General features: G+C 38.3%; 3 protein-coding genes across 5 annotated transcripts in view; 1 reads left to right on the forward strand and 2 right to left on the reverse strand.

Moving 5' to 3' along the window:
• Window positions 1–5,401: 5,401 nt before the first annotated feature.
• Window positions 5,402–86,412, forward strand: UGT8 (UDP glycosyltransferase 8). 3 transcript variants are annotated; one of them, XM_046655598.1, is made up of 6 exons: window positions 5,402–5,909; window positions 32,537–33,360; window positions 74,049–74,191; window positions 75,656–75,732; window positions 78,524–78,743; window positions 83,790–86,412. In XM_046655598.1, the coding sequence occupies exons 2-6, from the start codon at window positions 32,539–32,541 to the stop codon at window positions 84,151–84,153; spliced, it is 1,626 nt and encodes a 541-aa protein (XP_046511554.1). In that variant the 5' UTR covers window positions 5,402–5,909; window positions 32,537–32,538; the 3' UTR covers window positions 84,154–86,412. The 3 variants fall into 3 exon arrangements, with proteins under 3 accessions (XP_046511554.1, XP_046511555.1, XP_046511556.1); XM_046655599.1 differs by lacking the exon at window positions 5,402–5,909 and adding an exon at window positions 6,144–6,402; XM_046655600.1 differs by lacking the exon at window positions 5,402–5,909 and adding an exon at window positions 31,324–31,354.
• A 3,723-nt stretch (window positions 86,413–90,135) lies between these two features.
• Window positions 90,136–163,966, reverse strand: LOC124237259 (uncharacterized). The gene is made up of 10 exons (XM_046656719.1): window positions 163,758–163,966; window positions 156,682–156,866; window positions 141,610–141,704; window positions 138,004–138,102; window positions 110,503–110,559; window positions 108,748–108,846; window positions 102,939–103,134; window positions 99,013–99,114; window positions 93,433–93,609; window positions 90,136–90,220 (listed from the first exon to the last, which is right to left on the reverse strand). Exons 1-10 carry the CDS (start codon window positions 163,868–163,870, stop codon window positions 90,216–90,218), a joined length of 1,128 nt encoding a protein of 375 aa, XP_046512675.1. The 5' UTR covers window positions 163,871–163,966; the 3' UTR covers window positions 90,136–90,215.
• A 45,415-nt stretch (window positions 163,967–209,381) lies between these two features.
• Window positions 209,382–288,358, reverse strand: part of NDST4 (N-deacetylase and N-sulfotransferase 4) — a 223,467-nt gene continuing 144,490 nt past the window's right edge. Inside the window, exons 6-13 of the mRNA XM_046657247.1 lie at window positions 244,641–244,823; window positions 229,098–229,194; window positions 224,580–224,703; window positions 222,477–222,651; window positions 216,792–216,962; window positions 215,746–215,855; window positions 212,129–212,231; window positions 209,382–209,501 (exon numbers count right to left, since the gene is read on the reverse strand). Of these exons, the coding sequence (XP_046513203.1) occupies window positions 209,382–209,501; window positions 212,129–212,231; window positions 215,746–215,855; window positions 216,792–216,962; window positions 222,477–222,651; window positions 224,580–224,703; window positions 229,098–229,194; window positions 244,641–244,823 (1,083 nt within the window). The remainder of the gene's footprint in view (window positions 209,502–212,128; window positions 212,232–215,745; window positions 215,856–216,791; window positions 216,963–222,476; window positions 222,652–224,579; window positions 224,704–229,097; window positions 229,195–244,640; window positions 244,824–288,358) is intronic.

The raw sequence follows: 288,358 nt of genomic DNA on the forward strand, positions 1-288,358 counted from the left end.
TTCTACCTGGCTTGCCATTTTTATCAGCTGTTCCTTCAGACAGTTTATTTACTACACCATAGTTCTTTATTACACAAAAGTAAGGGAGACAACTGGGGGCCGGCCCAGTGGCAAAGTGGTTAAGTTCACAAGCTCCGTGTCAGTGGCCCAGGGTTCACAGGTTCCAATCCTGGGTGTGGACTTACACACCCCTCATCAAATAATGCTGTGGCGGTGACCCACATTCAAAAAATAGAGCAAGACAGGCACAGATGTTAGCTCAGGGCCAATGTTCCTCAACAACAACAACAAAAAAGTAAGGGGGACAATGAATGGAAAATAAGGAGAGAACAGAGATACTGAAAACAGGACTCCAACCATAAAGTAAAATACACACAGGTAACATAACGAAAAGTCTGAACCCTGGGGCAAAGTCCTTTCATTGATGCAGAATCTTTCTTTGCAGACCTGGGAGGGTCAGGCTTAGGGCTGACACTTATGAGCAGACACACAGGTAATAGCTATCTGGGAGCTAAAGGTGACTTGAGAAAGTGACTACTGAAGCACCATGATTTTAAGATAACCACATGAAATAAGAGTCACAAAATGCTGCTTAAGCCAATCTGTCAGGGCAAATCCCTCATCTCTTCTTGTTTTTTTTTTTTTTTTTTGAGGAAGATTAGCCCTGAGCTAACATCTGCTGCCAATCCTCCTCTTTTTGCTGAGGAAGACTGGACCTGAGCTAACATCCGTGTGCGTCTTTCTCTACTTTATATGTGGGATGCCTACCACAGCATGGTTTGGCAAGCAGTGCCATGTCTGCACCCAGGATCCGAACCAGCAAATCCTGGGCCGCCAAAGCAGACTGTGTGTACTTAACTACCGCGTCACCGGGCTGGCCCCTCATTTCTTCTTTGAAAACAATACAGTTAGTTCTTTATGTTAAAAGGCAGAGAGTATAATCCTAAAAAAGAATTGTGGATTCTGGGGGTCATCTTTATCCTTCCCAGTAAATGCAAGTTGACTATACAGATAAATTAATGTTTATTTGGGGAAGCACACAGACCCTGGTTCCTGGGGGATGTATTTCAGGTCAGGAAGTTTTGATATTTTAGAGTTATGTTCAATGGATCTGAGAGCTGCTGTGGAAGGGTGATTAACAAAAAGATATGGGCAAAGATAAGCATCTATAAAAGTATAAAGCCAGTATGGTGAACGTGACCTCATTCACCCAGTGCTGGACTATTAGAACTAGTTGGTATTGCTTGGAGCCTGCAATATATTTAGGTCAAACAAGTTATGGTGCCATAATTGTAATATATTATGAAGCTCTTTATTCCCAGGCGGCATTACAAGCCAAACACAGAGAGGCTGTGGTAAGTAACACCTCCAAAATGGGTAGGACAGGAAGCTGTTGTGGACACAGCCTTAGCTTTGATGTCATATAGTACCACCTGACTCTCCTTGAAAAGCCTGGCTGGTCTCACTGGCAGAGACTCAATATAGGGCTATATAAGAATCCAATAGAGCAGGCTTTCCAGTTCTGAAAGGCCAAAGTCCCTAAGACAGATTTGCTATTTCCATAAGTTTTCTACAACTGGCTCTGAACAGAGTTCATCATGAAGTTTTATAAATTATTTAAAAAGATTTCACTTATTGGGTACTAGATTAGAGAGCAAAGTTTCATTGATGACATTTTCTAATCATGAAAATAAATTCTGCTTTATAAGGACATATAAATAAGCTAATGATGTCTACTATCATGTAAGCTATTTTTTTGGCTTGCCCTTTATATGATAATTTAAAAAATATATATCTTTTGATGAGAATCTAAAAGTTGTCAGGTGATCTAGCCATCTCCATCACTTCTACAGTTCTGGAAATCTTTATTCCTTTATCATTCTTCTCTGTTACAACTTGATCCATTGATCAACATTTTCTAATGCCGTCTATAATGCATAATAAAACAGAATTATAGTAAAAAATGAAAAAAATTATTTTCACACATTAAAACTTAAACGTGAAGCAAATTAATTTGCATATATAAAAAAACATGAGTACGGCAGGTAAGTATAGTTGAAACTGGAAAGCAAGAAGCTGATGTTTGGAAGAAAATAAGAGATGAAGTGAAAGGAAAAAGAAAAGAGCCAAAAGGAGAAGGTGAGGATGCGATGCTGTGCCCCTTTATGTTACGGACTTTGTGCATGATCTTCTTTCTGTTTGCTCTCAAGTTTAGTGTTCTTATAAATACAGCAAGTCAGGGTCCACGGGAATCAGAAATTAAAACAAAATAATAGAAAAAATTTTAAATTGGATACATAGCAAGCCAGCCTTGATGGCCTAGTGGTTAAAGTTCAGCACGCTCTGTTTCAGCGGCCTGAGGTTGTTTCCCCGTTGCAGAACCACACCACTAGTCTGTCAGCAGCCATGCTGTGGCGGCGGCTGACACAGAAGAACTAGAAGGACTTACAACTAGAATATACAACTATGCACTGTGGCTTTGGGGAGGGGAAAAAAAAGAGGAATATTGGCAACAGATGTTAGCTCAGGGTGACTCTTCCCCAGCAAAAAAAAAAAAAAAAAAAAGGATACATAGAAAATTAAGCTCCTTTTATCACGGAGCATTTTTGTACTGCGACTTGCTTATGAAGCAGCTGTTCTGGGGTAAAAGAGGAGACACAAGCAAGGTAGACTGGGTGCGTTACGTGCTTCTTGAATTTCGAGGGGGATTTATGTATTTCCACTTTTTCTCTGATGGAGATTTACGGTGCATTAGGAGACCCAGTCTGAATAGCCCTAGTCCTTCAGGGCATGATCGTTGACTCAGACAGACTTCAATTCAGTTCCCAGTTTTGCCACTCTCCAGCTGTGACCTTGGGTAAGTTTTACTCCCTAAAGCCTCTGCTACTCAACCTTCAACAAGGAAAAGAGTAGTACCTACCTCCAGGATCTTTCAAGGATTAAATGAGATCAGTCTTGCCAACTATTTAGCATTGTGGCTGGAATACACTTTGAAACCTCAAGTAGAAGCCATAATAATCACTACTATTATCATGGACAGCAGCATCAAGTTAGACCTGAGTCTTTGTATAAATTCAGATTCTGTGCTCCTCAGAGCTCCAAAATAGACAATCACATTTCAAGGGGATTTAGCAGAGCTCAAAGGCCTGGTTTGTGACATCAGTGATGTTTTCAGTCACCCGGTGCCCCATTGCAAGATAGTCATATATTTGGGACTGTTAGCAAAGAGGCTTTGGAAGGTACAGCCACCCACATTTCTCCCCATGATTGAACTTAACTCCATTCTGCTGTATTCTACATTGCATGGTTTATGTTAAGGGTCACTTGGCAGAAAACTGTGTCATTAACAACTGATTAAAGTTCAATTTTAGGAAGTCTGATTCCAGAGTTCATAGTTAATAATCACCAGGCTAAGCTAGCATGTCTCATGGGTTATTGTTTATTTTGCAATAAAATCATATGGACATCGCTGGATGAAGAAGAATAACAAACATTTTGAAAAAATTAACGACCAAGTATACCGATACACGTGGTCTACGGAAATGAGGGGATTTTAACATTATACTTCATATTGGCTAGAACTTCCTGACTACACGTATGCTGTCCAATTCAACATACTATAAACTAAAGATGACAGGAAGGATTTTGTGTGAATCTGAATGGGAGTTTGGAAGACGGATTAAACATGAAAAATGTGCATTCTACCTTACAGAAGTAGCAAATGCTTTCATTTCTCCAGTCATTCAGTGAAAAATGAGTGCTAGGTGCTAGTAGATTTTTTAAAAAAGAGAGAACCTCATCAATTTCTTTTATAATTTCAAGCTCCAAAAATGTAATTGAAGTAGTTATACAATGATTGACTTACTTTGTTTTAAGTTATGGAATGTTCTTTGCTGTGAAAATTCAATAAGCATTATATTAAGATGTGGAAGGCAATAGAGACAGACTAGAAATAAAAAACATGGACATATTCACACATAATGCATCTTTTTTCCAAAAGTCTGACAAAAATCTTACATGGTCAGTTTACATGATTTTATTAAGCAAAGGGATGTGACACAAATTTTAGAAAGATTCATAAAATAAAAGAATTTTTGCTTAATTTCTAATCTTTTCTTAACCAAATATTTATACATGCATTATTAAAACAACTTACAATTGCTTGAATAGTTTGAAGCAATTCTCTTTTGTCATATTATCTGTTATGTTTAATGTTTATTTTTAGGTTTTTCTAATGCAATTTAAATAAGAAATATAGAGGATGGTAATCTCCTCAGGTCAAGTTCAAAGGCTGGGGAAATATTCAAATTTCTAGTCTGCAAAGAAGGAAAGCACATTCTTTCAAACTGGCATCTGAAAGTTTCTCCATCGGTGAACATTCTTTAGTTTATGGACTTTAGACCCTGCATTTATCAAAAATAGAAACAATGGTGCATGTTAGTGTTTTTTCCTATTTATCATTAATGATATATACAATAAAATAATTTTCATTTTCTTATCTAAGGGCAGAAAGTCCCAACCTCTTTCTAAAATTCAGTTTGGAACAAGGAAAGCATGGCCTGACTTATCATTTTGTGACTTCCAGTGTTTAAACGTTTAACCTTTGTGTGCAGGGGCGGCATCTCAGCGTCTGCAGTGTAAGACCAACACGATTTTTGCCTTTCTGAAAGTTGGAACGTAAACAATTCCGTTCGCGTCGTGTATATATTTACTGAATACAATGCCAATCAGGCACAGAGGAAAACTGAACAACACTATTGGATTTTCCTGGTTCCCAGGAACAATACAATCTACCATGAGACTCTTAAAGGCGCTTGGCCTCTAAGGTCTGAGGTGCCACACGAAGGCTGCTCCAGCAAGCCTGGGTACGCACAAAGTTGCTTCCTGGCCAGAACGCCAACTTGGCAAAGATCTGCTGCTGGCAAACACAGATTAGTCAGATAAAGTCGCCACAGGCTCAACCAAACAAAGCATAAATGGCCCTTTCAGCACGAGGAGGGATGTTACTGAGCCCAGCAACCCAATTACTTTTTCTGGGATCCCCAAATTCGCGTTTTCTAACGCTTGACGCTTCACGCACGAGGCAGGTGCCTGATCCCCTAAGCGCCCCCCACCCTTTCTTTCGCCTGTCTCCTCCACCTCTTCGCCCAAGTTCAACTTTTTAATGGGTTCGGGAGGAGTGAGGCAGGCTAGGAGGCTGGGAAGATGAGAGAAGGCTACCACCACGCAGACTGGCGCTGCGCTGGCGTGATGAAAAAAGGCGGCACCGAGACCAGACTGGTGGTGGCATGAGGGCACAGGGCACGCCCTGCAGGGGGGACAGGGGGCGGGGCCACGTGCCATTCCCAGGGTTCCCAGCTCGAGCGCCACGGGAGGGCTCGGAAGCGTTCCAGCCCGCCCGCCGCTCCGCAGCTGAGCCTCCCCGTCCCAGGACGCGGCTCCTCGGCCGGCCGCGAGCGCGTGGCACGAAGGCGCGTCCGCATCCATGCCCCGGGCCGGGGAGCGGGAGGCGCTCGCAGCCCCGGGCGTGTGATGCGAGGCTGAGCGCGTGGCGCCCGCGGCGTGCCCCGCTGACCCAGGCTTGGGACGAGAGGGGCGCGCTCCAGCTCGGCTCGCCACGCGCGGGGCGGGGCGCGGCTGGGGGGGGGCCCTGGCCACCCGCGGGGAGCGGCGGAGGAGCAGGCGCGCTGCGGACCCGAGGGAGGGCACGGTTCAAGCTTTGCCATCAATTGTGAGTCAAGAGAGTCCGTTCTAAGCTAACACACTAACTCTGCAGCCTCCCTCACGCCCGCGAACCACCGAAGGCGGCGACACCTGATCCAGCGCACAAACACGGGTCCCTTCTGTCCCCGGATACAATTACGCGGCAGAGACACACTCAAACTCACGCGCAGCAGCCGAAAGCCGAGGTAAGCGGAGGGACCACGCCGTTCCATCTGGTGGAAGGGGGGCGGGCTGGGAGGAGGAGAGGGGCGTTGTTTGCTCCCGGAGGTGAGTGCTGGGCGAATGGCTGCGACCCAGGGGCGGGGGTAGGGATCGGAAAGTGCGGATGGGGTTGGGCTGAGGGAGTTAGGGAATAGGGTGGGAGGAGGGTAGGGAGAAGGCGGGGGGTTGGGGGAGTGTAAAGGTGGTCTTTCCAGGCTGCCCCGGATCGCGCCGGCACTCCTTTCTCTTCCATATGGCACCCGTTTGAGGGTTCTCTTGCGTTCGTGCGTGGTCGAGGAGGAAGGGGATAACCGGGCGCGGATCCGGCGGAGGACCTTGCACTTGACCCTGGAGGCATGGGCACCGCGGAGCCCCAAGGCCGGAGCCCGCTGCTGGGCAGGGATGGGGGACCGGGAGGTGCTTCGGGACCTCTCCAACTCTCCTCTACTTCGTCCTCTCCCTGAGGGGCAACTAGAGGTGGGTGCATTGGGGGTGGGGATTGTCTCGGGGCTGTACAGATACACATACTGGGACCTTTCAGCGCCCTCCGGAGCCCACATGCCCGCGTGTCCCCCAGGAAGGGACACTGGTGGCAGGGTCGCGCGCGGGTTCCCGCGCAAATGGGGGAAGCACACGGCGCGCCCTGGTATGAGAGAAGCGTGTGCGGGCCGCGGGGTTGGAGAGGAGGTGAGAGAAGGACGCGCTGCAGGAAGTAGGGCGCCTTCCACGGGCCGGAGGAGCGGCGAGGGGGCCTGGGATGCCTGGTGTGGGGCTGTAGGAGGCAAACCGCATCGAAGGGCGCGAGTATATGCAGTGCGGCCGGGCAAAAGGACAGTCAGAGGTGGCAAGGGGTGACTAATCTGTATGTATAAACTCACTGGTTTAACTGAGGGTTTATAAAGTTGAGTACGGTGAACGTGCTGCTCTGCAGCGCTTCCTTAGGGACAGGACCACCCCGGTACCTGTACCTGTACCTGTACCGCTGGCCTCCGTCACCTTAAAGCAGCCCCCGGGGGAGCGGGGGTGGGGAGAAGGTGGGAGAACTTTTGAGACTCGAAAACTAACTCGAAGGCTAGATTGTGTTAACTAGTCCTTCTTAAAGAGAAGAGGGCGATTCACGAGGGGGGTTGCGGGGGGGGTGGCATTCTTAATCAGGCATGACCTGAGAGTCTCCTCCATTATGAGCCATTGTTAGTAATAGAGATGGCATTTTATTTCAGTTAGTTTCCACCCAGGAAAGATGAAAAAAACCACTACCCCTCTAAAAACCCTCAGTCCCCTCAGGCTGTCACCTTGTATAATGAGTTTTACAAGATTAATGACATGTAGGTGTGGCAGTTTGGCTAGATGCCAAGTGTGCTGCTTTTTCTATTTCTGATAATTTCGTGTTCAAAAGAAGTCTCCGCTTGGAATTGGTGTGCTTTATCTCTACACATCCCCACACTGCCATTGAAAGGAGGATGGAGAGTGCTTTTTAATTGGTATTTTACTAGTAGTAGAAGTAATCACACTTTGTTCCTTGGAGATTTTTAAATTAATTGAAGAGTCCAAAACTTTGTGTTATTTGAATTGAATCATAAATCAGTCTGTGTTTTCTTCTGTCTCAGAGAGGGAAACAGCAGACATAATTCTCTCCTATAGAAACTATGTCCTGGTAGTTTGAAGTTTTGTTTTAGGAATGTGTCTCTGTTCGGCAACTATTCTAGATAATTCCCGAGGGATAGACTCTAATATTGTTTGATTTGCCCACCACCCACGGGGTAACGTTAACATCTAGTGTAGTGTGATTTAGTGCTATAGGAGGGTCTGGTCAAAGCTTGATAGTGTATTAGTACCTTGGGCATAACTGAGTAGAAACTATGCTTCTGACTTTTTCTGGGTAATACCACTGTAAAGATTTGAACTCTTTTTAAATCTGAAATTTCCAGAGCTTTATGCTTGTTGTATTAACGTCTGGTACACATATTAGAATAAGTAAACCAATGGATGTAGTAGAGATATTTATAACAGAATTTGTTTTTTGTAAAACCTCTTCTTTGTATAAAGAGTTTGTTCACATTTAATTTAAATAACAAAACATTTCATGGTACCTTGTGAATAACCATCAGCTTAATTACCATTTAAATATTGATGACGAAGAAAATAATCACACTCTCAATTCTGAAACTCCTTTTCAAAGATATTTATCAAATAATACTGATTTAATGCTGTTTAACTCACACTAGATTTCCGAAGGAAACCGGGAGGGTAAGAACTTTTGTTTTTGCAATGTATAATATCTCATTTATTTGACTCCATCTGGATTGTTGCTTATTTACATGAGAATATTTTCTAAATAGCTGACCTTTTACTCTATTAATTACTAAAACAAAAAAAAATTAGCTATTGAAACAAATAAGCAATTTTTAAATCTTGCACTCTTCCTTGCTCCCTTGGAACTAAGTTCATTTTTTTGTTGGGTTGTCTTTATGAACGTGAATTCATAAAGAACTGAATAGTGCTATTCCTTGAGGTGTATAGAGTTGTTGTTTATGGTAAATGGTCTCAGCCTGCCTGGATGAAATACTAGAATGGAGACAGAAGTACTATTCTTCTTTTTATGGTGTTTCTGGGTCCTCTTTCTGTTATCAGCTATCACTTTCTGCTGTCAGGCTGTGAGCGGGCCCTGCTGCTGTATTATCTGTTGTCTTTTTTTCTGTGAAATGATGTGGACTATCGCCTGACTATAAAGCCTGTGGACTTTGTCACAGATACTTCCTGTCCTCATGCTTTATTTCTAGGCTGGATCGTGAGCTGAATGGTTGAGGTTCCTAGAAGGGTGACTTCTATATAAATGGTTTTAATGTGTTTTTTTAATAGAAAATTTTGTATATGAGACCTTTAGAAGGGTGTCTTAATTTTAGACAGTTTAGTCTTCTGGAAAATCTGTGCTTTTCTGAGAAATTGAAGCAGCCCTTAAAAAAAGTTTACTTTTTTTATGGTAGGCCCAGATTGTCTTTGTTTAGGAATATGTGTACTATGATATTTTACATACCACTTTCTGCCATTGAAGCTCACTAGCCACATGTAATGTTGGTAATGTTTTCCTACTCTGGAAGCCAGGAATAAGTGTGTTTTGATAATCCTGATAACCAGACTTGAGCCTTGGTGTATCATTTCCATATTATTTTGCATACCTACCTATGGAAGAGGTACATAATCAAATTAGTTTGAATAAAGTAGTTTAATTTAGTCTTGGAAACAGCGGTAATCATATCTTCTTAATCTAAAGCATGTCACACACATTTATTCTTTTATTCAACAAGTATTTATTAAAAGCACACCATGTTTTGGGCTCTATGCTCTTGTGCTCTGGGCAGATGCAGATACATAAGACCCTGGAAGGGCTCTGGGTTTAAAGGGGTGAAATAGATAGAAAACAAGTTAGTTTCCGTAAGTACGATAGAGTGCTCTAAGTTCTGTGAGTGCTGTGATGGAGATATGCACAGAGGGCCCTGAACAGGCATCTGGAGTGGCCACTTCTACATAGGGACGGAAGACTAAAGAGCCTTCATGGAGACGGTGACATAAAAGATGAGTCACTGTAGGCAGGGGCAAGATCCTGGAGTGCTGTTTGCCATCCTAAGGAGTGTGGATCATTTTCTGTTCCAGGTTGTTGTAAACAAAGGAGTGAAATGATGGGAAGACGGTTCTCATAGCAATCTAGAAGGATGCATCTGAGGAATGGGAGACAGGAATGGCAGTTTAGAAGGTATTGGGGTAATCTTGTGAAGAGAGTTGAGGACCTTGTACCAAAGTGGTAGCAGTGAGATGACGAAAAGGGTTTGGCCACACAGATGTTAAGGTGGTAGAATCTCTAGGATTAGGGGACTGATTAGATGGTGGGTGGTATGGGAGGGTGGGATAGGGACTTTAAAGGATGGGCAGGTTTGAGGAGCACAGATGATGGCATTCAGTTTTGGACATGTAGACTCTGAAGTGCTTATAGAAAATCCAGCTGGAGATGAGCGTCCGAAGGATCATTGCAGAGAGGTCTGGGCTAGATAGGTAGGTAGATGAACGGATGGATGGATGAAAAAAAAAAAAAAGAAAAAAGAAGAGGAAGTCGATAGCTCTTCCAGTGCGGGTACAAAGAATAAGCGGGAAATAGAGGCCTGGGGAGATCCTACAATTTAAGAGTTGGGTAGGGAAATAGGGCACAGTAAAGAATGGGAAGGTACAGAGGGAAAGGCGGGAGGAGAATTAGGGGGAGCAGCTTTTGGTAGCTGAAGGAGGGAAGAATTTCAAGAAGTGAGAGGTCAAGGGGTAAAACGGGGGGTGTTAGACTGTCCTGGTTCTGCCCTGACTAGCTCTGTGACCTTAACCCAGAGTTTAGTGCCCTTTCATCATTGCAAAATGAGGATCATAGTGCCTGCCTCCTAGGGCTACTCTGAGGATCAAAGGAGACAAAGTCTGTCGCGCGCAGTGCCCAGAAGGGTACTGGTTTGTGTTCCATAAATGCTAGCTGTTTTTATGAAAAGCACAACTTGGATTTATTCAGTGGTTGGTGAGGTCTGTGGAGAGTATTGCTCTCAGCACTACTTGCTCTCAGGGTTTAGGGAGAATGATTAAAAGATAGACTTAAGATGAAAACTTGATCACATTTATAGGCTTTGGGGAAGAAGCCAGTGGAATAGGGGCATTTGACAGTTTTGAAGAGAGCAGAGAGCCATTGAACAGAGAGGGATGAGTTGCATGGAGAGCCTGGGGAGATGGCACGTTCCTCAGCACCAGCCAGGCTTCCACAGCCTGGAGGGGTCCTTAGCAAAACCCTCATCCTTTAGAAGCATCTGGTAATCAAATCAAATTTTTTTTTTTTGAGGAAGATTAGCTCTGAGCCAACTACTGCCAATCCTCCTCTTTTTGCTGAGGAACACTGGCCTTGAGCTAACATCGGTGCTCGTCTTTCTCCACTTTATATGTGGGATGCCCAGCACAGCATGGTGTGCCAAGCCGTGCCATGTCCGCACCGGGATCCGAACCGACGAACCCCAGGCCACCAAAGTGGAACATGCGAACTTAACCACTGCGCCACTGGGCCGGCCCTCAAATCAAATTTTTAATGTCTTGTTTAAAGGATTCTTGGTATTGTGAGTTCTAGTTTCTTAGATAATCTAATAAGAACAAAGTTGATTCATTTTAAACGAATCTGAAAAGAGAAACATAGGTGATATTACAACTGAACAAAATATAAATATTTGATGATTCAGAAGGTACTTCCATTTGTTTTGAGGTCTTAAAAATCAACACTATGGAAAGCAGTTATTAACCTGTGTAATAGGGGAAGGACTGATTCGTAGCCTTTTTTTTAATTGACACTCCTATAGTAATATTTAAAAATACCTACTTTTTTCCTTAGAATGTTCTCTATTTGGATGAAGTAATGCTTGGTATTAGAGACACACATCTAAAATTAGATTTCTATTTTAATATGTATATGAATTTTTTTCCCCTATGATTAGTGGGTATTTTGATAAAATGTTTACGTATATGAACTGGTTTGGGAAGCAATCAACAATTGAGCATAGTGCATATTGTTGACTACTTGGTTGCAAGGAATATTGGTGGTTAATTGATTATAAGTAATATCTATTATTTTATTTTAGTTCAAATTATTATGTCTGTTTCAATACATACTTATTGTTATTCACCACTTATCGTTTGTTTATATAGTACTTAGAGCAGTACATAGTTTTTAGGACACCCAGTAATTGTTTTTTGAGTAAAATGAAATTAGATGTTCGTTATTTTTAAGGTGAACTGAAATCCTTTATTCCTGTAGTTTTTCATCGTTGATGATATTCTTTACCTGAAGTTCTCTGGCCACACTTTTTGTTGTCAGGCCCTCTCTGTTGTGGAGTTGAGTTGCAGTGCTCTGTGACCGTGGTGCTGACTCCCACACCGTGTGTGGTGGTCCCGTTCCTGCAGAGCCTGGTGGTCTGTGCACGTGATTTTCACCCAGGCACGTGATTTTCACTTGGGGCTTCTGAGGGGTCCGTGTTGTGATTCAGCAGCTCAGTTGTAGACTGTATTCTGTCCCTGCTCAGCAGTCCCTGACAGAGATGACAAATGCCAGGTTGAAACTGACGTAGACATGGGTGCCACACTTAGATGAGCATTTAGGGGTGCAGAGCCCAACAAAAATGGAACCTTTGGATTTCTGAATTTCGGCAGGGTATTTAGGACCGCCTAGGTCAGTTTCTACTTTCTGGCTGGAAATTTGTGTGAGTATTAAAACATTTGGACTCAATGGAAAGAATGTGTAGTTAGGAACATTTCAGAGACACTGTGTGTTTTGCTCATAGCTTTGTGCTATGTATCTGAATTGTTAATAATTGAAATAATCACTATATTGGTTTTATTTTGAAGGTATAATCAGTTTCCCTTGACTTGATTTCGATAACAGAAATGCATCTGCAGATAACTCTAGTTCACTAAATAAATTTACCTTATAATGATTTGGTAAATATTGGCTCGATTTTGGAATATTGCTGTAAAATTATTTTTCACTTTTCTATTCTTTTTTGAAGAAATTTATTACTTGAAATATTTTTAAGACATCGAGTCACAATTTTTTAGCTATTACATTGGCTGTAACTTTCTTTAATAAGTAATCGCCATGGGGCTGATTTTCCTCCAAGTGAAGCGTTTTAGTTTCAATATGTTCCCATTAATTTGAAAAATTTTTAAAAAGAAAGTAGAATCAGATGTACCAATATGCTGTATTTTCTATAATATCCTGAATTTTCTAACTTGCCTGAAAAGTTGTATAAAAATTCAGTTTTTATAAATTGAATCATAATTAGAGAATTTAAAATTTTCAAAACACCTGAAGAAAATACGGCAAAATTTTAACACTTTTTAAATACGGGTGATGGGTATACAGATGTTTGTTATATTAATCTTTATACCATTCTGTATGTTTGAAATACTTTACGGTAAAAAAACAAAGTGGGCAATAGTTTTAAAGCATATCATATTTTAAATGTACCCCGAGACTTTTCTATTTAAAGCGATATCAAAGTGAATCTTTCTATAAAGAATCCTATTTTGATTGATCTGTTTTGCAAAGTCAGATTTTCCTGCTCTGCTTAAGCACACACACAACAACAACAACAACAACAACAAAACCTGGGCCCACCTCTGTACCACATTTTGAGTATTGTTGCATCCACCAGAATTTCTTAAACTTCTGAACTTAAGGTAAGGGCTTAATCTGACTCTGTACCTCATCCTCATCATAATATCCCTTACTTTGAAAGAGAATGCCTCACAGGAAGAGTTTTTTTCCCCAAGCGATGGGGTGAATGATTCAGTGGTGTTGCCTTCCTGCTTTAAGGAGTGGCTCTAGGACTGGGCAGCGACAGCAGGCCCTGCAGGCCCTCGGTGGCTGTGGGTTCTCCCTCGAAGAAGGCCCTTGTGCTTTACATGGCTTTTGCATGTGTGCTCCTGTCCCTGCTGTTCATCTGTATTCACCAGCCAATCAAGAGAGCAGGGCTTAGCGGGAAAACTAGTCAGACAGGTTTGCCTGTCTATTTAAAAGGAGGGGGGGCCAGTGAAATTTGTGGATAAGGTCAAGGGTGAAACTATTTTGAGGAATATTAATGCTAATCACTGTTTCTGTTTTCTCCTGGTTTCGAAAATAGTCTGGAGGCATTTGTGAGAAAATATCTTAAGGGAGATAAAGTGAGAGTGAGGGGAAGAGGAAGAAGTAAATAAGAAATAGGGAATTAGAACAAGGTGGAGAGAGAGAAAGGAAAAACAATAGTGGAGGAAAAAAAACACAGGAGGGAAAGGACAAGTGTTTCAGTGTCCTGTCTGGGCTTTGTGTAAGCTGGGTGCCTAGAGCAGGAAACTCCTCTTGATCTGAGAATGAGTTTAATTGAAACAAGCAAACGCCTGTGGTCTTCAACATCCAAAGTGGGGAACACCCGGCCGGGTCAGGGCTGATCTTTACTAGGGATATTGGTGGAAGATGTCGTAATTGCCGTCTCTGACACTAGCTTTACCTTGGAAAGACTCAATTCCCTTGAACAATAGTAAAATGTTAACATTCATGCAGCCTTTTTGTAGTTTGCAAATCCCTTCTCATACATCCCATCATTTTATCCTCGTTCTGCCCCTGAGCACTGTCCAGTGGGTAGTCACAGTTTGCAAACCATGAGTTGGGGATGCAGAGCTCTTAAGTAACTTCCGGAGGTCACCAGGACAGACTCCGGGATTTCACCTTAAAACCCGGCTTCTTGCCTAGGGCAGTGCGCTCCCTGCCTGCCGAAACCTTGACCCCACTGCAATGACCTCTGCATAGTCTCTCTTTACTCCTCACCACACACTCCTTTCCTCTTGTTGAGATGTCCTTTCCCTTTACCCTCTGGAGTGGTTATTCATGCTCATGGGATGGATTTTTCTAGATAAATAGTTGTAGTTCTAGCTCTAACTTCCTAGGTACTCTCTCAAGACCTAGAGTTCCCAGCTCGACTTCCAAACTCAGGTCTGACCTACCTGTGTCAGTCTTCAGGCATAGCTGTTAGTGCTGGTGAATGGATTCCAACCCCTAGTGACCCTGTGGACAGCAGAGTGCCATCCTCTCCCCTTCCAGCACTTTATCAGACAGCGGTCTGCTGCTCTTCATAGGGTTTTCATGGCCAATTTTTTCATGGGTGACCTTGATGGTATTTGAAATACCCACGGCATAGCTTTCAGCATCACAGCAACATGCAGCTGCCACAGTCACTGGGAAACCAACCCCAGGCCATGATGGTGAGAGCGCGGGATCTTACCCGCCGGACCAGCAGGGCTGGCTTCAGGCCTAGACTTTGTTGCTATTTTGGAGTCCACCTTCGCCTTTGTCCATGATATTCAGTCTGGTCTCTAATTCCATCACTGTCTTCTTCATGAAGACCTTGCACATGTTGAGATTTCCATTCACCTTCTGTTCTCTGTGTGGTCCCTTTCACTTCAGGACCGCACCGATGACTCTTTCACTGTTCCCTTGGCCTTTGATCCCTTCCCCTCTCCATCCCTCAGTTGGGATCCATTTGCCTCCATGCCTGTGCCATTCATTTTCACATGGGAAATCCTGGCTTTCAGGGCTCTTTATTGCCCAGCTGCATTCAGATCACCCTGGTTTATTTCCTGGTGCCCCCCAGCAGCGTTCCATTGATCAGTCCCATGTATCCCTTGAGGCCTTTGCTTCAGGACATTCCCCACCTGAATTGTCCTCTGGATTTTCAAATACTCATCCTTCAGGGTTTTGACACTCATGGTTAGTCCCACCTCAGACTATTCCTTCCTGGTCTCTTTCTTTTTTTTGACTTTCCTTCTTACAAATGTTGATGATCCTTTAACACCTAATTGCGTTACTTCTCCCTCTCAGGAGAGTCTGCTGCTCTTAGAGGGTGGACTCTCGCCTAGTTTCCCAATAGTGCCTTGGACAACATGCTGATCAGAGATAAGATATTCAAACATAGGGGCCGGCTCCGTGGCCGAGTGGTTAAGCTCGCATGCTCCGCTGTGGCGGCCCAGGGTTCAGATCCTGGGTGCGGACATAGCACCGCTCGTCAGGCCACGTTGAGGCGGCGTCCCACATCCCACAACTGGAAGGACTTGCAACTAAGATATACAACTATGTATGGTGGGAGGGGGGTTGGGGAGATAAAGCAGAAAAAAAAAAAAGATAATCAAACATAATTGAATGATGCCTTTAGTGACTCATAAGGCAGTGAGGGAGGTAAGTTCCCTAATTTTCTGTATGAATATTGATGCTTTCTTCCTTTTTTTTCCTCCAAAACTGCAGCATTCAAACTTGAAATGCTCCCTTATTTTGTCTTTAAATGAAATGTCCTATATAGACTGCTGTATACTTTAGCCAAAACAGACAAAAATGTTTGATCTATAGAAAGTTCATATTATAGGTCCTTTGAACTCTTAATTATAAAATTTATATTGGTTTTTTATTTTGCATTTATGTTTGAATATAAGTATGCCTGATGTCATGAGACCCCAGATGGAGAGAAGAATGAATTCACACGTCAGGAAGATCTGACTTAGGAAGCATTCAAATTGCCCCTTTTCCCCTTTCCCCATGCTCCGCCCCACCCCTCCCGCAAAGACCTTTTATAACAATTAATTCAAAGCACCAACCCAGGCAGAGTTCTTTATTTCCCTCTTCTGTGCTTGTTTCCTCCTTTGGTGATTGCCGGAGTTCTCTGGTTCCCAGTGTCTCCCCTTTCATCTCCTCTGGGCAGGGCATTTGGAGTGGGAACAGGAATAAGAGTACATTTTAAGGAATCTCTCCAGAAAAAAAAAAAAGAGAAGAAATAAACAGGTTAGGTAAGATTATTAAGAAGTGGAAGAAGTGATGTCTGACTGATACTTGCCAGTTTTAAATAATTCTTGAGAGCATTTAGAGGTAACTGTGTGATTTTGATCAGTTAGACCTTGTGTGAGCATAAGCTTTGGAATATACTTTTTGTTCAAATTTCTAAACTGTGCACAGAATGCAGAAACACACTCCTCCGGCTGTCCTGCTCCCTCTTTTTGCTGTTCCACTCTTTTCTTTCTTTCTTTTTCTCCTCTTATACCTGTCTGCCCTTCTGGAGAGAATGTCCCTGCCTTGGGTGGGGAATTCAGAGGGGGGATCCTAGTGATGGGCTTACAAATGTGGGGAAGAAGGATGTGAGTAGAAGCGTGAGTCGGGGATAGGGGTCTGTCCATCTGGTCATTTTATTCAAATCATCCTCTATACTAGTTGTCCAGCCTCTAGGTGGGTCTTAAGTGCTTTATGCTTTCTCACTATGATTTTTCCCACTAAAAATCCTTCAGCTTATCATTTGGATAGTACTTAAATGCAGTCCTGTTCCTATTCCTGCTCATACTGCTCTGCCCAAAACGGCGTGGAAGGGAAGACATTTTGAATCAGATATGTTGAATTCCTGGAAGTCTGTATAGTGAGCATCTGTAACAATAAGAATTAATTCAGCCATTCATTCGACAAGCAGCCTATTATATGATAGAACTCTTCTGCCTTAGAACCAAAATACACAGTGTTTTTTTTTTCATCTAGTATAAAATTTAGAGGTTTTACATATAAAGTTTTAAGGCTTTAAAGTTTATTAAGGCTTTTGGAAGATAGCTATTTTGATTTGTGTATCCCAGAATTAAAGAGAAAGTCGATCTATTATCTGACATATGGCAGTGGTGTCTTTGGAGAGTCTTTATATGGTTCAGGTAAGAGACTGGATTAGGACCCAGGAAACCTGAGTGATAGTTCCGACCCTGCCAATGAGTAACTACCAACCAGTCAGGCGATGCTAGGCAACCACCCTTCAGAGACCTTGTCCCTTTCTCTACAAATGGGAGGGCTTGGACTCAGTTACCTTTAGTTTTGAAGTTGGGATTCTGATTTATTTTTTAGATGAAAATACATATTTTAAAAAAATATTTGGTGTCATTTCATAACAAATATATTAAGTACCAATGTTTAAGTATATTTATATTATCCTTGCAAGACTAGTAACAATGGCAATGATATATGGAAGACTTCTCTGAACTTGCTTCATTGTGCTGAATATCGGGTATGGTCCTAGATGCTTAGAAGACACAACTACATTTTTACCTGTCTGTAAGGGAGCATCAGGAAGATGCATTCTACCTTTCTGTAGACACTGCCAAAATCTTTCTCCTCTGAGGAATAATGTAGCCAATACTCCATAACCCCCTCCTCTTGGTTATTACCCTGGCATTTTATGAGACAACAGTGGAGAAGTTTGTTATTTGTTCACTCTTGAGAACTTCCAACCAATTGAATGGGGAAATATCCAGAATTTTTTTTTTTTAAAGATTTTATTTTTTCCTTTTTCTCCCCAAAGCCCCCCGGTACATAGTTGTGTATTCTTCGTTGTGGGTTCTTCTAGTTGTGGCATGTGGGGCGCTGCCTCAGCGTGGTCTGATGAGCAGTGCCATGTCCGCGCCCAGGATTCGAACTAACGAAACACTGGGCCGCCTGCAGCGGAGAGCGCGAACTTAACCACTCGGCCACGGGGCCAACCCCGGAAATATCCAGAATTTTGTTTTTTGTTTGATTTGTTTTTTGCTTATATTGGGCCAGACATTTTTGGTCCTAAAACAAGTTTAAGACATCACATGGGAATTTATTTTGTAACTCTTAATAGTGTTAATGTAGATAATGTTAAAAATCCACTTAGGCTAGTGATATTAAAGAAAGGATATTTTTAAGTAGGGGAAAGAATCCCATGGTTTTTTGTGATTCTGGTACATTTCTGAAGCCTTAAGAATCTCTCAATAATGGTGTATTGAAAGCTGTTTTCCCCACATGTGAATTTGTCTCACTGTGGGAGAAGGTGAAAATTTAATCTGAATTTCCTCCATATTCACTGTGGCATTCCACTAATTAAAATCCCAATGAAAGAAAGTTATAAAAAGTTGTAACAAAACGTTTTAAAAGAGCATCATTAAACGTTAAACATTAAAAAAGCATTTTAATCAAGCATCAGTTTTTTAAAGAAAGCATAATATCTATCAGAACTTAAAACTTCATACAATCTCAGTTATGTGATTGATGAAACTTTTCTCATTTGTTTGAGGATGAGATCAGAATCCAAACAAAGAACTTCCTTATTGTTTGCTGAATGTTTATCCTATGATGTGGATGCATGGAAATAACTGGTACCAAGTTGGTCTTGAGGAGTTGCAGGAAAAGAAACCCACACTTTATTCTTTTAGGAGATGTATGTGTGTGTGTATATATATATATATATAATATATATATATACACACTTTTTTTTAAACTGGGTATGTGATATAGATTGAAAGTATTTTAATACTACTATTTTCTGTATTAAAAAAGAAAATTCCTTTTTTTAAAATTGCAAACTTTATCAGTGATTCTCAAAATGGTCCCTGGACCAGCAGCATCAGCATCACATGGGAATTTGTTAGAAATGCAAATTCTTATGCCCATCTCAGATCTATAGAGTCTCAGACTGTGAGGGCAGGCCCAACAGTCTGTGTTAACAAGCTCTCCACGTGATTCTGATGCATGAGAAGTTTGAGAACCACTAATCTGTGATACGAAATACAGTCAGTTCAATTTTCTCATGTGATGAAAAAAATTTCTGATCATTTTAGGGACAAAAGATAAATTCAGTTTAGATTTAAAAATGCTTTCCTGGTTAACACTTTCCTGGTTGGTTTTTATAACCTAAACTTATGATGTATTTTATTTACTAATTGATTATGTAGGCATAGTCAAGTATTCTTAGTTCAGACACACACATGCACATAGTTCCTCAATTTATTAAAAAACAATAACAACAACAAAATGGGTTGGAATCGTTGTTTACTTCTGTGTATTTTGCTGTGACTTTGTCAGTGTAGCTCAGTGGTGCTCAATATTATAATCACCTGGGAATCATTAAAAAAAGCAAAATATGCTAAGACCTGAGCCTCATCCCCAAAATGTCTAATTGATCTAGGTTGGGGGTGGCAGGTTTTCAGGCATGTCTAATTTTTACAAGCTCCCGAGGTGATTATAATGTGCAGTCAGAGTTGAGAGCCACTGGAAAATAGCCATATGTTCAAAGATTGGCTCACCTGCCGCATATCAACCCCTTAAAAAAATTGTATGTTAGATCCATCAGAACCTTTCGTTGTTTTAAGCAAATTGTCTTGTCTATGTATGATCAAAAAATAATTTGTTTTCCACTAAGTTATTGGTATTGTTGACTGGCTGACCGTGTTATCGATCCTGTTTTATTATCTTAATTCTACCCCTTGGCTTTACTCTAAATCCTCGCTTACTCAGGTGCAGTCCGTGCACGGGCAGCATCCCACAGCACCAGAGAGCTTGTTAGAAATAAATAGTTTGGGACCCCACACCAGACGAAATGCAGATAAATCAGAATTTGCATTTTAACAGTATCCTTATGAAATTTGTCTTCACATTAAAGATTCTCTGTAACATAATGTTTAAAATCAGGGTGAATTTCATTTTTTTCCCTTAGCATCCATTGATCTGATCTTAACTACTTTTATGAACCAAATCATACCAATCTTGTTAAACCTATTCCTAAACTCATTTTTCAGATAAGTTTTAGAATTGTAAGGGATCTTTAGAACCACCTAATTTAATAGCCTCACCTGGCAGGTGAAGGAAAGTAGGTGCAGAGAAAGTAAATAACTTGGCCTAAATTACAGTTTTGAGATTCATAGTTACATGCCATATATATTTTTATGTTTCCTTTCATTATAGGGACTTCATTGTAGGGTCATTTACAATATTATTTTCATAATGTAAACAACTTGAAATGTGAGCTACCTGAAAAGACAGTCTTAGGTTACTCAAATATGACACATATGCAAAAAACCAAAATTTTAAATACACATTGACGTTTATTTAAATTATCTGTCTAAAGTGACATTGATAGTACTTTACTAATGTACCAATATTTCAAATTATCATATAATTTGTGTAATGAAGTGATAACAGGAAAGCTGAATGTGTAGTATTGAACTGAGTGAAAATGGAAAGGTACTGCCGCGTCCTTATAAATTACTAAAACTATATGCATGTGCTCCTGGGAGGTTGCAAGTGCTTTGTTTCTTCTGAGTTTCTCAGGATCTGGAGCTGGGCGTTAGGCTTTTCCGAATCCCCGGGACAACTGGAATTTAACTCAGGTCTTTATGTTTCAGATCCATATGTCTGTGGCGTCACATATTTCTCTCATTGCACATAAGAATTATTAGATCCTTGTCTCTCCACTTGGTGGTTGATTTGCATCAAAATCTCCTGCTGCTTATTAAAAATGCAGATTTGGGGGTTTCTCCCCAGGTTTCATAACAGCCTGTGTGAAGAGATGCTGGAATCTGCATTTTCACTAGGCACCCGGGGGGATTCTTTTGGATATGAACGTTTGAGAACCATTAGGTGATTAAATTTGTGTGTGTAATATGGTTAAATTTAGTCACCATCATCAAGCCTTAATTGGAAACATATTATATACAAGGTCCTGAATGCAATGTCTGTTGGTATCCATATTATCCTATTTGTCTTTCCTCTCTATTTTCTTGTTTTTATCTTCCCTTCCCACCTGATGCTTTCGGAGAAGTGCCCCAGGTGGGCCCGGGCGGGCTGTCACTGATGAGCGAGCAGCATTGCGTTTCTCCTTACAGCTTCACCACCTGTACTGTAGATGTCTGAAAAGAGACAACTGCAGATACTGGTTGGGTAGGAAGGTGGTGAGTGCGGCTGGCTTGGAATGCTGCGACAGCAACACAACAAAAAACGACGACAACAAAAATTCTTTATAACCTCTGTTTCGAGAGGAGGGTTTTGTGTGCCCCTTGGCGCTCATCAGAGTCCCCGGTGCAGAATTGAAGTTTTTGAATGGTATCGCCAGTGGTTTATTCCTTTCAGTACTGTGTATATAAAGAAAGACCTGCTTGTGTGGTACTGCTAGAAATTTATGTGCCTTATTTTCTGTAAGGTGACATGTTGCTATAGGGAATATAAGATTAATAATAGAATATTTTCCATCATGCCCTTTCAAACGATTTTGTTATTAGACCAATAAAATAAAATAAAAAGCAAAATTGCCTGTGTTAGAAATTTTGACTAAAAACTTTTGACAAGCAGCTTTGGATTAATTTCTTTTATTAAATTTGTGAAATGGAACCAAATTTCTTCCTTTGCATTCAGCATATTCCAGTTGTATTTCTGTAGTTAGACTATGCACTACCATACAAATAAATAAGTTTCTTTAATTTTTCTGAATGAACCAAAATCATTAATTTGGTAAAGTGTCAGACTTTGAAAATCTGAGAGTTACCTGTCCTTATTTATTAACCGTCAACAGCCAGCTTGAGTTGTTCTACTCCCAATCTAGTGTTTTCCCCCAGGTTGCACTCTTAATTAATTAAAGATGCCAGACTATTGCCAGATCATCACTTTTTGTGTGGTGGGGGAGCATGTGCCAATAGCAAGTGGCCTTCTAAATTCTCTCTCCCTGCCCCCCCACCCCAAGGCAAGATGTTCCCATTTCACAGTGTGAACTTAGGGGACTCTTTGCTTTCGTAGTTTATTTACAAACAGACAGTCATAATTAACTTCAGAACACAAGATAGTGCCTACCCATGAAAGCTAAATATTTAAACCTGGGCTATTTAACAGCCCTGTAGCAATAAAGCTGAGTTTCCCCCTAATTTTCCCTCAGTGACAATATGTTTTTTCAGCTTTATTTTCTTCCTCTCTTCACATGGTGGGATAAAAGTGGATTAAAAATGAGTACAAAACTCTGCAATGTCCTAGATGCTAGCTAGATCTTTCTCAAGTTCTCATCCTCAATCTTATTCTCCTTTATCTGTAAAATGGGAACAACTATTTTTGCCTTTGTATGGTCTCTCTGTAAATTAGATAATGCCCATAGAGCCTGTGATGCAGGGAAGGACATGGTGCATAATACTGCTCTTTCAAGAGCTGCTGTGTACTGATAGTTTTGTGTTAAGATGTAGATCTGAGCTATAGGGTGACTAGCTCATTCTGGTTTGCCCAGGACTTTCCTGGTTTTAGCATTGAAAGTCCCCTATCCTGGGAAACCCCTCAGTTCTGGGCAAACCAGGATGGTTGATGACCCTAGTGCTGGAAACAGAGACTCAGTATAACAGTGGCTTCGAAAAGGTACTTTAGTTGCCTCGCCACAGATAATGGTCACAATGGACATGAGTGGGCAGGGCTGATATTCTGGTTCCACAGTGTCTGCTCAAGTATCTTTGTTATTACACCTTGCCTGGTTTATACTTCTCTCTGCATGGTCCAGGATGTTAATCATTACCACGTCCTCATTCCATCCAGCAGGAAGGTGAAATCTCCAAGGGCATAAATTAGAAATTGCACGTATCACTTCTGCTTCCATCCCGTGCCTGTTTACTAGAACTCACTTATATGGCTAAAACTACCCCCCGAGAGGCTGGGAAATGGTGGTAGTATTTTTGGCTGTGAGCCAAGCTAACAGGATTCCGATACTAGAAAAGAGGAGTAAAAGATATGCCACAGCTGCATCTGACATGCTTATGTGTGGCAACAAATTTCAGCTGCCTTTCATAGGCTTGTTACTTAATATAATGGTAATTTTCTTTGTTATTTACAACATTGCTGTGAATATGTAAGAAGTTAACAAATAAGATGAAAAAAGACCCCTAGATTAAGAAAAAGTAATAAAATCTGTACTTTGACTTCTCCTTTTGTCCCCCTGACTGCAGTACCCATCACCCCAGAGGTTTTCTCTGCCATCGAGATGTGTAACTAACTTCAGTGCCTTGGGTAGAAGCTTTGGATTTAGAATTTTGTTCAGAAGCGAAGCAATTGGTGTAATTACAAGTTTATTCATTTAAAATTAAAGGAAAAAATATAGGGCCGTTAGTGGAGGTGCCTTTGGTCCAACCACATATCCCGGCTCAAAATCAGTCACAGTCACTCATTCAGTGCATCTTTATTGAGCATTTACCACATGGTTAGGCAATGAGAATAAAAGAGTTAAGATCTTTTACTAAAATCTCTACCCTTTTGGAGGTTAAGTTGCACTAAAGGGATACAGAAAAATGGATTTTTAAAATTTATATATATTTAAAATTTAAAAATTTAAATTTAAATTTAAAAATTTAAAAGCACTGGAAATGATGCTCGATTAGTGTTTACTTTGCTGGATTTATTTTTTGTTTTACTTACAAGGCTTCCTTACAGAAGGTGCTCTGAAGAAAGATGAAATTACTTTAACAGTATTTCATGTGGTACTGAGGTTGACCTCAGGCGGCAGTTATGATTGATACACTTTTTCATGTTATTTCAGTCCACGTAATACTAAATGCCAGGGAAACTTAAAAGTCTTAAGAATTTCAGCTGTTTGCCTTGCCAATCTACGTAATCTGCTTTGGGGACTAAATCATCCACTTCAGTTTTCTAAATAACCCAATTCCCCATGTACAGACACAATTTTAAATTTCCCATTAGGCCTTATTTTGTTTTTCCTTTAATGTGAAAACACTTTAGTTCTTGTTTAAATTGATAGACTATAAATTGCTGAGCTGCCAGGATGGTAGGTGGTCAAAACCTAAATTTTTTCCTGTAGTTTATATGCTTGTCATTTTTTCCCCCTATATAGTTCATCCTCTTCTGTGCTTTCCACTTCAGAGTAATTAATGATCTAACCCCAAATAGGAAAAGCCAGAGGAACGATTCTTTCAAGTGGTGGCCAAAGGTGATCCCCCTAATTTCTTTTTTAATAAGTAGATGGAAATAGCATTTTAAAGTAAGAGGTCTAATATGGTGTTAGACTCTGGTATTTTAGACTCTTGTTTGAGAAAATGGGAAAAATAAGAGATTCATATAGTCTATTTTTCATCTTTAAAAAAGTCTCAGTAGTATATTGGGGTGTTCTTGTGTCAAATTTTATCCATGTTTAGGAGCAGCAAGAATACAGCTAATCTAATTGCTCTTCTTTCTTTTTTTTTTCTGCTTTATTTCCCCAAACCCCCCCCCCCCCCCCCCCCCCCCGGTACATAGTTGTGTATTTTTAGTTGTGAGTCCTTCTAGTTGTGGCATGTGGGACGCCACCTCAATGCGGCCTAACGAGCAGTGCTATGTTGGTTCGAACCGGCGAAACCCTGGGCTGCTGCAGTGGAGCACGCGAACTTAACCACTCGGTCACCAGGCCGGCCCCTGTACTTGCTTTTCTGCTCCTCTGAGGGTTTACAACCCTTCCTTTGGCCTGGAAATGAGTGTCTTGGATATGCAACATTTAAGTAAAGCACCACCTGATTTGCTTGTTGTTTTACCCAAATTAATTCACACTCAAATGTTGAGTGGCTTTCCTCTGGTGAGGGATGGGCACACTTACTAAAACTGGCATTGTTTCTTGTCTTGAATGCAGGCATAGAAATAATTTTTAATGTAAAGAAGAAAGGGTGGGCTGATGTCAAAAATGAAATTTGAAAATGAAAATCATGAAAATAAAAATTTGAATGTTAGATGTTCTTCGATACTCTGGCAGTGGGGTGCAGTCAAGTAGCAGTAGCATCTCAAAAGCCAAGGGAGAGTTTGGAGGAGGAGGGTATCCGTAGTGTCTAGTGTTAGAGAGAAGTCCTGTCAGGTAAGTGCTGGGAGAAAGGGCATTCGTGTGAACATGAGGAGGTATGTGGTGCCCTTGACGGTGAGCGTTGGGGCAGAGTTGTGGTGGAGTCGGTGCAGACTGTAATCGTTGGGGGAATAAGTGGAGCCCAGCAAATAGAGACGATGTTCTAAGGCACTGGACTCCCAAGGGAGAGTGAGAGGAAGGCTCCAGCTCAAGGGGCATGTAAACTCAATGAGTATGTTATAGATATTATGTATTTTTGGTAGATAAATTCAAAAATCCAGAAATATATAAATAGGAAAAGAAAACAAAATCACTTAATTTTACAATCCAAATTTACTACAGACAAAAGTTTGATATTTCCTTTGTTTTCATTTTAGTCGTTTTATGTATACTTGTATGTATGTTATATATATAATTTTGTTTCTTGCTTTCTTAGTGTTATGAGCATTTTCTCATACTAAAATTTTTTTAAAACGTGGTTTTTGGTGGTTCTGTAATATTTCATTGTAAAATGTGCTATAATTTGATTGAGCCTCTACTGCTGGATTCTTTGTGGTTTCTGGCTGTTTGTTGGTGGAAGTGAATTCAGGGAACATCTTTGTACATACACGTTGGCATTTCTGATTTAGAGTAGTCTCATAAATGTAAAATAGTGTGCCAGTTGTTTTTCAGAACCTTTTATCCATTTACATTTTCATTAATTGCTTAAGACTATGGTATACCTTTGCAAGGACGGAGCATTATCATTAAAAATGGCATCCTTGCTAATTTTATGAAAGTAAAATCTGGTTTTTCATTTGTTCAGTCATTCAGTGAGTTTTAAGCTCCCTGGGACTGGCTGGGAGGGTGAGTTCGAACTGTGTGGGGGTGGGTGTGACACATTCATGACCAGTGTCTCCAGGATGCACAGATGGCGAGCCATGTGCACCTGCCATTTACCAACATTAGGAGGGTTTTACCCTGAGTTGTCAGTCTAATCCCTCTTCGGGCGGACTATCCACTTTATCTAGAGAACTGATCTGCATTTTTCTTTTGGGGTAAATGCGCCTGCCCCTGCTTTGCCCTGTGGGAGTGAAGGGAGCTGTGGTAGAGGGGAAAACTGGCGGGGCTCCTCTTTCGAGAGATCCTCCCCTTGGTTTCCTCCTACCTCCCGCTACTGCCCTCCTGACATCCACTTGTCCACTTATGCTCTCGGCCATTCTGGAAGCACTTTTCATCTCTGCGGGGGGCTTCTCCTCTGTGTGTCCTGGGTCCTGACTTCCTCCAGTCACTTTTATTCCTCAATAAGCCATTCTTAGCATTCATTTTCTACAAATTTGTCAAAAACCCCTTCCACTGATGACTGTGGCCCTGCTCACACCCCGTTTCCTCACACCCGTCCTCAGAGACTATAGGTCTTTTTCCGTTTTCTATTCTTTGCTGTAACTTCCAAAGGAGCTTTGGGAGGAAAGGAGTAGAACACTTGCATTCAGTCAGCCATCTTGGACTGGAAACCTCTGCTCCAGATGTTTTACACATTCCAAAAGTATTTAATGATTATGTATTCAATCTAGTGATATTTGTAATAGTACCTTTTTTTTTTTTTTTCTTTTATGCTCAGAATTTTTTTCTCTTTCCAGAGATCAGTTAAAGCTCAACACTTTTAATGGCTATTTAGGAATTTTTTTAAACACTATTTGATCTGATTTACTTTGGGAAATGTCTAAGGTAAATAATTTAGTGATCTTGTTTCTCAAATATAAAGCCAATTTGTAATACTTCATATCAAATATGTTGTTCCTTCCTCAGCCTCTTGCGGTATTTCCTTCATCCCATATTATGTTCATATTTATTCAGGAAATTCTTACAGCCTACCTACTCTCATTTACTGATTTGAACTGGGATTCTTGGGCTAGTTCCAGAGTGTTTTTTAGAATATGTTTTAATATTTACCTTGCTGTCCCAAGTCATTACTGTTTCTTTTTCAAAAGTGTATTCTCTCTTCTTTGCTTATTCTAACAAATGAACATGGGTATAATTTGGTAAAATTCCAAGCAAAACAAAATAAACCGTCCAGTAGGATTTTGAGAGGAATTTGTTCAGTCTATTTATAATATCAGAAGGATTGGCTTTTTTGGAATATCGTCTTCCATTAAAATAGTACAATATTGCTATACAGTTAGTGTTATTTCTATGTATATATCTTCAGGGAAAGGCTTGCTATACTTAGCATAGCCAAGAAATATCCTTTTTAGTTAATTTTTTGTTTTTTCAGGAAGATTAGCCCTGAGCTAACATCTGCTGCCAATCCTCCTCTTTTTTGCTGAGGAAGACTGACCCTGAGCTAACATCCATGCCCATCTTCTTCCATTTTATATGTGGGGCACCTGCCACAGCATGGCTTGATAAGCAGTGTATAGGTCTGTGCCTGAGATGGGAACCTGTGAAGCCTGGGCCGCTGAAGTGGAGTGTGTGAACTTAACTGCTACGCCCCTGGGCTGGCCCCGCCTTTTTAGTTAATTTTAAAGGTATTTTATCTACTTTATTGTTATTGTGAATGAGATCTTTTTTATCACATATTATTTAAAAATGATACTTATTAATTTTATTAAGAGAAGAGTAGCTATGTCCATTGTAGAAAAAATTAAAATCCTTTATAGTTTGCACTATTCAGACAAAAACACTGCCCTTTTGGTCCTTATCATTCCTTTGTATGTATACATAGATATCTTTTACAAATAGTACATGCTGTATGTCTAGTTTAGTAACCGAATTTTCAGTCATTAGTAAATCTTGAATATCTTTCCATGCCGTTAAATATTCTTTGACAAGGTTATTTTACTGGCTGCATTGTATGAATGGATGATGATTTATTTAACCAGTCTCCAGTTTTTTGGGAATTTAACATATCTCCAAAGGCTTGGAATTAGTAACAATATAATCCTTCCCTAAAGAATGACTTCATGAAAATGCTTATGGAAATTAAATGTCTATTATGTATGTATGTCTAATATGTGTGTATATTGTGTATGTTGTAAGCATGTTGTTTTTCTAAGATATTTTCCATTTAATTTTGTTTATAGTGCATTTGGTACATCCGCATCCTTTTTTTATTATTTTTCTCCATTAATTTAAGGGTTTTTTTCAGGTTGCTTAAAATTTTTTCTTAAATTAATCAACTTTATTTTTTAGAGCAGTTTTATGTTCACAGCAAAGTTGAGCAGAAAGTGCAGAATTCCCATATACCCCTTGCCACCACATATGCACACCTTCCTCCACTGTCAACATCTTGCACCACAGTAGTACATTTGTTATGACTGATGAACCTACATCGACACATCGTCTCCCATAGTCCATACTTTACATTAGGGTTCACTCTTGGTGTTGTATATTCCGTGGGTTTGGACAAATGTATAATGACATTGTAGCATCTTATAGAATAGTTTCACTGCCCTAAAATCCTCTCTGCTCCGCCTGTTCATCCCTCCCTCTCCTGCAACCCCTGGAAACCACCAATATTTTTACTGTCTCCCTGTTTTGCCTTTCCCAAAATGTCACGTGGTTGGAATCATACAGTATGTAGCCTTTTCAGATTGGCTTCTTTCACTTAGCAATATGCATTTAAAAGGTTTCCTCGTCTTTTCATGCCTTGATAGCTCATCTGTTTTTAGCACTGAATAATACTCCATTATCTGGATGGACCCCAGTTTATTTTTCCGTTCACTTGCTAGAGGATGTCTTGGTTACTTCCAAGTTTTGGCAGTTATGAATAAAGCTGCTCTAAATATCTTGTGTGCAGGTTTTTATGTGGACAAAAGTTTTCAGCTACTCTTGGTAAATACCAAGGAGCATAATGGCTGGATCATATGGTAAGAGTATGTTTAGTTTTGCAAGAAACCACCGAACTGTCTTCCAAAGTGGCCGTACCATTTTGCATTCCCACTGGCGATGAATGAGAGTCCTGTGGCTCCATATCCTCTCCAGCATTTGGTGGTGTCAATATTCTGGATTTTGGCCATTGTGGTAGGTGTGTAGTAGTTATCTTATCGTTGTTTTAATTTGCGCTTCCCTAATGACAGATGATGTGGAGGCTTTTTTCATATCCTTATTTGCCATCTGTACGTCTTTGATGAGGGATCTGTTAAGGTCTTTAGTCCATTTTTTTTTTTAAAGATTTTATTTTTTCCTTTTTCTCCCCAAAGCCCCCCAGTACATAGTTGTATATTCTTCGTTGTGGGTCCTTCTAGTTGTGGCATGTGGGACGCTGCCTCAGTGTGGTTTGATGAGCAGTGCCATGTCCGCGCCCAGGATTCGAACCAACGAAACACTGGGCCGCTTGCAGCGGAGCGCGCGAACTTAACCACTCGGCCAGCCCCTCTTTAGTCCATTTTTAAATCAGGCTGTTTGTTTTCTTATTGTTGAGTGTTAAGAGTTCTTTATATTTTTTGGCTGACAGTCCTTTATCAGATATGTCTTTTGCAAATGTTTTCTCCCATTCTGTTGCTTGTCTTCTCATGCTCTTGGCGTTATCTTTCTCAGAGCAGAAGTTCTTATTATAAATGAAGTCCAGCTTATCAGTAGACATACTCTGATGATTCTCAACTAGCAAGAATCTCACCGTTTGTTGATAGTTGTGTTAGTCACTCTTATGCACCACAATGATGTTTATGGGATTAAAGTGCTCATAATCGATTTTGTTTTAGAACAGCAGAATTACACGCTTGTGCAAATGCTGCTTCTTTGTTGGTAATAAGTATTTTTGCTTGAGACATATGAAGATATAGTAGACATCATTTTTAGAAGACATTTTGCCACATGAATGTTGGTATTTTTGAAGTTATTTAGAATCTATATGTACAGAATCTATGTACTGTTTCTAACCTCATTTTAGGATGGTAGCCATGAGTACAAAATTATTTTAGCCACATGTGACTAAATTAAATAAAATTTAAAATTCTGTTCCTCAGTCACACTCACCACATTGCAGCTGCCCAGTGGAGGCTGCCATATTGGACAGTGAGGATATAGACCATTTTCATTACCACAGAAAGGCTATTGGATGGTGCTGTCCTAGAACATGGGTAGTTTTGCCTCAAAAAAAAACATTTTGTGCCATTTCTTATTTTGTAGGAATTACTGAAATTAAATATTAAAATAAAAAAAGGAAGAATAAAATAAACACAGTGAAAGGCTTTCTTTCCCTGCTATTATTGTTGGTTTTATTTCTAAGTTATTTGTGATGGATAAAGTAATAGTGTTAACTGTAGCTGAGCCAACTGAGCATGCTCACTGTCTGCTCAGCTAGATGCCAAACACAGGCGGGAGAGCGGCTGCCCACCTTTGGTCCATCATCCCGTATGTCTTCTTGGACATGCAAACAGTGGCGGGCAGTGTTAATCACAGCAGTGAGCAGTAGCTGCTGAAATAACTGTTTTGCATAAATCTCATCCCTGAAATTAATAACGTCTGCTTAAAATACTCAATTTTTTCTTCCTTGGTGTTGGAAGAAGGCTACACCAGAAACACCCATTGGAGAGGCAGTACAGTAGAATAAAGGCCTGCAAAGTTTTCTCCAAGAGTGGCCACCTCATTCTCTTCCTTTACTGACTTTGTGATTAATGCATAAACTTACTTCATTGCTGTAGAAACTTCAGTGTTTCCTCCAAATTTATTTTTTAAAGCCCTCATGTTAATTTCATCAACATTTAACATAGGCTTCTATATGTTTATAATGTGCATTACTTCTGTTTCTTTTTTTTACTTTTTGCTGAGGAAGATTTGTCCTGAGCTAACGCCTGTTGCCAATCTTCCTCTTTTTTTGCTTGAGGAAGATTAGCCTTGAACTAACATCTGTTGCCAATTTTCCTCTTTTTTTGCTTGAGGAAGATTAGCCTTGAGCTAACATCTGTGCCAGTCTTCCTCTATTTTGCATGTGGGTCACTGCCTCACTGTGGCTGACGAGTGGTATAGGTTCGTGCCTGGGATCTGAACCTGCAAACCCAGACCACTGAAGCGGAGCATGCCAAACTCAACCACCACACCACAGGGCCGGCCCCTACCTCTGTTTATTCTTAATGGTATAGTGTCAACTCATCCAGAAATAGTTTGAAAATTTCCTTGGAGGGAGAGAGGGAGAAAGCTCCTGTAAAGATAATGTCCTTTATCGTTTAACCTTGATATTGGAAGAATCTATCATTTGCCTGCTATTGATTTCTTCTTCCTTTTTTTTTTTAGGTTGCTTGAAGTTTTTGAATGTTGAGAAGGTATACTTGTTAAAACTGCATTTAGATGGTGGGAATTTGTACAAGAAGGATGGTTAATGTAGGATAATGAGTAAAAATAGATCCTGATTTGGTGATGTGCATATAAATGTATTTTGAGTCCTTTGACATAAAAGTGTCCCGTTTGTGTGGATAATTCTTATTTAGATCAGTATGTGGAGGCTAACTTAGAGTCTAAGTCAAAATTGTGTTGGGTAGGGTGGGGGAGTTTTCACACTTTGCGGACCCCGTGGGTAGGGTACTTATTTCTAAAAAAGAGTAGAGGATGGCTCTAACTATTGCACGTGGTCTGTTAACATGAAAGGGTAAGAGAAGCACCAGCTGTGAGGAGATCAGCCGTCATCTGACTCGCCATTTGTGCCCAAGTTATAGGCACGACACGGGAGTGTGGTCTGGGCTGTACCCTTCATCAGTCTCTTCTTCCATAAGCATTTACTGAGATCCAGTTAAGCCTCTTGAACTTTGCTATTAGAAGCTTCTCTTCTACATGATGCCCTGAAATGAATCAGCAAGCTGATAGAAATTGCGTAAATAGAGGCTGCGAAGATACTTAAGGGTGTTTAGATAAGGGAGAAATTCACATTAAAGATCATTTTTCCTGTTGAAAAATGTTCTTTCTGTAGAACTGCTACTTGAAAGAATTGTTTTCTAAGACATCATCTTTATTTGGTATGCATTGGTCATAATTGGGAACGTAGCTGCTGTGATAAAATTATTTAAAAAGAGATACACATGTTGCTATACCTAGAAATCAGAACTCTTGGCTCTTCTTCCTAGGCTTAACATTGATGTTCAATTAAAAGATAAACACATGTTTCACAGATATAGCTATTATTCAAAGAAGAGAGATCTTTTGTCTTTCAATCTTACAGGAGTTTTATTTCAAATTTTAAAATATCTAGTTCTTTATTAATGATTTAATTGTGTGCTGCAACACCGCTACGTTTAAAATATATTTCAGTTTATGTCAGCTTTACTGTGAATTCTGTGCTTTAAAAAATTATCTTTCAAAAATAAACAGGTAATTAGAGTAAACATTGAGATAATTTTTTAAGGTGATCTTTAAAGTCTTAGATCATTGGATACTTTGAAAACAAGTCTCTGATTATTTTGAATGGTAAAGATCGCATTCTGTTCTAAGTAGTTTTCTGGTTGTCATTTCAGCTATGAAGTCTTACACTGCATATTTCATGCTCCTGTGGAGTGCTGTCGGCATAGCGAAGGCTGCCAAAATCATCATCGTGCCGCCAATAATGTTTGAAAGCCATATGTACATTTTCAAGACGCTCGCCTCGGCCTTGCACGAGCGAGGCCACCAAACGGTGTTCCTGCTCTCCGAAGGCAGAGACATCGCACCGTCTAATCATTACAGCCTCCAGCGCTACCCAGGGATCTTTAACAGTAGCACCTCGGATGCTTTCCTGCAGTCCAAAATGCGGAATATTTTCTCTGGGAGATTGACAGCAATCGAGCTGTTTGACATACTGGATCACTATACTAAGAACTGTGACATGATGGTTGGCAACCGAGCCCTGATTCAGGGTCTGAAAAAGGAAAAGTTTGACCTGCTCTTGGTGGACCCTAATGACATGTGTGGATTTGTGATAGCTCACCTTTTAGGAGTTAAATATGCTGTATTTTCAACTGGCCTTTGGTATCCTGCTGAGGTGGGTGCTCCGGCCCCCTTAGCTTATGTCCCAGAGTTTAACTCACTCCTCACAGACCACATGAACTTGCTGCAAAGGATGAAAAATACTGGCGTTTACCTCATTTCCAGATTAGGGGTCAGCTTTCTGGTTCTTCCCAAATACGAAAGGATAATGCAGAAGTACAACCTGCTGCCGGAGAAGTCCATGTACGATTTGGTCCACGGGTCCAGCCTGTGGATGCTGTGTACTGATATAGCCCTGGAGTTTCCAAGACCCACTCTGCCTAACGTTGTTTATGTGGGAGGAATCCTGACCAAGCCGGCCAGCCCGCTACCAGAAGTAAGGTTTGCTGAACTTGGTAATCTTTTCTGAATATAAAGGTCAATTTGTCAGTTTTGATTTTTAGAAGAGAGAAGATTGGTTATTGTTGGATAATGAATGCTACTTTAAAGAGTGGTTAAGAAACAGAGCCTACCAAGGTCCCTTTATTTGTGGACGCGCCACTCCCCTGGAACACGTTCCTGCTGTGAGCATTTCTGTAATGCTGACAGGCTGCTCTGCCATACGGTCAATGGACTGGCTGGGAAATAGATTTTTGGTTAAGTAATACCTATAGCATGTGAGAAGAATGGAATTAGATAGTTAAAGTGAGTGAGTGTAAGTGATTTTGCTTTTAATTAAACAGAGGTCCCTCTGTTCTCCCAGGTAGCAGCATCACAGGTCTCTACGTCTAGATTAGGTTCAGTGAACTCAGAGAAGTAGAAACCGCGGGAGTGGAGACTGTTCCTTCCCTGGCCATAACGACTGGACAGTTTGTGTCCAACTATAAAAATGAGGTAATAACTTCCATCAAACTAGGGAGCCAACTAATTTTAAGTTAGTGAGCAAATGTCGTTGTTTTAAAGAAATCATACCCCATTGTGATTTCATTTCAAAGATGGAATTAGTTGCTCTTTAACATAGCCCGTCCAGTCCCTAAGGCAAACCTAAATTCTTCTTGCTGGCTGAGTAGTCAGCGTATCCCTGTGTTCTGTTCTCCATCCTGGTTTGGTTTTATTCGGTGTCTCAGACTCGCAGGAGGCGCACTTGTGTATCTGTTGTTGCCGTGGGTTTTCTAACCTCAGGTTCAGTCTGGATTGAATCTCAATGTCTGATGGCGTTTGCTGGGAAGCGTAGGGCCCGTTCTATGATTTTCTCTATTGGAATTCTTTCTACCCTTAAAATTCTGAAAATAGCCACTCAAAGCAACTCTGTTAAATTGTTCATTTCTAGTTCTGGTCATTACATCTTAAGAAATCTGTCAGGGCTTTGATGAAGAGTAAATCCAGATTTTCTCGTAGAGGCACCAGATAAGGACAATGGCTGGGCAGAATTTTCTCATGGGGAAGTATTGTGATTGAAATCCACAACATGTAGACTTTCCTAATACAACCATTAGAAGTCTATTTAATCAATAATACCTTGATATTTTTCATGTAATGTGAAAAAATAGAACTTGCCAGGTCTTTGGTCCATTTCAAATAGATGCCACTGGTGGAGGCTCTGCGGGCAGGTGTTCTCTCAACACCAGCTGCAGAGGATGGGGATTAATCTCAGTTCATCTCAACCATTCATGAATTTATCCAAGCCCATTTTGAACCGTTAAGTATTCTCTGCCAGAGTCACTGTGTGATGTATTTCTCCCCTTCCCAAAGGATTTCAGAGGCAGCTTCTAAAAGACTGGGTAAGCAAGCCTGTCTTTTCTGTAACTGCATCTCCATAAGGTTACACAGGTCAGCCGTGTTGCCGCTCCTCCTCACCTTATCCCAGCCAGAGCACTGCCTGCTGTCTGCTCCTGCTGTTTGGGTGCTGTGTCCTTTCTGCAGTCACCTGATTGAAGAAGGAACCAATGATGAAAAGGAACCTTCTGATTGCCGTTTTTTCCCTTCAATGCCTGCACATTTTTCTTGAGTTGCAGCGACTTGGACTACATAGCATAAGCACAGAATAATATTTTATGCGTTGTTTTCTATACTATACCTTTTGTTAAGATACATTACGTGTGAGAATGTTTCTTTTTTCCCCTATAACTCGAGCTTATCTTTTCCCCCATGGGTCCCTCTGTCCATTAGTCTCACGATTTTGTTTTACTTTACAAGCATCTTTTGGGTGCTTTTTGGAACTTCAAATAAGGTTATTACTCAAAATGTTTACTGATTTGCTGTGATTTCTAGTTTGACACTGGCTTGACCTACTTTGTGGGCTTCCCTGTTCTTTTTTCCTATTTGGGCTTTTTGTGATGATTCCTTTGAAAACGTGCTTTTTATTTACAATAATCGCTTTGGCTGTGCCAATTAGTTAGGACACACACACAGAAACATGCACACAGGGCATGTGCTTGGCTGTATGTGGACCTGGATAAGTGTATTATAATCATTGAAAGTCTGTTAGGTTGTAAGTGTGGAGGGCTGTTTTCATTTCAGTGTACCATTTACCAAGTTCTTCAATAGAGAGTATTTTGAAGAATGATGTGTCTTTTTCTTTCAGATCTTCCTTCCCTGGTGAGGTTTTCTATGCCTAGGAACACATGAGTTCCTATTGGGATTTCTCTAGTAGATCTGTCTGATATGATAAACTGTTGCGTAGGGTTCTAAAAGTTAATGAGTTTCTCAAATGCCTGTATTATTTACAGGTCGTGGTTGTGACACTAAATAGGGCCCGGCAAGTGGCCGCTTAGAATGTGTGGTTCACCAATAACAGCTTAATGGTTAACTGCCTTAGTATCTTCCCCTGGGAATGGATTAGTATTTCCAGATGTCTGGAAATGATTTGACAGTGGGATTACATTTCACAACCTGAGATGAAAGGGTAGAGAAAATTCCTAAAAGACATTTTTCAGAAGCTTCCGTAATGTTTGAGCCTACAGTAACTCTAGAGAGCATCCAGTTCAGTTCCATTTATTTAATTTTTTCCCCCTCAAAATACAAAAAATAGTCCTTCCATTTGTCACATAGGAGATTCAAAGACTTGATTGTCTCGTCCAAGGCCACATAGTTTGTGGCACAGCCAAGTGAAATGTGGATTGTTTTACTATTGATTAGATATTTTGTCAAGATGCCTGCATCCCTTGTCACTCATTTTACTCATTTACACAGTTATATAGTGTGTACAAAACTATGCAGAGGCAACAGTTTCTCTCATCTTTATTTGATATCGCAGAGATTGTAGGGACTTAATGTGAGAGTTGAATTAAACCATTCGGACCGTTACTCAGTGCTTTAGAGATTTACTAATAGAGGTCAGCCCGATGCAAGTGCTTTTGATTACAAAGTGTATTCGAGTAGAGTGAAGGATTTGTGTGCCTTGATAATGGAATCATTTTAAAATTCATGTTAACAATGTGCCTAACTTCTCACATTATTTACTACCTGGCTGCCTACAGGAGGAGTCCTTAAAATATGTGGATTAAAGGGAAGAGGTGTGGGTTGGATCACATCCATATAGGGGCTTATTTGCTCTATCATTGCAGGGTGGTAAAGAACATGAATGCAAATTTTAAAAAAGGAAAAATGGTCTGCTTTTGCCAGGAAGAAGGTCTGTAAACAGATCCCTATTTGATTAGGTCCTTTAAGTATTAAACGTGAATGAGATAATAACAGCTAATAGGAAGTGATTATAGCTTTTAGTAGTTTTATTAAGAGGTGATTATAATACCACTGAAGAATAGTACATTTACTTAGGGCATCTATTGATTATTAAAAAATTAACACGTTTCAGGTGATATTTTCTAGATGATTTTCCATTGGCTGAAGCGGTTTGGCCATGCCAGGCACTTGATTTCTGCCACTTTTCAGCTTCTACAGCCCAGAACTGTAATTGCAACTAACAGATTGTACCTTAACTATTTGATTTTCACATGGCCCTCTCCCTAACTACAGTGTGGATACCTCAAAGGGTGGATACCCTACTTATTCATCTTTGTACCCTGAGTACCTCGAAATGATAGGCACTCAATAAATGTTTAAAGTTAACTAGGAATAGTTACTAGTTGCCCCCAAAAATAGGTGATTCAGCTAGTACAACAATGTTGTTGCTATTATAACCATTATCTGTCTATTCCAAATTATGTCTACATACTATCCCAGCCATTAAGCATCCAAACATTCTAGGCTAAGTTATTTTAATGAATTAGAACAGCTATCTGATGTTAGTGATATTGAGAAAGGCATCACCGCACATTACGGAACTAAATGGTCTCTACTCTGTTCCAAATATGCATGTGAACCGGGGAGTCGTGCAAGCCAGGCCAGCTCTTGCTGTCTTGAAGGATGAGAGGTGGTACAGCACCTCGGAGGTGCCCTGTTGCCGGGCTAGGAGTATTGAGGGCGTCTTCCTTTCATCGGTTATAGAGACATTTTTAATTTAGGGAAACATAGTCCTGGGGAGAGGTACAGATAAGATAAGAGATAAACAGAGATAAGAAAGAGCACGAGACCAAGGACAGGGTCATGAGCTACTTATTGTTTGTTATTTGCCTGAACTCCCTCACAGAGAAAGGTCTTGGAGACATTGAGGGACAGATTCCTTATATTACCCACTTGTCAGCAGATCAGGATGAGAAGAGTAAAACCAATAAACAAAACAATGGCTTTCTGTATTCCATATTCTTTGATTCACCTGGAAGCCATTATGTACTACTACATATGGTAATGAAAAGCTGATTTCCCCAATAATGAATGAAGTGTCCAGGCTGAGATACAGACCAGAGTCCTTGCGGGGATGAAAGACTTGATCCAGGATTGCAGCTGATGTGGAAAATTCCATCCATTTAATAAGATGTTACATATAAGTTATGTGATCTCATAAAATATGAAGCTAGAGGTGGTATTGTAACTATTGTACTGTGTTGATTAAAATGTCTGCTTTTAAATAGGTATCGCTTAATCAAAATATATATCCTTTATAGTTGGTTCCATAATTTGGATACCATCACTCGCAAATCATTTTTTAGAATGTCTTCATTTATATAGTACTACTATAGATTGGTAGCTATGTGGGGGTCAGAAAAGTGCGAACTATGATGTTTGGAAGAGACTAATGATTTAATTCTAATTACTAATTCTGAGCTTAAATCTTCAGCATAGCATAATATTTGTCAGAGATAATAGATTTCCTATGAGAACTCATTAATATAAAATGTTGCAGATGTTTCTTGTGAAAATTTTGTAGCTTGATCATCTATTTTGTCTATATTTTGTAGTAAGAAACCAGATTACCTTGCTAGGTGAGTCTATCCAGGAAGTAAGTCAGGCACAGTTGGAACCATCGATAGCTTACTGTTCGGTTCACTGATAGGGTAATTTTCTAAGCAGCACTGTGGTTTTAAGTAGCTTATCAGTAGCTTCTGTAAGTATTATGGGCTTACAAGGATTTCCTGATAGATAGGAGACCCAAATACATGCACATTTTCAAACAAACTTGTTTACAGTTAAAATTGCAGAATTTGACATGATTTTTAAACACTTTCCCCCTTCTGCTATTAAGTATTTAAGCTTTAAGATGCCCTATAGAATTGTTCATTTAGATATTAATTTCAACACTGGCAATATCAAGGGAAATATTTTTAGCTGATCATTTTTACAAATGATAATTTTCCTAATTAAATTGCTGTTGGCATCAGTTTTTTGGTATGCTGTTCTGCATAAATACTCTCATTCCACTTGTAATTTTAAAATTATGAAATCTCTCCTGTCAACGAGTTTGTCAGAGCTGTTCCTTAGTGCAGATTTTGACAGAGAGGATGGAATGAGCATAAGCTTCTGGAGAATCAGTGGCAGTGACAAACTATCTATGTCATAGTTTTGTTTATAGAATTTTTCATACCAACTTTCCAGGGCCTGTGGCAAAGCAGCAAAGAAGACAAACATGGGCTTTTTCAGCCAAATGGTCCTGGCTTTTAATCTTGGCCTTAACAGGACTCTTTTGGGTGAGGGAGTCAGCCTCATGAAAATGAGGACGGCCATGTTTACCTCAGAGGGTTTGGTATATGAGAGCCGCGCAGCGCCTGGTGTGGTAGTCTTTGCTCGTCTTCTTTGTAGTACCTCTTGTTATTGAAGATGGTTACTGAATCACCATCACTTGCTATTTTCCACATGCAAATAGATGAATGGTTTCAGGGGCTAAGAGGGATGTGGAGGAAGTGTCTATGGCTTCATCTCTGCTCGTCTTTGGGGTTGGCACTTGATGCTTGTCCTTCTATCTTGGGGATGTTTATTTCTCTTTTCCTCATCCTCTTACCCACTGAGGTAGAAGGAAAGTGACAAGCGGGATATGTGGGCATTAGACCATCTGAGTGTCTTAGGAAATGAGCAGAAGCTGATGGGTATGTCTTCTCAAGGGTGAGAGACTTAAGGCAGTAGCTCTGTGGTACTTGGGATGCTCACTTCTTTAGGCGCAGTGATAATTGTCTGTGGTTTTTCATCTTTTAAGTGGAGGAGGCGGGACTGCAGCTCCTGTCCTGCTGGCGCCACCCCATGCATTCTCCTTCTCTGCTTCCCATTCCTAAGGGAGCTTTGGGGAAACTAGGCAAATAAATGCCTGCCTACCTTCTAGCCAGGGATTCTACCCAGATTCTCCTCCACACTCAGACCCTCTGAATTAGCTTCTTAGGTTAGGTAACATAGACACCTCAAAAAACAAAAGTTTAAGATTTTCTTCTAAGATCTAGAGTGCAGACTCAGCCATCAGCCTTGCTGTTTATCCCGACTTCTTCCTGTATCTCTCTAGCATGCTCCATCGCATCCTCTGCACGATCCTTCACTCTCCTCAGTGGTGTTTAGATCAGAATCTCATGCTATTCTTGTTCAAACATGGATTGTTGGGCCAGTCAGTAGGTCTAGGATGGGTCTGCTGATTTGTAACAAGCTCCCAGGTGATGGAGATGCTGATGCTGCTGGGCTGAGGACCAGCCACACTTTGGGAGCCATTGATTTAGACTCAGTCTGTGTGATCCATAACTTTTAATTACATTATGTAATATATTTTGTATGAGAATCATTCTTTTTCTGATCATTATGGTTTTTCTCTCTTCTATAAAATTATTTTCAATGTAAGTTGTACCAACATAAATGCATGTGTGTGTGTGTGTGTGTGTGTATACATACATACATATAAAAATACATATATATGTATATACTTTTCCAGAACTAGGAAAGCCCTGGATTCCATTGTACATCTGGAGAGCTCATTGCCTTATAATTCTGTTTTGTGAAATTAATATGGTGCTGTTGAATTATTAACCCTGCTTTAAGATACAGGTCTAAACAGAATGTCTATGTGCAGCCATGTTAATAATAGATAAAGTCTTCAGAACTAATACCATTCTACCCTTCTCCCCCATTTCATTCATCTCTACCATTTTCTTCTCTCTTTTTTTTGACAACCTAAAAATATTTTATCTCAGGTTAATGTACAGCATTGGATCAAAGTAGGCTATGATTTTAAAGTCATATTACAGAAATGCCTGTTTTCTAAAATTCTAAGAAGTTATACACTGACATTTTTTTACCTACACTCTTAATATCTAAAATTTAGTAGCAAGCAGAATGTCATATACTCTATACATAGTATTCTGTAAATGCTCACTACCTACTGCTAGATTATAAATACAAAGAAATGAGAAAGGGGTTATTTTTTAGTGTCCAGTCTTTATATCAGCTTGCTTACTCAGGAAGTACTTTTATGCTGTGAGAACCACTTTATCTTTTTACTTTGAAAACATCTCTGTCCTAAGTTTGCAAACCCTGAACTTGCACTTAAGCAAAACGCTGGTCCCTGCCTAGTATGCCTAGTGTTGGCCTGGGGCAGAGAGTTGCTTTGTAATGGGTATTTTTGTAGCAAGAAAACAGGACAAATAGCCAAAGAGAAATAGGCATTGAAGTAGTGGGATAGAGTTTTTCAGGCTCTTGTTAATCCAGAATGCTTTCTATTCCGTCTGAAATCAGAGATACAGACAACAACTCCTAGCCCCATGCAGATGAGAGATCATTTCACAGAGTGCAGGGGAGGGAGCAACGGGCACACAGAATGCCTGCTTTTCCTCCATTGCCTGTGCTCAGTGATGGGAACTGGTCCCCAAAATAAAAGTGACAAAACTATGCAGACCAGAACCCTGGGTATTTGTGGTAGAAGGCCTGTTCTTTGAAACCTGAACACGAAGCAATTGCAGCCCAAGAGACCTTTGTGCCATCAGAGACAATTGTGCTACTGGATGGGCACAGAGTGGGCCATAGTGGCATGCACTTAACTCCACCATTTTCTTTTGGCTTTCTGTCAAGGTAGATTTTTGTGAAGCAGCACTGATGACTGTTACAGGAATCACTTTTAGTAGGAGATTCAAGAATTGTGATTCTATCAGTATAAATATAGTCAGTTAATTAGTCTGTTAAAAGAGCATCCATTCTAGAAAGTGTTGTGAGAGATAAAAGTGCTGTGAGATATGAGAGACATTTTCCTAAAACATTGATCTCCTTCAGAGAAGAATCCTTATTAAAATGGTCATTTACTTATAATTGGATTATTTCATACGGGTGGCTTTTTAAAAGGGCGGCTTTTCAGGAGAATCATGGTGTTCAAATTTGCATAGATCTTTGAAAACTCACTAAGTTCCAAAAGACTGAAAACCTTTCGGAAGGAGTAATGGCAGGAACTTTTGGAGAACCAGCATCCCAGCTCAGCCATTTTTCTATCTCACCCACTTTCATACCGGGTCCTGCAGCACAGTGCAAAGTATGAACCTTAATGCATATATTTTGAAATTAATGTCAAATTGTAAAAGCTGATGTACTTGCCCAATTTATTTTGCAAAAATGGGATAAAATTATTTTTACGGTATAAATTTCCAGAGCTTTTATCAGTGAAAAGCAGCTCAAGTGGCTTGATAAATATTATTAAAACCTTAAACCTAACTAATTTCTCTGACTACCATTTTCAGGCCATAGTGAGGAACAGCTAAACCAGCCTGACATTTTCTTTTTTACTGCAAAGTCCTTTTAGCCCTTTTTCATGTGTGTGGCACTGAAAAGGTTTTGCAAACCAGAAAGGGATGGATGGCCACTCGTAGAAAGGACAGGTGGCCATTTGGTTCTATATTCAGTACATGTTTCTTGAGAGCCTAATAAGTACCAGACACTGGGCCAGCAATGTTAAGTGCAAGTTATAGTTTCTTTCTTTGTCCTGCTTAATAGTCTAATGGGAGAAATAATTAATAAAGATGTAAACAAATTAATAAGACATATAATTTCAACGCTGAAATGCTGTGAAAGAAACCCACAGCGTGCACTGATAGAGAAGAGTCTTCCCAGGTGACAAAGGAGGACCCCGTGAGAAGGTGGAGCTAAGGAAGGAAAGCACTGCAGGCAGGGGACACACCCATCCCCAGGGGGGAAGGAACGTGCATTTTGAAGACCCCAGAAATGTCAGTGAGGCTGAAGAGGTGAAGGCAAGGGCTGGGGCAAGGGGCTCAGGTGAGTTTTGAGAGGTGAGCAAAGGTCATATCATGGAAGGCCTTATGAACTATAAGGGATTTGGATGTCATTAAATGAGTTTAAACATGATTGGATTTGCTTCTAGAAAGAATCCTTCTGGTTGCTTTGTGGAAAAAGTATTGTAGGAGAGGAAGAGAGAAGACAGGGCCAATTGAGTGCATGTTGCCGAGGCTCAGGAGAGAGGGGGTTTGGTGGATGTGGAGGGGGTGCACAGAGGGATGACTCCAGGAGGATTGGGAGGTGGAATGAACTGCGCTGGAGTTGGGGGATGGGGGATTCTTAGAAAACAGCCAGGTTTCCTGCTTGAGTAACCAGTAGATGGCATTTCCTGGATGGGAGAGACTGAGATGTCAACCTTCGAAAAACTGAAACCAGTTTAAGAAGCAAACATTTATTTGGGATCAAAGAATTGCAATTTGGGGAGCAAAGATTCAGGTAGAAACCCAACTAGTGTCCCGCCTGGGAGTAAATCTCAGGGGCTTTTAAAGGCAAAGAAGGTAGATTGTATTACAAAGAATTTTAATTGGTGTTGGAGGCAGAAGCTGGTCTTGGCTAAACATTGATTCATTATTGATTCCATCTTCGGAAAGTCCACCATCCTCAGTCTCTGTGATCAGGATGTCCGTTCTCCTGCTGACTTCTCAAACAATTGCTTGTAAAACAATTACCATTTTGGCCCAGTCCAAAGGTTTGGCCCAGTCCAAGGTTCAAGATGGCAAAACAAGTTCTCTGGAAAGTTAGCTCTGACTCCAGTTTAAAATGGCTCCCCAAAGTCAGTTTTGACAGAGGGGTGAACAGAGTTTTGAGGGAAAATGCATCATCATTCAGGGGCATATTGCATTTCAGAAACCTGTGGATGTCTGAGTGCAGAGGTCAGATTGACCTTTGAATATGTGTGCATGGAGTTGAGAGGAAAGGCCAGGGCTGGGTATTCAGATGTGGGGCTGATCTTGCAGAACATGTAACTAAAGCGGTGGGAATAAATGAAATTACTTACAGAGAGGTGTAGAAGAGAGGAGGGCTTAGGCTTGAGTCCCCAGCACTCCATCCTGTAGAGTCTGGGCTGAGGACGAAGAGCCTCCAAGAACTCTGAGAAGTCGTGACCTCAGAAGTGAAGCACAACCAGGAAAAGGGGAGTCTAGAATCCGTAAAGGAGTGTTTCAGGAAGGAAGGTCCCCTGGTCATCGTTGCTGCTGAATCGGGTGTTTCCATGTGTGAGTTGGGGACATATACACGTGGTTGGTTGTCACTGGACAATTTTGGTTGTTGCTAAGTAAATAAATAGTAGCAGAAGACTGCATTCATGCTCACCTTTAACGGTCCGCTTGGATCTGCTGCGTCAGTCTGTTGGCTGAGTGGAAGGAGCCCTCCCTGGGAACCAGGCCAGTGCATATAGTCAAGATCTGCAGCTGGTCCTGGGGAGGTCAGCCTACCTCTTTGGGCCCCAGTTTCTTTATCACTGAATTGTGTGTGGGTCAGTGGCTGGGGATGGGACTGGCTTTTAAAGTTTTTTCCACTCAGTGATGGTGTGAAATAGAACATTTTGAGCAGCATACACACATTAAAATGCAGACTTAGATATTCTTGACTTAATGAATGCTTATTTCTGGTGCAGTTATGTTGGCAGGACCAAAGTCAAGCAGATCTCTGTAGGTGCATGTCGAGTAATGGTCGTAGAGGCGGAGGTTTGCAAAAGATGGACAGAGAGAGGGATGGGAAAGGGGCGATTCTCAGTCTATGATAGTGACACTTTGACTCTCTAGGAAATCATGAGCAAAATTTGGAAAAAGTATTAAGATAAAGAGTTTCTGCTTTTTAAAAAAACTTATGATTAAAAATTCAAACCAGCGTTTGGTTTTATTTTGCACAATACAGAAAATGCATTATTTTCAGGGAATATCATTGAACTACCACTTTTATGGAAGGATATTTTCTTGAACTTTAATCTTAAAGAGAATTTTAATACTCATGAAGCCATATGCGTGATCTGGTTTCTTCTCACTTTAGAAATGACGTCTTTCGGCTTTCTGTGATAGAGAATTTGTGAATGGAGTTTGTAAAATATTTTTCTTCTAAAATGCAAAAATTGAAATTATAGGAAAATGCTTAAAGCCTTTGCTAATTTGACTTCATTGGCAAAAAGTTCATACTTAGTTGAACACTGTATAGAGGAGTGAAAAAGGAGGGAATTCACCCACTAGGCTGCCAAAGCTTAGAAGCATGAAAACTTGGCTTAGTTGTAGAATAGAAATATAAGATTGAGAACAGTCAGTCATCTCAGGCACTTAACGCAAACCTGTTTTCTTTCTTTCTTTTTTTTTTTTGTGAGGAAGATTGGTCCTGAGCTAACATCTGTAGCCAATCTTCCTCTTTTTTTTTTCCTCCCCAAAGTCGCCCAGTACGTAGTTGTATATCCTAGTTGTAGGTTCCTCTGCTTCCTCCACGTGGGCTGCTGCCACAGCATGGCTTGATGAGCAGTGCTAGGTCCACGCCCAGGATCTGAACCAGAGAAACCCTGGCCGCAGAGTGTGCGAACTTAACCACTCGGCCACAGGGCTGGCCCCACAAACCTGTTTTCTATTAACAATGCCTAACAAACAATGCATTTGGGTTTTTTTGTTTTTGTAACTTATAGTTGTTTCAGCTAAGTTTTAAGCAGCTTGCTTCATAAATAAACCTTCAAATGAGGATTGTCTATTAGATCTTTACAGATTTAAAGGGTAGAAATTTATGTTGATGTGTAATTTGGGTCACTTTTCTGTTTTGGAGATAGAAAAATCGCCATTGTTTTCAACTATTTAGAAGTGTTAGATGTTGTAAGGAATAAAGTTAGATAAAGGTAAAAAGTAATTTATGTACTAGTTTATGTACAACTTATTTTCAGTTGAATGCAGAAAAGTTCATTTTTTCAAAAAGTATATGGTCTTCCTATAATAATGTTTGAATATAGTTAGTTTATCCCTCTAGACTTGCTTAGCAATAGTCTTTTTAAAATTATGATGATGTAGTGGAAATTGCATGTAATATGTATGTGAGTTCATCTAAATAAGCTGCTTAGGCTAGACTTATTTTCTTTCTAGTCCAAATAGTCCATCAACAGAGATGACAAATACTTCACAGCTATTAGCTTTATTCACGTGTTGTACATATTCAGTGCTTATATTGATAATTTCACTTCTTTCAGCTGAATAGGGCTTCAAAAATTTTATATCCAGTATTTGAGTACTTTTGTTTTTCTCTTTAAAAAGTCAGTATTAGGCACTACTGGTTACTACCAGCTGAAGCCTCACACAGCTGTGTATTTAGCATTTAATCATGCTACGAATTGCTAATTAGGACATCAAACTGGACAAAGCGTACCCAGTGGAGTTGATACAATACCATTTCTGTTTGAGAAACATAAATAAATAATCTTTACGCATTACTGGTTTCATTAATAAGCATTTGTGCTGAGAATGTAAAGTAGGCAATCTTTAACAGTGTTTTAACCCGCTGGGAATAATTTATCAATATTATCCTTTCACAGACGTCTAGAATCTCTCCAGAATATGGTCAGCCTTAGTTGTCAAGTTCCCCTGTGGCCTTTCGATCTCTCTTTCTATTCTTCGCTTTCCTGATTCTGCTCCCTTTCAGCAGCCCCCCACCCTGAGCCCCGCCCCTCCCCTCTGCTTTGTTTCGCTCCAGTCTGAACTCTGTGCTGAGGAACCCGCTGTAGCTCCCTCAGTCAGCCTGACTCTGGTTTAGGCTGCCTAGTGCTCCAAAATCTCCTTCTCCTTTTGCTTTATTAAAACCCCCTTGTTTCTAAGCCTCAGATGCAGGTAGTTCGCTGTGGCAAAGGTGAGGACTAGAAATGTGTTCAGTGCTGTGTGAATGGCCGATAGCAATTTAACGTATTATCTTTCTAGGAGTAGTGAATATTTTATACTGAAATCGGAGGTCTAGTGACAGCAAGACATAAGTCAGAAGAATCAATACCAGCAGCATCATTGGTCTGGTTAGTGAAGGCAGAGGCATGGTTCTGGAGAATGAGGAGCTCACACTGGGTGTCCCTCATATCAGTTCTTATCACACTCACATGAGTGAGTAAAAGTCTTAAAGCTTCAGACTTTTTCCAGGAAGGAGGCAATATAGTGTTTTTACCTTTTTTCAGCCTCAGATCTCACAATCATGGGTGAGTTCAGAGGTAAGAGGGATGTGATGGGGGCCTGACCTGGGGCTAATGTGGTGGGTGCTTAACACTCTTGTAGATTTGACTTTCCCTTTTAAATTTGAGGATTAAATAGGCCAGACAAATACTAGGCTGAGAAGCTAAGATGTGCAGAAAATATTTAAATGCTTTTAAAATGTTTAAATGGGACAGATTTTGTTGAAAACGTTTCTTTGTTTAGAAATGGGCATTAGGGAAAGTGCTGAAGTAATGATTGTCTGAAATTCAACAAGTACACACTTCTTAGCTTTTTGTTGTTGTTTTTACCTTTGTAGACTAGCTCTGCCCTGCTCATTCACATTATCAAACCTGTGTCCTTAGAGTGGCAGGAGAGTCCTGGGATTCAGGAGACTGGAGAGTGAGTCCCATGCCTGCCACTTACTAGCTTTGTCCTTGTAGGGCTTGTCACATGAACTTTCCACTTGCAGTTTTCCTGTTGGTAAAAGGCGGCAAATAATTATATTTTTGTCGATATCAAAAAATGTTCATTGAAAACCTGTTGAAATAATATTCATGTCTGTAAATTACAGAGCATTACATAAAAGTAAAGGATGATTGAAGCATTATATAGAAACCTACGTTATGAATTTTTAAAAATACATTATTTGCTAAGATAAGCTGAATTTTTCAGAGAACATTTAGTGTTCTCTCAAGGATCTGCATTTTGATGCCATTTCTCCCACCGACTCCAATAACAAACAGGCTTTTTCTGGCAGTCTTGCTTTTCTGGATGACAACCAAGAGCTAAAAAGTAAGTCAAAAAGACATCTGAGAAGCCAGAATAAATGCCAAAATGTCCAGGAACTAAAGTACATATTCACTGGCCATGCCCTTCAGCTTTCTTCGCCTGGAGTTGATTCACTATAATTATGTGCCCTTGAAGCAGCTTGGTTAACGTATTTCTAAGCCCACCGAAGATTAAAACAGCAAATAAATTTTTGAGGTAGACAAGATGAAAACAGTAAAAAGTGACAATTTAATAACCTGACAGAAAATGAGACCCTTAAAGTATGACTCTAATAAGAATATAAGGAATTCAAAGAACATAGCTGTCTTGGGCCACTTAGTGTTGCAGACTTGAGGACGTCACTCTGTAAGAATGACCCAAAACACAATTAAGTTCATATATTATATATTCTCTGGGTGTCAAGGAAGCAAGCACCCAGCACCTTTATAAGCACTTCCATCTGCCGTCGGCCTGAGCTGTCAGTAAACAGCGCTACCCAGATGATGCCATCCACGCCAGGCTTCAGAAGGCTGTATTTGCACTTAGGTTAAGGGATCCAGGACTGCCTCCTCAAGAGAGGCCCAGTCTATTCTTTTGTAAAATGAAGAGGTTGGACCAAACTAACCTTTAGAATTACAGGCTAAAATATGGAACCTCATGTATCCCTTCTACCAGAATAATGTTCTGTGTTTTAAAACTGCCAGATTTCTTGAAATCAGTTTTCCCATAGAATACATATGATATAGACATGGGATGATATATGGTGCTTGTTTATTCACTTAAAAACACCAAAAATGCCTTTTATCTTTCTGATCAGACCGTAAAATAATGCTTAGAAACTCTTAAGGTAATTTATTCATTTATTTAACAAATGTACGTTGAGCACTTTCCTAAATCCTGAGACTTAGCTCCTGGGAATACAGGATTTAGCAAAACAGGCTTGTGCCCTCGAGGACTTTGAATCTGGTAGGAGAGATGGATACTAAACTTCTAATGACATTAAATGACGTTTGAGAGTGCTATGAAGGAAAACACAGGGACCTTAGGAATATGGCATAAGAAGCTAGGGAGGAGAAGTCGGGTCCACTAAGAGCTTGTTACCTCAGGGTCCCAAGGATGCTCCACTGTAGTTTTTCTACCCCGGCTTCCAGAACTGCCGTGGAAATGCTCCCTGGGTAAGACCACTGCCTCATAACGAGACCCTTGGGGAACCCAGAACCAAAGCTTCTTGAAAGGAGTAGTAAAGAAAACCCCAGACTAGGCAAATTTGGGGCATTCATCTGTCCTTCCCTCTCTCTCTCCCTCTTTCCCTCTGTCCCTCTTTTTATTCCTTTGCCATCTTTTCCATAATAATTTATCGAAAGTCACCACGTGTGAGGCACTATGCACCCTCCCATTTTAAAGCTCATCTCCTTTGATGAGGAGAAGCACCTCCTGCTGCTCCACTATGCTGACATTTTAGGTCATTCTGATCTTTGGTTCATGCCAAATGTTCTCTACTTATTGGAAAGTTATTCCCTCCCACTAGCTGCTTGTTTGGAAAATTCTCTCTGTCATTTTGCAGTTTCACTAAGTTTTATAGGTTGGCTGTCACCAGCACATCCATACTCAGGTCCAGCTGTCATTCTTGGATACTTTGTACTGCAGAAGATTTTCCTAAGCTTCCATCCTAAGCTCATGGAGGATTCCTAGGTCTCACCACCTTTCCTAATCTTATGGGGAATCTCAGTTGGGAACATGACTTCATCCATGTAAAAGAAAATGCCCAGTCCTTCATACCTATATCCTTGGTTTATTCACTCATTCACTCATTGAGCAATATTTGTTGAGTGCTGGGGAGACAGGAAAAAACGTCATAGTCCCTGCAGCTCCAAAGGATCTTACGTGCAGTCTGTGAGTTGTATAGCTCACTGGGATGCCAATGCCAGTTCCATTTGTGAAAGAAAACCCCAGGTGGAAATAAAGGACAGCAATTTCTGGCTCTCTGCCACTCTCCTTATCACACCCCATTCACTCATTTCATTCATTCATCTATTCTGTTAGCTAATGTTTACTGAGGGTGAGGCAGTATTCTAAATGCCATGGTCAAGTATTATATTAACCATGCCCTCCATTAAAGGAATGGGAAGAGCCTGCCGTCCCCAAACCTGACCTTGTAGACATTCTGACGTCCCTGACTCTCTTGTTTAACAAGGCCCTTCATGTTCCCATTATGCCTAGGCACACAGTTGAGGCCGAGTCGGAATAGGATTACGTGTTCAGAGTGGTGCCAGGAAAGGCCTCTGCGCTGGGCTTTAGTTAATTTGGAATGAAGAATCTGCACCCTGTAATCTTTCCTATTGCTTTGCTTCACTTTTTCTTCTTTTATTGTCCCTTGGCTTTTCCCATAAGGTCCAAGTACAGCTCCTTTTGACCTTCTTTGTTGGCACTGACCTAAGGAGGCCACCTGTGCTAGGAGGGGCCAAGGGTCTAACACAAGGTAAACCTGTGTTTCAATCATGGTTTCACTGTTGGTAGTTTTAGGTTATTGTGCAAGTTACTGAATTTCTCTGAACCTCAACTTCTTTATCCATGAAAAAGAAAAATAATTCTGTTGTAAAAATAAATAAGATAAGGGCTGGCCCGGTGGTGCAGTGGTTAAGTTTGCACATTCTTCTTCAGCGGCCTGGGGTTTGCCGGTTCAGATCTCGGGTGTGGACCTACACACTGCTTGGCAAGCCATGCTGTGGCAGGCGTCCCACATATAAAGTAGAAGAAGGTGGGCATGGATGTTGGCTCAGGGCCAGTTTTCCTCAGCAAAAAGAGGAGGATTGGCAGCAGATGTTAGCTCAGGGCTAATCTTCCTCAAATAAATAAATAAATAAATAAAAATAAACAAGATAAATTGAAAGCACCTGGCACATGCAGACCTACTTTCCCTTGGTTGCCTGGCCTTGTTTCCCAGAAGCAGAGCTGGTGGGAGGAACAGGGGACCACCCGCAGGCACTGAACTGGAATGGAGGTGATGGATATCTTAGTGGATGCATGCAACACAAACTGTTGACTTTACTTCCATGTGACATTGAGTACATTTTTCTTTTCACTGTTATGATCTAATTGATTGATAATTTTCATGTAAAGAGATGTTAGAAAAGTTCCTAAGAGTTTTTCATAGAAGAAAAATATTCCTTAGTCTCCCACTTCTGTAATATTCTTCAGGAGGAATAAATTTACAACTATTGACTCCAATAGATGCTAGCTGCCATCCAAAATAAATGCATGGGAGAATATTTTTAAAAATAGTGTTAAAGTAAAAAATATGTATATGATACCCTAGGGTCATATGTTACTGGAAGTTATTTAATTCAAAGATTGATCCTAGAAAATATCACCAAAAGGATAGGACAGTCTCACCTTAAAAGTGAAGCCCTGATTTTTGTGACACTGTAATTCTTATTGTCAATCTTAGAGTAATTTCTGTGGTGAAATTCTGCTAAACTTTTAAGTGTATCTGTGTTCAAAACCCAACAGGTAAAATCTAAATTTAACAGTTAAAATCATTAGAGAGGCTAAGCGTGAAGTTTGACTTAATTTCTAATGAGTCTTCATCAGCTGATAATCACTTGCTGGACAAGGAACCACAAAAGCCCTACTGTTGGTGGCATGGCTGTCTTCATCGATGACAGTTTTACCTTAAAATACAGCATCATTGTTAGTTTATTTCTTCCCTTTCCTTCAGCCATGTGAGGGATCTGTCCTGCTTTGTCCAATCTCGCTTTGTTTCTATTTATGAACAAAGTAATACCTGAATTTGGATTATACTAAACTTTGGTCTGGTGACTGTCTTAGATTCCAGTTCTTGCATCTGGTGAGAAAGTTGTGTCATTATCTCAATATTAGGTCTAGAAATTTTTCGTAATATGTTAAAAAGAAGAAAAGAAAAAAAAGAACATATGGTGTCTACCAACCTCAATCGATGTTAGACACGGGTTTGTTCATATACATTTATGTGGCCAGGGTTTCAATGAGGTTAAGACCCCAAGCGTATTGATGATATATACTGATTCATAAAATGAGAGATTAACCGTTGAAGTAAATTGATAGGAAAATGAGAGAGAAGATTGGAGAAAAAACAATTTTATTAATTTTTTTAAAAGACTTTTATTTTTTAGTGCAGTTTTAGGTTCACAGCAAAATTGAGAAGAAGGTACAGAGATTTCCCATATTACCCCTGCCCCTACGCATGCATGCCTTTCTCCATTATCAACATCTCCCACCAGAAGAGTATATTTGTTTCAGTTGATGAGCCTATGTTGACACATCATAATCACTCAAAGTCCACAATTTTCATTAGGGTTTACTCTTGGTGATGTACATTCTGTGGGTTTGGACAAATGTATAATGACATGTATCCACCATTATAGTTTCAAACAAAAGAGTTTCACTGCCCTAAAAATCGTCTGTGCTCCACCCATTCATCCCTCCTTCCCCCAACCCCTAGCAACTGCTGATCTTTTTTACTATCTCTATAGTTTTGCTTTTTCCAGAATGTCATATTCTTGGAATCATACAGGATGTAGCTTTCTCAGATTGACTTCTTTCACTTAGTCACATGAATTTAAGGTTTCTGCGTGCCTTCTCATAGCTTGACAGCTCATTTCTTTTTAGTGCTGAATAATATTCCATTGTCAGGATGGACCACAGTTTATTTATTCACTTACTGGAGAACATCTTGCTTGCTTCCAAGTTTTGGCAATTATAAATGAAGTTTCTCTGAACATCTTTGTGCAGGTTTTTCTGTGGACATAAGTTTTCAACTCTTTTGAGTAAATACCAAAGAGTGTGGTTGCTGGATCATATGATAAGAGTATGTTTAGTTTTTTAAGAAATCACCAAACTGCCTTCCAAAGTAGCTGTAGCATTTTGCATTCCCACCGGCACTGGGAGTGTCTGTTGCTCCATATCCTCATCAGCATTTGGTGTTGTCAGTGTTCCAGATTTTGACCGTTCTGATAAGTGAGTAATGGTACCTCATTGCTGTTTTAATTTACATTTCCCTGACTACATATGATGTGGAGCAGTTTTTCATATGCCTGTTTGCCATCTGTCTGTCTTCTTTGGTGAGGTTTGTGTTCAGATATTTTGCCCGTTTTTTAAATCAGGTTGTTTGTGTTCTTCTTGCAGAGTTTTAAGATTTCTCCGTATATTTTGGACAACAGTCCTCCATCAATTTTGTCTTTTGCAAATATTTTCTCCCAGTCTGTGGCTTGTCTTCTCATTCTCTTGACAGTCTTTCACAGAGCTTAAGTTTTTAATTCTGGTGAAGTCCAGCTTATCAATTCTTTCTTCTGTGGCTTGTGCCTTTGGTGTTGTATCTAAACAGGCCTTTTCCCTGTGTTATCTTCTATTAGTTTTATAGTTTTGTGTTTCACAATTAGATTTGTGATCCATTTTGAGTTAATTGTTTGAAGGGTGTAAGGTCTCTATCTAGATTCATTTCTTTGCATATGGATTTTCAGTTTTTCTAGTACCATTTGTTGAAAAGACTATCTTTTGTTCCATTGTATTGCCTTTCCTCCTTTGTCAAAGATCACTGGACTTTATTTATGTGAGTCTGTTTCTGGGCTCTATCCTGTTCCACCAACCTATTTGTCTATTCTTTTGCCAATACCACACTGTCTTGACTAGTGTAGCTTTATGGTAAGTCTTGAAGTCAGGTAGCATCAGTCCTCCAACTTTGTTCTTCTCCTTCAGTGTTATGTTGGCTATTCTTGGATTTTAATTGGGATTGCATTGAGTCTGTACATCAAGTTGGGAAGAACTGATGTCTTGACAATATTGAGTCTTCCTGTCCATGAACATGAAATAGCTCTCTATTTATTTAGTTCTTCTTTGATTTCGTTCATCAGAGTTTTATAGTTTTCCTCATGTAGATCTTGTATGTATTTTGTTAGATTTCTACCTCAGTATTTCATTTTATGGGATTTTAATTTAAATGGTATTGTGTTTTTAGTTTCAAATTCCACTTGTTCATTGCTGTATATAGGAAGATGATTGCCTTTATATATTAACTTTGTATGCTGCAACCTTGCTATCATTGCTTATTAGTTCCAGGACTTACTTAGTTGATTCTTTTGGATTTTCTGCAGACAATCTTGTCACTTATGAACAAATACAGTTTTGTTTCTTCCTTCCCAATCTGTATAGTTTTAATTTCCTTTTCTTGTCTTATTGCATTAGCCAGGACTTCCAGTACAGTGTTGAAAAGGAGTGATGAGAGCAGGCATTGTTGCCTTGTTCCTGATCTTATTTGGAAAGCTTCTAGTTTTTCACCATTAAGTATGATATTAGCCGTACATTTTTTGTAGATGTCCTTTATCAAATTGAAGAGGTTCCTCTATATTCCTATTTTGCTAAGAGTTTTTGTCACAAATGGGTGTTAGATTTTGTCAAATGCTTTTTCTGCATCTTTTTTTTTTTTAGACTGTCGATGTGATGAATTTCACTAATTGTTTTTTGAATGTTTAACCAGCCCTGTATGCATGGGATTTTATTAGATTTTTGGAACCTAAAACAGATGCACTTACACCTGAAGGAATTATAGTGTCCAAGTTTCTCCACTGCCTGAATTAGTCTTCTCATTTTTGTTTGCAATTTGACAGAAAAAGGACAGTTTTTATGGTCATTATATTTTTCCATCTGCCTGTGCACTGAAGGATATTACAACATGACTGATAATTTTGAAAATGGATTTGAAATGTTACGGCAAGATGAAATTTAATAGCTTTTAAGTACATGGAAATTCCTATTAAAGGGAAAGAAATAACAATAAAAGGAGGAAATGGGCTCATTGGGTAAGGTAGTAGATACATTGTAAGGTAGTAGATATGGGAGTCAGTGCTACCTATATGCTGAGTAATAGTCTCCTCTTGTTAAAATCATTGATATGACCCCCATGCATTTAATAGAATTGTAAGGTTAGATGTAGCAAAAGCTGGCAGAAAGATCATGAGCTTTTTCAACTTGCGTTAACTTTGGTTGAATTTTTTTTGTTTAGCCATTTTATACCTTTGAGATATTGGGGCTTTGAGCCTGCAGTTTTCTCATGTGTGTAATGGTGAATTCTGTATATCTACCTTACAGTGACATTTTGCAGTTTAAATAGAATAGTCGAGTGAGTAAAGCACATTGTTAATGCCATGCGCAGCATATAGTAGATTTGCAATAATCAATAACTATTAGCTTGTAGCAAGATGAACATACTATTATAATTTTTTTAGTTAGAATTTTGTTGATGCGTCTTTTCCATATGAGATTCTTTAGCAAAACTTGTTCTTTTTACCAACGTGGCGGGCTATGAATATTTTGCTTCCTGAATCCCACTACTATATTTTCACTTGAATGAGCAGCTGTCTAATGAATCACCCAGCACGGACAGTTGAATAAACCGGCACTCAACAATTCAGTAAATAAAGCTTCATTTTATTTATTTAACCTTTCTCTCTCGTAGCTATTTTAGTTTGTAAGCAACAGGATTTCAGTTTGCTGTTTAACTTTCTGTTGGTATATGAGAAAAATGTATTTATTTCCAAAAAATGTTGTTTTAAAGGCCCATAAAAGGATGTCATAGAAAAATAAATAGGGTAGAATTATTTAAAGACACTCTTTTCCTTTTGCCTTTAGAGAATTCTTTTTAATGCAAAATATGGTACTTTTCTTTTGTGTGTTGTCATCTGTGGGCCTCTGAGATAAGATATGTGATCTGTGATAGGTATCACACTTCAATCAGAAAAAGATTAGAAACACGTGCCCCTTTAAAGAATTATTTTTCTCCAAAGTGAGAAATCACTTTTTTGGGGCTTTGAAAGAAAAACAAAAAACCTTTTTGCTTCTTGTTATTTTAATGGTGTTTTAGTTTGTGTAATCTTGGTTTAAGTTCCAAGGTAGAAACTGTGAAAGAGCAGGGCCCACTAGTTAAGATGCATGATCACCTTCTCTCTGCCTTTTTTTTGGTATTAAGTTATAAAAACAATGTCTGGATGCAAGAGGATGGCAGTGGCATCAAATGCAGCTTCTGGGCAATTAGGCACTCATGTTCAGGAGGATGGAAAGAAATACTGTGAACGTAAGTTTAAATTTTAATAGTTACACAGCACTGGTGAATGATAAAGCACCTAAGTAAGCCACTTGAATTACAGTGGGACAAGACGAAAATCCTTGAAAAAAAAAATAGTGCCTAGCCACATGGTAACAGGGAGAAGCAGTTCTGTGTTCCGTGGTGTTCCGTTTTGTGCTCATAAAAAGACACTGGTGAGGCTTAGAAGAAATATTATCACATTTTCTGAGTCAGGTTAATATTACTCAGCCTTTAGATAGTTTCTTCTGGGCATTATTTTAGAGTAAGATACTATTTCACAAACAAAAATAAATCACACAAACTTTACTTTCTGATAGTGTGGAGCTCAGGTGACATACACAGGTGCTCAGTGAATCCCTGTTGGATGCATGAATGCATTTATAATTTTTGTGTTAGTTTCTCAGATAGAAACTAAGACTTTAAGTGTAATACATAGCAGAGTCATGGGAAGGGAATCACTTTAGCTACCTTAGGCATTCTTTTTTAATTTTCTATTTAAAGCTCTTGAAAGCCATGGCGCATCAAAAATGAAATACATACCTCTTAAACTCCTTCCATGCATCTTTCCTTCTGGTTTCAGCAAATCCTGGGGGTTCCTTCTTGGAAATGTTATCTGTCCCTTCTGTTCCATTTTATTTCCACTCTCATTTCTGCAAATTGTAATGACCTCATGTGTGAACAATTACAATTATAGGGCCTGCTAACTCTTTCCCAGGCTCCACCCTCGGTCACCGTGCCCTTCTCCCCTGAATCTAATCTCCCTTAAAAACACTGACTGATTAATCTTCAAGTTACACAGCACTGTTACTTCTCTCTTAACGAATTCTCTGCAGTTCCCGTACATACTGATCAAGTTCAAACACCTGAGACTTGCAGTCAGGCCTACCTACTTACTTGCACATTTCTCATTGCATTCCTCACAATTCACCCCAGGTAAACTCATCTGTTCCCCATTTTTAACATCACTTCATTTGAAAGGCTTTCTAGACCTTTTGGTATTTTTATATTCCGTAATAGAATTCCATAATCTGTTTTAGCATATCCCATTGAATTGTAATGATTTGTTTACTCATCTTGACCTCACTGGACTCTGAGCTTCTTGAAGTAGCCAGCTTGTTTTATCAATTTTCTGTCCCCGGAGTTAGAATATTATAGACTTTTCCATAAACATGCGCTGAATGAATGAGTTAATGCAATTTATAGTTTGTGGTCTACGCATTTTTAAATCTTTCTCTGCCTAAAATGTTCTCTCTGTGCTCTATGCCTGTTAAAATCCCATATCTCCCTCTTTCTTTTGTTCAGTTAGTGCTTATCAGATGCCCAGTATCTGCAGGACACGGTGCTGAGTGCTGAGTGTATAGAGGTGAGCTTGCTTCTCTGTGTGGTCCCTCTGCAGCTGAAAGCGCTGTGATTGCCTCTTATGTTATCATTCTGATGTACGGTTTTGCTGGGACTCATCACATGCTAGTTCTTCATTCAGATCTTTATGTATTAATATTCTTAACCTGGTTATTAGTTCCTTAAAGTCATGTTCAGCCTCCGCTATAATTAAATATTCATAAAACACCCACTATGTATAAGGCACAGAGATACAGACTTCCTAACCATCTTTAAGGATTGAAAAAAAAATAAAGAAACTTTGTGGGAGGAATTCAGATTGTATTTATAGAGGAGAAAATTTAATGAGCAAATAAATAAAGTCTAAGAACTGGTCAAAAATTGTTGGCAAAACCGGTGTAGAATTTCTTGAGTGGGAATAAGCATCACAAATTTCACTACCAAGGGTCCTTGAAAATAATCCCTGTGGTTGTCATCTGGTGCGAGCTTGCCATGAGAGGCCTCGTGTCGAATGCTTTACAGACACCATTTCATTCTGTCCTTGAGCTTGTTAGTGGACAGAACTGTGGACGACATGTTGTGAACACCAGCAACCGACAGATATTCTAGCTTGTGCATAATGCCGTGTTCTTGCTTATTAGTGCACTTAGTTTATGTCAATTCAGTGTCTTTTGTTTGCCAGTTGGGGAAGTTTTCTTATTCCCTGAAGAATCTAAAATTTAGTGAATTCAGCCTTTCTTCTAAAGTCTTTTGCCTCTTTGGTACCTTGGCATATCTAACAAAAGATTCCTTGTTTTGACTCCCTTCATTCGTCTTCATTGCATGGGGTGGAATGCCATGCCAGCATATTGTGCTAACTCTGAGCAGATCAGTATGTGGTAACATTTGTGTGCCTTACAGTACTCAAATCGTATGAGAGATGAAGAGTATGCACTTCACTGGGGCTCCGTGGTATCAATGATATGTGACCTCAGACACACAGATAACCTATTTTTTATTCTTTATATGTTTTTAGTCAAATCAAATGCAGGGTGCTTAATGACTGATATTTAGGCTGTATGTAACAGTTTTGGGGAAGGGCATTCTTTTTTTTAATCTTGCCATTTTGCCCAAGAATGAGATTTGGAATACTGTGTACTTTTAGTCCAATTTTGTCATGAATCGTAATTAAATAAGAATACATTTATGAGGAAGAAGCAGTTGACACATTTTGTAAAACTCCTTCGGCAGTGCTTCAGGTAGATTAATACCTGTGCACTAAAGCAAAAAAAAAAATTTTTTTTTACGGGAAAGAAAATAGTCAAAAGGGAAAATAGGAAGCACAAGGTGTTTACCACTCACAAAATTCAGGTTAAATGTTAAGATTTCTTTATGCATGTCACTGTTTTTCTCTTCCTTCCAGTGCACGGCGAAGGGGAGGGTAAATGCAGTCTTGATGGATGCGGTAGAACGCAGTATCTTTTCATCCAGCAAGTAAAAACAATTCTTATGACACCTGCAATTTACACACCGTTGTCCTTCTGCAGAACTTAAAATGATCTGCATTGTCTCAGAATATCTGGCCGTACCAACATTTTAGAATGTAGGGCACTGAACTTAGAGCAGGACCTCAGTTCCAGCTCTGCTTCTGTTTACCGGATCTTGTCAGTTAATGTCTTGCTTCCGTTTCTTCAGCGGTAAAGTAAATCTAGTAGGACAACATGAATTTTACCTCTTCTTCAATGTTTATGACACTGGGACTAGATTTTCAGGTGCAACTCCTGGTCACTAGAGTACTGGAGATTGATAAGAGAGTATTATATTAATAATTTGCAGCGTGGTGCTTCTCACACCCTCACACCACAGAGTGATGAATTTGTTCACCTAGGTGATACTGGGAAAGCCATATACAGTCAACCATAAGTATGGACACTTATTTGAATGTCATGATTGCATGACTTAGGATTTTGTTTTAATGCAAATAACAGAAAACACAATGGAAGGTTATTTTTGTGTCCCACAAAGGATGTTCTGAGATAGGCAGTCCAGGGTGGTATGGCAAATCTGAGAAGTCAGCAGGGATCCAGCCCCCCTGGGCTCCCATCCTGGAGAGCAGCTCTCATCCTCATGGTCAGGGTGACTACTGTGTTCCAGCCACGGGAAGGCCCACTTACTTCTGCTCACATCTCGGTGTCCAGGACTTTGGCTAGTCTCGTGTTCATGCTCAGCTTCAGCAAAGGCTGGAAAATGTCATCTTTCCTTAGGCTGCAATATGTCCAGCTAAAAGTTGAGAATTGTTACTAAGGAAGTGGAGGAAATGGGTATTGCTAGGCAACCAGCAGTCTCTCCTACAATGATATACCTTCGTTTGTTTTATTGTATAAAAAAAGATTCAAACGTTATTTATGGGTTAAAATTAATATTCCAGGATAAAGTATGTGTCTTATGGCTTTAAGGTCTGCATTCCCTGGTACACCTTGGTGTTTCCCCACTTTGAAAAGTATAAATTACATGTAATTGTTTAAATTCAGTGAACACTGATTTAAGATGGCATGTGAACCGTTAATTAGAAGCAGCAATATTTTGGATGAGTGGGTTTTTTTTTTTACCACACTCAATGGGTGATTGGTATGCAGAGATCTTTCCAAACTGAGCTCCAGTGGAGGTTTAGCTCTCCACTCCACTGCCCTGGGGAGCTGATGTGTGTTAGGATCACTGAGTTCCCTCTGCCCAGCTGCTAAGTTCTCTGCGGTGACTCCAGCTGCGTAGTCACACTTGTTGCCTTTGGAGTTACATCATTCCTAAATGACTGGCAGTTGGAGCGCCTTGGAGCCCTTTTCCTAACGATCTTATCTGTATGTTCTCCTCCTGCAGCTTATTACTGCATTACAAAGAGCACTTGTTGGAGAATTTTTCCACATTCACATTACTCTTACGTATGAGCTATTTTTTAAAGGCTCATATGCTTTGCAGCAGTCTGTGTAGTACTACTGCATACAAATGTATCAAAGTGAATTTGTCCCTTTTCACTGTAAAGTGATATATGTGCATTCTTACATTTTTATGAAATACTTAGTACAATATTGTGACTATGATTTCTAGTTCCATTGAGAGCATTTCTTTCTTGGTCTTGTTTTTGACTTTTGCTTGTTGGTTTTTAATCTATTTTGAGGGTTATTCAGTTTGTCAGAATCATCTGTCAGGTAACAGGAATCCAGGGTGAACTCATTATAAATTCAGGACTTTTTCTTTCCTTTTTTGACTTCTGAGCCGTCTGGCACCTACTCTTTAACTGCCCATATTCATTTATGTTTTTCCATAGAAAGGACTTTTTCTTCTGTAGATGTTCAAGTTCCCTTTATATTCTGCAACATCTTTTTACTGCTTTTTCCATCCAACATGCCCTTTCCTTTGCCCCAAAAGTTCTTTTTTACTCGACCATTTCCTGTCTCTGATATCATAAACTTTCCAGCTGAAACTGACTTCTGCGGAAGCTCTTTACTTGGTTGGTCCTGGACGCTTCCAGTCCCTGCTCTCCTCAGTCAGTGGTCCTTCTGCACTCGTGTTCTCAGTTTGCCCAGTCTTAGACTCAGATTTTCAGAACCACGTGAGACTTTTGAGATCTTTGCCAGCAAACTTCTTCCTTATAGCTGTGGGTGTAGAGGGAAGAGTTGCTTATCTATTTTTCCAATTTTTTCTTCTAGTGGATGATCGTCAAACCAATTTTCCTTTGGAGTCGTATAATAAAGAATATATGTGAACAATTTGACTTTAAAAGATCTGGGAAGTCTTGACTCTTTCAGTTTTTTCCTCAATTAAGAATACTTGAAGGGGCTGGCCCAGTGGGGTAAGTTTGCACACTTCGCTTTGGCGGCCCAGGGTTCGCAGTTTCAGATTCTAGGCACAGACCTGCACACCCCTCATCAAACCATGCTGAGGTGGCGTCCCACATACAAAGTAGAGGAAGATTGACACTGATGTTAGCTCAGCGACCATCTTCCTCACACACACAAATAAAATGAAAAATAAAAGAATACTTGAAGAAGCCTCTTCTTAGAAGTAGTACTTAAGCCTTTTTCTCTAGCCATGCTTATCTTTTATAATATAAAAGTCTCACAGATCCTTTTAATCTTATGTGAGATTTGAGATAATTTCAAGACTAAAAGCAAATACTGGCTGGTTTTCTATACCTCACTTCTGCTATTGTGCTGAAATGCTCTGATACAGTTTCCTTTGTGCTCCCTCTGCTGCACATATATCTCAGATTCATAAACTCTTTAAGGTGCTTACTGTTAAGCATATGCAGAGAAATGACTTTTTTGAATAGGTGCAAAAAGTCCATCAGTCACTGGTCCCCTGGAATGGGAGTATAGAACCTGAACTTGTCCTCCCAAAGTTCCCGTTGGAACAATGTTAGACATCACAGCTAGGTTCTTAAAGGCATCTCCAAAATGTCTTTTAAATTAATAATTGATCCAGAAAATACCTGAAATACAGAAGTACAACTTCAGTTATCCTAAATTGCTATATAATACAACAGGGAAGTTTTGTGAAAATGAGTCTAGATTTTGGAAAAAGAAGATTTACGAATGAACCTTTAGAATAAACCCATTTATAAGTTGATGAAAGTTTGCATGGGTTTGATTTAGCAAAACAATAGTGAAAATTTAACATAAATCATCAGATATATATTCAATGAATGTTTATTGAGTGTACATGAATTATGGGCAATACACTGTCTTGGGTATTTTGATATTCAAAGAATTTATAGTCTGCTTAAGGAGAAGACATATGTATATAAATAATTTTATAACACATTCAAATATGAATATACCATGAGAGAGATATAAAGAACTATCAAAGAAGAGAAATAAAGAATAAATTCTGAAACTTGACAAGATCACATAGTGATGTAGAAGGTGGCGTTTGAGCTGACCTTGAAGGACCTGTTGAATTTGGATAGCTAGAAGTACCCTCATGCGAGGACACTTAGAGTGTACAGAGTCACCAGTGCAGGCAAGGGTGAGATAGGCTGAGAGAGTGTAGAATGACCTAGTGTAGTTCAGTGGAGGAAGTGAGAAGCAGTGGGCATAGTATGTGAACTGGTAGTAGTGGGACCAATGAAAATTTTAAAATTTTCCCCATGGATAAAGTTAAAAGAAAATTGTATTGAGAACTGGAGCATTGAGTGGAGAGCACTTGAATAAACCTGTTCAGATTGGGCAGTAAACTTACATGAGAGGACCCAGGAATTACTATAAGAGAAATGGGCGAGAAAGCAAATTTTGGGCTGCTTATTCAAAGATAGACTTCTACTACGGACTTCTCTAGGAGCACAGTGGTTAATTGTATTAATGGAAGGAAGTCATGATATTGGTGAATTAGAAGAGCAGATAAATCCAAACTTTAGTTTCACAGGATTGACTTTACAGCACGAATAAGATGATGGAGTGCTCCTGGTAGAGCTGTACCTGGAGGGAGACTGGGAGGCCTCACAACCCCAAACAGCTTTCTGATGTTTATCCTTCATTTACATAACCTTTGCTGGGCCCAGCTAGGATTTTTATCTTATTCTGATCTTCCTATTCTCCATCCAAGGAGAGAATGAGATTGGCTTTGTAAATTGTCTTTAAATAGGGCAGTATGTGGAGGATTACACAGTCTAGCAGGCACTGTTCCACGGCTCTGCGTGTTTCTGCCCCGGGGAGAAACGCTTTCCCTGAGATGACTCAACTCCTCCTCCCAGGATCCATGCACCATTGCTTAGACCCTTCTGGGTCATTGTCTTTGGCACATAGGAGGAGTTGTACTTCCTGAATAGTTGTAGAAATAGATTATCTAAAAAATGAGTGAGATGAAGGGGAGAGGTGGATCAGCTCTGCGTTTTCTAGTCTGTAGTCACTCACCACACGCAGACAGCACAGGTAGACCAAAGACTCCCCTGCCTTCTTCCTGGCCGTGTGCACTACTGAGGCTCAGCGTGGAAAGACACCAGAGTAAGTGGAAATATCCGTGAGGTCATAGGTTCTGATCTTATTGCATATTTTCGTCTTTGTCTAGCTTAATGCGTATTTCCTAAGGCATTTGGGAGAAGCTGACTCAGGTGCACTCTGATACTGCCATTGACCTGGAAGGACCTAACTGAGTGATTTGCCCAGGAGTGATAGGAGCTAGGTTGGTTTTAGCTAGTTTCTGCATTTATGGTTCTTCTCTTTACAGGTTTATAATCTAGAAACACCAAACATCAGTATTATAATATTAGAAAAAGAGAGATTTTTATTTGATTTTTAAGGGATTCTTTAATTGCCAAGGAATTTCTGACCTTTTATTTAATTGAACTCTCAATGTGTTTCTAATTGGTTTTGGAACTCTTAGCATACAACTTTTAATTGCTTGTCGCTGCACTAATCCACTGGAAATTCAACTCTGACGTCAGAAAAAACTGGGCTATAATTTACAGAAATTTAATGTAAATGCATTTTTTGAAATTATATTGTTTATTTCCAGGGTTGCTGTTTCCCCAGCATGGAGGGAGGAAGTGGGGCAAAGGGAGTATTTATGTGTTGCTGCTGGTGAAGTCCTGCAGTGAGGACCAGACAGGACTGTGAACTTCCAGGCAGGCAGCCAGATCTTACTCTTTTGTACTCCTGGCATCTAGTGCCTGGTCCATAGAAAGCGACCCATGAAAGTTCAGCTGTTACTGATGAAATGCATATGCCTGCAGGTTAGTTAAAGGCACCGACTCAGGCCCTGTTGGTAATTCAGTACATGCGGACCATAGTCCATGGCTCAGAATTAGATTCTTTGGTATTATTAGGCCTCAGCCTTATTCATTATACTATTTTCTTAGAAGGGATAATTTAGGTGGGTTTAAAGGCGCAAAGTAGATATTCAGTGATCATTAGTCACTTGCTATTCTCCAAGTCTTTTCTGAGAAAAAATGCTAGGGACTTCATGTGGATCTCTTAGCCTTGTTTGTAAAATCCACCTGTGACTCTTGAGAAGGTAACCAAATCAAGATCCGTTGAGGTATTCCAGTCACTCGAGCTATAAAAACAGCTTTAGTGACCTTGAAACAATCATTTATTATGCCCCCAGAATCTGTAGGTGAGGAACTGAGGCAGAGCTCAGGGAGAATGGCTTAACTGTGCTTCTCATTGCTGAGGCCTCAGCTGGAAGCCTTGAGAACGGGAAGCTGGAATCGTCAGGCTCATTCAGTCGCATCTTTGGCGGTTGATATTGGCTGTTGGCTGAGACCTTAGGTGCGGCTGTTAGCTAGAACATCTACCTGCGGCCTCTCCGTGTGGTGTGGATTTACTCAAAGTGTGGTGATTGGGCATCGTGGGTCCATGTTCCAAGAGAGAGAGAAGCAGGCGCCATCTGTATCCTTTTTTATGACCTAGCCTTTCATGCCACATAGCATTGCTTCTACTATATGCTGTTGATCAGAGAAGTCATAAGCCTGCCAGGTTCAAGGGGTGTGGACACAGACAGACCCACGTAATGGGGAGTGGCAAGGTTCTGAAAGCACGCATGGGGCTGGAATCATTGCTTTACTGTTGCTGAGAAAATACAATCTGCCACACAATATAATTTCCATATCTTTGGCTCTAATTTTCACATATGATTAATAACTTATGTCTCTCTAGATTGCTTTTACCAGACTACTTACCAATTCCCTGTATGTAGTTTTAAAAAAATAATTTGCAGTTAAATGTGTTAATCAGATGCTGAAACTGATGGAGGAAAGTTTAAATTTAAAAACAAAAATTAATAGATTATCTAGAATTTTTGGTTTATATTTCCTAGTGAGGAGATTACAAGTTTGTTAATATTTTGGAGAACAAATAGTTGGGATTTATAATAAAATGAGGTTGTAAAAGCAGTAAAAAGACTATATCTTTCTCTGGCACAAGTAAATGGTGAATACTCAGCTTCTAGGTAACTTTCTCTGGTTTCTTCTTGCTATATGCTATTTAACTTTTCCCTTGAGTTTAATTTTAATCAAAGTCATCTTAGTTCAGACATATAGCAAAGACAGACTTGCCTGTTTCTTTTTGTTGTAGGCTATCTGATAAAACGGGGAGTTCTAGAGACATTTTATACAGGAATTTCTCAATGGAAAATAGTTCTAAGAAATATCAATATTGATATAATCTCCCTTTCTTAAGCTTCCTTATTTTGTTTCGTATTATCTTCTTTTAGGCTAGGTGCCAGTTTTGCTAGCCAGGAAAGTTGTCTTTTCTGCCTGAACAGTGCTGAATTCAATGAATTAGACTCCAGAGATAAGCTCAGCCACGTCCTCCTGCTCAGCTTGAAGGTGGTGTGGGGAGCCCTGGCATGGCGCCTCCATGGAATCAAAGCCATCAGATTAAGTTGGACTAGTTCTGGAAATCAGAGTAATGGTCATTTTGAGACTTTGGCCTGGGATCCTCCCTGAAGGAGCTGGGTTGAGCATAGGGCCAAAGTGGACTAGAACTGCGGACATGTACCTCGGTTCTCTTCATTCCAACTTACTGAACTGCGGATCCGGTTCTAATTAGTGCTGTAAACAGAAGTGTATCTAATTTACCCTGTTAGATATTCTGGACCCAGAAACTCTCTTTCTCATTCCTCCATAAGAATTGCAGTGATGTCTTCACCATATTCTTTTTGGGGGAAAGACATAATAAAGAGGCCCCTGGTTGCCTATTGTCCGTAACACTCCTGTGTTTCCCCTTGATGTGGTTGAGAGCTCTACAAAGCTGTATCTTAGCCCAGCTCTCCCTCCCAAGTTCCTTATTTCCCACTGCTTTCTAGATAGTTCCGCTTAGATATTAGACAGAAATCTCAAGTTCATTATGTCCAAATATAAACTCTTCTTCTTGCCTCAGACCTACTTCTCTTAGTTAATTATATAATTCTTCCAAGCTAATCATGCTAGGCTCCACCCTGCCCGACCCCTCACTGAGTCTTGGTCCTCATAAACACTTAAAGGCATCATTCCTTGCTCTTCCCACCAACCCAGCCTTGGTGTAGACCTTATCCTCCTCTATCTCACTCTCTCCTCCCCATCTCTTCTAAAATGTTCTCTGATAATCTCTCCCTGCATGAGTCTCCCTTTATTATAGCCGTTTCACTCATCTGCCTCCATACCACACGGATTTGGCCTTGTTCATTGTTTCTCTGTGGCATAACATTGTGATTATCACAAAGAAAGTTTTGTTTTTTGTTTTGTTTTTGCTGGAAGGAAAGAAGGCAGACAGGTAGACCGGCTGGCAAGCCTACCTTTATTTTCTCTAGGCAGGCCACATAATTTAGTAGCTAAACTTGGATTTAAAAATGAGACATTTCTTTAAAATGCCCAACATTCTCTTTGTTAGCTCAAACTCTAGGGAAAAGACACTCTTATTTATCTAATTAACTGAATGAAAAAATAAAGCAGTGTGTTTATTGTTTCTCGTTTTAAGGATGTAGATTACTGTTAGCTTTCTTGATTTATTAGAAGAAATAAGTAGGGCGCACCCACTATAATCTCACAACCCAGGAAGACGGAAAGTCTTGTTCGGAAAGTCACCACTGCCAGTGCTGTAAGTGTCCTGTGAGAGAGCACGTCTCACAGGGGAGATCGATAGAGAGGAAGTATCCTTTGTCAGGGCTTCGATAAATAACTGTGATGTGAGGAGGACATCTCAGGCACCAAAGGGCAGGCTGTAATTGGAGGAAGGAAGAGTAGCTAAGGTGCGGAAACCCCATAGGAGGTAGGGGTGGAAAGTTAGGTTATGGCCACGTTGTTAAGAATGTAAACTCTCTGAGGACAGGAATTTTTGTTCATTTATTCTTTGCTGTGTCTCAAGTGCCTACAAGAATGCTGGGTGTGGTACACAGCAGGTGCTCAATAGTGTTTTCTGAATGGATTTTGAAACCCACATACCTTGCTGGACACTATTTGATTTTATTATTGAAGTTATTATTTGATAGCCATGGCCTTTTTTTTCTAGCAGAACTTCAAACACTTAGCTGATTGTTTAGGAAAGAATGTTCCAGGGTTGCAGATCTGTACACTACACTCAGATGTGTGAAAAAAAACGTATGCCTCCTCTCTCTGCATCTTTATCCCTCCCCTCCTACCCCATTCTCATTCTCTACTACAAGTAAGTATGCTCAGATCTCTTTCATTCTCCCTAAAACTCTGGATTCTTAATTTCCTTTTATAACGTAAGAAAGATTTAGATGTCATCTTTTGGACTGATTTCTCTTTTCTAGTGAGATTTCCATCTTTTTATACCCAGTGGTTACTTTCCATAATGCCTCAGGACCTTGCCATCATCATATCCTTGGGACATCCCAACTCTGTGCAGTTTCTTGAAGGTCCTAAGAACCTTGAAAACTTACCTTTCTTCAAAGTCAAGTCAGGGTTTCAAATTTTGCTTACTTCTTTTAATTGTAACTGTAATGGCAAAAATTAAAAGCCCTGTGAGAAAGAAAAAGGATACTGCAGAATCTCCGGGGAAATGAGTCCACCCTTCTAGGTACTTATTTCATTCTCCTGAATGTTCGGTGTCTTAATAAAGGCATCTGCTGAGATTTCTTTTTTTTTTTGTAAATAGAACCATCACCTTCACATTCATCACTCTGTTGATCAGGTTAGTTGTGGCTTCTTAACTCCTTTGGATAATCTTGGAGAGTCACTTGAATATTCTGAGAACTGACCACCAGATTTGATACTGCATGTAAAACATTTTTTTGGTACTGCTTCTCATTTTTGTATTTGTTTTAATCAGCTTTATGCTGAAGAATCTAAAACATGGCAAACAGGGAATAACTGAGAGACAATATCTGGGTGCAGAATGCTTTTTTTTTTTTTCCTTTTCTCAATGTGGCTGTCATTTCAGTTCATAATCTGTGTATCGCTTCTCAGACATCCTGTCCAGGGAAAATAACAGGGTAGTTTTTATTTCACAAAGCACTTTTTATATTTGATCTCATTTCATCTTTGCAATGACCCTGTGAAGTATTATCAGCACTTGGAGCAATGAGAAAGCTGGGCTTCAGAGAGAATAGGCAATTTGTGGAATTTGTAGAATTGGGGTTTGAACCAAATCCTTTGCCAATCAAATCATGAAAACAAAGGTTGGTACATTTTTGTTTGAATGGTAACTTTTATGTTTTCAACGGTATTTTTGTTTGTATAGTAAGTCTTGGTAACTGTCTTAGCAGTAGTCAAAGATCACGTTTGACGAACCACGATGTTTTAAAACATTTTGTATCAAAAGTTTCCTTATCATCTTCCCTACTGGATTTTGCAGAATGAATATTTCAGGTTTCTGAAGCCCACCTGACCACAGGGGAACATTCTTTCTATCAGACACTTTCAATGGGAAAAGAGGCTTATTGATGTTGGTGTTGGGAACAAGAAAAGAGGTCTCAACACCCACCCCCTCTTCTGCCATCATCATCTCTGTGTAGGATTCTCTCACAGTCCAGGCATTCTTTGCCTTAGAATGGATGAGGCTGACAAAGAATGCAGTGTTATTGCCTTCTCAACTGCTCTGGCCCCCTCTCAAGGCTCCTATTTTGTGGGGAGAGAAAAGAGTAGGTTTGGGTCGCGGGCTGCCATCAGGAAAGATGTGGTGCTAACCACGGCAGCCTGTCTGTGCCCAGATCCCAGGGCAGTTAAAGATCTCCTGGGGGTCTTTCCAGATTCTAATGTCCTCAGAATAAAGCGTATATGGGATTGAGTTGGCCTGTACCATCCAGCTGTAATTAGTTATTCTTTCGTTGGTTCTGAAGTGATTATCTTTTTAAAATCTACTTTTACCTTTCTGGTCTGGGATGTGTTTTACATTGGCCACAATTAATAAGAAGCTTCTATTTGTTTTGTGATAGGGAGCTAAGTATCTAAGAAAAAAGGAGTCACCCAGTGATGTCTTCTCTAAAAGTCTCAAGATCTTGCTTTCCACTCCTTCTTTTAATATTTTTTCACAGTCCTCCATTTCTCAAGTGTTACCTAGAATGATTAAAAGTTTTGTACTTTGAGAGCCATTTCTCCCCGAGTCTGACTCTGGCACATCTCCTGGCTCCTGTTCCACACCCATCTCCTGCCTTGCAGCCAGGCTGCCTGACCTTGGCTCGTCCAGAACAGTGTTCTATGGAGGGAAGGGAGGAAGTGGGGGGGGCGAGGTACTCTGATTGCCTCCTTCTTCCTACCACCAAGTCAAGGTATTTGAGATCTAATTACTCTAGGAAAAGAAGCCTGGCAGTACTAGAGAACAAATCATTGTGTAACCAGGTCACAATCATAAAAAAAAAGCAAATGCGTTAACATATAGCATTTGATTATGATAAATATGTTACCCGTATTTCCTTGTTATGTTGCCTTTTCCACCAAGACACCTTTCCTACTTAACTCTACAAGAAGATGAAATGATTATTTTTATTGTGAGGTTGTCTTTTCAAAAGCTATATATGTAAAATTAGTTTATAGCAAACTATAGATGAGTATCTAAGTTGATTAATTGTATAGGAATGGAACCATTCACAGCAATATAGTGAGGAAAGCTCTTCTGACAATAGCTGATTTCCTGCTCAATATTTGACCCATTATTGTGATAATTTTGCTTTCATTTACATTTTGGAAGTGACAGAGTCCTTCCCCTAGACAAGGAGCAGGAAAAATCTTAGAGAGAGGCTCTGAGTTTGGGGCTGTGATGGTTGTTGAAGCCTGGGAAACAACTCTGCAGAGCCAGACATCTATGCTGTGTTCTTGTCGTGCCATCTAGTGGAGTGGCATGCACATGGTGCTGGCCAGTTCAGTGTGCCATCTAGTGGAGTGGTGTGCACATGGTGCTGGCTGGTTCAGTGTGCCATCTAGTGCAGTGGTGTGCATGGGGTGCTGGCTGGTTCAATGTGCCATCTAGTGGAGTGGTATGCACGGGTGCTGGCCAGTTTAGTGCGCTGTCTAGTGTAGCAGCGTGCATGCAGTGCTGGCTGGTTCAGTGCGCCATCTAGTGGAGTGGCGTGCAGCAGTGCTGGCCAGTTCAGTGCTGGGCTGAATGCAATTTCTAAATCTGTGCGGTATGTGAAAGACATGTTCATTCTGTACATATACACGCACATATCCATAAGATACATAAGAAGAAGTGGTACTCCTACTAAATGGCAGTTGATGTGTTAAAACAGAAAAGATGAGTCCTTTAAAAAATGTGTTAAATACAGGAATAACTAGTAAAATCCCCAGGATGAAAAGTAATGAGAGAACTCCAACACTGCACATATTAAATTGCGTTATAAAATAACAGTAAATAGAACTCTTTGGCATTGGCACAGGAATGGATACGTGGATCAGTGGAACAGAACATAATTCAGAAATCAACTGAGAGGGTGGCGTTTCAAATAAACGAGGACAAGATGAGATATTTGATAGTGTTGAGAAGATTGGCTGTTTGGTTAAAAATAAAGATGGATCCCGGCCTCATTCTTTCCTCCAAAGAAAATTCTGGATAATTAAAGGTTAAAAATTAGAAAATGAAAGCATGAAATTACTAAAAGAAAGTATGAGTATTTAAAAGTTAACCTAAAGTGGCGAAAGTTGTTCAATAACGTGATAAACCCAGAGGCCATTTAGGAAAAGACATTTTATCCTTCTAGCAAAACAAATGAAAAAGTTGACAGAAAATTTTATAAAACAATAATACTTAAGGGCAAATGGTACATTTTTTAAAAATTAAAATGAACGAAATGATAATCTATTGACGTCATCTAGTAGAGTACTGTATAGACTTTGGAGAGAATACAAGATGGAAAATATGTGCATTTGCATTTCTCTGAGTAGCCACATGAGGTTAAGCATCTTTCCATGTTGATACCCTTGGCTTTCCTTCTGTGAAGTGAGTGTTTTCTCAAGTTGTCTGTGGGGGTTTTTTCCTCATTATTTTGTTTTAGATATCAATCTTTATTACGTCTGTTGCAAATATTTCTGTGTCTATTTATTGTTCTTCTGCTTTTTATAATGTCTTTCCTACTCCAGAAGTTTTATTGTTCTCTGTTCGGATCTGTCAGTCTTTTCTTTATGACTTTCGAGGTCTGTGACTGGGTCAGGAAGGCCTTCCCCACCCAGATACAATAAAATGATCTTCTTGGTTTTCTTCAAGTACTTCATATATTTTAATTCAGTTTGACTTTTTAACCCTTCCGTAATTACCTCATTATTTTTTCTCAATCAGTGGTGGATGACTCCTTTCCCACTAACGAAGATGCTGTGTCTGTCTGCACAGCCATCTGTCCCTGCCTGCTGCCTTCATAGCCCTCTCTTCTCCTGAAACTGAAGAGTTTTTATCGAAAGGGCTCTGGGTTCTAGAGTATATTTTAATATCTAGAGGGGAAAACTCTCTTGCCCTGTTCTTCAAAATTTTCTTGCCCTGCTCATACATTTTCTTTTCTAGATGAATTTTAGACTCAGCTTTTCAAGTTCCCTAACAGTCCTTTTGGAATGTAGGCTGGGGATGGATTGAAGTTAATTTCATAAAAAATCAGCATCTTCCTGACATTAATATCTCCTTCCTGTCGCATGTTACATCTCTCTGTTTATTCAGCTTTTCTGTTTTGTCCTTCAGTAAAGTTATCTTCATGTACGTCTTGTATATTTTGTTGTGTTTACTCTACTTTTAGATGTGTATGGTTTTTGTTGATATTGTAAATGAGCCTTTTTTCTTGGTCCAATTTTTAAATTGGTATTTGCCCATGGCCAGGGGCATTGTAAAGTACGTTTATCTTCAATGGTGTTAAATTTCTGGAATTGGGATTTTTTTTATATTGAACACATTTATTATGAAGATTATTATATTTTTAAAGTTATTAAATTTGCACTTTATGACTGATAGAGTCTTAAACTCCAGAAAATACTGCATGTGTATATAGAGGTGAGAGTATTATCTTCTAAAAATACTAAGTATTTTTCCTGAAGGAAACCATAAGAAATAAAATTTTCTCTACTCCTTTACATATCCATGAAGGCAGTATGCTTGAATATATTCGTATAAATGATTCATGACCATGAGAGGAAGAAAGCTAGTAAAATAGGTTTATGTGTTTCATTTTATATCATGCAGAGCAAAGAACAAACAGCAGAAGAAGTGTTTATTGCCTAGACTCAGTTGAAACTCCAAGACCTTTTAGTCTTTGGGAAACAAAATTTAAATAATGTTATTACCATAAGGCGTAGTATTTCTGAGTGTAAATTTTTTGTAGGTGGCATTGACCCTGAAAGTTTCATCTTTAGAGAATTGGGTAGAAGGTGATGAATTATTTGAAGACCAACCACAGGGATAAGACACCGTATGTGTTCAGTCCTTCTACCGTGCAGCATTTACATTTGTTTATCTGCAGCTGGCTTAGGACTGTACATGAAATTAAAATTTTAAATCAATTTACTTTTATTTCTTTGAATCCACAGATAATATCATTATATTTTCAGCACCTGTCGTATTCTTGGTAAATGTAGTAGAACATACCTTAAAAGCTTTAATCCAAAGTTGGTATATTCTCTCTTTCTTCATATATTCATAGGTAACTAGAGTTTCCTGGAAAATGAGGTGTTTTGATAAGGTTTTCATCCCGCCCAAATAATTAGAGCCTATTTTACTCACTCAGTAGCTAGGAGGATATGCCTCTTTCCGTCATCACTCTCGGTCATGTAGTGACACTATTCACTGATTCATTTTGGCATAAAATGTGGTCCCCTCTTCCCTGCCAAGAATGAGTGCGATACAGCCAGTTAATAGAGATCTCATTAAGTGATAAAAGGACAAGGGACAAAAGCAAAGAACAGAAAGATGGAGAGAGGCCTACCCTTCCATAGAAATACTTGGTGTTGAGCTAGGTGCTGACACCATTGTGATGATAACTTATTTCTGTGCGCTTACCCCCAGCTGCAAATCAGGTTATGCCAGAAAGTGGTGTGAAATGCAGAGGGCATGGGTGACACAGTCACGGCAGTAACTCATCTATCCTGAACGAGAGACCTGCAGGTTCTGTGAGGGAAACTGTGGCGGCTCACGGTGCACATTATGAATACAGAGGGCCTCCATCGCATCCTCCCTGTTTTCCTGACTCTGTTATGGCATAGGTGTTGCTGACGGACAGCACGTTTGCTTTCCTTACAGTGGAATTGTGTGTTCCTTGAAGTGCTGTTGCTTTATTAGTTTTCATATGGGAAACTGAAGTTCAGTGTCTGACAAAGATTTATTCAAAGGAATAACTTACCATAAAAGCAAGCTTGTGCCTACAGAATAAAATGAAGCAGGGGTGGTGTCCCTTAAAACAAACTGCTTTCATTTTCAGTACAAATCAACCATACTGGCAAAAATTTGTTAATGTGTCTTCCTGGGAAATGAGTAATTCCTGCAATTTTAGAGTTGTCGCTAGTTAACGTCAGATCTGCTATGGCCCAGCATCTATTGGCTGTATAAGGACATGTTTGAGAATTTAGCATTTTCCCACACAATGAGGGAGAGTGACCTCTCAGAGATTTCCAGAACCCGTGGACGCCTTACAACAGAGCATGTACGATTTCTGTTCGTTGGGAGCTGGAGAAATATTTAGAGAAGTAGTAAAACTCTTTATGCTATGGATCTTTGGAACTGTTAGCTAATTCCTTCTCTTTCTCAGTTATGTCATACAATATGGCTCTGCAGAGATGAAAGTTCTCAAGCTTAGACCAAGATAAAATCAGCCCACTTCTAAAATAACAATTTCCCGGGGTGGGGGTGGGGTTGGTGGTTAATGTTTTTGTCATATGTGCGATCCACATCTTTCCCTTGTATCTTCATGCACATTTATCTCTGACCGTGTTTGAAACAACAGCTTCAATTCTTTGACCCCTGTCTGGATCTTAGGCTGTTAGCTATTGATTTTTTGTTGTTGGTAACTTATTGACCTTACCAAATTAACTATCTGCCCTCTTTATTTCGGTTAGTGTTGTCAGATGAAATATTTTAAACAAAGCAGTTATTTAAAGGAAAATATTATATCCTCTTGTTTGCTTTCTAATTGTTTAAGAAAATTACCTGAAGCCTTTTTTAAACTAGGTTGTTGATAACACCGATTATGAACTATGTTGGTCTTTTGTAAAATTAACTCCCACGTTTTGATGTACAGGATCTTCAGAGGTGGGTCAATGGTGCTCATGAACATGGCTTTGTCCTGGTGTCTTTTGGAGCGGGTGTCAAGTATCTGTCAGAAGACATTGCTAACAAACTGGCAGGAGCTCTGGGGAGATTGCCCCAAAAAGTGCTTTGGAGGTAAGGTAGCGATGTAGAGTGTTTGTTCACGGTTGGGTTTCAGGATGCTCTTGCTTAGCCCGCAGCTCCCAGGAAAGCACAGCACATCGACTCCCTGGCAGGATGCCCCTGACTTTATTTCGTTTCTTAGTGTGGTGAAATCTTGGGATTAATTTATAAGACTGTGATGGATAAAGAGACATCTAGCCTACAGCATAGAAAAAAGATACGATGCAGAATGATTTATTCTTGTATCGGATGCATTTTTGTGTTACCCTCAGCTTTCTGCCCTCATTTACCCTTCTATTATTTATTATCATTTTAAAAGTTCTTGTTGTAATTGCACACATTTCTATGTACTCCTTCAAAGCACTGTTGGAATGTGGTAGAGAATGATGCATGAATGAATAAATAGGTCAAATATTTCACGGAACCTTTTGGGCTCCCACTTCGTCTCCTTTATAAATGCTTTTGATTTCTTTCTTCCAAAAGACCAGGCCTTTAAAAACACAATAACTTTCCAGTTAACTCTGGTTAAAACAGACCCATAAATTACCCCAGCTTCCTGTGAGAGGCACTGCCAACACATGTCTGTCTGGCTGTGGAATTTGCGACACAGTGTGTAAAAGACAGACCTGAGCACTCGATTTAGCGTGTATGTATTTAGTAACGCCACCACCACCACCGGGCTCTAGGACGCAGCAGTGAACAGTGTTGGCCCCAGTCTCAAGCATTACAAGTGGGCTCTAAGTAATACGGGATGTTCCTTTCTAATGACTGTGTAAGGATTAGCTCCTGCTGCTCCTGGCTGAGCTGTGAAATAGATACATATTTTATTCTGACCGTTTAGGACTTTTCTCTCCGGATTCCAGTCCTATTGGATTTCCTGTATTAGGCTTAGCCCAGAAAGCACCGCTTCTGCTTTATTTAGGACAGTTGTTGGCTCAGTTCAAACTCTTGCCATTCTCTCAGTTGTTAAGCACCTTTATGGTTTATCTTTCAAAGATCAGGGCAGGAAACAGTCTAATTAGAACTCCTATCTCTGGGGCCACGCTAGAGAAGAGTACTTTCTGCTTTCTTTCCATTCTGATGCCTTCCCTAGGCTCCAGGTATCACGGATTGGAGCTGCCCAGGGGAGGCCGTCCCTGCTCCTTTGTATTTAACCTTCCCGGTGCTGGTGGAGCATGATTTTCTAGCCTGGGTTTGTTCGGTTGCTTTTTGCTCCATCTTAGTTGAGAAATGCTGAAGGACAATAGGTCTCAGTATAAGCAAAGTGTTTCTTATTTATCCCTCAGTCAATGAAAATGTGAAAAAGAAATTAAATAAACTGAATCAGATTTTTGCTGTTACTAAACATGCTTTCCTTCTTAAGGATATCAACAAAAGATCATGTAACATTTATTTTAGGTCTGGTAATGTAACCAGAGTCTACACTGGGAATAAAGTTTGATTTTTGAAAGATTCCTTGTCTGGTGTACATTTCAGGTTTTCTGGAACTAAACCAAAGAATCTAGGAAACAACACTAAGCTCATAGAATGGTTACCACAAAATGACCTGCTTGGTAAGTCAGCGATGGGTGAGTGCTTACCTGGTTTTTAGATTTTAGTTGTGTAAATGTGATTCTTATACTTGAGTGGCTTGTACAATAGGCATATAGTTTATGTTAGTTTATGACAGGTCGTTATGTTTTCTAAGGATCTCAAGTCATAGATTTCAAACCAACCACATTATTTATGGGAAAATGATTTGTAAAGTATAGTCATTTGGGCAGTGAGTAACGTTATGACTAATTAAGCTAATCAGCTAAAAGAAGTAAAATTAAAACAGTGAAACTGTAGAGTTTTGTTATAGTTTTATTACAGGTGTATCTGAGAACCCACAGAAATTCATTTGTTTGAAACCAGAGAGAAGCAGAAGGCCAAGGAAACAGTCAATTTATTTTAACTTTGTTTGGATCATCTGTCTAGATTTCTTTCTAAATCACCAGGCATTTTTCAAACACTTTATTTCTTTTGATTCATTTATTTCTTGGGATTCTGATCTTCAGCTCAAACTTAAAATAAATTATATACATATCTTTTAAGATATTTGAATATAAATAAATTTAACTCTATGTTCAATAAGCACAGATAGTAAAAATGTAAGTTGTCTTATTCATTAAATTTCTAGGTAAATGTAATACCATATTATCCTTTAAGATATTATTTATAAGGAGATCGTGAAAAATGTTACTGAATTCGGCACTACTGACTATCATTTGTTCAATAACACTAAAATTTAACAGATTGTCTAAAAGTGGCTTTAAATTTTAAATAACATTGTTAAATATTATTTTAAAAGTATTTTTTAGAAACTAAAATGACCCTTCCTAATAACTAGCAAATTGAATTTTGCAAATAAAAAACAGTAAGAAATTTTCTTTGATCGTGTAATTCCTTTTCATCTAGTTCATTATAGGTATTCTATAAATGATAAAACTGAAAAACAAAGGCAATTTACTTCTCTTGATACTTGTGTTCTTTTCCTTTTCTTTTTTATGTCTTTACTGTTATGAATTCAGCTTCCCTAGAAGGTAGGAAGGAAGCAGGAAATTTAAATAAGATGTCTTGACCCTCAGCTCTCTCAGTGCAACAGCGTGACAGCGCTCTGTGGGAACGTCTCAACTGTTCTCAGGGCTTTTTCTGTGAGGCCCTACAGCCACCTGTAGCTACTCAGCAGTCCACACCATGGGCCCTCCTCAAGTTCATAGCTCCTCTGGGGTCCTCAGAATCTCCACTCGCTGCCTTTTCTAAGATTAGTGTTCTTTTAAACTCTGGGCATGACCTTTGTGGGTCCTCTGTTGGCTTCTAACTATGATCAGAAGATTCCTCCAGGATAAGAAGTGGGAATACATCAGTGGTCTTCCCTGATCTTGTCACCATACTCCCCTGCCCTCCACATACCAGCTCTGCTTTATTTCTCACTGCTGGGCTTGGTGGTAAGACTTTGTTCAAACAAAGCATTCTGCTGCTAAAAAGAGAGTTTGAAATCCACTGCAGGGGCATCTCTCTTAGTTGGGCTGAGTTGAGAAGCCACTTGTGGGTAAGTATGAGAGACCCTGAGTGTGAGAGACCCTGGACATTGAGGTGGGAAAGTCCTGGAGCCCCATTGAGACTGAGAGGTTCGCCCACAGAGTCCGTTTGTGCCTGTCTTCTGTATATTTAAAAGATTTGTATTTTTGCAAGCTGTAATTCCTTCCTAGCGTATAACGCACTTCCTAAATGCAACGTTTCTTTGTCTTAAACTTCTTAGGCAAGTCTTTTGATCCTTTGTGAAACATAGGCTGTTCACGAGGACATCTGTGTTTTGAATTATGTATCTCATTAATTTTGATAAATTCTCTCTTTATCCTTGTGACAGCTGGATGTTAGATGACATCCCATCTCTTACGACTAATTTTTATCAGTGTCTGTCCCTGCTTGTTTGTATAACTAAAATATAAAGTGTAAAACTCCCCTAAAATTGTGAAGCACAGATGCTGACATGACTTGAATGTTGTGAATACTGTGTGCTGTACACTCTTGCTCCTTGGATAAGCACATAAACTCTCCATGGACTTCTGGAATCCAGCCCCACATTTTGACATATGTTTTTTCACAAAGTGTATTTGACTTTAATATAGATAAATGCTTGAATAGACAGAAATTAGATGTCTATTTTTAGTAGAATGTGGTTGTACTCTAGCATTTTTTGACATTTCTTGCTTTCATCGACTTCCTGTTAATTACTAGCCATTTAAATAGATGTTGCTATTCACTTGATATTTGTGTTTGAGAGAAAGTTGTAATATACTTTTTAAAGCTATAAATTTTACCTACTTAAGAATGACTTTTCATTGATAGATACAAATAAGGTAATTATGTATATAACAAGCATTTTAATTGGTGTAGAGCAGGAATCAGTGAAATGATGCCTTTAAAAATCCTGTATCTAGGGGCCGGCCCCATGGCCGAGTGGTTAAGTTCACGCACTCCGCTTGAGCGGCCCAGTGTTTCGCTAGTTCAGATCCTGGGTGTGGACCTAACACGGCTCATTAGGCCATGCAGAGGTGGCGTCCAACATAGCAGAACTAGAGCCACCTACAAATAGAATATACAACTGTGTACTGGGGGGCTTTGGAGAGAAGAGGAAGAAGAAGAAGAAAAAAGATTGGCAACAGATTTTAGCTCAGGGCCAATCTTGAAAAAGAAAAAAAAGTCCTGTATCTAAAATGGATGTTTATTGTAGTGTCAACTTTTAGGAAATTTCTGGAAAATCTCTTCTTAGAGTAATACATAATGTTGTAAGTTGTTTTCTTTTTTATCCTTCTTTAGGGCACTCAAATATTAAAGCCTTCCTGAGCCATGGTGGTTTGAACAGTATTTTTGAAACTATGTATCATGGTGTCCCTGTGGTGGGGATCCCCCTCTTTGGAGACCATTATGATACTATGACCCGGGTACAGGCAAAAGGCATGGGAATATTGCTGGAATGGAAGACAGTTACTGAAGGAGAACTGTATGATGCGCTGGTGAAAGTTATCAATAATCCCAGGTAAGATTCCAATTAATATTAAAGCAGATGAATATAGATACCACTGCATATTGTCAGTTGCCGATTATTGCCAATAGGTTGTCAATAAACCAATGATAGAAATATCCTTTAGATTCCTATGTATAATGCCTTGTGCATGTTTTTTATAATTTGAAAAATAAAGATAGCAATCATTTAGCCAGCTATGTATGACCTTGAATAATATTCTACCAGGATTTGCCAAACTGAGGAGAAACTACTGTGGGAAGGAACAATCATTGGATCCCTGCAGTGTGTCATTTTGTGTCCTTCCTCTCATTTTAATGCTCCTAATAACTATATATCACTGTTTTTGTTATTTTCATTGTAGACTTGAGGGATGTGATGCCCAGAGAGCTTAAGCAATTTGCCCATAGTTACACAGCTAGTAGGGGAGAAATTCGAGCCAGGAGTGTCTGCCTGGTTCCAAAGCTGGTGCTCCTTGTGCTCTCTGCTGCTGGGTTTACCTAGTACTGGGTGTCACTGAAGTGCCAAGATTTCGTTACTCAGGTGAAAAGGCTAATCAGAATCTTTATTTTGTTTTTTAAATTCTTGATGTGTCTTGAGTTAACCCAGTTCACAAACAAGCCTCAAAGGGTGGTGAGCCGGCCTGTGTAGTTTTAAATCAAAGCAGCAATTTTCCCCATCTTTACATGGCATTTCATTGATCTTACAATTCAGATGTCATTAATGTTTGGAAGAGTGTAAGCTTTTTTCTCTTTATACCCTGGGGATTTAGCTTAACACTGCATTGAGAAACACTGCCATATTCTAAGAAACAACCATCAATCAGTAAAATTCCTTTATCCAAAACGAAGCAGCTTTCATATAAAAGGCTGGAGTCGAGGGCACGGAGGTTCATTGTGCTGCCATCTGTGGGCTCACAGGCGGCCTTCATGATCTGACCTGCAACAGCATCCAGTGTCCTGGGCGCAACTCTGGCTCTTGGAGCAGCATTTTCTATGACTAGAGTTGCCCGAGTATGGGATCGCTTCATGTATGTTCTGTAGCTTTTCTTTTAGAGCCTAGTGTTTTTCAAAACCTGATGTTCTTTTGGAAAAGGATGCGTATCGTCCAGGCTTTTTTAGGAAGGCTGTAAAGTGCACCCCTGAAGTAGAGTTTGTGGGGGGTGGCTGCAGAGCTCCTGAGATTGGTTGGTTCTGCAGAAAAGAGAGAAAGGCTGGATTACCCCGTCCTCACACGTCCTCAGCCTGGCTGTGTTCTGCGAGGTATAAACAGGGCCAGATCCGACAGAGACCAGGCCATAGTTTCAGGTCACACTGCTGTTAAACCCCAGCTGTGCAATCTTCAAGTATACGTAAGTGCTTGATTTCAGAGTATTTGTTATTTTGTGCAGTGAGTAAATGTACATCACTCCACAAAGTATGCATATGACGTGAGTTAATTGCATATAACTCTTTTAAAGTTTAAATATTTAACTAAAAGTCTTGTGTACATTCAGGATAGGAAGATGTCTTAGTCAATATAAAAATGACAATGATTTGGGTAGTGTGTTCTCTGCTAACAAGTCATTGTATGTAAACTGAAGTCACTTATCTTTCTTTGCTTCAAATATATGCCAACGTCCCACATTTAACATGCACATAATTACTAAAAAGGCTGGTTTGCTTCACTAATATTGTGTCCCAGATATTCTAGTTTAAGCCAGGTAAACAATATTGCTAAAGAAGTATTACTTTTTTTTTTTTCTTTTAACTCATCCATTAAATGAAATCATTACACATCTTACTTCTTCCCTTAATGGCTTTTGGATTTATTTAATGAAACTATTGCTGCTTCTCTTTGGGAGGAATTCTCTTGAGACTGGAGATTTTATTATTTTAAAGCAACTTGTGGAGAAAGATGAGTAGTTAATCTTTATTCACTTAGCCCCTATCCGGCCTGTGGTTATTAAGTTTTAATAGGAGGTACTTACCCTTTTGTAAAATACAATGTGCAAGTCACGTGAACCCCTTAGAAGGTAATTCATTTTATTAAAAGAGGCTTTATCCAAGAGATTCCTAAGAATAGTTTTGAAGTGGCTTAGGTGATCATTTTAATCACACTATTCTTTATTTTTTTTCATTTCTCAATCTTCATACTCCTGCTGGAAGAAATTTTGAATTGTAATGCAAACTATGCTAAAGGGACCATGCCACTTACCACTAAATTTGAGACCACTTCTAGCATGGAAACTTACTTCCCCTTCAAACTGATCTATCCGTGAGACCCCCAGATTCCTTCCCGGTTGATCCGTGTTCTTGCTGCTTCTGAAAGGAAGTCAGGGGAAATTGGTTGGTTCGTAGGCATCCAGCTTTATGAGTCTGCTCCTGGGTAGGCGTTAAGGGTCTGGCTGATGAGAGTCCTTACTCCATACTCACGTAGCTGAGGCGGATAAGGGCTGATCCAGGACCAGCGAGCCTATTGAGTTTCATACGAGGCAGTCAGTTATTCAACGGTGGCGGAAGTCAGATTCCCCACAGAACCACCCTCGTCACACGCAATCCGTTTAATCATCTCTAGAGAATGGGTCCTATTCACAGTGACATTAAGGTACCTTGAGGACCAAGGTTGTTTTGTCCTCCTTCTCCTTCTTTGTTAAATTAGAATGTTGAATTTTATTTTCTGAGATTCCATATTTCATTTCTGTATTTTAAAGATGCCTTTTATCCTGTAAGAATCTTCTCACAAAATAGAGTAATCAAAAGTTTCTAATTTACCTTTTGCCATCAATTAGAAATAATGATAGATTACAAAGCAAGATGAGGATGGCCTCTTAATATCTGGGTGAGGTTTGACACTTTTAAAGCAACTGAATTTATTGTATATCAGTAATTTTGTTGTGAGGCTATGAGGAGAGAGAAAATGGGCCTTTTCTTTTTTAAATTAACTTATAGTTATTCAAAATACAAGAAAACAATTTAAGATAACAATAGTTAACAAACATTTTACAATGTTCTTTAGTTTTCACATGAAATTTTCAACATGATAGGCAATATGGCTTAGTAGAAGATCATGGACTCTGGGAGTCAGAAAATTATGGCTGAAATTCTGGCTAAGTCATTTAGCAAATGTATGACCTTGTCCTAATCATTTAATCTCTTTCCTAATCTGCAGTATAGGAATAATAATCTTCCTCTCATTTTCTCATCCTATGTGATTCTGTAGAAAGAAACCTACAAGTAGCAATCTTGATTTGTGATTTCTCAGTCCCAACACCATACTGTTCAGTACTTCTCAAATTTGTTCTTTTCGTATTTGTTAAACTTTAATGTTGAGGGCTTGAGCTAAATCATACCAAAGAAAATAAGGTTATCAAATCAATGCATAAATATCTGAGTAGATTTTTTATTAGGTACTCATAATCCCATACCTTTAACCTCACATTTCTAATGCTTTCTGGACCTGACGTCTCATTCCGTCCCACACTGGAATCATTTCCCCCAGTCTGTCCCAAGTTCTGTGTTTCCATGTCCTGTTAATGGCTACCAAGAGAGTCATCCAAATTGGAAACAGTGGGTTACATCTGACTTTTCCCTTTCCTTGGCATTTCATCCAGGCTCTTACCAACTGCTTGCCAGCTCTTCCACCGCACCATTTCCCCATCTGTCTAATCCCACTGCCATTTTGTGGGGCAGTTTCTCTTTTCCATTTGTATGGTCTTTTGAATGGTCTTCCCACTATCAGTCTCTTCCTTTCTTTAATCCTCTCCCCCAAACTCTGGTTTAATGGCCAGTCTCTGGTCTAATGGCTCCTTGGTTCTAAGAACAAGGCTACAAATTTTGTCCTTCTGAGCACCCTTGAGCAAGATTTATCTTCCAGTTTAACTTCCAGCCAACACTCCTTGTGCCACACACTCTTTCCAAATGAATTGGTTCTGGGCCTACTCTTGCTCTCCCACCTTCATTATTTAGTTCACACTCTTCTCTTGGCCCATCCAGTTTTCACATGTCCAAGCTTTTGTTCCTCTGTAAAGCACGGTTCAAGGGCCACATCCTCCATGTGGGGTTTATAATCCCTCCACTTGGAAATTATTTCTTCTGTCTGAACAATGCAAACTCTAACGAGGGATCCATGTTCAAAAGGGCTTTGGCCATGTGTCACAGGTTGGCACACACACGTGCAGTTATGTATTTTATATTAAAATGTTTACATGGTATTTTATCACTTTTTGTGGTTATCCTCTTTAACTGATTTTTTTTCCTTTTTTAAAGATTGGCACCTGAGCTAACATCTGTTGCCACTCCTCCTTTTTTCTTGAAATCTTCTTCTTTTTCTTCTCCTCAAAGCCCCCAGTACATAGTTGTATATTCTAGTTGTAGGGCCTTCTAGTTGTGCTGTGTGGGACGCCACCTCCACGAGGCTGGCCCCTTTAACTGATTTTTTTTTTAACTGTTTAAGAGGGTGTCTCCTTTATCCATCCATCCATACTTATGTGCATATATACATACTGCATATGATGTCATATATGGCTTCATAGTGGTGTTTCTCAACCCCTTTTCAGCTGTTTCATAAACACAATAACCTCACACCATCATTTAGTGTTATTTTAAATCTGAACAAAATTAAATGTCATAGCTAAAAAAAAAGGTGTTGGGACAAAGTTCTTCATTTTTTTCACCATCCCTCTCTTAGAATTTAATGAATGCACTCCTCTTCCTGGTTGAGACCCATTGATTAATTAATAGTATTTCAAAGCATATGGAGAGAAGAATCACATGTGTGTAAGAGGTATATGGTAGAGTATGGAAAGAGCATGGGGTTTGGAGTCAGAAAAACTTGAATCTGAATCTCAACTTTGTAATCATAATCAGGTTATTTAGTCTCTCTGATTTTCCTTTTCCTCACCTGTTTAAAATTTATTTTAGTGTGTTACATAAGATAATGTGTTTAAAACGCTTAACACAGCACCTGGCACATGCTAGGTACTTCATAGAGGAGAGCTGTCTTTCTTGTCCCCATTTTTAGGTTGAGAGTCACGAGACTCGTATTTCCATGACCATTCTGTGTTTTGCCTCCACTCCGTAGCTACCGTCAGAGGGCCCAGAAGCTTTCAGAAATCCACAAGGATCAGCCTGGTCACCCTGTCAATCGGACTGTCTACTGGATCGATTACATTCTTCGTCACAATGGAGCCCATCACCTCCGTGCCGCGGTCCATCAGATCTCTCTCTGTCAGTATTTTTTACTGGATATTGCCTTTGTGCTTTTGCTCGGTGCTGCCTTGTTTTACTTCCTCTTGTCCTGGGTGACAAAATTTATCTACAGGAAAATCAAAAGTTTGTGGTCTAGAAATAAGCATAGCTCAGTTAATGGACATTACCATAACGGAATCCTCAATGGCAAGTACAAAAGAAACGGCCACATTAAACACGAAAAGAAGGTGAAATGAGCCAACGGCCCATGGGATAATAACAAATCTGTTCAGTCATTGAATTTTTATTGCTATAATTTAGTCTAACAACTACTAAAAGTAAAACGTCAGTAAACAATTCTAACACTCCCTTATCTGATCTTACTAATGAAATTCTATGGAATTAAGATGGCTGTAAAAAGCACAAACCTAAAATGCAAAAATGTATTTTATTTGAATACTGATGGCAGAGAGTTTGGGCACTGAACCTTTTAGAAGCCTTAATTATTTAAATCAATTAAGTGACCATGTCAGACCTTAGTTTTAAATCTTGACATGTGTGTGTCCCAGATAAGGTACGGTTTCCTTTCTCTTAAAAAGATTTGTTGGGGTGTGTGTGTGTGTGTGTTAATATTTTTCCTAATTAAGGGAATTTTTAGCTGGCTGCTTGTTATATTTGTTGAAGGTACAACACATTCAAGAATGAAATCGAAAGACAGTTAGTATCCAAATGGTTCTCTTTTAGAATTTGATATATATGAACTCAGAACACCTCCATAAAAGAACACTTTTCCCTCAAAACTGAATGCAGAGGAAGAAAAGGAAAAGATAAATGGCACCATTTTTGTACCTTTTTGTTTTATTTTTGTTTTGTTTTGTTTTTTTGTTTTCCTTTTCTTACAAACCATGGACACTTCTGGGAGAAAAAACATACCATTAAGTAAATGTGTAAGTTAGTTGTGACATTTTACTTTGTCTTCTCCCTACCAATAATTTGCCTCCAGAATAATTTTATAGTTTTTTCTATTTCATTTTAATGAGTAATGTTAAGTGTATAATTAAGACAAAGCTGCAAAGCTCTGACTTATATTCAAAGTACTGACGACTATTGCTTATAAGGCATCTTTAAACAGGGCTGTTATTTGAATGTTTTTGTACCTGTTTGATGGCTTTTCTACAATGTAGTTTTTGAATGTTAAGATGTTATATTTCCAAAGTTTTAATTTTAAAAATGGTCTTCTTCGTCCCCTTTCTTGTCTGGGCCACACAATCTGTGTTACATAGGTGCCAACATTGAATTCTTTCCAATGGAACATTGGCTATTTTCCATATCGGTACCTGCTGCATCTGAGAGGTTTGAGATCTTGTAAACAAATCAAACTGCACATGAGATACAGAAGTGACAGAGAAATCGTACCACTTGTTTGTGAAGATGAGTTTCTGTTTCCCTCCTCCCTCCCTCGACCCCCACCTCAGCAGCCTTTTCCAGTCGTCTGCTGACCTGGAACAGTGACAGTATTCATTTGAGAGTAGGGATGCGAGTCACAGACGCCATAAAATCAGGACCTCCCAGCTGAACCGTTCACCAGTGGGCAACTATGAGCTTATTCCACGTCACTCTGTTTACTTAGCATTTGCACTACACATGTTGAGTGTGTGCTTTATTTATTCGTAGTTTGAAATCCCATGTCTGACAGCTGAGAGTAGAAAAATACATTTACCTAATGGCATTCACTAACATGGGAAGAGTTGTGAAAATTCTAGAATGCTGTAAATCCTTGTCATACACTATGACATACAACTTCGTTCCACTCCCACCAGGAGCCTCTCTCCTATACTTAGAAATAATGTCACAAGTAGTTTTCTAATGTACAATGCAGACAAACTGTACTGCTCTCTGAATACTTGAAGAAATGGTATTACACATATAAGCCTATTAGTTATACCTTTTCACAATCTTATCATAGTGTTGCCGTTAAAAAGGAAAAAAGACACAGGCAGTGAAGGTGGGGTGGTACCAGGACTTAGAGTGTATGAATCAGTTGATTTTACTTCTTTTTGGAATTGGATGAAGTTGACAGTTGGCACTCACTGGACGATTAAGCATAAGTTAATCTCCACTGTGATACAACTTAAACAATAAACATGATTTAAAAATAGAGAAATGTTGTTGGAATAACATTTTTATTCAGATTTTATTTCATGATATTATGTATATCCATTATAAACATGTTTCTAAGGTCTCCAAAGTTTTATATGTGTATATGAGTATGAAAACAGTGTGTTACATGTGAGAATGTTTTTTTTTTATTATTATTAAACACAGGGATTTAGCTTACAAGTACATCAACATGGATCCTAAAATTGTCCCAGAATTAAAAATGTTAAGTATAGGTATTTACTGATCATTGTTGTTTTTTTCTAGTAAGCTTATTGTTAGCCAGTTTTGGTAAATAGAGTGATTTTAAATTTTCCACACTTGGGCTAGATTCTCTAATAAAGTAAAGTTTTCAAGAAGGTATTTATTCATTTATTTTTTTAAAAGAGCCTCTGCAAATATTTCCATAGCTTGTCATCATCACGTCAAATGCAAATGAGAATTAAGACACTGATCCATTTTTCCTCCAGAGCTGAAACTTTTAATATGCCTCCACATGGACGTAGGGGCAGAACTGGGATGTCCAGGATGGGAAGGAGCTGATGTTTGGGTTAAAGCAGTGGTTTATGATTGAAGTTTGAGAAGGCTAGAGATTCTCTCTTGAGAATATAGAAACTTTGTATTACAATTTGGGGACATTGTCAGACTCCCTAGTACTACCCTGATCATTTTCTGGTAAGGTCTTGTCTGGTGATTGTCACCTTAAGCTTGGGGGTTCTGTCCTCAGAGAATCACCTGGGAACTTTACCCGACCACCTATGGACCCGCCGCCTAGACTGTGATATACATCACCCCTCTCCCGCGGGGCTGGAATCCACCACACTGGATCCTCAGGGACTCTACTTCAAAAAACACGTTCACGTGGTCTCAGGTGTGCCCCTGCCCTCCTTCCCTGCCTGGAACCAGTAGTTGTGAGGCACTGGAGAGACAAAATGTAGCATTATGGGTTTTTCTCGCCCCTTTCCTGCTTCCACCAAAACTACAAGAGTATTTGTTCTTGGATGACCTGATAGATGCGGATAGCCTGCCTCAGTGCCCTGCTTCCAGCTTTGCCTTGTAATTAGGCACATTAGACACTGCAATTAGACATGATGGGGCATGAAACATGCACTGAAATTAACGTGAAAAAATTTGTTGCTGTGAAAACATTTTGTACACCATTGCTATTTATAAATGGTAAGTACCTTCTTTGAAATACACACTGTAGTGAATTCTTTAAAGAAAGAATATTTATTTATCTGCAAGAACAGAGGAACTGCCATGAGGGGGTGGCATTCATTCAACATTCAGCGGTTGCCTATCCTGTACCAGACAACGCTAGGTACCAGAGGAACTTACAGTTGGTAAGGGTCATCTCTCCTTCAAGGAGCTCATGATCTAGTGGGAGACACGGACACGTAAGTAATTATAATGTAACGTGCTGGGGGCTCTGGTAGATGTATGTGCAGGGTACTGTGGCAGCACCAGGAGGCAAGAATACACATCAGAGGAGCCTTGGTGGCACCATTGAACTCTACACTCACAATGGGCTTGTTTTGTGGTTGTTTGTAATACAGCTCCCATGTCATTAGTTGCTTCATCAGAAACATCCTGATGAATGTAATTTTTTTTTTTAAAGACTCTCATCTTTAACTCAAGGTCTGGTTGTTTGAGGGTCCTGACCTTGAAGGCTAACTCCAATGTTTATTAATCTTTAACTTTTGGATCCCTTATCTGTATAGTGATAATTACCTCATGGGCTTATCACGAACACACACATACGCACACACACTCACTCTGTGCTGGCCTCTATACTAAATGTTTGAAACACTTGTGTGTATGTGTTTAAAACATTTAGTATAACGGCCCTCACAGAATGAGCACTCAAATCTGTGGTGTTAGCGCTGGATAGACTGACGGGACTAACCTCTTTCATATTATTGTGCTTTCAGTTTTTGAAAGTTGTTGTTTAAAGAAATGCGTTTTGTTCATTCATTCACCAACCATTTTTTGTCTTCTCTTCACCTGGTGGTGACAGGTGCCAGAGGTACACTTGGCTATCACAGTTTGTCTTGTCTCTTTCTTCCTAGCTCAGCTACTCACCAAATCCCAAAATGCTACGAAAATTGAATGGCTCCACTTTGAAAAGAAAAGGTTTAAAAATGAGAGAACCAAAGTAAGGTGACAAAACAATTTCAAGGAATAATTTAGTCATCTGTTTATTTTGGAAAGTATAATTAATTCTTTTTCATTTTTGTTCCTAAGTAATTCAACTGGTTTATCAATATAAAATCACGTTCGATTGTTCTAATCAAAAACAATTTGAAATAGAAAACTTTTAAATCTTACCTGACAAAGTTTAAGAATTATGTGAATTATATTAGTGAAAACTCTCTGAAATATGCATTAAAGAGCTTCTTATCCTCCTCACTTCTGAGATGGTAAGATTTTTAGCCAGCTTTTAAAGATGTATGTTTCTTGCAAAAATGCTTGTGAAAGTTTTGAACATAGACCAAAAACATTTTTCCCAACAAATTTTAGTTAGAAACGCCTTAGAAATCCATACAATTAAAATACTCATATTGTCGTTTTTCTACAAATTCTGCAAAATGTTACAAACCCCCAACCACTTGGGTATTTGGGCTGCTGAGTTGGAGCCAGAGGGCGAATGGCATGGATGCTCTTAGTTTTCAAAGATGGAAACCGAAAGGCACACAACAATTACATAATTCACACTCTTTACTTTTGGGTAAATAAGGCATAACTTAAGAAAGAATTAATTCATTTAGTCCACAAGATTGTTGATAAGATGCCTAGTTAGTGTAATAAAACCAGCAAATTTCTTTCAACAGAGCAATGTATAATCCAAGTTCAGAATGAAAAATGAGAACTGCGTGTAAATTATGCTTTGTCATTCAAATAAAACAGTTGTAATGGTATAGATCTACTCGAAGAAGTCTGACGTCAGCGTTAAATATCTCGGGTGTTACAAAGCATTTTCATTTAGTAACTAATAAAACCTAAGTTCTCAATGAATTTTAGATAACTGAAAATGTTTTATCTCTGTTTCTGTCTACAGTTAATTTTCACTCTTTCATTAATTCTATTTTATGCAGTAAGTGATCATTCCTTATTACAAAGGCAGAATTAACTTGAATTCAGTATACTAGCCACTCTTTTAAAAGATAATTTCTACTAAGCCATGGGTCCTTAGATCTAATATTAAGATCAGTTTTCCATTTAGGTGAGGAATAAGTAAAAGATAATGTAACCAAGAATAGTTTGTTATTGGGATCCTAGATACAAGCGGATAATTTTGCTATTATTAAGGATCTATTACTCTTAGCACAGCACTGCATTAGAATGTCAAATAACTAATATGTTTGAAAGGAAGAATTTATCTAGTTATACTAATTCTGCTTTAGTTACCCTCATGGAACTTTGCCTGAAGCCCATGAATATTCCTTACTTTTGGCAGAAAGTGGGGATTTTTTAATAAATATGTTCGGTAAATTGCATGTAACAGTAAATTTCAAGTTAACTATGATGTGCAATGTTATATTTCTGGTTGACTTCTATGCATTTTGTTCACAAATCAAAGGAAGTGGCAGTTGGAGACCAGGCATCTAGGAAGTACAAAGCTATGGTATCATGAAAATCATCAATTCTGCTTCCAGTCCTGATTCTGCCCTCTGGATAGAACAAGAAATTCAACATATGAGCAAGAAGGTAGTTCTAGAGTGCCTAGAAATGTTTGTATGAACAATTAATTAAGCCTTGGCCAATAGAAAAAAAGCGCAAATGCTAATGTTATATATAACAAAATGAGAAAAAAAATCTAAATATATGTCAATACTATGTGTGTGTGTGTGCATGTGTGTAATTAGCATTTAAATTATACTAAACAATTCTTTAGAAATTAGATTCTGAAAAATTAAGTCAAACCAAAAATTCTTTCTCTGTGTTTTTTAAGAACGGCAGTATTATGGACTTGAAGTCTATTTCAAGAAAGAAAAACTTCTTTGAATAAATTTCAAAAGAACTTGCCAGTTTTAGCAACTAGGTCAGATGTACCTCTGTAACACTTCTTGTTAAAATTGTGAAAATAGGATGAAATTGTTTAAAATAAAATCAAGCCACTGCTCCGAAGATATTCTTCTTTCTGGAACTTCCTTCTTCTTATTTATTCTAGAATAAAAAATATTTTGAGACTTAGAAGTTTAAGCTACTTTTAGAATCTAGTTACAATGTTTTTTCCTACAATGGATTCAACTGACACACAAGAGTTTCTCATCTGGAGTCTCAAGAAGATCAAAGCAGAGGAGAAGTGTACTCAAGTACCTCTGAATAAATTTCACAGATCCAAGAGAATGGATAGTCAGTTTGACCGTTTGAAAGCACAGTTGCTTCAAGTTTGAGTCTGTCGGCTTCCAGTTCCAGATTTTATACCACATATACATAAATCTTTCCTCCCTTACTTGGTCCCTCCCATCGTCTTGCTTCCAAGCTTTCCGTTTCTTCTCCTGGGTTTCTACTGTTCAGTGTTTTTTTAAGGTGTTCCTACCATTTCCAGGTTTATGGCAAATGGATTGTGCTGTGTATCTAATGATGCTTTTGTTTTTTAACAGACTATGGAAATACAATTGGAAGCTCAAGCATTCCAAATTACAGAAGGCCAAATTGCGAAAATGTCCAGCTATGTAAAAAAATCTTTTGTCTGCACAAGCCAACTGCCATTTAGGGAGTAAGGTCCATCAAAAACCATGAGTGTGCATGTAGTGCTTCCTTGCAGCTCTGGAGCTCTGGGGAGAATGCTTCTCTGAGCGAGCGCTCCATGCTCCCCTTCTTATGAGTCAAAAGTCTTATACAGCTGGTTTGTACAAACAGAGACCTTACCTTTCTCCAGGGGAAGCCTGCCTCATGTTCATTATTGGTGCTGCTGAAAGGGCCTGCTGCCCGGGATGCATGTTATCTCTGATTCTCTAACTCTCACTCACTTAGCATCGCTCACATCCCTGATGTAAGCAGAAGATGCTGGAACTGCAGCCAGCTGCCTGATAGAGCCAGAGAAAGGGCCAGGACTGATAGGTGGAAGACATTCAAAAACTTATCTCGTGGGTCAGGCTGGTGGTGCAGGGGTTAAGATTGTGCACTCTGCTTTGGCGACGAGGGCTAAGCAGTTTGGATCCCGAGTGCGGACCTATGCACCGCTTGTCAAGCCATGCTGTGGCAGGTGTCCTACATATAAAATAGAGGAAGATGGGCATGGATGTTGGCTCAGGGCCAATCTTCCTCAGCCAAAAAAAAGAAAAGAAAATGGATTGGCAGCCGATGTTAGCTCAAGCCTAATCTTCCTCAAAAAATACAAAAAACCCACTTAACCAGGATTGTGGCAGGGGGTTCATTTTTCAGGGAGCAATAAACACAAAGGAGTGGGTAGCAAAGCAAGGACAACCTGGGAAAGAGGCAGCAGTTTCAGGTCAAAAATGACTTCAGAATGTATATTTTAGCGATGTTCCAGTGAGGCTCATCTGAACTGGGTGGGTAGTTCCAACAACCATGCAATTTATATTTTGGAATGGTCATCCATCTTTTTTTTTTTTTCCCCCGCAAGAGAGAAGATGGGAAGGGGCAAAATCAAGCAAAGACCTTTAAAGGTCTCAAATATAGGACCCAGAGAAGTCAGGGGGATTCGGCAAATGCAAGACTGGCATTCTCTGGGCATCTATAGGCGTGTGGGCCCTATTGTGTTGTAGGTGTTCTTTCAGCATGAACAAACGTGACCCCTGGGAATGTCGCTTTACCCTGGAGGAGCAGCTGGAGTCAGCTCATGTGTTCATTCGCACCGAGATGGGAAGGGGCAAAACATCTCCACTGGCTATTGTTTATTTTCTCAAATAAGAGGGAAATGACAGCAATTCAATAATTTATCATTCTCCAATTTTAAAAGTAAATCGATTAAATTTAGCATTTGCTGGACTTTTGTGCCCAAGTGTGTCCTGCTGATCTACCAGCTTCAGATCTCAGCTCTAGTATGTCTTCGAAAGACGTAAGACCTAAAAATGTTTGCTTTTTTCCCACATCAGAATTTCTCAGTTTACCGATCAAACACCTCCTCTTCATAGCCGTCCACGCTTCCTTCTGCTCTTCCCCGCCTCCCTGATTAAGAAACTGCTGCTAGATATTTATGGTAAATGTATTCAAATTCCTTACACATGGATTCTATGAAAACTAAATAGAAAGGAAGCAGATGGGTAAGTAGTACAATTTTAAAAGGTGTTTTAGATTCTCTATGATTTCATCCTGTTTATAGTGCTTTAATGTTTTACTCTGTTAAATGAATAGCAGCTTTCTAGTTTCCTTCTTACTTTCTACTACTTTAGGCTTTAAAGTTCCAGTCTTAAGAGTGTCATCCTAACATCCTTTTAGCAAGTATAGTAGTCCCCTCAGATCCGCGGTTTAACTTTCTGCGGTTTCAGTTGTCAGCAGTCAACCATGGTCCAAAAATATTAAATGGAAAATTCCAGAAGGAAACAATCATAAGTTTTAAATTGTGTGCCATTCTGAGTAGCATGTTGAAATCTCGTGCCATCCCACTCAGGACATGACTCATCCCTTTGTCCCGTGGATCCACACTGTACAGGCTGCCCGCCTGTTAGTCACTGAGCAGCCCTCTGGGTTATCACATCAACTGTGGCCATAGCGCACTGCCCATGTTCACGGAACCCTTATTTTACTTAATAATGGCCCTGAAGCCCAAGGGTAGTGATGCTAGCAATTCGGATGTGCCAAAGAGAAGCTGTAAAGCGCTGCCTTTAAGAGAAAAGGTGAAATTCTCAATAAGGGAAGAAAAAAAAAAATCGTATGCTGAAGTTGTTCAGATCTATGGTAACTTTTATTGCAGTATGTTGTTACAACTGTTCTATTTTATTATTAGTTATTGTTGTTAATCTCTTATTGTGCCTAAATTTATACATTAAGCTTTATCATAGGTATGTATGTATAGGAAAACACATACTATATATATAGGGTTTGATGATATCCGTGGTTTTCGGCGTCCGCTGAGGATCTTGGGAAGTCTCCTCTGGGGATAAGGGGGGCCTACTGCACAGGGGAAAACATTGTGGCTTTCCTTAACCTCCAGCAGACATAAATCCTCCATTCATATGCAATTACACTGAATGATTTCTTACTCTATTTATCATTGTGTATGGCATGGGGTGCCCTATGTCTTTGTTACTTTTGAGGGTTTCTTATAATCTTTGCTTTTGAATTCCAATTGTAAACTAAAAATTGTAAGCTATGGGTTGCTTGTTAGTTTTTGGCTCTAACACAGAACGTTGTTCAAGTCTACGTGTCCCCTGACCTTCACTGGTGTTCCAGCCTCTGAAGCCCCTTACCAGTCAGTCCAAACGCTCTCATTAGTTCAAGGTAGGAGAACATCTCGTTGTTATCGGCATCAAACAGCTCCAGTTGCTCTTGTTCTGGTGTCTCTCCTCCTAGAAGACTCGCTATTTCATTGTAAGTTAAATATCCATTTACATCGTTGTCAGCACCATAGAAAAAGACTTGAAGATCTGTGGAAATGAAAGGCTTTGTATATTTCGACTCAGATTTCAAATGTCACCCCAGACGTCTCCCGCCCTTCAGAGCAGCACTTTGTCTGCATTGGGTTGGTTTTTCTGTTCCTCAGTCTCACCTAGGTCATTTCTACCTTCCACCCTGGCTTTTGCTGTGCATCTCTTTAACAAGCCAGTTGTTGCTCACCTTTCGTTCAACACCAAGTTTATCGCCTCTCATCATTCCACACTGAATTATCCAATCATTTACTTTAATCTTTCTGTTACTGTATTCTCATGGTGTTTTTATAGTTAAACCGTAAACTTAATGTTTTTATTGTTTTCTATTTGCTTCATTTATGAATATAATCATTTTAATAGAATATTCTCCTTCATGTATACTCTGGTTTTTGATATATCTATTTGATCTTATTTATCTCCTGAAACTATTACTAAAAACATCCGTCTGACTAATGGTCTTTTCATCCTGAATCTTTAACTAACTGATTTACATTTATTTCTTACCTCCTATTTTTCTAACATTTCTTAATTTTGCATCAAAAGATTCCTGCTCTCTTTGTTATCAGTTCTGAATATACTGACATCTCTTATGCTGAGTTGGGTGTCGTCTGTAAAATTTATTTTAGTTTACATATAATCAAATGTTATCTTCATTTATAACACTACTAAATAACTTTCCTTTGTCAGTATTCTTACTGCCCTCTCCGTCTCACTGCTCTAAATACTGCCTTTATCAAAACACAAGCAAACATTGTTTTCTGTGTTTCTAAAGTGCCAGGCGCTGTATGAGATACTGGGGATACAAGGATGAAGAAGCCATAGTCCCTGACTTCCAGGAGACAAAACCAGCAAGTAAGCAGTTTGAATAGGCAGTGGAATATATGTTGTCCTGAAGGTACAGACAATGTGCCATTGAGGCATAGGAAGAATGAGAGAATGTCCCACCTGGGGGTTGTTTTAGTTGAATTATACACAAGGAATAGAAGTTCAACAGGCAGAGAAGTGGATAGAGGTAATTTTTGAAAGGCATGGTCCTATGGTCAAAGGCACTAAGTCATGGACCAGTGTGACCCCTTAGGAAACTGCATAGTTTGGTCTGACAGGAGTGAATGTGGTGAAGAACAGATGACCACCATCCTAAGGAATGTGTTTTCTAACTGACATCAGTCTTCCCTGTGGATCGTCGGTTTATCACTATCGAACACAGTTGGCATTGCATTAGCTGTTCGATAACTTTCCCCAGGATGTCTGTTTCTGTACCTGAGTGCTGCATACCTGGTCATATGGCACAGCTTTCAACACTGTTGGTGTCAAGCTTGTATTACAGATCATTTGACATAATGTACGGGCCCTTCTATCAAATTAAATTGTAGAGAAAGACCAAAGTGTACCACCATTAAATTTGCTTGTGCTTGGTTTAGGAAATCTGCAAAACACTTATAATATGCCCAGCTTCTTCTTAGCTAATTTGAGGGAAAGGGAAAGAGAATTTTTCATTTCAACATAAGAAAGATTACGTTCTGGTAATGAAAAAACTCATGAAAAAATTTATCAGATATTTTTACTTAACATGGTAAAGAAAAATACCTAGGACATTGACAGAGTGCTCAAGAATAACAGTAACAGAAGAAGGACGGTGATTATCTAGACGGTCGTGGGGTAAGTGGGAGTGCACAGATCACCACATAATGCTGTCTGTGGCAGAAAAGGAGAAATTACTATCAGGAACAAGAGTAATATACAGGAAATATAATAGCAATGTTATATATTATCATTTTTAGAGATTTTAAATCTAGCCATGTATATTATCCAATTAATCTTTGTTTCTTTCTACAGTTTTTTGCTTTTGATTTAGCAGTTCTTTCTCTGTTTTTATTCATCTCTGTTTCACAAAATCACGTATTCCAAACACCAAACCTGGGTCCCAGAATCAGATCCACTGCGGCTTCCAAAGCTTCCCAAAAGTGTGGAAGGGAGGGTGACCAAACTTGAGCCTGGCTGAAGGGAATGAGTGTGGTTACAGAGTGTGGTCAATGAAGCAATCACGGCATCCCACTGTGATATTAATTCAACAGTGAGCTCTCTTCTCAGATTCAATAACTTTTTTCTGCCAGTGGGTGAAGAACTGTTAGGCTGTAAAGTGATAAAATTGGGAAAAGTTTCGAGTTATGTGTGAAGCCCCTGTGTATATCTTCTAACCCGTTTTACTCAGTTTTGATTAGATTGTTGTAGCTCAATGGACCTATTATAGCCTTGCAGTTGGCAATAAGCAACACTCCTCCTCCTTGGGGAAGAAGGGAAATAAAACTTTTCTCCTTGATTCTGACTCATTTTTGGAGAGAAAATGAAAAAAAGAGACTGGGGAAGCAAGCAGCCTTGAGTTTCCTTCTGCGAGAGGCTGGTAATGGTGTAATCTTCGAATAGATTCAAAACTCTAGGTATAGAGATTGATGTTTTGAATTAGATTTGGTTCCACATTCAGTCCAGGGCTACATTTATATGAAGGTTAAAAGAAATAGAATTTAGCTGTGTGGTATGCTGCCAAACCTGGAGTTTAAGGTAACACAGCTGGCACCAGTAGGGGGGGGGTGGGAAAATGGAGATTGGTTTCACGCCTCTGCAATGCAAAGTAATTTAAATGTCAAATCTAAGGGAACCTTAGTTACATCCTTTATTGCTCCCCCCGTAGGAGATTTGCTCAAGTGCTCTTGACTAAGAGGGAATCATAAATCCCTTCTCTCCAAATCCCGTCAACCACATTCTGAAAAAATACAAACCACTATATGCAAATAATCATTAAGTGAAAAAAAAGTGTCACTGACTTACTTTACACTAAAATAAGGGAGCTAAATAATTCCTAGAGGAGGTTCTGTAATGGGTCACTATTTTATACTTACAATGACAGCTTCTTGGCCAAGATTTATTGAAGTTTACACTCTAATGTAAGGTTCTGTTTAAGGAGGTTGAACTAGTGGCCTTTAAAGCTCTTCCAAATATTGGGTGGACCATCAGTGGGTGGACCAAATTAGTATCATATTTCCTTGGTGTTGTCAAAGTCACTGACCTTTTCTTCCCTTCCTCTTCAGTCATCGCTGCCAACCAAATCTGGGCTTTTTATCGCTCAGACTCTATCCACTTCCGAAATATTCTACTCTGGTATCCCACTCTTTGACTTAGCCTCCTGTCATTCTAGTACTCATTTCCACTGCACGTTATTAGTGTCCACTTCCATAAGTGCTCCAGTTTTTCTTTCAATCTAAAATATTCCTTCTAGGAGTATTTTCTTTGATAATAAGTCTGGGCCTTTCATCCCTAATTAAAAATTCTATTGTCTATACTCACAAAACTCTTGCCTCTACTTTCCTGCTGCACCCATGTAGCAAAAGGCCAGCCCTGGATCGGGCTGACCCCTGTGTTCTCTATTCCTGTCCCTGGATTGGTGAGCAATACTGGCAAAAATCGAACGGCCACATGGATTGATGCTACTAAAAAATCAAGATTTTCATCTTCACTGAACTGTCAATGATACCTGCTCATCATTTATTTGTTCTATGTCAGCTCTCTCATTCTCCAAAGCTATTTCAAACTGTCGCCATTTTCCCCTCAGGTTTTCTAATTTGCCAATTTACCTCCATTGGTTCCAGCAGATGATCTTGCTTTTACTTTACTGAAAAAATTAATGTCCATAAGCAAGTGTTCATTCTCATCTTGCCACTTCTCTTATCTGTATACACATCTACCTTTTCCCTCTCTTCTATAGTTTCAGTGAAAAAATCACAATCTAACAAAATAAACAATAACAAAATTCACACACATTCCCCTCAGTGTCTAAGTCTAATTTCATTATCTAGATTCCACTTTGGAATTCTTCATTTCGTGGTGCAAATAAAAATATCCACAAGGCATTTGAATGTGCAGATCTGGAACTCAAGAAAGACAGTCCGGCTGGAGATGTGTGTTTGGGATTCAGCTGCAAATAAAGATTAAATTGTGGCAGGAGGAAAGCACCTGACACATAGAACACTCAATATTATCAGTGCCTTGTCCCTGTTCCCTTAGTCTCTTCCTCTTCCTCATGTCCTCTCTTAATTAAGGACACTAGCATTAATATGATCACGTAAGCCGTAAACCCTGGGATTGTCTTCGACTCCTTCCTCACTCACCACCTCCATGCAGTAACCAAGTCTTGCCAATTCTACTCCTTCGTGTCTCGAGTCTCTACCCTTTGACTATTGCCTTAGTTCAGAGGGCTACCTCTTACCTGCCTTGTTACCACATTCCATAATTGTTCTTCCTGCTTCCAGATTCCCTTCCCTACAAACTGTTTTCCTTCTATTTAAAGAATGATCTGTCTAAACATGCAAATTTGACCATGTTACTTCTTATTACTCAAAGTCTTTAAGTAGCTCTCTATTCACAATAAGATAAAACCTAGACTGGCTTTTAAGCCCTTTCAATATTTGGAGCTTTGACAACATTCCCAAACTCACGTTTCGCCACTTACTACACCTCCTTACCAGCCAAATTGAAAGACTTACATTTTCTCATATGCATCATGCTCTCTAATAAATATAAGCTTTAGTCTTCCTTCCTTCTCTCCTTCCTTCCTCTCTTCTTTCCTTCTTTTCTTCTCCCTACCCCTCCCCCTCGCCGTCTCCTTTTCTCTCTTTCTTTCATTCCCACCACCTTCTGTCATTTCCTTCACTTCTCCCCAATTCTGCCCTCATCTTTCCTTGGCTAACTCTTTCCTCTTCAAATCTCACCTCAGATACTACCTCTTAGATTGAGACTTCTCAGTCTGGGTTTTCCCACCTGCCTCCAATTTCTCTTTTGGTTTTCTGTGCTCGTGGCCACTCATCATAATTATTCACATATTATTTTCCTCCACTAAAGACACTGTATTAGTGACTTTTTATATCTGTATTCACTGCACTTAGCACAGACCTGAGACTTAGGGAGCACCTGTAAAATGTTTGTTGAATGAATGAAAGAACTCTAGTTCTTTTCTGTCTTATTTCTTCCATATCAGCATATATTAGGACCTGGGGTGAGAATTTGGAGTGGGAATAGGGCTAAAATTATATATGATGAGACAAAATATATTTAACTGTTACCTTTTGACCACTGTATATCAAGGAAGTCCCCGTTTCTAGCTTTCTCCTAGCACTAAGCACATATTTATTTTCCCAGAGTTACTTTAAATACGTAAAAACATATTGAATGGTTTGGCAAAAGAAAAGTATATGTACATATAATTAAAATCTTGACATTTAATATTTACAGGATAGATATTATCAAAAATAATGCAGATTGTATGGAGACAAATGACTTCTTCTTTGTTGAATCTTTTCCAGATGATATGCACGGGCGCTCAGCTTTGCATCAAACTATGAAACTTACCTGAAAGATTCTTTATGAATGAAATGATTGTCTTGGGTTTCTCTTCCAGTATTTCAGAATCTACTGTATCTTTAAGATCTTGTGATGCTGGTTCTGGAACAACTTTTTGAAAGAGAACAAAACAGTCAGTGACCCTGGTCTAAGAAAATGAAAGGTCACGTGCTTGGTGTAGTATATCTAGGCAAACAAAATGTGGGTCTAAATTATCACTCTAACTCTGTAATCATCTCACCAAGTGACCTGGAACAGAATATTTGATTCTTTGTAAGCAAACATTTTCAGGTGTAAACACAATGAAAGCCCACCTGTTCCCACAGGTTAATGTTTCATGGTCTTCTCCATGAAGCTTGCCTGTGTGTGGTATTTAGACTTCTCAGCAGGATCATTCACTTCTTTGTTCATTCAAAGACCCATTTATGAAGTGCTCACTCTGTGCGAGGCACAGAACTATGCCTTGTACATAGTACAACTATGCGTTGTAGATACCAGATTGACTAAGACATTGTCTTTGGCACAAAGACTACTGTCTAATGATAAGTTTGACAGCAAGAGGGTTTTGGAGGTGTGATGTAGAAAGCGCCCAGGTTGAGATTTCTAGTGCAATTCATATTCTCGAATGCAGTTTCAACCAACTCTCTGTTAAAATAGCCATGGTGACAAGGACGAACATGAAAAGAGTGACTCCAAGTAGCTCAAGGAACCAAGCACTAGCTACCCTTTTGAGAAGTCTAAGAGAAATTTTGACTAAATATAAAAAAATCAGATGGCATGAATCAAATGAGTCCGTTAGGCTGGATGAATGGAAGATCCCCAGAGTTTCGGGGTCCTAGAGAATAGGACAGAACAACTTGCTGCGATTCACTTCTTTGAAGCCATATAAATGCTGATAATATGAGTTAAAAATGAAATCCCAAACTTTTAAGATGCAACACTACTCTGGTACTGGACTTTGTGAGCCATGGCTCTATAAACGTCACACATGCAAAGTGCAAGTTGTCCTACTCAGAGGCAGGTAGTGAAGACAGAAGGAATTCTCACTCCAGTCCAGCAAAGGCACACTTCTGGATAGTACGTTGAGCTAACCACTGCGCTAACTTCCAAGTGTAGATCCTCATCGAACTCCGCTGGGAAAACTCAACCCTATCTACTTCCTCCCCTGGGAAAACTCAACTATTTACCTGCTCTGTGCCTACACCAGACAGCTGACTATCACTGGAGAACACCACAGTGCTCACCAGTCTTTCCTTATACACATGGCCTCGATCTAAAATGGGCTCTGCACACTGCCCACCCTTGCCTCTTCCCTTTCTTAGTCAATTTGCTATTTTTACCTTGTCTTTTATTCATCCTTCTACGGTCCCTCTTCTTCCTCAGGCTCAGATGATGACTTTACATCATCCTTCTTTCAGAAAACAGAAATAGTCTTGAACTTCCTCCTGTGCTCACCGTCAAATCTACCAGCCTTCTCTGCTTCTGTATCTACGTTCTTTTTTGCCTTGATAATCGTTAAAACACATGATGTCTTGGCTCCCATCAAGTCAGTTCTTCTATGCTTGCGGTTTGGATCCCATCCTGGTTTTTCAAGGTTTTACTACAGCAATACTCACCATCTTTCTCACGTATTAATTTCTCTCCATATATATCCCCAGCAGAATAAAAATATTTCTTGATATCTCCCACCTTTCAAAAAAATTCTTAATACCATGTCTCCCTCCAACTAATTTCCTTTTTCTTTTCCCCTTTCATTGTAAAACTTCTCAAAAATGTCCCTTCAGTCTTTATATAGCCCACCTTTCTTGGGCTCCCACCCTCATCATTCTACTGAAACTGTTTTTTCCGAGGCCACCGATGGCCTCCATCTTGTCAAATTCAAGGATCACTTTTGCATCTTTATCTTATTCAACCTCAACCTCTTAGTGTGTTTGACCTAATTTCCTCTGTCTTGAAATACTTTCTTTTCTTAATTTTTCTGTTTCAATGTCGTCTTCTATAAAGGAGAAATGTGATAGCACCTGTGTTTACCTATGCCTTACATTTGTTGGGAGGATTCAATGAGTTAATACGTGAACAGAGTTTAGAATGGTGCCTGGCATGTGATGTTTCTCAATAAATGAAAGCTATTATTGTTTCCTAGCAAGTACTGTCCTGTTGCCCCTCCTATTTCAAGGCCGCTTCTCAGTTTTGATTTCTGGCTACACCTCTGCTGTCAGACCTCTAGAGGTCAGAGCTCCCCGGAACTGGTGTCCTGGGCCTTTCTCTTCTCTGTCGTAACCCTCTCCCGATGTGATCCCACAGACACCAGGCCTCTGACTTATGCATAGTTGATGCCCCAGATCTGTTTCTCCAGCCTTGACCTGCCCCTACAGTTCCCAACCAACTGCCTACGTGGCACCTTCACTTGTAAGTCTCATAGCACTTACAATTTAAAATGTCAAAACCAGAATTTTTAGTTTCCCGTGAGATTTTCCCATATTGTGTATAGTTCTAATACTCACCCTGTCACTCAATGCCTTCATTGCTATATTTTTCTCATTCTCCAATCAAACAGTTGAGTCCTGTTGACTCTACTACCAGAAGTTTTCCTGAAACCTTTCATTTCTCTCCACCTGAGGCACAATAATCTTTCATCTAGCCAGTTGTACAAAGCTCCTAAAAGATCTCTCGCCTTCCCTTCTTGGCTTTCTAATATCTAGGTCTCCTCAACAACCGGGGTCCTCTTCAAAAAACATATATCCTGTCATTTCACTCCCCTGTCAAAACCCTCTGGCTTCCCTAACATCGTCCCGTGGCCCACCTGGTCCTGCATGTGGTCTCCGGTGCTTTCAGCCAGCTCTGCTGCACTTTCCACTTTGCTCACTAAGCTGCAGCCATACAGGACTAGTCCTGTTTCTCAAACCTGCTGAACTCATTTCCCCCTAAAGGTCTTTGCACTGTTGTTCCCTCTGCCTGGAATGGCCCCTTTCCCATCTCCAGCTGGACGCCCTTTATCCTCATTCAGTCCTCTGTCCAGATGCCTTCTACTCAGAGTTCCTTCCTGATCACTCAGTTTAAACCACCCTTCTCCAGTGGCTGATTATCTAATCACTCTTTCTTGATTTCTTCATAACACTCATCAGTATTGAAAATCATCTTATTTATGCATTTCTTTCTTCCTTGTTTATGTTTATTTCTCTCAATGAGAATGCAATCTCCTCGAGAGCAGAGATCTTCAATGCTGAGTCCTCAGCGACCAGGGTAATGCCTGGTACTTGGACTTGTTAGGTAAACGTGTTGAGTAAGTGAAGGTTTAAGGGGTGATGTTTCCATTAGAGTGTGAGAGCAACCAGAGGCAGTCCATATATTCTCTCTGTTGGTAACACTGAATCTTATAGATACCCTTCCTTAGATATAAGTAAACAGTGCATCCCTTAAAGCATAACAACTCCCTCCACACTACCCTGCTCAGCATGGCCTTGAATACCAAAGTGATTGCGTTGCAAGGAATGTGGAAAATCCACGCTAGAGTTTCAGAGAAAGGCTTGTTAAATACAGTGACTTGATTTCTCAATTCATTTATCTCAGGCTGCTGGTTTTCTCCATTGATGAATTGTTGATAATCTCTGCCTGCTTGTAAGTGTAAGTTATGGAAATAAGTTATTGCTCATATTAAAATGCTTTGCCAGTATTTTATTGTTGTTAAGGTTACATGTGGCATTTGGATTATTTACAGAAGTAGGGATTGGTATGGAAAAACCCAAAGTCTCTCTTCTCATGATTATTGTCATGTATCATTCATGCATTTCTTCACTTTTTCAACAAACACATACAGACTTCCTAATATGTGCTAGGAAATATGCCTGAAGCTAGGCAATGAATTACACATATACCAAGCCCTTTCTGGATATTATGCTAAAGCAAATTATCAGTATAACCAATGATCAACATACCAGAAATATCATAATTTTGACTAGACGTTACATATGGCAGTCCTGGAGTAGAAAATTTCTTTTCTTTTTCTTGGAAGGGCTGAGTTGGTGCTATATATGAATTTAAATGTCCCATCCTGGTTATATTCAATGTATTCTCCAAAACATAGAGATTATCCTTAAGTTGAGAAAGCTGCAAAAAAACACTGTCTAGGTCCTAGAAAGCAAATTATAGTTAGTGACTGGTTAAAGGAAGATAAAAAAAAAAATGCTCAATCAAAATAGTTTCAATTATACCTCATTATGCCTTAAAAAAAGAGATGCTACAAAGCACATCCAGGGAAAACGCTTAATACTGAAAGTGGCTTCTGAAAGCACACCATAAAGGAAAAAAATCTCTATTTAAGATAACATTCATTATTTAAATTATTTTCAATTTATCCTTCTTGATCTCTTTAGGTTTAAAAGTCTGCCAACCAGGTGAACCTCACCCTACTCACCCTAAACAAAGAAAAGAGATGGTTAGATTGGACTTTTCAAATAAAATTATACATATGGCATGGAAGTTTGCTCTTTAAAGGAATTCTACCCTAAAACCTTATGAAGCAAATAATGCCGTTATCATTTCTTGTGGGAATAAATTCAATGAATAAAAAGTATATATTCAAATTATTTAAGTCAATTAAACATGTAAAATTAATTGTCAAATTCTCCATGTTGGGCTCATAATAATATTTATAATGATATGAAGAGTTTCAATGGCAAATAATGTTATAATTTCCTACATTAATAAGGATCTCATGGGTGAAAAAGGCGAACTTATGCTTATTTTCTAATGAAAATTGGAGAGAAATAATATTCATATTTATTCATTATGAATATATTAATATATATGTATTCATTATGAAATAACTCTCGAGTTGACAACACCTGTCAGCTGGATCTATTAGGACTTTGAAATGATAAAGTGACTTATTAATATGTCCTTGAGTTATTTTTATATATTTTAAAGACATTGTTGCACATGATAACACATTATGTAAGCATTGAGGAATTAGATAGCATGAAGAATACTTTACTAAAATTCTGGTTTCTTGGTTGTGCTGAGAAATAGAACAATTTTTCTGATAGGAGCCAGAGAGGTCAGACAGCTACATGCTGTGTTGCTGATGTTATGAACAAATCTTTGGTGACCTCTAGTGGTGAAATATAGATTTAATTATTCACTTTTTTCAAAGTTAAAGTTGCCAATAGTGCATATAATCTTGAGAGATGCTGAGAGAAGTTGGAGATTGGAACAAAATGAAGAAATTTACTAAACTTTCTTTCCTCAGCAAAAATACCTTATAACTGGTTAAGAAAAAAGGGAAAGCAGAAAACAGAAGAGGAAACTTTTACCAAAGGTTTTTATATTTTATTGTGAGAAATTTGGGTAGAGAATAAAATTTAAAATAATTTGTTCACCAACTTATATTATAAATATATTTATTTTTGCAGTTATATTTAGCTTATGTTGATATCCTCCAATTCTGAATAGAAGTAGCACACATTGCTCTGGGTAGGTGAATTACAGTAATGTGGATTTCTAAGAGAATTCAGATGGAAGCCAATAGAGGACCAGTGTACATATTTTCTGTTTTCCATAATCTACGATTATTCATTATACTGTATTTCCATTTTATTTTGGTGATGATGGAGTAACGATATAATTAGCAGCCGCAAATTTTGTTGACCTACATTTCCATTTTGTATGTTATTTAAGCAAAATAACTTGCCAAACAATGAAGTCATTGATTTTTACTAGGCTGTAAGGGACAAAATTATCTATATTTTTAACAAAAGAACTCACTTAGAGCTTGCGTCACCATGTTGAAACACTTTGCTGGAGACAGTCAGAGCCTGTATTCAGATGTATAGCTCCTAACAGAAATTGGGACAAATTTTTTATTATCTTTAAGCTTCAACTTTATTTTTAGAATGAAAGTATTGGATTTGATAAACTCCAAGCTCCCTCTGAATCCCAATCTGCTTTGACTTTTATGACTATCCATATGCTTTATTTACTCTTTGGAACAAAATTCTACTATAGAGCAGGGAAAAAAATCACAACTATTCTTCTAAATGCTGTGTCCACACACTACAAGGGGAATTGGAATTTTGTTAATTATCCAATTAATTTAATTACTTTAGGTGTTTAAATCCAAACTCAATTTTTCATAGCCTCATTTACTTACATTAATGTGTCTATATTGATTAAATTAAATGTGGAGTTCTCGCTTTGCGATGTTGATTTAGCCTGTGAACTGACAGGGAAGTAATAAGAGAGGATATAATAATGTAAATTACTAACGTTTCTCAGGGGAAATATGTGTTTTCTTTACACTAAATAAGCTCCACTGCATTAATCATACTTGAAATAAACAATGAAATATTTGAACTATTTGAACAATATTTGAACACACGGTCAAAATTCTAAGGACAGTTATCATTTTTATTAATCTACTCAGAAAATATTTACTGAGTACCTACTAAGTGCAAGTACATTGTGTTTAGAGAGACAAAGGAAAAGAGCAGACCGCAGCTTCATGGAGCATGTGGTCCGCATAGCTGGGAAAATTGGCATTGACAGAATTAGAACTCAACACGAGTGTGAGATCCCGTGAGAATTTATAATAACAAGAGAGCTTAATGTTGTCAGGACATTTAGAATGCGTATTTCAAAGGTATATTTTACCCACTATTTCTAGATGCCTCTCCACCAAAGATTTTTCAACCTATTTTAGTCAGTCTTCTTGTGGAAATTGAAAGTAAGAGCTTTACTCAAAGCCAGAATTAAAAGACACTGGGGGTATGATCAGTTGCAATGTGTGTCAAAATGACTTATGTTTAAAAAGATAGAGCAAACTCAGAGTAACCATCAGGATGCTCTTCTCCTTCACGTTTGTTCTGATGTTTTGGTGAGCGGGAGAAAGTGTCTAGCTGGGGCATCAGGAATGTCACAGGCTTGTGAGAGGGTATGAATGCCGTCTGTCTGTCAGGGACATCAAGGTCCAGGAAACTGAAGCCCTTACCTTTGCTTTTGAGTATCTTCTATAGTATTTAATTTTCTCTGATTTGCTCTCATATATGATTCTTAAGCCCCTCTGTTTTCCAGAAGAGTGGACTGATTTTTATCTTCTTGCCCCCCAAATCCAGATTTTGAAGCTGCAACGGGCATCTTTGGCCGTCAGATTCGGATCCCCCGCTCTAAGTGAGGCCTTAGTGTGCCCCCAGCCTGCCCTCATTATGTTTTTCCCACAACACAATTTTATACTTAAAGAAACAGAAGCTGAGAAAGGCTGAGTGGCGGAACTAACAAAGCTGGAAAAATGAAGCAAACGAAACGATACGTAACTCGCCAAATGCGAATGGCCTTGTTTAGAGTATTCTTTCTTGTCTCCCTTATTTATACTTTTTTTTCATCAGCATAATCGCAGAAGTCTAAGTATATAATTTTTCTGCTTTTTTTTTCATTTGGCATTGTAGAGTATACATTTTTTCCACACTGCTAAGGATTGTATTTATCAGTTGTAGTCTTGTGAGATAGTCTATCAGAGTATATACGTCATAGCTTACTTAATTATTATATATTTATATAAATATATAACTTTATTTTGTTGTGTGTTTCTTTCCCATTGTTTACTATTATGAAAAATACTTTCAGGAATATCTTTGTGTTTGCTACTTCTGCAATATTTGCATTATTTTATTAGGATAGAGTCTGGAACTGACATCTGACTGATGAATGGATACAAATATTTTAAGGCACATGATAGGCTTGTCAACCTGCTTTCCAAAAATCTTCAACAGTTCACAATATCACTAGTACTTTTTTTCTTATCATTCATCATTATTAGGAATTAAGCTTTTGTTTTCTTCTTTTGCCAGTTTGCTGAATGAAAATTGTCTTTCAGTTTAATTTTAATTTTCATTTCTTCACTAAGAAAGATATTTATATATACTTTCTTGTCTGAGAGTATTTAAATTTTTTATTCAGGATTTCCACAGGCTTTCATATTTTTTGGCAAACATATCTCCTACTGTATTATTGCCTTTAACGTTTGTGCATAATAGTTTAATTTTTTCTGATCTATCTTTTCCTTTGAGTTCTCCCCTTGTTTTCAGACTTATGAAGTCACTCTTGTCCCCTCTAGAGTGTTGATAAATATTTAGTTCTAACTTTTTTTGAGGAAGATTAGCCCTGAGCTAACGCCTGCTGCCAATCCTCCTCTTTTTTTTTTTTTTGCTGAAGAACTCTGGCCCTGAGCTAACATCCATGCCCATCTTCCTATACTTTATATGTGGGATGCCTGCCACAGCACGGCTTCACAAGCAGTGCGTAGGTCCACACCCGGGATCCAAATCAGCGAATCATGGGCTGCCAATGTGGAACGTGCTGACTTGACCGCTGCAACACCGGGCCAGCCCCTAGCCCTAACTTTTTTAGTTGTATGCTGTTTAATTTTGAATATTTGAGTTTCACCAATATATATTAATTTTAGTATTTGATGTGAGATATCTTTCTGAACTAATTTTCTCCCAAGTTGATAAACAATTATTGCAGCACATTTTACCATATGCTTTCTTCTCTCTGATTTGGCCATGCTTTCTTTGTCACATAAAAGTTTTCAGTTTATCAGGACCGACATCCGTGTCTTGTTGAAGGAGTCTGTTTTTCTTCTTGCTCAGGTTTCTTCCTGTTACATCCTTTGCCCATCACTGACCTTGATGAATATTAGTTAAATGAATGGCTATAATTTTGAATATGTTTTTGTCTCCTGATAAGCTAAGTGGCACTCTGATCTTCTGACATCAAGTACAGGTGTCTGTCTTTCACATTCTGTTTCTTTGCTCATTTCAATGCAATTTTGTTCAAATGTCTCCTAAATATGTTTGGTCTCAGATATATCGTGCAGGGACTTCTGAAAACCCGGCATCATTCTTTCAATGCAGCACTTTTTCCAAGAAGAGCTCCATGGCTGCGTAGTGGAGAGTCACTTAACATTTGATCAATTAGCAACAAGACACTGACTCAGAAACAAAGAAAAAGTTTTTTAACAAAATGGCATGAACAGACGACAAATCTGAGAAAGAAAGCCTTCTTTCTTCTGGTTAGCCCACTGACCCTTTTCTCTGGAATGGAATAGGGGTGATTTCAAAGATGCTTTTATGCTATCGCACGGAACTGTTCTGTGCTGTTTACGGATACTACAAGCTAGCCATTCACTGAAGCCACTCGGCGGCTGTCCTAAACATAAAAGGACAATTCAAGGGTAACTGACCTTGATACCCTGGTTTTATATGTTGAACATAAATTTGGTATTTACAGTCCTAGTCTGAAGTATACATTTGAAAAGTAAAGCAGAAAAGACATGTGAATATAAACTCAGTTATTAATACTACTCATATCATTAAACATGGTCTATTTGAAAACATTCCCGGGATATAAGTAGTGATTTATTTGTTTAGGGCGAAATTCCTCCTCCTCCTTCTCACTAAACAATCTCATCTGAGTTCTTCATGTTCAGTAAATTCTAAGCTCTGGGGAATACATTTTCCTTCCCATAACTCAATGTGGTTTGCATTAGTCCTTAATAAATATATTATGATATGCTCTATCCCTCCGTTTGCAGTTCAGAGACCACTGTAGCTTCCTGCCAACCACCTCCGAAATGAGCAAATAGGCTATAGCGCTCAAGGTGAGTAACCGTGTATCTTTTAAAATTGAATTATTATCCTTTTAAAAAATTAATCATCCCCACTTGTGCACCAACCTAGACAGAGTACTGACCTCCTCTAAGCGGTTTTGAAGGTTATTCAAAGTGGTGGTGACATTTTCAAGACGTTTCTCGAGTGCGTTCAGTTTTGAACCAACAGGATTCTGTAGCTGCTGAGAAGGAAGCACACAAAGGCGTTACATCAGGCAAAAGCAATGAGAGTGATAGCTGGATCGCAGTGAAATTACTTGAAGCCATTTGATTTTTCAGTTTCCCCATAATGCCTGAAGATCTTTTTCAGCAAGGTAAAGGTGTCGGTGATATTTTAGTGGTACAATACTGACATCCAATGAAGAAACAAATTAAATCTTATTTATTTCCTTTGAAGAGATAGAAAAGAGTTGTTTATCCTATTTCTATGAAATTGTTCACATTGAAGAATTCGTTCAATTTCAACTCACGTAAATTCACTTCTCTATATTGTCCCTTTAAAACAGTGTTAGAGTTATCGACACCGGTGTTGCATAAATACGTCGAAAGTTTTCTGTTGTAATCTCTTTTTGTTGTGGGGGATCAGTGGAAACACGGCAGACAAGTCCTTGTTTCTTAGTTCATCAGGCTATCAGCACTAAGTGAATATGTATCATTTGCTTGTACGTCATTATAGTCATGACATTAAAATGAACTTATAAAAGATATGCTGTTCATCCTAAAGAGAGCCAGTAATTATGGACGTTTTTCCCCGTAATTTGGTAGGGTTGGGGTGAGTCAATGTTCAGTTGATTTTCTAATATTACATAATGAGATGTGTTTTAACAATTAAAAAATAGGACAGAGCCCTTACTGCTGATGTGCTAAACCACAGTCTGTGTAAATGGACATTTCTACAAGGCTGCTGCTGTCAGTGGAAAGCAGAACCTCAGGCTGTCATTTTCCTTTCAGCAGAAAGCAATGTGGATGCTGCCCAACAGGAATGAAGGATTCTTTTCGAAACTCAGATAAGTTTGATAGTTTAGACTGAAAGCTCAAGAGCCTACTGAAAGAAAATTTGAAAAGGGAACCATGAGGGACACCTTTACATGTGTACACATGTGTTTTCCTGTTGAGCATACCTCCTCATTCTTTTGATAATGGAACCCCTCTTTATTGTGGAGTTCTATGTAGTTTGGTGGGAAAAATCCTTCCCCTCAGTGACAAGGGTGTGCATTGAGCCAGACTTGGCCAGTCTGAGGAATTCATCTCCTGCCAGAAGTGTTTAGTGAAGGCATCAGCACAAGAATCCAGCAGGGAGCTATCTTTCAGACTGCCAGGATTGCTAAACCTGTAGGACAGGAACTTTAGGCACAGTGGCTCTGGATTGCTGGATCCAGCTGTACCTGAAACCATTATTGGATGTTTTTAGTTGCATGAGTTAATACACTTATTTGTATACATAAGTTAGTTTATTCAGAGGCTTATTTTGTCTTTGCTTATAACAGAAAGAAACCTGAAGAATGCAATGAACCTCATATTGATGACAGGCATAAGAATTTTGAAACAAATCATGACTTCTTTACAACCATGGATTGATGCTACCAGAACATATTTATCGTTTCACAAAGGATTCCCTTTGGAGAAAAGAATGAAACTTACTCTCTATTATCCATGCAGAAAAAAGATAGTATTAATAGAAAGTCAAAAAGCAGTAAATGAGTGAAACGACATCTGAGTGGCATCTATTCATAATTGTCTTACTAATCAATTCAGTCATCTTGAATCACTTCTTATCTTTTTGTTTTTCTTTTATCTTTTATGAAGGAGTTGACCTCCATAGCATAAATCTGACTCACGCCAGATGCCTGTCCTGGATGGTCCAGAGGCTGTATCCACGGAGGGCTGACGGGCGCCTGCACAAAGCCATCAGGAAAAGCACAGCAACAAAACAGAAAAGAAAACACTAGCAAACGCAAAATCAAACACCAAACATATGTAGGAGATTCTAATACCCTAAGTAATCTAAGTTCGGATTTTCTTTTGACATAAACGTCTCAACCAAAGAGTTTACTCATTTTTTTGTTCGTTTTGCCTTTTGCCTTCCCTTCAATGTTTTGGGTGTGGTGAATCTAGGAATACGAATTTGGTTTTTTTCCCTTTTCTTTCTCATTCTTTTGTGGAAATTTTAATGAAAAAGAAGAGTTTAAGACACTGGAAAAGTATAATAGAAGCTTGGATACACTAGAATGTGGAAAGTCGGATTAACAGTATTTTTTCATTCCTTTAGTCAACAAAACAATTCAACACAAATCAAATGTGTATTGTGTGCTAGGCATTTTGCAAGAGTGTTTTTCTATTATTTTGAAAAAATAAAAGATTGATGCTGGGCCATTTGAGACAGGAACAGATGAAGGGATTTGGGTGGTTTTAAGCATAACTTTAAGTAGCATATTTTTCCCCACAATATTGGGTCTGTCTGTATACAAATTCGAACTGAGCAAGACATGGGGGTGGAGCAGAAATTGCTGAGAGGAGCAAGGCGCTTTCAGACTGTGTCCTGAGGTTTGCTGTTCCTTGCAGACCGCGGAAAACTCTCTCAGCACTGAGGGAGAGGGTCTCCTTTCCCACCCCAGAGGATCAATAACTTACACTTATTTTATCTCTTCAATGTCCCAGCAAACTAGAAATTTCTGGTTTAGTAGCTCTCGACAACGACCAGGCAGCAGAAAAACTTCTAACCAGATTAGTGAGCTAATAAGCAGGATGAAAATTGGAAGTGGTCACTCAGAGTCTGATTCAGTGTAAAAATGCATATTTTGCCTTACAGTTTAGTTACAAATAATTCCGTGGGGGGACCTAACTTGGTGGATATATCCGGGGAGGAGGATAGATAGAGAAGGAGGCATATCGTCCATATATGAACTTGGTGGGTGAGCTGTTGAAGCTCAGATACAAATTCACCAGGAGTGATTTAATTTTCTCAGTATAACATACTGTGTATAACCAACTGCCAGATTCTTAGCTCCTCTCTGATTGGGCCCCACATAGTAATTGAGCTGAAATAACAAGGTCGGGCTAAATAGTGTATTGAGGGGCGGGGAAAGTGGTTCTTTTTATGACTGCATAAAGATTCTGCATAATTGTTTTGCTTTTATCACTATTTTCCTATTTGGTATAACTCTGAACGTGATCCGTTCTATTTTTTAAAAGGCAGCTCTTTATTTCACCCAGATGATGAATCCATTAGGTATCAATCTGAAACGTGTGCTGTTTTCTTGCTTCGTACAAGGACGACTATCTCAGGCCAATATTCTGCAGGAACTGCAGGCTCTGTTTAGGCTCTGCCATCCAGGACTGACCACTGCCACACTTTGTTGCAAACATTTCCATAGTCGTCATCTAAGACTGTGGCTTTCACTGATGTTTCTTCAGTCTTTAAATTTGTGGACAGAGATGATTAAGGATTACATTGCCCTGATTACCATCAACTGGTTAACAGTGTATAGAGATTTACCTTGTGATACTACTAAGAGAAGCGAAGTCAGTAGGAATGGGCTATTGATGCAGCAGATAATGCCTTCTACAGGAAGGAAATCGAGATGTGTTCTGGTCACTCTCTCTCCCCCCATTTAACATATTCCATAAATATTTTATATCTCTAGATGAATATTCCCCTGCTACAGACAATTGAATGATAAACATTCTCTTGTATGAAAATGAATTAGTTTTATTACCAGGATCTAATAGTGGTTGTAATAGAAACTAACTCGAACTGTTTATTTCCTGGCAGAAAAAAAGAGCTGCTGTAAAATATTCTAAAATGGAAGTTAATATATTGGGTAAAACGTTTGGTTTATTTATACTGTATTGCATATTAATATATGAAGGCTCATCTTGTGCTCTGTGTGGTTTATCGGGCATTTTTATACGGCTTAAGGGGCAATGAGTAGCACCCTATAAACATGTTGGAAGCTAAAATTATTCAGTCCCACTCTCTGGTCTGGCATTGTGAAGACTTGCTTGTCCAGTTGTTGCTGTGTTAAGAGCACACCAGAATTGCTGTCTGATGACAATCTTAGTCTTACCTGTGGGTATTACCTGGCTCACCTGGGAGCAGAGGTGAGCAGCCCCTCTGGCTAGGTACATGTCCTTTACAGGATCTTAATTTTTACAAGAGGATATCAGCCTGCTCCCGCAACTGCCTATTGGAGCATGCAACACCTCGCTGAACTTCCTCGGGAGAGCAACTGTCCTCAGGGTCCTTCCACAAACCTAATCTTGACCTGACAGTCTTTCAATGGCTTTCAAAGCTTGCCTGAGAGAAATGATGGTCATAAAGGACTGTACAAAGATTATATTATCCATCCATTTGTTTAGATTTTTATTTTTCAAACATTTTTCTAGTAGCAGGATACTTTTTTCAAATGGGATTTTACACACAGCCTTACAAATAAAATGGATTAAAAGAAGAGTCTACACCATGGGACTCTCCTTTGACGGAGATGGGACCCCTCGATGTCTTCCGTGGAACCCACAGCTCTGCAATGAACAGTTTGAAAACCACTGCTCTAATCTGGGGTTGCAAGCCCAGATGCCTTTAGAGGTCTGCTCAGGTGGAGGAAAATGAGTCTGTCTCTAAGATACTTGGGAAGTAGTGAGGGATATAGATATATAAGAAACAAATATCATATTTGAATGAATGCCTTTGGGGAGTTATGCATGTTCTTGTTATATATATATGTGTGTGTGTGTGTATGTTTGTGTGTGTGTAAGTGTGTATATGTGTGTGTTTGTGTGTATACACAGAGGATAACTGACAGATCTACATAATCTAGGAAAATTGTTTAATCTCTCTGAGGTACTGCTCTCATTTTTAAAATGGGAATATTATCACCTAACCCATCAGTTTGTTGGCTAATTAAATGAGGTAATTGTATGAAATACTTTATTAGATTGCCCGGCACATAAGAAGCACTCAGTAACTGTGAGGTGGTCATGCTTATTGTGTAACTGGAACAATGCATGCCTACATGAGAGCTAATGACAATCATCAATTATGTTTTGGGGATTGATAGCTTTGGTTTCCACTTTATAACTCCATTTTTTATTTGCTGAGCTATTGTGAAATAAATTACATACATCTTTACATTTCATCTCTATGTACTTCCATTGTGCATCTTTACAAAAATAAGAACACACACATACCTAAAATAACATTACCACATCTGAAAATAAAATTTCCTTAATGCATCCAATACTCAGTCCACTGTCAAATTTTACCATTGGTCCCCAAAAGGTCTTTTATAGTATATCTGTCCAATAAACAACTTAAATGGGAAAACACTTAAGTTGCTTTCTGTGTAATCTAAACATTGTTTGGCCGTTTCTAAGCAATTAATTTTATACAAGTTGGCTAGTAGAACAAGACAAATGTTAGGCCAACGGAAAGGACAAAGAAAAGACCTGGCTAGAACAGTCTGTTACAGCTGAACGGACAGCCAGAGCATGCTGTTCATGGCGAGTGGTATTTTTGCGGTTGGACTCCAATGTCACAGGATAGGGAGTCATGCTTTTGGATTCATTTCAGCAAGTAATACAACAATGAACAACATACAAACCTGAGAATTGACAGTATAGAAGAGAATTCATGACTGTTTCCGTAGAAAGATACTTGTCTGATAAATTACGCATATAATTGTGCAGCTGGATGATTCTGCCTTTAAGCACCAGGAAGATATGTTGATGCAAAGGAATGAAGTTTTAGTAAAGCCAATGCAGTTCCAAATTTAAATCTTCTATTATAAAATGATGTGACAAAGAGTTGTTTTTTGCTTTTCAAATGTGAGTGCTAGTTTCTTTGATTTTTGAGCTGTTGACATAGATTTTCACCTCTTGTGGTCTTGTATTTTATGAGAGATTCACAGCAATCAGAGATAAACGAGAATGAAACTGAGCATTTGCTTTTTTATTCCCTTTAGCCTGAGGTTTCCAAACATATGTGCCACTCCGTCAATTGGAGTGAATATCCCCCGATTTCTGAACTTTGAAGGTAAAGCTAAATCTCTTTTCTTCCCCTAAGTTACCAACAAACGCATACACACAATCACACTCACGCAGTCCTTGTATAATATTTTTTGGAAGTAATTTGCCAACTTCAAGAATCGTCAGTATGATTTCCGCTATCATATGAAACAATTGGTTTATTGTGAGTTTGGGAATCAGGTCAGATATTTTAACCATTCCTTCTCAGTGTCCTTCCTTGTCTCCACTGCTCCCTGTTTTCTCATTCTAAATATTTTTTCTGAGTGATCACATTCATTATGCTCCAACTACGTTAAGTTTTCTTATTCAAAAATATAATTAATTCAAGAAATATCGAGCACCTGCTCTGTATCAGGCACTTTCCTAGGCACTAGGGCTACGTAGTAAACAAGACAGGCAAACACGTCGAAGCTCACGGAGCTCGCGTTCTACAGGGAGGAGAGAGAAAATAACCCAAATAAACTAGCGATACATACTATGCGATGGAGAAAAATGAAGTCAAGAAGGAAGAAAGGGCGTTCTGGTGAAGCGGGAGTGGGGAGAGGAGTCACAATCATAAATAGTGTATATGGGAAGCTCTGATCATGCCAGGTGCACTGTCATGGGGCTGTATTTACTAGAAGAACGGGGAGGTTGATAATGTTTTTCAAAACTTTATTCTTCTAGAGCAGTTTTAGGTTTACAACAGAATTGAGAGGAAGATACGGAAATCTTCCACATGCCCCCTACCCCAGACATGCTCAGCCTCCCCAATTACCAATATTACTCATCAGAATGGGACTTTTTTTTTTTAAACCAAGGAAGGACCTACATTGGCACATCATTATCACCTAAAGTCCGTAGTTAATATTCGGGTTGACTTTTGGTGCTGTACATTCTATGGGTTTGGAAAAATGTATTATGACATGTACTTACCATTGTAGTATCATAGAGTAACTTCACTGCCCTAAAAATGCTCTGTGCTCCACCTGTTCGTCTCTCCCTTCCTCCTACCTCCTGATGACCACTGATCTTTTTTTTTTTTTTTGAGGAAGATTAGCCCTGAGCTAATATCTGCTGCCGATCCTCCTCTTTTTGCTGAGGAAGAATGGCCCTGAGCTAACATCTGTGCCCATCTTCCTGTACTTTATATGTGGGACGCCTACCACAGCATGGCATGTCAAGCGGTGCCATGTCTGCACCTGGGATCCAAACTGGCAAACCCTGGGCCGCCGAAGCGGAATGTGCAAACTTAACTGCTGTGCCACCGGGCCAGCCCCACCGCTCCAGATTTTAACCATTGTAATAGATGTGTGGTGGTATCTCGTCGTTTTAATTTGCATTTCCCAGATGACATATGACGTGAAATATCTCATGTTTATTTGCATACTTGCTTATATGTTTACTTGCCATCTGTATATCTTCTTTAGTGAAGTGTCTGTTAAGGTCTTTTGCCCATTTTTAATCTAATTGTTTGCTGACTAATCGTTAAGTTTTAAGAGTTCTTTGTATATTTTGGATAACAATCCTTTATCAGATGTGTCTTTTGCAAATATTTTCTTCCAGTCTGTGGCTTGTCTTCTCATTCTCTTGACATTGTCTTTCACACAACAGAAGTTTTTCATTTTAATGAAGCCCAGCTTATCAATTATTTCCTTCATGAATCGTGACTTTGGTGTTGTATTGAAAAAGTCATTATATCCAAGGTCATCTAGGCTTTCTCCTATGTTAGCTTCTAGGAGTTTTATAGTTTTGACATAAAACTATATGATCCATTTTGAGTTAATTTTTATGAAAAGTGTAAGGTCTGTGCCCAGATTCAGATTTTGTATGTGGCTGTCCGGTTGTTCTAGCACTGTTTGTTAAACAGACTATCTTTGCTCCATTGCATTGCCTTTGCTCTTTTGTCAAAAATCAGCCAACTATGTTTATAAGGGTCTATTCTGGGGATCTCTATTGTGTCCTATTGATCCATTTGTCTGTTCTTTCACCAATACCACACTGTCTTTTATATTCCCATAGCTTTATAGTAAGTCTTGAAATTGGGTAGCATCAGGACTCTGATTTTCTTCTCCTCCTTCAGCATTGTGTTGGCTGTCCTGGGTGGTTTATAATGTTTTGTAAAAAGGCTCAAATCGCCTAGATTTGGTTTTGACTTTCACCAGCTGGGATGAGAAGCCAGTTGTTGGTGACTGAGTTGAGGACAGTTAGGAGGTTACTGACATAACCAAGTAAGCTCTGACTAGGGATGTTCCAGTAGGTGTAAGGGAGAAATGGTCAGATTCTGAAAATACTTTGAATGTAGAACCAACAGAATATCGATATTGGAGAAAGTAAGTGTCAAATTGTCATCCAAACTTTTGTCCTGAGAAACTATGAGAGTGGCGTTTTAATGAGATGTGAGATGTAAAGAGTTCAAAAGGAGCAGGTTGTGTGTGTGTCAGGGAGAAAAAGAGTCAAGAGGGATATTTTGTTTGAGATGCCTGTTAAACATCCAAATGGTGATGTTGTGTAGAAAGTCTTGAATATAAGAGGCTTGAGTTCAGGGGCGAGTTATCAGTTTAAACTTTGGGTAGAGATATCAGCTTAAAGTTTTCAGCATCATGTCTCAAACCATGAGATTGGGTGAGATCACTAAATAAATGAGTGCACATAAAGAGATCCAATGAGTGAGATCTGAGACACTATGCTACTTAAAGATTGGAAATATAAGAAGGAAACAGCAAAGGAAATGAAGAAGGGGACATCAATGAGAAAAGAGGAAAACCAGGAAAGGATGGTGACCTGGAAACCAACTGAAATAGTCCTTTAAGAAAGAGAGAGTGATCTGCAGGATCAAATGCTGTCGATAGGTCAAGCAAAATGACCGCTAATGAGTGCCTTTGGATTTTGGAATACAGGGTGATTGGTGATTTAACAAAAGCTGTTATTTTGTAGTGTTTGAGGAAAAACTTAACTGGAGTGGGTTCAAGAGAGCATAGGAGCTGTGGAGATAAAAAATAGAAGACATAATAGAAGAAATAAGAAGTGAGCCTCGACAATTCTTTTGAGAGTTTACCTAAAACAAGGAAATAGGGCAGCTGTGGAGAGGGTTGCAAGAACCAAGAGAATACATTTAATTTTTAAGATAGGAGAAATAACAACATGTTCATAGAGAATGAAATAGTCCAGTAGAGAGGGAAAATCGAAGCTTCAGGGACACAGGAGAGTTTCTGGATTGACATCCTTGAGTAGGTGAGAGGAGACAAGACCTAGTATTCAAGTGAAAGATTTGGCTTTAGCTAGAAGCACAGGTGAATCCTCCACAGTAATGGAAGAGAAATTATAGGACACAGATGTGGGACGGTGGGTAGATATAGTGGTATGAGCGTGTAGATGTAATTTTCAGACTGTTTCCTTTTAATTAATGAAATAAGGTCATTGACCTAAAGTAATGGGGGAACCGATGTGAAGGTTTTGAGGGGAGGGAAATAGAGTAGACTTGTTACTCAGAAGAGTAGATTAGTAAATGGACTAGAAAAATATAGTGTGTTACTTGGGCAGTATTAGGGACTCACTTGATGGAACACACAATGAGTTGAAAGTGACTGTGGTCTGAATGTGCTGTCCTCACTACATTCTGTCACGTGAGTACAGGCTTAGAGTGGGCTGAGAGCTAGTGTTTGGATTTTGCTAAATATGGCAAAGCAAGAGAGGGGGATGATTATAATAATTGGTCGTGGAAGTTAAGCTGGTGAATTGATTGAGTCAAGTGAAGTGAGAGGAAAGTGGGAGGCAGGTAAAATGTAAGTATTATTGGTCTGGGGATAAGGATTGCTCGAGCTGGAGTACATGTTAGTTTCCTATTGCTGCTGTAGCAAATCACCACAAACTGAGCAGTTTAAAACAACACAAATTTATTGTTTTGCCATCTCAGATGTGAGAAGTCCAAAATATGTCAGGGTGATGGCAAGGTTGAGCTTCCTTCTAGAGGCTGTGGGGAACATCCTGGTTTTTGCCTTTTCTAGCTTCTAGAGGCTGCCCCTGTCCTTGGCTCATGGTCCCCTTTCATCTTCAAAGCCAGCAATGTCTATTTGTGTCTGTCTCAAGATGCCATCTTGGTTCTGACTTTTTTGTCTCTCTCTTCATCATTTAAATACACTCATGATTATATCGGGCACACCTAGATAATCCAGAATTTTAAGGTTAGCTCCTTAGTAGCCTTAGTTACATCTGCAAACTTAATTCCCCCTTGCCATGTAACATAGGGATTAGGACGCTGACTTCTTTGGGGACCATTATTCTGCCTATCATAGGGTATTAAAAGTAGTGAGCAGGAATAATGAGGGGAGATGAGAGGAAACATATTAAGAAAGAAGTCATTGGAGAGTGGGAAGCTTGAAATTATTTGGTAATGAGAAGTTCTAGAGGTTGACCATGGGAATGAGCCAACTTCAATGGAAGAGAGTAGTCTAAAGAATTAAAAGACTAGCGTGTTAAAATAGTAATTTCTGAAGTTATTAAAATGTCTATCGAATTGTGAGAAAATCAACTTGAGAGGGATCCATGAGATAAAATATTTAATTAATGAGGGGCCAGCCCAGTGGCACAGCAGTTAAGTTCACACACTCCACTTTGGCAGCCAGGGGTTCACCAGTTCAGATCCCGGCTGTGGACCTAGGCACCACTTGGCAAGCCATGCTGTGGCAGGCATCCCACATATAAAGTGGAGGAAGATGGGCATGGATATTAGCGCAGGGCCAATATTCCTCAGCAAAAAAAAAAAAAAGGGAATTGGTGGCAAATGTTAGCTCAGGGCTAATCTTCCTAAAAAAAAAATTAATTAATGAGGAGAGTGAAGCACTGTGGTAGAGCAAAGACTTTGAGTCATTACAAGTTTCAGCTGGTCCTCTTGAGCTCTTCTTGACCTCTGTTGTGAGAACTGTATCCAAATTGTGGCTGCTCATTCAGCTTGGGTTCTAGAATGGGAAGACATGTGAAGCAGACCTGAAACGTATCCACAACCTGGACCTAAGGCCAGGTGAGTCCAGCTCATCCTAGTCAAGCTAGACAAATGATTGTCTTTGTGAATAACTGAGTTTTGGGGTCCTTTTCATGCAGTATTATGCGGCAAAAGCTGACTGATACACCAAGGAATGGTAGATGACAGTAATAAGCAGGTCTAGTGGCAGAGCATTCTGAAGATACAGAATTCAAAGCCTTTTTTTCTTTACAGGGAAAAGGGAGGGGAAATGATCTGGAATCCACTATGAGAAACAAAGACACCTACTCCTTTTAGAGTTCTGGGGGTGTAAGGGCTGTGAGGGGAAATCAAACTCAGTGTTAGAGATTTCAAGGGAAATGAGCTGCACAAAGGAGACCTGTGTTTTCACTAGAGCAAGAAGGTGAAGGGAAAATTTAGAGAAGTTGAGGATATAGGGGAATTTGCTAACGATTACCCATAGCACAGTTCCATAGCACAGTTGTAAGATTTCCACTTTGATCTCTTTCTTATTTTCAGGTCTTTATTTTCCACTGTCTAGCATGCATCTCAAGCTCAAAACAGTCAAAACTGAACTTGTTTCCCCATAAACGTGCTCCACCTCCCATAGCATCTTTCATTTCCCCTGAGCTGGGGACTTGAAGACGTCTTTGATTCTCCCCTCTCTACTTTACCTCCCACATTCAGTGGAAGCCCAGGTCCTGTCTGTTATACTTGCACATATTTCCCAAATGAGTCTCACTTTTCCATCTTTATAACTTCTGACCTAGTATTTGTGCTGTTTTCATTATTTGCATGAGACATTAAAAGAATTTTCTGAAATGCCTTTTTGCCTCTAGTCTCACCTCCAATTAACCAGGTTAGATAATAAAAAGGATATAGATTCTGGAGTCAGATCTTTCTCAATTTGCATACTGGTTTTGAGACTTACTGTGGGACAAGAGAAAAGAGAATTAGAGCTTTATATGATCTTAAACTTTCCTCACCTGTCATAATGGGACACAAAATTACCTGCTTCACCAGGTTGCTGCTAGAGTTAAATGAAAAAGCACCTAGCTAATTTACGGTGCTAAATGATGTCCAATGAATGTTAGTTTCCTTCTTCCTCTTCTGTTTGTAGAGCAAACTTTCCATAATGCAAATTTGATTGTGTTATTTTACGGTGAAAAAAAAATCTCAAGTAAATTCTTCTTGACTGTAGAATGGAAAACAGCTCTCTCCCATGGCATAAAAGGACGTTATCTGGCCCTTTTATATCTTTTCCCCCTCATCCTTGGGCACAGCTAGTGAGTCTAAGTTATAGTAACTCCATTGGTGCTGAACCCACATGGCTCAATTTCTAAGTAGTCTAGCATCCTGAAAATGGGCTAAGCAGAAACTGCCACCTGCTCATCAAAAATCTATTTTCTATAAAAAAAATAAAAAAATAAAACTCCATTTTCTCTTTTGTTGTAGCAGAAACTTACGAGCTGTAATCAATATCTGTGTTATCTCGCTCCTTATATTCTCTATGCGTTTCAATCTTCTGCATTAAGATGGGGCCATGTTTCTGTGTGCTGGGTAGCAGAATGTACGTGGAAGTGATAAGTACCATTTCCAGGCCTGACCCTTAAAGCCTTGCATAATCCTCGGTGCTCACTTTCTCCTCCTTTGTGCAGACCAGGTATGGACAGTACAGTGGAGGACTTGGAGCCTCTGAGGTATGGCAGAGCCATGAGCTGACAGGAGTTTGGACCCCTAAATGATTACATAAAGCAGTGTTCCCATTCCAGCCAACATTGGATTGTGATGTAAACAAGAAAGAAACTTTTTTGAAGTGATAATCCGTTGATTTTTTAATTGATTCTGTTAACTGCTAGCTGCCAGACTAACACAAAAATTGAGTGGGGGAATGCCGCTGGAATAAAACCTACACTATGGGCCAGTGGTTCCATGGTTGGGCAATGAGCTACAGAGACACCGATGTAACAGGATGACAGTTGAGATCCATCCTTTATGAAGGCAAAATATTTTGTAAAAATGTAGTTTATGATAACTAGCAGGGCAGACCTCAAGCCTACCAATACTATTTCTATGAAAAGAGGTTGGAAAACAGAACATTATTTGTGAGTATTGGTTACTATTGAAGGAGTTTGGCAAGGTATTGTAAGAAAGAAAAGAGGTCAGAAGTAGTTGGCTTATTTGTGAGCAAAAAGGAAACAAGAGGAATTTGGAGGCCTTTCTAAGGTGGGAAAGCCAATTGATTCTGAACTCCAAGTGGTACGAGACATAAAAGATGAGACAGACAAAAGCTTTGAGCGTTGAAGACCCAGTGAGGCTCTTCCATTAAAGTGAGTTACTCAGCACCGTAGAAAAATCAAAGTTATCTTCCCACTCAGGCCTACTGTTTCACCTGGTGTCAAGGTACCTCATTAAAGTGAGAGAGGAGATTTAAGAGTGAGCGAACACAAAAATAAAATGAGGTCTAGGAAAGTTCTTTGAGTGTGGTTACTGACACGTGAAAGTAACTGGAAGCAAGTCAGAAGCCTACTGCTAAGTTTTTGAGGGACTTGTCAATGAAAAAATGTCAAAGAAAAAAGCCTTTGAATGTTCAAGCTATTAACAAAATTTCAGGCCACTGAGCTTACTCCAAGAGGAATTGAGTTACGAAGGCAGGACTGCCCCAAAATGATGACCTTCTCTCCAGTGCAGAGTGATGGAAGATGAAGAACCTTCCAAGAAGGTGAGTCAGGGGCCGTGGAGAATAATGGAAATTGAAGAGTTCCTCCCAGAAGCCAGACGCAGGGTCTAACTCAGGAACCTCTGCCAAGTGCTAGGAAAAGAATCTTTGTTAACGTGTTAGCCCACCAGGACTTCAGAACTGCTACTGCCAAGTGACTGCTCTCATTCTTCCCTTCTTCAAATGCGCATATATATCAGTTATTCTGCTTTTGCTCCATACTGTACATATAACATACATGTTTTTTGTGCAGCATCCAAATAAACTTGCTTTCTTTGTACATATGGTACCACCAGGAATAGCGTCTGAACTTGAGGACTGCACTTCTCCTGGAGATTCTAGACTTCGAGTTAGAGGCACTGACTGGATGGGGCTTTGGTTGTCTCCTGTGGGGAGGTGAGAAGGCTGTCCTATGTGAGGACAGTCAAAGGTATATTCAAAACAGAAGATATGTTCAAAACAGAACAAAGACTGGCTAGTTGTTCACAAATATCTATTTTATTTGGCAAAAAGCCAGACATTACTCCTAAGCCTTTTCATAGGTGGAGCTCTATGACCAATTTCTGGTAGAAGGGATGTCCGCCACTTTCAGGCCAAGCACTCAAATGAGTCTCTCTCCTTTTGTCTTCTGGTCTCTGAGGATCAGGCAGAAGCCTTAATGTCCTAGGATACGTTGGAACCACTATATGGAAGCAAGCTGATCCTTGAACGGCTGCACAAAGCAGAACCTCCTTGATAACCCTCACTGTACGGTGACGTAGGCAAGAAGCAAACGCTTACTGTGATAAGCCACCACGATTGCTTTTTTTTTTTTAGGAGAAGTTAGACTTTTTGCCCAGTACACTTGAATTTCAGAAGACAAAGCTAGATTATAGTTCCCAGTTTCCCTTAGAGTTTATTGTGACCACATGACTAACTTCTAGCAAGTGGAATATGAGTAGATGTGAAGTGTGCCATTTCTAAGCTATCCGACAGGACCTTTCAAGATCTCTCCCTCCTTCTGTTGGGTGGATGCAGAAGGCAGTCATGCTTTAGGAGACAGCAGGACCTGCAAAGGAAGGAGCCTGGTCTCTGAATCACTGCAGGGAGAAAAGCCACATGTCAACCAAGAACATGCATTTTACGTGAGTGGGAGGTAACTTTCGTTTGTATTTGTACACACCTCTATGTATTTTTGTAGTGGCACTTAGTATTTACCCTAAGTAATAAATGGACCATATTCCTTTATATCTTCACTGCTTGCACATTATTTAGTCAGTTTGGGATGCCCTTCCCTGACTTGTCCACCTGAAAACTCCTATTCAACCTTCAAAACTCATCTCGAATCTCAACTACTCCCCAAACTTTTCTTAATTTCCTGGGTAGTTATCTATTCTCTTCTCCAGGATAATCAAGAATTTGATATAGTTCTATTATCATCTTTACATTCTTCAATTATAATTATTGATTTGTGTATTACTCTTTCCTTCTTGACAATTAAGTCTCAGAGGGCAGGAGTTCATATTTCTCTGTTTCTACCATGCCTCACAGAGTAGATGTCACGTGCTTCCAAATGAACAAAATTATTTGTATGGAGATACGTTGTCATCTTATGTGGTCAACGTTACTGAAATGTTTTATAAGTACTGAATATATATTGAATAAGATCAAACTAAAAAATACAGTATAAAAGCAAAGCTCATTAAAACAGATTCAGCTCTGGAACAAATAGAACAAATTATCCATCTGTCTGTGTCAGTTTCAGAATATTGAAGTCCTAATAATGTCATGGCCCTGATGGAAGAGAACAGAGAATGCAATAATGGAGATTTCTCTTCCCACTCACGTCAGGTTAAGAAGGGATGCTAATTATTCCTACACTAGTCCATTAATTATTCACAAACCTGGCCGTCTGAGCGCTCTGTCTCCCCTCTCTCAGAGTAAGGTTTCAGGCCTCCTAGGGCATGTGCAGTATAGGGGTTGTTCAAATGCTGTATTTAGACTTCTGCAGAGATTTCTCACCACTTTGTTCAAGGTCTTTTACGACTGAATAGAAATCTTTGTTTCATCAAGTGCATTCCCAAATATGAGAGAAAGCCATTTTGGAGAAAGGTAATTATATTTTATTTCAGATCCAATATAAACAAAGGAGAACAACTTATAGGCAAAGTTCAATTTCTATCTGATTAGTTCATGTATGATTGACTTACATGATTTGTGAGTCTTCTCCTTTAAAATTTCCCTTAATAGTTAGCAAAATTGAATATCAAAATGTGAATCAGATGCACCAGCAGTGACTGAATTCTCAAAAAGTTTTATTTTTATTATAGCACACCATATCAGGGTAATGCAAAAACCATAGATTTAAAACAAAAAGCTCATTTGCTCTGGATAGAAAATGCCTTGGAGAAAGTGTTATCATCGGATCAATTCTGTTCATACATAAGAATTTATTTCTGGATAATATGATAAGGATTGATCCCTAAAAGGCAACCAAGATGGACCATAATGCCCTGAGCTTAACCATCACGGCCCCTTATTTCACTGATCTCGTTTTCTCTATATACTGTCTTCATATGTGGAATAAAGCTCTTATTAAATGTTCTCTTCTCGATGACCTTTAAATGACAGCCCCAGATGTTTTATCTATTTTTGAAGATGAACAAGCTAATAGATATCTGATGCTCTTTACACCAAGTTGCCTCTATCCTTTGTACTTTTGTTCTGTGATTAACTTCTTATAACTTCTTATAAGATATAACTACTGAATTTAATAAACTATTTTGAAATATCACCATTTTAAGCAAAAATATGCTTAAAGAGAGAGACTAGCTGAGTCACGTATGTATTACAATAGAAAGCACATCTAGAATTACAATTTCCCAGTATATACTGTTGCCTATTGTCAGTGATTGAATATGTAGAGAATTAAGTAAGAACAAAGTGAAAGAGTGCAATGCATGGTACTAAAACCATCTGATGCTAATGAATAAGGAGCCTGTACTTTGTCCCTCCTTCTTTTCTTTTTAAAAGATTACCAAACAGTTAGAGAGAGTGAACCAAATGGTGGTTTTATGATTATTCCCACTTTAAATCCTGTTGCTCTGGGCAAGCTACAACAGGATGCATAAATGGATGGAAAAGAGATAGCAATGGTGGAGCCATCATGTTATTGTCATTACTTTTTGAAATGTTAAAGTGATTTTAAAAACTGATAGGACGGAAATCACGGTAATACGTGTATTCAACATAAAAGCACAATGTTTCTGGTTTAAGGGGGCCAATGCACCAATTCTCTAGATTTTTGAGTAATATCCTCTATACTCTGTACCAGGTAAAACAGAAAAGAGCTAGATCGTTTTTCTACTTGCGCGAGGAAGAGCAAAGAATCATTATGAATTCTCTGACATAAGACAGGAATCCAAGCGGGTTAAAGGTTGGTATGAAATCCTGTAGCCTGACTTTTACATTCTCTTTTATGTCTTAATTACTTCTTGTACTCAACTTTTCAAAATATTTTAACTTGTGATCTTTTCTATCACAGATTCGTTCTAGGCTGCTTCTTCTCCATCCCATCCCTTGTCATTGTGATATGAACACCAGGGTCCACAATCTTCACAATTATTGAACTCAATTCTTTATTTCTACTTGCCCCCAAGAAAAGACCTTGACCTGAACTCATCCACATTCTCTTAGTGTAAAGCACTGCCTTTTGCTCAAGAATTCAAGCCATACCTCAGCGTCACCCATCTCTTCTTATTCATTGTCCTTTACCTCAGCCAGTCAGTCCAAAATCCTTCTCTGTCTCCTAAATATCTCTCAAAGACATCCCCTCCATGCCACTCTCTCTGCCGAAGATTTTATTCAGGATCTTGTTATCTCTTTTCTAGAGCTAGTCTCCTAACTGGGCTTGCTATGTCTAGTCTCTCTCCTTTCTAATTTTATCTCTTCCCTTCCCTCAAACACGTGTTTCTGAAACAAATTTGATCTTGTCACTATGCTGCTTGAAAAACTAGATTAAGTCCTTATTATATGCATGTAGCTAAACATTTCTTAATGTGGCTATGAGGTCCTTTCTAAGATAGCTCCACATTGCCTTTCCACCATCACTTCATGCTCCAGCCACACTGGATCGCCACTATTCCAGGACATACCATCCTCATCCACGCACTTCATAATCTCCTTCCTAGAATGAGAGAGTGGAAAGGCAGCATGGCTCCATGTTGAGGGCCACGGATTTTGGAATCAATTTAAACAGGTCTGGAGTGTCTGCCCCTCAATTTGCTAGCCGTGAGGTCTGGTCAAGTTACCTAAAACTACCAAGCCAAAGCCCCAGTTTCTCATCTATAAAACAGAGCTAATAATATCTACTTCTCATGCCTGACATGAAGAATATACACTTACCTATATACGGTGCTTAGCACAATGACTGGAAAATAGCAAATGTCCAGTAAGTAGTAGTTATTATTCCATTGCTGTGACTGCTGCTCTTGCTCCTACTCGTATTCCTGCCTTTGTTTCTACCGTTGTTTCTACCTTTAGTTGCTAACATATTTTTTGAAATTCTCATGGACAGATAATTCTTTTCCTAAAAGTATGCTTGATTATTAGAAACAAGTGGAAAATATTTTGATTTAATTCTTTCATGAGTGATCAAGTTTTATAATACTATTCTGGTCAAAAGATGAGATTCAATTATAAAATAATGTTCTAATATTCCAGTTGGGGTGATTGACCTTGAAAACAGTTTCAACAGAGGAGTTAAAAAGTTTTTGGAGAAACATAAACATCATGAAGTAGTTGTGTTGGAAGCATGACCACCTCATTAATCATCCAATCACTTTTCAGAATGAAAGGGGCATTGTTAGTAATTATGCCGAGACTAGAGGAATAAACAAGGGTAGTCCCTGGAAAATTGTCCCCCAAATTTAGTTAAGCAGATTTTATCCTGAGTGAGATGCAAAGGCTTGCATTGCAGAAAATTAAACACCAAGCATCAAATATTATATCAATGCCATATAAACATCAAATAATATATTATTTAACACAAAAAAACCCCAACCAAATCGGTCACAGTCCTTTGGATGAAGCTAAATTTACCTTTGCTAGGTTTTGTGATATGTGTGACAAGTGTAAACAAAACCCATTAAAATGGTAATTGTCAGATATTTATTCACTGAGAATTTATTTTTGATGAGGAAGAACAGTAGTTTGGATAATTTTCCAAGTGTGGTAAGGACAAACGTTAGTTGCAATATACCCAGCTACCAATAAGATTCTTTGGGCTGAGACAGTAGAGAAATTTCAGGATTTTCCTTAATATTTACATGAGGAAGATGCTGTCAAGTTAAAGGTGTTATTGAGTGTTCTTTGAAAGAAATGAAATGACGGGTATGAAAATACTAAATAAGCAGAGTGTTGAAAGGTTGTCATCACTGCCGGGGAGATCCCAAAGAAGAATCCTCTTTTCTCTTTGACATGTACTTCCTTAGGTCTTTCACAACTTTTTCCGAGAAAGGTGAATCAAAGATTGTTTCCTCTGTTTGCTTAGCTGCCAATCAGTAGTCTGTACTTCAACAGGGACACAAAATGCAAGGAAAGTGCATTAGCTGCTAAAGGAACACATTTCTGAGAGTATTCACCCACTGAGAATCTCATGTGCATTTTAATACGTTGGGGCTGTAAATCTCCTGTGTCTTTCTTTTTTTGTTATTATCACCGTCGTCATTGCATGCTCATTAGGTGCTTACTATGTGTGGAATACTTTACCAAGCACTGAGATTACAAAAGTTCGTAACACAGAGGTTCTGCTGGGAAGAGATGGGGTGGTGGCTTTTGATGCTGTGTAGTATGACTACGCTCACACAGCCACTAGGAAGAGCTCCACAGGAGAAAGACCCGGCCTATGTTGCCAGAGTTAAATAGACTCACTCAGTATTTGTACTCGTATTTTTTTTCTTATAACTTTTTCTTGTTTTTCCGAGTCTTAATCTTTGGCCTCTATTTCTACTCTAATCCAGGACCTTTGGTTCATGTCACTTTGTAACTTTGTCCTCATATCTTTAACAAGCGTAGCCTCATGAATTACGTACTGTCTGAAAACCACTGGTTTTGGTCTTTATTTGCCCCATATGCCTCTGGAATCCACTTAGAATCTGCTTGGGGAGGGGCCTGGCATTTCTAGCCATGAAATATTACTTAAAACCATAGAACATCACAAAACAAACTTTTTGGAAATATTTGCAAATATACATAAATTCTGGATAAATATGACAAATTCATTCAAAATCATCTATTGAACATCTACAGTGTTCAGTATTATTGAAAATGTTGCAGATAGAGCAATCAAGAGAGCAATAAAGTTCCTGTTCTCATGCTGCTGGTATTCTAGTGAATGTATAGGGAACAGACAATGTACTGTATATATCATATAACATGTCAAATAGTGATAACTGTTTTGTACAAAAATAAAGCACAACAAGGAGGTTAGGCTATGATTGGGAGTACTGTTTTTTTGGCCCTGAGCTAACATCTGTTGCCAATCCTACTCTTTTTGCTTGAGGAAGATCATCCCTGAGCTAAAATCTGTGCCAATCTGCCTCCACTTTGTATATGGGACGCCGCCACAGCATGGCTTGATGAGCGGTGTAGGTCCACACCCGGGATCTGAACCCACGAACCCAGGCGTTGGAAGCAGAGGGAGAAAACCCAAACACTATGCCAGTGGGATGGCCCCCAGGAGGGGGTGTTACTGTGTTTTACCAGGGTAGATACAAAAGTCGCTATGACGAGGTGTTATTCATGCAGAAGTGTGAAGGAAGTGAAGGAGCTGAGGGGTGATGGGGGAAGAGAATTCCAGATAAAGAAAACTCTACTGGTGAAGGCCCGGGTCAGGAGTGTTGTTGGTGTTTTCAAAGCATGGTGAGGAGAGCTAGAGCTCAATGAATGATAAGGAGAGTGTGGAGAAATAAGGTGAGCGAGGCTGGCAGAGGCAGACCATGGAGAGCCTTCTGGGCCTTGTTGAGAAGTTAGGACTTTATTGTGTGAGACGCAAAGCCATTGAGGGTTTACAGCAGAGTGACATGATCTGATTTCTGTTTTAAAGTATCACACTGGCTGCTGTGTGGAGTATAGGCCATAAGAAGGACAAAGTTGAAGAGCAGGACATCAGTCCAGAAACTACCAGAATATATCATGTGAGAGATGGTAGGACCTGGACTGGGTGGAGATGGTAAATATGGTGAACAGTATTTGAATCCTGGGGATATTTTAAAGGTAGAGTTGACAGGATTTGCAGATGTATGGGCTGTGGGTAATAAGAGTGAAGACTGAGGTTGACTCTAAGTATTTCGGCCTGAACAACTAATAAAAATTAAGTTGTCATTTATTTATTTATTTATTCTTATTTATTTTTTTTTGAGGAAGATTAACCCTGAGCTAACATCCACTGCCAAACCCCCTCTTTTTGCTGAGATTGGCTCTGAGCTAACATCCATGCCCACCTTCCTTTACTTTACATGTGGGATGCCTGCCACACCATGGCTTGATAAGAGGTGTGTAGATCCACGCCTGGGATCCAAACTGGTGAACCCCGGGCTGCTGAAGCAGAGCACGCAAACTTAACTGCTATGCTACGAGGCTGGCCCCCAAGTTGTCGTTTATAAGATAGAAAGGACTATGGAAGAAGCAGGCGTGTGTGTATGTGTATGTGATATCAAGAGTTTGGTTTCACCATGAAACTCCTAGAAGAAAACATAGGAAAAAGCTTCATGACACGAGTCTTTGTATTGATTTTTTGGAAATCACACCTAAAGCACAAGCAATAAAATAAAAATAAGCAGAGCCCTACATCAAACTAAAAAGCTTCTGCACAACAGAAGAAACCATCAACAAAGTGAAAAGACAACCTATGGAATGGGAAAAACTATTTGTAAACTATATTATTCATAAGGGGATAATAGCCAAAATATATAAAGAACTCAAACAACTCAATAGCATAAAAACAAATAATCCAATTAAAAAATGTGCAAAGGATCTGAATAGAAATTTTTCCAAAGAAGATATACAAATGGCCAACAGGTACATGAAAAACTGCTCCACATCACTGGTCATTAGGGAAATGCAAATCAAGACCACAATGAGATATTACCTCACACTCGCTAGAATGACCATAATCAAAAAGGCAAGAGATAACAAATGCTTGTATGGCTGTGGACAAAAGGCAACACTCATGCACTGTTGGTGGAAATGTAAGTTGATGCATTTACTACAGAAAACAGTATGGAGGTTTGTCAAAAAATTAAAAATACAACTACCATATGATCCAGCAATCCCACTTCCTGGAACATATTCAAAGGAAATGAAAACAGTAACTTGAAATGGTATCTGCACCCCCATGTTTATAGCAGCATTATTTACAATGGCCAAGATATGGAAACAACCTAAGTATCCATTGATGGATGAGTGGATAAAGAAGTTGTGATTTATATATCCATAAATACAATTAGTATTATTCAGCCATAAAAAATGAGGAAACCCTATCATTTGCAATGACGTGGGTGGACCTTGAAGGTGTTATGCTAAGTGAAATAAGTTAGACAGAGAAAGACAAATACGGTATGATCTCATATGTGGAATTTATAGTGAACAAACAAAAACCACACCAAACTCATAGAAAAAGAGATCAGATTTGTGGTTACCAGAGGTGCAGGGTGGGGGGAGAAAGAATTGGAGCAAGATGGTCAAAAGGTACAAACTTCCAATTATAAGATAAATAAGTACTGGGAATGTAATGTACAACATCATGACTATAGCTAACCCTGCTGTATGATATATAGGAAATTTGTTAAGAGAGTAGATGGTAGGACCTCTCATCACAGGGAGAAATTATTTTTCCTTTCTTTTTATTGTATCTATATGAGGTGATCAATGTTAACTAAAACTATTGTGGTAATCATTTCACAATATATGTAAATCAAGCATCGTGCTGTACACCTTAAACTTATACAGTAATGTATGTCAATGATTTCTCAAAAAACCTGGAAAAAAAGATAAAAAAAATAAAACCAAAAAAAAATGGTTTTTGTTTCAGACATACAGAGTTTGGAATTCTAATTAGACAGCTAGGTCAAGATTTTGAGTAGGAGCTGGGTGTGTTAGTTTGCAGTTCATGTGAAAGTTTGGTGCTAGAGTATGAATTTGGAGTCATCAGCATCTAGATGGTATTTAAAGCCCTGGATGTAAATTGCATCACCTTGGAGTGAGAGAAGATGAAAAGATTTAAGTCCTGAGCTTAGGAGCATTCTAAGATCAAGAGAATGAGAATATGGAGATGCAGCAGGAATGAGGTTGAGAAGTGACCAGTGAAGTAGGCATAAGAAGCAAGAGAAAGTGGTATTCTGTAAAGTGAAGAACATTTTTCAAGAAAGAGGGAGGAAACACCTGTATCAAAGTGCTGCCCAGAGATCTGGTAAGATGAGGTCAGTGGAAGGATCATTAGAGGTGGTGACATGGAGGTCACTGCTAAGTATACCAGGGCAGTTCCAGTGGGGTGTCCCTACAAAGGCCTAACTGAGTGGATTTGACAGGGTCCTGGAAGAGACTAAGGAATGATTTCGAGCAGGGACAATGAACAGATTGGCTTATATTTATTGAGTACTTAGGATATCTAGGTATTTCTCTAAGGGTTTTACATCCATTATCTTTCTACTAGGAAGGTATGAGAATTAGCCACAATTTATAGACAGGAAAACTGAGTTAACAGAAAAGCTAAGTAACTCGAATAATAACACACAGTAAGTGGTGGACCCATAATTTGTAACCCAAGGAGTCTGGTTCCAGGAATCTGGCTCTTAATCCTTATGTTATGCCAGAAGAATCACTATTATCAGTTTCATAATTTCCTAATGCTAAGACCACAAAAATCAAATGTGCCATTTCATAGGAATAACTCTGACAATGATACATTCTAGTTTAGATGAAGGCATAGCAAACAATTAACATCTTGCATCTTCCTGCCTTCTCCTTCTAAAAATAAAGTAGTAAAACATGTCCAATTAAGATTAATTAGGGAAGAGAAAATACTCAAAATGTTTATTGAAAGATTGTTATGTTCAAGGCACAGCAGATACCAAGCAACATGACAAAGTTATTGTTCTCCTAAAGATTATAGTCTACTAAGAGCAGCACCAATTAAAAGTGACAAAGCAATCTGATGTTTTCGTGAATATTATAGTAGGGCAGGCACAGGTGCAATGGAAACACCAAGCAGGGGGTCTAATCTGATTCAGAACCCAAGGAAGCAAGCTTTGCTTAAGTTAAGATGTCAGGAATAGATGGACTATTAGGTATACACTCAGTAAAACTCTCAGTGTGTAGCGTCATAAAAGTACGTAAAGATTGGGCTCAGGAAACTGTGACTATGGGCCATATGTAGCTTCCTATCATTATTTGGTAAATAAAGTTTTATTGGAAAATAAGCATGGATCATTTGTGTACATATGGCTGGTTTCTCACTACAGTGACAGAGACTAGTGGCCGTACTACCTGCAAAATAGAAAATCATTACTATTGGGCCTTTTATGGAAAGATTTGCCAGCCCTTGATACAGATGGACTACTTACTTGCATGCATAAAGTTAGTTATCATCAGAATGAATGTTTTTAAGGTTCATTTGTAAAGATTTGTCATTTGATTAACATAATATTTAGAATAATTTTGAATTAGTTTCTCAAATTAAAAATGTAAAAGGTCTGGAAACACAGGCCCAGCTTTTTATAAGGCAATTATTGACTAATGCTTGTTTTCTGTGACCCCCTTAAGATGGGGCATGAGTTCTCCAGATCATTACAGGCCCTGTCACTCTTTATTTTCTTTATACCTGGCTCCTTGTCACTCATTTATATTACCTTTCCAGACTCTCTAGAAACTTGGATTTTGATGCTTGGAAAGTGAATCAAAGATGAAGGGTGTCTTTCTAGGCAAAGACTGATATAGACAATCAATGGAAGTTCAAGGATTAAAATACAGGCTGTTGGCAGAGGTCTTGGCACATGTAAATGAATTTCTTTCTATATTTTAACAAAGTTATACTCTTATCAATTTTATTTTCTGTCTCAGAGAATTACAGAGACGAAGATTAGAGCTTCTTGCCTAAGAACAAAGGAAAGTCAGTAGTTTTCTAAGAAGAAAAGAGAGATATTTTATTGGACCCCAAATTCCACAGAAATAGGAGAACATTGTGGCAGTGAAAGAACAATGTAGAAAGTAGGCCAGACCATGTCTAGACCCAGTTTCACTTGAATGAAGATTACAGTTCTCGTGACCAGTATTGTATTTGAAATTTTACCATTGTCTATTATACTGTCCCCTTTGTTTCCTCATAGTTATTTCAGAGAAAGCAGGGTAAAGAGTGGACAAGGAAATATCGTTCTTTTCTGTAATGGACCTACAGAAAGTGTCCAGCTGGGGGAAGAATTGTTGCAGAGAAGAAGGAAGCAGAAAGATGCTGGGCCAGATGAATGGGATGTTAGAAGTCAACATGAAGTTTTAGTCATGGCAGGAAGCCCTGCATGGCGTTATACAGGATCAACAATAAGAATGGTGTTCTGCTGACCTCATGCCTGAGCTGGGCTCCTTGTCTCCTTTTCTGTGGAGGTGAAGAGGTCCCAGAGTGTGGGCTGAGAGTTAAAGGATCCCAGCTTTGAATATTATAGAGCAGCAGGACACTGTGCTTGTATTTTGTGAAGCCAAATGTTTGGCATTTCAAACGTATCATCTGAAGTTTAGCAGAAATAACAAATCTTCCATCAAATGTAATGCAAGTAAATGGATATCCTCTGCTATCTCTAGATTGTAATTTCAAGTGTTAGACTAAGACACAAATTACCAGAATTTGTTTAGAGCCTGGAAAGGTGAATTAATTTTCTTTTAGAAAATGTAAATAACAGCTAATTGGGGAGGAAAGGAAGAAAATATGTCAAGTTATATTTTGTTAAACTTGAACTAGGCCCATGTATACATTTTTCAGGATTGCTCTATTCCTGTGACCTTGCTAAAGTGTTAGTGCAGATTTACTGGAGAGCTTTCCAAGAAGATATGCTTTTTCTATGTTAAAGAACCTTTAAGATACTCCATGATTCTTCCTGATTTCCTGCGTTTTTGTTTCCTCTCCTTTCGTTCTGTCTTTGCATCTTTTTCTTTTCTTATTCTTTTCTGTCTTTGTTTAAGAAAATAGACACTAGTAAAGGGAGTAATTTGGCAAATTACTCGATAGAGCAAGAGATTCATGAGAAAACTTCTCTGGTTCTTTTCTCTTCATCTTGTCTTTGATATAAGGTCAAACCTTAAGAAAGTACTGATGCTGAATGCTTTTGACTTGCAAAAAAGGGCAAATTCATATGGTTCAACCTAGTCCAAAGTTCATCATGCCACTTCTCTACCCAAGACACTTTCAATCGCTTCTCGTTGCTGACAACATAATATTCAGGCTGCGTGACCTGGACGTTGAAGAGATTTCAAAATCTGGGCACAGTATTTTCTACCACAAATTCTCTAATGCCGCCAAGTTGGCTCAGTTCAAAACCCACTTCCTTCAGAAGTCTTCACAGCTCAGTGTAGCAACCAATTACCTTTCCTTCCCCTAAACACCAAGTGCTGTCTGTGCACATATCATGTGGTGTGCAACATCTAATTAAACGTGAGCTGATTTTTTGGTGTTATAATAATCTGTAAAACATTATTTCACTCCCAAAGTAAATTGAAAGCTGCTTACTAAGAGAGCCCATGTCTTCCGAATTTTTGTCTCTCTCCATCTTTCCTTGTATTTTAGAGCACAGCAGGTATTTGATTACTATTTTAAAATTTTTTGGTAGATGTTTTGGTGGCAGTTGTTTATTCAAGACTTTGAGAAGTCTGCCCACTAATATATCCTGGGGACTTAACAATGTGGAAGTATGAATTCTGATGCTTCTCCTGCTAATTTATGCTTTTTTGTATACTTTAGGAGAAGATCATTTCAAGTTCCTGTACTTTGTTGGAACCTGAATTCCAAACTTAAAATTTGGTTGTTTTTGTTCAATGATCTTAAGTTCAAGGAAATTGTGGTCCAAAGTGTGAGAAACAAACTTACATTTGTAAGGGCATCTCAGCCAGTGTACCAGCAAAAGAATCCCTTAGCACAAAATGTGCCTGGTGTCTAAAAGAAGAGAATTAAACCACACCTCACACAGACACTGAGCTCAGGAGAAAGAGACTCTGTGGAAAGTTAATTTTAGGCAACCCACTGAGTGATTTTTCTGCACGTGACAGCAGGGTTGACACAAGGGGCGCAGGGGCTGCCATGTGGCAGGTAAGGACGGCTGTGGAGCTGGCAGAGCCCCCAGCGAGTGACTGGCAGGGGCTGTCCGTGGCAGCTGGGAGCACCAGGAGGCAGCCCCAGTGAGCTTGCGGCTGGCAGGAAGACAGCCATGCAGCTGGCAGCCGAGACTGTGAAGCAGTAACCTGGCCGGAGCTGCTGTCAGCAATTCAAACCAGGCATCGACCCCGACAGAGTTCTCTGAGAAACTGAGAGTAGATACCACCTGATTCTAAAAATAGTCAGCCAGCCACATGAGCTGGCAAGAGAGAACACCTTCTGTCTGTGTAGAATGACCTTCTTCTCCATGAGCACCCATTACTGGTTTTTTTTGAAGGCACTTTGCTTTCTTCGGTAGAACTGCAAGCATAGCAGCATAAGGACATTTTGCACCAATAGAGAGACTCCTGAACCTATCCCTATAAAGACCTAATTAAATGCTGTCTTGACCAGCAATATGCTAGGGAAACATCTGGATCTTTAAACCAAGGTTTAGGACAGCAGTGCAAATAGGTAACTTTCATTTCTATAGAAACAAGATTGTAATCTAATATTAGAGAGGAGTCACCTTCCTGGCAGTCTACATTTGTGCTTTGCAATTGTTTTCATCCAAAGCGCATCCAAATGAAAGAACATTAGGACAGCCAAGGTTAGCATTGGGCTGCTTTGGGACACACACACACACACACACACACACACACACACATCTCCTGCATGTACCCAGTTGATTTACAAAATGATTTTATGTGAGGAAGGAAGATTCAAAAATTAGTAGTGCTATATAAATGTTTAGCAAAAAACATAGTTTAAGAATTCCTTGACTTTATTGTGCTTGCTACTATGTCTAAAAGAAATTAATGTCTAGCATGTACTTGTAGCAAAATGATATGGATTAGTAATCTTCATGTTGGCTTCTAAGGAAACTGTTGGACAGCCCAAAGGGTTTGAGGAAATAAAAACTGTTACTCTAAAGAATGGCAACAGCACCATTTCTAAAAGAATAATCTTCTTTCTCCTTGTATCTCCATTCTTTCGCCATTTTCCCTAGACTTTTTCATGTTTTTGATGTCACCTCAACACCTTCACCAAAATTTCAAGCTCTCTCTTTTGTGATAATACCATTTAATCCCATTTTCAACAGTAAGCAGCTCCTGATATAGTTTAGAGGTGAGAAACAAAGTTTTGGGATTCGTGCACATGATATATGAGGATGTGGGGACATTTTGCAAGAGGGCCTCTTTCCCATACTTGGCTCTGCTGGAAACTGGAGTCATTTTGGGTAAGTTATCTGCTTGTGTGTCAATTTATTCCCCAAGAGAATGGGAGTTAACCTAATGTAATATCCTTCTACTATAGTCTTAAGAAATGGTAATATCTAAAATTATAATTTACAAATTGTTGTGAGGTCCTTAAAACCAGAAACTTTACACAATTGAATAGCCCACTTTTTCTAACATTTTTTTACACCACCCAGTAAATAATATATAGCTAGAGGCTTTTCACAGCTTTAAACTTAGTTTAGCATTTTTATTAGGGTGTCACTTAAAACACTGAATATAAGAATTTACTTATTTTAACTTATATATACCAATTCTTTGTCTATGTACATGATAGAAGGATATTGCAAACAATATGGAAACGTTTCCCAGATTTTGCTTCTCATAGACATTTTCGTTAATGCCATTTTGTTTTCTTCTATGTCTCAGGAAGTCCTAAGCAATGCTCACTACTGAGTGTTACTTTGTAATATTACAGGATATTTTTTTTCCTTCTAACAATAAAGATAGCAGTTTTTCAACATTACTACTTTGGAGAAAGAAATTGCTCATTGAAACTAGATTGTTCATGGCATCTTTTTAAACAAACAAATTGGAAAAAATACATCCATTGTTTGGGTCTTGATATTCTCCTGAGTCTACTTTTTGTAAATAATGTAGGCAAAACTATTCTTATTTGAACTCAGTTAGGATCAGAATCACAAAGGACATTCATGAGAGCAAGTAGCCGTCCAGAGCTCACGATCTGGGGTCAGAGAGTCCTGGACTGGAAACCCAGTTGGCCTTCTTACCAGTTTGTACCTCTGAGAATTCTTAGCTTCACTTTTCTAAGCCAGCTTCTTCACTGACAACCTGGAGGCAATAACAGAAGGCCCCTCACAGGGTTACTGTGACGTTCACCAAGAAATTCATAGAAGGACTTGGCCTAGAACCTTGCTAACAGCGGCAAAAGCAAAGACTGGCCTGGAGCCCAGGGAGCTGCATCCTTTTCCTCTCAGCCTGTTCCTGGTGCCCGCATGACAGTACCTGGCTTTTTTCTTTAGGAATGCCAGTTTCATTTTTCTCAGCTGATGTGGACTGCTCTTCTGTATTCCTGGAAATAATAGTTTCTGTGGAAGCAATTCTCTGAAAAGTAAAATGGAAGTAAACAAAGCAACAAAAATCCCAACAGATATAACAAATTCATGGAAAAAATAAAACTGTTACAATTGGTCTGTTTTGTTTTCTGAGATATTTGCACCTAAATTTCCTAAAGATGACTTAGGCTATCTATACTAAAAAATATAAACAGACCTTCCCCGAGGCAAATTATAAATTTCTTGCTGATTGTGTTACAATGAAAAAGGATTCTGTTGTGTATCTCCTGTCTCCCAGGGCCTGTGCTGTTCGCTGGGCATTCAGCGGCAAACAGACTACCCTACGGGATGCTAAGGCCTGTCTCCTGCTGTCCTGCCGCTTACAAAGTGGTGGAGTCAGATGTGAACCATGTAATCATGAGTGTGACAAGTATGGGGAAGAAAAAAGCCTAGGTAATATGGGAGCAGAGTAAGGGCATTTGCCGTAATCTGGCTTGGTCATAAATTCTCTTTAAAGTAGAGAATATATGATTTCAAACCTAATGAAGAGATCACTTGCATCAGAGATAGGTAGCTTTCTTTACTGGGAAAGTATTTTTGCTGAGTCTTTATCATCAAGAATTCCTTTCTTCAATTTACCAATGTTATGGGTAGAAAGTATTGAGTTCTTTTGTTTTCTTTGTTACACCTAACAATAATAACTGTGATTTGGCAAATACGTGTATTGTTTAATAATGTGGGGGTTTATGGGATTTTAAACAACTCTGTGACATATTCTTCCATTTGGTAGACGCAGAAACTGTGAGAAGCTCAGAACTGAAGTAACATTTCCAATGTCACACTGGCAGGAAGTGATGGAGTGCAACATGCCCAGGGCTAGTGTCTCCAACACTGGCAAGCTGTGTAATTCTCAGGACAATATAACTCCAGTCAGAGCAAGAGCATTCATCAGCAGGAAGCTGGTATTTGCATTTGTTACCTTTAACATGTTCCACACATCTTCAGTAATGCATCTAATCAAGATTTGAATGGAACAGAAATTTTTAGGCACTCAGATGAAACCAGTGGTTGAGTTGGTAACTGAATCAAAAGATGAGAATGTGAGCTCCACAGGGAAGGGATCTTTGTCTGATTTACTCATTGATAATACTAAGTGCCTGGAACAGTGCCTGGCATTGAAAATTATTTGTTGGATTAATAAAATGACAAATGAGAAAAATTAGCCAAAAACAAAAGAATCACATTTATCATTGGGGAAGAGAAGAGACACAGCACTTATTTGTATTTGTGTTAACTTCTCTCAAAGTCTATTGAAGAAGTGAAGTATATTATCAAACCGCTTTAATTGGTGAAGTTCCCAATTAAGAAATTATTTTAAGCCTGATAAAGGATTCTAATTTGCCAGTATCCTGGTGAAAAATAATGGGAAGACAAGTAAGTTGCTTGATACATAGTGAAGTAGGTTTATTTTATCAGTTAAATATGAAGATGAAGTGGAAAGTTGTGTCTACATGGATGAAATGATGATTATTTTAAGAGATGAAGGGATAATTTGATGGAATGCACTCTTAATACTGCAATAGATTATTTTGTATACCTCTTTCCCTGTGAGAAAAAATTTGAGGTCCTGAAGAGGCTTCCAGGAGTGTCGAAGCACTCAGAACACTATATTTAGCATGTAAAACTAATTAGAAATGTAACAATAGTCCTACAAATACAAGATCTTACCATATTTTAAAAGAAATGATCAATTACCATTAAAAACATAATTGTACAGGATTGCTGTTTGTATTTATTCAGTCACTTATTCATTTGACAAATATTTATTCATGGTACCTACTATGTGCCACACACTGATTCAGGCCCTTGAAATAGATCACTAAACAATATACACAAAAGACTCTGCCTTTGTGGAACTCGTGTTCTAAGAGAACGATAGATTTGTTTATAGAAAAAAAGAAAAAGGAGAGTGGGCTAAGGAGTATTGGGAAAGAGGGACAGTTACAACTTAGATAGAGTGATCAAGATAGGTCTCATTGAGAAGTTTAAGAAAGGTGAAGTCAGTGAGGGAGTTAGCTGAGCAGATATCTGGGAAGATCATTCTGGGAAGTGGGGACAGACAGTGCAAAGATCTTAAGGCAGAAGCCTGCCTGAAATCTGTGAGATGCAGCAGAAGCCATGTGAGCAAGGGAGAGAGCGGGGGAGGTGAGGTTTAGAAGGGCGATCCAGGCCACGAAGGGCCTTGTGATGTTGTAAGCCTTTAGGCTCTTGTTGGGTGCGGAATGGGGAGACATTTGAAGGCTTTGCACAGAGGGGTGGCATGAGCTGACCTACATCTTTAAGGGTCATTCTGTAGGGGTGCCATACTGGAAAAGGGAGACCAGTTGGTAGACTTTGAGTTTTCCAGGTAAGAGAGGATGGCGACCAGGACAAGGGTGGTTTAAGTGGACTTCATGCAAAGTGATCAGGTTCTGGGCATATTTTGATTTGCTGATAAATTGGTTGTGGGAGTTAACAGAAAGAAAGATTACTTTACCAGAACTGCCTTTAAGCTTCAGTCACAAAGTTGAATTTTGGTAAGCAGAAATATTTCACCAGCATGACTGCCTTGCCTTGACAAAGGATTTTTATTTCAATGGAAATAATTTATGTGACTTAATCACAAATCATTGATTTTGCCAATGCCTTTCTTATTTAAACATTTCAATTTTGTGAGGTTGGGTAGAGTCAGCCCACGATTTAAATCCTGGTTGTACATTAGTATCACCTGGAGAACTTTAAAAAATTGTTAGATGCCAGGTGCTACTCCAGAACAATTGCCTGAGACCCTCTGAAGGGGTGTATGGGTACTGCTATGTTTTAGTTTAAAAGCTCCCCAGGTGATGCTAATAGGCAGCACGTTAGGAACCCTGAAACATTGACCGTTTGTGCCAAGTCGGGGGGGGGGGTAGTGCCCCCCAGAGAGGAAGAAATTCATAACTTGATCTTGATGTCCAATAACACAATTTTAATGCATTCTGAATAATTTAAAGGCAAAAACCCAAGCACCAAAAATGTTTTTATCCCCTTAGATCTCATGCTGAATGAGGGAGGCCATGTATAATAGCTTTGTAGCTAGAACTTGCAGAAATTAGCACTTGATCTCAGGAGATATACGCATTATTTCTGAAAGCGTTATTGATGCCAAGCCTAGCGTGAGGAAGGAAGCCATGTTAATCACGTGGGTTTCAGGTCCATTAGAAACACCAGAGAGGGAGAGAAATTCATTTTTGCCAAATAGAAAATGTCAAAAAATCAGCAGGGTGAAAAAGAATTGGATTTTCATGCTTCTAAGAAGGGGGAAAAGAGAAGCAAAAAAAGAGACTAAAAACATGCCAGCCAATTCTCCTAAATAAGTCAATTTAGTATGTGTTCATCAGCAATTCGAAGATACTCTCTGTTCCATTGACCATTTTTTTAAAAATAAAAATATCCCCCTCTCCTGAATCACGTCTTCTCTCTACCTGCTGTTCCAAACTCTGGATCTAGGCTCAGTAAACCATAAATCTGTCCTTACCTGCTGGTTTAAGTCTTTGAATTCAGATTCCGTCTGTTCTTTTCTGCTGTTAATTGTTTCTACATCCGTCTGCTCACTGGCAATGTTAAAAGATGCTGTTAAAGGAAGAATACAGTGAGATTCCTTTTGAGATATTTTTAGAGCATGATGAATTTTCCTCACTGGAGTATGTGGCATATATGCTTTAAATAACATACCTATCATATAAATAAGTTAAATCTTTAGTATAGACAGTGGAATGAGGCTTGATAATTCAGAATTATATTGAGAATTTTGAGTTTATAGTTATAAATACAAGCATATCTAGTCAAATGGAATCAACGTTTTCTAGCAAAGTTGATTATAAGAAAATTGTTATAAAAAGAATCATTATTTATTACTATCTTTGAGAAAAAAATAATCAGGATGAGTTTATACATATCTTGTATACACTAATGTGAATACACATAATGTGAATACACAGTGATGCACACAATAACACACTGAAACATCGGAGAACTCTAATCATGGAAGGGTGTTACATGGCATTTGGCTCCAATACAGATGACGTACTGGGGAACACAGCCAATGGTGCGTGGGTGAAAGACAGAACCCTCTGGGCAGCTGAGACTTCCCGGCTGCTCTGGGCCACTCCTTTTACTGTGCTGCCTGTCTTCCTGAGCGTCTAATAAATAACGTTTTAGTTTTTGAAATCCTGCTTTCTTTCTCCTTTCTTTTTTATATCTTATAGTATGGAAACAAAGTTGCAATGTTTACTATCACACCATGGTATCTAATAATGTTCTATCTACCATAGTTAGCATCAGGTTTTATTTAAGTGGAAAATCCTTCATGTTTTAGGTTAGGCTGTACTGTGGATGATGTTAAATATCACTCCTTTAAGATATAAAGAAATTAAGCACCTCACAGTAAAAAGGCAGCATACAATAAATAAACACATATAAAGAATGTTCTATGGATTGAAAATACAGGTTTGGCCCACACTATATGTTTTGAAAATACATATCAAAATCATTCGGAGTCTGGCTCTTGGAATACAGTGTATATAATTCAATGACAAATAGTAGGTAGCATTGCCTGCTAAAGAAATACAAAGATCATTTGAGATGCATTGCCAGAAGTGTTCATAGAGTGAAATTCATAAGTGAAAATGAGAAGTATTGGCAGAGTTCTTCATTTAATGCATATAGGAGATTTAGCTTTGATGACATATCTGATAGTCCATATAGAAAGCTCCAGGTCATATTGAAATTCAAAATCTTTTTTACAATTTTAATTAAAATTCAAAGGAATCTAGTGAATTATACCATTAACCTTTTACCACTAGAATCCAAGGGATCAGTTTTTAGGTCAATGTGAATAATGAGTTTGCTAATCTCGTCCAAATGTCCATTTGTACACCTCTCGAGCCAGGGGCAGGATTATTAAATCATCATACACTTGGCAGTCTTTAATGAAAGAAAAGTGCAAAACGGGTTTCAAGTCAGGCCTGTCTTTGATTGACAATACTGCAGGACAAATTTAGTGAAGATTTTTCTTGATTTAACTCATTGCTATCAATACCTGACTTACTCAAAACATTCTAAGAATGGTTAAAGGCTTGCCAAAGAGGGGAGAGAAGCAGATAAAAAGAAAAAGTTTGAGAAAACAGGAATTTGTTCAAAAAAATTTTTAGCAGTGCCATGTGTGATATGGTTGGTTGCATCTGTGTTTGCATTCCGTGATTGAAAATTAGCTAGGGACTAGTGCTAATCGTTGGACAAATTATTACGAACTTCTGAATTTTAAAGCAAGAGAGAAGGCGAAAGAGTAGAAAGAAAGTGTGTTTGAGGAGGACTTCTTTATTGAGGTTGAAATATTCCTAATATTAAGCACATAAGGAATAAGTTGAATGAGCAAAAGGGGAGAAAAAAGGTGATGAGGAAGTTGAAGGCAATCAAATTCAGTAAAGCTATGCTGATGTCTGGGAATGCTGATGAGAAAGGACAGGAGCAGCTTTGAACCAACAGTGCTACACAACAAGCAATTCCTTTTCACTTGAGTGGAGATTCAGCCTTTGTTTCTCAGATCAGCAAAGAGAGTTTTTAGTCACTAGCAGATTTGAGGAAAGCTGTTGGTGGTCCCCAAGAAGAAAACCTGAGGCTGGTGACCGAGCTCTCCAGCCAGGTTTTGTGGACAGGCTACTGTGAGGTGGGAGGAGTGTTGTCTCCCCGTCTTAGTTATGTTGATGTGGCAGATAATCTGATAAAATTTTTGAAGTGATTTTCTTCCTGTTGGTCTATCTTGGAACAAACGCTACTGCCAGAGTCAGCTGGCAAGGTCTCTCTGAGGAACTAAGGACTTTCAGGTAGAAAATAAAAAAGCTTGAAGATGCACCTCATTTTACCTCTTCTTGTAATGGACGATTATAACTTTAGAGAAGAAAGAAAATTGGGGTGAACAAATGGTTGCTGCTAGAAAAACAGGACTTATTTTCCTTGACATGAATTTAATCTATGGGAATGTGTTCTTGATTTAGATTGAATTATTTGGAAAGGACAGAGAACAGTGACCCAGACACTTGCTAATATAAAGAGTAGGATTTTAATCTAAAACTGGAGAGAGAGACAGCAGAGAGAGAGAGAGGGAGAGAGAGGGAGAGAGAGGGAGAGAGAGGGAGAGAGAGAGAGGTTCTCTGATTAAATTAAAACCAAAAGACTAGGAAGCATAGATTATGAGAACTAAATTTTACTGAGAACTTAAAATATGCTATAAATCTTCTAAGCTTCTTTCATGGATTAGCTCGTTTAATCATCTCCACTAACTTGTATAGGTTTTTTTCTTTTTGGTTGTTGTTTTTTCTAAAATCATTAGATACGGATGTGGAAAATGGGGACTGAAGAAATTAAGAAACTTGGTCAAGGTCGTATTGTTAGTAAAGATTTAAAATCAGCAATCTAACTCCTGAGCTCAAGTACTATTCTCTCTGTCTTCTTGACAGAAATATGTTCCAATAAGTGGGGCAATAACAGAGAAATTGCCAAGTGATTCAGTGAAGAAAATATTAAGAGAGTCAGGAAACATATTTATCTTCCATCTAAAGTGACCATATAATAAACCAAATGAAGGTAAAATTTACAGGGAGGTAAGACTTTCCAGCTACATGGAGCAAATGGGTGAGGGGCTCCAGGAAAAAAATGAAAAAACTGACAAAGGAAATATACAAGTATCTATAGTGATGGGATTTTCTGATCATGTGGATTCATCCGGAAGACAAATTCTTCTAAAAGCATACCATTTGATGTGTTTATAGCTGGTTGTCTTAGTTTGCTGGGGTGGAATAACAAAGTACTGTAAACTAGGTGGCTTAAACAGAATTTTATTGTCTTGCCGTTCTGGAGGCTACAAGTCCAAGATCTAGGCACTGGCAGGGTTGGTTTCTTCTGAGAGCTGTGAGGGAAGATCTGTTCTGTGCCTCTCCTCTAGCCTCTGGTGGTTAGCCAGCAATCTTTGGCATTCTTCCGTTTGTAGATGAGTCACCCTGATCTCTTCATGTTCCCATGGCCTTCTCCCAGTGTGTGCCTCTGTCTAAATTTCCCCTTTTCATAAGGACACCAGTCATGTTGGATAAGGGACCCACTCTACTCTGTATGACTTAATCTCAACTAATTACATCTGCAATGACACTATTTCCTAATAAAGCCGCATTTTGAGGTGCTAGGGGTTAGAACTTCAGTATGTGAATTTTTGCAGGGACACATTCAACCCATAACAAAGGTCTTGAATGATATTTTTATTTTTCAGAACATAGAACACATAATAATTAGCACTACTACTGTGGACCTAATGGCGACCATCAAACAAGGGTGATTGGATACCTGGAGATGTTGGATGCAGATGGTTATAACTAAAGGAGGGAACACCAGGCATAAGTGTCACATGTGCAGTGGAAAGTTCAGGAAGGTAGATTGTATCCGGTAGGAGCAAAGTAATTTATGGAATCTCATCCTGGGACTTTAAAAGGAAAAGTAGTTCAGCAGGGATTGATAACTCAAAAACAAAAAATTCCCTATAATGGAGGATCCTAAAATGGGTGAGTAAAAAGTTGGTGGAGTAAGGGGGTAGAGTGGCATAGTTCTTTCTAGAAAGAGCATTTTAAAGAGCTCAAGTTTATAATACAGAGCATCAACTAACACTTAGTTTCTGTTGATTTAGAGTGGACTATGTCATGCACAAAACATGGAAATTAAATGACGTGACCAAGAACTAATATTGAAAGTGCTGTAAACTTATATAAACTGCAGCAGAAAATCTGTAACCCTGAGTAGAATGTGGCTTCAGAAAAATGTCAATGGTATCAAAGGGCTTTTTCAGGCATGTTAAAAGCAAGGAAAAGGCAAAGTAAGCGTAAGCCTGCTGCTTGGGACAGATGGTATAATGTTAACAGACGACCAGGGAAAAGCAGAACTCCTTCACTTCACAAAGTTTTAGCTCCTTTGTCAGTGGAAATGATCCTTCAGCTAGAGAGGATAGAGCACACATTGTCAGGTGGGAATTAATCTGCAAGAGAGGTGGGATAATTTATAGGTGGACTTGGTACTCCAGATGGTCCACACAAATATCCTAGGTTCCGCAGGAACTTGGGGAAGAGATGTCTACATGTCTGCTGCTAATACATTTTGAGGACTTGTAGGAAATGGAAGGAATGCTAGAAAATTGGAGGCAGAAAAGAACATCCTGGTTTCCAATAAATAGAAGACAGAATAGATTATGGATACTGCAGATTGGTGAGCTTGCAGTAATTTGAGAGAAAGGTCTACCGAACTGCAGTTTTACAAACTTTGGTCCTCCATGTCTGTGGTTCTCCATGCCCTGCGCTTCTTAACAGAACTCATAAGGATGGCAGCGCAAGAGGGAGGGGTTGGGGGTGGGCAAGAAGTACAGGGAGAGACTGAGCACCTGCGCTGCGACCCCAACCAAGACATAAATGCTTTGCTTTTTCCAGATAAGACTTTGGTTGGGAAGAAGAGTTCTACGAATTTTTTTAAAATTATGGAAAAAACCTGCACCTTATGCAGCAGACTAATAAATTCTTGATTTGTGAACACTCGAGGATGATCGCAATGAGTACTTTTGCCCATACTGAGCTGAGTTTGGATTGATAATGGGAATTTTCCATTCCTTTCTTTCTCTTTTTTTGGTTCTTATTCTTTTTTTTCCTCCGCATCTCCCTCCTCCCTCTCTCTTTCCCTCCCTCTTTCTTTTGTTTCTTTCTCTCTTTGTTATCTTTATTTTCCTTCCTCCCTTCCTTGCTTGTTAAGATTACCAGAGAATTCTCTAGACATGTAGAACCTCATTTTCTTCAAGACATTGACGATAACTTTTAATAATGTACTTGTGGATGAGAATGCAGGAAGAATGTTGGTATAATTAGGTAAAATTGTAAGTAGTTGATTAATTGGATGCAAAGGTTGAAAATTTAATGAGTTGTTAACATAGATAGAGATCTCATGTGAAGTCTCAGGGCTCTTTTCTCTTCACAGTAATACTCAACATTTTCAATTAATAACTTTATTTCAACTAATAAAGCATGCTGATCAAATTGGCACATTACATGGAGCTGTGAGAAATAAGTTTATTTTTAGATTCTTTCTTTTAAAGTGTTTCAGCAGGCTGGAATGGGAATAAAACTTATATATCAGCTCAGCATGGCCAATGACCACACCAGCAGAGGACATGGGCTAGATCACCCACTGGGGATAAAAAAGGGAAGCTTCAGCCATGCCTCTAGGGAATTATCCAAGTGAGTAAGCTGCAAGGGGGCCCATATGGCACATGAAGGTCATTCTCTTGGCTGCACAATAAAAGCCAACCTCGGAAGCCATCTATGCCAAGAGAGACTGTAAGGTCCCTGCACCAGCTGGAGGAGCAGATGAAACAGAAGAAATGACGCACTGCCTACAATCATGCTGATGTGCACCCGACCATGAGCAAGACTTCCATTCTGTCCTTGCTGCTCCCAGTTCCTGGCACAAGCGAGGCAGGGAAATTCGAAAATGGAAATAGATGGAATAAGAGAATAAGACTTTGGAGAATTGGAAGAAGATCAGAGAGGGAGTTGTAAGCATTGGCTGAGAGAAAAATACATTAGTTACAGTAAATATTTACTTAAGTATGAGTATGTTTTGATTCATAAATGACTATGACTGTAAGTAGCAAGATTCGTTACTGACAAAGGGGAATAGAACCTCATAAGGAAATTTAGTTTTGTACAAATATAAAAGAATTCCTTTTCCCTCTCTTGTTCTTGCTCTTTTTAACCTACCTGATTTGATGCTCTCTCATTCCAACTGTTCTGTTTCACAAGCAAAGAATTTTTAAGAGTGCCTGGCACTTTCTAATTGCTCAATAGATGACAGTTTTTACACATAAAAGTCTGGTTTTATAGTATGGTGTCAAGGCCACACATGGGAAAATTATAGTCAGTTTAAGATGAAAATTAATAAACTAGGGCCCAGAAGAAGCTGTCGGAAGTAATGCATGTAATTCTTGCTCCATATATAGCGGTGTTAACACTCCCCAAAGTGGCTCAACTGTACAACTAATGCGGATAAAGTAGATGCAGGGGAGGTAGAAACGCTGTGGCTCCCAGGAGAGGATGGCAATCCAAGGTTTATAGTGAGTAGAGAGATCCAAGCCAGATGCCTTGGCATTCAAGTTCGTTATGGGAGAGCTAGAGGAGTGGGTTTCCCACTGTAGGTTGTTATGAAACGCGATTATTTTGGAATACTGCCTAACTGTGTAAGAAAAAAGGAACAGGGTAGAATTAACCCCATGCAAAATTAGGAGCTGACTAGGACAATGGGTGGCATGAGACAAGATGTGGCACTATGCAGGCATGGGTTGAATTATTGTCTTACATATCAGATTTTATATTGAATTTATATTATCACGCATTGAGTTGGGTTGGGAAATTCAGAGTTACAAAGATAAAATCTTGTCCTCGAGTAATTTACAGTTTAGTAAATATAGGCATATCAATAGAAGCACAAGTAAATTGCTCTACCATGAAAGAAACACGTGCCTGTGTACAGCATAAACACAAAAGAGAGAGGGGCATCAGGAAAGATTCTCAGAAAAAGAAGATGCTCAAATTGAGTCTGGAAAGATGAACATATTTCTCCCAAGTTGACTAGAGAGGGGCCTTTCAGCTAGAAGAATCTCATGGCATTCCACACTAGAAGGCATGTTGTTATGAAATAGTCTGGCAAATTCAAAATACCAGGAGCTCACTACTATTGGATTATAAGAGAGATTATCATGAGAAATAGAAATTATAAAGATACATAGGTCCTAGATCATGGAGAACCTGAACAGGACACTAGTGTTTTCTGCCATTTTCTTAAAAGGAGTAGAGAAGCAGTGAAAATTTTTAGGCCACAAAATGAAAAATCACACTGACAATGGTTTAAAGATGAAATGGAAGAAAGAAAGAGCAAAGACATACAGAGATTTTTCTTTTAGGCTGGTTCAGTGATCCCGGTAAGGGCTGATGAGGTCCTGGAGGAGAGCCGTAGTGGAGGTAATGGTGAAGGGGAAATAGAATGAATAGATTTTGGTCTTCTGGTTTTTGGGTGGGAAGGAGAAGGATAAATAAGTCTTGGCTGGATCTCAGGCTTCTGCCAAGAGCATTTACTAAGCACAGTAAAACAGGGTAGGAAAGTCATTTCAGTAAATGAAGGTGAGTTCAGGTTTAGACATGTTGCCTTTAAGGTGTCTGTGGTCATCCAACTGGCAATGTCCTGTAGGCAGTTGACTATGTGGGTCTGGAGCACAGAAAAGAATGAATTAGTGATTCAGATATCAAGCATATAAATAATTGGGTTAAGGGTATAATGAGAAGTGTTACTGTGTAATGAGAAGAAGGAAAACATAAAATTTTAAGTTATATCAACATTAAACAGATTCCTCGAAGGCCAAGAGTTAGCAGAAGTGATTAAAAGGGATGCTTGGAGAGAGAAAAGGAAAACATATGTGATGTATGAAGTAGAAGACAGAGAATAAGAGTTTCCAGAAGAAGGAAGTATGCAATATTGTGGCACAGAAGTCAAAACAAGTTAAGGACTTAACAACTGTAGATTGAATTGATTGACTGAATGAGTTTCTGGGGGAGAAACTAGTTTGCAGTGAGTAGAACAAGAATGCCAGGGGAGAGAATGGACACGAGTGTAAATTATTCATTTAAGGAATGTGACTGCGATTAATTTTAGGGAAGAGATATCCGTTATCCAGAGACTGGAGAAAAGAAGTGATGTTCGGGTCAGATAAGGCTAAATGTAAGTGTGGGAACAGAAAACAGCTGATAGCCATATGTTTCTCAGAAAAGTAGGAGGCAAGGGGTATGGGGCTGGGTAATAGTGCGGGTGGCCGGAGGAGGGTAGCTGCTACCTGACACCTCCACTTGAATATATTTAAGGTACCACACAGGCAACCTATAGAAAATCTAACTTGTGATCACCCTGCCAACCTTGACATTTATTTTGAGCTCTAGATCCATAGATTTAAATATGTACTTTATGTGAGTATCTCAAAGATAGTCTGAAACTGGAAGTCTTCCTTGTCAAATCTTCTCTCTCATCCTTCAAAAATCAGTGTCTCTCTTAGACTGCTTTGCCGTGTAAATGTCTCCACAATCTGGCCACTATTCCAGCCAAAGCTTCTGTCGCCTCTCACCTATACAACGCAGTAGCCACCAGCAAGTAAGCTACTTACAAACTGAGACGCTGTCTATTTTCTTAACCATCCTGTTCCCACAGTCTGGAAGGGGGACTCGAGCTGGCACTTAGTAAATAGTAAATAAATATTGATTAAATGAATCATAGAATAGCTTCCTAAGATTTCCTGGCCTCCCACCTTACTCTATCCTTACTTTCTTGCTCTAAACCTTTGCTACTCAAAGTGCGGTCTGTGGACCGGTGGTAATCCAGGCCATCTGGGAATTCATTGGAAGAGGCCCCACTCCCGGGCCTACTGGATCCGAATCTGCGTTAACAACATTCCAGGTGATTTGTAGGCACCTTAGAGTTTGAAAAGCTCTCAGGCCCCTAATGCTCTAAAGAGCATCCAGAGAGATCTTTCAAAACACAAATGTATTCATGTCACTGACCTGTTTCTTAAAAACATGTAGTGGCTTCCATTGCTCTTGGGATAAAGACTAAAATCATTAATACATCTGAGAGAGCACAGCTTAGTGTCTCATCCCGCCCCACCTCCCTGGCCTCCTTTCACCCGAGGCCCTTTCAGCCACTCCAGCCGTCTCACATGGACTGAACGTGCCTTGCTCCCTTCCATCACAGGGCCTCAGCTCCTGCTGTTGCTTCTGCTTTGCTCCCTTCTGTTCTCACCCCCAACAATACCTTTCTCCTACTTAACTCTTACTCGTCTTTCAAATCTCATGTCAATTTTACTCAAGAAAGCCTCTTTTGACTCCTGGATTCCTCTTCTATATAGTCAAAAAGACCATGTTTCTTTCCTATGTGGTACTTAACATAGTTGTAATTTATTATTGTTATGATTTTTCATATGTTGGTCTTATTTGGTTAATGCCGCCTTCACAATTAGGGTGTGAGGTCCATAAAAGGCAGAAAAAGTGTCTGTTTTGTTCACCATAACATCTCAATTGCCTAGTACAGAGTTTACCTAATAGATATTAATAGATATTTATGTACAGTCAGAATGAAAACAAAAGAAAGTGAGTGAATTTATGTTTCACACTGAAGTCACCAAGGTGTATGGTAAGATTTGGAGAAAGAAAAAGGAAACTGAGAGTATAGATATATAGTTCTGAATTAATACGTGGCAATGGTCATAAAGAGGTGTATAAAAACTTGGAGAGGGGGCTGTTAGAAGATTCATTAATGATTTGACCAGAGTTAAAACAAAGATCAGAGTGCCATTAAATCATTGAGAGAGAGACAAAAGAGATTCCTTGAAATTAAGAAAAAACTAAGTAACCAAGTGATTTCAGTATTGTTAAAAACAGCAATCCTGCTTTTTTTTGAATTTATCAGACCAGACAATAGACACTTTCCAATCAGTATTGTGATTTCTTAACCATCCTACAAAACAAGTATTAGGGTTAGTTTCTTTCTCAGGACATGGGGACAATGAATCTCAAAGGCAGAAAGTAACTTCCCCCAGTCACATAGCAGATGTGAGCAAAATATTGTTTATATAGTGCTGCTTCGCTATTAATAGATTTTAAGTCTTTAGTACCGAGAAGAAAAACACTTTGAAAAAAATAATAAGGGTCTATAAAATCTTCTTTTCATTAAAAATTTTTTAAAAATGCACTGCGTACCCTTTTACAAAATGAAACTTCGTCTTGTTAGTAAAGCATATATCAACAGAGAGCAGGTTAAATAACAAAAAGATCCGCCAGTGCCTTCATCAGCAGTGTCTGTTCTTATATACAAAGACTCCAACGGGAGACAATATTTTACACGGAAAAAAGTGTGCAATATTTGAAAAATTATCATCAGAGTCTCATATATACTTGGAATTATTTTATTTGCTTTAGGAAAAACTGGACATGTGTGCAAAAAGCAGCACATTTGCAAGCCAAAGTCCCATCCAAATAAACTAATGAGGGCAGAAATAATCAGATAATATCTAACCAGAGGTCTCCTTGGTCTCATTTTAATAGTAACATGTTCAAATTCACAATGGCTGACTTTTGAATCTAATCTGACAGCACTTTCAGTACACATTCCTTGTTGACGTCAACTTAAGTTCTTTATCATAGGAAGAACAGAATAATAGAACAGATTCTCCGGGCACTGCTGAGGATAATACAGAAAAAGTCATAAATATACAGCATACGGGGAAAATAAGACTGGTAGGAACTAGCATAGTAATAAAACCTATTTCTTTCTCATTAAAAAGGAAATGTCCTGACTTTTTTTTAAGATGAAAATTCTCATTGTAAATGCATTTTTTCATTACCAAATAAGGTCCGGTAATTTTATCTTGTAAATTGGACTGGAAGATTGCATGAGGTTTCACAGAGAGAAGCTTCAGCCATTCTTGCCACTCTCCCTCTCCGCAGGATCTGGGCTGCTAAGCATCATTGTCCTTTCCCTTCTCAAAGCTAGAGGTGTTTTCCCAGCTGGCAGAATTAATGCGGGGAATTGTGAAGGATGTGACACTAATAATCTGGGAAACTAAAAGAAAAATATAATCATAGTATTCTTTGCTGCTCAGGGCCATTTTTGCTCAGCACTTCTTAAATTACATCCACTGTATGATTTACAGGCATCTCTCTTTTATCTAGAGAGTCATCTGGATCAAACAGTAATATAGCTTTGTTGACAAATGCCACAAAGCTGACTTTATTCTCAGGGTCCATCTTGAATTTCTGCTTAGTCACAAGCAGACCACAAATGAACATGATGACAGTCTCAGAAGGATCTTTAATGCTGGGCTGACCATCTTGGCAAGATTGGTTTTTCAAGGGTATTACAGAGTGCCTCACTGGGACACTAGGATCTTGTAACTCACCAATACTCCCATGGGGGACATCTTCCAGGGAGAAATAATGTTATGATTCACATGCCTAGTTAGCAGATCAAAAGAGTTTTCTGGCTATTGAATATTTGGCAAATTCCAGAAATTAGAGAGAAGAACAGGTGGCTTCAAGGCAGCTGAATACAATAAAATTCTATTCCTCCTCGACTTTATGTAATCAAATACTTTTTTCCTATGTGTGTGTGGGATCCAGAAAGCTGCTGGAATTTTAGGTCCCATGAAGGGCCAGGAGCTTATAACAGCTTTCTCTTCAGCTAAGATCAGAGGAGGAAAAAAATCGAAGGAGTTATTTTTCCTAAGTGACATTGTTTCCAATTAATAGAGACAGGGGTATGAAAAGGGTCATGTGGTTTAAGAAGTCCACGGTTATGGAGATTTGCTGAAATAATTGCCCAGGTTGGAGGCTTCATCAGCCTGTCAGATCTTTCCCCCCGTATGGGCACTTGTATGGTATACTGTAAGAGACTACTGTGCAACCTTCACAGGCCAAACATCTACCCAGCAGTACATGATTAAACTCTCAAACATATATAAAAAGAGCCCTGCTGGATATTCTCCTTTCAACCAGCCGGGACTTCAGGCTTCACAATGTACTGTTCCTTTTCACAGCTTGCACTATGAGGAAAGGCTGCGTAACCGGAGGACTAACCAGCAGTGGCTGAAGAAAGTGAATGTTGCAAACTGCAGGTCTGCCTCAAACTATTGAAGGCATCTCAGCAATCCAAAATTCAGTAACGCTCATTGCAAATTCACATGCATTCTAAATCACCTACCTGATAAAAATTATATGTTAAATTCTAGCCCTAAAGATGATATTGTTGAGTATTATTTCTTCATATGATTTAAGGGGATGGAAGAGGTTGATACATAACTTATAATTATCATCATTATTAAGTATTGGTGCTGTAGGTAGTAATGGCATAGTATTGAATCGGAAGGCAGGCTAATCACATGGGTACTGTGGTCTGACTTTCTGGGTTCAAATGACATTTTTTCATTTTTACTAGCTGCGTGACCTTGGGCAAGACCTCAGGTTCATTATCTGATAGTAATAGTGTTTTCCTACTTGGGTACAGGGCGTTGTGGACATCAAATCTTATGAAGCATTTCAGGCAAGTCATTTGGCAATTGCTTCTGGTTGTTTTTGGTGAGGAAGATTGGCCTTGAGCTAACACCTGTTGCCAATCTTCCTTTTTTTGCTTGAGGAAGAGTGGCCCTGGGCTAAGATTTGTGCCCATCTTCCTCTATTTTGTATGTGGGATGCCGCCGTAGCACGACTTGGTGAGTGGGGTATGTCCGCACCTGGGATCCGAACCAGTGAACCTGGCTGAGACAGCAGAGCATGCTGAACTTAACCACTATACCACTGGGCCAGCCCACTTCTGTTGTTTTTGATAGCTTCCTTATCACCACTGTTGTTCTTTGGATATAAACATTTTATATATATACATATAAATATAACAGATCCTTTGAATTGTTTTATTTTTTATTAGTGAAAGGACCAGTCAAAACCTTGAAAAGCTGAAATTAGCAGCAACAGCGTTTGCTGAGTATGAGATGGTATTTACGGCAGGCAGAGTAAAAAGAAGTAAATGGTCACTTACACAGATCAAATCTATCCACTGGCATTCTTGAACTTAGTGAATAGCACTAGGTAATTCTCTGTATTATCATGTTTTAGACTTGAAAGGCTTACAAGTTTCTGCTAAAATGCATTGCCTGTCTTCTGGAGATGTTCTATTAAAAGAATACATGCATTCAAATAGATTAGATGTCAGCTCTCTGTACTAATGTCTTTGGATGAGTTAAGAAAATTTTTGTGTGCATTTTATGGTCCTTTAGGACAGTTCTTCTTGATTTTTCCATATACTATTGATGAATCCAGAATTTGACGGGTATTTATGACAGGCAGCAGGCCCGCAATGGAAATCAGTTATAAGAAAGATAGCATTCTGATCTTCTAGGAGCTTCCTGTCTGATCAAGTTGATAAACAGATAAACGAGTACATACAACTGAATGTGAGGAATACTGTTCCTAGGGTTCCATAGGGGCACAGCCTTGGACAGGATGGGGCACGTGGTCAAGGAAAGGTTCCCAGAAGAGTTAATATCTGGGCTTGTTCCTTAATGAGAAGGGGTAATAAACAAGGAAGAGAGGAATCAGAAAGGAGGAGGACCATGTGTAAAGTCCATGTTGTGCTTGGGACTACAGCCTTTATTTTCAGCGTCAAAGGAGGACATATTTGTGGGCTGCTGTGAGAGGAAGCTCCCCTGAGCAGAGCTCCATTACAATGTGAGTGGCAAGGAAGCTTAGTTTTCAGTGAAGGCAACTGGGGCTATTGAAGAGCTCTGAGCAAGGACGTTTTATGCTGTCTAGCTGTGAGAAGGAGAATGAATTTCAGAGTGGTGGCAGGGAGACCGCTTAGTCACACCCTTAGAGAAAGAGTTAAGAGCCAGCTGTTGCAGATGTTTTGGATTCTAAAATTGTGAAGGGTTATCCCTTCAACGTGTAAATCGAACTGTGTCTAAGAAGAGAAATTAAAAATTGATACTCAGGGAAAACTTCATAGTCGTGATTGCTTATTACAAGTATTCATTTCACATCAATGTCTCTGACTCAAAGATTTTTATTTTTTGTTTTGTTTTTAAAATATTTATACATTAGAAATCTGATCAAGTTTTTGGCCACAACTTCGTCACCAATTCACAAGTGACAAATCTGCCATTGCTATTGCCACATCGTCTAAAACTAAATGGCAGAGATGCCCCATAAATGCCATCACGTGTATATATTATTCTACTTTTGCTATAACAACAGTCTCTCAAAGCAGCTGTTAAATATTTTTATTTTAAACAGCAAACACCGCTTCAAGAGGGATGAAGAAATTTTTCCAGAAAAATATCTTAATGATATTGAAGGCGAGTGGGACTGGTTACCGGTGGAGGACGCCTGCAGGCCTGAGGTTGTTTTATGATAAGATAAGAAAAAAAAATTTTCATTTCTTAAGAACACTTTGCCAAATACCTACATAAAAGTGACAAGCTTCAGTTTTCTTTTACTTCTGGCACGTGAGCTCCATTTTGAAGATATAAGGGGGTCTGTAAAGTTTGTGCCGGTCTCTGGGAACAGGTGGCTTTGATAGTTCCCGGAGCACTGGAGAATAGGCATGAATACATTCCAATAGATTATTCCATGTGTAATGTATACACACATACATGACAGAAAGCGCTACAATTCAACAGACTTCAACTAAAGTTTATTCAGATTGAATTTGAATGAGGGGACAGGAATGGCAATGGTTTCTGAGCCCTGTTGAAAATTGTGGGAAGCGTTTCTGTTTCCCTGTTAGAGAAAAGAAACTAGAACTGGAAACACTTGGAATCTCTGAAAAATAGAACAGAATCAACTGAGCTGCCCCAGCCCAGATATTTCCCGGGGGCTCATCTAACTTAAAACTGAGAATGTGATTAAAAAACAAACAAACAAGAAATTCGTCATTCATTTACCTTTCATTTGTGCTGAAGCTCCTTTTTTTTTAAGAGTGCTCAAATCTTGATGAATTTTTAGGACAAAGAAACTTAAAGTTATCTGGGAAATTAATATCAGCAGCACAAAAAAAGTATGACAAAGTCTTTGGGGTTGATCCCAGGATGAAAACTTCTTAGTTTTATGACTTCTCGAGAGGAGTTTCCTGCCAAAATACAGACAATAAGTTGTTTTAATCAAGGTTATAATGTGTTCTTACAGTTAGCGAGAGGAGAGCTGTATTTCTCTTTAGCGACCAGTGAAACTAGAAAAAGTATAAGAAAGTAACAGGAAAAATGGCACAATATAATACATTGGATATCTTACCTAAAACAGAGCTATGATTTGAAATTATAATAGATTCTTGAGAAAGTGTAATTATTTGTTTTTATGCATTTGACTAATAATGACAATTTTTAAGGAAAAATCGGTATTTAAGTTAATATGTCTGAAAGGAGATCTTGCAAAGGTCGTCAGTCAATGACAATGTGCAGCTTCCATCCTTTTGCTCATGGGGGGAAATGCAGGGCTACTGCTCTGACTATTATCATATTAAAGGTAAGCTTGACCTTGAGCTCTAAAGTCTAAGAGCCCCTTCCTTCTTCCTTCCTTTTCTCCTTCCTTCCTTCTCTCCTTCCTTCCTTCCTACCTTCTTTCCTGCCTTCCTCCTTCCTTCCTTTTTTCCTTTCTCCCTTCCTTTCTTTCTTCCTACCTTCCTTCCTTCCTTCCTTCCATGTGACCATCTTTTAAACTATTGCCTATTTAGAAAAAACATCTTAGTGTGATTGTTTTCCTTTGAATTTTCCCTTTTGAACACTTTATTAGGCACTTTTAACTTTGTCTTAACAGCCAATGGTATGCTGTGAGGTTGTTGAGTGAAGGAGTGTTCCGGCGGTGAACTGCAGGATGGACTGGTGGGACTACAGTGTGGAGGACAGGATGCTATTACCAGAGGCCACACAGGAGAGACTGGGGCTTGGGTTGGGTTGGCAGCAGTGGAAATGGAAGGAAGAGGCAATTCTGAAAAGGAGGATTTAAAGGGCCTTGCCCACTGGCTGTTGGAGGAGTGAGGGCTATAGTTGTAGCTAAGGTTTCAGGTCTGTCCATGACGAGGAACAAACAATGAGAAGACATACAACAGAAAAGAAAAAGAGCAAAATATCACACAGAGAAAGTGGTGGCAGTGGATGTAATCTGAGAGGAAAAAAGAAAATGCATTAAAAAAACACGTGCCACCTAGACAGTATAGCACATTGCAGGGGCAGCCCTATTCTTTCTCTCAGCCGTTCACAGAACAAGCAGTCTTAGTGGGGCCAGGAAAGCTGCACCATCAAGGTCGGGGAAGCCCTCTGTCCTAGGCCATCTTGGTTAGTTTCAGTAAAAAACTTAGAAGATGTGATAAATGATGGTAAAACTGAGGGTAAAAGCTCGGGACAAGAGGGTAAGACCTGGTTGTCTCTTAGCCAATTCTGGTTAATTTTTTTCTAGCTAAAATAAGATTCGCTTCTTCTTCTGTGTGCAACTGTGTGTATGTGTGTGACTCCTGATTATGCCTTGATTACGGTTATCACAACCATAACCAAACGCTGAGTGCTTTCTCAGTTCCAAAAACTGTGCGAAGCACCTCTAAGTGCCACCGCATTTACTCTTCACAGCTGCCTTCAAAGGTAGTGGCGTTATTATTCCCATTTTACAGACGAGGATGCTGGAGGCTTAGAAAGATTAAGAAATTTGCTCAACTTCCCAAAGCTGGTAAATGGCAGAGCCAGGATTCAAATCTATGAGGTCTGACTCCAGAGTCTCAGTTCTAACAAATATATTTTACTGCCAAACTTTATGTTGGCTTTGAAAGAAGGTGCATAATTTTCTATAAAAATTCCGAACAATGGATTTCCCTTCATCTCCAACTTCTTCACATCTTGTGGAGAGTAGAAGATTTCTCGAAACGCAATACGGTAGTGTACCACAACTTCTTTAATCCGGGGAAAGAGAACATGTATCGTCCAGCTTTTTGAGGGGAAACAGAGTCTCCCCTCTTTATCCGAGAGCGTGTAATGTGGCAGCATCAAACTGCCATGGATGTGTTTAATTAAGCAGTATTTCCTCGCCATCCTTCGTTCACAGGGTGTAATGTTTCTTGGTGGATGATTCAGCACAAATAGCTGAAGAGATTTATTTCTCTATTTTTCCCCGTGCTTGATCCTTCAGACCTGGATTGCTTTTATCCCTTCTCTACACAGCAGAATTCCAGGCATTCGACAAGAGCTGGGTCAAAGTGGATTCCTTACTAATTCCAGGGAGTCGTAGCTTTCTGGGATGATCTGGCAGTCTGCATAAGCCTCTCCTAACACATCACTCTGAACAATCCCATCCTGAGGGCAGGGATCATACGCTGATGTTCCCTCTCACCTGACGCATAGTAGGAGTGTGTTAGAGATGGTTGAGCAGATGAATAAATGAAAAATAGGTGTATTTCGGAACACCACTGTGAGCATTTCAAGCCTGAGTTTAAGAGCCCTTTGTTCTAAGGAGCACAGATGACTTTCAGAAATCCTGAGGTGCTGTAGAGATTTGGTGAGCAAAAGATTTCATTTATGGGCCAAATGAAACTGTTAAAGTAATTTTACTAGAAACCCATAACGCGCACTGCCTGACTACGTTTTTAAAAATATGACTGTTGCTGGTGCTTTCTTCAATTTTTTCTTTCCAATTCTGAATCTATTCTTGATTACCCTGAGTATCATCTTGCTGTTCCGAGTGAATGTCCAATTATATTTAATTGTATCACTTTTCACAGTTAAAATTTCCACCCTGACCATTTTTTCTGTGTTCCTGGATAGCTTTATGAGTAATCTATTATTTTTTTAATTTCCAATTTGAAATAATGACATGCTCAATTTGCTTCTTATGTTTTCTAAATATATATGTCTGTGGGTTTCAATTGCCTTTCTCCATTCTTGCAAAATTGTTTAACTCACTTTAATTATAAATTTGCCATGTTTTTCTTGGACTGGGCACACTATGAGATTCAAGTTTTCTCTGCTATAACAATTATATTCCCCATGTGGCGAGTTACTGTGCCCAAGCAATCAAATGACCCAAGATAGTTAGCCAAAGGGGATAGTAGTTGCAAATAGAGAGTTTATCTGGCACACTTAACCGAGGTGATTGTCTTTTTCTGCATTTTGAAGAGAATGAGTTTTATATACTACCAGGCAGAAATGATGAAAGGATCCATTTTTTTTTACCCTTCCTTTTTAAATAACCTGTTCAGCCTTATTGCTGGAACTTGAGTGAAATCACTTTCCCTGAATGAAGTTCTGCTTTCATCTGCATGGAAGCAGAGAGCAAACCCGGTCTTGCACCTCTAACGATGGACGGAAAGGGCCTTGCTTGGCCATGGAATTTGAGTCAAGCATTAGCACATGAGACAGCCACACGGTCTCCCCAACATTGACTTCACAGCCTCTCCTGTCTCCAACCAGAGAGGCAAATACCTGACAGGGAGACAATACGTCTGCAGGTAATCATTTAAGCAGCTATTGTTAGAAGGTTACCATTGGCACAGAATTTTTTTCTTCCCCCCAACTACGTTGGGATCACAGTAAGTTATAAGAATTTATAACCAATTACTTCAACAGGCATTTCCTGAACCCCAACAACATGCCTATCACTCTGTGGAAGTTACTGCAGTGAATACAGTATTCAGGGCCCTTGGGCAGCTTGAAATTTAGAGGGGACCATGGGCATCAAACAAATTAATACAAATGGGAAGACTGCCATGAAGGAGAAACTCAGGGGGCAAAGGAAGGCCAGAGGGAGGGACCTAGCCAGGGTCACAGCTGGGAGGTGCCACGTCAGGAGTCAAACCTTTGCCCCAGACATCATCAAAGCTGGTACATGCACTTAAAGCCCTAATTGCCCTCCTGTGGTCAGTAAAATACACAAAGGTTTCAACACCTATATCGACTAAAGGGTCAGAGAGACCGAAGGTTAACGTCTTAGTCTTAATACTGAGAAACAGAGTAAACGGCATTCCCTGAACCTCAATTTTCTCTTCTGCAGACTAAGAAAATCTACGTTATAATATTGTTGTGAAGACAGAATTAGTATAGTCAACATAGTGCTTTGCACATCATGCTCAATAAATGATGGCTATTGATTTTAGCAAGACTCTGTGTATGAGCTATACAATAAAGGCAGATAAGGAAAATGTAGAATTTTCTAAGCAGACTTTAGTCTAGCTCTTTCCTGCTTAAATTCAGTTCAGTATAGCTTCTAAAATAGAAGCTGTGTTGGAAAACTCTGTAACACTGATGCAGAGCGAGCTTGCGAACATTCAGGAGGAATGTTGGTCATGGTGGCCCCCTTCCCACCCTCCCTTTCTCCTTCCCTCCCCACTTTTCTCCTTCTCTTCCTTTCCTTCTTGGGATGCATTTTATTTGTCTCTGTTGAAGGAATTATTGTCTCCAGTCTTCCTTGGGGAAGGAGATATGAGAAGGAAGCACAGAGGAGGAAGAGGTTTTCAAATTCAGAAGGAGCCTATCTATTCTGGAATTTGAGGAAATTTGAGTCTGCCAATAACCACTATTCTAGTAGTCATGGCGTTTGGGGAGTCAATGAATGCACAGAAACAGCATCCAATGAAACGAAACAAACCAAATCAAACCAAAACAAAACCAGATCAACAGAAAATGAAGAAAACTCTCCAAAGCCCCACGGAGGTTTTCTTCATGCTCTTGGTAATATACTCCAACTGTTCGTCACAGCTGAAGAAGCAAAACTTCTAACATAAAATCTATGTATTTAAATTATTTCCACATAAATGACTTATTCTCCCGATTCAGTTTTCAGTTAACATGTTTGTTTAATGAATGAATATGTTAACTTTAAGCAAAAAAAGGTGTAAAACTTCAGTAACATAAGCAATTCCTTTTAAAAATTTCTATACTTTTAGGGGCTGGCCCAGTGGTGTAGTGGTTAAGTTTGTGCACTCCTGGGTAAGTTGGCGCACTCCACTTCAGTGACCCAGGGTTCCCGGGTTCAGATCCTGGGTGCCAACCTATCCACTGCTCATCAAGCCATGCTATGGCAGCGTCCTGCATACAAAATAGAGGAAGATTGGCATAGATGTTAGCTCAGTGACAACCATCCTCAAGCAAAAAGAGGAAAATTGGCAATAGATGTGAGCTCAGGGCCAATCTTCCTCAACAGAAAGATAAAACATAAAAATAAAAAATTTCTATACTTTTAATTGAAAGAGACCATTTCTTTTCAGGAGACAGAATATCTGATTTCAACTGTTCTTTTTTCTTTACATTTTTCTTCCGAGAATGGAATCATTAGACGAATAGACAGTGTAGCACTTCATGGGTCTCAAAAAAATCTTTCACCTGTAAATTCTTTCTCAATTTTCTGTGGCCATTAAGAAGAGATTTGGGATATGTCACCAGGAGAAGGGGGATTACTAAGTGACATTTTCCATTGTTAGATTCTGTGTGATTTAGGGACATTGAATTTAGTGGGTTCAATTCTAATCTGTTTTACAAGAAAGTGTCACTTTATATCATGTGAAAAATGCACTTCCTCAACTGGGGCACAAAACATGAAAATACTGTTTAACCTTTCAATATATCTACTAGGGTAAAAGCAAAACCCTTGTCTCTACTTTTCACATCATACAGACTATTTCCCACAATCTTCACCCTAGATTGATTGCGTATAAAATTCACTGGTTGTCCTAACATTTAATATGCTTGTTGTTTTAATGTTTATATGTCATGATGACAAAGCACTGATTTCTGCATGACAAATTAATCTTTACGTAGGATACGTAAAGCATATTCTCATTCTCAAATAAAGTATGGTTTTTTATCAACAAGATTCATCCAGAATTGATTACTCAAGCACATGCTGAAAAATCCTTAGGATTACAATGTATTTCCCTCCAGCCTCTTTTGATAACGGAGACTTAGTGCAAATAGACATTGAAAGTTAACGTCATCACCTGAAAGAATTAGGCAATTTACCCAAAGCACCTATAACTATTTTCCATAAACACAGACATGCAAGGCATTCGCAGTCTTCATGTTACAAGCAATTACTGAAAGCAAAGCAAAAAATGTAGAAAAGTGTCATACTCTACACCCATCCATGTCTCGTGTTCATTGTTGTCTGTAATTTTTTAATCTAAGTGTCTTTCCCCTGTGCAGGATTAGCCTTTTTGGAGTCAAGCTGAAGACTGAAATGGTCTGTTGTTATTGTTTGCTATTTGGGGCTGTTTCCCTAAAGGAGTGTAATCAGTTTGCTTTTAAAGAATATGTGATGTTTGAGAGGGAGTGACAGGCATAAAATTAAAAATAAAATGACTGCAAAATAGAAATATATAAAGTAGCTTGAAAAATTGTCCTATGATATTGGCCAATTAGTCTGAAATAAGCCCTAAACTCTTGCTCTTGTAAAATCTATATATGTATCAAAAGTGGTTCAATTTTAATTCATCCATATGCCTGAGATTTAGAAAAATAAATAGGAGGCACCTGGAGACAAACATTCCAAAATGACCTTATTTACAGCTAATCAATACTAGATGACAGTCATATGGCTTTTTCTTTTTCCTGTGAAGCCTAGCTCTGCATGCGCAGCTGTAGATTGAGTCTGAGTTGGTAGGTCAATAATAAACCCACTTTTGTTACATTCATGTCCTTCTGTTTAGAGATAGGTAATTTGATAAATATCCATACGTTTAAATGCTCTCTTCACAATTATTTTTTTTTCAGCTGTACATCATAATATATTTCGGATTCTGTGTAGATTACAGTCTCTTCACAATTATTAAAATCATTTGGCAACTGGAAATGATCATGAATTACCCCCACTGTCTCATATTCCAACGCTTGGATAAAATATTTTACCATCATGTATCTAATACCTTTGTATGTCTATGGACAGAGTTTCTGAGTGTTCATTTACACTACGTCCACATATACACACATAGTTGTAAACTGCGCAGTCTGTTTGGAATAAAATTAGTCTATGCACATATCACAACACTTACCCTTTTTGAGTTTGACGCCTCAATGAAACTTTACTTTCGTCGAACTCTTCCAAGTCGGAGTCGTTGTTTAAGAGAATGTATTTTTCCTGCTTGTAGGCTTCCATCATTTTCATTTCTGAAAGTCTTGATTCAATAAGCTCTGAAAGTCTGCCTGAATCCTAAGGTGGTTGTAGAGGTGCCTATAAATTGTATTTGTATCCTATAAGAACATTTAGGAAAAAACTTCAGGGCAGCTGACTTCTTGGTCTGAATTTCTCAACTTAGCGGTCAGTCCAAAACCCAAGCGGCCTATGGAGCTCTTCTGCCAAACGCTGCTCCCCTCTCCCTGCGGGTAGAATTTCAGCCGCCACTTCACAGGACCGGATGTGGGAGGGAGCAGGAGGAACAGTCTAGTAAGATAAAGGACTCAAGTGTGGGGAGAGGACGTGAAAACCAGTATCTATGAGTATCCAGCAACTCATTTCGTAAATTTTCATCTAAATTTTTCTTCCATCTGAAACTGTTATTTTAAAAAAAGTCAAAAAGAAGAATTTTTTAAAAGGGGGAAAAACACAGTGGTATCCTGAGATTACATACCCTGTAAGACACAGATTTAATTCTTTAGGCAAAAACTGAACAGCATTCTTGGGCCAGATTTTTTCTCTCTATCTCAGACTATTACAGTCTCCAGGCTCTGCGATGATTTTTATTCAAGTCAGAATGCAAGTTCTTTCAGATAACATTTAAAAAATCTTTATTCTGATAGGTAACCCTGGCAATAAAGGATTAGTACATATATCTTGGATATAAGCAAAGCTCCTTGGTTAGATGATTATCAACAAGGGTCAGAAAATTAGTACATTTCTCCTTTGTGGGTGGAAAATATTCTTCGTAATCTCTTGGTTCTATTTATTTTGTAAAGGTGGTTACTTACACATTCACTTCCGGTCTTTTCTCCTTTCTCTTAGAGAAATGGTTCCGGCTCCTGATGCACATTACACTTACCTAGGGAGTGTTTAAAAAGTACCAAATGCCAGTGCCCAAAGCCAGATAAATTAAATCAGAATCTTTGAAGGTAGAGCCCATTTGTATAAAAAAAATTCTCTAAGTAATTCCAAGATCTAGCTTATATTAAAAAATACTGCCATAAAAGTCTGTTTTCAGTTGTTGCTTATTAGGTAACATTTTTAGTTGCAAGTATCATAAATCTACTCTCAGGAGCGTAGACAAAGGATTTGGGGTGTGACAAAGGCTTGGCACCAAGTTTTTGCCCTTTTCTGGGGATGTGAGCTGGATGTAGTCACTGCATTATGTTTGAATGGTACCTCTTGAGCATGGGGTGAGTGTGTTCTCTGTGTAGGAGAAGGAGTAAGAGGCATTTGGTGACTAGAAGGGTTGACTATGGCAGAGACTGACTAGCTGTTCAGCTGACTGTTCTCTCTCTGCTGGGCACACAGCTAGATGATATTCCAACAGAGTGTGGCCATACGACTGAGTTCCAGCCACCGGGTGGCATAGAAGTGATTCTGACACTTTCAGGTCTGAACCATAAATAAACTTTCTTTGCTCAACTTTGAGGCCTTAGGGAGGGTAGAGTCACAAGATGGAAGAAACTTAATTCTGTAAATTGTCAAATGGAAGATGCTTCCCAGAAGAGCCATCTTACTAAAACCAGCCCCATTGGGCTATTGTGTGAGAGGCAGATGTATTTTTACCCTGGTAAGCCACTGAAATTTGGGGGATTCTCATTTACAACAGTTAGCTTACAGACGAAAGCATCAGAAGACAAGTTCAATAATCAGGGCTCAGGAAGAGATGGATCCAGGCCAGACGTGAGAATCCCAGTAGGCCCTTTACTCATCTTATATCTAGAGCACTACACATAATTGAACTCCACCAACTGCCAGCCTCCATGTTATCTTATTCTGAACTTCTGTTTACTGGAAAAAGTAATCTGAATGGTCCAAGGCTGATCTAACCCTGAATCAGTTAGCCAGCTAGCTGTGGCCAGTGGAAAAGAGTCCAGCCCGGAGGAGGTATGAGAAGTCTCTTAAGCGCACTTCACATGCCAGCAGCCAGGGTTCTCCTTTGTCCACCTCATTTAATTTTTTTGTCTGTTATATTTCAATTATTGCTGTTCTTCTTTCTGCAGAAGTTTCATGAAAATCCCCTTAAAGCCTGTATGAAATTAGTAGGACAAAAATAAATAAATGTATAAATTATAAATAGATGAAAAATTCTATTTCTTTCCTCTTTTTAAATTAGCAGTGGTATTTAATTCTCCACAGGCCTTTGGCATCATTCCTATTCTTCAGACTCTTCAAAGCTTTCTAACAGTAGTTCACTGATCTCATTTACACATTTCCCTATATCTTGAGATATAATTATCCTCCCACCATGAGAATTTAATTCATTTACAACAGCTTGGGCATTCTTTTACAATCTCCCCATTCATATTAGGGTTTTTTTTCCTTCCTACCATGTGGAAGATCATTCTCCTTGACAGGGAGGATAGAAATATGATAACAGAGAAAATATGCCTCATGTTGTCCGTCAACAGTATATCACAGACTGATGACAACAAGCCTTTGTATTTCATAATCTTTCTTGATTTGAATTAACCGAAAGTGTGGACATTATTGTACAGTGCAATTTTTTTAAAGCCAAAACTCATTAGGAGCTTGAGATGCAAGGACATTATTAATCTTATTGAGCTTGTTGGTATGTGTCGTCTTCTTATTGATCTCTAAGTGCTTTTTCCCCACCATTTGTATATGGATTTTAAAGTGTGAGCTCATCAGAGCACACTGTATGTCCTTTTCCTGGCATTCTTTAGGTATCTTCTTCTATGTTTCTCAATGGGATCATTTATGATTGAAAAAATCAAGATTGTATTTCTGAGAACCCCTAAGCACCTTCTATGACAGAATCTCATATCATGAGATCAATACTACCTCTTTCCTAAATATTTGGATTTCTGCCTTCAAGGATACACGTCTTCATCTTCTCAGTTATTATAAACTCTAAAATGACATAGTTTCTTTGTCTTTGTTCCATTTTTGCAATAAGAAGGAATAGTGCCACCTAAGGAAGGCTGGCCATCCTTCAAAAGAAGTGATTAATGGTCACATTTCAGGATTTTGTGCTCAGATTTGCTGCCTTGGAAGTGTGATTGTTAATGTATGCAGAGTCACTAGCTTAGCTGCAAAACTAGCCAAGAACGTAGCAAAATAAAATTCAAAAAACAGGATGACAAACCATGAATTTACACCGACAGATCTATAACAAACAGGACATATAGATATTTTCATTAAATGATGAGCTTATTCTTTACCTGTAAAAAGCAAATAGAATTGTAATCTAAAATCATGAAATCAGATAAATTAAAATGAGTTGGATGATTTTAATTAGGACATCATTCTAGGAAAGCCCGATGCATCAACCTTAGTAGGAGGGAAATATCTAAATAGGAAATATTTTTCACACTGTTATTCAGGAACTCCTGAAGTCTTTCAGTATGTTTTGGGGATTTATTAGTCCTATGATTATATTTTACTCCTGATTTTCATTTACAGAATTATAAAAAATGAATTATAAAGACCAACTGTATTTTTTTGGAATTATTCACAGCTGAAAAGAATTTTTAATTTTTAAGTAAATGTTCTAAAATTGGTGTCAACAGACTCGTGGAGGTTTGAGGACAAAATTTTCAAGGATCTCTGAGTATAATTTCCCTTACAATAAGCTCCAGAGCCTACTCAATTTTGGGAAACTCTACTATAGTTGATTAGGATCCTTGGCCCTGGATAATACTAAAGACGCTACTAACATTTGAAAATATGATTTTCCCCAATCCTTTCCTTCCATTTCTAGTCGTAAACACTAGAGTTTTCATTAGATATCTTAGCTCATCGAATTAGGTTACAGTCTTGTCTATAAGCCATTCATCTCCCTATTGAAAACTAAATCTCTCTGATCTTTCATCAGCCTATCAGTCATAAATTACCTGCAAAGGCTTGTTTTTAATCCAAGTCTTCAGTGTCAGTAAGATTTGCTCAGACAGCCTTAAGTGCGCAGAAACATCAAGATATTTCCTTGCAGTTCCGCCCTCTCCAAGGCAAATTTGCCTATCTCTGTTTTAAGCTCTTATGTCTTAATAGTTTAATTCTCCAAAAATAATCTCATTTTCTTACGTTCAAATTCTCTGTGGCCTCATCCTCCATGATTCCTGCTAATTTCACTTCATCACAAATTAATCTTTATTAGTCTGAAGTGGTTTTCTTTCTCTCCAAGATGGATTTTTTAGGAAAGCAAGAATTTGTTAGGGGCTATGCTTTACTGGTGAAATAAACTCCTAGTTTATTTCCAGTATTTGGAAGTTGCCAGTGGCTTCTTACTTTTGTGCCAAGAGTGGGTCATATGGTCTAGAATACTTCCAGAATAATATTATCTCTGTTTCTCTTTCCATTTCTCCTCAGCCACATGCTTTCAAGTCAAGGTGCATGGGTCCAAAGGTTTCACAAATTTTCATGCAGGTCACTATCTTCTGGAAATAGTGCTTTCCTCCAGTATTTAGCTCCATTCCAATAAGTCTCAATAAAACCTAAGAGATCTTGTTAACCACTCTGAAAGTATAGCTGCAACTTCAATTCGTCTTTTAACGCAACCTGAGGAAAATGTCATGTTTTTCTCATCAGTCCCCTTTCCCATTCTCTGTGATGACTTCATCAAACATGCTTTACTGTTCCCCAAAATTCTCTTGTTTGCCCTCACTTCACAGGAAATCAAAGCTTAAGAGGTGAATAATCTTAACTCAGGAAACAGAAGGGAAGAAAAAACTGCCTGTATCAGCGACCATCTCTACCTCTTTTTCTTCCTTTATGATGTTTAGTAATTCACTGCTATGTGCTAAGGAACTAGATGCTGTTATGGGGATTTACAGCCTAGTAGTCACAGAGAAATACAAGTGCATCAGAAAGTCCCACACGACTTGATAAGAGCTATTACACAGGTAGGAGTGGGTTTAGGGTACTTACAGAATAGCCCTCTAATCAGACAGGAGAGTCAGGATTCTCTGCTGTCTGTACGGCGTGAGCCAAGTCCTGAAGAATGAGGAAGGGTTAGAGTGGACAGTGGAGCGGAAGGCCCTCCATATTCTCCTTGCTCCTTTTGCCGAGCTCCTTCGTCTCCTTACTTCAACCATTACCTCTACCCTCACTTTGTCTTTAAGCTTATCTTTTCACACAGAGTGTCTATTTCCATTTGGATGTTAGATTCGAATATCCAAATCTGAATGTAAACTCAATCCCCACTAAAATCTATCTTCTCAGCCAGAATCTGAATCTTTATCAGTTTCATCATTATCCTCCTTCTGAGCTAGTCTTCTTGGCTCATCACACTTTTCCTTAGACTATCCCATATCCAGTCCCACTATCTGAGTCGAGCAAGATGTTGAAGCCGATGTCTGGCTCCAGCTGCCTTAAATTCTTGATTCTCATCTCTCTAACCCATCCTGAATGTGCAGTAATACGAATTTTCCTTGACTGGCACATTCATCTTGTTCCTGCTCTGTGAGGCCCTAGATATATAGGATCGCTGCCTCAGAAGTCAGTCTACCTCAACAACCTGCAGATAACGTGTGCCAATCCCTGAGTTATAATGAGAGTATTTCCTCATCTCCTAAATGAGATGATGACAATGTCTGACCTGCCCACTGCAGATGATCACAGTGAGAATGCTTGAAAGACCTGTCAAGAGCCACACTTATGCAGTGTTATTACCACATATTAAGGTTATGCTCCTCTTCTTACCTTTTGAAACTCTATACAATTTTTCTATATTTTCTTTTTCTTTTTTTATTGAGGTAACATTGGTCATAACATTATATAAATTTGAGGTGTACATCACTATATTTCAATTTCTGTGTAGACTACATCAAGTTCATAACCCAAAGACTAATTACCATCTGTAACTGTATGCGTGCCCTTTTTCTCCTCTTGCCCTCCCCTTTTCTCCCTCCCCCCTACCTCCCCTGTAACCACTAATCTAGGTGCGATTGCACACTGGTGCAGACACTGTAGAAGACAGTATGGAAATCCCTCAAAAAGTTGAGAATGAAATTACCATATGATCCAGCTATTCTACTTTTGGGGATTTATTCAAAGAACACAAAAACACTAATTTGAAAAGATACGTGCACCCCTATGTTCACTGCAGTATTATTCACAATAGCCAAGACTGGAAACAACCTAAGTACCCATCAATGGATGAATGGATAAAGAAGATGTTGCATATATATATATATATACAATACTACTCAGCCATAAAAAGGGATAAAATTTTGCCATTGGCAACAACATAGATGGACCTCAAGGGTATTATGGTAAGCAAAATAAGCCAGACAGAGAAAAAGCCAAATACCATAAGATTTCACTCATATGTGGAAGATAAAAACAATATCAACAATAACAAACAAACACACAGATATATTTTCTATTCCATGTTTCTTCACTGCTTTTCAAAATGAACCGTTTAGGATAAGGTTTTCACTGACCTAAAAATATAGTAAAGGTCTTCCTACCTTTATATTTTTGTTCGATGTTTCCCATTGTCTGGATTATCATTCTCTTTTGTATACAGCTGTCTAGATCTATGATTAGGTTATTTCAATCTTTATTTCCTCTATGAAATTGTTCCTATAGTCACAGTCATCATCTTCCTTCTTTAAACTGAATCAGTTATAGGCCGTTTACAATACTCACTGGAGCAGTCACGTATGCTCTTGTTGTTGGTATTATTGTACCTTCACTTTAGCAGCACCACACTGTGGTGGGCAAGGTGGCTGCTCCATGATAGTTTTGATTGACTGATATAAACAGCAAGCGTCGCATAATATAGCAAATACAAATCCTCTTTTGAAAAAGTTTATTCTAATATTATTTGCAAAAGGCTGACAAAACAATTACATTATGTTAGAAAAATAAAAATTATTACTCTATGGATTTAAAATTACTAGATATAGATAAAATTACCGCTCTTTATTGTCAAGTGAACCACAAGGACGAATCAGCCCAAATAATAAATTATAAGTCTGCAATGTGCTTGTGGCACTTGACAATGAGTCCCATCAAAGTAAATTGATACCATGGGCAGATTTCTTGTTAATCATGCTTCACCAGGGCATTGGGTTAAATGTTTAAATAACAGGATGATAGAAGTCTTGCTGGCAATTTAATTCCTGATTTCCAAGCTCTGGAAGACAGAGTCTCTCCCCTTCCTCCCTGGAGAAGGGGAAGTCCATCAAAATGTCATTATTCTGCATGTGCAACAATGTCACTTCTCTCGGTTGGGGGCAGGTAAAGTGGCAGGCAGCGCTTGGTGATGAAGTGCCACTGATTGATCCTCATGGATTCACTCCTTTCCCCTCCTCACAATAAAGATCCTGTTTGTAATCACCTTGCTGTGTACTTCCTTTGCCTTCTCCATTATGCAAGGAGGTCAGCTAGTTACACTCAATATGACTAATTAAAAAGAGAACTCCAAGGTAAAGTGCGCGAGGCACTCTGGTAATTGCAGTGATATCTGTGAATAATAATGACAATTAATGAGACCTGTAATAGCTTTGTAAATAGTCATTTGCCCACTCAGAGGAGGTGAATAGCAATTTTCGCTGAGTGACGAGAGTCAACTCTTGTGAATCATTTGAGCATTCTTCTTTTCTGCCTTCTCAAGCCCAGGTTGTTTTTGGCATTTTAGAAATTCCTGAAGGGGTATTCTAGGAGTCATGCACCAAATGATGGCACAGTGTTCCAATTCAGAGCATGAACACATCTTCTGTGCATGGGCTACTCTACGGAAAAAGATTCAGTTAGGCTGACCTGAAGTCCCCTTGGGAATGGCCAGATTCACAAGCAGAGGAAATGTAGACAGTTGCTAGAAATAGAATCTCCTAATTTTATAGCTGGAAGGGGCATTAAAAGCTATCTAATGAGAAAGTTGAGGTCATTTAAGGTAAAGAAATTTGTTCAAGGCCTTATAACTCGTTTGGGTCAGAGTTGGGACAAGAAGATGGGATGCCTGGCTCCATGCCAGGGATCCACACAGAGAAGACCACTGAGGGCCTTGAAAATCTTAGGAAGGAGTATGATTGGATGGGGTTGGGAAGACCTCTCTATGATGTCGTAGTTCTGTCTAGTAATAAAACTGACTATAAATGACAGGGTACTAGAGAAAGAATGTAAAATTATTCAGATGAAACAAATAGCCAGAAGTATATCAGGCTGATAGCAAAAGGGATAATGAAAACAAAAGGCCAGAGCATTGCTCTCTAAATTCAGGCAGAAACATCTAAGCATCTTGCACTGACTTAAAAGCAAACAAACACACTGAGCTTCTCAGATAGTACTTTGTTGTCTAGAAAATCAGCATCACTGTCTTCTCTGTGCGTGCTAAATCTCTTCAGTACCATTCTACCTTCAGACCTTAGAGGAAGTGGCATTTTGTGGAGGATATCTTCCTGATTTATGACAAGGTCAACCATCCCTTTGTGATGGACTTTCACAACGTGGTGAGTCTCTCTTTCATAGCAGCTGTCACAGGTGAAGCTGTGTATCTGTTGTCCAGTTTATTTGATTAACATGGATCTTGCCCACCAGGTTTAAAGTCCCATGAGACCAGGACATTATCTGTTTTTAGATCCTGTGGTGTTATTCATCCTCAGCTTGTGCCTGACACCTAGTAGGCACTTAGTTTTAATGAATAAATGAATGTATGAAAAAAATGAAACGGAGACTCATTTTAGCAAGTCAAAGCACACAGCACGTTGCTTTGTGAGGAATGCTGGTCAGACTCCAGTCAAGACAGAACCTATGTCTGCCCTACTCACTATTGAGTCTTTGGCACTTGGCTGTTACTTGACACTCAGGCTTGTAACAAATCTTTGGTGATTGAATAGATGCAGGTTTCTTACGTTAGGAGGTAAATGTGGCTCTTAACTACCGTATTTAAAATTCTAAAAAAGTCAATGAGTTTACTGGTCAGTTGGAAAGCCTTTAGCAAATGGTACTGGGATAGCTCGATCTCCACATGCAAAAAATGGAGTCGGATTACCTAACTTACACCACATGCAGAGAAATTCAAAATAGATCGTAGACCTATGTGTAACAGTTGAAACTATAAAACTCTTAGAAGAAAACAGAGGAGTAAATCTTCATGGTTTCTTAGATATGGCACCAAAAGCACAAGAGACAAAAACAAAAATAGATAAATCGGACTTCATCAAGGTTAAAAATTTTGTGCTTCCAATGACACCGTCAAAAAATGTGAAAAGACAACCCGTATAATGAGAGAAAATATTTGCGAATCATATATCTGATAAGGGGCTTGTATCCAGAATGTGTTAATTATTCTTACAATTCAATAATAAAAAAGCAAATTATCCAATTAAAAATGAATAACAAATTTAAATAGACATTTTTCCAGAGGAGATATACAAAGGTCCAATAAGCAAATGAAAAGATGCTCAATCTCATTAGTCATTAGACAAATGCGAATGAAAAGCGCAATGAAATACTCTTCATACTCACAGATGGCTAAAGTAAAAAAGTCAGAGTAACCAGTGTTGGTGAGGATGTGGAGAAATCAGACCCTCACATATGTAGCTGGTAGGATTGTATAATGTTGCGGCCACTTAGGAAAACCGTTTGACAGTTCTTCACAATGTTAAACATGGAGTTCCTGTATGACCCAGCAATTCCACTCCTAGGTATACCTAAGAGAAATGAAAACATAAAAACTCGCACACAAGTGTTCATACAAATACTGCTTAAAATAGCCGAAAAGGGGAAACTACCCAAATGCCTATCAACTGATGAATGGATAAGAAAAAGTGGCATATCCATATAATTGAATATTATTCTGTCATAAAAAGGAATGAAGCACTGATTCTTGCTACAGTGGGGATGACTCTTGAAAACATGCTAAATGAAGGCATCTAGACAGAAGGTCGCACATTGAATGATTACTTTTGCATATCTAGAAGAGGCAAACCCATAAAGAGAGAAGATAGATGAGTGGTTGCCAGGGGCTGCAGGGAAGCAGGGAATGGGGACTACATGTTATTGGGTATGGAATTTCTTTTGAGGGTGATGGAAGTGTTCTAAAATTAGATAATGGTGATGGTTGCACATCTCTGTGGATATAATAAAAAACAATGAATTGTACACTTTTAAAAGGAGAATTTTGTGGAATGTGAATAATTTTAATAAAGCTGTTAGTTAAAAATGAGCAGGAAAAAACCCTCGAGTGAAAACAATAAGAACTTATACCCGTGTGCATTACTGATGTTTCATTCTATTGAAGCTTCGCTGAACCTGGTAGTGAGAGATGTTACACTTTAATATAAGCCATTTTCTAAATCCTAGACTTTATACAGAAAAGTAATTTTCAGATTACTTTGGCTCATTATATTTACATTTACTCCTGAAAGAATGAGCCATTTAGAGCAGTGATTGCTAGATCTGACTATGAATTACAATCACATAGGATGCTAACATTTAAACAAATTTTATTATGAAATATTTCTTATATACATTAAAAAGTATATATTTTACACAGATGTGTTATCAAGTTAAGGATTTATCACTTTTTGCCTAGTATAAGAATTTTTTCATCAATGGATGTTGACTTTGATCAAGTGCTTTTTTTTCTGCCTGTGTTATTATGATCATGTGTCTATTTTTTTCAATCTAACATAAATTAATTTCCTAGTGGTAAACCATGCTTGCATTAAAGTTAAAGATGCATACAGAGTGCAGAACATGGTGCATTTGTCTGCTTTTTTCCGTATACTGCTGGCGGATGTCTGAGTGTATACTGGGGTGCACTAGAGAGTGACCTGCATGGAGTCAGGGCCACATACGCCACAGCCAGCACCAACCGGAGTCTGACCCTGGAGGTGCACTGAAAGCGTCTTTTTTTCAGAGAAGGTTTGCTTCAGCTTCTTACAAGTACATGAGACCATTATAACTAAAGCCAAATGAGATTAAATTTTTTTCTTCGATTTTGGGACCAGAGAAGGAGTGTGAATTCTAGCACCAAACCCATGGCAGCTGTGGTTAAGAATTGTGAAGGTGAAGACTGGTAGTATCTTCACATGTCTCTCTTTGGGCAGACTCTTTCAGGCTCACTCACAGAGGGCATCACTCTGCTTCTTCCTCAGTCTTATTTCAAATATCTAGGTTCTACGGCCTCTTAACCTAGGAAAACTGTCCAGGGCAAAAGCTGGCTCTGTTACTAACCTGCCCATCTGGATTCACGATGCATTGTTTTAGGCTTTAGGTGAATTTCCTCTACTTTCACGTGGGTCTAGCCATTCACTAGACCTTTGTTTGTTTGTTATATTACCCTCACCTGTGGTGCTTTTTAGGTTCCTTTCCCCTGACCCCAGACATCCTGATTGAGTATGTCTGAGAAAACCCATTAATACTCCCTCGTTATTAATGGGCATGTATACCTTTACTTCTCTCACATTCAGAAAGACGTAAGGTAGAATCTTGCAATAGAGAGATATGAAGACCCATATTCAATGTCAAAGAGGCTTATTGATGATGAGGTAGTTAGTGTCGGAATTAGGAGTAGAAATAAGGTCATGTTCTTAGTTCATTTCTCTTGCTCCGCATCCCACATATCTCAGAGGAGTGAACCAGGATACAAAAGAAATGGGGTACAGATGACATGAATATTCATATATTTGAAATTAGTAAGAGGATCCAATGACATATGAAACGCTTTCCAAAGAGGATCTCTGGGATGTCTGAACAGTCAAAGGGGAAGGATGAAAATGTTAAATTTTAGAATGGTGGAATAGAAAGATCAGGCATTTACCACAAGGGATGGAGAAGACTCAAGGGCAGGTGTTTGAAAGGACAGAGATGACCTCTATCTAAAAGGATTCTTCAATGTGGGATTAATGTTTGACGACGTTTAAATTCTGTATAACACAAAACTACTTTTTTCCTTTCATTCTTTTAAAACCTCTGCTTATAAGCATTAAGAAATTGATTATTTTAATCCTGTAAAGACAAAATTTAAAGCAAAAAAAGTAACCTATTCCATAGTGTTATAGAAATCTTTAACATGTCTGTCTACCAGGACAAATACCTTGATTACTTTCAATTTTCAAACAATTTTATTTGTTTCTTAATCTGTATGATAGAAACATTCTCATTTAATAAAAAGATATAGGTTATTTACTCCTTTGCTGTGTCACAGGAATCTTTACACAAATGAATTCTTAGATGGAAGTCCATATAGAAAGCTCCGGTGAAGAGAATTAGAAGATTTGCAGCTCAACTTTCTCAGCCAGTCTCTTAACCGTTTACCCCTGAGTCATGCAGGCGCCTCCTCAGAACCCCTGGGGCTCCACACAAATGCTTTTAAAGATTGTAGAAATAGATGAGAAACCTGAAGTTCCGTCTATACCCACCCTTTCCCCTTAAGCTTCATCTCCTGGTAGTTCGGGGCAGAACAGGAGGAGCTCCCTCCCGTCTGCCACTAAATCGGCCTCTGTTAGAATCTCTCCTCCGCTCTGCCCTGATTCCTGCTGTGCTCAGCCATTCTGTAGGCCTCAGCACCACAGCACTTCCCATATTCCACATGACTCCCAGCAATTGTGTGTATCTGACTTGGCAGACTTGACGATAATCCGAAATAAGTATACTACAGGGAAAATAGTTAAGTTAGATGTTAAATATGTCTGTTTCCTGATCAGGCAAGAGAAATATAATTTATATCTTTTATCAGATTCCCTTAATGAGTACATTCTTCTTTCTAGTCTTGCCAACCTGAGTCTACATCCACATTTCTAAGAAAAAGCCATTTATTTATTCTCTTAGTGTGAGTATCCGACTACCTTTGGGAAAACGTCATTTTACATTTACAAGGCTTTTTCTCACCCTATCCTTAGCCGTCTCCCCCTCCACTCCTCCGTCCTCTTACCAGGGAAGTTAGTGATTAAAATAATCCATTATTTATTTTCAGAAGTTAGAATTATTCTGGCCAGAACAACACCATAGCGTGGATGGACTTCAGTAGAACAGCCAGGAATGAACTTAATCATTTCAGATCGTGGCCCCTTTAAATTCTGCACATTATTTTTTTTCCAGGTTTTTGTCTCATTGTTAAATCTTGGAAAGTAAGGACACTCGGAGTAATATAAACACTAACAACGCACATGGCTTTCTCAGAGACAGAATCTACATTCATATTAAAAGAAGAAATATTTTCCAGATGGCACCATAATATGTCAAGACTTTTCCCAGCTCACAGTGCATATAACATTTAAGATAATTATGCAAGGAATTTCAATTCCCCAATTCTGATATATTTCAAACCTGCAGAAAATCATAACCATCAAGATTAAAAATATTACTATTTACTATAGTAATTTAGATGTTATAACAAAATAAAATATTACAAATACATCTAAAGCCCAAGGTAACAAGGCAGTGTGTATATTTCTCATGCATGTATTTATATTTTACTGCATATGGGTGCAAAAATAATTCCCTTTTTTCTAATATTCCTGCTCCAGTCCAAGCACGGGGGCCTATAGGTGCCTTCTATGGAGCCTCTCCCAACAACATTTACCTCTGATATTTCCACAGTTATTTACACACAAGGATGGGAGGAGTGAGTACCTACATTTTTTAGAACTCAACTCTAATCAGATGCTTTGCCAATCTTTTCATTTGATTATTACATCCATTATATAAATAGAAAAGTTCAGGCCCTGAGCAGTGAGTGACTTGCACTATGTCCAGGCCATGTCGTAGTAAAAAGCCAGTATTTGAAATTCATCTAACATCACTCCTGAGCTGGAAGGGGGAAAGGTTAGGGTCTCTGCTCTCTAGAGCAGGTCGGTTATTTAACCTATGAAGTGGTTAATGTTAGTGTTAACACTGTGAAATGAAAGATAGCTTTATAATGGACTGTGAATGTCCCTTTACGAGTACCTCACTACTACATTTTAAACACAGTTTATAACAGAATTTTCCATTTCTAAATGCACGCTCGAGTCAGGAAGATGTCTCCAAAATGAATTTGGTAATGATGATGAAATTTTGAGACTTTCAATAAGCATAGATTCTTAAGATCTCCTCTGTAAAATAAGGGAAATTCCTTATAAGTAAATAGCTAGAAATTCTAAACGGGCCAAATGAAATAGATATAATCATTTCCTTCTTAGTAGACTTCTGATAATGTTTGATATGCCTTTAACTTTAAAAGATAACCATGAGTTGAGGGGCTGGCCCCATAGCCAAGTGGTTAAGTTCTCGTGCTTCGCTTTGGTGGCCCAGGGTTTCGCTGGTTCGGCAGCTCTTATCAGGCCGTGTTGAGGCAGCATCCCACATGCCACAACTAGAAGGACCCACAATTAAAAAAACATACAACTATATACTGGGGGGATTTGGAGAGAGAAAAGCAGAAAAAAAAAGATTGGCAACAGTTGTTAGCTCAGGTGCCAATCTTAAAAAAAAAAAGATAACCATGAGTGGATGCTATTTGGTGTCTTCTAAGATTATGGAGTCTATGGTTGGAGATTGGTTTATGATCACATATTTCTTTTCGCTTTAGGAAGGCAGTTTGTAACTTGTTTCTGTTGATAGTACCTTTAATGAGCATGAAGAACAGCGAACTGTCGTCTCCTAATGTTTTTCAAGACCTTAAGTATAAGGCTCTAATATCTGACACTTAGAAGACATTGTAATATTTCCCCTAAAATTTAATGAAGAGCAGCATTACTTAGTTTCTCTATTTTTCCACAGGCAGCTGGAACTTAACAGCTGTGTGACTAATAAAACATGGCATCTGCTTTCTAACATAGAACCAAGGAAGTAATGCTACTAAGCATTATTGTAAACTGGGTCACAGCCACACAACGTTTTATCTGAAAAAGCTGAGTGGTGCTGCAATTAACGAATGGCCTGGAACTATAACTAGACTGGGTTTTTTTGCCTAACCCATTTTTCACAGGACCAAATGCAAAGCTTTGCAGGAAGAAAAAAAATCAAATGGCATCATTATTTGCATACCCACAGAATATAAATCAAGCAATGAGTACTGGAGGACAAGGGTGCGTCAGAGAGTTAATATTCATGGAGTGCTCACTTTTTATTGGCATGTCCTGTACCTTTCATGTGAGATACCTTATTCAGCCCTCACAGAAAAATCTGTGAGTTGACACCTTTATTCCAATTTTACCGATGAACAAACTGAGGATCAGAGTGTTTCAGGAGCTTTGGTAGGTAGTATCATGTGAGTGGGATACAGATATCATCTGACTCTGGGACAACACTTCTTCCATTGAACTGCAACACCTGTGAATAAACAAGAAAAGTTTCCAGGATGAAGGTGTCCTTGGGTTCCTCAAAAAGGATTCTGAGGTGGAATTTGGTGTGCAAAATGCTTATTAGTGCTGCTAAGATCAACACCTGTGGGAGGGAGAGGCTGAAGTGGGAGTGGGCAGGGAGAGAAGTCAAGCTGTGACTCAGCCCAAGGGCAGGCTGGGCCCATCACCCAAGGAACCTGGGGCTGGGCTGGCTCCTCAGCGTTATTCCAGGTTGAGCTGAGAAGGCCATGCCCTCATACTCTCACATCAATCAGTCACCGATTGGGAGCCATGAAAGAAAGAGGCCTGACCTTGAGTGAGGTGATGCTCTGCAGCCGAGACTATCCCTGGGGGTCTGACAGCTGATGCGGTCAAAGCAGCTGAGGCAGTAAGTCCTTCACTGAAAGGGGATCTGGGTGCATGGCACAGTGTCCATCTCGAACACCCAAGTGGGCTAAGGGTTTCCTAACCAAATTGGTTAGTTCATGAAGATAGGTAGGAAATGGCAAAGTTTTTGGATCTGTGAAACATTCTAACTAACTGAATGGCCACTTTACCTATTTCAAGCTGAAATTGTAAAATAGCTGATACCATGCAAGACTAAGAAACAAGGAAAGGGATTTGCTGCCTGTCACAGTAAGTTGTTTAGCTTAACACAGTGTTGGTAATGTATTTTCTAAGATAAACTGGAAAGCTATTTCTCCAAGAAAAATGACAGAGCAGCAGGCCAGAGGTACATAACAGTGGCCGGGGTGTGGATAAAGGGAATCCTGCATAACTCAGAACACTTGCCAGGGCAGGGAGCAGGAATGCAAGTCTGAACCAAGTGCAAACGTGGACTGGATTTCAGTTGAGAGTTTGGTCCCCAAACGTAAGATTATTTTGAACAAGGCAAGTATGATACAACAATGATATTTATCAGACAAAATGCATTCTAGAAAGGTAATTTTTCCTAACTAGTCTTTTCCCTGGATCACACCAAGTTCATAAACAATTTTATTGGTAACATAAACGTGTTTGTTTAATTTTCTGCCTGTTAGTTGGCTGTTTTCTGCATATGCATCCATGATTTCACAAGCCACTTCCAGGTAAGTTAGATTACTGCTACCTTGAGGTTTGTGCATCTCCGCATGCCTCTACCCTTTCCGTCCCTCTTATCCTCATGGATCTTAGATCTCCTTCATTCTGAGATAGGAAAGACATGAAGATGAAAGAAATAGCAAAGCTTGATAGTAACATCCAAAGAAATATTCTGCGCGCAAAAATAAGTGACAGTTTGGAAAGAACACCAAGAAACAGGACAGGAATCATTTTGTCTGGTGTTTATTAATTGCCTGTGAAAATCACTTTCCTTGGAGGGTAGGTACCAGGGCGGGCTCCATGCCCAGCCCACAGGAGACCCTCGCTAGGCACTAGGTGAACCCCAGTGAATGGACAAATGACTCCAGTTTCTGGCATCAAAAAAATGTACTGAATGTACTTCATGGCAATAACACAAAGTTCTTAGAATTAAGGGGACTAACGGGATGTTGTCTTTGGCATTCTCCATGTGACTTGCACGTCGAGAGATTTACCCCCATGATGAGTTACCTGGGATATTGCATGGGTAACAGTTGTGTCTCCTCTGTCCAGCTATTATTTCTTGAGGCTTCCATCTTGATATGATTATTAAAGACGTATTTCTACCTAAAATCCTGTATTTGCACCCCATTATAAAATTTAGAACAGCTTAGACACTGAACCTTGAGAATAAAGCAGAGCCCCAAATTTCTAGCTGTTTTGAGGTAGAAACTAGGAGAAAACAGAAGCCTCTTTAGAAGCAAAATCCATCTCTCTGGGGGCAGGTCTTGGTGTTAGATCGTCTGTCTTCATCCTCGCTGGTATTATTTTCCTTAATCCCGGTCACTTGGAGATCTTGGTGTCTCAGTTAAAGTTGAAACCACAGACAATATACAGAAAGAGATAAAGGCGATAAGGCAAAGGGAAGAAAACCTCCTGTCCTTCTAGTGAGAACTATTGACTCCTGGAGGAAAATAAAAACTCGGCATGACTGGCTTGGGAGGCAAAATGCGGCATAGCTGTCATAGTTGGCAAGAGAATTCCTTTTGTAATTGATGAAGGGAGAGAAGATGGGGTAGGTTCCCTTCAAAATTATACAAAGAAAGAATACCCTGGAATGTATGTGCTAGCATCACAACGACAAATAGCCTTGCAGTTCGAATGTTACCGGCAAATTAATTACATGGAATATTATTTGCTATGCTCTTCCTGAATGCCTGCATGCATTGGCTCATTCAACAAGTCTATGGGTGCTCTCACATGGGCCAGGAACTCTGCTCTGTAGTGGGAATCTGTTTGTGAATGAGACTATAACTTTTCTCGCGATCTTAGAGTTCAGAACCTAGTACTTGTGTGAGGGTTACCATTCCTATGAAAAAAATCCCACTGTGGAACCAAGAAACAGTATCCTATGAAATGTACAGATCTGTCTTACCCAGGCCCAAGATGTCAGTCACCCTGGGATACTCCTTGCCTTTCTTTGGATCCTACTTATTCACTTTGCATATGTCCCCAGCCTTCTGTATTTGTTCAATAAAAAGAAATTTCTATGTGCCCCAAATTTCACTTTTTTACTTCATTGTCTTAAGCGAATCAGTCTTCCCCCGGTGTAGCACCCGCATTTCAATCTCTCCTCTGTAACTTACTACCTGAGTGTCCTTGATAATTAATATACTTATCCTCTTGGAGCCTTGGCTTTCCCATCCATTAAACGGTATAATAACAGCACTTATGCCGTGGATTTGAGTATTAGGTGAGACAACGCATGAGTTTGAGCATCTTTTCACATATTTATTAGCCATTCACACTTTCTCTTCTGTGATATGCTTATTCTTGTCTTTTGCCAATTTTTTAAAAAGTTTTTATTGAGATTATGACAGTTTACAAGCTTGTGAAGTTTCAGTTGTACAGTATTGTCAGTCATGCTGTAGGTGCACCGCTTCACCCTTTGTGCCCACCCCCCACCCCCCCTTTCCCCTGGTAACCACTAATCTGTTCTCTTTGTCTACATGTTTAATTTCCACATGTGAGTGGAGTCATACAGAGATTGTCTTTCTCCGTCTGGCTTATTTCACTTAACATAATACCCTCAAGGTCCATCCGTGTTGTTGTGAATGGGACAGTTTTATCCTTTTTTGTTCTTTTGCCAATTTTTTAATTGGCCAATCAATTCAGTCCAAAAGTTCCAAGTTGCGTTATTTTGTGAAATTATTTACATGTTCTTTTTCTAAGTGTGCACTGACTGACTGCCTGGCTGGTACTGATGAGGAGGGGAAGAGGGAATGAGGATAATAGATACACTAATAATTATGCTGACTTCTGATTTCTATGGTGAGGGATATATCTATATGTATGGCCACAGCTCTCTATATCTTATATTTGTTTCTATTTTTATCTATGTGCGTATAAGCATACATACAATTGTTATTGTTATTTTCTGTTTCCTTCTCCTTCTTCTTCTCCCCAAAGCTCCCCCAGTACATAGTTGTTTTTTCTCGTTGTAGGTCCTTCTAGCTCTGCTATGTGGGACGCCGCCTCAGCATGGCCTGGTGAGCGGTGCTAGGTCCGGGCCCAGGATCCGAACCAGCAAAACCCTGGGCAGCCAAAGCAGAGCGCACGAATTTAACCACTCGGCCACGGGGCTGGCCCCTACTTTTACTTTTAATCAAAGAGAGGGGAAGGAATTTCAGGTTTTATAGTAGTGTGGTAGAAGACTTTTGGGGATAGTCAAAAAGAGAGGAAAAGCCTAGAAGTAGGATTGAGTCTAACATGCTCCAAACACATCATTTGAAACCATATGTCATGTTATCATATTATATACAGTATTATTTATATAGATATCCATTTAAGTGAGTGTGAAATGTAATGAGCAATTTTGAAGCATTGTCGGTTTCCTAAAAATAGGAAATTAATGTGATGTTAAATGAATATGCATTCTATAATTCTGTTTTCAATTGTCTGTTCAATGGAGACAATTACAGAATACATTTTATTTTAACTTAATGACTTTCTTACATACACTATTATAAAAAAGGCATTATAAAGTAATGTTGCATCTTGTCATTCATTGTCCTTGCTGTTTACATTTTGTCATTTTGCTCAGCTTGAATACTAATGTGAAGGAATTTGTTTTACTTCCCTGGTCTAATGCATTAATATTAAGAGATTTAGGATATGAGGTACTTAAAATAGCAATCTAACATTTATTGCCTGGCATATACACCACACTAAGTTTAGCTAATTTTCCACTAAGTTATTTCAGAATAAGTTTACAAAAATAAGATGTGAGATCTATAAAATAATATATAATTTTTGGTAGTAAGGAAAGGGTTGGACATTTAAATCTTAAATTGGCCAAATATCATATATATTTGTGATATGTATTTAAATTCAATCTGATACCACAAAAAAAAAAGACTTTTACTATATTCAGAAAAACTTTTACAGGTTCACTAGCATTTTGAATTTTCAAAATGCAAAATTTAGTATTCCAAACCATAGCTCTATTTTTTCATCACATTAGCTAAATAGAGAACATATTGCTATTACTAATTTACCCAACTTGGTGTTTAGACTCAGTAATTGAATTCTTCTCCATAAATGTAGAAGTGCCTGTAACATATTTATAGTGATTGAAACATTTAAAATGATGCATGCTTAGTTTATGAATATTCTACAATCTGTAATAAACTTTTAGTTTTTATCATTTTTCATCTGGAGGTCTCAGTGTTAGTCATTTTAGTATATTCCTCTAAAGTGTACACCTGGAACGCAGTGAATATGAGCACATTTTAATCTTCCCTGTGGAGATGGGTTTCATTCTTTAGATGCTACAAAGAAGTCTTAAAAACATAATGTCATTCCTGAGCATACAAGCATCTGGAAAACAACTGAGTTTGTAAAAATTGCAGTAGATTTTTATTGTCTAGACTTATTACAAATTTATCAATCTAAAATGCACTTACTGTTAAGTGAATCAATTGTGAAACTAAATTTTAAAAATGCCCTTAACAGCAGAGAAAAACCACACTCAATGGGCTGTAGAGGACCATCACAGAGGGTACTTTTCCAAATACTGTTTATGATATTGTGCTCACATTCCTTGATGTCTCTTCAAGGTAACTTATTTTCTTATAGTTACTTTTCGAACAATCTGATATTTTCAAATAATAAGCAGATATAGTACATTTGATGAACACGCAAATACCCCTTTCTAAGGTTTCATATCATTTCTGTGCTACCAGAAATGTGTCTGATTTATTTACATCTACAATGAGTTATAATAGCCATTTCACTTTGTTCGTTGGATGTCTTAGTATGCACTTCATTAAAAGTGTCATTGCTACTGCTGTATTGGTGGCAAAAATTAAAGCTGACTTAGACATTTGGGGTAAAGGGCTTTTTACATACAACTTTTAAAAACTCTGCATTTTGAGAAAATTTGAAGTATTTATTCTAATAATTTTATATTTCTTAAAAACACAAAGTCAAGGTACAATGTTATTCATCTTGTAACTAACAACTAGATGATTCTTTTTATATACTATTGTATTATTAAATGAATGCTATATCTGGCTAAGTTTGATTGCTTAAATATTAAATATTATGATTTCTGAGTCTAAAACATTTTACATTACATAGATAAGAATTATATATAACACCCAGTTTCCTAAGTTAAATTGTACAAAACCAGATTATTTAATGTAACAGCTGTACCCCGTAAGTTGGATCATATTTCTGTATGTTAGACATCAGAATGGAGGTGGCATGTGGACCAGAATTCACAGGTGGTGCCAATCTGTGCAGATGCAGTAAATCTTTTTAAAAGGTACTGTAGTGCTAAAATATGTTTACCATATCGCTCTAGCCTGAAAAAGGATTGTTTTTTTTTTTTTTTTTTTTTTATTAATGTTATGATGGATTACAAGCTTGTGAAATTTCAGTTGTACATTTTTGTTAGTCATGTTGTGGGTACACCTCTTCCCCCTCCGTACCCTCCCCCCACCCCCCCTTTTCCCTGGTAACCCCTGATCGGATCTCCTTCTCAATATACTAATTTCCACCTATGAGTGGAGTCATATAGAGTTCGTCTTTCTCTGACTGACTTATTTCGCTTAACATGATGCCCTCGAGGTCCATCCACATTGTTGTGAATGGCCAATTTCGTCTTTTTTTATGGCTGAGTAGTATTCCATTGTGTATATATACCACATCTTCTTTATCCAATCATCAGTTTCTGGGCATGTAGGCTGGTTCCACGTCTTGGCTATTGTAAATAATGCTGCGATGAACATAGGGGTGCAACGGACTCTTGAGATATCTGATATCAGGTTCTTAGGATAGATACCCAGTAATGGGATGGCTGGGTCATAGGGTATTTCTATTTTTAACTTTTTGAGAAATCTCCATACTGTTTTCCATAGTGGCTGTACCAGTTTGCATTCCCACCAACAGTGTATGAGGGTTCCTCTTTCTCCACAACCTCTCCAACATTTGTCGTTCTTGGTTTTGGATGTTTTTGCCAATCTAACGGGGGTAAGGTGATATCTTAGTGTAGTTTTGATTTGCATTTCCCTGATGATTAGCGATGATGAACATCTTTTCATGTGTCTATTGGCCATATTCATATCTTCTTTTGAGAAATGTCTGTTCATGTCCTCTGCCCATTTTTTGATCGGGTTGTTTGTTTTTTTGTTGTTAAGCAGTGTGAGTTCTTTGTATATTATGGAGATTAACCCTTTGTCGGATAAGTGGCTTGTAAATATTTTTTCCCAATTAGTGAGCTGTTTTTTTGTTTCAATTCTGTTTTCCCTTGCCTTGAAGAAGCTCTTTAGTCTGATGAAGTCCCATTTGTTTATTCTTTCTATTGTTTCCCTCAACTGAGGAGTTACAGTGTCCGAAAAGATTCTTTTGAAACTGATGTCAAAGAGTGTACTGCCTATATTCTCTTCCAAAAGACTTATTGTCTCAGGCCTAATCTTTAGGTCTTTGATCCATTTTGAGTTTATTTTGGTGTGTGGTGAAAAAGAATGGTCGATTTTCAATCTTTTGCATGTGGCTGTCCAGTTTTCCCAGCACCATTTGTTGAAGAGACTTTCTTTTCTCCATTGTAGGCCCTCTGCTCCTTTGTCGAAGATTAGCTGTCCATAGATGTGTGGTTTTATCTCTGGGCTTTCAATTCTGTTCCATTGATCTGTGGACCTGTTTTTGTACCAGTACCATGCTGTTTTGATCACTGTAGCTTTGTAGTATGTTTTGAAATCGGGGATTGTGATTCCGCCGGCTTTGTTTTTCTTGCTCAAGATTGCTTTAGCAATTCGTAGTCTTTTGTTCCCCCATATGAATTTTAGGATTGTTTGTTCAATTTCTGTGAAGAATGTTCTGGGGATTCTGATTGGGATAGCATTGAATCTGTATATTGCTTTAGGTAGTATGGACATTTTAACTATGTTTATTCTTCCAATCCATGTGCAAGGAATGTCTTTCCATCTCTTTATGTCATCGTCAATTTCTTTCAAGAAAGTCTTGTAGTTTTCATTGTATAGATCCTTCACTTCCTTGGTTAAGTTTATCCCAAGGTATTTTATTCTTTTCGTTGCGATGGTGAATGGGATAGAGTTCTTGAGTTCTTTTTCTGTTAGTTTATTGTTAGTGTATAGAAATGCTACTGATTTATGCACGTTAATTTTATACCCTGCTACTTTGCTGTAGTTGTTGATTATTTCTAATAGTTTTTCTGTGGATTCTTTGGGGTTTTCTATGTATAAGATCATGTCGTCTGCAAACAGCGCGAGTTTTACTTCTTCGTTACCTATTTGGATTCCTTTTATTTTTTTTTCCTGCCGAATTGCTCTGGCCAGCACCTCCAGTACTATGTTGAATAGGAGTGGTGAAAGTGGGCACCCTTGTCTTGTTCCTGTCCTCAGAGGGATGGCTTTCAGCTTTTGTCCATTGAGTATGATGTTGGCTGTGGGTCTATCATATATGGCCTTTATTATGTTGAGGTACTTTCCTTCTATACCCATTTTACTGAGGGTTTTTATCATAAATGGGTGTTGGATCTTGTCGAATGCTTTCTCTGCGTCTATTGAGATGATCATGTGGTTTTTGTTTTTCATTTTGTTGATGTAGTGTATCACGTTGATTGACTTGCGGATGTTGAACCATCCCTGTGTCCCTGGTATAAATCCCACTTGATCATGGTGTATAATCTTTTTGATGTATTGCTGTAATCGGTTTGCCAAAATTTTGTTGAGGATTTTTGCATCTATGTTCATCAGTGATATTGGCCTGTAGTTCTCCTTCTTTGTGTTGTCCTTGTCAGGTTTGGGGATCAGAGTGATGTTGGCTTCATAGAATGTGTTAGGGAGTTCTCCATCTTTCTCAATTTTCTGGAACAGTTTGAGGAGAATAGGTATTAAGTCTTCTTTGAATGTTTGGTAGAATTCTCCAGAGAAGCCGTCTGGTCCTGGACTCTTGTTTTTGGGGAGGTTTTTGATTACCGTTTCTATTTCCTTACTTGTGATTGGTCTATTCAGATTCTCCATTTCTTCCTGATTCAGTTTTGGGAGATTGTATGAGTCTAGGAATTTGTCCATTTCTTCCAAGTTGTTCAATTTGTTGGCATATAGTTTTTCATAGTATTCTCTTATGATCTCTTGTATTTCATTGGTATCTGTTGTGATTTCTCCTCTGTCATTCCTGATTTTATTAATTTGCGCTTTCTCTCTTCTTTTCTTGGTGAGTCTGGCTAGGGGTTTGTCAATTTTGTTAATTCTTTCGAAGAACCAACTCTTTGTTTCATTGATCCTTTCTATTGTCTTTTTTGTTTCAATATCGTTTATTTCTGCTCTTATTTTTATTATTTCCCTCCTTCTACTGACTCTGGGTTTTGTTTGTTCTTCTTTTTCTAGTTCTGTTAGGTGTCGTTTGAGGTTGCTTACGTGAGCTTTTTCTTGTTTAGTGAGGTGAGCCTGTATTGCGATGAATTTCCCTCTTAGGACTGCTTTTGCTGCATCCCAAATGATTTGGTATGTCGTGTTCTCCTTTTCATTTGTCTCCAGATAATATTTGATTTCTTCTTTAATTTCTTCAATGATCCATTGTTTGTTGAGAAGCGTGTTGTTTAGTCTCCACATTTTTGCACCTTTCTCTGCTTTTTTCTTGTAGTTGATTTCTAGTTTAATAGCGTTATGATCAGAAAAGATGCTTGATATTATTTCAACTCTCTTGTATTTATTGATGTTTGCTTTGGTTCCCAAAATATGGTCAATCCTTGAGAATGTTCCATGTGCACTTGAGAAGAATGTGTAACCTGCTGTTTTTGGATGAAGTGTTCTATATATATCTATTAAGTCCATCTGGTCTAATTTTTCATTTAATTCTATTATTTCCTTGTTGATTTTCTGTCTGGATGTTCTGTCCATTGGTGTTAATGGTGTGTTGAGGTCCCCTACTATTATTGTATTGTTGTTGATGTCTTCTTTTAGTTCTATTAAGAGTTGCTTTACAAATTTTGGTGCTCCTGTGTTGGGTGCGTATATATTTATAAGTGTTATGTCTTCTTGGTGGAGAGTCCCTTTTATCATTATATACTGTCCCTCTTTATCTTTCTTTATCTGTTTTGCTTTGAAATCTACCTTGTCTGATATTAGTATAGCGACACCTGCTTTCTTTTGTTCATTATTAGCTTGGAGTATTGTTCTCCATCCCTTCACTCTGAGTCTGTGTTTGTCTTTGGGGCTGAGGTGTGTTTCCTGGAGGCAGCATATTGTTGGATCTTGTTCTTTGATCCATCCTGCCACTCTGTGTCTTTTGATTGGGGAGTTCAATCCATTTACATTTAGAGTGATTATTGAGACGTGGGGGCCTACCACTCCCATTTTGTGTCTTGTTTTCCGGTTTTTTTCAGTTTCCTTTGTTTCTCGTCCCATGGTTTAATCTGTTCTGATGTAGAACTGCTACTCTCTGTTGTTGTCCTTCTACTTATCTCCTCTGCTCTTGGTTTTGTAGCCCCTTTCCTTTTTTGGATTTTTCAGGAATGAGGGTTTTCCTGAGGATTTCCTGAAGAGGAGGTTTTGTGGCAATGAACTCCCTTAATTTTTGTTTATCTGGGAAAGTTTTTATTTCTCCATCGTATTTGAAGGATATTTTCGCTGGGTAGAGAATTCTCGGCTGTAGATTTTTGTCCTTCAGATTTTTGAATATATCATTCCACTCTCTTCTAGCCTGTAAAGTTTCTGCTGAGAAATCTGCTGATAGCCTGATGGGAGTTCCTTTGTAGGTTAGTTTCTTTTGCCTGGCTGTCCTTAATATTTTCTCCTTTTCGTTGACTTTTGCTAGCTTCACTACTATATGCCGTGGAGTTGGTCTTCTTGCATTGATAAAGTTTGGAGATCTATTGGCTTCTGTCACCTGAAGATCCATCTCCCTCACCAGATTTGGGAAGTTCTCAGCCATTATTTCTTTGAATAGGTTTTCTGCCCCTTTCTCCTTCTCTTCTCCCTCTGGTATACCTATAATCCTTACGTTGCATCTCCTAATTGTGTCTGATAATTCTCGGAGAGTTTCTTCATTTCTTTTAAGTCTTGCTTCTCTCTCCTCCTCTGCCTGCAACAATTCTATATTGCCATCTTCCAAATTGCTAATTCTTTCCTCCATATTATCGGCCCTACTGTTCAGAGCATCTAGATTTTTCTTAATCTCCTCTATTGTGTTCTTCATTTCCAATATTTCTGTTTGGTTCTTCTTTATCGTATCAAACTCTTTTGTAACATAGCTCCTGAACTCGTTGAGTTGTCGGTCAGAATTCTCTCTTAACTCATTGAGAATCTTAATGATGGCTGTTTTGAAGTCATCGTCATTTAGGTTATACATCTCATTTTCTTTGGGATTGTTTTCTGTGTATTTGTTGCTTTCTTTCTGTTCTGGAGATTTAATGTATTTTTTCATATTGCTTGATGTTGTTGATTTGTGCCTCCGCATGGAGATAGAGTTTAGTTGCTCCTTTCACTTGTTTCAGCTGCTGCGGAGGGAGGAGCAGCTGTTTATATTTCACCAACCAGGAATCCTGTCCGTAGTTGCTAACTGGGCCTGGGCCCCTCTTCGTAGCCACAGTGGCCCTTTGGATTCCCTCCTCTGCCGTGGGGGCCGTCACAGGGGGGCTTCAGGCTGCAGGTGCCTACTGTTGCAGCCCACCTAGATGTGCTCTCTCCTTGGGGTCTGCAACGGTGTTATGGGCTTTTCCAGCAGCCAGGGGTGGGATCACTTATATTTGTCGCTCCGTTGCTGTCGGCACCCACCAAATCTCACTTGTCCTCTATAGGTCGCAGGATAGCTATTGGCATCTTCTACAGTCTGTGGTTAGTACACCTAGCTATGCTGCTTTTGCCCTGGGGTCTTCCAGCCTTGTGGCTGGCGGCTGGGTGCCTTCTCCTGGTGCTGTGCAGAGGCTTTCCCTAAGGCTGCTGTGAGCCTGTAGGGTTTCCCCCTAGGCTACTAAGCTGGGTATCTGGAACTCTCTCCAGCCCCAGTCCTCTCTGAGATCTCCAGCAATCCCTAGCCTCACGGGGTGGGCAACGGCAGCTGGGGGTCGCCCCGCCCTCAGGGCTTCTCTCCCGGCCTCTGCCGGAGCCGTGAATGCTGGGCGTGGCCCCTTTGCTAATGGCAGACAGAGAGTTTTGTCTGCTGCCCGGGCGGAGCTCCGGCGTTTCCCCTCCGGGTCGCAGGACCGGCCTTTTGAAAGTTCCCCCAGCCCCGGTCCTCTCCGAGATCTCCGGCAATCCCTAGTCCCACGGGGCGGGCAACGGCAGCTGGGAGATCTCCGTGCCCTCCGTGTCTCTCTCTGGGACCCTTCGGGCGCCCCGAGCACCAGGCTGGATCCCCCCGCCAATGGTGGGGAGAGACTCTCCCCGCGGGCTCAGGTGTGCAACTCCAAAGTTTCCCTCTGCGTTTAGGAGTAATTGCAGGGGGTTTAGGTAGGGTTCTGGTCACCTGTTTCCAGCGTCGCTCCTCTGTTGTGTTCTCGCTCCTGCCCTAGACGTGCGTGGATCCTCTGGGGGCGTCCGTTGGAAGAAAGCCGCTTACGGGTACCAGGCTGCCCGTCGGGGTCGGAGAGCCCTCACCTATTTCCACCTCCTCCCGGAGGAAAGTCCATCCGCCTTCCGATGTATAGTCGCGTGTGTGTCTCAGACGTCCTGAGATGCTGTCTGGATATCCTTTGTCAAGCGATAAGTGTCCAAATAATTGTAGACTCGAAGGGCGAGAGACAAAGAGGACTACTCACGGCGCCATCTTGGCTCTTCGATCTGAAAAAGGATTGTTTTGAACTGACCACCTGCTATATCAAGTTAGAAAATTTTTGAACCCAAAATGATATTGATAGACTATCAAATATCCTCCCTATGTTATGTGTATAGACACATGTTCCAGCTGGAAAGAAACCCAGCTGAACTTATAATAACAACTATCTATTTCGTTAAATCGAATTTCCTGTCTAAATTTTCTTCACTCCTGTCCTCTCTAATTCCTGTGCTCTCCCCTCCTCTACATACCCATTTCACTCACATTCACAATTCAGAATTTGATTCAGATGTATCTTCTTCTAGGAAGTGTTTCCAAACCCTACAGTCTGGGTCAAGTTCTTCTTATTTCTCCCATAGAATCTATGTGTTGTTTAATCAGAATATTAGCATTCTCTGTTGAAATTGACTGGGCATTTGTCTCTTCCATGACTTGATTCTAAACTTGAAGGCAGAAGCTGTATCTTTTTCATTAACATCTAGTAATCCTGAAATATTTTAAGGGACCTATAAATATCTATTAAGATAATGAATGACACTGATGTATGCGAAGTTACAGCTGAGCTGTCAATCTATCTGAAAGTGTTCAGTCAATTTCAATCACTTCTGACTCAGATTCTGGACACATCTGATATACAAGAACCATTTCAGCTGATTAAAAAGAGGGGGTATTTAAAAATATTTGGTATCATCCTGTATATTTAATGTAATGATCTGGGAACAATCAAGTGGGTATATATGACCTGGGCATTGGTAGGTCAACATTATAAAGAATTTTAATTCCTATGATTTTGGCTTGAGTCTAAGGAGCTTTTTGAAAGAAGTTCATAAGTACAGTTTCACCACTTATATTTATTTTTTCTTGTTAGTCGAGCTTAATGATGTATTTTAAGAGCAAATCAATTAATTTAATTTTGTTCATTTTTATATTCTGGATGGCAAATCAATATAAAAATAGACAAAGAATAAGTTATTAAGTCAATATGATAATGATCATAAAGCAATTAGATACAGTTCAATAATAAAGCACTATAGCCATATACATTTTTATCTATCTCATTATTTAAAATCATGATTTATGAAGTGAAATATTACTTTGACTCTTCTTGCCAAGTAGACCAATCTTTTCATTCGATGATAGTGAGTCTTGTGAAGAACAGTGTCTCCCTGTTAGAGAAAAAGGTATAGAAAGGAAATTTGAAAATGCCACCTGCATGTTCCTCTAAATTTAATTGGATCAAGTTTGATTTAAAATAATTTAGTTTAGCAAGTGTTTATTGAGAACTTAATATTGTTTAGGCACTGTTCTATACTGAGTAGCTCTCAGTCCAGGCTTACTATGCGTAAGTATTTCTAAACTCTCTTTCTATCCCTGGACGGTTTCTCTACAGTATCCTGACAATAGTTTTTTTAGTTTTTTTATTTTTATAGTTAAAATAAATATATTTATTTATAGATATATCACTTTAGTATTTGTAGTGAAACACTATTGAATGGCTCTAAACTTTGTAGCATATGAAATTATTCCATGGAGCTTTGTAAGTTGGGATCTGTGATCTAGCAAGTTTCTCTAGGAATGGGTTTGTGAATCCACTCACACGCTACAAACCTTCCAGATATGTTTCTTTTTTATTCACACTTATCTTTTGAAGATCATAGGTTTTCTACCTAATCACTAAGCTTTGATAAAGTTTGCTACATACAACATAATGAGATATTTAACAAATCCGAACTACATTAAACTTAAAAAATTTAAGTGATTACATGAGCACACCCCTGGAAGCACGTGGTAGGTTATACATCCCCCAGTGAGTATAAGGAAATGAACTCATATGAACCTAAATTACCTAAACTAAGTGTGTTTTATTAATTTAAAAGACTGTTTAACCTTTTTGAAATTCTTAATGATACAATAAAAAAAAGATATATAGCTCTTTGAGGGGAAGAGAAAATTATCATACTTTTCAGTTTTAAAATTTCCATCAAAGGAACTCAAGGAAATCAACTGCAAAACAATTAAAATTTTTGGAAAACCATCATATAGTACCAAAACCAAGTAATTAAAAGATTTCCATATCTCTCCTATGAGAACAATAGTTTTCCCATAATGAAAACACTCTAGAAATGACACTGGAGAAGAAATTCCCCCAGGAATAATATGAGCTAAATTATAAAATGCATGAAGAAACTTGGGACTAATATTAACACAGTTCTAAAATCTTATTTTATGCGTGTAATAATTTTATACAAAAAAGACACAATATTTTGATGGAAAAACTGAATAATTTAATGATATTTTAGATTTTATTGTATGTATAATGCAATTACATTCAAAACCTTAATAGGATTAACATGTTTATATACTTGACAAGATGATATTAAAATTGTGTTGGAGAATAAGCACGCAAGAAGAGACAGTACTTTAGAAAATTAAGAATAATTCTAATATTATAAACTAAGAGCTAGAGTTATCAACAAAGTTTGATATTGGCACAATGATATATCACTAGAAGTGAATAGATAGCCTAGTTTATACAACTTAATATTTGATAAAAATGGCACTGTAAACCTGTAGAGAGGATGAAGGAGAGAAAATTAGACAATTAGTGTCACTTGACATGTGGGCAGTGGTTTATTGTGGGATAATGAGGCGCCATCACTCCTCTAGCAGAAACAGGTAATGAAAGACATGTTAATATTTGGCATGGCCTCTTTCTGAAACAAGGTAACTCTAATAAGACAGCTATAGTATAATACACTTGCAACAATTTCAGTAATATGAATAGAAACTAATTTGTATCATGTAATTGGTATTTCCTATAATCGTACAGTTGTAGAATAGTGTCAATATGCGCAAATGTGTCCTAAATTAAAAATGTGTTTCTAATCATATATGGACCAACCAGTAATACATAATACTTGGAAAAAAACTTTTGTTATATGTTTGTGTGACATGGACAAATAACATTTTTTATTACATATTTCAGCTTCATAAGTAGTAGGAGAAGTGATATTTTGCATATTACCAATATAATGTGTTAAATGTTGCCTATTATTTACTGTCCCCAAATTTCCTGTTCGTTTCTGGAGTTCTACAATGATCATTTTGACCAAAAATACTGCACCAATTGCCCAAGCTAATTTTACTTTCTTATTTGTTTTAAAAAAGTTTTAAGCATAGTAAGAAGGAAAACAGTCAATTTTTAGCAACTTTTCATTTGTATTTTTCACTTTTTTCATTTACATTCAAAATCCTTTTAAATTAAACTATCGTTTGCTAAATTATGACTCGTAAATTATGTATGGGGAGTAACTATCACCTATACCAACGAAAATGAAAGTCATTTGCTTAATCATGTAGGTGCTGTGTTTAAATTTTTTCTACTTTTTAATATGTTTTATCAATGAATTCAAGAATTCAGGTTCTTTTTCCTTCCTTATCTAAATCTGATACCGAGACATTTGTAGCAGAACTCTAGCCTTTGGGAAAATTAATTAGCGTCACTGTGCCTGACAGTGAGTACAGGGTCACCTTTCCAGCTCTCTTTAGTTTCTTCCTAACAAAATAAACAGCCACAACAACGAAACAATCCCCTTCTAGAATTTAACGGCTGGAAAAGTAATGCATCTTTTTTCATAAGCCTCTTTGAAAGCGAAGTTCCTTGCCTGGGCTCTTTGAGATGAGAGTTACATCCCCTGACTTCCTGTGTTCTGCTTCTCCTCAGGCCTCCAGGGCCATAAGGGCTCTCTGCCCTGGCCTGGCTGGTCCAACCACAGGAAGTGCCCTGATGCTAGCCCGAAGCATTGGGCTCTTTTCTGTGGGCTCCTCCGTTTTCTTGGCATAGTCCTGATACAGGATTTCTAAGACCAGTCCCTAAATGCAGTCCTTTACCATGCCCCACACAACCACCGTTTTCCTGTGGTGCTCGTGTTATTGAATCCAATACAGCTTTTCTCGTTTGGCTTCTCTGTGAATCCTCGCTTTCTGTGATTCTGGTGGAATAGATCTTAACAGTTTCTGGCTTTAAAAAAAGTTGTAAAGGAGGCTGGGAAACAATGCATTCAGCACCCTCGCTGGAGCCGTGGAGACGCCTGCAATAAATCCATACAACCTATTGCGGTAGCTTTGAAACAGATCAATTTACTTTCCTTTCTGTAGGGTCTAATTCATTAGACTCCTGCTATAAAACTTTTATTGGAGAAGTTGAGTCATAAAGTCAACCAGAAAGAAAGGATTTGGTGGTAAGTGGTATAAGTGTCATAACGTGAAGAATAAAATGCTGCTGACAAAATAAAAATATTTATTCACTGCTTTTAGAAGTGAGACAGCTTGAAAAAGATAACAAAACTGCATTTCCAGTGTGATAAATTTTAGTTTTGCAAACTTTACAATATCTAGGCATAGTTGCATGCTTACTGTATTGGACACATGATCATCTGTATTACTGTAATGCTCACACACATATACATTTCATACGTACTATACATTTATATATGGATGTGTGCATATATTTTCTATACATATATAATACATACTGTACCTATTTTATATATATATATATATAATGTGTGTTCTCTTGATTAGGGCATATGACTTGATTGAGAAATGAGGACGTTTCCTTCTCTTTTATAGAAGTTTAGGGTAGATACAAGTCTTCTGCTCCTATATTTTTTCCCCAGTCTACAGATAAGATTAAGACTTGTTTAACTGCATTATTAAATAAAAGAACAAATTAAATAAGTGAACAAATGGAAAATTTTCTACACAGACAAGCAATTAACCAATTGTTAGCTGTCATTCCCCAAATGGTGTATCTTCTCTCTCTTTTCTTTTACTATTAAACATCATACTCTTCAGAATTAGAAGGGAACATAAGGCTGGGATTTTGGATTTAATTTATGACTTTTGTTTAAAATTCCTGTTCAGTCTATTCTTGAACATTTAAAATTATGTGACAGATACTATTCCTCCAAGCAGCTCATTCCAATTGTCCTATTTATGAGAAAGCAATTTTTTTCCATTAAAGGGAAATTTACTTTCTATAACTCATATTCTTTTTTTTTAATAGTTTCTTGAGACAAATAAATTCCTGAAACCTATTCTTACTCTTGCTAAGTCTTCATTTTCCTTGTCTGTACTCAAACTTCTGTTAAAACATTCCCAGTGTCTACATATGCTCTTCATGTTTTATGGTTTTATGTTTCTTCACCATCTTGGTTTTTCTTTTAATTCTTTTTTTTTTTTTTTTTTTTTTTGCTAATATTAAGTGAGGGCCACAGAGCTCCAAGTACAGGAAATACCACAGTGTACAAAAGTGAGCCCTTTCTCTCATGTAGCTTCTGATCTCGTCAGGTAAAGCAGACAAAGGAACAAGCAAATAGTTCATAATCAGCCAGAGAGAAGTGGCAGGGAGAAGAATCGAGCTGGGAAAGTGATGGGAGAATGACAGTGTGGGTCTGGAAAGACTTTTCTGATAAGGTGACATTTAAGCAAAGACTTGGAGGAAGAGAAGGGATGAGCGGTGCAGGTGGCTTGGAAACTGTATTTATGCAGAAGGAACAGAGAATGAGAAGGCTTTGCAGTAGAAGCCTGTTTGGCATATTCAGAGGAAAGCAAGGAGGCTAGCGTGGACTGGTGATGGTGGGTGATAGGGAGGTGATAGGAAAGATGGTCAAAGAATTGCTCTGACTGATATGTAAAATAGGCTGTAGGAACACAAATTTGTAAGTAGGAAACACTATTAGTTCCCTTTGAAAAAGATAGTGGGGACCTGAATTAGGGTGCCAGCGTTGGATGTGATAGGACTTTCTCAGAGTCTGAACAGTTTTTAAGATAAAGCTGACAGGATTTGTTGGCAGATGAAGTTTGTAAGAAAAAGAAGTCATGGTTGACTCAGCAGTTTTTAGAATGAACAGATGAACTTCCCCTTTCTGTAAATGGGTAACCTATTTTTCTTTGAAAGGGAAAATAATATATTTGACTAATCTCTTCACACATCACCTTTCCATAGCATGAAGTTCACTTGAGAAATTCCGTGTCCTGAGTGTGATCTGTTTAGCACAAGATAAAGTAAAGCAATCAACTCTCATATTCTAGATTTACTATTATCCACTTGCATGATCTAAATGCACTGTTTTTTCATGGGCACTAATATTGCACCAGCATTTGTGGATGTTCACTATTTTTCATGTTGAGTTTATCATTAAGTCCTAGTGTCCCTTTCAACCCCAATCTGTGTGGCAGAGACTAGATAGCTGTTTACCAAATGCGTATCCCATCCTTTCATGCAAACTGCTCAGTTACAGCTCCTAGCATCTCTTGTAGTGAGTAGGGGTCATATGACTCAGTTCTGTCCAATGGAACATGGGCAGAAATGATGAACATACCTTCTAAGGTTGGCCTTCAAAATATCTCTCACTAAGAAAGCCTCCACTCTTTCCTACCCCTGCTACTTTCTGGATGTTGACATGAGGAAATCTTGGGTTTTACATGGTCAAGAAGGCCTATTCTCTGTGGGAAGGAGAACACTTCCTCAGTGGGGAGGGAAGTATGGAGGAAGAAGGAGAGAGATAGAGGGGTGCAGGAGAATGAGAGAGTGACTGGTGCAAGAAAATGATGGAATAAAGAAGATTTGAAGACTAGTTCTAAGAAAAAGTTTTGATGATAATCACTGGCAAATGGAACTGAAAGGAAAAAATTAGATAAGAGACCCACTAAGTCTTTGAGGGAAGTATATTGGCAAGGAAATTGTGAATCTAGATTTTGAAAAAAAAAAATGACACATACAGGGTAGAGATGGGAGGCATCAGGAGAAAAAACATCAAGGGAGTTCCTTTGAGTGAGAAAAATCAGGTTTTATCAAGAAAAACATTTCTCACTGTTAGGCACCCTTTGCCTTCAGAGCATAAATGCATAATCATTACCGTCCATTGACAGTCACGTGTTTCCTATTCTTCCATTTTCAAATGGGAATGTTTACTGTGGTTATCATGTTCTGGGCCTACCATTGTATATATCTGTCTGTGATGAGAGAATATGACTTATACATGAATTGTCAGATCACGAGAGCCACACTGGGACCTGTTGGAGAGGCCAACACATGACTCAGAGATTCCCTACATTGAGCTGAATGAAGTGACCAGATAGGACTTTGTATCATCTTCCTTGGGGAAAAGGTGAATGTGTTCTATGTGGAGGAGGACAAATGTGATGGATATTTGGTGATCATAAGGGTGGGCTACAACAGAGGATGTTTAGCTATTTACCAGATCTATTTCCTTTCTTCTTGGTATACAGCTGGACTACATTTCCCAATCTCCCTTCAGTAAGGTGTAGCCTTATGACCAAATTCTGGCCAATGTGCTACATGCTAGAGTGTCATGTATTATTCCAAGGCGCATGAAATACTCGGAAGTGATCTTGATTCTCACTTCCCTTGTCTTGCTGGCTGGATGTCCCAAGCCTGTAGTGATGATGGCAGCCATATTTGTGTTTAAAGATGTCGAAGCCTAGACCAGACTGGATTTCTGAATGACAACATGGAGCAAAATTGCCTCCCTTACCCATTCCCCCTCTTCACTGACTGGATTTTATGTGAGTACAAAATAAGCTTTGATTGTATTAACCCAATCAGCTTTAAAATTTATCTGTTGTAGCAAGTTAGCTTGAGAAATCTTAACTAAAACCACTCTTCTTGACCAATTAGGTTTTTGGACATAAGACTTGGAACTTCTTTTAAATTACTTTATTCACCTAAAATCCAGATCCCAACATTGCCTGCTGAGATTTATATCCCTTCCAATTTTATCCCATATACAATTATCTGAATGGAAGCTTGCAGATCAGGGCTCATAAACCCCAATACTTTTGGAATCTAGACAGCTTGGAATAGGAAAATAGTAGGCTGTGCATCCCAGGGAACTGAAAGCCACTTAAAGCCAATACAATAACTTAAAAAAACGTATTTGCTAGTATATTCCAAAGACTATAATATTGAGACCTTTGATTTGTATCTTCATCTGAATATTTTTATAAAAATTTTCTTGGACAAAACTGAGGAGTGAGCCACTAAAATTTTATTTTTAGGCAGACTTTTATTCATTAATAGTATTTTTGATTATGCTTATTTTTGATTATGATTATTTTTTATTATGAAATCAAAAATTATTTGATTTCAACTATTTGCTGATTTACTAAACTTCCTTACTTCTTTGTTCATGTTTCTCCTGGTTGTTCATCAAGTTAGTAAAAGAAACAATACCCCAGTGACTGCTGACATCCAGATGGATGCTTTACTTATATCCATATATTTGGGGCCTCAAAAATTCAAAATATGTGAGTTCTTCCAAACCTCACAAGATGTAGTCTAAAGACCATTTGTATCTGAATAACATGAGAATTTGGACATTCTCTCTCATCTCAATTTATGTCCTCACAGTTAGTTTTCTGTGGAATCCTTTTGGCAAATTTAGCTGCAAACACACTGTTCCAGAATCTTGCCCGTGAAGAAATATTGCTGAGTGCAATGGTTTGTAGTTTACAAAATACACTTTTTTTTACCCAATTAAAAAAATGAGGTTGACATTTCTCTAGTCTCTAGTGTTCTGGCACTTTCCTTTTCTGTTACTCTTCAATAATAGCACCTACAAAATTATATGTTATTCTTTATAACTTTAATGATCTACTTTGCACATTCTCTCAGTGTTCTGAATAAATCCGTCCCTTCCAGGGGACTTGAACCTAAGGAGAATATTTCCATTTTTTATTATAATTTTTTTATTCATCGATCTTAGACTTTTTTTTCATTTATCAGTGCTCCATCTTTAGGTTCCTATTCTCAGTTCTTTATGCAGAAAGAAATGAGGCTCAGAAGAACTCCATAAATCGGTCAACCACATAAAAATAATTGACCGGGGGCCAGCCCTATGGTGGAGTGGTTAAGTTCTTGTGCTCCACTTTGGCAGCCCAGGGTTTCGCTGGTTCGGATCCTGGGCCCAGATCTAGCACCTCTCATCAAGCCATGCTGAGGCAGCGTCCCATGTAGCAGAACTAGAAGGACCCACAACTAGGATATACAACTATGTACTGGGGGGCTTTGAGGAGAAGAAGAAGAAGGGAAAGAAAAAGATTGGAAACAGACGTTAGCTCAGGGCCAATCTTAAAAAAACACTGTTTAAAAGAAAATGGTTGACAGAACGAGAATTTTAAAATACGGAGATGTTGCAAGTGATCACCTTGCTATCGCCTTGTTGGAACCTACAACCATCTTCTGGCTGTAGGTTCTTGTGTTTTTAAATATACTTGATTTTATATGCAGTTAATATGAATCCAACCCTTTTGGAAAATACTTTTTAAAAATTTGAATTGTGCATCTATAAATAGATATGCACAAAGTAACTAACAGTGGCAAACACTCTTATAGTGGTTGCTACGTGCCAGCTACTGTTCTAGGAGTTTTTATATATTTTAACTCACATAATCCTCACGATAACCTCAAAGAGTAGGTGTTACTATTATCTGCAATGTACAGATGAGGAAATTGTAGGATAGTGAGCGCAAGTTATGCGCCTGAGGATCCTCACATGATGAGCAAGTGGTGTTGCCAGGATTTGAGTTGTGACTGGCTCCAGAGATCCATGCACCACATTATGCACTGTAGTTCTTCAGGTTGAAATAGTTTAAAATAGTTTCAGACACCTTGTTATGGAAATCACGAAGGGTTCATGCAAGTTGCTCATTTCAGAGAATAGCACACAAACTGCAAAATGCCTGTTTTATTATTCATATTGATTGAAGGTGGCTGAGCGAGGAGGTGGTTGGAGTCTGTATATATTGTATGTGCGTTACCTGTGAAAAGGCATAACTTCTGTTAACTAAGTCTTTTGTCGTATTTATTTTTAACTTTGCTATGCTACTGAAATGGGATTCAAGTGTCCTCAGGGTCTTCTCTCTGGAGAACATTATGTATCTCTTCAATGCACAGCTATAGGTTTATAAATGCTTAATTTTATCAAGAGGTTAAAGCCTTCTGGATAAGACTGTGATTTTCAGGCTACATCCTGGGAACATGCAGGAGAGAATTCCAATTGATCTGGACATGTGAGAGTTTAGTACACTCTAGATGTTGTTAACTGGTGGCACAGAGAGAAAAAATCGCCTGCAGCTTCACTCTGTAGAGCGTGAATGAAGAGAGTTTATTTTAGATAATGAGCACCAAAAAAGGTCTGTTGGTTTTGAAACCCACTTGCCAAACGGATTATTTTAAGTCCACCACCTCCAACACTCCCCACCACATACTGTTCTATCTTTGACCTATGATCCATTTTCATTAGCAAAAAACATAGGGGAAAAAAAGAAAATATACTCAATGTAAAATTTCCTCTCCTGACACACCTGCATTTGTATGTCTCTGTGGCTTGGTCCATGGACCAAGATGCCACTTCTTGCTCCAGGTCAGAAGCATCTGAAGTTTCTTCCTGCTTTTCTTAAAGCTTTGTTGACAGTTATTCAACCCGTTAGGATTTTTCTCTTACTCCAACCCACGTGCTCTAGAAATGGTCTTTGGTGGCCATAAGAATGCATTCATGATTCTCTTGTATGCTGGCCAATTAGTTCCTGGTTTCTCTTGTCTGCTGTATATTTTTACCTTGTGGCTAGTGTTTTACTCTGGTATGCCATTTAGATTTCTGAAAACATTTATAAGATTTAAGGACATGAGAATAGAGTCTTCAATAATTAAGAATATCCTGGAAATAACTGTGTGTACATAGACATATCTGACCATTTGGAGATATTTTAATTCTACTTGAATTCAAATTAGAAAGTGCCAAAGTTTTTAACATAACAATTCCATGTATCAATTTTCTTGGCGCTATTTACAGAGACATTTTTAACATGTCATTAAGCAAGTAGTATCATTCTCTTTGTCAGTAGAAAAAAAATCTTTAAAACTCAAGGACTTCTATAGTCAAATACCAAGTCAATGATCTCTTACCCCTTCAATATGAACACCTTTTAATAGTAAACCATTTGCTTTCACCACACAAAGTGCATTGTAGGCAGGCAGCTCTTAGCTTTGTTCTGATTACAAACAAACATGTTTGTAGGAAGCGATACTGTGAGAACGTTAAACCAATATGAAAGAACTGTCACTGCATTTCAATTCCCGACATGTCTAGGGATGCTTAATTTGGTCTGTATGTCTGGTCTTGTTGAATAAGAATAGCCATTTAGAGGTAAAAACATAGACTCTTCTCAAGAATAGGCAATACCCCTAAACCCAAACAGCCTTGAAAAAGTGTATATCTTGGTGCTGTGAATGAGAAAATGGGTGTGTTTAGAGCCTTTGTGCTTACAAATTAAAAGTTCAGTTTTCTACCCGTGTAAAGACATAAGGTAATGCATATGTTCATTTAACAATTACTTATATTGTACCAGATACTGTGTTATGCATGAGCAATACAAAAAGGAAAAGATATCTCTCGTTTTGATATTTTACAGGCTGGCATGTAGACAGATGTGAAAAATTACAGTACAATGTGGGTACAATAATAATGACGTCACCTAAGAGTAACAAACCAGCAGCTGGGATTACAGCTCTAAATACATTATTGTTACCCAAATATCGATGGCCTAATGCCGAGGAAACTGGAAGATTTCTGGTACAACTTCAAGCCAGAGACTCAAAGTTAAGAAGCTTGATATTTCCGTGATTTGGATATGAAGGAATTGGGGAGCAAAAGAGAGTGGACTTCCACAGCCATGTTGCTTGAGATTCAAAGTTTTATTGTGTCAGTGAATCAGCAATGATGATTCATTTAGGAGATCGGGTGAGGAGGAGACAAAAATGTGTTCTAGGTAGCAGCACGTACAAAGGCCTAGAGAGGTAAGAATCGTAAGGCAACTGGAGAATTGCAAACAGTTGATTGTAACTGGAATTTGGAATGCAAATTTTTAAAAGATTGTGAACAAAGAATAGCTAGGTAGACAAAACCTCATGTCATAAAAGAACTTCTCAGAATATGTTATAGAGTGTGCATATCGTCCTTTAGGTTTGGGGAACATTTGAGGACTTTTAAGGGAAGAACAGTGTGGTCCTACTTAGAAGTTATAAAGACGCTTCCCTGGGCCGTGTGCTATAGCATTTAGAGAGGAGTGAAAGCTCCAGTTCAGAGGTCGTGACAAAATTCTGTAGGAGAGATGATGAGAGCCTGGAGTAAAACCGTGGTGAGAGGTGTGGGGTGAGGTGGAAAATTAAGACTCAGTATTTTGTGCTGTCTTGACATCTGGTAAATTCGGGGGGCTGTTGAATGGCCTAACCACAAGTTCCCCATCCCACACTGCTCCTGTGGTTGAGTCCCCTTGCCAGAAATTGTCCTTGTCAAGTGGACCAAGTTCAGTTTCTGATTATTCTTGAGTAGTGGGTTTCGGTTTCCTGCCAGCCTGCAGAATTATTCAAACCAGCCAATCACATGCTCCTGTGGGAACGAGGGGCACCTCACCCTCTTGGTGCTACAAAGCCTGTCTCTCCCACCCTTGGTTATTCACTCCTTCCTAAGGGCATCTCCTTTGTGGCCTGGTGTGCTATATAACGCCCTCCTCCCCAAGCTGTGAGTTCATGTTACAAATAAATGGCTGTTGTCTCATCTGTAGAAGATTGTTGTGTATTTGGCTTCCCCTTACAACCTTTGGCCAGGAGTCCCTCTCTCACCAACACGGTGAATAGGAGACAAGCAAAAACAGAAGCTGAGGAGAGCAGAGGTTAGAGCTGTGCTGTCCGGTGTGAAAACCTCTGGGCACATGAGGCTGTTAAGCACTAAAATGTGGCAAGTCCAAAAGTGTTATGTGTATAAGTGTGAAATACAAACTGGACTTTAAAGACTCACTATGAACACAAGAATATAAAGATCTTGTTAATTTTTTTTTATTGATTGCATGTTGCAATAATATTTTGGATATACAGTTTTAAATAAAATATTAAAATTAATTGCATCTTTTCACAGTTTTCTAAAGTAGTTACCAGAAAACTTAAAATTGTACCTGTGGTTTACATCCGTGACTCATATTATGTTTCTATCGGGCAACTATGGTTTAGTGAAAGACACTCAGGAAAAGAATCAGTGTAGCTTGGGTTTGTGGAAGAGAACGATTCCCAGATGGACTAAAGGCTTGGGCTGGTTGGGCATGGTTTTTAAAAAGAAAACGGGATTGAGGGGAAGCAGAATCTTTACCTGGAAAGGGAAGAGTTCAATTGAGGATGTGCTCAATTTAAGTGCCAGGTAGATAGCTAAATGGGGATGAACAGAGTAAGCTGGGTAATAGGTCTGCAATTCATGACCAAATTTGGGACTGGAGATACAGATTTTGGAGTCACTAGTTCTGTCATAGAAAGCTATGAATAAAATCTCTGGAGCTTGAATGTAGAGCAAACTAAGAAGAAGGTTGATGGTCTGTATTGAGGTTTGTCAAATAATCTAGTGCATTGGTACTGCTCAACACGCCTTAATACATTTCAATGAATTTTTGTTGAGTATCTACTCTGTGCCAGACTTTGATAGTATATAAGACCTTAGACTTATGAGAAACAGTAAAATATTTTTTAATGGAAGTCAATTATTTATATAAATGTCTTCTTTCACGCCTGAAATACTGTTTATTTACAATGAAAGATGCAAAAAATAATAGTTTGATAATAATAAATAGAAAACAAAATATTGAAGTATAATAAAATGTTTCATTTGTAGAAAGGAGATCTTATTAGAAGAAGGTAAAGTTAGAGATAGACTTGTGGAAAACTCAGAGAGGTTTTCTTGTGATTACCCAGATTCTTTAAGTATTGATTCAGTATTATATATATGCCTTCATTAAATTTTGTGACTTTCCTCTGGTTTGAGGAAGCTGTACCTCTAGACCCGATGTTCCTGATAGAATATTATTGAGGTGCAAAAGAATTAAAGTGAGAAATATAAAGAGAACGCACAAGGGAGATATTCTACTGAATAAACTGAGGAAGAAGTAGACGGGAGAAAGGGGTGAAGAGACTCGAATAGAATGGACTGAGATGGAACGGTCTTGCTCTGAATGTTGGCCAGAACAACAGCAGGGAGCAGCACAAATTTATTTTTTGATAGTGATGGGGAAGACAGTTTCCCATTTTGACCAAGTACAATTAATTATATGTTTAAGACATATATGTTTTATTATTAAAGAGAGTAGAAAAACATATTCTTGTTTGATGAAAGAAGAGATAGTGGTTTGAATATTATACATTATTTGTGTAACAAACATGTTCCAGCATAACTACATCAGGCATTGTGCTAAGTTATTTAAATATATTCTCGTTTAATGCTTACAATAAGTAATGAGTAATACTTTATTGTCTCGATTTTACAGAAAAGGAAACTGACTCAAGGAAGTTTCACAAATTGTCCAAGGCCACACAGCCAGTGAGAGGCAGAAGCGGGAGGAGAACCCAGAGATCCATAGTCCACTCACAGAACTGGTTACACTTGTTATATGCTGGAATTCAGGGCGTGTGTATGCAGTTAACAAAGACGAAGGAAAGGAAAAAATTCATCTATTGATTAAAACCTTGGATTTCAGAGGAGACGCAACATTGCTCTAGTGGCCATACCGGCAGTCGTATTTATTCTGAAGAATGAGAACCAGGATATGCACATACTCCATCAGTTATTTCACATTTTCAGTAAATGCAGAGTTCTCCATCTGCTTTTCCCACCCACCTCATGGCTCACACAAGAAAATATTCATTCACATATATATACATATAGTGAGTATATATATATATATACATATGTGTGTGTGTCCCCTTAGCTAAGCTGTGTTCCTGTAGTTGACATCAAATCCTGTACACAAGAGTACTAGATTTCTTTGTTTTTGAAATTGTTGGCCAGCATTGTTTTTGAGGTACCTCCATCAAGCAAATGGTTAGTATGCTCTCTGGCCACAAAAACCAGGCTTTTAAGATATTGTTCCACTATAAACTGTTTGTGTAATTACAAATAAATCAATACTCTGGTAAACAAATCACTTTATATCATATTAAAATAGAGATATAGAGGAACAAAAATGACATAAGTTAAACGTAAATGAATTTGTTGAAATCAAGGCAAATAAAATCTCTTATTAGACTAAGAGCTATTTTTTTAATAAAAAATACAGTGATAGAGGGAATATAAATTTTTCTCAAGCATTCTTCCTTGTTGCTTACTTAATTCTTTTTAGGTGATCGTTAAATACAAACAAAATTTGTTTTTGGACGAGATTTGTAATACAATTTTTAGAGACTGGTATTTGACAAGCATATACTATATTTTGATTTGGGTTATAATCAAATAATGTTCCTGCCTTCCTTAATGTGAAATAATCAATGATTATGCTCTCGAGTTAGGCAATTGGAATAAAGAAAAGAAGGAAAGAGGAGAAGATACTGGCTTGCTTAAAGATTTTAGGAAGTTCTTTAAAATTTTAAAGAATATGTCATTCAAGATCATGAGATAGAATTTATTTAAAACGTTAAAGAATTACATATATTAAATCTCAAGTCAATAATTCTGAAGTGGCCAGTAGGTAAAAATCAGGAAAAACCAAGATATTCTTAAAACTGTAATTTTCCCTGATTTAGTCTAATCTTCTCGCAGCCCAGAGTCCCTCTGGGTAGTTTACTGTACAATGAAGATGAATTATATGATTAAAATTTATCTTGATGTTTTCATTATCAATCATAATAAGAAAAATATACACACTGATTGAAATGAACCCAGGGAGAAGAGTCTCATTGAATTTGGGGGAATTCTGCTCTCAGTTATCTGTAGGTAGGTGAATGATATTGTATACACTATTTAGAAAAAAAGAGAACATGCAGAAAATGAGTTACATTTTAAAAAATCTGGTGATCAGTTGGACTTTGAGTTACACGAACTTTACTTAATTTCAAAAATATCTCCCTCTCTTCTATCAATACTTTTGTTATCCCACTTGGAAAATAAAAGTTAGTCTCTAGTTCTAGAAAGAAAAAAATAGAATATAAACTGGAGGAAACTAGTGAACAAATCAATCAAATGTTAGAACTCTAAATACACAATTATTGTGGTTTTAATGTGCTCAATGGAATGCTATGGAGCACATGCTCACCTAAGCAGCAATAAGGTTGAGAATTTGAGTCCCACAGATAACAAAGGACCAACAAAAGCAGTAGTTTGTGATTTGTATTAACTCACGCCCAAGAAGAATCTTACATTTTCTGAAAAAGATCAAGAGCCTTTAGATGCAGTGGGTAAACAAACAAAAATCTTAATAAAGTATATGTCCGAAGCTGAATTCTGAAATAAAATATGTAAAAATTCTTGATTATCTTTTAGATTTGATTTGATTTGCTTGCTTAAAACAACAACGACAACAACAAAACAAACAAAAACAAGACCTTTCAGTTTTCTTTGAAGACATTGAAATATGTCAAGCATAATTTCTCAATAATAAGAAAAAGTAATACCATTTATAGCCTACAGAAAAATTACTCTGGAGGAAGGATGGGTTGACAGGTAATGTTACCAGAGTCACTTTTAGTTAATGTTCTGTTGAAATTTTTCCTTTGTATACCAATGAAAAGATTAGCAAAGCTTTAATGTATCTTCATTGACAAATGGGATAAAAACCCAACCAGCATGACAATAATCTCCAAATAGGAGAGGAATCTAAACTCTAAGACAGAAAGAACATCACTTCTTCTCTAGAAATTAATTTTTGGGTGTCATGGTTGAGAATTAGTGATGTTTCAAGAGGTAAGTTTTAGATTATATTTATTTTCCTAAATAGGCATTAAAAACATAATCTGCAATAGCACATGTACTGGCATATATAAAAGTCCATGCTTTAAAACAACTGACATATACTACATAGAAGGCACAAGGGCCTCACGCTACCTGTAAACACATATCAGTGTTTTCATTTCATATCTTATGAATAAGGTTTTTTCTTCTGTGGATTGTGAAAAAATATATAAATATTACATCATTGTCATGGTGGAAATACCTAGATTAATAGGAGGGTAAGATTTTGGATCCATGTAAAGATGGCCTTACACATACTAGTTAACATTATGCAGAGGATGCACTTTCATTCCTTCTACCCAAAACCCTCCAATAGATATGGTTGGAACCATAATGCAAAATTCACTGAGCATGGCTGCCCTGCCAGATAAAACAGTAATATCAATGAATGTGGAAACTTTCAGATAGTCCCTTTCCACAAAGGGAAAACAGACAGAAAACATGGTAGGCTGCAACTTCACAACTTCTTTAGCAAGTCAAGGAAATTCACAAAGAGGAGTAGCAGAGGAAAATACATGTGAGCTAAATATAATAAATAGTTATTGCTCAAAATAAGAGTATGGGATTCTGTAATTTCTTTTCATGACAAAAGCAAAATTGTTTTTGAATTAGCAAAAGGAAGATGTAAGCCCTTGATTCAGATATTGGGTTACTACCAGTCTCATTTACGGATAACTCAGTCTTTATCTTTCCCTCAAGATTCTCATTTGTCACTTGCTTATAATCAGGGTTCTCAGTCATACACAGAGTTTCTGAAACCTTATGGTTAGCAGAGGAACTGGCTGTGTTATGAACCCCACAATAGAAACTGGATAATGCCACAAAACCCTACATTATTTCCCGAAACCTTCCCCCAGGGATTGATGCTAGCAATTGCCAATGCGTGCATATATAACAGTTTTCATTTGATGAAAAAGATAGAAGGAAATTTATTCACACAGTCCTCTGTCGACAATCACAAGGGTGTTGGGGGGATGAAAGCTGTGGGGTCTGTTTTGCTATTGAATAGTCAAGTAAGCATCTCGTGAGCCTTGGTTCTTTTCTCCACTGCTACCTCACTTTCTGCAGCTCCTGTCTCAGCCAGGACGGCAGGGGCTGCCCCAGTCTATGCAGCAGTTTGGACAGTTCCACGTTATGATCTCGGTAGTAATTAGAGAGGAAAGTTCTAGACTGGAAGGCAAAAAGGAAAAGAAGACTTGAAGGAACTTATTAATTCATTAGATGAGATTGTGCAATCTACATTTCTTAAGAAATTCTATTACAGCATTGATGTCTCTAAAATAAGTATTTCTTTGTATTTTTCCTAAGATATCACTCACTTTTGAAAAGATTTGGCAGAAGAGTAGCAATAAAATAAAAGGTCTATGTAGGTCATATGTGGCTTGTCTTCCATATGGCACTTATTTATTGTGGGATTGATGACGTCTACGTAGGGAGGAAAGCCAATGAGAGGTGTGTAATAGGTATGGGCATACAATATATAATATAATAAGTATATAATAGAATGAAGCAGAGACCAGCTGCGGTACCAAATCCACAGAAGCAAGCTACCAAAAACATATATTTCCTTTAAAATTGTAAATTCTGTAAAATTGGGCCAAAGCATAAAAATAAAAAGTGAACATAAATGATCATATAAGCTGAAATTCATGATTAAAGAAACAACTTGCAACATTACAAAAATATTTTCTCTATTTAGTCAGGAGTAAAATAGATTTCAAAAGAATCATCAAGAGCTTTCTACTTCAAAAATATTGTAAGTTCTCATTACAGAAATCATTATAGTAATCTTTCTTGTGATTCTTATATTCCTAATCAAGTTGGAGTGATTGGCCCTTACTAGATGAATGATTTAAAAAAAGATTATCAAATATATCAATGGCTTTAGTTTATGTTTGCTTTTGTTTCTGGAAAGCAGAAAATTTATAATTGGGTTTTGTCTCTGGATATCACTTACTTCATATTATAACCTACTGAACACAGTTCTGTGTCTCTGACAAAATAGTAGCAATGAACACTTTTCCTGTGTATGTATAGGTAGCAACAGCCCCCACATTGTTTTCCATCTAGTCAAGGTTGTACCGTCTCTCTTAAGCCCTTCCCAATATTTTAGCACAAATGTGTCTCTTTCCTCATAAAACTCCCTTAGCGACTTTTGTGTATACTGTGGAAATGGACTTCAGACAACTACATTTTGTCTTCTACCATTTACCAGGTATTTCATTACATTTCTTCTCTTAAACTAGGTTGTAAACACTTCAATTCTGGATAAGATGTTTATAAAAGTAATGGGAACATTACATTGATTTCTTGGCAGATTAAAGTGATTTCTGAAACCTTTTTGAAATTATGAAGTTCAAAGGTATAGTTTAAGGACCTTCTGGTACTTTTATTTCCATAGTAAATGCCTTCCATCCTCCCTTCACTCACCTTGCCTTAGGAGAGAGACTCATCATATCTGGCTCAGCTGATTGATAACTGTTTTCCCAATCCTCGTCTACCTCCTCACACCATCACTTCTACTGAGAGATTTTTTTCCCTGCTTCTTTGTAGTTTGTCATTGTTTTAGGTATCTTATTATAAATCAGTGACCATAACTAATGTACGCTCCTATAGTAAATTTGAGTTCAAAACTGTTTTATCCTGTATCCTCTCTGTGATATTATGATTTATAGTAAGTAATACATATTTATTCTCTGTCTGGGTTTCTGGCACAGAGCTCCTAAAACCCTTGGAATTTCCTAAGTGGGAGAGTGAGAAAGGCGTCTTTTGTTATGTTAATGAGGTGACTTTTGGCCCCCCTTTAGGATGAGGCTAGTTGCCAGAGGAACCAAACCTGTGAAGAGAGGGTTGGAACTTTAAGTCCTTACCTCTAGGGAAGGGCAGAGGGCCTGAAGGTTGAATCAGTCTCATTGGCCAATGATTTAATCAACCATGCCTATGTAATGAAGCCTCCATAAAACCCCCAAAAAAGGACAGGGTTTCAAGAGCTTCTGGGTTGGTGAACATGTGAAGATGCCGAGTGATGCACTCAGAGAGGACATGGAAGCTCTGTGCCCTTTTACCATACCTTGCCCTCTGCATCTCTTCTATCTGACTGTCCCTGAGTTATGTCCCATTATAATAAACTGGTGATCTAGTAAGTAAAATGTTTCTCTGAGTTCTGTGAACCACTTGAGCAAATAAATTGAACCAAAGGAAGGAGTCGTTGAAACCTCCAATCCATAACCAGTTGGTCAGCAGCACAGGTGACAACCTGGGCTTGCGCCTGGCATCTGAAGTGGAGGGCAGACTTGTAGGACTGAGCCCTTAATCTGTGGGGTCTGATGCAGTCTCTGGGTAGAGAGTGTTAGCACTGAGTTGAATTCTAGGACACCCAACCAGTGTTGAGCATTGCTTGGTGGTTTGGAAAACTTCACTCACATGTTGTAATTGGTGATCAGAACTCTTTACTCTTTATTGCTTAGCTCATTACTATGCATGGTAAATGTTTAATATAATAATAATGCTTATATATTTTACCCAAAATCACTTGTTTAGTGAACAATTTATTTAAGGACTTTACACATTTGGAAAGGAGTTACTGTTTTGCATTTACATTTGAATTGCCTCCCAACAGCAAACAATGGGTATCTATCAATCATCTATTTCTGTTGGTCTGTCTATCTTTTAAATATATAAAACTATTGATAGCAAAGAAAGACCAGAAAAAGGAACCAAATTTACTGTCACCAGTTTTGAAAAGGTTGTATGCCCAGAGATCTACCAGTATATTTCAAAGATTAGGAAAATATTACCTCTGGATCCATGGGTGGATATTTTCGGCCTTTGCTTTTTCCAAGGCATTTGGTCTTTCCTCCTTCCAGTAGCTGACACCAAAAGCCCTTCTGGGGATCAAACCTACAAATGATCAAACATAAATGATTTTATAAAATATAATGATTATAAATTGTATGTGGAATTTTGAGAGAGAGAGCCTCACCGATTGGATAAAGGAAATGCACTTTCACATGCCCATTGCTTCGATTTGATTTAATTCAGTTCTACAAATATTCATTGAATTGATTTGAGAGAGTCTTATTGAGATTAAATAAACTGTTAGTGCTATTTTTGAATATTTCTCCCGTAATAAAAAAGACATATAGATCTTTAGGTCAATCTTATGTTGAAATTGTGAACTTAAGTTCCATACTTTACCTATTCATCCGTAAAAGATCAAGGACCAATCATCAGAACTACAACCCACATAAAAATGACCTTAAGATTTATTTACTTATTAATATGATTTCCTGTCAAAATATATTAACAGATTTCTTTGAAATCATTCAATGGTATATATTAAAGTGACTGAATATAAAGTAAATACACTTATGTGAATATAAACAAGAATTAAAGCTTTTAATTTGGAAAAATACTGTATTTTTTTTACAGTCCAAAACGTTTACACTTCTCAAGGAGGAAATTAAAAATGTAAAAATATAATTTATTATATTTTTTTCAGGTAGCACGAGACATGGGCTGTACAAATAGTGAGTGGAAGATTAGACAAGCTTTTACTTCTTTGTTGAAGGCAGATGATTCTACTAGATAATTCAGGTCCCTATACTCTTCAAGAAAATTCTACTGTTGTTTTGCTCTCCTGGCTGCACAAAGTTACAAATGGAAGAATGTGTGGCCTAATTATTTTGTTTAAACTCAGACATATACGAATTTTTGTTTAGGACTAACAAGATAGGAGAAACGAAAGAATGAACCAAATAAGAAGGGAAATTTTAAATTTATTGCTGTGGGACTTGCTGCATGCATAAAACATCGAAAAGGTTTGCATTTTTGTTGCTCAGCAGATGTTTTAGAAGGATGGAACATAATTGACTGGGATGTAAAGTTAATTAGTTGCAGAATATTTCGTTGCCCTGGGCCCATTCCTATAATACCGGTGCACCTGCAATTTGCCTCTGCACATATGTGAACTCATTTAAGGGGAGAGGGAAATTTTCTTCACAGTTCCCTGCCCAACCTATTATCAGAGACCCGATCCTTGCAGTCCAGGTTGTCCTAGTACACGTTATCAATTAAAATTAAATGCATCACTGGTTAAACAGATAAAAGGAAGACAGAGTCATTTCCAACCTGGACTTTTCAATCTGTTCTTTGCCTATCATACAGTCCTTTCTCTAGTTTTCATTAATTTCCCCAGAGGAAAAACAATTCAGCCTGCTGTGCAAAATGAGATGGGGCAATCGGCGTAACGGTGCCCCTAAGCAGCATTTTCCGCCACAGGATGAGAATATTTAACTGCGTTGAGGTAAAATACAGATCAGGCAGCAAAGCCAAGAAATTTCTTCACATGCTGAGAGTATCTCCTTTGCTGTCAGGTGTGCAGAGGTCTCCGGACGGGCTGCAGTCTCTCCTTGCTCTCTACAGCAGCTGCTTGGAGGCAGAGCTTAACACAACCTGAGCAAGGACAGCCATCCAGGATGCTGAAAGTCATTCTTTCAGATAGGGGTGTTATAACCTAGAGTCCACATGTTTTTGCTGTCCTGGTTTCATTTATTGCATTGGCAACATTATATAGCCAAAGTCTAGCAAAGGGCATTTATTCTTTCTAAGTTCTGTCAATCCACTGTTTCATAGTTTCATTTTAGTAGGCATGAAATGGTGACATTGAGATGCAAAGCCTTTCTCAAATAACAGTTAGACAACTTTGAGGACATGAATTGGTTGCCACACGAGTTCCTTTCTTATACTGAACATCACTACAGTTATTAATTTTTTGTGAGGTGAGACATAGTAAAAACCATATATTCTGTACTTGTTTGTAATCTCTTCTTTAAATGTATGGTTTTCCAGCTCTACAGAACCATAAGCAACTATTTGTAGTAGACAGGCTAGAACCATTCCCTAAACTGCCGCATGGAGGCAGGGGAAGTCACGCTAACATCAGTAACGATTACTGCAAGATATGTTACGGCCGCTCCGTCTACCTCATCAGCAGGGGCATGCCTGTGTTGTTGTTATTGCCATGCGTAGGGAAAAACTTCATTAGGGTTGTTTTAGTGCATGAGGAGCAACTCAGTCTTATTACTGCTTTTCCTGTCCCTCCATTACCCTCCCTAATTGTCTAATTGCTGATTCTAATCTGCTGTGAACTGGAAAGTTATATAATCAGGCTTGTTAGAATTTTCTCTAAAATTTAATAGGCTTTATAGCAGGCCTTGTGTGACTGTCAAGTCCAGGCCCTTTTAAAATATGTTTTTGCTGCTCGGAGGTTTTGTTTTTGTATGTTTGTTATTTTGCTTCTTTCCATTGTTTTTCCATTTTTAATGACCAAGTGTATGGTTTTATTTTCCCAAGATGAGTGCAACAATGTCTCCCTAGCCACATTCTCTTCTGCAGAATGCCCTTGCCCCTCCGCATCAAGAAGGGGAGGCTCATTTCCCTCCCCTTGGATTTGGACTGGGCTTTCGTGACCTGGTTGTAATCAGCAGGATGTGGAGTAAGTGATGCTGTATGACTTGCAAGGCTAGGTCAGAGAAGGCTAGGGCTCTCTTGGACCTTGTTCCTTGGATACATCGCTCCCTCTCAGAAGACAGCCACTGCACTGTGAGAAAGGCACACAAGAGGTCTTGTCCCATTGAGCTCCGCCTTTGAGCCATCCCAGTCCAAGAGACAGAGATGTGAGTGAAGAAGTGAACAAGTCTCCAGATGATTCCCGTCCCCAGCCGTTCGAGTTATACCCAGATATTCATGTCTTCCCAGCTGTGGCCCCAGGTATTATGAGCAGAGACAAGCTGTCTCGGCTGTATCATGTCTGAATTCCCAGCCTGCCGAATCCACCAGCATAATAAAATGACCGTGGTTATATGCTAGTCAGTTTGGGAAGGTCTGTCATGCAACAATAGATAACTGGAACATTATACGTGATTATATTTGGTTACACATAATTTAATAAATACAGAGTGAAACATGAATGTATCGCTTTCCCAATTCTGCCTGAAATCCTGCTACCTTCACAGAGCTAACGACGGGCATCTGCATTTCCCTACTAACTCGTAAATTACTTGGAGGAAAAGACTACATCTTTTTCACCTGTGTAACTTCAATTTCTAGGACACTTTCTGCACAGAGTAAGCATGTAAGAATTCTACCTAACCAAACTGATAGTGGGAAAAAGCTTACAAAAAGGGGAATTTGTGACATATCAAATTTCTATAATACTTTATAAGATAAGGTATTCCTGGTCTTCAAAAGGGAGACACTACATGCATAATGAGAATATTCCTTTGACTGCTTTTGAGTAGCATAATGATGTATAAATTCACGGCTAGTAGTAATGATGCTATATACACTCCTACCAGTGATAATTTATGATGGCAAATAATGGAAATGAAATCAAGCATGAGAATAGACTCACGTTAGTGCTTCAGAGTAATTATAATGAGGTGTAACTCCCAGAAACTTCTGGACTTCATCCATCACAGTAGCTGGGTCAGATCTCAGCTGCTGTCCATCAATAATTAGCAACTGTAAAGTCAAAAATAGTCACTTTATGAAGAACAAAACTAAATTAAATACACTGAGCTGCCACCTTTGGCCTGGTATGACCATCAATTAGAATCAGTGTGAACATGAAGAAAATATGCACTACTTAGAATACATTTTAATGTTTGCTGTTCTTGTGTCTTCCAAATAAACAACAATTAAAGTTTGCCACCGGCATCATTTATAACCCTTAACTAACTTGACTGTGAATCAGAAATAAACATAGATACTCTCTTCATTTAGTTGTGAAGTAGAAACATGATTTTCCGTATGTCATGCAATCAGATAATTAGTCAGCCTATGAAATCCCATAAGCTAATCTTGGAGCCAAGGGCTTAGAAATAGTGGGCCCACAGTTGAAAATTACCCATCTATTCTCCTTACAAACTATGACAGAGAACTCAGCTTCCAGTTGTAACCTTATCTGGGATGTAGAGTATAAACGATATGGACACTTTCCTCAAATCCTTATTTCTTGTTCTATTCACATTCCTGGAGCTGATATAGCACTTTCCATTTTGACGGTCTAATGGGTGACCACCTTCTTTCTCTGCAAGAGTCCCACAGGACAGACGACATGAGTATCTGCACATGGTGATCCATAATGGTATCATCTAACTGACTGCTCTGCCAGTAGCTGAGAGTTACTGCTGCCTATGAATCACGTGATGTCTCCCGTGTGAGGACTTAGCACTTTGACACCAGCTTCTATCCAAAAGAAGATCTCAAGAATTTGTTTCACAGCCACTTAATATTTTAATACTGTTATTGACATTAAAAACGCAAAGATCCACTCCTTTTTTAGGTATGTTCATCTCTGATTATAAATCACTCTCTGTGGTAATGTTAATTCATATTTTCTGTTTGTCAGTGCAACATAATCATGATAAACAGAAGAAATTAATTTCAGGACATTACCTGAGAAGTAGCAAAGTAAGTTAGCCATCTTTCTATGTGGACCGCATACCACCCAGGTACTAGGCATCTCCTCTGCAAAGTTTTTAGGTCCGATGGGGCCCAATGTCCTGTTGTAATAACTTCATAGAAATTAAACCTCAGGGCAGCTGGATCTTCATGTGATCGTTGGTGCTTTAACAAGAAATCAGTTGTAAAATTAATTTTCTTTATGCCCGCACCGGTACGTGTGCACATGTGTGATGTGTGTGTACATATGTGTGTGTCTTTTATCTCCAAAAAAGTAATGAAAAATGATTGATTATAGAATGAAAAATAAGGTAAAAAGTGCATATATTGAAACTTAGGCATTGGCATATTGCTTTTTAAAGTACAAGTTTTCCATAGACATCAAATAGGATGCAGACAGGCCTGTGGTTGTCCTCATGTCTGGAATATTTAGGTGCAAGGAAAGAGATAGAGTAAAAGGACTTTCTTCACAGGTCTGATTAGAAGTGAAAAGACGTCAGGAATCAGACAAACCAAGCCTGATGAAAAGAGATTTCAACTGGCAAGAGTGGGCATGCTCATTGTTTCATTACAGCTGCCCTTGTGGGTTCTGACACTTCCCCAACATCCCTGGGTGGCAGGTGCTATCAGCACAGAGAAAGCAGATGTCTGTTCCCAGTGCTTGTTTAGGTGTCATATTCATGTTGACGTTGTCTGTGGTCCTTTTGTTTTGCTCTCACCAGGGTTTCCATCTAACTCTGCTGGTTCCCAAATACTGTTTCCCTACCTCTTTTCAGTACCACATGCTCTCATCAAACCTTCACTGGTCAAACACAACAACCCAACACAATGAGAGATGAAGTTAATAGTCAATACAATTTCATGAGCACTCAATATGCTCCTCACTAGACAAAGAACTGAAATAGACTCTGGAGATAAAGAGAAGTAAGTAAGACATAACTGCCATCTTCAAAGAGATCAAAATCTTGTACGAGAGACAAGAGATTAACAGATTGTAATCAAGTTGTATCTTTGACTAGAGGTATCAGCTATTTGCTGTGATAGCCAGACCAATAAATCTTTAGTTCTGAATGAAAGATGAAGGGATCTTTTTCAATGGTTGAAGCTTTTGAGCTAAAATTTAATGAGAAAGATTTTGATAAGGAGAAAAAAATAAACATGCAAACTAAGAGAAGTTTATCTCTAAAGTAAGTTTGCGTGAAGGTAGATGAGATATGGGGGATGGATGAACCAATTTTGTGAGATATCTAAAAGTGAAGATAAGGAAAATTTACTACGGGATAAGGATGGAAGGATATTAGGGTCTGATACAATTGTGCAATAGCAGGCCTAATGTGAGAGTTAGAAATAAACACAACTAAAAAAGGAAAGATAGTTAGGAAGTTGTGAGTGGTTAAAGAGTAACCAGTGAGTGGTAGAATGGTAGAACTAATCATTTTGAAGCCCTCTCATTGTGTATTTACTGACATTCTTAATGTATATACATTATGCTGAGTATATAGAGATTACGTAACACATTTAATCGGTAAAATGTGTAGAAAGTACATAACTTGAATAAATATAAATATACTGTGTGCGTATTAATACAGTAAGGCTAAAATTTCTATTTTAAGCAGTGATAACACGGAACTGTACTTGACCTGCTCTATACTGACTTACACCAGTTTAGTACCAACTTCTCTTTATATCCCTGCAACTACGATTAGCAAAAAAAATATGACCAGAAGTCACAAAGGAAAATATTTTATGGAAAAAAAGAGCACTACAGCTCTTCTATGAAGCCCATTATAAAAATGTGGGGTAGAAATTACAGTGGCAGGTGACGTTTGTAGGAGTTTCTGAATTACACCTGCTGAGTTTTGGATTTATGGTATTTACCCAGTAGACAAGACCAGCTAAATAACAGGCTGCATTATTTTGAAATGTAGAGCCCTTTGGGGACCCTATTCTTAGCAATATGGCAATAAAATGTATTACCGGAAAAAATAATTCTTTTCAAAGGTGTATGTTCAAAGAATTTACTTGAACAAGCAGACATAGATTCTCTTTAAATGCTTTAAGCCATTTAAATGGTTTAATCTATGTGAAAAAAAACTTCATATAAATCTGCCTAAAGTAGTGACCGTGCCCCCTGCTAGGAAAATGTGCAACATTTTGCCTCAAGTGTTTGCGTTCAAAATTTTAAATTAAGGCTTAACATCTCAATGCTTTTGGCACAGTTTTAAAAAAGTAAGTTTATCTTGCTTTGCATTATGAATTTTCACAAAGTGAGAAAGGCACATTTTTATATCTTGAGGAAGATACCGACTCATGGATTCTAATAATAATTTCTGAATCTTGCACCCAATTTGTGTGTTCCACTTGGATCCCCAACCACTTGCAATCCCAATTTGCAATGTCATATTTTTCTGTCCATCATTATTTGTTTTCAATTACATATGTTTATTGGAGAAATTTTGAAAAGTCAAGGCAAAGAATGAAGAAAAACCTAAAATTACTTGTTATCTTACTATGCTCTTAAAAAATTCCCTTTTAATCTTCATTTTAGCATTAATTTCTATATGCATTAAACATATACATGCACAAACACACTCGTGTCATTGGGATTTTAGTACATATACCTTATTACCACCACCCTAAACTCAAGATCACTAACTTCAGTTAGCCTTCATTGCTGTAGGCAATTTTACATTTCTCTGCTCAACTTTCTCTCACTGTCGTAGAAGAGTTCACATCCCCTTTTGTCTCCTCAAACAGCTGCCTCCCAAATTCTCCGCCTCTTTTTCATCAGCTTAACTCATTCTCAACTTCTCAAAGGAAGAAGAGACCATCACAGTCACTTCCATTTCTCCATCCCAGACCTTCAAATTTCCCAGCACGTAAATTCATCCCCTCTTCTGTCCCTTAAGTTTCACTGTGGGGGTTCTTGATAAAGTCAGAGAGTCTATGGACTTGGATCTGCAAAAGAAAGGCCCCTTTATTTTCGGTAACCTCTAAATGAAATTTAGCATTTATTGTACCTGTGATTTTACCACCAATAAGAGTCAGTTACTTTTCCATCACATTACCGGTGTTTCAGATATATCAAAATGTTTATGCTCATCATGACAAGCTACAGGAGTACAGACCCACAGTTAGATTTTGCCATTTGATGATACTGATTTGAAAAGTATTTTGATAATTACATTTCAACATAGTTGTTTCCTCTGTAGTTCTATGTATTTAGTTTTATGCTTTTCTGAAATGGAGCCCATAGACGCCACCAGGCTCCCAGAGGGGTCCCAGTACCAGAAAAGTGAACAACTCTGGAACCAGAGTGCTCCCCTCCCACGTATGTTATTTCCCGTAGCCATCCCTTCCAGGCCTCTCAGGATCCTCACAGGATTGATTCTTCATTTCCTCTCCAGGGCCTTTAACATCTCCCTTTCTTTGGAAACATCACAATTCAAATGGCCACAACCATAGAACACATTTTCCTTACGACCACTTCAGCTGCTATGTAATAAACGTGTGTTGTGTTTTTTCCCCTTTGTATCACATTTCCTTAGTGTTTTCCAAGCGCTGCCTACATCTCTTCATCCCCACTTAATTATTCCAAGACCCAATCTATCTGGTTTTGCTGTTTTCACTCTGTTGATAAGGGCTCCACTTCCTCAATATCTTTGACCTCAGTGAAAATAATTCAGGCCTTGTTTTGCCTAATTGTTTACTTTCTTAGCAGCTGTTTGACATGTTGTCACCTCCTCCATTGACAGTACTCCCTTGCCTCATATTTGCTGTCACTATACTCCTGGATCTTTTCTTCTACTCCTCTGGCTGTATTCTCTTGTCTCTCTGGCTGCCTCATCCTGCTCTGTATTTTTCTTCTCTAAACTCTCTCTTAGGCAATTTCACCAATTTTGTGGCTTTTTGCCTCTGAGTCACAATTTTCTGTCTCCAGCTCAGACTCTCCCCAGAGTGCCAGGTAACTACTGTTCCTTCAGCATGGCAGTGACTCCACATCTCAGGATCACCAACTGTATCACATCTTTAGCCTCACCTCACCCCCACACAACTCCTGTATCCTTCTTCAGAGCTTCTCTTTTCATATGAATATATGGCCATCATCCATTTGCCCAGATTGGAAATTTGATTCACCTTTGACACTGTTTTCTCACCAGGTTCTGCTCATTTTAACACCCAAACATCTCTTCATACTTCAGACTTCACTCAGTTTCTATTTACTGTCTTTTTCTGTGCTACCTCTATTTCTCAGCAGGACTATTGCAGTAGCCTCTATTTGATTTCTCTGAATGCATGTAGTCATTTGTTCCAACCCAATCCATTCTTTGAATAGCAGATAATGCAATGTTTTCTAAAAGGCAATCTGATAGTCACAGGCTGACAACATTTTTCAGTCTTTCAATTGCTCAAAGAATGGCATCCACATGGTTCTCCCACATGACTTCCAGCCTCTGTGTGCCTCTCAGACTCATCTCTCACAGGTCTCCACCTCGGGCTTTGCTCTCTAGCCACATGGAACTTTTTTAGTTCTTTAAATGTGCTGGGGTTCTTTGCACCCAGTGGACCACACATACTTCTCCCTCTCCCCTACTCTCCATCTGTGCTTAACCAGTTAATACCTACTCATCCTTCAGTTTTAAGTCCAAATTTACTTCTCCAGAAAATGCTCTCATAACACCTTACATACTTCCTCACAGAGCATTCAAAATTTCTAGTTATATAACTTTGTGATCATTCGATTAATATCTATCCACACATTAGAATGACCATAATGTTTTAATTATCATTCCATTGATTAAAACCATCATTAAATGTGGCTCCAGAATATTCCATTTCAGTGTGACACAAATCTATATTATTGGGCGTTTATTTTTCCTTTAGTTGTTATTATTTTTATAGATAGTACTACGATGTATAAATAAAGGAATACATATTTGTCTAATCCTTTGAGGCTTTCCTTATGATCGATTCCAGAAGAGCAACCACAGAACAAAAGGGCCTTTGCAACCCTTTTGATGACTATCAACAAATTAATTTTTAGAAAGTATCTATACATCTTTCTATTAGAATGTTTGAGTCCCTTTATGATCACACTCTTGACAACAGAGAGAATAAACATTACAATGTTTGTTAAGATGATATTCAAAAAGACTATCATTTTGATTTGTATTTTGTTGATCCCTAATTCGGTGGATCATTTTTCACATAAATTGTTGAGCAGTTGCATTTGTGTGTATGTGTGTGTGATTGTCTATCTATACCTTTTGGTTATTTGCTCATTTTTATACTGATATATTTATTTATCAATTTGCAGGAACTTTTTTACAAATTAAGGACACTAAGTCATTTACCATGTATTTGCTAAAGATTCTCTACTTAGATATTTACCTTTAATTTTGTTAATTGTGACAGACCAACACTTTACATGTTTATATAGTCAATCTAGTAATTCTTTGATGCGTGATTTTTTTCTATTATTTTATGTTTGAAATTTTTTGTCCAACTTGATATGTAGTAAATATTTAGCTCTTATTTTTCTTAATTTCTTTTTAATTTTTGGTTTAGTTCTTTTAACATTTGATTGTTCAATACATCGGGATTTTATTTTGACATTCACCATTGCTTACAGTCAAGCTATGACCAAATGCGTTAATAGTGCTTTTCACTGCTTCATACCTGGTACCAAGAGTATGCCCTGTCTGAGGGGTCGATGAGGATGGTGATGATCTTAGCTTTGGGGACCAGAGATGCAGCTCGCTTGGGAGCTTCTTCCGAATGGAAGTAATTAGCACTCTTTTCAAATAGAAAGTCACTTGTAACGTTGGATGGAGTAGGGAAAAAGTCCATATACCTGAAGGTGGAGAAAACAATTCATTAATCTGAGATCTAATTTTTCTCTGCCATACTATGGATACAAAATAATTTGACCATTTTTACATTCACATATCAATTTCTAATTATTAACGTTAGAATAGTCGAAAGAGTAGCTATTATACACACTTTGAATGTGAAAACAACCCAAAGCATTCATGTTCTAATGAATTAGTTATTGTGGTAGAAGGAGTGAGATGCAATAGGTGGGTTGTTAAGGAATAGAAGGAAACTCCTTTAGATTTGGGTTGATGTTCTGTGCTATCAAAATCCAAATCCAGAAAAATTAAGTTTACCCTTGGCAAACAGTGAATTACACCATATTGCCTAGTGAATATTTTAAAATAGCAAATTTATGTTTGCAAATTTGAATGCAAAATTCTTAAATGGAGATTAAAGTGCACAAGAGAGGAAAATGTATAAGTCAGAATAGCTATAAAATACTAAACAGATTAGGGTATCACTGCTCTCCTCTTTTTTAACTTGTGCATAATTTGTAGTGTGTGCAGCAATGCGAACACATCACCGTCTATCTAGAGTAATTAAGGGCTATCTCCTGCCAGCTGATCCTGTGGCGCCTCGGTGGGTTCATTTCTCCATATGCTGTCGGAACGTTCCTCAGTGTGTAGATTATGCAATCAATATGTTCGGAGGTTAATTCAGTGCAAGGTTTTAATTATGTGTGTAACCCTCCTTACAACTCACCACTTCTCTAACCCTCAAATGTTCTAGAAATAAATAATGAGAGCAATTAAGAATTCATATAAGACACTTATTTTCCTCTTTGACATTTGTTATTATGTTTCCCAAATGTGAAGTAGTGAGAAGTCTCATCTATATTCCTGCTTAACAATCTGTGTTCTGTTCGAGCTCATAGACAAGAGAAAATTGCTGCTCTGCTTTTAATAACTTGCATGCAATTCCAAAATTCACTTGGTGTTTTTAAAGTAAGGTGGAATACAGGTATCTTAGGTGCAGAATGGACATGTCTGTACTCACGATGGGAAACCAAATCTGCTCATGGGCATCACTGCTGCCCCCCTCTAATCCTAGCTATCTGAAAAGAATGGGCCTTTTCCTGAGGACAGGTTCCTATGTGACGTTGACATCAAGTTACATGCTACAGAGGTATGCATCGAGGGGACTTTTCCTCAGGGGAGATCTGCCTGGGATACACACAGGGATTGGATATATCCCAGATACACCTGGGAATTGGAAATCAGGGTCACATTTTCTTAGAAAATTCGGATAGAGCTAGAAAAAAGCCCCAGAGTGAAGATCAGTTCCAATATCAGACTTATTCTATTTCATTTAGGGAAAATATTGTGATTTTTAAATTTTTCATAATTTATCAAATGCAAAGTAATATTCCTTTTACGCACATGTGTGACTAGCATTAATATGATTTGGAAATGCTCTGCTATTATTTGCATGACAAATATCAGCTTATATTATAATACACCATTTATAGTCTACATGGTTAATGAAGACACGTGTCACAGAGTATAAAATAAAACAAGCTACTGATTTATCTGTTTCCTCAAGCATCATTGTGAAGACAAATTATGTATTTAGCTAAAAAAATTCTAGGCATCGTAAAATAATAATACGCTTAAGGAGAATTTTAAACATCTTTATGAATAATTCTAATGAAAAATATTCCATAATCCTCTTTATTCAATCATATTAATTTACCAGAAAAATATTATCATTATTGCACTGTCCAAAGTATAGGCAACACTGATTAAACATATCGTCATTATAAATTAATTTCTAATTCACTGTGATAGAATTGAGCACAATGAATTTATTCTGTAATTATGCAGATGCTGTGCATACGTCTATAATTGCTCTGCCGTGATTGAGCGTGTGTTAATAACAGACTTTATTTTTTGTTATTTTTCTTACCAGTCAATTCCCTTGTGATAGTTGTTGCCATTAAAGAACTGAACTTCTTCAAACGTCTTGGGGCTGGGGAGATTGCTGATGATGGAAGGGTGCATAAGAAGAAATAAATAAAGTGCAGTTGTTCCTATTACAAAAAAGGAGGCAAAAGGTTATATGGCAATAAAAAAAGAGACGACTATTATTTTGGCAAAATTTTTGCTCAAAAACCAATATTCAAAAGACCACTTCTTTCGAGTGTCAAAATAATTTCCTTAAAATCGATTAGATGCATTTCATGTAGCAACAACCTAAGGGTTCTTTTACTAGACTTCATGATTCTATTTACCTAAACACCTGATTTAATAGACATACACAGCGAAAGTAAAGCAGACTGATGATGCAGCAAGAGGAGAACTCAGGAATCGGGTGGTTCAATTTCCTTCCCGGAATCAAGCGGCATTCCACACAATATCTGAACCTTGTGGGTCCTCAATTAATTTAAATTCAGATCAATTAAATTAAATCAAACTATTCAACAGATGTTGACTGGTGCTACTCTGTGCAAATCTTTGTAGTAATGACTGGTAATAACTCTTGATAAGAAAAACACGTTTGCTGGCCTCAATAAACTTAAAGTGTATGTGTGGACTTGGGTCAAGTAAACAGGTAATTGCAACATAGTGAGACAGGTTCCATAATGGGAGAAGACCAGATTGCTTTCCAATACAAGAGAAAATGGGTGATTTAGACTTGGGAAGTCAGTGAGGGCTCCTAGGAAGAAGCATATTCTAAGATTCTACCTTAAAAACATAAGTGTTCCCAGTAAGGTTGAAAGAGAAGGGCAGGATTCTGGAAAGAGAGTCACTTGAATGTCCTACCCTGGTAAGATAGTGATCAAGCCTGGTGACTGAGGTACTAGGCTGAACAGCTGGCTGACAGAACCCGCTGAGTTTATACATCACAGAGGCTCAGATGTAATCTCTGAACCTTATTTCCATTTGAGTTAGGCCAAGGTCTGAGGGCCACAGCAGAAAGGATCATAAAGTGACTGAGCCTTCATAGCTCTCATAAATCAAAGTTTCCCTTCTGGAAAAGGTTATTCCTTTTGTAACATGTTGGACTTAGGAGAATCTGTTGGATTTCCTGGCTCTGGGAGAGCCATAGATGAGCTACACAGGTGGGCTGGCAGAACAATAATCATTGTAGCTGGGGATCTGGAAACAGAGAAGAGCATCAGAGAACTGGCATTTTGTTCTAATATATCTTAAGCTCATAAGAGCAAAGGTTGCTGTCCTTTAAGTATTAATGAGATTGCCACCTGTTTAGATCCTCACAGCTTTACACAACCACCAAGACTGAATAGAGGTATGACTGGTTAAAGGAAAGTAACAACAGATCCAAGAGGACCAACCATTTTGGATGGAAGACATGTTAAGACATCAAGTATGGGAGGCTCCTAGTAAAATGGGAGGGCAAAAACTAATAAATGCCCTTAATGAGATTTAATCACTAATTTAAAAAGACTTCTAAGAATTAAAAAATATGGACTCAAACCATATAAACTCAATAAAAAAACTGAAGGAGTCGTAACTAGTTAAGAAATTAATTAGAATCCAAAAAGACCAGGCAGAAGAACTAACTCAAACACTGAAAAATACAGACATGAAAATTATGAGGGGCAATAGCAGTCTCGAAGAACTGATTTGCTTCTGAAAATAACAGAAGTTCAAAAAGGAGAAAACGCGAGAGGAGGAACAAAAATGTTCCCGGTAGAAGAAATAAATTAGAGATCGAGTAGTATAGAGGAGTAGCTGGAAGGGGACGGGCAATCCAGAGAGGGGTTCTTTCTAGATCCTTTTTAGGGTGGCCCTATATGAAAATGTTTAATTGATGGTAAGAATGAAGCGTGTGTGTGTGTGTGTGTGTGTGTGTGTGTGTGTGAAAGAAAGAGAGCGAGCGAGACAGAGAGAATGCGAGAGAGAGACTTTTGAGACACATAAGAGAGTTGAGAATATTAGTAGTTTCATATCCCTCAGATGTTGATAATGGATGCATCCAGGATACAGATAAAGGAATATTTTTGAATTATTGCTGAATATCACAAAATGAATAACCTCACTCAGTAGCCTGTACAAATGTTTAATCACCCTGACGGTCACAGAACGGCACCCAGATCTCCCTGGGCTTCAGAAAGCCAAACCCTCTCTGCTCTGAGCCATACACCTTCATGCCGCCAGGAGCAGGACAGACATCAGGAGGCTTCTGAAGGGAGGAGAAAGTACTTTCAGCTAGGGATAGCAGACACGTGGCTTGATATTCTTATAATCAGCCGTAAAACCTGGGTCCACCATCTCAAAATGTATATACTTTTTATTATCACTTGTGTTTTCTTCTATCCTTGACAGTCATTTTTATCCAGACTTCAATATAAAGATTTTTGTGGAGGAGATGGGAAAGGCCTCAGACCTTGCAATACTCCAAGAGAAACTTTATCGTATTTTATATACAATCAACTTCCTTTTAGTTTTACCAGACCAAGTTTATGAGGGTGAACCAGTCAGATTATGAGAAATTCATGTTGAAAATGGGGACACTGATCTTCTGGAAGATTTAAGGCCAATGAATTATGCTTTTAGAATGATTGTGCTAAATTTAACCCTTTTGGAAATCCTTTCCTTCCCTGGTAACATCAAAATTTGACCCGGAATCATGAAGGATGCCTAAGTGTCCAAAGGACCTAGAAGGACTATGATTACAACTGTGAGTGACAAAGCCAGGCCTCTCCCCAGTCTCTGCCCCACTTTCAGCTGATGGGAATTCCCTCCAGGATTCTGCATTGGAGAAGTAAGACAGCTCATCCTTCCATTCCCACTTCGCAACAACTGAGCAAATAGGGGTTTGAAGACCACTTTTACATTTCACGTTTACTGCAAGGGATGCATGGGCCATGTTTAAGTTGCTTAAAGACAACTTTGCGTCGAAGGCCAGATCCTCACATTTACCTGTGCCCACCCACCAGGAAATTACAGCTTCTGACAGCAGCGGGAGTTTTGCCACCTGAAGTGATAAGGAGAACAAAAAAAGGACTCCGGACTTCCATGGTTGAATGGATTTTAAGAATTATCGTAACCATTTTCACATTAAAATAGCATTTTCATAGCATATAAAATATTATCATCCAATTTCTTTGTTTTGACTTGTTTGTTTGTCTTGGGAAAACCAAAGCCAGCTAAAAGCTTTATCATTCCCATACTGGTAAGTCAAAATTAAAATATAAAGGGATAAGTTATTGTCTTTCTAAATACAAACAACAAGGAGGAAAAATAGATTTATACTTAATAACCTGTAATTTTCTAGCAGAACTAGGGAGTAATAATATTTAATGACACATGATAGAAGATACGCCTTTAAATTAAATTTTTAACATAATTTTACAACACAGGAATGTTTGATCTCTTCAGTAGTCATTCCAGAGTTAGCACTGCTATAACGGAGTTTAGAAAATTAATGCACATTTTAAACAACAGCAACAACAAAAGTGATACATCTGGAAATACGGGCTTTTTTCCCCTTCTCTGCACGTGTGTAACTTGCTATTGTAACACAATTTATATTCCTGGTGGAAGAAAAGATTTCAACAACCAATATCTAATAGTCTGGAAATTTTGCCCACAACCTTTAAAATGATCTACTTGCTTGTATTACAAATATTTTCATCTAGGCCAGGCTTATTTATTGTGACTGTTTGTTCTCTGTTATGCTTTGTGCACTCACTGATGAAAATGCTTCTAGTCAAAGTGGTGAATTCAAAACACAGCAACTCAATAAAAACTTTAATTAATCGAGACATGAGTAAAGTGTATAAAACTGTCACATAGTGAAGAAAGGATAAAATATTCTAATTGAAAGTGTCATCTCATTGGTGAAATACTTTCACTCTCTTTTACTACATCCTTATACACGTGTCCTTCAGTAAATGAGCAAATACCCAAGGAAAAAATGCCTGACGAACCTCAAGTGTAGAGAAAATAAGTCCAAATCATATTTATGCCTAATAATTATTTAAAAAAATCAAACCACACAAGTAGAATATTTGAAAGTAATAATGGCAGTGGCTTTGAAAAAACCTCAATTTAAGACAGATATGCAACGTAAAATAGTTTGAATCAAGTCAAAGCACTTTTATGAGAACTTAATTCAGGAGTTAATTAAGCAAAGTGACAAAAAGTAGAAATTAAAAATCAGATACCACAACTGTGACACATAAACTTAGTTGTTAAAAATTAGGACATCTGTAGAGCACTTTTAAAATCTATAGATAACAATTTAGTCCTTAAGTGTAATTAGTAGCCAGCATTAGGGTCCCTTTGAAGTTCATGGCAGAAAGATGATGCTTAGGGATGAAGAGTGAAGAAAATAATGAACTTGCATGGGTGTCCAAATATTTCACAAAGCAAAAGCTAGTCCAATAACACCATAGAATAATATATTTCATGATTTAAAAAAAATAATGCAAGCACCGCAGTTGGCTATTCTTACCTGTTTTTTGTGGCCCAATTACAAGGAATTTTGGTAAGTGGTCACAAGTTTTCTCTCTGGACCAGATGTCTTTGTGCCGTTTATCATCACATGGATTCTGTGAGAAGGAAGAGTAATACATTTTATTGTGTAATGAATGACTGGCTCTATTCCCTATAAACTGTTCAAAAGACAGAACCAAATTCTTACCTGATGCCCTAGAGCAAGGAGTAAGACCCTGTTTTGGCTCTCTGATTTCCAAATGGTTTCCTTACAAAGTGACTGGCGCCTTCTTTTCCTTCAGGTCTAGAGGTCTGGCTCAAGCTGATCCTGCCTTCATCCTCTTCTCATTTAGGTTCTAACTGCTGAGATCCCACTTTGTTCTGGATTCATGTTTTACTTCTGTATACCTGAGCCTTAGCTTGTTTTAACCTAGTTTGACCATAGTTTCTTGGATATCTGGCTTAGTCCTCATCTTTTTTATGTTTCTTTCCTCAGAGGTTAGAATGTCATCCTTGAATGCCAGACTTAGCCAAATTTTCCTCTCCTTTTCACCTGTGTGCTATTCTCTGCTGATCCAACCACCCTCTAAGTTTGGCTACACCCCATAAGCTGACAGCATCTGGATCAATATTTCTAGCCCCTACCTCCTTCCTGAGCTCTAGACCTATATTTTAAATTGCATATGTGTCATTGCATTGTAGAGGTGGTGAGGAAATTCCACAAATAAAATTTATTTTCGCAAATAAAATTCTTTCTAAAAAACATATGTTGGGCATTAAAACAACTATAATTACATATTTATTATCCAAATATTAAAAATGACTAATTATAGTTCATGTTTGTGTACTTTAGCCACATCTTTCTCTAATACCATGTCACCAAAGTTCCTCTGAAGAATCATTGTTGGCACTATGATCTTGTTTTACCTTTTCATAAAATTGCCTGCAATTCTTTTCCAGTTGCATTCATGGTTAATAAATCTGAAAATGCTGAAACTTTCAATGGACGCTTCTCTTATGCCACTATATTTTTAACTGGGGAAATATTTTCTCCATTTGGTTCAGATAAGTTCAGAGCAAATTTGATTAAAGAGAAGTATTTTCAATTCTAATTGTTTTCCATATTGAAATATCTAAATATTAGAGACCAAACATTTTCCCATTTATTTTTCATTGGGAGTGTCTTTCTTTGACAAATATTTTTCAAGATAAAACTTATCAAATAAGTTCTCTTTAATTATGATTCTTTTGACTATTTTGCCAAATATAGGTGCTGAAAAATCATAGACTTCGCAATATTATTCCATTCTGACACAGACTATAAGTCTATCTAATTAAAAATAGAAAATCCATCAAGAAATGCTTATCACAGTTGAACTTCCAAAGTTCAATTAAAGAATGCCAAATTAAACCTCCCATTTCATTTGAATTCTCATTGCTTAATTAGCTTAGTTTCCTCCTGTCTTGCTTTGAAGTTTTTTTTTTTTTTTTAAATATGGGGAAAGGCACTAAAGGAAGAGAAAAATGTTATTTAAACATATTTTTTCTCAAAATAATATTTTTCTCAAAAATAATATTCAGAACCAATTCTTCTCAGTGTCCTTATATAGACTGAAGGGACCCAGATCATCCTGACCCCACAGATATTAACATTGACCTACTATATTGATGACGTGATGTTAATTGGACCTGGTAAGTAACAAGTGGCAAGTTCTCTGGCTGCCTTGGTAAGATGGGTGGACTCCAGAAGCTGGGAGATAAACCTGCAAAGTTTCAGGAACCTATCACTTTGGGGGTCTTCTGAGCGCCAGTGGTCTGGAGCATGCCAGGACGTCCTCTCCAAAGTGCAGGGTGTGTTATTGTACTTTGCAACTCCTACTACTAAGAAAGAAGCACAGTGCTTGCTAGGCCTCTTTGGGTTTTGAATGCAGCATTTTATTGCACTAGAGAATACTGCTCTGAGTTACCGACTGGACAATGCAGAAAGCTGCTAGCTTTGAGTGAAACTCAGAACAAGAAAGAGCCCTACAAGAGGTAAGGCTCAGGTACAAGCAGCCCTCCCACTTGGACCATACACCCTGGCAGACCCATGGTACCATGGCATCTGTGTATAAATGAATGCCAAAAATGGAGTTTTGGTCAAGCCCCAGAGGAAAATCACAATGTAGACCCCTAAGGTTCTTCAGCGAGGTGTGCCATCTGCAGCAGATAATTTAAACAGTTACTCCTGGTATGCTGCTGGGCCCTGGAAGAGACAGTACTTGTCATGAATTTTTAAAGTCATCATGTGGCCATAACTGGCCAAGATAAGCTGAATATTGACACACCCACCAAGTCATAAGTTCATGTGCACCCAGTAGCAATTCATTGTAAGATGAGAGTGGTATATCTGGGATTGCTCTCAAGCTGATCCAAAAGCTACAAGTAACCTCTACAAACAAGTGACCCAGACCCCCATGTCACCCATCACTCTTCCACCAGTGCCTCTCCATCAGCTCATTCCTATAGTTTCATGGCAGGTTCCCTATAATCTGCTGATGAAGAGGGAAAAATCCAAGCTTCGTTTGTGGATGGGTTGACCCATATGTCGGTAGAAGCCTAAAATGGACTGCTCTGCACTATAGCCCTATTCAGAAAGGTTCCTAAAAACCAGTGGCTAAAGGAAAACTTCCAATTGGCAGAGGTGTGGGCACTGTCCCCCATCTACTTTTCTGTGGGTAGACTAGTAGCCCAAGGTAAAGATGTAACAGACTAATAGGCAGTGATTAATGTGTTGGCCAAGGGACTTAAAGGAGCAAGACAGGAATTTCAAGGCTAAGAAATTCTAGCATGTGGATGAAGCTATGATAGTGACAAAAAATTGTGATGACTTTTGGATTGTACATTAATGTACACCAGAGAATATCCAGTGTAGAAGAGTGCTAAACAACCAAGTCGACAGGACCACTCAGCCAGTTCCCAACATTCCCACCAGTCACCTAACCCCTGTCCTCAGCCAACCCAGTGCTGGAAAAATGGGCTCATGAATGGAGTAGCCATGGTAGCAAGATGGAAGCCATTCATGGGCCTTCTTCTCTCAAGTCTGCTAGTTACAGCTGCTGCTGAACATCTGCCCTGTCAGTAACAGAGACCAATTCTAAGTCCCAGAGGCAGCACTATTCTGCCACTTAGCAGAAAATTGATTACGATGGACACTTCCATTCTGAAAAGGGCGGTGATTGATCCTGACCTTAGTTGACAAATATTCAGAGAATGGATTTGCCTTCTCTGCTTACATGGCCTTGGCCGGTACCACTATGCAAGCCCTCACAGAGTGTCTGACTCATTGATGTGATATCTCACATAATATCGCATCAGATAAAGGACCACTTCTGGTAAAGGAAAGGCAGCAGTAGGTATAAGCCATGGGAGTCACTAGTCCCATCCCATACCCCACTGTCCAGAAGCTGCTGGCCTGATAGAGTGGTGGGAAGGCCTCTTAAAAGATGCAGTTGAGGTACCAGCTGAGAGATAAACTGAACTCTTTTAATCAAAAACTATTAGTTCGTGTTGTGTCTCCAAAGGGTAGTACAGTTGTGTCCAGGAATTAAGGAATGGATGTATGGGTGGACCCATTCCCCCTCATTTCCAATGACTTACCAGGAGAATGTGTGCTTTCTATCCCCACAACATTAAGGGCTGTAGGTTTAGGAGTCCTAGTGTCCGAAGCAGGGGTCTTCCACCAGGAGACACAGGAAGAGGCTCCCCACACTAAAAGCTGCAGGTGCCGCCTGTTCACTTTAGACTCCTTGTGCCAGGAGGCCAGCAGGCATGGAAATGAGTCACCATCCCGATAGGGGTAATGGCCCTAATCAGCACGAGAGGTGGAACAGCTACTATACAGGGAGAGCAGGGAGAAATGTCTTTGGCACTCAAATAATCCACTGGGTTACTTGTTGGTACTTCCATGTTTAGTTTTAATTGTAAATGGGAAAGGACAGCAACTATGATCTGATAAGTTCTGGGTGGAGCACCAGAACGGAGTCTACCACAGCGTACTTTGCACTTCACAAGTTAAGTTACTTTTATCCAGGCATAGTCTTTCTTTGTCATTATTCCTGGGGAAATTTATGAGATGAGAGTTAGTGGGACCAAACTAAAGCTGCTGCTACTGCCGTTGGTCTTGAGACTGTACCTGACCCACCAGGCCAGCCATCTGGACCAGCAGAAGTGCCAGCCAAGAGTGGAGGAAATCCAGCACAGGGGATAGAGGTGGGAGAAAATGTGTATTGCTTTCAGTTGGGATGGATCGAAGTCCAAGTGGGGACTCCCAATGACTCTCCTTTTATAAGTTTCCCCAGGAATAGTATTCACACAATCCTAGAAAAATTGTGTCTGGAAGGAGTGAATGTAATAAGATAAGCAAGTAGAGCTAAGTGGTAAAGTGGACAGTGGGGGATGCTCTTCTCCCACTGAAAAGATTCTCTTTTCTGGCCAGGGCAATACCCTACACCAATTCCCACTCCACCCCTACCAGCTGCTAATGGCCCCCAGATGGGGAGATTGAGAATTGCCCTTGGTGAATAGGTGCCACCTGACAGGAAGCTATGCATCCCCTCCCCACTCCCCAGGGGTGGCCCACATCCAGTGACTGACTGATCCTGGTGGTAAAAGACTGACCTGCTTGCCTCAAGGTGAGACAATTCGTGTGTGGGATCAGCTCTCTCCCTGAAGACCAGATCAAGGCTAGACTTTACCTGAGACTACATCCTTGCTCAGCTCTTTCCCCTTCTCCATCTTGTTCCACTTTTTTCCTTATAGGTTTTTCCTGAGAGCATTTCCTCAATAAATCATTTGCAACCAAATCCCTACCTCAGACTCTGCTTCTAGAGAACACTAGTTTGACAGTGACCATTCATGCTCTGTGAAATTAAAAGATGCTCTTGATCTGAATGCATCTTCCATCTCCAGCTCCCACTGGAACAGGAGAGAAGTACAATATAAAAAGACTAGGAACGTATAAAGACAACTGCATTATTTGAGAATTCGCCTTGGAAAAGGTTAGGTTATCCATCTTGGATTTCTATATGAATTCATCTATAAAAACTGTGATAAAAGGAGTTAATTACAGCCAACAAACTTGACATTTATCATCTATTTTATATAATAACTAAAATTTTATTTTCTTTTTACCAGTGTCTCTGTTTTCTGCAATCTTTTTACTTAGTATTCAATCTCAAATGCTCCATAGTCTAGCTTTAGCTTAACTCTCTAACCATAATCTTCACTGTGGCAGAGAAGACTAAACTATCTGGTCTCCTTTTCTTCCTTAGGTAACGAGACATCCCCTATTTTGCTTAGTCTACGGGTTCCCAGCTAGAGACTATATTTCACAGTCTCTCTTGAATCTACACTTCTTCACATGAATAATTTCAGTCCAAAGGAAACTGAGCCAAAATAATGTAAAATATCTTCTTAAGGATAAATCCACTGTCTGGATTTCCCCTTTCCTCCTTACCGCCTGCTGTAAAATGGCTCCAATGGCAGCATGTGCATTAGGTTCGGAGGTGGAAGCCACATATGTGTTGAACACCTGCCAACCTGGGGCCCCAGATGACCACGTGGAACAGGGTTGTCTCTTTCTCCTAGACTGCTTGACCATTTTTAGACAGTTGTATGAGTGAGAAATACATTTCTATTTTATTTAGCCACTATATTTTTTGAATGTCATCATTATAGCAACATTGCTTGTACTCTAGCTCAATGAATTTCAAAGCACTCATCTGTGAGAAGGTAAGGAACTTGTGCCAGAATGTGAGTGACTGCACTGCTTGCTTCAACAAGAACATCCTGCTACAAGAAAAAACTAAAAATTCCAGCTGAAGCAACCACCGTGCTTAGTGATATACTTGGTTTACATGTTGACACAAGCTTCTTGTCTCATGGCAACTCAGAAACAAATTCAAGCCTGTTTATGGACCACACTTTGAGTAGCACAGCCCTGAACTAACAATTGCCAACACCAACCTATTGCTTCAGTTATACTGTACTCGCTATAGATGTACTCATGCCTGCATGTGAATCTTCGAATAATTTATTTTTCTATGCAATGCTCTTTTGATTTTTCCCCAATCCATAGTCAAAATTTTACTCATTCTTCTAGCTTAAGCTAATATCTCCCATAAACCTTCTTCTTTATTTGAGGGGCAGCATAGCCCAGCTGGTAAGAGTGTGAGCTCGGGAGGGAGACTACCTGAGTCTTGCTAAGCAATTTTCCTAAATTCTTTGGGGCTCAGTTTCGTTACCCGGAAAATGATGATAGATAGTATCTACCTCATCAGGTTATTGAGAACATTCAATGAGTTAATATATTTAAAACTATTAAATGGTGCTCTATAAAAGAGAAAGCTTATTATATGATCCCACGTTAGCCTCTTCTTTCCTTTGTCCAGATTAGTTAGGCAATTGGAGCAACAGAAAGAGGTTACTCTTGCTGATCAACTGGTCAATTGTGGCCATTCACCCCGAGCACAGGCTTCCTGGTCCACTGTCAGAATGCACTCTGCCTCAGGCAGCTGTTCTTCTGCAGGAGAAATTTTCCCTCAGTCAGATGGCTAGACTTCTGGGATGTATGAGCTATTTCATAGGGAAATAGCCTGGAGTTTCTTTAGGCAAACTTGAGGATACAAGAAGCCCCGCCAGACGACCCAAAGACCCCTATATAATCCTAATTCAATTTATCTCTGGATGTGCTTGCTGTCTGGCTCTTGCAACTCATCCAAATAATTGTTTGAGCATTTGTCATAGTTCAGGTCTCATCTCAAATACCACCCCATGCAAGAGGCCCATCCTGATGACCAGAGCTGAAGCTCCTCCTCCCACTCCTGTCTCTCTGTGACAGCTCCCAGCCGTGTTTTCTTCATTGCATTTTAGTACCTGAAATTAGTTTATTCATGAACACATTTATCATAGTTTTATATTATATTATATACATATATAACTAGCATAGTTACATTTATAATAATTGCATAAGAATGTAAGTTCTCTGAAGAGAAGACCTCTGTCTACTTGGTTGATACAATCTAGTACATAAGAAGCACTTGATAAATATGGGCTGAAGGAATGATTAACTGACTTCGGACAAACATAGCAAATATTTAGTAATAGACATAGACAGATTTTGGTATATGTTTGAAAACTAACACAATATGAACTGTGTAGACATTTTACTTCCAAGACTCACACCAAAAAACCATTCAGTCCCCAATGATGTCTTTCGTGGTGGCCCCAGGAGCTAGCTATTGCTATTTACTCACACCGTCTCTATAGAACTTAAACAGTATTTTCCTCATATTATCATTTAAGCTCTTCATTTGTAAAGAACTTTATTCCTCAACTGTCTTTTAGACATTAAACACTAGGAAGGCAGCTCCCATGACCTATACTTATTGAGTCTCCCCACAAATAATTCAACAAAGAACAAATCTCAGAGTAGGTGTTAGTTCATTTGCTCAAAGGGTGTCTCTATGCTCAGCAAAGGTAGATGAGCAGACTGATTGACTCTTCAGTGCCACTGCTGAAAATCAAAGTCTTTCCTGAGATATTTCTTGGTTCTATATGTCTAACTAGGCCACTCATCTTCTTTAATTCTGTACACATGTCTTGGCCATTCAATTTCTGCAGGAAAAACTGGTGAAATATTCACAGAAATAAGAAGATTCAATATAAGACTTGAAAAGAACTTTCTTTGACTCTAACACACAGAACATGGATAACCATGGCTTGTTTTGGCAGACAAAAACACTTGTTATTTCTAGTTGTGCTTCCCAGGAAGTTATGCTGATAGGCGTAAACTGTCAAATAAAACTACCTGGATGCTAAGATATTACAATACTTGCTGTTTCAAATGTTTTGATTACCAACAATTTAATTTACATCACTTCAGCTTTTCCTGTAGGTGTCTTACAGTCCATGGCATTTGTATACCCAATCGAGGCAGATTGTCTTTCTTCATAACTGCATTCCTTCTATGTTTTGCTATTTTAGGGCTTTTCAGATGTCCATATTTCTTTTTTCACCTCATTTCCTGGCATGTTTCCCCTCATATGTGTTAATCACAACTTTATTAACAGGATGTTTGCATTTCCCATTTTATAGTCTGAAAATGTTTGTTTTTACTTTTCCTATTCTGACTTTCCTTATAGCGTCTGAATATTTGAATAACAGCTAACATAATATCTAACTTTCATTGATTACCTTCTATATTCCAAGCATTTGCTTGACACAGATTATTTCTAATCCTCGGAGCAACCTGGCAAGACAGATATTATTGTTCCTTCCTTGTAACTGAGGAAGCTGAGATGCAAGGTGCCTTATTTAGGTCTTGTTGAAGGTCATACGGCAAGTCAGTTTCGGATTTGGAATCCAAAGTTGGGTTGTCTCTGTAGTTAAATTGTGCGTGAGTGTGTGTGCAATTGTGTATGTGTACAAGTGTGTGAGACAGAGACAGAGAGAAGTTTCTGGTAATGACTAGGAAGGTCAAATGGTCTTCCCAAGGAAAAGCAAAGGATTTTGTTGCACTTTCATACTTTAGTCCATTACTAATGTTTTAATTTTAAAAGTCAGAAAATTGCAAAGCAATTATATCCCTTTTCATTCTCCAATCTGATTTTTCCCTGCATATCTGAAACTGCTCTAAACAGTAATTTACTGTTTTAAGCATCTAGCGCTATACATAGATTGAAACTTTGAAAAAAATATTCTTTTAAAATTGCTTTCGGCAGCTTATGGTTACAGTGCCAGTGTGGTGTGAATGCCTGTGACTCGGCTCTCACACAGGTGACGGGGATGCGGGTGGCTTTTTTCCATGGAATATATGATGAGGTGTGGCAGGTTTACTTTTAGGTAGACCTAAGTAAGGGGGACAGAAGATTCCCTGAGATGATGGACCGGACTTAGAAAGGGCAGTAAATTCTGATGAAATCATGTTACTTAGAAGGGTACGAGCACCCAGATTTTTTGTCTCCAATTAAGGAAAAATTTCAAATTTGCAATCAAGCTGAAAACACGTATTTTAGAAAATCATACTACTTACCTTTTCCTAAAGTTCATATTTTTATAGAATACGTGAAAATAACTTTTGTTATTAGATCTAGTTATTCCAATCCACATTGTTTTTTCTCTACTAAAAATCTGCTTTGCTCATTTCTTCTCCACATCTTTCACTGACAAGGACACTGTGGAATTATCATTTAGATTGATTATCCCCTCTCAAGTCATGTGCTTATTCCAGATAACTAGGACATACCTAGACCTTAATAGGTGAAACTTTAAAAATGCCCAGTGCTCATGGTAGAAGAATTATTTTGTTAATTAGAAACATTTCTGAGATTCTTGCTTTCCTCTTCATTTCTCCTCTGTTTGCCTTCTGCTGCTCTGACCTCATTGTTTAAAGGAGAATGCTATGAAACCTGTTTTTCTTTTTAAATTCTTCTTCTTCCTCTCTATCTGGTTGTATCATTTTTCAATTTCTTCTGCTTATTAAGTTTTGCCATGTACATGTCTTTAAACAAAATCCTTTCCCAAACCTGTACTATAGAGGCTGCTGACTTTTCATTTTCTGTCTCTCAATGTCGTTTAAGTCTAATACGATCCAGTACACTGATGAGGAAGTTTAATACTCTAGAGATGTTTATTCTAAATCAACAAACCCTTTTGGAGAAACTCAGACACACACCATCTTTACAAAGACTCAACTCCACTTGCACACTATGTAAACCCTGCCAGTCCATCACCTCCTTGGAGAAGCCTTTCCTTTCCGAGTGCACTGATCCGCAATGAATGCTCTCTCCAAAGAACTTCGGGAGCACTTAACAGCCTGATTCTTACTCAAACTTTTCTACTCAAGCGCTCTGAATCCCCGAGGAGTGTAAATGCCAACCTCTGGGGGTGGGAGTGGGTACAAGGGCCTGTGGCTCTGTGTGAGTCTGGGGTGACAGCCCCACACGTGCGGCTTAAACACAAAGTACCCCTGATTTATTCTAAACATCTGTGCATTCTTCACCACATTATACCCGTGTTTATTTAAACAAATTGATCCTGTTGGCATGAAATACTCCCAGAGTAAAACTGGCCCCAGGAGAAGGTGACAAGTTTAGTTTGTAATTCTGAGTATTTTCAATCAGATGACTGCACATTCTTGCATCTAGTACCTTATGTGTTATTATTTATGGTTTTATGAATCTCTTGTCAGGAATCTAAACAGCCAACTCAATACAAGAAGCTGTATTTTTAAACCCATTAATTAGTCTCATATAGGGTATTCACTCATAGTATGACGTTGAAGTTAGCAGATATTTCTGTAGGGAACACACAAAAAATTCAGTTGAACTATTTTTTTGTGTTATACTTGGATTAGGTGCTCAAAATATATTTGTTTTATGATAATTTTAGTTCAGAAAATATAAAAGCATTATAACCTCATTTTATTTTATTTTAGTAAGCTATCTGCAAGCAGTTTTTCTGACTAAACTTCAGTAAGTTATTTGTGGGGAATTTGACACTTGACAGGGTCATATCTGCAACTGATTGACAGGAAAAGGAAAATTCACAACTTATGTTACGATTTCTGGACGTCAGACTATCTGACAACCTTGTGTAATCAAAACAGTGAAGTGCTTAATTGTAAGTGAAAGAATTAAAATTATAAGGAATTGTCTACATATTTAGGAAGGATTCCTGAAAGATTTAAATACTATTCTGAGGGAGGAAGAGAAATGCAACACAGTAATACATAAATCAAATTGTAATTAGGAAAAAATAGGTAAGATGATAATGAAGTCTGTGCCTCTACTCTGCCATCTGGGAAGTGATAAAAAACTACTCCGGCTATTTCACTAGAAAGGCTGAAAGATGAATAAATGGAAGTAAAAAATATAAAATTATAGAGCTCTTATTTCCCCAGCTGTGGGGGTAATTACTTATGGATCAATCCTCCTTTAATCTCAGTGTCTCACTCACAAACAATTTCTACCACTTTTTCTTTGAAGATCTCACTTTTTCACAACCATGAAGCTATTCAGGTTTAGATTATGGTCCTAACTTCAGCTCCTCCCAGTTCTTCCTTCTCCTGGAGAAAGTCTTCTGGTATAATCTTTACTGGCCAACATGGTTTTTAAAAATTATTATTATTTCACTCTCATCTTCAGAACCTATAGATACTTGCTTCTTGTTGCCTATAAGATCCAAATTACTCGGGTAGCTTTCACAGCGTTCCTGCCTGCCCTGTATGTGTTCCTCAAGGTTATTTCCCACCACATCCCTACTCTTCTCTAAGAAGCAAGTGTGTCACTTTTACTGCTCTTTGTGCACGCACACCCACACGTCTGCTTTTGCTTATTCATTCATGAGATTTTAAAGACAGCGGTTACGGCACGATGCTAAGTTCTAGGTTACAACACGAATAACTATAGTCTTACCCCTAAAGGTTTGCATGAGCTGGTATATGACAGGAGGTGTGTCTGCAATACCATGTGGTAAGTGCACTAATAGTCATAAATAAGGTATAGAGAGGAATAAATATGAAGACAAATTTATAACGTCATTTTGTTCACATAACAAGGAGCTATTATGGTTTATAAGTTCTATGAAGGCAAAGATTTTCTTTTTATTTTGTAGTTACTTCAAAAGTATGGGTCAAATAAATTCACACTGAATTGACCATCAGATTCTTCTGAAGTAACAGGATATCCCTGAAATTTCCTTCTACAGAGAGAGTTGATGATAGAAGTAGATTTATTTTTATAAATGTAAAACTACCATCTTGGTGTGGTTGGAACTACACTGGAGTAGCAATAAGAGCACCTGAACTTTAATCCTGACTTGTCCCTAATAAGCCAAGTGACTTAGAACAAGAAATTTTACCACACTAGGTGTCATCCACTTCTTCTAAAATGAATAAATTGGGCTAGATGTCCCTAATTGCTTCTCCTGCTCTTATAATCTGTAATTCTCTGTGTCAGCATTCATTTATTCCTTCTAAGACAGATAAAAATAGAATCTACAGTGTGTATGTCACCAGATCCTATGATTTGCTCATGTCCCAAATACTCAAATCTCAGCATTTCTAAGCTGGAGTTGGAGGATTTCATAGCTCGAATCAACAAAGGTGCTAACCTCCTAAGGTTAACACTCTCTGCTTTGCTTTCCTGCTGTAATCCTGGAGACACTGGCAGGCAAGAGAGACCACAGCTCCTTGAGCATTCCCCTCGTCCCAGAGGCAAGCTGGAAGCCACATGACGCTTGGCATGTTTGTTGACAGTGAGACTAGAGTGACTGAGTGAAGACGGAGACTGAGCTAACCTGACAGTTTAAAAGCTTGAAAGCATCGATTAGTGAATGTGCAAGAACCTGACCTTTCAACTGCCTCCGTGCCGCGTTTTTGGTTTCTATGTGAGAGTAAGAAAAATGAGGGAACCCCACTCTTTCATACTTCATAGTGATTATTCTAACAAAACAAAGGGGCACATGAATTAATGGGTGCCCGTGAGTATAATTTTATGAGAATTACACACTAGGGACTAAACTGAGGAGGAAACTCTCTGGGATAGAATTTCTTGTGTGTCGTCAGCACATATTCTCACAGAAACAGCTTTGAAAGAATCGGCTTCCAGTGAGGGGAGCACAGACACGTTCTGTGGTGCCCTTGCCATGCTGGCCATTGACAGATATTCATATTGCAATTTCTAATTAGGTGACAAAGCAGTTTCCCATACATAGTAGTTGATGCTAATGAAAATTTACATAAGGAACCAAAGAAAGTTAAATAGATGTGAAGAGGGTTGTTTTGCACGTTTTCTTTTCATTTGTGGTAATAAAAAAGTGTGAATTGAAAATCTAAGGAGAAATAACAGTTGACTTACTGTTTAAAAGTAAAACACGCTAAATAAGTAGTCGTGCTTATAAATACAAAAAGGTACCTGAACGCTTTATTTTGACAATATATAATAAGAGAAACACAATACTAATCAAGCCTCAGTCTGTAGGGTTGTGAGGAATGGGCTATCAAACATTGAATTAGTGCTGGTTATGCTTATATATATATTTTTTTTTGTTCAGGAAGATTTGTCCTGAGCTAACATCTGTGCCAAGCTTCCTCTATTTTGTATGTGAGTTGCTGCCCCAGCATGGCCGCCAATGACTGATGTAGGTCTGCGCCTGGGAATGGAACCAGGCCACCGAAACAGAGGGTGCCGAACTTAACCCCTAGGCCGTAGGCCTGGCCCCTACTTATATGATTTTTGTAAAATTAAATTCATATTGTATAAAGGACAGGATGATAATACATACAACTCTTTTGTGGCTTTTTTGTGATGATAAATATAAATATGAAAAGAAGAGATAAGGACCAGGGAAAAAAGAAAGTATTATGCACTTATCTTTACTTAGCCATTGGCAGTGTTTTGGATGCTTATAATTGGCAAAGATTATCAGATTTGCTTCAATAAGTCAACTGTCCTCACAGTCTCATGTTTCTGAGTAATCCCATCTTGAACTTAACTATCCTTCTGTATTCTATTCCTTGTTTTCCTTCTTAAATATATTTGAGAATATATAGCACTTTGTTAATGGGAAATGTTTGCAATTTTATTGAATTTTTCCGTCAAAAGAAACCAAACAAATAATATAATTCACATGATAGCAAAGCGAGTCTTTTAGTAAAAAACATTTACCCTTGAGTGTTATTTAAATACTCTTATAATAAGCTATGATTCAATAATATATATATAAAGACTCCTAGACATATATAAACTACAACAACAATAACAAAAATCTGTGAACTCCATGCAGCCTTTTCTGATTAATTTTATCATTCATTAAGAATTTCCTAGAAATTGGCATATATGATGCTATTCAAAATTAAATTAGTAAATTAGTAGTTCTAATTTTCGTTTATACCCTCAATCAACTAACATAGTATTTTACGTTTAACGAAAATTCAATCAATATTTAGAATCGTCATGTTGCCAAATCATATTGGAACTGGCCTATCTTTTTTTCTAAAGGAAAAGGAAGAGTAGAGCTTGGGAGCAGTGACTGACTTTTTATGTGTCAGCTATCTGCAAGCTTTATTAAGTTGGCTACTTTTTATTGTTACTGTGCCATGAATTATAGATATCTCATAAATAAACATCTGTGATAAAAGAATCAATACGTTATCAATGATTTATCAATTTTATAAGCATGTGAGCACTTTTGAGTAACTCCTATTTACAGGACACAATGCTTTGCCTTTATGAAATTCAACACCTACTTGGCATGACTGTATCCACTCTCATAACTATTCTTTATGTACTTACCTGTTTGTCTAACTTATACACCAAACACGTATATGGTCAAGCAACTTATTGGAAGGGGAAAAGAATTAGAATATGTAGTTCAACGTAAACACAAATGGTAAGGGCTGCTGAATTAATCATCAGAATAAGGTATGATTTACTGTAGCAGTAAGTTTTAAAACACATTTTGAAATATATAACAGCGAATAATAAGAACAAGAAAATCCTCCCCTGACTTTGAGAGAAAATACTGCATTTTCTTCTTCTTTGCATTCCCTAGAGCAACTGGCCTTGCCTTACATATAGTACATGCTCAATAAACATGTGCTGGATGAATTCCTGATTATATAGACACAGAGTGGCATGTGACATGAATTATGGAATAAAGAGAAATGCAGAGTCTTGAGGAGAGGGAGAGAGGACAGTAAAAAGTCTGTTTCACAGTGATTTTTCATTAATGATGATGCTACCCCTCTACCGACTGCTTAGCAGGGAACTATCTGATCTGCTCTCTGCAGCCAGCTTATTGATTGTGTGGGTCAATGTAATCTGGTGAACAAAGAACCAAGAAAGTGGGAGGTAGCATTTTCCTAGATAACTGCTAAGAAGCAGAGCAGATAGCGTACATTTTCATGCTTTGAGCCTGAGTGGCTCCCACATGAAGTTGAATTATTTGTAACAGCAATCCTAAAACTGGCAATTCTTTCTTTTATTAATAGATCTGATCCAAGTAAAAGATTAGTTAGATTTAAAGAAACATGAACACATATTAAAGACAGAATCTGTACGAGCATGAGAACAAAATTGCTTTTCTCTTTTTATTTACACTATCTGTGTTGTACACATATATATCAGGGTCTATTTATAGGGTCTTAGATTATGGTGGCCCTTGGTTTCTATCTCCCTAGATACCTAATGCCTAACCATTTTCATTGATAGTTTAGTGCTCACACTAAATGTGAGTCCAATGATTAACTCCAAGAAGACAGCAACAGTAAAACAACATCCTCAATGCAAGATTTCCAAACCAACCAACCAAACAAAACTCCAGACAAACAAAAAGTGAAAATACTTAATCCATAAAACAAACAAAAATATTATTGAAGAGAATGAAGCTATTGTATGTAAAAGTTCGTGTTAAATGCCAGTTTTAATATCTCTAGCAGAGTTTCAAACACAACAATACTAGGCAATCATAAATTGCTAGTTTCTTTCCTCCCATCCCAGGAGAGAATGTTGAAAGTTACCTGCCAGAGAGGATCTTTTTGCTCAGGGAAGAGCTCAAAGTACTTGTGGGCTAGTTGCACTGGTGGCAGAGTTTGCAGTTTCAGGTTGGTCCAGCTCTGCACGAAGTTGGCCAAGTTGACAAAGGTATATAACCCTAGGCGGTCATTCCCGTAGTTCGACAAATGGGTCATGAAAATGCTGATCTGAAAGATAAATAAAAATGACCATAAAATATCATATGCATAAGCTAAAAAGGAACATAGAGGCTCTAGGCAGCACCTCACCTCAACTTGGAATTTCATGAGAAGTGCAATTATCATCTTAGGAGGTCTTATAAACTGAATTGTGCCCCCCCGCATTGATTTATTTGTTGAAACTCTAATTCCCAATGTGACTATATTTGAAGATAGGGCCTTTCGAGAAGTAATTAAGGTTAAATGAGGTGGTAAGAGTGGGGTTCTAATCTGATAGGTCTCATGTTCTTATAAGAAGAGCAAGAGATATCAGCGCTTTCTCTCTTTCTTCCCCTCCAGGGGCACACAGAGAAGAGGCCAAGTGAGGACACAGCCAGAAGGCGGTCATCTATAAGCCAGGAAGAGATGCATCACCAAAGGCTGAATTTGTTGGTACCATGTTCACAAACTTCTAGCCTCAAGAACTGTGAAAAAAATAAATGTTTGTTGTTTAAACCACCTAATCTCCTGTTATGGCAGTTTGCAAAGACTAATACGGTGGAAAGCTACCACACATTTGATTTCTATTTCAAAGTCACTCTTAAACTCACTCAAAACTAAAACTGAAATTGAGATTGGCATCCCTTCACTGTTCATTAAAAGTAGAGTATTACTTTCCATACTAATTTTCTCCCCCACTGTGGAATATACATCATCAAACCCAATTATCTAATAATTTCCAGACTGGTAAAGTACCAGAATTAGACCAGCTCAAAAATTAAACAACTGTTCTGTATCTTTTCTGGTTTAGCTATGTATACAGGTTGAAATGGAGTCAGACTCAAAAAACTTTGTTTCTTTGTGGTCTAATGAGGAATTTTTACTGTAAGAAAGAAACTATTAATGTTTGCATGGAAACTGATTGCATTTAGCTAAAACTCTTCCATACTCACCAATCCTTTTACAATTTTTCTATCTCAATATTAACCCTAAAAGTATCACAGCATTTCGGTATTGTACTTTCATGGATCAGAGATTAAGAAAAAGTGAAATCTAGATTGAGTGCTCTTGAAAGAGCAATAAAAAATTTGAATGTGATTACAGATATAATCTAATATACAATCCATCAGAGATTACAGAAGAAATTAAAAAATACTTAATAAAGGAGAGCTTGCATAATCTTGATCTAAATTGCAGAGATTGCTAATGTAACTCATAAAAAGGAAGTTCATCATTTTCTACCATAAGCAATTTATACTTGTTCCTTAACTTCATGTTATATTCATATGTATTTTAAAATTTATTTTATTGTTATTTAGACATATAAGTATTTCAGAGCAACTAACATAATTAAGTACTTTATTAACGTCATTAGAAAAATGAGAGTGATATAAAGTAGCAAATAATAATATTAAAACAAGTATAATGTGAAATTATCTAGAAAAATAATATCCACAGGTCCGTATTTAGAGGGAAAGTTGCGTCGCATGGCTAATTTTTGTATCGACGCTCACTGAAACTTTTTTAAGCATTTATGTTTCTTGACGTGCTTATTTGGGTTATTTGGGCTATTTTGGAAATAAAAATGGGTTTGCAATAACCATTCCAATATCATGTCATCGCAACCTGGTTAGGATTGTTGGGCACTGAGAAAAGATTATATACTGTAGAACTTTCATTCCCAAGACCTCACATGTCATGGGATAACTGGAAATGCCCAAAAAGCACACCTTTTGTCCTAAAAGTAATAGAACATTAGCTTGTACTAGAATTTAAAAAACAACGCCCTGGCAAGGTAGTGGAAGTTATAAGTCTTATATCAGGTTCATTAAATGCCCTTTTTACTTTGGAAAAAAACGCTGTCTTTGCATGTGTTATACTAGAATGCTGAAAAGGATTCTCTGAGGAAAGCCTATTAAGACGATTGGTGAGACTCTTCACCACGGTTGAAGTCGGGGAGGAGAGTGGGAGAGCTTGGCCCATTGTCCTGAACATCCCTAAATGACATAAAACAACACCTACAGTGGAGATAGTGCCTACTATGCGCTAGGCATGAAGCCAAGCCCTTTCCATATATGAAACTATTAAATCCTCACAACTATCTTATGAGGTAGGTACAGTCATTGCCCCCTTTTACAGATGAAGAAACTGAGTCACAGCTAAGTAACTTGTCCAAGTCCCACATCTAGTCAACGGCGGAGACGAATTCAAAACTCAGGTGGTTTGATTCCCAAATCTGACACGGGCTATACGTGACCCTCACCCAAATAATTTTATTTACAGTTTGATATCCACCCTTTTTTCCCTTTTGCCTTTTTGAAAACAAAAGACCAAGAATATCTTTGTATAGAAGAAAATGGAAAATCTATGTATTATCTTGGCAACTTAAAGTTTTTCTTTTTTCTTTTAAATTGAAATGATGGAAAATAAATTATTTTTGGAATCTTAAAGGAAAACTTTTGAGACAATGAATTATAGTATCTGAAAAGAATCTTACTGATAGACTGCAAATTTATCTTTGAAGGCAGGATCCTTCCTATCATATTTCCAGTCCATTTTTTCCCCTGGGGTATATTCAGAGCTTTTTACTCTAAAGGTCAAAAAAGAGAAAGGCTATTTTAAAGAACATTCTTTACATAGATTGTTTAGATAGAAATTCCAATTAAATCCCCCAAATGTTAGTGATACAATGTTCTTACTTGAGATTTCTGTGGAATCATTTGAACAGGTGCAGGGTTTCTATGTCACCGATTTTTACACCAGCCAATCTCTCCCTCTCTTAAACTCTTTTTTCTCCCCAAAAAGGAAGTGCCTTCTTGGTAGGACTTAATTACAGAGTTTCTAGAACATAACATGGTATCAGTAGTTGATGACCATATAATTGCAACTGTTGTCATGAGAACTTCTTTATAATTACCACAAAATAATATGCCTTTGATCCCAATAAGTATGCATTTATCTCATGTCACTACTGTAATTAAGAAATAAGACAATGTAAGTAGTATGCTTCAGAATAATTATAGTTTCTCAGGACTGAAATTATTATGAAAAACCAAGCTGCAAGCTGACGGCCTGAAGAAATACAATAACGTCCTGGAAGTCTACCACCTGCCCTCGAGCGTTGTTATCTTAGGATGGAAACTTAAGGCACCTGCGAGTGTCTGAAGTGTGACAAAATCAGAAATAAAAATTCTATTCTAAATGTATTGTAAATAATATTTTTATGTCGTGGGAAAATGCACATTACCATTTCATTAGGGCATTAACACAATGCTTTCAAAAGATTTTATGGCAGACAGTTCCAAATCATGTATCCAGAATTCCGTTAGGAGACCACGCCTTGTTTTCTGAAGGACATATAAAACTTAATGCAGGGTAGGAAAATTCGCCTTCAGAAGAAAGGGGAGTCTGGAGACGCTGTGTGGTTCTAGGCTGAGGCACGCTTCTGCATCTAAATACCCCTTTGCTGAGAATAAAAGTGAGCTCCCTGTGCCGATGGCTGCAGTCATGTTGGACTGGGCAGCATGTGCACAGGCCTTATTGGTTAGAAACAAATTAGTGCTGGTACATGTCAATTGACTGCACTTTAGGAAGAAAAATTCTGCAAGCACAGCTTAGCTGGGCATATCTGGCTTGCTAAAAGCACCTAATGTGCAGACAGAGCATTTTTGTTTTAGTGTTTCTGGACAAAAGACTTGTTTCAAAAAACAAAACCTATTTAGAGAGTGTAGGGAGAATAAGACAAATTAAGAATGGATGTGGTTTGAAGCATAAATAAGGGAAATCAAAGGATATGTAATATGAGATAATAGCAAACAACTAATTTTTCACAGACATAATATATTGCTATTTTTTACATGACTGTGTATGTTCCTCTGTTTATCCTGTCCTTTTATTTATTTATTTTTATTGTCATTTCCTTATATATATAGTAAGAATCTTCTTGCTCAGTATTCCCCAAAACACCTTCTGGATCCCCATGTTACATCGCTGCAAATTGTTTATAGATGCAACTCACTTTACCTCAAAATATTGCTCAGAGATATGCATTGATCCAGACAAGCAGAGCTTTATCTGTCATGTGACAAAGACAGGCAAGGACATCATGTTCAATGGGTGAGTTTAAGAATAAGACATCAAGTGCTAATATCACTAGGCCAACTGCAGCCAGCGGGCCTTGCAGAGGGGCCACCGAGGTCTGGGTGCCATGACTTCTGTCATCAAGCTGGCCTCTGGGCTGTCTCTGTCTTTGCCATTTCTACATATATCTCTCCCTCAACTCTCAACACTCTCAACTCCATTATAACAAACATGAAACAAGTCTGAATTCTTTCCTTCATCTGTCGTAAAAATAGAGAACCAAGCTTGAAGGCATTCTCATGGTCTAATTACTCCATTCATTAGAAACATAAAACAGTGTAGCTTTAACGCAAATGCCAGACACAATATGCATGTGCCAAATTTGCGAAGATCATCACCTATGGAATAAATCAATTTAATGATGTAAATATAGTCCAAGGAAAAAGGAGGCTTTAAATATATCACTGTATAAATCTCGATAATAGGGAGTTAGATAACAGTAATTGAACTCTATGGGGGACCTTTAACGGTGGGTAGAAGCCCCGTCATAGTGACAAACGGGACAGCACTGTATACATGTGGTATGGGGCTATCCTCCCCAGTCTTTAATCGCAAGTTATACAATTAATTGTTTTCTATAGCATTTCATTTTTATCTCTTATGAAAATTGCTAATACTCAAAATATAGGAGAAAGTAAAAAGGGAAAAATAAAATAAAAAATAAAGGCCTCATTTTATCCATAAAATGAAGCATCAATCCCCTCTAAATTGAATCAAAATATTTTGATTGCCAATACCAGAATAGTTTTCTTGCTTTTCATACTTGTATGACAAAAGCAATGTCATTGTAAATTGTATGGATGTTGATATCCATAAGCAGAATATATATGAAGCATAAAGTGGAATTTAAAGTCATTTTTTAGAGCAACATTTTTACTTAAAGTGCACATTAAATGTTTAAATATTAGCTCTGTGCCTTATACTGCTTTTAAATACCAAATCACTTACAGAGTAGTCAGATACATGGTTCCTAGAAAAAAAATACATTATCATAACAAATTTGGAAAGAAATGATAGCTTTGCAGAGTAAGAAGAGATGTGCCCCACTTTAAGGCAGCTCGTTCTGTGCTCATGCTGCAGCACAGTACTTTCAAGATAAGCACTAAATATTAGCAGTTTATTTCCATTTTTGCCTCTGCAGCCCTGCCCCTTTTCAGAATGAGTCCATTGTGTTTAAAAATATGTCCATTAGTTTGTTAAATTATTTATTAGGCTTTTAGTTTTCCTAAAACACGATGCTAAATGGAATATAAGGGAAGGTGCCCCTGATGGCCCATCTGGTGGACTTTGGCATTGTACTTATATTTTTCCTATAAAAGGCAATTTTGTGTTTTTATCTTATTCTGAACATAGGCTGGAACCAACAAGAGATACTAAGAGTCAGATTATGCTTCACATTACCAGTTTGAACTCTAGTGCACATCTGGATTAAACACACGTGACATGATTGAGCAATGATTATAGGCATCCCGGGGCAGCTGTTCAGTCCTGGGCAACTAATAACTTGGCAAATGCTTACATCCATCTTCTCAGATACCCAAAGTAAGAAATATTTGCCCGAACCTAATATAATTATATTTTGCCACTCAATCTAAGAGACCATCATTAGCTTAGAATTCACCATTGAGATATATACCATTTTATTTTTCCAAAATGTAACATATATTGAATAGTTGTCTAATGGTTGATCTCTTCTGAGCACATTATGTCGTTGAATCATAATGTTAATTTATTTCTATAACTTTGCCAACTTGTTTTATGTTCACTTTTGTTGTCTTGCGTGATTAGGTACTAAGAAAACTTCATACTTAGAGAAAAGAAAATGAGGATCAAAGGGGTCAAGTGATCCTTCCAAGATTGTACAGGGAATCCTGGCAAATCCAGTGCTCAAAGTTGGGGTGTGTGAATTCAGAGCCAGTGCCCTTTCACACTCACGTTTCTGCCAGAGACTTTGACAAGAAGTTTATCTAACTTCCTTTCATCATCTGCTTCTCTCCTATCATTTTAATTACTTGGTAGATTTTATCTGTAACAATATTAGGTTAAAACTCACAAGATTTCTTTATATAATTTCCCTAGAATTAGTCCAATGCAAAATTTTATTTATATATTTTTAATTCTTTAAGAAATGGAGGAAATAAAAGTTGATATTTCAATCTCTATCTATACACACATGTACATTTCAACTGCTTGTTGGCTCTGTACATTTCAAGATAATATTTACTGAAAAGAGAAATGATAATTTCAGTTGAGGAGATTAAGAGTTTTCTTAATAGAAATGTGATATAGAAATAGAAAGTAATTCCAATCTTAAAGAAACATGTTTGATTTAGACAGACCTTCCAAGATGTATTCCTCTAAGAACTACTCTTAGAAAGAGAAAGAAAAAGAAGAGAGAAAGAAGAAAAAAAAGGAAGGAAGGAAAGAAAAAAGGAAAAAAGAGAGGAAGGAGGAAAAGAAGGAAGAGAAAAAAAGGAAGGAAGAAAAAGAAGCAAAGAAAAGCTCCAAAATGAAACACATCTCACCATCTGTAGGTCAGATGGACAGGAAAACAGCAGATTACTAAGAGTGATTTAGTTCATGCCTTTAAACGAGCACTCAGAGTCAACTCCAGCCATTGATTCTCCTACTCAGGCTACTTCCCTAAGCAGAAGGGACTCTTTTGTTCCATGTGACTTGTGGTTTAGTGTAAGATGTGCATTACCACAGGCATTTATGATTAATTACTATTCTTAGATGATGCTTTAGCTTTATATGCCCTTGACCATTAAGGAAGTTTATGTTAGATGTGTGAAAAACTAAACCTTTGTTTTTCAATTTGAAGCAGATTTAATGAAGAAAATAACGGTAATCAAAGAGTTTAAAAAAATCAAAAGAGACAGAGATTAAAATATTATCTCAGGAAACTTTACTTATTGCATAAGTCAGAAAACATAGAAAAATGACTTGGAGTTGCTGTTCTAATTCACGTTGGTTTGATTGCACACAGTGCAAACATGAAATGTGGACAATCATGAAATTTGGAACCAGAAAGCCTGGGTTTGAGAGCTGTCTCTCTGTCTTACTGTATTGATTAACTTCTCTGAATATCAGGCTTCTCTACTGTACTTAAAAACGATAACTTAGTTTCCTCCAACGTCATGCTCAGGCGAGTTGGGGTATGCCAAAACACTTTGCAAAATGAAAAACACTGTATGAAAGTTATCATCATTATGCACAATTTAATTAAAGTAACTATAGAATAGTTAACATATCAAATCAAATGATAAATTATTTGATTTATAACTCAGAGATAATAATATATTTTGTAAGCAAAGTTGGCGTTTCTTTGTTCTACTGAAATCAACTGCACATACCATGGGTTATGACAATACATGCAACTTCTAGTTAAACCAGAGAATCTTGGATATGTCTCTATCAGAGTAAAGATCACTAAGTTTGATGCCTAATATATGAAGCTCTTTTGTAGTCTTCATGTTATTTCTTAATAAATGCAAGCTTTATCCACCAGAATCACCTCTGACAGCTGCAGTTAAAAATCAATACAGGAGGAGATTGTTAAACAGACTCCTCTGTTTCATTTCAAAAATTGCAGTGAGTAGATTTTAGAAACAGACACTACTCAAGGGTGGTAGTATGACGAGCTGATGTCTTGCTTTGCCTTAACCCTACACCCTAAATCAAAGAGCACTCCCCAGCCATTTCCCTATCCCCTTGACCCTCAGGGCACTCACCACCCAGCATATTAGGTATTTGTTTGGCTATTTGTTATCTAGTCCCTCACTCCCATGTTAGAATGCAAGCTCCTCAGAGTCCAGGCTCTCTTCCGCTGTAGAGCGCTGCATCCTCAGCGCTTAGTAAGATGCCTGGCATACACATGGGTGTGCAACGAATACTTACTGAATAAACAAATGGTAATGTCCTTGGTAACACACACTTCTTTTGCTAGCAGAAAACGTGGAGTAACTTAATTGCTTTCTAATTATTCCCTATATTCTGAAGATGTGAGGGGAAAAACAAAACATTCTATCCTAAAACCCTGAAAACAGCTGGCATTTAACAGGATACGATGAATTGCTAAATTACATTTTTTGTGTTTTCCATTTCCGTTATCAGAATAAATGCAACAGAAGCTCCATTCTGCATCTGATTATTTACCAGCGTCCCAGTTTTTCAGTCATAATATTTGGTTGGTAAATTATTAACAAATCAGAACTGTTTTGATTCAAGACCAACTAGAGTGTAAACACTGATCTTCCTGAATAAAGAAGTTGGGCAGTGACTTTGTCAAGGCAACAGTAAATAGGGCAGCTGTTCTAACAGAAAGCAGAAGGCTCCTGCTATATATCAGTGAGCAGGAGCTTTTTCTTCACTTTTCTTATACATTAGTAGAGGCCTAAGTCATTAAAAGGCAATGCATGCTCACACCATATCGTTATTGCATACATTTGTGTTTTGTTTTCCTTTAATAGTCAAGTCAGACCTGAGGTTTTAGTTGTCACAGTAATTGCCTTTTAGTATACCCTGATTTTGAACAAAGATCTCCCAGTTTTACACAAAGAGAGACCAACAACCAACGCTGCTTCCCACCTGGGCTATTTAGTACTCCTCTCTTTTCAAGAGATCAAATCTCCTTTCCAATCATGTTGCAATGATGCCACATAAAAGTCATTGAAGTGCAAATATATAACCCCAAGAATAATCATGGGCAGTTCAGCCACTAGGTAGAGAAAACACATCCATTAGTGATCAGTGTAAGCTGCATTAACAGTCTCAAATAGAGTTCGACCATTTTTAATGAAAAAAAAGATCATCTTTATTTATTCAAACAATCAAACAACTGACGAATATTTATTAAATGCCTCCTAAGTGCCTGGGGATATAATTGTGAATAAATTATACATAGTTTTTGCCTAAAGGAACTTAAGGTCAAATGGGGATATACAGAAGAAAATAGTAGATTATAATACAATGTGCTGTGGAAATTCCATGCTCTCTGATATCACACAGGTGCTGGAACTGGGCACTGTTGAAGACGTATGGAAGGGGCTGAGGTCACTTGTTAGACAGAAGGGACTGTAGATGTGAAAGCAGTTGGTGAGACTGTGCATTCGAGAAACTAAAAGTACAATGGGGTCCATGCCAGGGGGTGGGGTAGCAAGAGAAAGGAAAAGACCGGTCCGCAGAGATCTTTTAAATTCTTGAAGGGTTTGGGCTTTAATCCTAAGAATAATGGGGAAACACTGCAAGATTTTCAGTAGGTATGAAACATAGTCAGATATGCATTTTAGGAAATACATCCTGACTGCCTTAGGAAGAAGGGTGAAGATGGGAGGTTCGGAGTCATTTAGGAGGCTTTGATAGGCTTAAGATTGAGATATAATGATTACCTCAACTGTGGCAGTGGAAAAGGAGAGAAATTAAACAGATTCAAGTGATGTTCAGATGACCAAACGTGAAGAGTGATGTCAGCAACATGGCTGAGTAAGATGTCCCTCATTCGTGTCCCTCTCTCAACAGCAACAATTTGTCACACAACCACAGACAAAACTGCCTTTGAGGGAGCTGTGGGATCCAGCATCATATGCCACGCAAGCTGGAAGGAGTTTCCCCACCTGTGCATCAGAAACAGGTATCAGATAACAAGATAACAGACAACCAAGATAACAGATCTTGGTCCCAGGTGTGGACCTGGCAGTGGCCTGTGAACTGGATTCGGCCCCTCTTGGATGTGGTCCAGGGGCCCCTGGAGAACACTGTCTTAGACAATTACCCATAGAAAATAGAACCTTTATGGAAGTCCAGGTTTCCAGTGGAGAAGTTCCAGCACACCATGGTTAGAGCAAAAAAACCGATTTTGGATGCATTGGAGAGCATAAGACGAACAGTTTAACTTTATTCAAGTCACCTTTTCCCCAAGATGGCACAGTTTAGGGCCAAGAGAGATTTTCTTGGCCTGTGATTTCTCCTGAGGGGGAAAGTGAGAGGGTGTGAGCCAGCAGCCAACTTTTCCAGCTGTGTAGAATGCCACCAAAGAGGCCCATTTTTCTCTCACCCCATCCAGAGTCCTGAGTCATGAGTTGAAGGTGGGAAGAGGCTGTGAGAGGGGCAGATAAGATTCTCTGGGGGTATTAAAGAGACATGGATGCCACTAACTGCTTCTCAGACTCCATGAAAAAGCACACCCAGAAGCCTCTGGGAGTGTCTGCCCACAGATCCCTCCAAATAGCACATAGGCAACCCCAGCACTCTGCATGCCTCACCCACACACACTGCCACACTGTCGCCGGCTCTCAGTGTGCTCCGGAGATCAGCAAAGACAAGCATTGGCAGACAGCTAGTGAGCATGTGCAGAAAACCACCAGAGTCTGTGGGCCACAGAGAGACCACAAATGTGAACTTTAGCTCCACCCTTGGGAAAGCAAAAGGGAGGCTGTGAGAACCCAGCCTGGTGCATTGCAGTATCGAGAGAAGGCATACAAGCTTAAGAGTTTGGCCAGGATAAGAAGCAAGAAGGATGGAGCAACTGTATTCACAGGACTGAGAAAGCCCCAGAATCTCAGCAGGGCTGACAGAAGGCATTTCTCTCTCAATGTCAGTTAGTAAGGACTGGAGGAGGTGACTGCAACTTCAAACGTGAAATGTGAGATGTAAGACTTAAGGAACATGAAAAATCAGGGAAACATGACACTACCAAAGCATCACGATAATCTTCCAGGAACTGACCCCAAAGACATGGAGATCATGGAATATTATTCTGCTACGAGAAAGAAGGAAATCCTGCCACTTGTAACAAAATGGATGGACTTTGAGGGCGCTCTGCTAAGTGAAATAATTCAGACAGAGAAAGACAAATACTGCATGATCTCACTTATATTTGTAATCCAAAAAAGCCAAACTCGTAGAAACAGAGAACAGAATGGTGGTTGCCAGGGACTGGAGGGTGGGGGAAATAGGGAAATGTTGGTCAAAGGGTATAAACTTTCAGTTATAAGAGGAATAAGTTCTGGGGATCTAGTGTACAGCATGGTGATTATAGTTAACAACACCGTATTATATACTTGAAAGTTGCTAAGAGAGTAAACCTTAATTGTTCTCACCACAAAAAAGAAATGGTAATTATGTGAGGTGATAGAGGGTTAACTAACCCTACTGTGGTAATCATTTTGTGATATATGTGTATTGAATCATCATGCTGTATATCTTAAACTTACACAATGTTATGTGTCAATTATATCTCAATAAAGATGGTGACAAAGGTAATGAATTTCTAATGATCTGTGCTTGATTATAGGTGAGGAGCGAGAAAAAGAAGGGATCAAAGTGATACTCAGTTTTCTGGCTTAGGTAGCTGGATGAATATTGGAACTATTTTACCAAAACAGGAAACAATGGAGAGATGAATATAACAAAAGATTCAGAGAAACAAGAACTTTAAAACAGTGGCTATAACGAATCAGACAGAGAGCTAAAAATAAAGGCACAGACACTTGCTGTGACTGCTCTAGGGGTCCTTGTGAGCCCATATAAATTTATATAGACTCCCATCTGTATGATATTCTTCAGCATTCCTTCAATTAGAAGCCAGCTGCAGATCTGAAGGGAGAAGACCATTGGATTATTCTAGAGTTTAGGATTTGCCAAATTAATGGAATGGAAGAAAAGTGGGACAAGGGATTTCTTGGTAATGATTGGAAGATAGAGATTGAAATGATCCCCAACATGCTTTCTGTAAATCAGTAACATTTTCAATCTTTTAAAGTATATTTTTATATTTTAAACAACTCACTTTATAGCTACAGGTTGGCCATATTAAAAAATAGTTATAGTTTTCTGCCGAGGAGTATTGAGAAGTATTGATGATTACCCTGGCATTTTTAACTCTACAGAATTCGCTGACTCTCTACCTGCTCAAACATCAAGGAAGTAGTCTGATAAATGACAATTATGAAATTGAGGATATGCAGGGTATCCTTTCAAAAGAAGAGCAAAAAGATAAAAATTTTCTTACATTTATGCTAATTCTATTCCTTCTCATACCTTTGGAGTATTATCATGAGGAAGGCAAGCAGGATCCTTGGAAAGGGAAAAAAATGAGTTCCTAGGCTAGGATTCAAGCAAAAATTATATAGAATTTTTTTTTAAGCTTTCTTCTTGGTCTAGCTCAGTTTTCCATGGTAGGACCCATCAATTGCTTGTGGGTCAAGATGATGTCAGCAAAAACATCTTAGCTTGAGTTATTTTGCACATAATTGCAAAGAGGAATTCCCTTGAGGCAAGGGACTTCAAAGAGGAAGAGGCTTTAGGATGTGTGGACCTCAACGTGTGGGGATTGAAGGAGTTTGTCAAAGAGGTTGAGTAGAACTTGGATCTCCCACATCCATTCTCTGTGCTATGGGTTATGGGTACCAATCATTATGACTCCTGATGAACCCACACAGGCCTCCTGAAAGGGTCAGCCTGCCAAGCTGAGAGCATCCTTGATGAGTTGCTGTTAATTAGTGAATTGGCAACTTACGAACAAATTCAACGTAGCCAAGGAAAGAACCAGTGAACTTGAAGACAAGTAAAGAGAAACCTGCTGAACTGAAGTGAAAAGAGAAAAAAAAAACAATGAAAACAAAACAAAACATCCAATAACTGTGGGACAATACCAAAATTTGTAACATATGCATAATTGGAATATCAGAATGAGAAGAAAGATAAAATGGAGCAGAAGGACATTTAAAGTAATAATAGCTGAGAAATTTCTAAAATACATGAAAAATATCATACCACAGATTCAGGAAGCTCAGAGAACTCCAGGCAGGTTAAATACCAAACAAACAAACAAAACACACCTAGGAAGCCAGAGGAAAAAAATACCTTACCTATGGACATGTAAGAATAAGAATTACAGTGTACTTTTCATTAGAAACCACACAAGCAAGGAGGGGAGAGAATAAAATATTTAGAGTGTTGAAAGATAAAAACTACTAATCTGGAATTCTATATCCAACAAAATTCTCCTCAAAAGTGAAGGAGAGGGGCTGGTCCCATAGCCTAGGGGTTAAGCTCGGCACACTCTGTTCTGGCAGCTTGGGTTTGGTTCCTGGGCATGGACCTACATCACTTGTTGGCAGTCATGTTGTGGTAGCAACCCACATATACAAAATAGAGGAAGACTGGCACAGATGTTAGCTCAGGGCAAATCTTCCTCAAGCAAAAAGAAGAGGACTGGCAACAGATATTATCTCAGGGTGAATCTTCCTCAGGAAAAAAAAAATGTAAAATGTGAAGGAGAAATGAATACTTTTTCAGACAAACAAAAACTGAGGGAATCCTTTGTTAAGAGACCTACCCTGCCAAAAAAAAAATGCTGAAAGCAGTTCTTCAGACAAAAGGAAAATGATATAGTTCAGGAATTTGGATCTACACTAAAAAAGGGAAAATTATTTGAAGGAATGAAGGTAAACTAAAATCTTTTATTGTTCTTATTCTTAATTAATCAAAAGATAACTGTACAGCAATAATAGCAACAATGCATTGGGTAACTATAGCATGTGAATGAGCGAAATGAACAGAATGTCACAAGCAGTGGGAGGGAGGAATTGTAAATACTCTGTTACAAGGTACCTGCACTACACGTGAAGCAGTATAGTGTTATTTGAAAGTGGACAGTTTATTTAAAAATGTATATTGTAAAATCTAGGGCAATCACTTAAAAAAATTTAAAAGAAGTATAATTGATATGCTAAAAGAAGAGGTAAAACGGAATCATATAAAATACTCAATTAAAAACATAACACAAAGAAAGATCAGGGGCAAAGAGCAAATGTAACAAATAGAAAACAGGTACAACATGGTAGATACTAATCTAACTGTATCAATAATCACATTAATTATAAATGGCCTAAATACAAATAAAAGATAAGGATGGACAGAATGAATTGAAAAAACAAGACTCAACCATGTGTTGTCTACAAGAAATCCACTTTAAATATAAAGACTCAACAAAGTTAAAAATAAAAGGATGGAGAAAGATATACTATGCTAACACAAAACAAAGCAAGCTAGAGTACCTATATTGACTTCAGAAAAGCAGGCTTTAGAACAAGAAGGATTATGATGGATGGAGTACATACACTGCCAAGAGCAGACACCAGACTTTTCACACCAGATTTTTCACACATACTCACACACACACTAAGTACACTCATGCGTATATGCACTCACAGACATCCACTTGCACATTCCTTCATACACATATGTGCACACACACCACAACTCCAAGCTACTGGGGAGACAGGCAGACACAGTCAGCACTGGGAGGAGAAGAAAAGGACTTTGATCTGGGTTTAAAATCACAAATTTTACCTTAAACTATTTATAATGTCGTTATAACTGAAAGTGACTACAGAGTTATGGATGCTGGCTAAGATATTCTTATGGAATCCCCTAACTTGCTGGAAGCAGGGTTCAATATAGCACACACGAGAGTTCTCAATAAACTTAGTATATAGTCATCATATGTTTTTCAATAATAGTTCTCTAACGGTTCACAGAAATATGGTACTTTTAAGAAATATTTTATCCAAACACCTTAATAGAGATAATATTTATATCTATGTTAAAACTTGTTTTAACATGAATTAAATCAATATCCACTTATAATACTGATTTGAATTAACTTATGAGAGGTATTGGTTCCTCATTTGAAAGTATCTGTGTGTTTTTTTGCCTTTGTTGCCTTTTAGTATAGAAGTCATATAAAAGATATGAATACTACTCCAACTTATGTGAAATGAAGCATATTAGAATAACTCCTCTATTGAAACTTCACAGTTGACAAATAATGTCAAAATACATATGATATTTAAAAATAATGGTACTGAAATTTTAATTAAAATGAACCATGTGGAACAATGAATTTAATTTGGGGGCCAATGCTAAAGTATGATGGTATCCTCACAGTGGTTTTGCAGTGTAAATATAAGAAGATCTAAGAAACTAAAATTGTATCTCTCCATTTCACTATTTTGTCCCCTCTGACTCTCTTTTTCCTCTTTTCTACTCTTTATTGTATACTTATGTAACTATGGGTTTTGCTGGCCTCAGTCTTTTTATTGTACTACCAGAATGTTCTATAATTTCCAAGCTGTCAGAATCTGATGTGCATGCCAGCAGGCTATATTTTTAAATACATCGTGAACAAAAACATCCCTGTCAAGTGTCCGTTTCCCAGTACCAAACAGCTCCATCCTCAGTTATCTATCACAGCAGCTCTTTGCGATTTGAGTGTTGAGCATGTGTCAGATCCTGACAGTCTACCATTACACATTACAGTCTACTATTACAGATTAAAAAGTATAGTGCATTCACCACTGCTGGATCTCCTAGAACATTTGGATCTGGGAACTCAACAGCTGCAGCAACACAAAAGGATTGCTGAAACAGAGATTTGGGGTTGACAGAGCATTAATTTTAATAATGACAAATTGTCTCAGAATTCAATGCTTTTCATATTCATGACCCTCCTGCTCCGGCAACAAAGTAATTTATGTGCCTGAAAATTGTTCCTGCGCTTTAATTTGGTGCCCTTACAGATACCGTGTGTTTTTACTTCACCACATCCGACATCAGAGCTAAATGTTTTCTTAGTAATATTTCTTCAGTGAAAGATCAAAGAGGCAACATGTGAATAAAATTTTTTTCTCTCTTCTGCATTCCTATAGCACTTTGAACATGGTGTTATGCTATTGTTTACTGTTTTTTAATTAACTATCTCTTCCACTAGATTATGAACATATCTTGAGCAGGGATAAATTGTCTGCATTTTTTCATCTTGTACTCTGTGAGTTCCTGGCATAATTTCTAAACTTCTAAATTTCAGTAATGGTATCCATGTGGTCCTCTAGCAACTGTGTAAAACTATTGCAAATAAAATGAAATCGTCATTGACCTTTCTAAAAAGTGAGCCCAAAATATTTTTCCTTTAAACGTATATATTGAAATTAGAAATCCATGAAGAGACAAGCGAAAGATTGCTTGATCAATATATAGTGACTTAAAATGTTTAAATTAAAGGAAAAGTAACTTTTCAAATTTTCTAGCATTCATTCAATTTGAAAACTGTCTTTTTATGCTGTTCATAAAGTTATTAACATATAATATTTATATTTCCATGAGATCACTGTTTAGCAGGGAAATAGCAGATGTAAAGAGAATATTAAACATTTACAGCAATTTTCCTAATTTTATTGAGTTATATTTATTTGGAATCACTGGCATTTACGCAGACACAAAATGCAATCCTGTGAAAGTGTCAACAGAAAGAACAAGGTAAAAATTATGAAAACAAGCAACACAAATATATTGTAAGGCAGTTGGATGAACACAGTGGATAGCATTTGCTTTGAGCACAGAGAGGAGGCCCTTGGTGTGTTGGCATGGACTAGGAAGAGGTCATGAAATAAGAGGAATTTTGACTAGACTTTAAATATAGATAAATTTTGACTACCTCAAGAAGAAAGCTCTTAGTATTATTTTGCTCTGGGTGGAAGGAAAGCATGAAAATGGGACACATAAGTCACGTTGGGGAAGAGCGAGTTTTTATGAGCTGATTGTGTCCCCCTAAATTTCGTACATTGAAGCCCTAACCCCTCATACTTCAAAATGGGACTATTTGGAGCCAGAGTCTTTAAAGAGTGATTAAGTTACAAGGAGGCCCTTAGGGTGGGCCTTAATCCAATCTAATTGTTGTCATTATAAGAAGAGGAAAGTGATACCAAAATGCGCAAACCCAGAGAGAAGACCACAGAAGAACACAGTTAGAAGGTAGCCATCTGTAAGCCCAAAAAGAGAGGCCTCAAAAGAAACCAAACCTGTTGACACCTGGATCTTGGACTTCTAGTCTCCATAACTGTGAGAAAATAAATTTCTCTTGTTTGAGGCCCCCAGCGTGTGGTATTTGTTACGGCAGCCGGAGCAGACTAACACAGGAGCAGGCCATTTTAGCAGAAGTAGAGCGTTTATATAAAGGAGCAGTGGGATATAGGTTAGGAAAACTGGAGGCTGGATGGAGAAGATCACTGATCAGTCAGCACTGAGAAAGACACTTACGGGGTGATAAGTGAAGGAATGGGCGGCATACGAGGTTGGGGGCTTGTTTCACTGTCTTCTGTAGTAGAGAAGCACTGCTATATGTAGCTCTGCTACTCCATTCCTGGCACTGAGCAAGGAACTGAAGGTACATCCAATGCTTCAACGCATAGAGACAAATCCTGGGTTCAAAAAGGGATCTCTTTAGATAGATAAAGAAAACGCTGTCTTGTAGCTGTTTGCTGTTTTCCTGTAAGTTATTTTCCACTTTGTGTGAAGATTTCGCATTGCCAATTCATGGTGAAGACAAATAAATATTGGTGACATCAGCAATCAGGCTGAGAACGTGCAATCACGGAACAGGTTGTACGCCATCCAGTATTGTCTAATTTGTGAAGTACCATAAACCTCCTGAATTTTTGTGTTCACAGTTTATGATTTTGCTCATTACCATGTAGTTTTTGGTCGAACTAATCATTTTTGATGGGAAAATTAATTTCTCTTACTCTTGGATACCATCTGCTGCTTCATTCAATAAGAAAATGAGGAACACATGATGAAGGAGTGATAGAGAGAGAGAAATGCAGCAGCCGCGTGACGCTGGGTTCATCACGGCTCCTTATCTTCTGCCTACTTGTTGGCAAATGACAAACGGAAGTGTTGAGTATTTTTGTACGAGTACCAAGGGCTCAGATTTATGAACCTCTTGCAAACAAAAGAACTCACTGAAGGACTGAGAAAACCGAAAAAGATAAGAAGAAGTTATGCTCTTAGTGAGTATGTGGCATGATCTGTCAGGTAGGCCTGTGTAGTTTCTTTTTAGGAGGTGCATAATGGCAACGAATCCATTGTGAAATACACTTAGAAAGCAACATGCAGCAACAAAAGGGGCTAGTGTAAAACCAAGTGTTCCTAAATGTGCTAAAGCATTAGTTCATAATCAGCTTCTATACGGGAAAGCAGGTGATTTATGAGGAAAGACTTTTAAGAATATCTGGGTCTAACTTGAAATAACTGTTTGTTTACTGTAAAAATTCATTTACTTAAAAAATTAAATGTGATTTTTAATATACAGAAAGAAACTAGATGAATAGAAATTAGCAAATACTGTGACAACCGAATCTGGGTTGCTTTAGGAATCACGCAGGAGGAGCTGAAAGTTGCACCAGCGTCGAGTGCTTTAGCGAGAACGGTTTTGGGAGCTGTCTGCCTGGACATGCATCCATGAGGTTTAGGGCTGAGTTCAGATTAAGGAGGATAAGTTGACATTCAGCTGCAGCTACAGAGAAGAGGCTCTGTGATTAAACCTTATAAGCATTCCCGTCTGCTGGTTGGCGCAAAAACTAACAGGCATCCATGCGCAGATCTGCTTAATAATTATTCCATGAAATCCCAAACTATCCAGCTTAAGTAATTTGGCATTCAAAAGACTTCAAACGTTGAATAATACATCTGCTCACCTGGAGCACATTCAATTCATTTAATAAAATAATGTGTTTGTTTTCCCCATGAGACTTACCTTTTTTGCCTGTTGGACTACAAGTGAGCAGAGGGACACTGATACGATACCCAGGATTCACCACTTGCTGTCACTAGGTGATCTCGGGTTTTCTTTGCTGCCTTCATGATGGTAAAAGGGGAGGCAGACTCTTCTCACCTAAATGGTTATCTGGGTCTTAGTAAGCCTTCTAGTTTGGAGGTTTGCATATTTATACCTCTGCTCTTTTCAATGTTCACTGCAGCTAGCACTAGTCTTAGAACATAACCACACTATACTACAAGCGATGGGCATTCCAGAGAGAAATAATACACCTGAGAAGAACAATCAGTTCAGTTTCAAGCTGCTCATTCATTACAGTTCAAGCTTAAAAGCATTTATTTGCTTAGTCACTGATTCAGAGGACAGTTGAAGTTTAAAATGTCTAATCACCAGCACTCACAAAGTAGCCCCTGTATTCTAGTCTTTGCAAGTGCCGTAGATCACTCATTAACTGATGGAGAGAGATCCCAAAACTCGAGAGATCACATCACCTACGCGCAATAACACAGACGGGGCTTAAAACATGAGAGTTTCTGATTCCAAAATCCAGGCTCTTAAACACTACTGTATGTACAATGTATCACGTTTTTGTTAATGCATAAATTTTTTCTTACATCTGATACAAATTTCTCTAATGTCTTTAATTTTGTTGCCCTTGTTCCCGCTTTCCCAATCAGCTCGGCCAGTGGATCTTGACTGTGGTCCTAAGAAACACAGTCTGTCGCTATTTTCTCTGTAGAGATCGCGACAGTCTGGGAGAGCTGCTAGATCTTACATCTGAAATTCATGCTGATTATTTTTCATCCTATATTTTTGGTACTTTGGGGATCAAAAATACTAACTTACTTCTCTTTCAGCTGTGCTTTCCTTTATTTCTTTTCTTTTCCTTTTTTAAAATGTCATTTCCACATCCAGGTTCTCATCCGCACATCTCTGCTGAGCTGTCAGTTCCTCACACCTACATTTAGGCATACTGGATATTATCATACTTTCCTAAATTACTTTCTTCATGGTGTAAAACATGCACATCTACATTTTCAAACCAGCTTTCATAGATTTTCATATCTCAAAAAAGCACATGTGTTTGAGCAAAAGAACAGCTACCCTCTTTGCCACCAAACTGAAAACTTCAAGGTGTAATCCTTTCTTTGGAAAATGGGAGTATTCTTTCAGATTGCCTTCCCAAGATAGTTGTGAATTGCTCATTTTAGTACATCTCACACTAAATGGATTTTGGTCCCACTCACTCTAGACAGGTGATGAATATACAAATTACATAATCGATCACTGCTTATGAAATATTAAGGACTAGTCAAAGAAGTGAGCAGACTGAAGATGACCTTGGAGAACATATTAAGTCAAATAATAAGAGGCACATGATTATAAAGTCTGTGTTGAATGTGAACACTCTGGCAGAAATAATGAAACTTGTGTTCACACTAGGTAATAAAGTGTTTGAAGTTAAGCGCAAAACTCAAGAGAGGTGCAGCCAAATTGATAATCCTCATAGAGGTTTACAAAGACCTTTAGAAAATGTCAAAGGAAGCATCATTCAAAAACTTCTTTCAAAAATGTTATATGCTGTCTCCAAATGGAACAGCTGCACCTCCCAGAGAAGCAGTCTTGGGTGGGGAGAAAGCACAGAATTGGATATCAGATGCACCTGTATATTGCTTCTGACTTCATTGTTTTCTAGCTGTTGGCCTTGGGGAATTTATTTATCCTCTCAGAGCCTCAGTGACTCTATCTGCAAATAGGGCTCATGATACCCTCAACATAAGGTTGTTGCGAGAAGGAAAGTACTTGGCTCACAGTGAACACAAAAACAGTATTTTTGAATGTACAGTGGATGCACAACAATGACAGATGTGGGTCTTCAGAAATCTTGGTGCCTTTTTCAAGCTATTTTTTGGAAACCCCAAACCTTTTCCTATTTTAACCATTGATAGTTCTTTTAATCATTTTCATGCATGTATACAAATTTTGATTAGTTAAAAATGGAAAGTTCTGCTTTCTAAAGTCTCTTGATATCTATATTGGTACCATTTTCCAAGTTAGAGTTTGGGGGAAGAGTATCTACAAATCTAATACAGTTTATTGGAAGACTGTAAATCACATAAGATTATAAATACAATATTAGACCAACTTTAATTAAATAACGGCAGGAAGTCAGTAGCATTTTGACAAAACTTCCTTAACGCACAAAGCCTTGCACGTAGAACCACCTCACAGGTAAGGAGAATAGGATTCATTTATGGGAAAGGCTCTGAGAGAAGCCCCGAACACCTTTTCCTCAAGAGTCATCACCACCAATATTTTCACTAAAAGTATGGTAGTCGACTAGAATGCAGAAACATTTCACCAAGAGGAATAACAGTTAACCCTAATCTTAGTATAAGAAACAGTGCTAAGAGATTGTTAAGGATTCCAGCAATTTCTTTCCAACATCTCCAAAAGACCCTAATTTTCTCCTCTCTCTTTTGCACTACTTTGCTTCCTCAGACTGGAGCCGATTAGGCTGGCCCACCTGAAGCCAGTCCTGTGTGCTCCCAGTGCCACTCTCATTGTCCTCAGGGCATTTTTCCTATTAATTACCTACTCTCTTCTCCTATACTAAAACAGACTTTTGAAAATTTATTCTCCTTACTCTCCACTGTCATTTTGCCTACAACCATCTAGTCTATTCTAAAACAGTCTTAAATTCACTTATGCCCTCGAGCTGCTAGGCAGACTTTCCTCTACCTCCCCTGGACCCAATTCTTCAAATTTCTGCATTTTTTTTCCTTAGGCAACGACTCATTAGTACCTTTATATTTGGCTTTGACCTCTGTGCTAAAAACTCTCTTTTTTGAAAGTCATTAATAACTTTCTAGCTGCCACACCTGGAGGTCTGCATCCCCTTGACATTTCAACCCCATTTGACAACGGTGACTCCTCTGTCTTTGCAGCGGTCAGCATCCGCAGGGATAACAAACTCTCAGATCACACTTTCTTTTCCTTGTTATTGATTCTTCTTCCCCTTACTTGAAAAGTCCTCTGAGTTCTGCATAGAATCTTTTCCTTTTCTCTTTCTGTGCAATATCCTCTCCTAATATAATAAAAGGTCTTGTCTTCTTTGATTATTCTTTTACAGTAAAGGAATCAGAAATACCTTTAAGGTTGGAAAATTTTAGTGCACATTTGCAATCTGAGATGTAGACCTCTCCACATGAATGTTGTTAGATCATTTCACATTCTTCTCAACTCCTTATTTTTCTCGGTAAACTAACTTCTCCACCATTTCCCTCAGTTTAGAATCTTTGTCATTTGGCTATTGATTTGACCCTGGCACTTCTCTCCCTGTAATCCTTTCCTTCCCATTTGTCTTTCTATTTTTCTAATTTAGAGTCTTTTTATGTCTCCTTAGCTTTATTGCAAGAATCTCCTGACAGGTCTCGACTTCCATCTTTACCCCCATAATTCATTCAGCCTCAAATACCACATTATTCACCAAAAAGCATGTCTCTCCCTTTCTCCCTCAGAAACGTTCAGTGCTCTCAGTACTTACTGATTAAAGTTGAAGCTGCTTCCACACTAGTTGAGGGCCCCTCTAATGTAATTCCAACCTACAGTCTGAGTCCTGACTCTGATGTAACTGCATGCCGTCGTCATCCCTCACATATGGCATTTCTTTCCCCATACCTTTGTATGTACTCCTGTCTGTGTGCTCACCTTTCCAATCTTACCTTTGGAGATTCTATTCTTTCCTCAAGCTCACCTCCCGAATAACTGTAGCACTCCATCCTTCTCTTACTGCCCTTACCACACATATTGTTTGAGACATTTGTTATATGAGGTGAACTGTCTGAAATTGCCATTTTATAGGCCCCCAAGTAGTCGAGTACAGGCAATTTTACCTAGCACAACCTATTATTCTTCCCTATTAAATTAGAGGCTTCTTGAAGGTAGAATTGGGTTTTATCTGTTTTTGTAAATTCACCAGCATATTTATATTATAATCACTCAATTAACATTAATTTATTGAATTTAGAGTTGATAATGAATACCAAATACACCATTTATAATTGGATGTATGGTGAGTAATTAATTTTGTGCTGTTAGCCTACTTATATTTTCCTACCTGAATTTTTTTTGACATTCTGTGCTTTGAACTATAACACATACAAAAAAAGTACATCAAGTTTGTTTATAAGCAACTTCAGTATCTAGTTGTGCGAGTTTTCCCACTTTGTTCTTCTTTGAGTCATAAAATGCCATCCTTGTTTTGCATAAGAATGATGCCTGAGTAACCAGTACATTTCAAACCAAGCAATCTCTATTTCATATCTACACTACTTAAGTTTTATCATAATACAGGTAAACACATTTCACATACATTATGCCTCTCACAACTAATTCATTAAGTACTAGAGAGTGCATGTATTTATTGAGATAGAAATGGATATGTTAGGGCTGGGCCCTCGGCTGAGTGGTTCAGTTCGCACCCTCTGCTTCAGTGGCCCAGGACTTTGCCGTTTTGGATCCTGGGTGCGGACCCAGTATCACTCATCAAGTCACGCTGAGGTGGCATCACATATAGCAGAGCTAGAAGGACCTACGACTAGAATATACAACTATGTACTGGGGGACTTTGGGGAGAAAAAGGAAAAAAAAGATTGGAAAGATTGGCAACAGATGTTAGCTCAGGGCCAATCTTCAAAATAAAGAAGAAATGGGTATGTTAGAGAAAGCCTAAATTGGATTGTGACTGCTGAGATCACACCTATATCTGATTCTTCATTTTCAAAAGGATTAAAACTATCTAACAAATTTGCATTAAGAATCCAGTATCTTGGGGCTGGCCCCATGGCTGAATGATTAAGTTCATACACTCTGCTTTGGCGGCCCAGGGTTTTGCTGGTTCGGATCCTGGACACGGACATGGCACCGCTCATCAGGCCATGCTGAGGTGTCATGTCACATAGCACAACCAGAGGCACTCGCAAGTAGAATATACAGCTATGTACTGGGGGGCTTTGGGGAGAAGAAGAAACAAAAAAAAGATTAGCAACAGATGTTAGCTCAGGTGCCAATCTTTAAAAAACAAAAAGGATCCAGTATCTTGTATTTAATCTAACAAAACAATAAATAAATGTGATTCTGATATAAAAGAATAATTGAACAATATTGAAACACTCAAACTCATGTTTGTGGAACTATGGCATGAAATTATCAGATATATAAAAGCTTTGATGCCATTTATCCAGAGACAACTATGAATATTTGTCTCCATGGTACGGTCTTTACTGAAATTTTGAGATCGTTCAACCGTATTTCTTTTACTTAAAAGATAGAACAAAGAGATTGATTAGTATGGTTTTTCATCACAATGACCTTTTAAGTGAGGGTGAGGGTATCACCGCCTACTTCTAAATTATTTGCTTTTGACAAAAAACTTTGCGTTAGAAACACAAATATTATTCTGGGTATTCACTTGGGGTATATATGAATTATTCAGATTGCATGCAAATTATTTACAGGAAAATGCAAGCAAACAGCTATTTTACATGTGTTTTAGGATCACTACTTTTTTTTGTTGTTTGCATAATTTCAAGAAAATTACGGTTTGTCACCAAAATGTTTGCCAGAGTCAACCATGTCTAACTCAAGGATTTATTTATTTATTTCAACAGATGTTAACTTTTTTGGAGCAGTTCCAGGTTTACAGCATAATTGAGTGAAAAGTACAGAGAATTGCTATCAACCCCTTTCTTCCACACATATATAGCCTTCCCACTTATCAGCATCCCTCACCAGAGTGGTTCATTTGTTACAGTTGATGAGTCTAGGTTGACACATTAGTATCACCCAAAGTCTGTAGTTTATGTTAGAGTGCATTCTTGGTGTTGCATGTTCTACGGGTGTGGACAAATGCATGATATGTATCCACCATTAGAGGATCATACAGAATATTTTCACTCCCCTAAAAATCCTCTGTGCTTCAACTAGTCATCTCTCTCTTCTCCCTAACCCTTAGCAACTACTGATCTTTTTACTGTCTCCATAATTTTCCTTTTTCCAGAAGATCATATAGTTGGAATCATACAGTATGTAGCCTTATTAGATTCATTCCTTTCATGCAGTAGTACTCATTTTGGATTCCTTCATGTCTTTTCACAGCCTGATAGTTCATTTCTTTTTTGCTCTGAATAATATTCCATTGTCTGGATGTACCACAGTTTATGTATCCATTCATCTACTGAAGGGCATCTTAGTTGCTTAGAAATTTTGGCAATTATGAATAAAGCTGCTGTAAACATCCATGTGCAGGTTTTGTGTGGACACAGTTTTCAACTTTTCTGGGGAAATACCAAAGAGTGTGATTGCTGGATCATATGGTAAAAGTATGTTTAGCTTTGTAAGAAACTGTTAAACTGCTCCAAAGTGGCTGTTCCATTTTGCATTCCCACCAGCGATGAATGAGAGTTCCTATTGCTCCACATTCTCACCAGCAATTGGTGTTGTCAGTGTTCCAGATTTCCACCATTCTAGTAAGTTCATAGTAGTATCTTGTTTTAATTTGCATTTGCCTGATGACATATGATGTGGAACATCTTTTCATATGCTCATTTGCCATCTGTATATTTCTTTGGGTGAGGTGTCTGCTAAGGTCTTTGGCTCATTTTTTAATTGAGTAGTTTGTTTTCTTATTGTTGAGTTTTAAAAGGTCTCTGTATATTTTTGATAGCAGTCTTTTATTAGATATATCTTCTGCAGATGTTTTCTCCCTGTCTCTGGTTTGTCTTCTCCAACTGTCTGTTACTTCTTGCGTGAGTTTTGGCAGATTGCATCTTTCAAGGAACTGATCCATTTCATCTATGTTCTCAAATTTGTTGGCATAGAGTTGTTCATAGTATTCCTTGATTATCCTTTTAGAGTCCCTGAGATCTGTAGTGATGTCTCCTCTCTCATTTCTGATATTAGTAATTTGTGTCCTCGCTTTTTTTCTTCATTAGCCTGGCTAGGGTCTTACTGATTTCATTGATCTTTTCAAAGAAACAGCTTTTGGTTTTGTTGATTTTCTTTACTGATTTCATGTTTTCAATTGTATTGATTTCTGCTGTAATTTTTATTATTTGTCTTCTCTTGGCTACTTGGGATTTAATTTGCTCTTTTTCTAGTTTCCTAAGGTGGAAGCTTAGATGATTGATTTTAGATCTTCCTTCTTTTATAATATGTTCATTCAATGCTCTAAATCTACCTCTAAGAACTGTTTGCTGCATCCCACAAAGTTTGATAAATTGTGTTTTCATTTTCTTTTAGTTCAAAATATTTTCTAGTTCCTCTTCAGATTTCTTCTTTGACCCATGTGTTATTTAGAAGCATGTTGTTTAATCTTCACATATTTTGAGATTTTCCAGCTATCTCTCTGTTACAGTTTGCAAGTGTAATTCCATTGTGGTCTAAGAGAAGACATTGTATGATTTACATCCTCTTACATTTGTTAAGCTGTGTTCCATGGCCCAGAAAGTGATCTATCTTGTTACGTGTTCCACGTGACCTTGAGAAAAATGTGTATTATGCTGTGCTCGGGTGAAGTAGTCTATAGATACCCATTAGATCCAGTTGATTGATGGTGTTGAGTTCAATTATGTTCTAACTGATTTTCTGCCTGCTGGATCTGTCCATTTCTGAGAAAGGTGTGTTGAAGTCTCCGAACATGGTATTGGATCCACCTATTTTTCTTTGCAGTTCTGACAGTTTTTGCCTCCCATAGTTTGACACTCTGTTTTTAGAGTAAACATGTTGAGAATTGTTATATCTTTTTGGAGAATTGACCCCTTTATCTTTAGTAATGCCCCTTTTTATCCCTGATAACTTTCTTTGCCTTGAAGTTGGCACTGTTTGAAATTAATAGAGCTAGTACCACTTTCTTTTTATTAATGCTAGCCTGGGATATCTGTCTCCATCCATCTACTTTTAACGTATATACTGTTTTTATATTTAAAGTTGATTTCTTGTAGATGACATATAGTTGGTCTTGTTTGTTGATTCACTCTGACAATCTCTGTCTTCTAATTGGCACATTTAGGCTGTTGACATTTGTAGTGATTATTTATATAGTTAAATTAATATTTACCATATTTGTTACCATTTTCTATTTGTTGCCCTTATTCTTTGTTCCGACTTTTGTCTTCCATTCTTTTTCTGCCTTTTGTGGGTTTTTTTAAAAGATTTCATTTTTTCTTTTTCTCCCCAAGGCCCCCTGTACACAGTTGTGTATTTTTAGTTGTGGGTCCTTCCAGTTGTGGCATGTGGGATGCCACCTCAGCTTGGCCTGATGAGCAGTGCCATGTCTGTGCCCAAGATTCAAATAGGCAAAACCCTGAGCTGCTGCAGCAGAGTGCGCGAACTCAACCGCTCGGCCACGGGGCTGGCCCCTGACTTTTGTGGTTTTAATTGAGCATTTTCATGGTTCCATTTTCTATCTTTTCTTAGCATATCAGGTATACATCTTCTTTTTGTGTTTTTTAGTGGTTGTCCTAGAGTTTGCAATATACATTTACAACTAATCCAAGTCCATTTTCAAATAAACTATATGGCTTCACGGATAATGCAAGTACCTTCTCATAACAGAACAAGGCTAATTCTTCCCTCCCATTCCTTGTATCATTGCTGTCATTCACTTCACTTATACCAAAGTATACATAAACACACACACACAGCATACATAATTTATCACACTGCTGCTCTTATTATTTTGAACTGTTATCTGTAGAATCAGTTGGAAACAAGAAAAATAGTTTTTATTTTACCTTCGCATATTCCTTCTCTAATGCTCTTCCTTTCTTTGTGTAGATCTGAGTTTCTGTCCTACATAATTTTCCTTCTCTCTAACAAACTTCCTTTAACAGTCTTGCAACGAGGTCTATCGGCAACAAATTTCCTCAATTTTTGTCTGAGAAAGCCTTTATTTCTCCTTCACTTTGAAGGATAACGTCATAGGGTAGAGAATTTTAGGTTGGTGGGGTTTTATTCTCTCAATCCTTTAAATATTTCAATTCCACTCTCTTCTTGCTTGCATGGTTTCTGAGAAGTCAAATATAATTTTTACCTTTGCTCCTCTAGAAGTAAAGTGTTGTTTCCCTCTGGTTTCTTTTAGGACTTTTCCTTTAACTTTGATTTTCCGTAGTTTTAATATGATATGCCTAGGTGTAGTTTTTTGTTTGTTTATTTTTTTGTTGGCATATCCTACATAGGGTTTTCTCAGTTTCCTGGATCTGTGGTTTGGTGTCTGACATTAATTTGGGGAAATTCTCATTCATTATTTCTTCAAATATTTCTTTTTTTCCTTTCTGTCTTCTTCTTCTGATATTCCTATTCTGTGTATACTACATCTTTTTAGTGCTCCTACAGTTCTTGAATATTCTGGGGTGGTTTTTGTCGGTCTTTTTTCTCACTGCTTTTGAGTTTTGGAATTTTTAATTAAGATATCCTCAATCTCATATATTCTTTCTTCAGGTAGATCCAGTCTACTGATAAGCCCATCAAAGACATTTTTCATTTCTGTTACAGTGTTTTTGATCTTTAATATTTCTTTTTTGCTTCTTTCTTAGAATTTCTATCTCTCTGCTTACATTGCCCATTTATTCTTGCATGCTGTATACTTTATCTATCAGAGTTCTTACATTATTAGTCAAAGTTGTGTTAAATTCTTGGTCTGTTAATTCCAACATCCCTGTCATATCTGAGTCTGGTTCTGATGCTCGCTTTGCCTCTTCATACTGTGTTTTTTGCCTTTTAGTATGCCTTGTAATATTTTCTTGATAGCCAGACATGATGTAAGGGGTAAAAGAAACTGCTTTAAATAGGCTTTTATGGCTGTGGCAGTGAGGTGTGGAGGGAGGTGAAGCATTCTAAAGTCCTGTGATAAGGTCTCAGTCTTACAGTGAGACTGTGTCTTGAAGTGTGAATTTCTCAAGTGCTTCTCAGCCAGTCTCCACTCTTAAGCGGGACAGGATGGTTAGACTGGCCTAAAGTTGGGTATTTTTCTTCCCCGGGGTCGATTAGGCTCTGATAAAACCCGTGTGGGTTGTACTTTGGTTAAATTGTTTCTCCTAAGGGAAGACCTTGTTAGGAAGAACAGAGTGCTCTGGGTTATTTCAGAATGGTTCCTTTTTCCTTCCCTCTGCTGGAAGCACAAGGGGATTTTTCTCAGATATTCATTCTTGGAATCTGGTTGAGCTTCTGGATGTAAAGCTCAAAAACGTGTTGGAATTACCATAAGGCTGGGCTCCCTGGAGTTTTTGACTCTCAGACTTGTTCCCACTGAGCCTCTGGCAACTTGTCAATTACAGTTCAGGTTTCCCTACCTGGCCACTGGTTCCCATGCAGGTCTCTACTCTAGTAAGTTGTGACTCTCTCTGTTTACGTTTCTGTGTCTCCAATTTTGGGAGCAGTGGTTTGCCCTGTGACCTCATTTCTCTGACTTATCTGAGAAGAGTTGTTGATTTTTCAGTTTGTTCAGCTTTTTATTTGTTGTTAGGATGGAGCGGTGACTTCCAAGCTCTTTACATGCCAGACCAGAAAACTGAGGTCTGGATTGATTTAGAATAAAGAAAAACAAAGGAGAAATTCAGAAAAAGCAGCACATGCACTACCTTTAAACTTGAAACACTTGTGATCTGAACTTTGGTTTCCCTTCTTAACTCTCCAGTACCTGGAAATCTCTAGATTATTGACATTTATAGGAATTTTCACTTAAGTTACAGATACCAAAGGCAAAAACTAATGGAATAAAATAAGATTCTGCAAGCTTTAGTTTAGGATTCCTTTGGAATTGGAATTATAATTCCTATTTTATTCATGTTTTACAAAAATGTTAGTCCTGATGTCACATATCTCTCATAATATTAGTGATTAAAATATGGAAATCTTTGCCTTTTGATTAAAGTATGGTTCTTAGAAAAAAGTTAGAGAAAGAACTATGAGAGGGCTCTTCTAATTTGCAAAACACTATGCTTTTTCACATGAATTTTATCTGAGTAACAGTGATTTTGACTATGAAGCAATCCCTATGTCCCTCTCAAGTGAGATAAGCTTTTACTGTAATATATATCCCATATTTCTCCTCTCACTACTAACACATTAACAATTATCTAAAATATGAAGGAATCTGAAACACTGGGATGATAACCAAAGTGTAGAAACAGCAAACTTCACAGAATTTTCTTGTTTATTTGCTATAGAATTGCACAAGTTATTATTAATAATGATTACTACTATTACTTTCATTAATAATCTCATCTGGGGCTGGCCCTGTGGCCGAGTGGTTCAGTTCGCACGCTCCACTGCAGGCTGCCCAGTGTTTCATTGGTTCGAATCCTGGGCGTGGACATGGCACTGCGCATCAGACCACATTGAGGCAGCGTCCCACATGCCACACCTAGAAGGACCCACAACAAACAATTTACAACTATGTACCAGGGGGCTTTGGGGAGATAAAGAAAAAAAATAAAATCTGTAAAAAAAATTAATAATCTCATTTAACAAGAAAATTTTAGTATCAATGGTACATGTTCACTTTATGTGCACGATATTGGATTGACTAAAGATCATAAAAATACGAAGAAAATAGAAAGGTCTGTGTATCTAAAACTTATTTTTGACAATATGTATCCAATTGCTTTGTTGCATAGATGCTAGAAAAAGCTGAATGTTCAAAGAAATTTTTCGAATAGCTATGTTGATAATTCTGAGATATTTGAGAAAAACGATGTGTATCATTTTGGTAATTTGTAGAGGTGTTTTTTTTTTTTTTTACAAGGAACAAGATGTAAACTATTAATAGCAATAGCATTAAATACATACAATTCCAATTAGACCGATAGGTATTATACCTAATAACACTTCACGAATTACTGGAGGCCACAAACGTATAATAGAAATTTTCAGATAATCAAACAATTTTGAGACTTTGTTATTCTTGCCCATCCATAAAATTAACAGGTAATTAAAGACTCGAATAGACCCAAGAAAGAATATTTTCCCTCTTTGGTAATGGATTGTAGAGTTAAATATTTCCACATACTCTTAAAGCTCCTTTACCTACAGCATCAAACCAGGCTGAAAATGGAAAACAAATAAATGGAAAAACAATAAAACAAGCTATAATAATTTGTTTGAAGTTGGTTTCTTTCTTCATCTTCTCTGCCCATAATATAGCTGCATGGTTAAAATTATTTCTTTTTTTTCTTCTAAGAATCTCTCTGTGGTACATGTATAGCCTCAACCTAATTAATATACCACTCTATCAAATTCCTACATTATGCATCTCTGGACCATTTCATTGATAATTTGTGAGAATAAGGCTTAAGTGGCCTATTCATCCTGAATAGAATTATACAGATAATATCTAGCTGCTTCTTAAGGCCCGTGTGTAGCATACACAAACAGAATCTCTCTATAATATGTTAATAGGGATTTCTTATCAATTTATCAATTACTCATAGAGAGGACTTAATCTGACTTTTTAATCAGAATGTCCTTATAAGTGCAGAGAAAGGGTTTTATTTGACTTTGCCATAGGTTAAGGATGTTTTTTAAAATTTAAGTTGTAAAAAACTACAAAGAACTAGTGAAATTGAGATAGAAAAACATATGTTATTTGTTTTCATGATTTTCTCTTTGCTTTCCTTTGTCTAGCTGATTTCATGTCTTCTCAAAAAAGGTAACTTTTATGATTCAAACTGCTCACGAATGATAATTAACACTCATTTTGGCGTCGTACTATGTGTAGACAAACTTTGGAGTTATTTTTGTCACTGTTTGGTCAGTTCATTAGAGGGTATTGTATTTTCAAATCGACCATTTTCCAATTAATTTTGAATGGTGAATGGCACAGTGGCAATTCTGTTCTCCATTTACTTACATTAAAGATTCATTTTGAGTAATCAGAGAATTTTGTATCAGCTATTTTTTACCTTAAAGGTTTTCTTCTGACACTTTAATAAATTATCCTGTAGTCTGTGCTGGAAGGTAACTGCATTTTTTGCTCAACAGCCCTCTTGTTGATTTATTACTATTTCTTCCATCAGCTGATTCACTTGAGGCTAATTCTGATGAAGTGCTTTCAAACAAGGACCACTATTGGTTTATATTAATGAGGAAATGGTGGAAAGGCAGCTTTCAAAAAGGAGAAATTAGAAAAAGAAAAATTATGAAACTTGGGATCAATTTTTCTGAGTAGTAACGTAATTAACTATAAAATATGAAGCTGAAAAGTATTATTCTCAGTAGACCCTGATATTTTCCTTCTTTTAGGAATTCTGTATTAAGAAGGAAAATGAGAGGGAAGGATTGAAAAGAAAGATAGACTTTCACAATCATATTTAGGAAGAAAAATTGTAGAGAAAAGCTTGAGTTCAGAAGAAACAGATTTAATTAAGTATGTGGAGTTGTATGATAAAAGTTACTTTGACTTTTATATTTGTACTGTATTTTTTTCTATCATGTTATCACCTCTAGCAGCATTCCTTATTATGAAAGGAGATATTTGAGGGAGATATTCCACAGATAAGTGTACTTCAGTAGAACACCATTCACTATAAATGTTATCTTTAACTTCCATGTTGTAAACAAATGGATGTGATTAACCCATTCCTTCCCTGTCACTCAGTTAATTTCACATGCCAACACAGACACAAGATATGTAAAATACTTAATTGTAAAGTTTCCCCAATATTTTTTGACGCACCATAAATCATTTTCTTTATCTATCTTGTTGTAGGCCTTTTGACTTTAAGTGTGAAGGAGATACATATATATATATATATATATATATACACATAAATCCAGCCTTTGTCTAGAAGAGACGCAAGCTTTCAATCGCCTAGCACTTGAACATACCTAGGCTTTTCTGAAGGGACTGCGGTACATTTATTTTTCACAATTAAGCCTATTTTGTTAAGACTGGAGTCTTTGCATATTTTATACAAATTTGGCTTTCAATGAATAAAAGTAATAACTCTTTACGTTCTTTGAGTGATTCGTGATTCTATTTTCTTTGCAACTCTGTCTTAATTTTACAAAAAAAGCTGTAAATCAGCCTAATCTTGTAGGAAAGTTCTCTAGAATGAGGAAAAGGATAGCTAATTGTTCTTTTATATGACCCTAACTAGGTAGGAAACATTATCACATTGTTTACCCCTGCTTACTCTCTAATTGTTTGAAATGCTGGGAAATAAAGTAGAGGCACTGAAGGTGTGTCTTTGCTGTCTTCACTGACTGCTTTGCTCTACGGTCATATCTCACGCTAGTCCTTGGATTCATTGCCGTCTTTGAGGAGAGGCTCCGGGCTGCCCCCATAACCTGGCTCTGACAGTCACTAAATGTCTAACTTCAAGCACACTACTTAACCTCCATGTGCCTCAGTTCCTTTATCTATTACAAAAAAAGAAAAAGGTAAACAATAGCACCTCTCTCTAAGGGTTGTTTGGAAGATGAAAATTGAATTAATACATGCAAAGGACCAGAAGTACCAACGTCTAATACACAGGAAAGTCCTCAGAATTTTTAAAATTTATTTTATTTAACAAATTTATTTATGAGCACTAAGTTGCATTGGTGAAGCTAAAATGAATTTCATATGCAAATTCATCCCTGAAGTCACATGCCATCTAAACAGACAAGTTAAAAGGGTTTTTTAACATGTGATGGTCAGTGCTCAGTTAAAGGTTTATACACGCTACTATGGGAGTTAGGAGGAAAAGCACTTACTCAACCTGGAGCGGGGTGGTCAAGAAGTTTTCAAAGAAGATGTTGCACCTAAACTGAGTGGGAAGAAGAAAAAGCTAGGCACGGAAGGTAAAAGAGAGAATGGGAAGGGCACAGGCTCGAACTTACAGGCATGAGAAACAGTGGCTCTTGGGAAGCGGCCAACATCAACACTGCTGGATGCTGCGGTCCTTGTAACGCTGTGAGACCAGCCAACACTGACTTGATCCAGGTCGAGAACAGACTTGCCTCTATGCCAGGAGGTTTGGACTTGTAAGAGAATCATTAAAGGATTTCAAGAGGGGTGACTTCAAAAGATTCCTGTTTAGCATAAGATATATCTCTGGCAGGTGTGCAGCAGGTGAATTAAAGGAGTAATGCTGGTAAGGAATATACAATCAAGGGAATAGTGCCAAAATCATAATTTAGTTTATAATAGAAACATTCATAGTGTTGCTTTACTTCTGATGTCAGGGGAAATCCTCATGCTATAACATTAACTTAAAAAGACCGGATATAAACTCTATACTCTACGGTGAGAAACATTTAAAAAGTACTTTCCAGTACTTTAAAATGTTAATTGTGGGAGGATGTAGGTGAATTTTGTCTTGTTTTATTTTCCTTTATTTTACACATTGTCCTCAGCAAGCATGCATTTATAAGTTTTGTTATCAGAAAAAATACAATTTTAAGTATTTTAAATCAATGCAGTTGAGTTAAATTCTGGTGAGTTTTTCTTCCTTTCTGGGACAGTAAAAAACTATGCTGACCTACTTTTTAATTACGTAAAGTTTGTTAAATATAAAATACGTTGCTCTTCCATTTTGTACAATATCTTATGCAAAGACATTTTATTGACTAGCAGGACACTTGTGCAGTTTCACTTGTGAATTATATTTGGATTTAGACAATTATTTTTGTTATTCAAGGTTAGATTTTTCTCCCTATTCTAACTACACTCAGAAAAATAGAGAAAATCAAGAAACGTTAACACACACACACGAACAGTAACCTTTCAAATCTTTTTTCTTAGAACAATAAATTTATGCTTGTAAGCCTGTACTTTACTATTCTGAGGCAATTTTGATTTAACATGATTTTCTATTTTCACAATTATAGTAATGAAAGTAAACCATAGATTGAAATAATATATTTTTAAAAGTTGTTTAGTTAATTAAGATGCAATGAGTTCTGCTATTATGAAGTTTAAAGATAAAGGAAAACTTTACAAAAAATATATTACAAAGTATAATGCTTGTAATGGACCAAAGTGTTTTTCTATTACCTCGATGTCATGCCCTTCACCAGTATGCTAATCAATATCATAGTATGTTGATTTGACCCAACTTCTATAATTAAAGAATATCTACATATTTATTATTATTTTCAAAATTCACTTACCAGAAAATTATCCCTTCTTGTTCTAGGATATCCTTCAATAAAAAATAGACAATGGCCATGATAATAAAAAATTTAGTGTTTGCCCTTAATTTCGACAATGATTAAGAATAAAGCATGTTGAGGATGCAGAGGTCATTAGGTAATTACATCTAGGCTGACATGGCATCAGTGTTAGAGGCTTAAAAAAATCTCAACCAGTGAGACTTATTAGAAATCTAAATTTCTAATTTAGATTAATTCAATGGCCATTAAGAATTTATAAATTAAGATATCAACAATTTCCTTGGGCAAATCCTTACCCGTTAGTAAAGACAATTTTAAGCATTAGTATGAAATTAAAATATTATTGAGATGAGTAGCAAGAATTATCATTAAAATGCCAGAAGAGTTCCTAATATCTCATTTGAAATGTAGATTTTATTTTTAATTTTGACTTAAACAGTTTGGCTTTATAGAGAGCTCTTCTTGATTAGCATAAGGAACTATTCCAGAATAGATAATTCTTTGACTATTGTAAGAGGATGATATTTAGAGCTGTATTTATTAGCTTATCTTATCTGTTAAACATTTATGAGCTGGTTCTTTATCGTCCAAAATGGCAAGGGAGCAAGAAAGATGAGCTGGAAAAAAGATACTCTGAGACCTTGTGAACACTGAAGAAATATGATTGTGGGTACAGAGTCTGTCTCAGGATGCCTTAAATATGTCAGAGCACTCTCTCTTCAGACCCACTCAAGAGCTTGGTGAAGGAATAGGGGGAAAATTAAAGGTATCCAATGAGGCATAAACTGTAGTATGTGAGCAAAAATGGAAAACTTGTCTCAATCATCCGTGGCCTTAATTTCTCAGAATTGCCATTTCAGGAAATGAACATTTCTATTAGAAGAAAAAAGATGTCTTAAAAGATCATCATGTTTCAATATTATGACAGCCAGTCAAGAGACTGGGTTTTGTGTGTGTATGTATAGCAGCATGTTCTTTGCCCTAGAGAAATTGGAAGATTTTCCTTGTAATTACCAACAAGAAATAGCAGTGTCTGAATAATATTCCTAAATATGAGAAAGAAATATTGCATGTTATTGAATTATTCTTTTGCTCTGTGGATGGATCATTCAGTCCCATAACTTTATATGCCATCTCGATGCCAATATATCTCATCCTTATAGACCTCCTGAACTGCAGACTCATGGAGACAAATGACTAATGTTTTGGATGCCTAAAGTGTATCTCAAAATAAACTTATCAATAAATGTACTCTTGATAGCCCCTTCCCCAAACTGATTCCTTTCCCAATGTTCCCCATCTTTGCAAAATATACTTTCATCCATCTGCTTCCTCAAGCTAAATCATTTGGGCCGTCATTGATTCCACTTTCTTCCACACTTCACATCTAATCCATCACCAGTTAAAATATATTCCATAGCCAACTACTTCTCACTATTCCCACTGGTACCTCCTAGCTGAAGCATGAATTTCTGCCTTGTAATATCCTCTTAACTGGTATCTTTGCTCCACACTTGCTGACTACAGACTCGTCTCCCTTCCTTTTCTCAAAAGAAATAATCTGTATGAGACCCCTGTGCAAAACCTTCCCATGTCTCACATCACATGTATATAAATACAAAATAAAAATATAAAGAGTAAAATACAAAGTCTTTCCATGACCCACAGGCATTGCACAATTTGGTCCTGTTACTCTGCTGATTTTATCTCCAACCACTTCTTTTGCTCACTATGCCTCAACCACACCAGAACTCTGGAAGCTTCTTAAACAGACCAAGCAAATTCTGCCCCAGGACCTGTGCATTTGCTGGCCTCTCTGCCTGGTACACTCTTCCAACATGTGTCCACATTCATGATTGCTTCAGGTCACTTCACTCTCTGCCAGATATCACCTCATCATGGAGGCCTCCCTTACCACCCTCTGTAACATCTATTCATACACCACAGTTCACTCTTTCCTTATTTTTCTTATGTGTACTTTTTTTTATTTGTTTGCTATCTTATTTTCTGTCTCTCTCCATTAGAATATAATCTCATTAAAATGCAACAGTTTTTTTCTCATTCCTCTATACCCAGGGCTTGGAATGCTGTCTGGCAGAGAGGAGCTGCTCAATAAAAATGTGTGGAACGAGTGAACAATATTTCAGAGAAAGCTGAATGATCAAATATTTCATTCCTTTTAAGTTTTTGTAGCTCTTCCATACGAAAAAGATAAAAATATTGTTAGGGTTAAACACTTTTTCCTTTGCAACCTCAAAATAGCTTCTCCTAATGTGCTAGCTAATGAAGAATTTAAAACACCCTTCTATGTTCTCCTGACATATTTTTTTATCATTAAATTCATTATAAAAAGTATGGAATTATTACAGTACTTAAAAAATTATATTAAAAATTATTTTTATTTCCCCAGTTTCTTTTCATGATTTTCACTATCTTTCCAGCACTATCATTTACCTAGTTCCAGAAAGTATATAAAGATAGGTTAGAAGCATATACAACATAAACTAAAGGTAGGTGAGAAGGAGAGAAAAGTTTATAGGCATTAGATGTAGCCAAGCAGTCTAATAAAATATGTTTAAAAAAATAATCTGCTACCAGTGGAACAGAAATTTGGCTCTAAGCTTTCTAACAGCCAAAGTGAAAAGGGGGAAACTAGTCAGTTATGCAAATTACCATTTTATAAGATTGAAAGAGAGCAATTTCTCAGGACAATCATAGCTATTTCTGATACTGAGCTTTTTCAGGAATTTCCTTCAAGATCCTCAAAGGGATGGTACTAGCAATGCAGCAAATGATGAGATCAACAAACTGCTTCTTGGAAAGTCTATGGTCACACATACGCACCATTTAGTTTAAAAGCATCCCTTATAAGGAGGGTGACAGGGAACAGCCTTGTTGGAGACGAGAATGGCGTGGGAATATAGCTCTCTTCTTGTCTGCCCAAATCCTCAAGTAGATGTTAGAGTATCTGAAGAAAGGGCAGGATTTCATCGGCTCTAAATCATTCACCGCAAGTATAAATAGCTGACAGATATTGGTTCAGGATGAACTTGAAAGGATGGTTCTGGAGTGCTTACAGTGCCATTTTTCATGCTGGCAGTTTAACCTGAACCCAGGGGCATGAACAAGCAGGCAGGAAGCAAAGTGGTAGGATTAATAAAGTCAAGAAGTTTAACAAGAACACTTGCCATCGCACCTTTTCTCAAAGATCACTGCTGGATGTTTCTTCAGAAGTGGTCACAATTCTCTTAGAAAATTATTTTGTATTCATATTAAATTGTAGAAAAGATAGTGTATCTAAATTCATTCTTTTGGGCAAGAATGGTGTCTGCTTCACCATTGAGGTCATTATTGCCAAAATAATAAAATAACTCATTGTCATATAGAATAATTTGTTTTTATTTCTATTTTATATAGCTGATGTGGGAATTATGAGTGTAAATGATTACATATCCCACCCATGTGAAAGGGACATATTTTTATGAATCAAGGTCCAAAAGAAAGGTGGATGCAATATATCCATACCTTACTCAAATGGAAATTTACAATATTTTCCCAGGAGAGCATGGCTACTGATTCTGGCTTTCCCAGTAATATTAGAGTATAAGTTCTCCAGGAGCATTCATAAATTATTGAGCTCATGTAACTTACCCACATCCAATTTTTGACCATGAAGTCATGAGCCACGGAAAGAACAAAAAAAAATTATTCTTCAAAAATAATAATTAACGTGGCTATATCCTCCAGTATTATTTAAGAAAAAAATATTGTATGTTAAATATTGATGTTGTGATCTTAATTCCTCACGATACTTCTAAGATTAGAGGTTAATTTCGAGCGTTTACAAATTTTATTAATTAACATTTTTGATTCTAAGTTACCTATGTTGGAAATATAATTTTCTAAAAATTTTCAATACAAAAGACATTATTTTCCCCCCAAAATCTGATCATTATTTTTGTGTATAGTAGTGCTTTACAAACTTTAGTATAAACAATACAATTTCTTGAAATGTTGATTTTGATACTCAGAGCTACCCAAACCTCAACATTCTGATTCAGGTGATTTGAACAGGAACTATCTGATATACTTTGAGAAATACTGGCCTACAGAAAAAATGAAGTGGGATAGATAGAATGAGATCACTGCCATAACCCATGTCTTTCGTTTTTGAACAATAGATTTCAATGACGTGAAATTTCTTCTGCAAATTTAGAATACTTTTCTGTTTCTCAATTAACTTTCCCAGAATGCAAGAACCCCAGCAGGGTTAATAAACACATCTCCAGAAGAAAATATTATGATTTTATTGGTATTTACTTTGCATGTCAACATAATGTATATGGTATAGTAATGCATCAGTACAGTAAGAATGAATTTAATTTATACATAAATCTTTCTGAATATTTTGTGGATACTTGCTCAAAATCATTTTTATTGATATGGTGTAAGCCTGTTGGATATAACTCTATTAGAGGGAATTTCTTACTTTTCACCACCCATAGGAAAGAAACAGTAAACATGCTTTAATAGCCTTTAAATACAACCTGAGGACTGTGTGTAAACTATGGGGAATATTTTATTTTTTAATCAGGTAACAATCACTCTTTCAGAATTAGTACCTTTCTTCTAGATTTCCTTGAAAGTTCAACAATCACAGTACTGGCCTAAATTCAAGTTTTGTAATTTGCTTATGTTAAAGCTGAGGTAGCAGGAAATTGAGATGGGGAGTACTTGAATTTCCAGTCCATGCTTTCTTTCATTTTTTTTTTCTTCTTCTTTTTATTTTTGGTGAGGATGAGAGGCCATGAGCTAACATCTATTGCCAATGTTCCTCTTTTTCTGCTTGAGGAAGATCTGCCCTGAGCTAACACCTGTGCTAATCTTCCTCCATTTTTTGTATGTGGGATGCTGCCACAGTGTGGCTTGATGAACAGTGTGTAGGTATGCACCCAGGATCTGACCCTATAAACCCTGGGCTGCTGAGGTGGAGTGCAGGAACTTAACCACTACACCTTTGGGCCAGCCTTCTCCAATCTATGCTTTTAATCACTATCTTTTGAAAGGCCACAGTAACTGCTTGTTTCCCTTTAGTGTTTTGTTAAGTTCTCTTTCACTCCTAGCATCGCCAGGCAGAGAATAGGTAACGTGGACTCAAGACAGTGGCAAGCAGAGATAGGGGCATTTTTTATGTCTGCTCCTGTATTTCCTCCTTTACTACAGATGTTGATGTGATCTTTATTTTCTCTTACAATATTAAACTGGCACTATCCTAATGAAATTTTAAAATGAAGAACAAATTGAATACTACAGCATACTCCTTAGCAAAAGTTCTAGAGAAGAACCCTGAAAGAAGATCCTCTAGAGAATTGGTAAGATCCCTGAAGGCGAATGTCCTCGCTAACCTCGCCCTGTCCTCGGGGCTTCTCCAGCATCATGAACAGGCAGTTTGCTCTGTGGCCTCTCTGCTGAGTCTGCTGAGAACAGAACCACAAAACTGTCAGATCCATGGGAGGGAACCTCAAAAGACTGGTCAATGCCATGAGGGGGCCAGTGAATCAGTCCTACTTGAATTTGTTTTTATTTCTTCATGGTTCACTATTTTCCCCCCACTGACACCAGGTAGGATGCAATGAGGTTCATAAGAAGTCTAATTAGAAGTCAAAATAAATATGGGGGCTGGCCCTGTGGCCGAGTGGTTAAGTTCACGTACTCTGCTTCCTGCGGCCCAGGGTTCAGATCCTGGGCGTGGACATGGCACCGCTCGTTAGGCCATGCTGAGGTGGCATCCCACATGCCACAACTAGAAGGACCCACAACTAAAATACACACCTATGTACCGGGGGCTTTGGGGAGAAAAAAAAAAATAAAGATTGGCAACAGTTGTTAGCATAGGTGCCAATAAAAAAAAATAAAAAAGAAGTTAAGATAAATATACCAGATATTAAATTCAGTTGTCTTTGATAATCATCAACTTGTTAACAGTCAAAATGTACAAAGAATTACAGCCCTCTTTTCATGATTGAAATTAAAAGTTAAAAAAGTTGTTTTTCTTGGGTAGGGACAAACTCCTAACAGATTTCTTCCTGTTTTTTTTTTTTTTTTTTACACAGAAAACACTTCATTAAAGAGACTAAATGGAGTAGTATAAAGCCTGTGTCTTTTTCTAAACATAAGTTCATTTTAAACTACTTCATTGATTGTTCATCAGAGTCTATTATTTTTATCATTGTCATTGACATTAAAAGTCAGTGGATAGTGTAATATTACTACCTGTTTTTTGTGGTCTAATAATATAGTGATTCTAGAAGTAATGAACTGGGGTTGTTCATTAAAGAGAACAGGAGGAGAAAGAAAAAGAAGGGGGAAGGGAGGAGGAGGAAAAAGGAGGATGGGAAGGGGAGGGGAGGGGAAGGGAAAGAAAAGAAGGAGGGAGGAGAGAAAGAGACAGATAGAAAGAGAGACAGAAGGAAGGAAAGAAGAAAGGAAAAAAGTAGGATAAAAAAACACATGGATCCAAAATTGCAGTATTCCCATATATTACAGTTTTACAATCAGGTTGAAAAGGCTGATCTTTAGAATCCCGAGATTGTTCGTTGTGCAAAGACAGCCTAGAAAGAAAGGACAGCACATGCTGTTGGTTTCTTAGATCTCATTCGTGAGCAATAGACTAACGAGATTATTCCTGTGCTCCTTGAGATGTGGACAGTTTTTTGAAGGTTCTAGCAAACTCATGGTCTGATGAGAGAAAAACTATCCTTTTCAAGGAACGTCCTGATGGAATAGCTTGAATACTAAGAAATAAGAATATTAGCTTTCTCTCTAGACCCAACTATCCCATGCCTCACCCACCTAGGTGCCTGGCCGTGGGATCCACAAACACCTGCGAGGTGTAGCCACAGGCCCTCAGCCAGACTCCTTCTCTCCTGTTACTCTTACCCCCTCTTTTATTGTTTGTTCTTTCCACACTATTTTCTTTATATGCCTCCAGCTGATAGCTCATTAGCTTCCCCACAGCATGAACACCCTTCTCCTCCAATGATACTCAGAATTCTACACACTCTGTCCAGCGCAAATGTCGCATCGCCTTTGTAGACTTTTCTGATTCTTTCAGGAAGTGAAATCCCCTCCCCTCCCACACACACTTTCCTGTATTTCCATGCTTTCTTTTGACAGCTCTCAAGCCTCATCCAGACATTCTGTTGTATATTTATCTCTCCCACCAGTCTGAGAACTGAACCCTTGTATTCTTATGTCTCTGGCACACTAATAATATTTAATGGTTGTTTATTGAATGAATCGAGGAGCCTACAGCTTTGAGGTGAGCATGGAATTCTGAAAGGTATATATATATATCTGCATTACATAAACGTATTCAACCCTGGAAGTTGATGGAGTACAGTTATTGCTGTTAAAATCACTCTCCCTCAAGAAGACAGGTTTTTATTTTCCAAGTTATATTACTATTTTGGCAGTAGTCTGACTTGAGGAGACAGGGTAATGTACTGCTAAAGGAGTGGGGGTTTTGGAAGCCTGAGTTCTAATTGCAGCTCTGCTGCTCTCTAGCTGCGTAATGCTTGACTCATGAGTTCACTTCTCTGGATAGTTTTCTCATTCAGAAAAAGGGGATAATAATAGCATCCAATTCATATGGTTGTTAGGAAGATTATATATGTTAGTACATACAAAGCATTTAGAAGAGTAATTATAGGAAACACTGAATAAGTACTAGTTATTATAAACGGAACAAAGAGACCTTTAGCACATCAAAAGCAATGGGTGTCAACACTTGAGTGGGTATTGAAGATAGCTTGGCTATCAAAAGAGTTTTATAAATTTTGCCCTCAGATCTCAGATTTAGATTGTGTTTCTTAGGAAATGATTACTAGGTATCCTTTTCTGATTTTAGGCAGATATTGATCTAACGAGTTTGGTTAGGTAAAATGAAATACTACTTTAAGTCAAATTTGCATAAACATTAAAAAACCTTTAGGTATATGTTGTTCCCAAAAAAAATGTAAAATTATCCATGTGTGCCAAAACAAACAAGCAAATAAACAATTGTCAAATATACTCAATTGCTCTCATTTGCACAGTAATATTTGAAGTCTTTGGCTAATGATCACTTCTAAAGCTCACAAAAGTATCTATCCAGGGATACACAGCGGTTAACAAGCAAACGTTTTAGCAATTTCTATGCCATGTGTATCCTCCCTGCACCCTTCAGCCCAATATAAATGTTGCTGGACTCATGGACCTAATGTGGATGGATCATCGGCGGTGTGAGGATGGCGAATGGAATTGGGGAAGGGAGATAGTTGGTGAACACATAAATCAACAAGACTGCTCCAGAGAGTGGTAAATACCGTGGAAAAATACGACAGATAAGTGACAGAGAGTGACAAGGAAAGGTCAGGCAACCACTCTTGGAGGTAACTTTTGACCAGAGGCATGAAAGGTAGAAGAAATCAGGCTTACAAAAAAAGCAGCTCCTTCCAAGCAAAGTGACGCAGCACAAAAGCCCTCAGGGGCAAACAATCCTGGCATATTTGAAGGAATTTACGGAAATAAGCATGGAGTGTAGTCAGTGAAGGTCAGAGTGGAACTTGATCCATGTAGAGAAGCCAGGAGAGGGCCAGGTCGTGGA

Source organism: Equus quagga, chromosome 3 (assembly GCF_021613505.1).
Source record: "Equus quagga isolate Etosha38 chromosome 3, UCLA_HA_Equagga_1.0, whole genome shotgun sequence".
Taxonomy (NCBI): Eukaryota; Metazoa; Chordata; class Mammalia; order Perissodactyla; family Equidae; genus Equus; species Equus quagga.

Coding starts and splice junctions, on each gene's coding strand:
- LOC124237259 (XM_046656719.1), bottom strand. CDS start 163,870: ATGAAAATGATGGAAGCCTACAAGCAGGAAAAATACATTCTCTTAAAC. Junction 138,103..141,609: donor TCAAAGACTTAAACCAGCAG/GTAAGGACAGAT, acceptor TTTACTTTTCAG/AGAATTGCTTCCACAGAAAC. Junction 110,560..138,003: donor TTCCTAAAGAAAAAAGCCAG/GTACTGTCATGC, acceptor GGCTTTGTGCAG/GCGCCCGTCAGCCCTCCGTG.
- UGT8 (XM_046655598.1), top strand. CDS start 32,539: ATGAAGTCTTACACTGCATATTTCATGCTCCTGTGGAGTGCTGTCGGC. Junction 75,733..78,523: donor ACCACAAAATGACCTGCTTG/GTAAGTCAGCGA, acceptor ATCCTTCTTTAG/GGCACTCAAATATTAAAGCC. Junction 78,744..83,789: donor AAAGTTATCAATAATCCCAG/GTAAGATTCCAA, acceptor TCCACTCCGTAG/CTACCGTCAGAGGGCCCAGA.